Source organism: Dendrobates tinctorius, unplaced genomic scaffold, assembly GCF_039654945.1.
Source record: "Dendrobates tinctorius isolate UK_male_01 unplaced genomic scaffold, ASM3965494v1 ptg000021l, whole genome shotgun sequence".
NCBI lineage: Eukaryota > Metazoa > Chordata > Amphibia > Anura > Dendrobatidae > Dendrobates > Dendrobates tinctorius.
Window position 1 is genome coordinate 22334748 of NW_027361689.1, and position 288358 is coordinate 22623105.

Genomic DNA, 288358 nt, shown 5'->3' on the forward strand with positions numbered 1-288358 from the left:
ATTTTTTTGTTAAGCAGGGGTGAAATGATTGAATATATTTTTGATCCATTGAGTATTACTTGATTTTTGTGTTACTTTTTTTGTGTTATAAAGCACTCAAAAGAATTGATGAAAAAATTCCCTGGGTTAAATTTCTTACCCATACACTATTTTGTGTTCTACATATATATACACACTCACTGCAGCAAAACAAACCTACTTCTCATCTCTCATATCCTCCCTGTCTCACAACCCTAGTTATCCAACACCTTCAATTCTCTCCTCCGCCCCCCAGCACCTCCTCCCTCCCCACTCATCTCAGCTGAAGACTTTGCCTCATTTTTCAAGGAGAAGATTGATAACATCAGAGACAGTCTTGGTCAACAACCCCCAGTGCCCTTCCTCCTAACTGCCCTGCCATCCTCCTCCAAAACCATCTTCTCCACCATTACAGAAGATCAACTCTCCACTCCACTCTCAAGATTACGTCTCACTACCTGTGCACTTGACACGATCCCATCCCACTTCATCCCAAACCTCACCACAGTCTTCATCCCAACCTCAACCCACCTCTTCAACCTGTCACTAACAACTGGTGTTTTCCCCTCAAGCTTTAAACATGCCTCAATCACACCTATCCTCAAAAAGCCCTCTCTTGACCCATCCCCTGTATCTAGCTATCGCCTTATATCACTTCTCCCCTATGCCTCAAAACTACTGGAACAACACCTCCATCTTGAACTGTCCTCCCACCTCTCTTCTTGATCCCTCCTTGACCTATACAATCTGGCTTCGGCCACACCACTCCACTGAAACTGCCCTAACTAAGGTCACCAATGACCTATTAGCCGCCAAGGCCAAGCAACACTACTCTGTCCTCCTCCTCCTGGACCTGTCCTCTGCCTTTGACACAGTGGACCATTCCCTATTACTACAGACCCTCTCATCTCTTGGTATCACAGACTTGGCCCTATCTTGGATTGCGTCATACCAAACAGACCGGACATTCAGCGTCTCCCACTCGCACACCACCTCCTCACCGTGCCCCCTATCCGTCGGAGTCCCGCAAGGTTCAGTCCTAGGGCCCCTGCTCTTCTCCATTTACACCTTTGAACTCGGACAGCTCATAGAATCTCATGGCTTTCAGTATCACCTCTATGCTGATGACACACAGATCTACATCTCTGGACCAGATATCACCTCCCTACTAAAGAGAATCCCTCAATGTCTGTCTGCTATTTCATCCTTCTTCTCCGCTAGATTTCTAAAACTTAATATGGACAAAACAGAATTAATCATCTTTCCCCCATCTCAATTGACCTCCCCAATGTACCTATCAATTAAAGTAAACAGCTTCCCACTCTCTCCAGTCCCACAAGTTTGCTACCTCGGGGTTATCCTTAACACTGATCTCTTTCAGACCACATATCCAAGCCCTTTCCACTTCCTGCCGACTTCAACTCAAAAATATTTCACAGATCCGTACATTCCTCAACCAAGAATCTGCAAAACCCCTAGTCCATGCCCTCATCTCCCGCCTTGACTACTGCAACCTCCTGCTCTGTGGCCTCCCCTCTAACACTCTCGCACCCCTCCAATCTATTCTAAACTCTGCTGCCTGACTAATCCACCTGTCCCTCCGCTATTCCCTGGCCTCTCCTCTCTGTCAATCCCTGCACTGGCTCCTCATTACCCATAAACTCAAGTTCAAAACCCTAACCATGACATACAAAGCCATCCACAATCTGAGTCCTCCATACATCTGTGACCTCGTCTCCCAGTACTTACCTGTGCGAAACCTCCGATCCTCACAAGATCTCCTTCTGTATTCCCCTCTTATTCCCTCTTCCCACAATCGCATACAAGACTTCTCCCGCGCATCCCCCCTACTCTGGAACTCTCTACCACAATATATCAGACTCTCGCCTGCCATGAAAACCTTCAAAAAGAACCTGAAGACCTACCTCTTCCAACAAGCCTGCAACCTGCAGGAACCACCGATCCACTAAACCGCTGCACAACCAGCTCTACCCTAGCCTACTGTATCCTCACCCATTCCTTGTGGATTGTGAGCCCTCGCGGGCAGGGTCCTCTCTCCTGATGTACCAGTCGGGACTTGTATTGTTTAAGATTACTGTACTTATATGTATTATGTATACCCTTCCTCACATGTAAAGCGCCATGGAATAAGTGGCGCTATAATAATAAATAATAATGTATATATATATATATATATACATACACACACAACACTCCAAGAAAGCATAAAAAAATTTTTGCAGTTTTTAATTTCTCAGCCATACAGTTTCACATGTTCTCTGGTACATTTCTGTGATATGTAACACTCCAAAAAAGATACATTATTCCGTCGTCTGGATTAAATTTCTGTGATATTATCCAACTCTCCAAAAAAGCATTAAAAAATTTAGCAGGCTTACATTTCTCAACCATACAGTATTACAGGTTTCCGCGTTACATTTCTGTGGTATATAACACTCCAATAAAGCGTTGAAACATTTTTATGGATTGAATTTGATTGTCTTCCATAACTTTTGCTTTCTTCCTGTTAAATTACGATGGTATTAAACTCCCAAAAACTGCTTTGACTTCTGCAGGTGACCAATTTTTTTCTTTCACTAAAAATTAACTTGGTATCAAGAGACATAGCAATTACAAAATGCATAAGGCATTCATTCAGGGACAGGATAGTGGAAGTGCTGATGATGGTGCACGCACATGCCAATGACATGGGGCAGGTATGACTATGCCTGCTGCTTTAGCACAACAAACACACCCATCCACAACACAAAGGTTCCTTTCCCACTTTGCAAGGAGGCACAATACACCACTTCTGAAGCCAAAGCAGTGCGAACAGGTGGTCAGTTGGATAGTAGATAATGCTTCCAGCAGGCGTGGCAGCACCACAGTCTTCCACACAGTCTAGTCTCACCAGCCTAAGGTCTGGATCACATAATACTTACCCTGAACCTCCATTCTTGCACCATGTTGAGTCCCAGGAGACTAGTTATTCCACACTAGGACACTGCAAGGAGCTCCATACAACATGATTTCTTGATTGTGGCCTCTCAACATGCATGTTCCAAGAGGGACAGATGGGCATGCTATTTAGTAATGCACAAACCTTAGGGCAACAGGCACAAGATGATGATGGTGGGGAATGGCAAATTTTGGCTAAGGTGAAAGATTATGATGAGACATAGCTGCCTCTAAGTCTTGTTGTTGTAAGTCACCAAATCAGGAAGACCAGGATATGGTAGTGGATGACGAAGTTACTGACCCAACGTGGGAAGCTAGGATGAAGAGTGAGGCCAGCAGCACTGAGGAGGAAAGATCGGAAGCACTGAAACAGACAGGAAGAGGCAGTAGAGAGACAAGTGAGAGAAGGCAGGCAACTGTTCCACAGAGCATCAGCAGTCATGAATTTCTCTGTCAAAGAGTTAGGTGTTCTTCGGTGTGGGATTTTTTTAAAGGAAATTCTGAGACAAAAAAATGGTCATTTGCAACCTGTGCCATGTAAAGATCATTAGGGATAATAAAAATGTATATTCGCGCTTAGACCTCAAGTCCTAGAGGGATATGGTGTTCCTTATGTGAACCCTACTAGCAAAAAAAAGGTGCTAAAGCAATTAAATCCAGAAAGCAGGCTAAGGGCCCCGTCACACATAGCGACTCACCAGCGATCCCGACAATGATATCAACGTGTCAGGATCGCTGGTGAGTCGCTACATGATTGCTGGTGAGCTGTCAGACAGACAGCTTCACCAGCGATCAGCACCAGCGACGCCCAGCGCGTGGCGTCGCTGTGTACTTAGTTACCAGCGCGCTGATGCAGGGAGCTGGTAACTAAGGTACACATCGGGTTTCTAAGGGACGTGCTTCACTTAGAAACTCGATGTGTACCTTAGTTACCAGCTCTCTGCATCAGCGCGCTGGTAACTAAGGTACACATTGGGTTTCTAAGCACAGCGCCATGCTTAGAAACCCTGCGTTTACCTTCGTTACCAGCTGATCACTGGTCTCCCGCCTGTCACACGCAGCGATGCGTGCTGGCCAGCGGGAGACCAGCGACCAAAAAAATGTCCAGGGCTTTCCTACAGCGATCAGCGATACTGGTAGGGGGGCCGGTCGCTGATCGCTGTCACACACAGCGATCTCACTGGTGAGATCGCTGTTGCGTCACAAGAATTGTGACTCAGCAGCAATCTCGCTAGCGAGATCGTTATGTGTGACGGGGTCCTAAGAAACATTATGGGCTGTAATCTAGAGAAACCCACAAATAAATCACAATAACAAGCTCAATAGCTCTTGTTGCACAGGTTAATAGCATTCAGGCATTTGGACTAAAACAAATGTTAGTTCCAGTTGATGTCCATGTAACATGTAAAAATAGAGAGACCACCGGTAATGTGCACTTGTGCCTGCTGAAAAATACACTGCTTTACTTGACCGTAAAGTGGTGAACAACAGTTATATCCAAGGTAGTAAAGTCAAGGAAAATGCATGAGGGTATTAATACCGTATATACTCGAGTATAAGCCGACCCCCCTAATTTTGCCACAAAAAACGGGAAAACTTATTGACTCGAGAATAAGCCTACGGTGGGAAATGCTCCATAGATTATTCCCCCATATGGTGTCCACAGAAGAAGCTCCATAGATTATTCCCCCATATGCTGACCCCATAAGAAGCTCCTTAGATTATTCCCCCATATGCTGACCCCATAAGAAGCTCCTTAGATTATTCCCCTATGTGCTGCCGCTGCTTGTAAAAATCAAAAAAATGACATACTCACCTCTCTCTGTCGCTGGGTGTCAGATACTCACCTGTCCTGCGTCCATGGCTGCTCACCGCTATCTGCCACGTCATCGGTCAGTGACGTTCAGACTGCAGGGGGCGCGGCGCGCACTAATCACGTCACCGCGCCCTCTGCTGTCTGATGTCACTGACCGATGACAGACAGCAGCAAGCAGCCATGGACGCAGGACAGGTGAGTATCGCTATACTTACCCATCCTGACGCTGTCTCTTGAGCCCCCAGCTTCTCCATGCTCTCTCTTCCTGCGTTCAGCAGTCATGTGATACCGCTCATTAAAACTTATGAATATGCACATATTCATGAGTTTTAATGAGCGGTACCACGTGACCGCTGAAGGCAGGAAGAGAGAGCGCGGAGAAGCTGGGGGCTCAAGAGACAGCGTCAGGACAGGTAAGTATGACCTGACATCCCCGCCCCCCTCCGACCCCCCGGTGTATATGACTCAAATATAAGCCGAGAGGGGGACTTTCAGCCCAAAAAAATGGGCTGAAAATCTCGGCTTATATTCGAGTATATACGGTACCTGTCGTCCGGTGTGCAGATGTCTAGGCAAAAAATGTCACCACAATGATTTATGTAAAATCCTGGTTTGGGACTTCTAGTATGAATATTGCAGTCTATTTAGACTGATAAAAAGGGAGCACTGTCCTGGCTGGTGATAGCAGCTCCAGGCTCCCGCTCCAGCAGTACACAATGTGCCGGTCACACTGTTCAGGTATAATTTGTTTTGGGTCGATGCAGGACCTGTGTGATGTCAACGGCATGTGGCTGAAGCTGCTACGGAGCGTGCAGAGTACCAAGCTTCCATTTGTTTGATAAAATTGCCCCTTTGCCAGTGCGAATGCACATTTTCCAAACCCACTACCTCCATATAGCGCACAGAGCTTCCATGATGTTCCACAAAGTGTTTGGATAGAGGGTGACCCAAAAACTTGTTCTTGATATTTCTAATATGCTCATTAATCGTCATTAATTAATATGCTCATTAATTAATTTAGTGGGCATTTAGTACGCCCCACATAAATCTCATTGCACAGACATTTAATTGTGTATATAACCCCCCGGGTGGTGCAAGTGATAAAATGCTTTACCTCATATTCCCTGTTTCCAGATGTCAATGTCCTTTGTTTTTTATTGTGTTTGTAAACACATAGTGTATTTCCGGAAGGGAAAAAAAATGGTCATATTGTGTGTGAGGGGCCTTTTTGGAGGATTTTGCACAGTGGGGGCAACAATACTACCTAGTTTCACGATAAGCCGCCTGGTGGGCACTCACCGGCGGCTGCAGAGATTCTTGACAGGTAGTCCTGAGATAAACATGGCCAGCGGCAGCAGGGACCGAGGACCAGGCGCGGTGTCAGCGGTGCAGCAGGAGCTTGGAGTCAGATAGTGAGAGCAGACAGGACTTGCAGCACATGAACGTGGGTCAGAGGGGAGGAGGTGGGGCCTACCGCACAATTGTTGGAGCCAACGGAGTGGTGCTGCAGCGGCTCCAGGGATAAGGAAAGGGGGAGAGGGGATACCACTGGACGCCAGGGACGTTAAAGGGCAATAGAGAGGGACATAGTCAAAAACAAGCCAAGGTCATACACCGATCAGGGAAACATAGTACACAGGGGTCAAACCAACAGATAGTCAAGTAACGTAGCCGGAGACAAAGAACCAGGTGAGAAGCAAAGAAACAGTACAGAAGCAGCAAGCACAAATCACAACAGGGACAGAACTGGGTCAAAACCACACAAACAAGCTATAACACAGGCACAGGTACACCAGGGTCGACACACTCAGCCAAGGGTCAGAATTAGAGTTGAGAGAAACAGGTCGGTCAAATTAAAAAATCGCCGACTTTCGCCAAAGTCGGGTTTCGCCGATCGAAACCCGACCCTAGCGTGAGGTCGGCCATGAGGTCACTGATCAACGCGCCACAGTCGCGTTTCAAATGATGCTTTCAGCACCTTTTCTCACCCAATGATGGAGGACGCACACTGTGGGCAACGCGATGACATGTGCAGCAGCCAGCAACATCTTAGAGAAGGGCATTGAAGTGATTGGCTGGCTTTGTGTGGCGTCAGAGTGGGTTTAAAAGACTGTGAGCGCCAACCGCCATCTTACTTCTGCCGATCTTACAATAGGGAGAGGTGCTGCTGCTGATTCTGAACAGGGAGAGCGTTAGGCAGGGAAGAAGATAAAAAAAACTGCTTCTGCTGATAGCGCTTTTCACTGTAGAGTTAGTGTGCAGTGAAAAGGGAGGATTTTTGTTGTGTGCAGCAGCGCTGGTGGTCATTAGGCTGCCTTTTAAAGCTACCTGCTAGCTGCATTGCTGTGTGCACATTGCTGTTCAAACTGCTTTTTTCAAAGCACTCCAAATTTTATTATTTTGTCCTGGTGAGTTACTGAGCATTCATTTTTTCACACACCGTCTAGTGGTGTACGCTCCTCACACACTACCATGTACCGGCTGGTATCATGGACAAATAAAAGCTATCTGGGTGTGACTGGAAGAAAAAGCCAATGAGTTTGTCCATTTTTCCAGACCTACACCTTAGAGTTGTGTCTGTTTTTCAAACAGTTTCGTATATCTGCGGTTTGGTAATGGTCAAAACTAGACAGAGACAGCGTGTGTCAGTCCATATACAAATACACGGAGCTTGACAATTTTACATACACACATTGTACAGCATTGTACGCTCTCCACACACTATTGTGTACCGCCTTCTAGCACGGACAAATAGAAGCTACCTGTGTGTGACTCTGGAAAAAAAAGCCAAGGAGTTTTTCCGTTTTTCCAGACCTACACCTTAGAGCCGTGTCCATTTTTCAAACAGTTTTGTATATCTGCTGTTTGATCACGGTCAAAACTAGACAGAGACAGCGTGTGTCAGTCCGTATGCAAATACACGGAGCTTGACAATTTTACATACACACCGTACAGCGTTGTACGTTCCTCACACACTACCGTGTACCTTCTTCTAGCATGGACAAATAGAAGCTACCTGTGTGTGACTCTGGAAAAAAAAGCCGACGAGTTTTTCCAGACCTACACCTGAGAGTCGTGTCCATTTTTCAAACAGTTTCATATATCTGCTGTTTGATCACGGTCAAAACTAGACAGACAGCGTGTGTCAGTCCGTATACAAATACACAGAGCTTGACAATTTTACATACACACACCGTACAGCGCTGTACACTCCTCACACACTACCGTGTACCGCCTTCTAGCACGGACAAATAGAAGCTACTTGTGTGTGACTCTGGGAAAAAAAGCCAAGGAGTTTTTCCGTTTTTCCAGACCTACACCTTAGAGTCGTGTCCATTTTTCAAACAGTTTTGTATATCTGCTGTTTGATCACGGTCAAAACTAGACAGAGACAGCGTGTGTCAGTCCGTATACAAATACACAGAGCTTGACAATTTTACATACACACATCATATAGAGCTGTCCGATTCTCCAACAGTATTGTATATCTGCCGTTCACATTACAGTCACTTTTATACCTAGTCAGCGTGTGTTTGTGACACTCCGTAAATACATATATGGAGATTGTTAGTTGCACAAAAATTGTATACAGCTGTACACTTCTGATAAAGTTCCGTATATCTCCTTGTTGGATTACGGTCCAATACATACTGTGAGAGCGTCTGTGACTAACATAATATATACGTTGAATTAATTTGTTTAATACACCTTACACAGCTGGATGCTCATCATACAGTACCATCTCTCTGCTGGTATTTTTGGTACATTTTCCCAAACATGAGGAAGTATGGTGGAAGAGGCCGCGGACGTGGGCAGGGGGGCGCAGCTGGTACTGATGGTGGTGGTGCATCTGCTGGTTCTGGCAAAAGCACAATAGCAGCTAAGGCAGGAGGTGTTGAGCCTATGTCATCGTCTGGCCCAAGAAGGCCTGTAAGGTTGCCTTTTCTTTGAGTAGGAAAACCGCTTTTAAAGCTGGAGCATCAGGAACAGGTTTTGGCGTACATTGCCGAAACAGCCACCAGCTCTATTGCCTCCTCTTCTGAACGGTCGAGAACTGCAAGCACGGAGTCGTCAGTGCAGGGTTCTGGTCAGAAAAAAACCCTTTCCTTGTATCCTTCACCCCCACCAAAAGTTAAGGATGCGGCAGCCCACTCTTCAGATTACTCTATGGAGCTCTTTTCACATACCATGCCTGGGTAATCCAGTCAAATACTGAAGTCCCCAGTCCAAGATGAATCTTACATGGAGTGCACTGATGCACAGCCACTGCTAGATGATTCTGCTGGTACATTGACCCACAGCACTACATTGCCCTTGCAGTCTATTGAGCCAGAATCTGACCCTGATGAAACCCAGGTGCCCCTTCCCGCATGCTATACTACCTTACACGGTGACACAGAGGAAGGTAAATAGGAAGGTGCAGATGACTTTGAAGAGTAGGTGATGGATGACCCAGTTCTTGACCCGGTTTGGCATCCATTGGGGGAGGAGGGTGGCACCGGCAATAGTTCAGATAAGGAGAAGGATCCGCAGCAGGCATTGACATCACAGCAGCGGTTATCTAGCAGGCCCGTAGCTGTCCTAAAAAACTAAAGGAATTGCAGGACAGCTGGATCAGACTGTCAACTTAGCACAGCGTGCAAGGCCAGAAAATGTTTACCATGTAGGAAGAGTGCAGTGTGGCACATCTTTGTCCAAAATCCTACTGATGAGGCAAAGGTTACCTGTAAGAAGTGCGGAAGGACCTTTAGCCAAGGTAAACAACTCAGAAATTTGAATACCAGTTGCATGCCTAGACGTTTAATCAACATGCACTTGTAAGCGTGGACGGACTACAAAACCTCAGGTAGCACATGTGCACCTGCTCCGACTGAAGGTAGCCAACAACGCTCCATCGCTACCCCCACTGTAAGACCACGGCCACCATTAAGCACAACACCAGCACTAAATGTGGAGGTTTCGTCGCAAGGCCAAAGCACTCAGGGAATCACAATGGTTTTGCAACACAACACTGAATCTAGGCCATCACCACCAATACCATCACCAACCCCCTCTCACTCCATCCATTTCACCGCTACTTCCTCCATATGCAGCTCTCCAGTCCAGCTCACCCTACTAGACACTCTGAGTAGGACAAGAAAGTACTCATCCTCTCATCCGCGTACACTGTGTTTGAATGCCTACATTGCCAAACTAATCTCATCAGAGATGATGCCCTACCGTTTGGTTGAAAGCGAAGCTTTCTGCGACATCATGGCCTACGCTGTCCCATGCTATAACCTACCCAGTCGGCACTTCTTTTCTCAAAAAGTCATCCCTGCCCTCCACCGGCATGTGAAAGACCGCATTGTCCATGCACTAAAACAGTCAGTGAGTGGAAAGGTGCACCTCACAGCAGATGCATGGACCAGTAGGCATGGCCAGGGCCGTTACGTGTCCATCACTGTGCACTGGGTTAATGTGGTGGATGCAGGCTCCACTGGGGACAGCGGCGGTGGAACAGTGCTGCCTAGCCCACAGTATAGGAAACAGATGGCTGTAGACTTTTGACCCTCCTCCTTGTCTATCAGCGAAAGCTTGTCCACAGAGCGCCGTCACACGAGCACTACATCCGCAGCTGGCAGTGTTGCAAACGAGGTGTCCCACTATCGAACAGCTAGTGGTAAGCATCAGCAGGCTGTGTTAAAGATGATGTCTTTGGGTGACAACAGACACACCGCGGAGGTACTGGCCGACTACTTGCAGCGACAAACTGAGTCATGGCTGGGCAGTCTACATCTTGAGGCAGGCAAGGTAGTAAGTGACATCGGCCGTAATTTTGTGGCATCCGTAGCCCGTGCAAAACTCACACACATACCTTGCCTGGCTCACACTTTGAACCTGGTGGTGCAGTGCTTCCTTAATAATTATCTGGAGTTAACCTCCCTGCTCCACAAGGTGCGAAGACTGTGCTCGCACATCAGTCACTTGGCCGTGCACTCCAGTCGTATGCAGAAGCTGCAGCGATTGCTCCACCTCCCCAAGCACCGCCTAATCATAGACGTTGCAACAAGGTGGAACTCCACCCTGCACATGGTTGAGAGGCTGTGCGAACAGAGGCAGTCTGTAATGCATTTGTAGGAGGACACACGAGCAGGCAGTTTGAGGGAAGACATGGAATTGTCGGGTGTGCAGTGGTCAAAGCTGAAAGACCTCTGTAAAGTCCTTCAGTGTTTTGAGGAATGCACACGGCTGGTAAGCGCAGACGACGCCATCATAAGCATGAGCATCCCACTTATGCATCTGCTAATGCGAAGTTTGATGCACATTAAGGATCAGGCATCTGCAGCGGAGGAGGAGGAGGACAGAAGCCTTGATGACAGTCAGCCACTTTCTGGTCAGGGAACTGTCCTGGACAAGGTGGAAGAAGACGAGGAAGAGGAGGAGGATGAAGATGAGGGGGATGATTATTTTGGACAGGAGGATGTTTCACAGGGGGCAAGAAAAAATGTTGCCATTCCAAGGTCAGGTACATTGCTTGTGTGTGACTGTAGGGATGTGGATTTGCCAGAAACTGGTGCTTCACCCACCACGGTCAGTGCATCATTGACACCTGGAACATTGGCCGACATGTGCGATTATGCCTTGCGGATCCTAAAAAGGGACCCCCACATTGCCAAAATGATGAGGGATGACGACTACTGGCTAGCCAGCATACTCGATCCATGCTACAAAGGCAAATTACACAACATGCCACAGGAGAACCTAGAGATAATATTGGAAAACAAATAAGCAACTCTGGTGAACCATTTGTTTGAGGCTTTCCCAGCACACAGCAGCGGTGCTGGTTCTCCCACGAGCCGTAGTGGGCACAATGGAAGAGGTGTTCTTGGAACCCACAGCAGAAGTGGCGTTGGAGACAGGGGTTTAATGACCATGTTGTGGAATGATTTCTCAAGTACCGCTCACACGACTGGTAATACTGCATCGATTAAAAGTGACAGGAAGCAGCAGTTGTCAACTATGGTTACAAACTACTTTTCCTCCCATATCGATGTTCTCCCTCACAGGTCATTCCCCTTTGACTATTGGGCCTCTAAACTGGACGCCTGGCCTGAATTGGCACAATATGCCTTATAGGAGCTCGCTTGCCCTGCTGCTAGTGTGTTATCTAAAAGAGTCTTCAGTGCTCCTGGATCAATCCTGACAGAAAAAAGGACCTGTCTGTTGACCCAAAATGTTGATTATTTAACCTTCATTAAAATAAACCATGCATGAGTTTCAAAGGATTTTGTCCCACCTTCCCCTGATGACACATAGGTTATTAGAAAAGTGCCTCGTTTTTTTCCTCCTCTTCCTTGGACTTGACCAATTACGCCCTTTGCAGCAGCTGAATGTCCAGCCAACACATCAACATATGCCAACTTTTAAACCTCCCTAACTGGGCTGCCCACCCCTCCCCCAACGGCTGGTGTCAAGACCTGGCGCACCCGGGCAAGTGCCGTTGCTCTGAACAGGTGGATTGGCCCACTGATGGCCGACGGCAATGGCACAGGGCCCCTCAAAGTACAATACGGTGTCTCAGATGGTGGGAGGGCTCCCTTGCCGTCAGACACACCAGCGTACTATGAGGGGCCCTGTGCCAGTACCGTCGACCACGATTGTGCCCCCCTGCTTGGTCATGGCCACAGCACTTGCAAGTTGCAATACATACCTCTCCCTGCGCCACCGCTGTGTAGTCTGTGCAGTTAAATCCTTCACAGGGACGGCCACTAGAAATTTGGTGTATTGATCAATGGTGGCTAAGATGTAGCTATGGCCTGTCCTGCTGGCCTCTACCTTCAGATGATCAATGGCTACCATATGTAATGGACGTCAACTTACAAGCAGATGCAGTGGTGGTTTATGATCACCTTTCACAGTTGTGATAGTCACAGACATGTGACATTCCTGCCATCATTTTTCAATGTCTCTTCTCATGCCAATCCAATAGAATTGCCTATGGCCTGTGGCTTCTGTCTTTTGCACTCCAAAATGACCAGACACATCATGATAGGCAGTGAGGACCATTGGTACATCTCTCCCTGTGATCACAATTTGATGGAGACGAGTAACGGTGATGTGATCCACGCTACTGCAATAAAGCAATCCTTTCTTCACAAAGAACCTTTTTCGCTTTCTCCACAGACACAGTAATTGAGGGTCTGCATCGCCTCTGCAACATCTACCGGGAGGTGTTCCCGCGATGGGTAATTCCAAAATTTCTGCTAACACTTGACTTTGCATCTATACTTGTATCCATGTAGTTTCCAGTAGCGGAGATTCTGGACTGTCTTACTGAGATGGAAATATATAAATGAAGATTTAAAATTACCACAACACTGCATACTGGTGTACGCTATGAATACCTTTCCCTTTATCTACTTTTTGAATTCTGGTGTAATACATAGTGAGCCTGTGAGTGTCTGTGTCTGACTCCGGAAGTATAGACAGAAATGTAACCCTAGACTGGACACACCTGGTATGTGCTGATACAGTACCTTTTTTCAAAAATTTGTATTAAGGTATCATCTGTAGGATAACCAACTGTGGGGGGACTCTCTTCTTGCCGCAGACAAACACAAGACTGAGACAGAGTTTGTATTGAACAGAATCGTTTTTAGTGCCCATCCTGTCGACAACAGCAATTCACCACAGCCGTTTCACATTTCTCTGTACACAGGCCCCGGTACCTTCACTTCCTTTGTAACTATAATCGTGGCATCCTCTGTGGCTCTTCCACTGTGGCTGGCCTAGGCCCAACCACCACAGCACTGCACCAGTCTGAGCACACCGTCCGAATGATAGCCCCAGGCCATCTTCATCTGTGGCTACTGTCCTCTAGTCCACCCCCCATGACCGCCTCAACTGTCAGTCCTCTCTAGAGCCTTTTCACTGTCTCTATTTCCTCAGCAGAACTTCCTCTTTACTGTGCTCCCTTCGCTGACTGACTCTTCCAGAACCTTCCCTCAGTCTTCGGAAAACCAGGGGAAGAGTCTTGAGGAGATCATTTGCATATTCACAGTGCCTTCTGGGATAAGTGAAGAGTCTCCGCGAGCTCTACGATCACTGGGTTTTGGCCGTTGCAGCTGAAAAGAGGAAATCGGAAAACCAGGGGAAGAGTCTTGAGGAGATCATTTGCATATTCCCAGTGTCTTCTGGGATAAGTGAAGAGTCTCCGCGAGCTCTACGATCACTGGGTTTTGGCCGTTGCAGCTGAAAAGAGGAAATCGGAAAAACCGCACGCCTATCGGCGCGCGAATTTTGGCTCATCTTTCATCGTTTTTAAGAAATCTCAAGATGGAAGAGGCCAGGAGCCATTTGGTGAGCTGCATTTCTTGCTACATGTTCACAGACTTACCAGTGGAAAAGCCAAATTTCACATGCCACAAATGCAAGCTTGTGTCCCTGTTGGAGGAAAAGTTGCAAAATCTCAAAGAGAGGTTGGCTACATTGAAGATCATTAAGGAAGGTGAAGAGTTCTTGGACAGAGCAGAATTATCTCTTCATGTTACAGAAAGAGAAGAAATTCGAAGTGCACCTGAAGAAACAGAGGAATGGAGACATGTGACCCAGAGAAGCAGGAGGATCAGGAGGCAGTCAGCACCCATACTGCTCAGAAACCAGTACCAGGCTCTCACGCAGGAAAACGATGAAGAAATACATCAGGATAAGACTTTGCCAACAAACAGCAACCTTGTACGCCTTCAGAGTCCTCCTGGATGGAGAAAGAAAAATGTTGTGAAGAAGAAACGGAGAGTGGTGGTCATGGGGGATTCCCTGTTGAGAGGAACAGAGGCCGCTATCTGCAGACCGGATATAACTTCAAGAGAAATGTGCTGTCTTCCAGGTGCAAAAATTAAAGATGTGTCTGACAGGATATCAGGACTAGAGTTGAGCGATACCAGCCGATACTTGAAAATATCGGATCGGAATGGATCGGCCGATCTTTAAAAAAAGTATCGGTATCGCCGATTCCGATACCGGGAACCAATGCAAGTCAATGGGGCCAAAATATCGGAATTAAAAAAACCCTTTCTTTCCTTGTAGGTTAATTCTACATGAAGAAAAACAACTAAGAATAATGTAGAATGTATTGTGGGAGGTGGAGGAGACATTAAAGCCATAGAGGTTTAGCCCAATCAAATGGAATAGCAGGAATTAAACTTTTTTTTTAAAGATGTTAGGAGTTACAAAGATATTGACTATGTTAGCCTCATTTATATTTTGCCAGACATGTATGTATTATTTCTTCTTCTTCTTCTTCTTCTTCTTCTTCTTCTTCTTCTTCTTCTTCTTCTTCTTCTTCTTCTTCTTCTTCTTCTTCTTCTTCTTCTTCTTCCATTCTTCATATTCAACAATTATTATTCTACATATTCAGCTTCTTCATCTTCTTCCTATTCTTCTTCATCATATTCTTGTTTGTGTCAGGCATTCCTGTAGTTGTTATCTAGAAAAGTTAGAAGTTTACACCTTCCGTTCTGCCTGTCACAAAAGATTTACAACAGGATTTGTCCGCGTTCAGTTTGGCCTGCAGCAGCAGGCCTTTTCCAGGGGCACCACGAGGAGGAACGGACTCACCCCCATACACTGCTTAGTCTTCTTCTGCTTATAAATAAGATAATATCATTTGCTCAGAGTATTAGTCTTATGCTTAATGTTCTTCTGCTTTGTTTTTTTTATGCTTCTTTGTCTTCTCTCTCTTGTTGTTCTGCATCTTGGTGGTTGTCTTCCTGTTCTTTGTCCTCTTGAACCAGCTGACGGTACTGGCACCCGGAGGGGCAGCAGAAGGAACAAGAGCCAATGGCACTACCGAGGACCAGCTGACGGTGCTGGAACCCGGTTACTAAGCAGGAGGTACCTGTGCTACAAAGCACTACCAAGGACCAGCAGACGTTGCCGGAACTCGGATACCGAGATGGAGGCACCTAGGCCAAAGGCTCTGACGAGAACCAGCTGACAGTGCTGGAACCCGGAGGGGTAGCATAAGCTGCAAGAGCAAATGGAAATAGCGAGGACCAGCTGACAGTGCTGGCACCCGGAGGGGCAGCAGAAGGAATAAGAGCCAATGGCACAACCGAGGACCAGCTGACGGTGCTGGAACCCGGTTACTAAGCAGGAGGTACCTGTGCTACAAAGCACTACCAAGGACCAGCAGACATTGCCGGAACTCGGATACCGAGATGGAGGCACCTAGGCCAAAGGCTCTGACGAGAACCAGCTGACGGTGCTGGAACCCGGAGGGGTAGCATAAGCTGCAAGAGCAAATGGAAATAGCGAGGACCAGCTGACAGTGCTGGCACCCGGAGGGGCAGCAGAAGGAATAAGAGCCAATGGCACAACCGAGGACCAGCTGACGGTGCTGGAACCCGGTTACTAAGCAGGAGGTACCTGTGCTACAAAGCACTACCAAGGACCAGCAGACGTTGCCGGAACTCGGATACCGAGATGGAGGCACCTAGGCCAAAGGCTCTGACGAGAACCAGCTGACGGTGCTGGAACCCGGAGGGGTAGCATAAGCTGCAAGAGCAAATGGAAATAGCGAGGACCAGCTGACAGTGCTGGCACCCGGAGGGGCAGCAGAAGGAATAAGAGCCAATGGCACAACCGAGGACCAGCTGACGGTGCTGGAACCCGGTTACTAAGCAGGAGGTACCTGTGCTACAAAGCACTACCAAGGACCAGCAGACGTTGCCGGAACTCGGATACCGAGATGGAGGCACCTAGGCCAAAGGCTCTGATGAGAACCAGCTGACGGTGCTGGAACCCGGAGGGGTATCAGAAGTTACCCCTGAAAAGCAAAGTTGGCATGCCGCAAGCTGGCCGCAGTTACCGAATCACACAGTCCTACAGGGGGTGCTTGTCCTACTGGCACTATGGAACAAACCTTTCTTACCAGAACCCGCAGTCCACATAGGAAGCACCTAAACTGCTGGCACCCTAGCCTCGGCTAACCCAACCGCAACACGACATGGCAACTTGGGGTGGCAAACTGACATTGACACTTCCCGGAAACAGCAGGCAGGGCTGGAACCAAGCTGGGCAGGAGGGAGTACCCGTGCCAAAGTCAGTTATGAGCAGCAACTGGCGATGTTGGAGCCCAGGACAAGCACTTAGCAGGCTGAGGCCTGATGTGCTGTCAATTGGGAGGCAGCAGGACAGATTGCCATCAAAACAGCAGGGGAACAGCTGACGTTACTGAACCCCACAAACACAGGAGCTAGTGTTTTACTCTGTGAAGACGGCACTTCCGAGCAACAACTGGCTGTGTTGAAGCCCAGGGACAAGCACGGAGCAGGCTTAGGCTGCATTGAAGAAATTTTAAGATCGGTTGTAGACTACTAATTTGAACCAAGCTCCACTTAGGCCTGTGGCTTCACTGATTTTCGTATTTCCCCTGTCCTCCAACCCCGCCAGTTACAGCTCCGAAGTGGCGTCTGCACAATCCACACTTGTTCCTGTGTTACAGGTGTTCAGTCCGGTCAGTTAATCCCCTGATGTGTGTCCGGCAATGTCGCCTGCTCTGTCCACATTCCCATAATGGGAATGTGGACAGAGCAGGCGACATTGCCGGACACACATCAGGGGATTAACTGACCGGACTGAACACCTGTAACACAGGAACAAGTGTGGATTGTGCAGACGCCACTTCGGAGCTGTAACTGGCAGGGTTGGAGGACAGGGGAAATACGAGAGACAGTGGAGCCACAGGCCTAATTGGAGCACGGTTAAAAATCAGTAGTGGTACGACTGTGTAGGCAGCAGGAGACTTTGCCATCCACACAGCAGGGGATCAGCTGACATTACTGAACCCCACTGAGACACGGGAGCAAGTATCTCTTTCCGTGTGGACGGCACTTCCGAACTACAACTGGCTGTGTTGAAGCCCAGGAAATAGGAGGGTGTAGGCAGAGGCCTACTGTATTTTGAATGAGGTGACAGCAGGAGAGACTGCCATCCACACAGCAGGGGATCAGCTGACGTTACTGAACCCCACTGAGACACGGGAGCAAGTATCTCTTTCCGTGTGGACGGCACTTCCGAACTACAACTGGCTGTGTTGAAGCCCAGGAAATAGGAGGGTGTAGGCAGAGGCCTACTGTATTTTGAATGAGGTGACAGCAGGAGAGACTGCCATCCACACAGCAGGGGATCAGCTGACGTTACTGAACCCCACTGAGACACGGGAGCAAGTATCTCTTTCCGTGTGGACGGCACTTCCGAACTACAACTGGCTGTGTTGAAGCCCAGGAAATAGGAGGGTGTAGGCAGAGGCCTACTGTATTTGGAATGTGGTGACAGCAGGAGAGACTGCCATCCACACAGCAGGGGATCAGCTGACATTACTGAACCCCACTGAGACACGGGAGCAAGTATCTCTTTCCGTGTGGACGGCACTTCCGAACTACAACTGGCTGTGTTGAAGCCCAGGAAATAGGAGGGTGTAGGCAGAGGCCTACTGTATTTTGAATGAGGTGACAGCAGGAGAGACTGCCATCCACACAGCAGGGGATCAGCTGACGTTACTGAACCCCACTGAGACACGGGAGCAAGTATCTCTTTCCGTGTGGACGGCACTTCCGAACTACAACTGGCTGTGTTGAAGCCCAGGAAATAGGAGGGTGTAGGCAGAGGCCTACTGTATTTTGAATGAGGTGACAGCAGGAGAGACTGCCATCCACACAGCAGGGGATCAGCTGACGTTACTGAACCCCACTGAGACACGGGAGCAAGTATCTCTTTCCGTGTCGACGGCACTTCCGAACTACAACTGGCTGTGTTGAAGCCCAGGAAATAGGAGGGTGTAGGCAGAGGCCTACTGTATTTTGAATGAGGTGACAGCAGGAGAGACTGCCATCCACACAGCAGGGGATCAGCTGACGTTACTGAACCCCACTGAGACACGGGAGCAAGTATCTCTTTCCGTGTGGACGGCACTTCCGAACTACAACTGGCTGTGTTGAAGCCCAGGAAATAGGAGGGTGTAGGCAGAGGCCTACTGTATTTTGAATGAGGTGACAGCAGGAGAGACTGCCATCCACACAGCAGGGGATCAGCTGACATTACTGAACCCCACTGAGACACGGGAGCAAGTATCTCTTTCCGTGTGGACGGCACTTCCGAACTACAACTGGCTGTGTTGAAGCCCAGGAAATAGGAGGGTGTAGGCAGAGGCCTACTGTATTTTGAATGAGTTTACAGCAGGAGAGACTGCCATCCACACAGCAGGGGATCAGCTGACGTTACTGAACCCCACTGAGACACGGGAGCAAGTATCTCTTTCCGTGTGGACGGCACTTCCGAACTACAACTGGCTGTGTTGAAGCCCAGGAAATAGGAGGGTGTAGGCAGAGGCCTACTGTATTTTGAATGAGGTGACAGCAGGAGAGACTGCCATCCACACAGCAGGGGATCAGCTGACGTTACTGAACCCCACTGAGACACGGGAGCAAGTATCTCTTTCCGTGTGGACGGCACTTCCGAACTACAACTGGCTGTGTTGAAGCCCAGGAAATAGGAGGGTGCAGGCAGAGGCCTACTGTATTTTGAATGAGTTTACAGCAGGAGAGACTGCCATCCACACAGCAGGGGATCAGCTGACGTTACTGAACCCCACTGAGACACGGGAGCAAGTATCTCTTTCCGTGTGGACGGCACTTCCGAACTACAACTGGCTGTGTTGAAGCCCAGGAAATAGGAGGGTGTAGGCAGAGGCCTACTGTATTTTGAATGAGGTGACAGCAGGAGAGACTGCCATCCACACAGCAGGGGATCAGCTGACATTACTGAACCCCACTGAGACACGGGAGCAAGTATCTCTTTCCGTGTGGACGGCACTTCCGAACTACAACTGGCTGTGTTGAAGCCCAGGAAATAGGAGGGTGTAGGCAGAGGCCTACTGTATTTTGAATGAGGTGACAGCAGGAGAGACTGCCATCCACACAGCAGGGGATCAGCTGACATTACTGAACCCCACTGAGACACGGGAGCAAGTATCTCTTTCCGTGTGGACGGCACTTCCGAACTACAACTGGCTGTGTTGAAGCCCAGGAAATAGGAGGGTGTAGGCAGAGGCCTACTGTATTTTGAATGAGTTTACAGCAGGAGAGACTGCCATCCACACAGCAGGGGATCAGCTGACGTTACTGAACCCCACTGAGACACGGGAGCAAGTATCTCTTTCCGTGTGGACGGCACTTCCGAACTACAACTGGCTGTGTTGAAGCCCAGGAAATAGGAGGGTGTAGGCAGAGGCCTACTGTATTTTGAATGAGGTGACAGCAGGAGAGACTGCCATCCACACAGCAGGGGATCAGCTGACGTTACTGAACCCCACTGAGACACGGGAGCAAGTACGTGTGGACGGCACTTCCGAACTACAACTGGCTGTGTTGAAGCCCAGGAAATAGGAGGGTGTAGGCAGAGGCCTACTGTATTTTGAATGAGGTGACAGCAGGAGAGACTGCCATCCACACAGCAGGGGATCAGCTGACGTTACTGAACCCCACTGAGACACGGGAGCAAGTATCTCTTTCCGTGTGGACGGCACTTCCGAACTACAACTGGCTGTGTTGAAGCCCAGGAAATAGGAGGGTGTAGGCAGAGGCCTACTGTATTTTGAATGAGGTGACAGCAGGAGAGACTGCCATCCACACAGCAGGGGATCAGCTGACATTACTGAACCCCACTGAGACACGGGAGCAAGTATCTCTTTCCGTGTGGACGGCACTTCCGAACTACAACTGGCTGTGTTGAAGCCCAGGAAATAGGAGTGTGTAGGCAGAGGCCTACTGTATTTTGAATGAGTTTACAGCAGGAGAGACTGCCATCCACACAGCAGGGGATCAGCTGACATTACTGAACCCCACTGAGACACGGGAGCAAGTATCTCTTTCCGTGTGGACGGCACTTCCGAACTACAACTGGCTGTGTTGAAGCCCAGGAAATAGGAGGGTGTAGGCAGAGGCCTACTGTATTTTGAATGAGTTTACAGCAGGAGAGACTGCCATCCACACAGCAGGGGATCAGCTGACGTTACTGAACCCCACTGAGACACGGGAGCAAGTATCTCTTTCCGTGTGGACGGCACTTCCGAACTACAACTGGCTGTGTTGAAGCCCAGGAAATAGGAGGGTGTAGGCAGAGGCCTACTGTCTTTGTAATGCGGAGACAGCAGGAGAGACTGCCATCTCCACAGCAGGGGATCAGCTGGCAATGATGAACCCCACTAACACTTGAACGAATGTGTTTGGCTCTGTGGAGACGACACTTCTGAACACCAACTGACGCTGTTGGAGCCCAGGATTAGGCGAGGAGCAGGCTGTGGCCTCCTAGATTTTGGCAGGTGAAGGCAGCAGGAGACTTGCCATCTCCACAGCAGGGGAACAGCTGGCAGTGCTGAACCCCACTAACACTCTAACGAAGGTGTTTGGCTCTGTGGAGACGACACTTCTGAACACCAACTGAAGCTGTTGGAGCCCAGGATTACGCATGCCGCATGCAGAGGCCAATGGGCAGCGGTTTTTATGGAGGTTGTGGACTACTACTGATTCTAACCATGCTCCACTTAGGCCTCTGGCTCCACTGTCTCTACTATTTACCCTGGCCTCCAACCCCGCCAGCTACATCTCTGAAGTGGCGTCAGCACAATCTACACTTGTTCCTGTGTTACTGGTGCTCAGTCCCGTCAGTTGATCCCCTGATGTTTGTCCGGCAAGTTCGCCAGCTCTGTCCTCATTCCCACTACTGGTTATGGGAATGTGGACAGAGCAGGAGACCTTGCCGGACACACATCAGGGGATAAACTGATGGGACTGAGCCACAGGAACACAGGAACAAGTGTAGATTGTGCTGACGCCACTTCAGAGATGTAGATGGCGGGGTTGGAGGTCAGGGGAAATAGTAGAGACAGTGGAGCCAGAGACCTAAGTTGGGCACGGTTAAAAATCAGTAGTGGTTTGAATGTTGATGGAGCTGGTGACTTTGCCGTCCACACAGCAGGGGATCAGCTGGCATTACTGAACCCCACTAACACAGGAGCTAGTGTGTTTCTCTGTGCAGACGACACATCTGAGCGACAACTGGCTGTGTTGAAGCAAAGGGATTATAGTTCAGGTGGTAGAAAAATGAACACACCAGCAGACCTGGATACAGTTGCCAACCACTAATTTAGTCTGTAAGAGGAATGGCAAAGTCTTTGGAGATCCAGGCCTTGTTCATTTTCAGAAAAGTCAGCCGGTCAACATTATCGGAAGATAGTCGCGTGCGACGGTCTGTTAGTACACCACCTGCGGCACTAAAGACACGTTCCGATAATACACTGGCAGCAGGGCAAGCCAGCACCTCCAATGCATACTGGCTAAGCTCTGGCCATGTATCCAGCTTAGAGACCCAAAACTTGAAGGGGGAAGAGCCATCTGGGAGTACAGCGACAGGGCAAGACATGTAGTCTGACACCATCTGACGGAAGCGTTGCCTCCTGCTGACTCGAGGCGTCGCTGATGGTGTAGACAATTGTGGTGGACACACAAAACTTTGCCACATTTGGGCCATAGTGGTCTTGCCTTGTGCTGCGGCGCTGCCTCTGCTCCCTCTTTGTGCAGAGTTTCCTCCACTGCCTCGACGCACAGAGCTGCTTTGTAAAGCACTAGCAACAATGCTGTCGGGTGGAATGGAAAACATTATGGACTGCACCAGTGACTCTTCGTACTCCCGCATTTTACGCTCCCGGTTCAACGTTGGTATGAGCCTTTGTACGCTGTCCCGGTAGCGAGGATCTAGGAGGGTGTACACCCAATAATCAGCCGAGACGAGAATGTGGGCGATGCGGCGGTCGTTTCTCAGGCACTGCAGCATGAAATCAACCATGTGCTGCAGACTCCCAACTGCCAAAGAACCGCTGTCCCCTGTTTGAGGCGTGACCTCGGCCTGCTCTGCATCACCCCACCCTCGCTGTACATACTGAGTAGAGGTTTGTGTACCTCCCTCCTCTGGAGAGATGTCTTCCTCCTCCATCGACTCCTCCTCATCCTCCTCACAAAGTGTCCCCTGCCTAGGCCTTTGTGAGGAAACACGTAGCGCAGACTGTCCAGAAGCAGATGGCATTTGGGACTCCTCATCCTCCACCTCTTCTGAAACCTCATCCCTTAGTGCTTGCAGTGTTTGTTGAAGCAGGCAGATAAGGGGGACAGTCATGCTGACTAGTGCATCATCTGCACTCGCCATCCGCGTGGATTCATCGAAGGCACGCAAAACGAGGCAGATGTCCTTCATAGAGGCCCACTCAATGGTGCTGAAGTGTGAACGGCGCACAGTGCGACTTGTTTGCGCCTGATGCAGCTGGTACTCCATGACTGCTGCCTGCTGCTCACACAACCGCTCCAACATATGTAACGTTGAATTCCACCGGGTGGGTAGGTCACATATGATGCGATGTTCCGGAAGGCCAAATCGTCGCTGCAGAGCAGCGAGGCGCGATCTTGCCGTGCTGGAACGTCGCAAGTGAGCGCACTCTATGCGGACCTTGTGCAACAGTGCAGCAAGATCCGGATAGTCCCTCAGAAAGCTCTGCACGACCAAGTTAAGAACATGTGCCAGACATGGGATGTGTGTGAGGTTGCCTAGGCCAAGAGCTGCCACCAGATTTCGGCCATTGTCACACACTACCAAGCCCGGCTGGAGATTCGCTGGCCCAAACCACACATCGCTCTCCAGCTTGATAGCATTCCAGAGCTCCTGCGCTGTGTGGCTTCGATTCCCCAAAGAAATTAATTTGAGTACAGCCTGTTGACGTTTGGCCACGGCTGTGCTCATATCGGTCGTAACAGGCTCCTGCTCTGCTGTTTCTGAGGAACTTGAGTAGGAGGAGGAGTCTATGTGTACAGACTGGAGTCCTGCAATCCGTGGCGTTGGAAGAACACGTACAGCGCCACTCTCCAGATCCGTACCCGGCTCCACAACATTGACCCAGTGGGCAGTGAGGGAAAGGTATCGTCCCTGTCCATGGTTACTGGTCCACGCATCGGTGGTCAGGTGGACCTTGCTACTAACGGCGTTTAGTAGCGCATGTTTTATTTTGCCCTCAACATGTTTCTGCAGGGCAGTGACGGCTCGCCTGCTGAAATAAAAGCGGCTGGGCACGTTGTATTGGGGGACTGCCAATGCCATTAAGTCCCGGAAGGTGTCAGTGTCCACCAGCCTGAATGACAGCATTTCAACTGCCAGAAGTTTGGCAATGCCAGCATTCAGAGACTGTGCTCGGGGATGGTTTGCCGAGTAAGGGCGCCTTTTATCCCATGCCTGTGCTACCGATGGCTGTGATGGATGGGAACGTGCTGCTATGGGTGTAATCTGACAGGGTCTCCGGACAACAGTGGCAGAGGTTCTTCCTTGGCGATCCTGTGAGGAAGCCGAACCAGCAGTGTGTGAGCTGGAGGAAGAGGGCCCAACACGAACTGAAGAGGTGGTAGGTGGTGCTGTACGTTGGCCTACGTCTTCAGGGTGTCTCTGCAACTCCAACTCGTGCTTGGTGCGCACATGTTTCCACATATTTGTGGTATTGAGGTTGCTGACATTTCTCCCTCTTTTGACTCTCTGATGACACAGCTTGCATTTGACAAAGCAAATGTCATCTGCAACTGTGTCAAAAAAGGACCACGCACTGCAACTCTTGTGAGCGCCCGGTTTGCCTTTGGAAGGAGGAATGCTCCTAACGGGTGCCGAAGTGGAGGGTACAGGCAACCAAGTCTTCCCCCTCCCTCTGCCTCCTGTTTTGGCCGGTAGGGGAATCTCTTCCTCCGAGCTGCTCCCACCACCTTCCTGTTGCTCACGCCATGATGGGTCAAGGACCTCATCATCTTCCCTCCCCTCTTCAAACAGCTGCTTCTCCGGGGTTGTCTCGCCAGCACCGTACGCACCAGAAAGTGGCAACTGAGTCTCGTCATCATCTGATGCGTACTGAGGTGTGCTGACCATAGGCACTGGCCCACTCGCCTCTTCAGATTCAGAGGGACAAAGAAGTTGCGCATCACTGCATACTCCCTCTTCTTCACATTCAGGAATGCTGCTTGGCTGGCCCCCTCTTTCCAAGCCAACAGATTCCGAGAACAGAAGTAGAGACTGTGATGGCTCCTGTCCATGTCTCTCTGACTGCCTGGGCACTTTGGCAGGTGGTGAAGAGACAGATGGTTGCTCTTCGGTGCTCTGACCCTGAGAGGATGCGGAAGTAATTGAAGTCGATGCGTTAGCTGCCATCCATCCGACAACGGCTTCAATTTGTTCCTCCCGCAGCAGTGGGGTACGTTGAGGTCCTACAAAGCTGCGCATAAAGGACTGTTGCCTGCTAAAACTGGGGGATGCTGATCCACTGGTGCCCGCAGCAGGCCCAGAATCCCCACGTCCTCTACCTGTAGAATCCCCACGTCCTCTCCCTGCAGAATCCCCACGTCCTCTCCCTGCTGAAACTCCACGCCCACGCCCACGCGCCTTACTCCCTGCCTTCTTCATCTTGCAAGACTGCTTAAGATAGGCAAAAAAGTACAAAGGGGGGCCTTAGTGTGCTTATTCCTGAACAGCTGGTTACAGGTACAAGAAACACTAATTTTATGAAGTGTGTGTGTGGACTAGACTTTAATAGGAGCTGATGTGGCCTACACAAGTTCAAAATGTAGTGTTTGGTGAACTTTTTTGTGGTTTCTTTGTTGGAAACAAACTCAAAGTATGTGAACAAAGAATTGAAACTGATAGTATCACCAACTTTTTGGAGCTATTACAATGCAGGCAGGTAACCTACAATGCAAAAGATGAGGCTCCAAAAAAATTGGGTAATACTAATCTGGCTGCGCCGGCAGGGCACAAGCCAGAAAAAAAGGCTCCTCTATCTACTCCTATATAGTGTTTGCAACCAACCAATGTTGATGGATACGGATGGATGCACACTAATAGGAGAAGAAAAAATGAGCTGCACTCAAAGACAAATATGTGTGAGGCAGTGACGCACGTTGAGCGTCCTACAACCAGACGTAGCTGCAGGACACTCTACTCATCGTGAGCTGCACTCACACACAGTCAGAGGCCTCTCAGACAGCCGTCAACAGTGCAGCTAAGTGGGCACTGGCACTGACAGGCTGCAGAAAGGCTCCGCTGTGTACTCCTTTATAGTGTTTGCAACCACCGTAGATGGAGACGGATGGATGCACACTAATAGAAGAAAAAATGAGCTGCACTCAAATAAAAATATGTGTGAGGCACTGACGCACGCTGAGCGTCCTACAGCCAGACGTAGCTGCAGGACACACTACTCAGCGTGAGCTGCACTCACACACAGTCAGAGACCTCTCTGACAGCCGTGAACAGTGCAGCAAAGTGGACACTAGCACTGAAAGGCTGCAGAAAGGCTCCGCTGTCTACTACTAGTGTTTGCAACCAACGTATATGGATACGGATGGAAGCACACTAGATTGAAATTATGTAAAAAATGCAGCTCAAAAAATAAAAGATGTATGAAGCAGCAGTGATCACACTGGGTGGCCTACAGCCTGACGTGGCTGCAGGACCCACTCCACAGCGTGAGCTGCACTCACACAGCCCTTGCAGACAGCTGTGAACACTGCTGCTAGGGCAAAGAAGGCTACAGTGGTGGTTTATGTAGCCTGGGTAAAGCACTAGATGTTTGGTGGAATCGCTATTTCTAACTGTCCCTCACAGTCTTCTACAGCAGCCTGTCCCTAACTGAATTCACAGCAGAGTGACCAGAAATGGCGGCTGCGGTGGCTTTTATAGTGCATCATGACATCATTTCGGCAGCCAATCACAGCCATGCCAATAGTTAACATGCCTACATGCCTAACAGGATGTGCCCACACTTCGGAGGATTCCCATTGGCTTAATCAAAGCAAGCAGGCTCATAGCATGATGGGAACTTCCTATTCCGATTCCGGAATCCGATATGACAAAAGTATCGGAATTAAGTATCGGAATTCAGATACCGCTAATATCGGCCGATACCCGATACTTGCGGTATCGGAATGCTCAACACTAATCAGGACTCTTCAGACCTACAGATGACTACCCATTCCTGCTACTACATGTGGGGACAAATGACACCGCAAGAAACGACCTGGAAACCATCTGCAGAGACTTTGAAGACTTAGGCAAGAAAGTGAAAGAACTGGGAGCGCAGGTGGTCTTCTCTTCCATCCTCCCAGTGGATGGCCATGGAACAAGGAGGTGGAATAAGATTCTGCAGGTGAACAACTGGCTACGTCGATGGTGCCGTCAGCAACGATTTGGATTTCTGGATCACGGAGTGAACTACTTATACGATGGACTACTTGCTAGAGATGGGGTGCACCTTACGAAGACTGCAAAGCATGTATTTGGAAGTCGCCTTGCTACACTTGTAAGGAGAGCTTTAAACTAGAACAACATGGGAAGGGAAGCAAAAGACCAGAAAAAGCCATACACCTGACAAATGCTATTGAGAACTCTGCTAATAGAAGTGGAAAGGAAGAACAAAGACGAAAGAATCTAATTAATAAAAATATTGGAGAAAGAGAAACCAATCACAAACTAAAATGTTTCTATACTAATGCACAAAGCATGGGCAACAAACAAGGAGAATTGGAACTACTAACACAGGAAAAGAAATATGATGTCATTGGAATCACTGAAACTTGGTGGGACGATACACATGATTGGAATACAAGACTAGAAGGATACAACTTATTTGCAAGAAACAGACTTGATAAACGAGGAGGAGGTGTTGCATTGTATGTTAGAAACGCGTATATCTGCACAGAGATTGAAGCTTCAGAGACTGGGAGTTCTGTGGAAACTGTTTGGGTAAGAATACAAGGACAGAACAATGGAAAGGACACCATTGTAGGCATTTACTACAGGCCGCCTGTGCAAGCTGAAGATATGGATGAACTCTTTATGCATCAAATGGCCAAGTTCTCCAAAAAATATGACATAGTTGTCATGGGAGATTTCAACTATCCAGACATTTGTTGGGAATCTCTCTCAGGCAAAACTAACAGGTCAAGGAAATTCTTATCCTCTCTTGCTGACAACTTTATCTTCCAAAAGGTAGGGGAGAAAACAAGGGGAACTGCTACCTTGGATCTAATCCTTATAAACAGGGAGGAAATGGTTGAGGAGGTAAAAGTGGCTGGAACCCTAGGAGGTAGCGACCATGCTATTTTAGAATTTTGGATAACTAGAGGCGGAAGACCTGTGAAGACTCAGACATCAAGGTTAGATTTCAGAAAGGCAGATTTTAAGGGATTCAGAAAGATAATTGGAGGGATCCAATGGCTGGATATCCTTAAAGACAAAAATGTCCAGGAAGGATGGGAAATCTTGAAAAATGAAATTCTCAAAGCACAGTTGTTAACAATTCCGAAAAGAGGGAAGAATAGGAAGCATTTAAGGAAACCAGGATGGGTGAACACAGAACTTAAGCACATGCTAAAAAGGAAGAAAAAAATGTTTATAAAATGGAAAGAGGGAGGCATATCTAAAGAAGAATATAATGCTGTCTGCAGAATCTGCAGGGCACAAATCAGATTATCTAAAGCTGAAAATGAATTGAGGCTTGCAAGAGATGTCAAAAGCAATAATAAAGGATTTTGGGGATATGTCAAAAGTAAAAGAAAAGTCAAAGATGCTATAGGATTTTTACAGGATGAAAATGATGAAATGGTAAGACAGGATGTTGAGAAGGCTGAACTTTTAAATTCCTATTTTGCATCTGTTTTCTCTCAGAAAGGAAATGTAACACCAACTGTTATTCACTGTCCTATTAAGGGAATAGAAGAATCCAGGATATCTATAAACAGAAAGATAGTGAGGAAACACTTAGCTAACCTAAATGAATTCAAGTCTCCAGGTCCAGATGAATTACACCCCAGAGTACTGAAGGAGATAGCAGAAGAAATTTCTGAACCACTCTCCATAATCTTTGAAAATTCTTGGAGAACAGGAGAAGTGCCAGAAGACTGGAGAAGAGCAAATGTTGTTCCTATCTTCAAAAAGGGGAAGAAGGTGGACCCAGGCAACTATAGGCCGGTGAGTCTGACTTCTATACCAGGAAAGATCTTTGAACAAATTATTAAACAACATGTAAGTCAATACCTGGATAAGAATGAAGTGATCAAACAGAGTCAGCATGGGTTTGTAACTAATAAGTCATGTCAGACTAACTTAATTTCCTTCTATGACGGTATCACTGATTGGGTGGATCAAGGAAATGCTGTAGATATAGTATATCTTGACTTCAGCAAAGCATTTGACAAAGTCTCTCATACAATCCTTATTGAAAAAATGACTAAGTATGGAATGGACAAGGCAACTGTTAGGTGGATTCATAGCTGGCTTAGTGATCGGACCCAAAGAGTGGTCGTAAATGGCTGCACATCCAGTTGGAAGAATGTCTCAAGTGGGGTACCACAGGGCTCTGTCCTGGGCCCTGTATTGTTCAACATCTTTATCAACGATTTAGATGAAGGAATTGAGGGTAAACTGATTAAATTTGCTGATGACACAAAGCTAGGAGGGATAGCTAATACTAGAGAAGAGAGAGAGGATTCAAAAAGATTTAAATAAACTGGAGAAGTGGGCAGTAACTAACAGAATGGTTTTTAACAGGGAGAAATGCAAAGTACTACATCTGGGCAATAAAAATGAAAAAAGCATATATAGAATGGGAGGAATAGGGCTAAGTGACAGCACATGTGAAAAAGACTTGGGTATACTAATAGATCACAGACTGAATATGAGTCAACAGTGTGATGCAGCAGCAAAAAAGGCAAATGCAGTTCTAGGATGTATTAACAGAAGCATACAGTCTAGATCACATGAAGTCATTATTTCCCTCTACTCCTCTTTGGTCAGACCTCATATGGAATATTGTGTCCAGTTTTGGGCACCACATTTTAAAAAAGACATCAACAAACTGGAGCAAGTTCAGAAAAGAGCGACCAGAATGGTGACCGGTCTGCAAACCCTGTCTTATGAGGAAAGGTTGCAGGATTTGGGAATGTTTAGTTTGCAAAAGAGAAGACTGAGAGGAGACTTAATTGCTGTCTACAAATATCTAAAGGGCTGTCACATTGTAGAAGGATCAACTTTATTCTCATTTGCACAAGGAAAGACTAGAAGCAATGGGATGAAACTGAATGGGAGGAGACACAGATTAGATATTAGAAAAAACTTTTTGACAGTTAGAGTGATCAATGAGTGGAACAGGCTGCCACGAGAAGTGGTGAGTTCTCCTTCAATGGAAGTCTTCAAACAGAGGCTGGACAGACATCTGACTGGGATGATTTAGCGAATCCTGCTTTGAGCAGGGGGTTGGACCAGATGGCCCAGGAGGTCCCTTCCAACTCTACGATTCTATGATTCTATGATTCTATGTTTTTTTATACTTCCAGTTCTGGTAACTCCGCCCACCATCTCCTAACAGTTTCTCTGACCAATGGCAGTTATTCAGTCCCACTCCTACACTCTCAACTGCCCTCAAATGGGAAAGCTAATACACTGCACCCTTTCTCTTTATCTTAGCGGTTTCACACCTACACTGTGCTACACCTCTGCTTCTCACTACAGGCTGGTTTGTCTCTCAGTCCACCTTCCCTGCGTCATCCATAGTGAGTGAGCGTGTGTGGGTTACGCCTTCTATATATACGGTGAATAGGGGAAGCAAATTTTTACACTATACTCGATACAGCTTGTATCTTGTTATACAGTACCTTTGTTCGACATTTAGCATTACGGTCAAATCCATACTGAGTAAGCGTCTGAGAGTTACTACGGGATTATTTATATGGAGATTTCAATTGTACCCGAAAAAATATATACTTGCTATTTTGTTATCCAGGACCTTTTTTACAACATTTTTTCATTATGGTCAAAACCAAACTGAGTGAGCATCTGAGGGTGACTACGGAAATATATACCAATATTTTCAATTTGGCCAACACTGTATACAGCAGAACGTTTCTGATACAGTAACCTTTTTAGCTATTCAGATTCTGGTGTAATACATAATGAGCCAGTAAACGTCTGTCTGTTACTCCGGCAATATATTTGGAACTTTAAGATTACCCCAACACTGTATACAGCTGTACGCTTGTGTTACATAACCCATTTACAGCTTTTCATATTTTTGTGTAATCCATACTGGGCCTGAGAGCGTTTGTGTCTGCCTCCTGAAATGTATACGGAGAATCAGAAAGTTTACACTATACTATATATATCTTGTATCTGGTGATACTGTACCCTTTTTCAACTTGTTATTTTATTGGGTAATCCATACTGAGCCTGTGAGCATCTGTGTATGCCTCATGAAATATATACAGAGATTTACTGTTATCCATAGACTGTATAGAGCTGTACGCTTCTGATACAGTACCATATATCTGCTGGTATTTTGGGTCCATTTTCCAAAACATGAGGAAGTATGGTGGAAGAGGACGTGGATGTGAGCATGGAGGGCCACCTGGTACTGATGGTGGTGGTGGTGCATCTGCTGGTAGTGCCAAAAACACAATAGCAGCCAAGGCAGGAGGTGTTGAGCTAGCGTCATGGTGTAGTTCTGGAAGGCCTGTAAGGCTCCCTTTTCTGGGAGTAGGTAGACTGCTTTTAAAGCCGGAGTATCAGGAACTGTTTGTGGCTTACATTGCTGAAACAGCCTCCAGCTCTATTGCCTCCTCTTCTGAAGTTGTAAAAAATGCAAGCACTGAGTCTTAACTGCAGGCTTCTGATCAGGAGCAACCCCTTTCCTTTTGTACTTCACCCACACCAAAAGTGAAGGATGTGGAAGCACACCTGTCAGATTACTCCATAGAGCTCTTTTCACATACCATGCCTGGGTTAATTAAAAATAGGGCCCATCATGTACTGGAGCATGTAAATGGGGCAGATCAGACACTGGAGCAGCATCTAAGGGGTCCATTATACACTGGAGCATTACAAATGGGGCCCATTATATATGGAGCATTATTAGAGCCCATCATACACTGGAGCATCATCCATGAGGCCCATCATGTACTGGAGCAATGTAAATGGGGCAGATCAGACACTGGAGCAGCATCTAAGGGGCCCATTATACACTGGAGCATTACAAATGGGGCCCATTATATATGGAGCATTATGTGGAGCTCATCATATACTATATGGAACATTATATGTGACTAATTATTTGGTATGGAGAAATATATGGGGCTCATTATTCTGTATGGCGCACAATGTGGTGGCCATAACACTGTATGGAGTAATATACTGTCCTGTTTTTGAGCTATTGTACAATTTAAAATAGATCAGTCATGTCATGTAAGCAGTGACGTATGTGTCATTGTACTATACCTATATTTCTGTGGCGTATCGGAGCATCATGAGTTGTGGTATGTGTAAAAGGGGCGTACTGACACTCTTTGGCCCAGGGCACACGAAAACCTGGAGCCAGCCCAACCCCCCCACAACTTTAGCCAAATAACCCCCAGTTTTCAATGAGTAACTATTATTAGGAAGTAAATTAAGATTGACAAGCTTCAGTTATAAGAATTGATGTTTTTGGCATTGAAATGGGCACTGTAGGTGTGTTTAATGTCTTCCACTCCCTGCCGACTTTGCTTCCCCATTGACTTGCATTGGGTTTCGTGTTTCAGTCAGCCTCTGACTTTTCCCTATCTTCAGCCGATTTCGTACAAGTGTGAATAGTGTGATCCTCTTAAATGGTGCTATACCAGAATGTCATTGTGCAAAATATGTTGAAAAAATTCCCATCAGACAACGCTAGCAGCAGTGGTCAATCTTATTGCCCAATCAAGGAGGAGAGGCCAAGGAGACACACAGTTGAGGCAGGGGTCAATTTCATGACACCAGCCCAGAGTCCAGGGCCTGATGACCGGGTATTTTTGGACAAGGAAGGAAACGTTTTTAAAGATGATCAAGCAATACCTGTCCATCCAAACTAGTATACTCCCTACTTCCTCTGTGACTTTCAGCTATTGGGTCTCAAAGCAGGACACATGGTATGAATTGTCCCTCTATGGCTTGGAGGTATTGTGCTGCACTGTCACTAGTGACTTATCTGAGGGGGGTTTTAGTGCTGCCGCAGTTAGTGATAACAGACAGGTGCTTTCGCCTGTCAACAGAGAATGCAGACAGACTTATTCTCATAAAAATGAAAAAATCCTGGATTAGCCCACACTTTTTCACACCACTAGAGGACAGCAGCATATAAACTGTAATATTAAATATTTTGATGAATCCAGCCAGTTTTTGCCTTTCAGGGGTATATGGATGACCCTCTTCATAATTTCTGTCTGGCTTTGTATTTTCTGCAAATACATTATGACTGTATAAGTACATTAACTAGACTTACAAAACATTTTTGTTCAAAATTTTTCTATGGATTCAGTGGCTCATCCATACAGTTTAACATGTTTATAGTTGTGTTACAGTGGTATGTAATACCTCCAAAAAGCGAAGAAAAATATTTCAGAATTAGATTACTCATCCATAGTGTATTACCTGCTTTATGTCACATTTTGGTTATATACAACAGCAGAAAAAAGCATTGAAAAATTTTGCATGTTTGCCCACATTCTTTACCCATACACTATTCCGTGTTCTGGGATGCAATTTTTGTGATAAGAAAAAGACTCAAAAAAATTGTTTACAAATTTAGCTGGGTTACATTTCTCAGCCATACAGTATTATGTGTTCTTAGGTGCATTTCATTGCTACATAACTCTCAAAAAACTTGTTAAAAAAAGTATCAGTATTATAATGCTCTCCTTTAGACTATTTTGTGGTCTAGAGTACAATTAGTTGCTATATAAGCCTCCAAAAACTTGTTCCCAATTTATCAGTATCATATTGCTCACCCATAGGACACTACATCTTCTTGGGTAAATTTTGTTGGTATAAAACCCACAAAAAATTTGTTCTGTGTGCCCACATTGCAGATTTGGTGCAGTTTTGTTTTATGAGTAGAATGTAAGCCTGCAAGGGCAGGGTCCTCTCCCCTCTGTATCAGTCTGTTATTGTTTGATTACTGAAAGTGATATCTGTAATTTGTATGTAACACCTTCTCATGTACAGCACCATGGAATCAATGGTGCTGTATAAATAAATAATAATAATAATAATAATAATAATAATAATAATGAGTCTAGGAGTACCAATACATGACAATTTGAACAGAATGTGTACGAGACCCTCTTTTATGTCTAATTCAGTGTGTAGCTGAGTGCCTCTAAGTCCCTAATTTTTGGCAGTTCTTGCTTCCTTCATAAATGAAACTGAAATTTGCTTTTTATTATTACAAAAAAGCAATTTTGGTTTGCTTATTGCATGTGTGTGTATATATATATATATATATATATATATATACAGTCATATGTTAAAGTTTGGGCACCCCTATTAATGTTAACTTTTTTCTTTATAACAATTTTGGTTTTTGCAACAGCTATTTCAGTTTCATATATCTAATAACTGATGGACTCAATTATATTTCTGGATTCAAATGAGGTTTATTGTACTAACAGAAAATGTGAAATCTGCATTTTAACAAAATTTGACCGGTGCAAAAGTATGGGCACCTCAACATAAAAGTGACATTAATACTTCGTAGATCCTCCTTTTGCAAAAATAACAGCCTCTAGTCGCTTCCTGTAGCTATTAGTTCCTGGATCCTGGATGAAGGTATTTGTGACCATTCCTGTTTATAAAACAATTCCAGTTCAGTTAACTTTGATGGTCGCCGAGCATGGACAGCCTGCTTCAAATGATCCCATAGATGTTCAATGATATTCAGGTCTGGGGACTGGGATGGCCATTCCAGAACATTGTAATTGTTCCTCTGCATGAATGCCTGAGTAGATTTGGAGCGGTGTTTTGGATCATTGTCTTGCTGAAATATCCATCCCCTGCGTAACTTCAACTTCGTCACTGATTCTTGCACATTATTGTCAAGAATCTGCTGATACTGAGTTGAATCCATGCGACCCTCAACTTTAACAAGATTCCCAGTGCCGGCATTGGCCACACAGCCCCAAAACATGATGGAACCTCCACCAAATTTTACTGTGGGTAGCAAGTGTTTTTCTTGGAATGCTGTGTTTTTTAGCCTCCATGCATAACGCCTTTTTGTATGACCAAACAACTCAATCTTTGTTTCATCAGTCCACAGGATCTTCTTCTAAAATGTAACTGGCTTGTCCAAATGTGCTTTTGCATACCTCAGGCGACTCTGTTTGTGGCATGCTTGCAGAAACGGCTTCTTTCGCATCACTCTCCCATACAGCTTCTCCTTGTGCAAAGTGCGCTGTATTGTTGACCGATGCACAGTGACACCATCTGCAGCAAGATGATGCTGCAGGTCTTTGGAGGTGGTCTGTGGATTGTCCTTGACTGTTCTCACCATTCTTCTTCTCTGCCTTTCTGATATTTTTCTTGGCCTGCCATTTCTGGGCTTAACAAGAACTGTACCTGTGTTCTTCCATTTCCTTACTATGTTCCTCACAGTGGAAACTGACAGGTTAAATCTCTGAAATAACTTTTTGTATCCTTCCCCTGAGAAGCTATGTTGAATAATCTTTGTTTTCAGATCATTTGAGAGTTGTTTTGAGGAGCCCATGATGCCACTCTTCATAGGAGAATCAAATAGGAGAACTACTTGCAAGTGGCCACCTTAAATACCTTTTCTCATGATTTGATACACCTGGCTATGAAGTTCAAAGCTTAATGAGGTTACAAAACCAATTTAGTGCTTGAGGAAGTCAGTAAAAATTAGTTAGGAGTGTTCAAATCAAGAAAATGATAAGGGTGCCCATACTTTTGCACCTGTCAAATTTTGTTTAAATGCAGATTGCACATTTTCTGTTAGTACAATAAACCTCATTTGAATCCAGAAATATAACTGAGTCCATCAGTTATTAGATATATGAAACTGAAATAGCTGTTGCAAAAACCAAAATTGTTATAAAGAAAAAAGGTTAACATTAATAGGGGTGCCCAAACTTTAACATATGACTGTATATATATACACACATGCATAATTATACAAAAAAACTGCTACTGCAAGGTAATAGAATAGAAAAAGGAAATAAAACTACAAATAAAAAGGAAGAGTGCACAAGGAACAAAAGAACAGTATCATGATAGCACAAGCAAGAGTATGTTAAAAAACACGGGGAAAAAACATATAAGGAGATAAGGAGAACATCATTAGGAAAAAGAAGAAGAAAGTGAAAAAAGAACAAAATCTATAGAGAGATGGAGTGTGACAAAAACAGAAAATAACCATATGGTCAAATGAAACAGAGTAGAGTATACAAAGAATTTTCAGAGGAAAGACAAAAGAAGGAAACAAAAAGAATAAAAGATGGGGATGGGAAGGGAATAAGGGATAATTTAAAACCCAGAAAATTTAAAGTTAAGAGTAAAAAAAGAAAAAGAAAGCATACATAGTAGAGTAGGATTGAGGGGTTAGTCATATGTTAAAGTTTGGGCACCCCTATTAATGTTAACCTTTTTTCTTTATAACAATTTTGGTTTTTGCAACAGCTATTTCAGTTTCATATATCTAATAACTGATGGACTCAGTTATATTTCTGGATTCAAATGAGGTTTATTGTACTAGCAGAAAATGTGCAATCTGCATTTAAACAAAATTTGACCGGTGCAAAAGTATGGGCACCCTTATCATTTTCTTGATTTGAACACTCCTAACTACTTTTTACTGACTTCCTGAAGCACTAAATTGGTTTGGTAACCTCATTGAGCTTTGAACTTCATAGCCAGGTGTATCAAATCATGCGAAAAGGTATTTAAGGTGGCCACTTGCAAGTAGTTCTCCTATTTGATTCTCCTATGAAGAGTGGCATCATGGGCTCCTCAAAACAACTCTCAAATGATCTGAAAACAAAGATTATTCAACATAGCTTTTCAGGGGAAGGGTACAAAAAGTTGTCTCAGAGATTTAACCTGTCAGTTTCCACTGTGAGGAACATAGTAAGGAAATGGAAGAACACAGGTACAGTTCTTGTTAAGCCCAGAAGTGGCAGGCCAAGAAAAATATCAGAAAGGCAGAGAAGAAGAATGGTGAGAACAGTCAAGGACAATCCACAGACCACCTCCAAAGACCTGCAGCAGCATCTTGCTGCAGATGGTGTCACTGTGCATCGGTCAACAATACAGCACACTTTGCACAAGGAGAAGCTGTATGGGAGAGTGATGCGAAAGAAGCCGTTTCTGCAAGCACGCCACAACCAGAGTCGCCTGAGGTACGCAAAAGCACATTTGGACAAGCCAGTTACATTTTGGAAGAAGGTCTTGTGGACTGATGAAACAAAGATTGAGTTGTTTGGTCATACAAAAAGGTGTTATGCATGGAGGCTAAAAAACACAGCATTCCAAGAAAAACACTTGCTACCCACAGTAAAATTTGGTGGAGGTTCCATCATGCTTTGGGGCTGTGTGGCCAATGCCAGCACTGGGAATCTTGTTAAAGTTGAGGGTCGCATGGAATCAACTCAGTATCAGCAGATTCTTGACAATAATGTGCAAGAATCAGTGACGAAGTTGAAGTTACGCAGGGGATGGATATTTCAGCAAGACAATGATCCAAAACACTGCTCCAAATGTACTCAGGCATTCATGCAGAGGAACAATTACAATGTTCTGGAATGGCCATCCCAGTCCCCAGACCTGAATATCATTGAACATCTATGGTATGATTTGAAGCTGGCTGTCCATACTCGGCGACCATCAAACTTAACTGAACTGGAATTGTTTTGTAAACAGGAATGGTCACAAATACCTTCATCCAGGATCCAGGAACTAATAGCTACAGGAAGTGACTAGAGGCTGTTATTTTTGCAAAAGGAGGATCTACGAAATATTAATGTCACTTTTATGTTGAGGTGCCCATAATTCTGCACCGGTCAAATTTTGTTAAAATGCAGATTGCACATTTTCTGCTAGTACAATAAACCTCATTTGAATCCAGAAATATAACTGAGTCCATCAGTTATTAGATATATGAATCTGAAATAGCTGTTGCAAAACCAAAATTGTTATAAGGAAAAAAGGTTATCATTAATAGGGGTGCCCAAACTTTAACATATGACTGTATATATATATACACACATGCATAATTATACAAAAAAATGTGCTACTGCAAGGTATTAGAATAGAAAAAGGAAAGAAAACTACAAATAAAAAGGAAGAGAGCACAAGGAAGAAAAGAACAGTATCATGGTAGCACAAGCCAGAGTATGTTAAAAAAAACGGGGAAAAAACATATAAGGAGATAAGGAGAACATCATTACGAAAAAGAAGAAGAAAGTGAAAAAGGAACAAAATCTATGGAGAGATGGAGTGTGACAAAAACAGAAAATAACCATATGGTCAAATGAAACAGAGTAGAGTATACAAAGAATTTTCAGAGGAAAGACAAAAGAAGGAAACAAAAAGAATAAAAGATGGGGATGGGAAGGGAATAAGGGATAATTTAAAACCCAGAAAATTTAAAGTTAAGAGTAAAAAAAGAAAAAGAATGCATACATAGTAGAGTAGGATTGAGGGGTTATATGACTAGCACCAGAGAAACCCTAGCACATGCCCATACATTTAATATAACCAAAAGGAGTCTCTAGAATCGCACTTACCTTTCAGGAAAACAGGCATACAGAAGCTGCATGAAGAGTGGTCTCTAGCCCATGTGACCGCGCTGTGTGAATGTGACATTGTGCCCACCTAACGTGAATCTGAAAGTGTAGCAAATGGAGAACCCAGAGCTGGACAAACGTGAAGAGCAGAAAGTGGAAGTGATGTCACACTGACAAGAAATCAGAGGAATGTGTGGCAGAACTATTGTTCTCTAGGAAAGAGTAAGGGTAAGTTCACACAGGACTTTCTTTGCTGCTTTTTTTGTCTGCAGCAAAACCTGATCTTCTTGGCAGGAAAGACGCTGCGGAAAAAACGCAGGTATAGGTGCGTTTTTGGTGCTTTTTTTGTCTCTTTGTCCATGGTAATGTCCATGACTTTTCTGCAGCAAAAACGCTGCAAATAATGACACCTGCGCTTTTGGTGCATTTTTGCAGCATTTTTTCAACACCCATTCAAGTCAATGGGTGAAAAACGCTGAAAAAGCAGCAAAAATGCTGAAAGAAGTGACATCCTCTTTGTCCAAAAAACGCAGCAAAGCACAAAATCCTGATCACACAAAAAAGCAATGTGTGTGCATGAGATTTCTGAAATCTAATAAGCTTTGCTGGTAATGGAAAAAGCAGCTGAAAATCAGCATAAAAAACCCATGAAAAAACGCAGCAAAGAAGTCCTGTGTGAACTTACTCTAACAGAGCAAAGCAAAGAGACATAAGTGGGGTGACCACAAAATGCCACAAAACAATAATGAAAGAATAGTACAGGTAAAGATGAAAAAAGGGGGAATAATATATAGTGATAAATAAAATCAATAGGGTAGAGACCAAATGGTAACCAAGAAAATAATGTAATGTACATATTCAACAAAATGCAAACCACATGAAGTATAGCATATGAAGTATAGTAAAATATGAAATACATAACATTGCAGATAATATAGATAGCCAAGATGTCAAAAGTATGTATATGCATAGATATTATATTTACATAGATATATTACAGTCTAAGGCTGAGTTCACACGTGGCGTTTTTTTCGCGTTTCCGCGGCGGTTTTAACCGCGCGATTTTGCCGCGAAAACGCGAAAAATAAGCATCCCATGCATTCCTATGGGATTCCGCAATGCTGTGCTAATGCTGCGGTTTTTACCGCGGCGGAATCGCTTCACGGTAAAAACCGCAGCATGCTCATTAATTTGCGGAATCGCGGCGATCCCGCACCCATAGGAATGCATTGTTCCGCTTACTTCCCGCATGTGGCTGTGCACATCATGCGGAAAGTAAGCAGAACAATTGCGGATGGTACCCACGGTCCGGAGGAGAGGAGACTGTCCTCCGGGCTTTGGGTACCATATCCCTGTAAAAAATAGAATTTAAAATAAAAAATATTGTTATTCTCACCCTCCGACGTTCCGCGCAGCCTTCCTGCTTCTCTTCACGCTCTCGTTCCCAGTAATCCTTTGCGAAAATGCCCGCGATGGCGTCCGTTCTCGCGGGATCGCGAAGTCTCGCGGTCATTCGCGCGACGTCATCGCGAATGACCGCGAGACATCGCGATCCCGCGAGAACGGACGTCATCGCGGGCATTTTCGCAAAGGATTACTAGGAACGGTTGCGCGGGACGTCGGAGGGTAAGAATAACACCATTTTTTTTTTTTTTACATTCTATCTTTTACTACTGATGCTGCATAGGCCGCCTCAGTAGTAAAAAGTTGGTCACACTTGTCAAACACTATGTTTGACGAGTGTGACCAACCTGTCAATCAGTTCTCCAAGCGATGCTACAGATCGCTTGGAAAACGCTAGCATTCTGCAAGCTAATTACGTTTGCAAAATGCAAGTTTTTCCGCGGGAAAATCGCGGGAATTTCAAATGCGATTTTCCCACAGACTGGAATTCCGGAATTCTCGCGGTAATTTCTGCGAGAGTTCCGGTACGTGTGCACTTAGCCTAACTTGCACAAAATATTCTGCATACTTTATAAGTACAGAACTGCAGTTCCAAAGCCAGGAACGACAAATCAGAAATTACAAATCTCTCTAGTGGATCGTTTTAATGAATCAACCCCCTAGAGGGAAATGGAATTCATAGAACCCTATAGGGGAATAACTCCAATAGTTACTGTATAGTAGACAAAACAATAAGATAATGCAAGGAATAGAAAAGGAAAACCAGAGGCAAGTACACAATTAGATGATGTATCAGAAAAAAGCGTCATGTCCTCTACTTAGTCCTTTAAGGGCCATTCTGTAGTTTATGGATCGAAAAGGATTCACATAATTTTAGTTGAGTTATCCGATTGCCTCCAAGGCAAGAGAGTAAGGGTCGCGTTACACTAAACGACGCACCAGCGATCCCAACAACGACACGACCTGGTCATGATCGCTGGTGAGCTGTCAAACAGGAAGACTCACCAGCGATCAGGACCAGCAAGGAAGCTGGTATCCAGGGTAAATAGAGGGTAACTAAGCACGTGCGTCGCTTAGTTACCCGCTGTTTACCCTGGATACCAGCGTGCTCGCACTGGGAGCTGGTATCCAGGGTAAACAGTGGGTAAATAAGCGCACGTGAATTTATGCTATGATTGTTATAAATAAAGTGTAGTGGAAAGGATCTTTTGCAAAGTTTACGTCTGATAGTTGATTTGTGTTTGGATATGTGGTCTCATATATTCTGAGTAGTCTCAGCAAAGCATACGAGACCGCAACGACACTTAATAGCATACCCCATAAAGGAAGATTCACAATTCAAAAAACCTTTTTGTGAAAAATCAGACCCATGTGTGGATGTACTATATGGTCACCTTTTGGTACGTTAGCAAATTGGCTACAATTTAGGCATGGGAAAGTATCCAATTTACTGGCATTTATGAAAGATTGATGAGGACCCGACCTTAACGGGTCAATGTCCACCTGTACCATAGAATCCCTTAGATTTTTACTGCATTAATAGTAGATTAATTGAAAAGATTTAAACTCTACAGCCTGTGGATAAGAAAGAGGCAAAATAGACCAATGTCTGCGCAAAATAGCATGATCCTTAGGCATAAGCAGATGATAAGTATTCACAAAAGGTATACTAATAGAGGGAGGGGTTCACTGTTTATGAATGTCAGCCAGCCTATCTGATAAATAGTGTAATGTGGATAATGGATATCCATGATTTTGAAATCGTGCACTCATTTCATTGAGAATATCCTCTTGGTGGCGCTGTCGCTCACAATCCAATTTACTCCACACAACTGGAAACTTTGTTATGAAAGTTTAATTGCTTTAGGGTGGCTGCTATTAAAAATCAATTAACTCTTACGATCAATATGCTTTCTAGAGATCAGTAGTCAAAGAACCAATCCTGTTTTTAATCATTAAAACAGCTAAAAATTGATCTGAGTGATATCAATGTTCTGAGTAAATCATATATCGTGGTCACATGAATTAATGAAGTTAAAAAAATTGTTAAATATATGAAAATCACTGTTCCAGACCCAAAATATATTGTCTATGTAGCTGAGCCGTATAAGTGCATGTTGTAACTGATGATGGAAATTAACAAACTGAAACAGTTGGTATAGGGTGGAGCAACATTAAATCCCATGGCAGTTCCCTTATTTTGTAGGTAAAACTGATCTCCAAATTGAAAATAGTTCTCATGTAAATTAAAATGTAATAAATAATTACAGAATGAGAGCAGATCAGAAGAGAAAGATGTTGACCTCATAAGTTGTGTAACTACAAAAATATCTTTGTCGTGTCTGATGCAATCTATTACCTTCCATTGTAAGTAACAAAACAAAGCATCAGATGATAGATTAGTAAATGTAGTATAATAGATAAGAAATGTGAAGTGTCCAGTATGAATGACTTAGTTGTCTTCTTCAAAGGCGTCAACATTTTTTCTAAGTTTCTGGTCAGTGGTGAAAATAAAATGAGTCTGTAGATACTACTATAAGGCGTCCTGGTGGAGCTTTCAAATGTGTGTGAAATTTCATTAGAGGGTAGAAAACAGGTGTAATTGGATCTGATTTATGTAAAAAATTAAAGGTCTTTTTATCGATTACCTCTAACTGAAAATAATGATCCAAAATACAGTTAAATTTGTTAGTTACAGGTATAACATTATTATGTGCAACAGGTTCATAATTTTCACAGTTAGATAACTGACCAATGGTTTACTCTATAGACTGGGACAGAATAAGTTCATCATTGGAACGGGACATGTTGGTGGAGTTATTAAAAGCTCTTTTGTACCCCTGGAGTCCTAGAGTTGGCTTGACATGGATTTCCTAATAAAGCACATCAGTTTCATTAGGTCTTAGAGATATATATTAATGTACGTAGCTTGTATACCCAAATCTGGTTGACAGATCACATTATTTCTAGAGTATTTCTTTAAATTGTCTGGTGTCCCTCAGAGGACAGTCACTTTCTTTAGTCTATAAGAAAATGTATGTCTCTGCTCATTCTGATCACAGTTATTAGAAAAGGCATAAAGTGTTTTAATGCCTGAATCATTTTGTAAACTAGAATTAAATGAATAACTATTGTAACAGTTTATAGACGGGCCCTTTGGTGCTCTTTCTATAATTGCAGCATCTCTTTAAGTTTGATTTGGTAGAACAATATCACCTAGTAATGTGTTTTATTGATCATTCATTGCTCTGGAGATTATGGATATTCTAGTTTAACAGAAAATACATTCTTTTTAAAGCCCAAAGCAGATTCCATCCTGGAGCTCTGCATATTTTATCTAGAGGATAAAAAGCTGCAAAAGAAAACTCTTCATAAATAATATGATATATGTTTACTGACCATCTGCTAGTGAAGCCATGAATGATTGAATCATACTCACATATAATAGATTAATATAATAAAACACATGCAGTGTCAATCAGGCTTAACCTTTGAGATCAGATCAATCCATATGAAAGAACGAGTGGCTACCATGAAGAATATGGGTGTGCCAAACTATCTGATCAATCTCATGTGGAACCTTTGCATAGACGAAGAAGCAACTGTCCTAAGGGAACCTGTTATGATTTGGTCACCAAGGAGGATAGCCGGGGAATAAGCTAGGCAACCAGATAACCAGAAAGGTTGGTAACTTAGCGGATTGCAGACCCCTAAAACTAATAACACAACTAGAATTAGCCATGGGACGTACCTACAATGCCCTAGATGCCTCTGCACAGCCAAAGAAATAACTAAGCCTAAAGCAAGAAAGGGGAAAGCTAAATTGCCCCGGAGTAGAACCCCAAAGGAATAGATAGCCCCCCAACATATATTGCCAGTGAGACAAGATGAGGCACAAACACAGGCAGAAAATAGAGTAAGCAAAAGATGGGGCCAAAACTGTCTAGATAGAACAGGACAGGAAAAATACTGTCTAGAATCACGCAAAAACCCTAAGAAAAATCCAACACGTCTGATATGCAAAAAAACTGAGGCCTTACAGCCACTAGATCAGAATTCTGGTGTAAACTGGAAGCAAAACAAAAGATACTGATATATCAGGGGATTAGCAATACTGAACAGACTGACGTAAGCTGTGGGGCATATGGAACGGGGTTCAGCACAGGTCCCAGCAGGGAACAATGCTGAACCCACACAGCAAAGCAGAAAGCAGAGAAAGGCAAAACTGGATCAAATGCAAAAAGGTTCCAGCAAACAAATAACTTATCTGAACGATGCAGGACCAAGCAGGGGACAAGCAGACTTCAAAATGCACAGGAAGAAAACCAAATCACCAGCAACAACTGAGGGAAGCTTGCACACTTAAATCTTCCCAGTCTGTAACACCTGACCTCCAATCATCCTGTTCAGGTGATTGACTTCTGTCAACTCGACCAGCTCCATTACCCGCAGCAACCACCAGAGGGAGCCCAAACTCAGAAGTCAGGTCAAAAGTGTTCACAACAGGAATACACGACATGACATGATTCAATGTAGAAGTGAGGCATCAGACAAGGCTGCATCCTGTCACCATTTCTCGCCAGTTTATATGCAGAAGCTATTTTCAGGAATCTTGAACTTGCTGAAAAAGAAGGATTCAAAATTGCAGGACAAATCATCAACAATGTAAAATTTGCGACAAATACTACTTTGATAGCAAGAAGCGTAGATAGAATAAAGGACTTAATATTATGAAGTTTCAAGATGGAAAGCTCAACCATGGGACTGCTACTCAACACAAAGAAGACAAAGATATTGATTATTGACTATTGCCAGGTACAATCAGAACACATTTGAGATAGTCCGTGACAAACTTAAACTTGTAAATGACTTCAACCTACTTGGATCGATGATTCAACATGCAGCTACGACACCGGAAGTCAATAGAATAGCAATAGTCAAATCAACAATGAAGTCACTGGAAAAGTTCTTCCAATCAAGGAAATTTTCACTGATTACAATGACACAGCTTGTACATAGTTTTGTGAAACCTGGATGATAAAGAAACAAGGCAGAAAAAGAATTGACGCCTTCGAAATGCGGTGCTGGAAAAAGATATCAATTCCATGTATAGTAAGAAGAACAAACAAATCAATTTTGGAACAAATCAAACCAGACATGTCACTCAAAACAAGTATCATCAAGTTAAGACTTGCTTTGCAGCATTATACAACAAGAGCAATCATTGGAGAAGGACATCATGATCGGAAGAATTGAAGGAATAAGGTGAAGCAGGAGACTAGCAATCTGATGGCTTTATAATATTAAGATAATAGTGGAGAAGACCCTAATGGACCTTTCTTGGTTTGCACAAGATCGATCTTCCTACATAGTGTTCATCCATCAAGTCACCATGGCTCAAGATTGAGCTGAAGGCTGTTAAAATAAATAAATAATGTAATAAGTGATAGGCTGTGATGTCAGCTCAAGATGATGTTGATGTCTGCTAGACTTTTGGGGATGATTATTTTTTTGAAACCCGGAATCATACTTTTATATTAAAAAAAATAAGAGAAATCTACAAAGTCAACTCACCTGCCAGGAGTTCACTACACAGAGACTGCCGTGCATAAGAGATTAGTAGAGACAAGAGGAATTCCAGCAGCAGGCAGATCCCATAAAAACGTCAAAGCATTTATTCAAATAGTTATTAAAATCCACAAACACACCTCAATCACCACCACTTGTAAGGCTAAAAGGTCTGGTAGACACGTGTCGGATACATTTTCTTATTCATTGCACTACAAGTGGTGGTGGGTGAGGTGTGTTTGTGGATTTTAATGACTATTTGGATAAATGCTTGGTATTTTTTACAGGATCTTCCTGCTGCTGGAATTCCTCTTTACTCTACATACTTTTATATTATTTCAGTATTATGGTTAAACAAGGTGGAACTCTGATCCCAAGAATGAAGTCCCTTCAGCTTTTTTTTACTGCACAGGTATTGTCCTGGAACATTGGAATACAGTAAACAGATGTGGTGGTAGTGGGGGTAGCTCTGGGGCTTGCACTTTGGATCCTTTAGTTTAAGTTTCTGTAGCCATTGCAATAATTGGATATCCACCGCTCAACAAGGAAATGGCCTTAGGATAGGCTATTAATATTTGTTGCATAAAGTAGAGTCCTAAAGTTATATACATCCATTATTTTTTACTAGGCATGCAAAGGAAAGTAATAAAAAAGGCTTGCCAATTCATTTTATGTACATTTGCACAGGCTGGGAGGGAGATGTAGGACTGAATGCCATATGTCTATATGTATGGAGTGTAGGAACTGAGCGGCAATGCACTTTCAACTATGTTTTTCTCTTACATTCCACAATGTTTCAGAGTAAAACATAGATGGATGTAATCCAGGATCTAATTCCTTAAATTATGCTGCCTGTGATTCAGCCAGCATGAAATAAGTGACCTGTTTCCCCATAAAAGAGTTTTCTTTTGGCATATTATTATATCTAGGACTATATCCTGCATTGCAAATGCCTCTGTTTTACCCTGAAACACTGTTGCAAAAGAGAAAAATTTAGTTGAGAGTGCAGTATCGCTCAATTTCTAAATCCCTTACATATGTACAGTTGAAACCAGAAGTTTACATACACTATATAATAAGACACATATGCATGTTTTTCGCAATCTATAATAATAAATGCCCTAAGCAGCTTCCGGTTGTAACAACTTCCGTCCAGTTGTAACCGGTGACGTCACCGCACACCTCTTTCCATGTTAACCCTCAACACACCACTCCTCCTCAACACACACACTCCTCAACACACACTCCTCTCACCTTTCACCATCTCCACTCACATCCACTCACTCTTTCACTCCACATACGACCCTTTCTCTCACTCCGCCTCTCATACTCACGCCGTCATCGCCGCTGATCCACGATCCCCGACATCTTCTTCCGCCGGCGACATGTTCTTGCGGCGACGCCATCTTGAGTATCGTGAAATCCCGCGATACTCAAGATGGTGTCGCCGCAAGAGCGATGGTGTCGACGGCATCCACGCCGGCGACATGTTCTTCCGGCGACGCCATCTTGAGTATCGCGGGATTTCACGATACTCAAGATGGCTTCGCCGCAAGAACATGTCGCCGGCGTGGAAGGACGTCTGGATCCAGGATGGCGCTGGCGGAAGAAGATGTCGGGGATCATGGAGCAGCGGCGATGACGGCGTGAGTATGAGAGACGGAAAGAGAGAAGGGGTCGTATGTGGAGTGAAGGAGTGAGTGGACGTGAGTGGAGATGGTGAAAGGTGAGAGGAGTGTGTGTTGAGGAGTGTGTGTGGTGAGGGTTAACATGACAAGAGGTGTGATGCTATCGCATCCTACCGATGCGATAGCATCAGGCCATAATCTAGTATCTGAGATAAAATCGGAATAAACCTTTCCTGATTAGGTCAATAAGAATTACCATAATTATTAATAATTGCCAAATGCCAGAATAATGAGAAAGAGAATGTTTTAAGACAATTTTATTACTTACTGCAAAGTCAAAAATTTGCATACACTAAGACTATTATGCATTTAAACTATTCTGGACTGCCCATATGATTGTCATGTGTTTGGAATCTTCTGAGGGGTTTTTTTTGGCAACATCTGAGTTAATCATCTGTACAAACAATTATACGCAACTACAAACAAGATGGGAATGTCCAGCCATCATACCGCTCAGAAAGGAGACGGGTTCTGTGTCTGTGCCATGGATGAGCGTGCTTTGGTCTGACAAGTGCATATCAACTCAAAGACCTTGTGAAGATGATGGCAGAAGCTGGTAAGATTGTGTCAAAATCGACAGTGAAACGAGTACTATATCAACATGAGCTGAAAAGCCGTTCTGCCAGGAAGAAGTCATTACTCTAAAAGAAAAATAAAAATGCCAGATTAGTGTTTGCAAATGCACATAGGAGCACAGACCTTAAATTTCGGTCTGATGAAACTAAAATTGAACTGTTTTTGGGCATAATGACCATCATTACGTTTGGAGGAAAAATGGAGAAGCTTGGAAGCTTAAGAACACCATCCCAACTGTGAAACACAGGAGTGGCAGCATCATGTTGTGGGGTTGTTTTCCTGCAGGAGGGACTGGTGCACTTCACAAAATAGATGGCATCATGAGAAAATTCCAAATGGACAATGACCTAAAGCATACTGCCAAAATAGTAACAAAGTGGCTTAAGGACAACAAAGTCAATGTTTTGGAGTGGCAATCTCAAAGCTTTGATCTCATTCTTATGGAAAATTTATGGGCAAAGCTGAAAAACTGGTGTGAGCAAGGCGACCTACAAACCTGGATCAGAACATCAGTTTTGTCTGGAGGAATGGCCCAAAATTCTAACCAACTATGTAAGAAGTTTTTGGAAGGATATCCTATGTCTGACCAAAGTCATTCAGTTTAAGGGCAACGTTACCAAATACTAATTAAATGTATGTAAACAGATATTGAGAAAAACATGCATATGTGTCTTTTCATATAGTATATGGAACTTCTGGTTTCAGCTATAACCTATGGCGCCCAATCAATGCTCCACCTACACCTCCCTCCGAGCCTGAACATGAAAATGAACTAGAAAATTTAAAAAGCTTAATAAGAAATAATATAGGTATAAAGATTTAGGACTTTACTTTAGGCAACAAACATTTTTCTTTACGTGGTTTTTTCAAGATAAAAAAATATTGCCATAAAGAGAACTGGTAATGTAAAAAAAATTCTATTGACCTGCAGATATGAGGCTAATCTCCTGGATCCCTCCGCAGCATTTGACACTGTGGATCATCAACTCGTCTTCACTATGCTCCGCTCCTTTGACATCAAGGACACCATTATCTCCTGGTTCTCCTTCTACCTCTTTGATCATTTCTTCACTGTATCTTTTGCTGGCTCCTCCTCTTCACATCTTTCCCTTACTGTTGGGGTTCCTCAAGGATCAATCCCAGACCCCCTCCTCTTCTTGTTCACTGCTCATATTGGACAAACAATTAGTAGATTTTGTTTTCAGTACCATCTCTATGCTGATGACACCCAATTATACGCTTCTTCTCCTGACATCACCCCTGCATTATTACAAAACACCAGTGATTGTTTTACCACCGTCTCCAACATCATGCCCTCCCTCTATCTGAAACTGAACCTGTCAAAAACTGAAATCCTTGTGTTTCCTCCCTCCACTAACCTACCTATGCCTGACATTGCCATTTTCATTTGTGGTTCTACCATTACTCCCCAGCAACATGACCGCTGTCTTGGGGTCACACTTGATTCAGATATTTTATTCTCCCCTCACATTCAATCACTGGCTTGCTCTCATTATCTTGGTTCTCCTCCTATCTTTTTGACCACTCCTTTACTGTATCTTTTGCTGGCTCCTCCTCTCATCTTTTCCTTACTGTTGGGGTTCCTCAAGGATTAGTTCTAGGCCCCTCCTCTTCTCTTTGTATACTGCCCCTATCGGTCAAGCAATCAGTAGATTTGGGTTCCAGTACCATCTCTATGCTGATGGCACTCAATTATACGCTTCTCCTCCTGACATCACGCCTGCCTTTTTGGAAAACACCAGTGATTGTCTTACTGCTGTCCCTAACATCATGTCCTCCCTCTATCTGAAACTGAACCTGTCAAAAACTGAAATCCTTGTGTTTCCTCCCTCCACTAACCTACCTATGCCTGACATTGCCATTTTCATTTGTGGTTCTACCATTACTCCCCAGCAACATGACCGCTGTCTTGGGGTCACACTTGATTCAGATCTTTTATTCTCCCCTCACATTCAATCACTGGCTTGCTCTCATTATCTTGGTTCTCCTCCTATCTTTTTGACCACTCCTTTACTGTATCTTTTGCTGGCTCCTCCTCTCATCTTTTCCTTACTGTTGGGGTTCCTCAAGGATTAGTTCTAGGCCCCTCCTCTTCTCTTTGTATACTGCCCCTATCGGTCAAGCAATCAGTAGATTTGGGTTCCAGTACCATCTCTATGCTGATGGCACTCAATTATACGCTTCTCCTCCTGACATCACGCCTGCCTTTTTGGAAAACACCAGTGATTGTCTTACTGCTGTCCCTAACATCATGTCCTCCCTCTATCTGAAACTGAGCCTGTCAAAACCTGAACTCCTCGGGTTTCCTCCCTCTACTAACTCACCTATGCCCAACATTGCCATTTCCGTGCGTGGTTCCACCATTACTCCCCAGCAACATGCCCGCTGTCTTGGGGTCATACTTGATTCCGAGCTTTCATTCACCCCCCCACATCCAATCACTGGCTCGCTCTTGTTATCTGCACCTCACAAACATTTCTGGAATTCAACCTTTTTTTATTTTCAACTCTTCAGAAACTCATACTGTTGCTCTAATTTATTCTCATATGGACTATTGTAACTCTCTACTAATCGGTCTCCCTGTTACCAAGATCATATTCCTCACCAACCATTACACTCAACCTCGTGCCATTCATTGCACTGGTTACCCATCCACTTCACAGCTCAATATAAACTTATCACCCTCACCCACAAAGTGCTCCATGGTAAGTCACCACGCTATATCTCCTCCTTTGTCTCAGTCTACCACCCTAATCATGCCCTCCATTCTGCAAATGACCTGAGGTTAACATCCTCAATAATCAGATCCTCCTCTCGCATCTCCCAGACTTCTCACGTGCTTCGTCAATTCTTTGGAATGCAATACTCAGGGAAAATCGATTATTCCCCAATATCCACAGTTTTATATGCAAGCTCGCAACTGTACTGTAGATAGCCTGTCTGAACCAGTCAATAAGGCTGAACACAACCTTTCATGTTCAGCCCAAACCTGACTAAACTGCAAGTGGCTGTGAAACGCACATCCAGGTGATTCCCAGCAGTCCCTATACGCCATTTCTTCAGACTGGTCTACTACCTCAACACTTTTATCTAACTATTCCTGTGTTGCTCATTCAAAATTTTCTTCATAACCAGGACCCTTGTATCATGTTCTCACACGTTTTATGCACTTAATAGCTCTCTGAGTCTTTATTTTTACACATTCTGTTTGGTAACCGTTCATGCAGCATAATATGAACACCCAATTTATTACATTATGGCTGGTCAGAACAATGAAAGCAATTGTTACCATCCACCTTTTGTGTCTCCCCTATTTCCTCATAGATTGTAAGTGTGTGAGCAGGGTCCTCATTCCTGTTGGTATCTGTTGATTTATGTGATTATTGTTAATCTGTAATGTCTATTGTCTGTACAAGTCCCCTCTAAAATGTAAATTGCTACCGAATATGTTGGCGCTATAGAAATTAAATTATTATTTACTATTATTTAATCTACAGGATAATTGCATTCTGACAGCATTCGGCCACCACCGCAATGAAAGCCCCGCTGCAGGGTGGAAATAGATTTTTTTTTCCTGCCAGCATTCAGTCACAGGGGTCGCACCAACATGGTGTCAGTCACATCTCTATGGAGAATGAGTGGTGGCTCTAACTGCGCCCATGGCAATGACTGAAGGCCGGCGCCAATGGTGAGCTGTCTTTTAGTCAGTAGAGGCGTGATTGCAGCCACCACTCTCTATGCGCAGAGCAGTGACTGAAACGATACCGGGGCTCTCAGTGCTGGCACTGTATGGTGTCAGAATGCTAGTAATATGCAGAGTAACCAAAAAACAAGCTCTCCATACATGTGCTGTGACAGTCACAAAGCCGTGACACATGCAGCTGCGGTGCTGAACAGCTGATTATCGGGAGCGCTCCATCCGGGTTCCCGACGCAGCTATTCAATAAGCGCTATAGCTATTCGGATAAGGAGTTATCTGAAGCTATTTGCTCATCCCTAGTTATCACCACTTAGAGCAATTATTGCACACACCCATCATGTGCGTGTGATCTGCATGTCATTAAAGCAGAACAGTTTGCAAAGACTTCTGCACAGGAATAAAGGGGATATAACAGGTAATTTTATAGCCATTCCTACTTTGCAGCCAATTAAAAAAAAAAATGGATGTTTAGCTAAGTTTATGGTGTTTCTACATCTGTCTGTTATTTTTGTCACTATTGTCACAATATTAATACTATTCAGATTTTTTTAACCAATAAAGACCTTGAGGTCCCTCCCATTAACAGCTCCTCAGGGATAGTTTAAATCATGCAGAAGAGCCTACTTTTGGGTGGGGCTATTGAACATCACTCCTATTTAGTCAGGGAGATGCCCATATTTGCCAAGTTGGTTTTAAAAATTTCAGGAGTTACGAATATTTTAACTTTGGAATATACATTACACCCCATATTTTTTGTAAGGCACAATGTAAAGTAAAACAAATTGAAGAAAGGGGACCCCATAACAAAGATCAAATCTGAGAGGTTAATTTGTTACCGGGTAGAGAAAGGTTTTGTGTTTGTTCCCACCTTGACTCCCTTTCCATGACCACTGGACCAACTCATTTTGGAACTGGGAATTCTTTAAATCTTCTATTTCCATCCATAAGCAAAATGAACGGAACGCTCCACGTTTTAAGTGGAGCAAAAAAGTCTAACAATGAGAGTCATAATAGTGATCTCCTAATATATTATGTGAATTAACATGGGAAAAAGTTTGCATTTACAAAACATTCATGGTATCAAAACAGTTAAATCAATTAAAAAAGGGGGACGGGATGTGTTCTCGAGAGTGAAACATTGGTTGTATTATGGAATATTTTACTTAAATGACAAGTGATGATTGCTTTATCAATGCGACATTTTTGAGTTTGCAAATCTCTAATACATGAGGAGTTGGGTTTTGATTTGGAAAGCAATAACAGCTAAAAAGTGGCAAATGCAGAATTATGTGCACTGACCTTACAATGTGCCAGTGTTTGCCTGTTTGTAGACTGACAAGTACATTATCTAGTTGTCATTACCGCTACTATGACTCTGATATGTAAACATAATTCACAAATGAAAATGTCGTACTAAGTATTTCGATTCTCCAGCCGCCATGCTGTACCATCCTGAAATATGATCTTGTTTTATACTAAACTTTTTATTCACTCACTTCCACCATGTTCCATATAATTATGCAATTACTATTTTCCTCTGATTTTCTAAAATGGTTGATGCAAATGAGTCAGTACAGCGTTCAGATCATCAATGGTTAGAGGTTAAATCAAATTTTATTGGACAAACCTCCCAAGGATAACAGTATTTTTTTTTCAAAGCAAAAACAAACTCAAATTACACTGTTCCAAATGATTCAGCACAACAATTTCCAAACATTACATAAGTTCTAAAGAACTGAAAATGGTCATTTGTTGATTTTGCAGCATTAAGAGGTCACATTTACTGAAATTAAAAGCTTTTTTCAATCAAAGACATATTAAAAAGCCAAGGTACTTGTTAACATAGTAACCCTTCTTTAATATCACCTTCACAATTCTTGCATCCATTGAACTTGTGAGTTTTTGAATAGTTTCTGCTTGAATGTCTTTGCAAGATGTTAGAATACCCTCCCAGAGTGGCTGTTTTGATGTGAACTGCCTCTCACTCTCAGAGATCTTTTGCTTTAGAATACTCCAAAGCCTCTCAAAGGGTTGAGGTCAGGGAGGATGGTGGCCACATCATGAGTTTCTCTAATTTTAAGCCCATAGCAGCCAGGGGTATTGTTTGCAGCATGAGATGGTGCATTGTCATGCATGAAGATGATTTTGCTACAGATGGCATGGTTCTTTAAGTACCATGGAAGAAAGTGGTCAGTTAGAAACTCACAATCTTTTCCAAGATCATTTTCACACCTTCAGGGACCCTAAAGTGTACTACCAGCTCTCCCATCATGATTCTAGCCCAAAACATGACTTTGCCACTTCATTGCCAACGTAAAAGCCTTGTTGGAACATGGTGGCCATGCAACAACTATCCTCTATTCCATCAATCTGGACTATCCTGAGCTGCACTGCACTCATCAGTAAACAAGACTGTTTTACAATTAGTCTTCATGTATGTCTGGGCCCACTGCAACTATATCTGCTTCTTAGCATTGTATAGGTGTGGCTGATCATTTGGTTTATACGCAACTGCAAGCCACTGGAGGATCCTACAACTTGAGGTTTCCGGGCCTTCAGGGGCAGCAGCATATTCAAATACTCAAAAAATAAAAATGTTTAAAAACAACCTGACACATTTCTGCCACGTCAGTGCCCTTAGTCATAATAGCCGCCAGGTACTACTCCTCCTAAGCAGTCCCCGATACTGCAGCTGCTGTCACACAGACACGGACTTGGGCTCTGTTCAGACTACATCAGTTCTGGATCCTTGGGCAGACACAGGGCTTGATTGGGAAACAAGTAAAACAGTCTGGACAACACAAAGTACTGGGATAGGTACACACTCAGACACATGAGTCTTGGGAACTGCGTCAGGTACCACCTGAGCAGATTGAACAAAAGCAAAACTGGAGGGCACCGCTGAATAGGATCAAATGTAAGGGGTTCACCAAAAGCAAGTCAGAAGTTGAGACATGAAACAGAGAGAAAAGTGACTTGCCTATACAATGGGAACATCACAGGTATAGATAGTGTGAACACAATTTTATTGAACAAATCCAACACAGACATGGAATAGCACAAACTCCATAAAAACATTTAAAAACATATACATGTAGAAAAACAAATCATGTCATGTAATAATGACGTGATAACCCACCCACATCAAAAAATCCCACAAAAATTGACAAATGACCACATAGAATATCTAATGAAACATGATTTGCTATATGCATGAATGAGGCAGATCCAAAAAGAATCTAAAATGCACAGTCAAACATATCTATGAAAAATAAAGACTATTCACAGCACCATAAAAAATGTATACAAAACCATATGGAAAAATGAGGCTAGCATGTGTGCACCCTTGGTGTGATTAATGAGAACATGCAAACCGCATGTTACCAAGGACATGCAGCCAATATGGAATGGTTAAATGCAAAAGCCCATGTGGGACAAAGGAGCTGGTAACTGAGCACCCCTGATGTGCTAAGTGAATGCATACAAACCACAAATAGCCAGAAGATGCCAACAATGAAGATCAGATAGACCAGAACTCCATGAATATCCTAATGCATGTGAAAAGATTAAAGTGCTTGGTGCCTCTGCAGGATGAGATGGTGGGGGGAGCAAACCCCACGCGTATCGCCACAAACGAGTGGCTTTCTCAAGGGAGGGATAGAGCGCTGAGTCCATGTGTGTATCGGTCATATTTATATCATGAACACATGTGCAGTATAATTGAATAGACACTTACTGGAGTGAGGCGGCGAGAGAATCACATGGCCGCGGCCATCTTGTCAGCGTGGCAGAGTCTGACAATAAAGTTAAGCAAGCTAGTTAAACCGCGCATGCGTGGAAAGCACCAAGCAGAAGTGGAACGATTAGATGCTGTTATGGCCGTGGCCATCTTGTCAATATCAGACAAGGGGGCAATAAAGTTAGGCAAATGCACAGAGATGAAAACCTTTTGTGCATGCGTAGATGTGTACAGCCCTTAACATATGAAAGTAAATAGCGCGAGCGCCAGAGCATATATTTGGACGTTCGTGCAGAGTATGTGCCTGCGGCATTTGGAATATAGTTTACCTTAATATAAGACAAACAGCACAATAAATCCTTTCGATCGATCACCGCAAAATATAAATCTGAAAATAGGCCCTACGTACTGTGCAATGTATACTATATAGAATGATCAATAATTTGTTCTAAATAAAACAAAAATATATGCATGCGCAGATATCCAAAGCACTGACATATGAATGTAAAAGCACATGCAACAAAACAAATGCTTTCGCGTCTGCGCAGAGTTTGTACTTATAGTACTTAGGCTGAAATCCACCTTAATGCAACATAAAAGAGAAAAGAAAACCAGTTGATCAACACATAGCGTCTACCCAAATAGGCATAATGTGCTGCACAGAAAAGAATGAATAGGTAGTTAATACTGGTCTATTCAGAAAAAACAAAACTGTGAATATATAACCGATGTTTGCTAAATACATACAGTGGGGAAAAAAAGTATTTAGTCAGTCAGCAATAGTGCAAGTTCCACCACTTAAAAAGATGAGAGGCGTCTGTAATTTACATCATAGGTAGACCTCAACTATGGGAGACAAACTGAGAAAAAAAAATCCAGAAAATCACATTGTCTGTTTTTTTTTCATTTTATTTGCATATTATGGTGGAAAATAAGTATTTGGTCAGAAACAAGCAATCAAGATTTCTGGCTCTCACAGACCTGTAACTTCTTCTTTAAGAGTCTCCTCTTTCCTCCACTCATTACCTGTAGTAATGGCACCTGTTTAAACTTGTTATCAGTATAAAAAGACACCTGTGCACACCCTCAAACAGTCTGACTCCAAACTCCACTATGGTGAAGACCAAAGAGCTGTCACAGGACACCAGAAACAAAATTGTAGCCCTGCACCAGGCTGGGAAGACTGAATCTGCAATAGCCAACCAGCTTGGAGTGAAGAAATCAACTGTGGGAGCAATAATTAGAAAATGGAAGACATACAAGACCACTGATAATCTCCCTCGATCTGGTGCTCCACGCAAAATCCCACCCCGTAGGGTCAGAATGATCACAAGAACGGTGAGCAAAAATCCCAGAACCACGCGGGGGGACCTAGTGAATGAACAGCAGAGAGCTGGGACCAATGTAACAAGGCCTACCATAAGTAACACACTACGCCACCATGGACTCAGATCCTGCAGTGCCAGACGTGTCCCACTGCTTAAGCCTGTACATGTCCGGGCCCGTCTGAAGTTTGCTAGAGAGCATTTGGATGATCCAGAGGAGTTTTGGGAGAATGTCCTATGGTCTGATGAAACCAAACTGGAACTGTTTGGTAGAAACACAACTTGTCGTGTTTGGAGGAAAAAGAATACTGAGTTGCATCCATCAAACACCATACCTACTGTAAAGCATGGTGGTGGAAACATCATGCTTTGGGACTGTTTCTCTGCAAAGGGGCCAGGACGACTGATCCGGGTACATGAAAGAATGAATGGGGCCATGTATCGTGAGATTTTGAGTGCAAACCTCCTTCCATCAGCAAGGGCATTGAAGATGAAACGTGGCTGGGTCTTTCAACATGACAATGATCCAAAGCACACCGCCAGGGCAACGAAGGAGTGGCTTCGTAAGAAGCATTTCAAGGTCCTGGAGTGGCCTAGCCAGTCTCCAGATCTCAACCCTATAGAAAACCTTTGGAGGGAGTTGAAAGTCCGTGTTGCCAAGCGAAAAGCCAAAAACATCACTGCTCTAGAGGAGATCTGCATGGAGGAATGGGCCAACATACCAACAACAGTGTGTGGCAACCTTGTGAAGACTTACAGAAAACGTTTGACCTCTGTCATTGCCAACAAAGGATATATCACAAAGTATTGAGATGAAATTTTGTTTCTGACCAAATACTTATTTTCCACCATAATATGCAAATAAAATGAAAAAAAAACAGACAATGTGATTTTCTGGATTTTTTTTTCTCAGTTTGTCTCCCATAGTTGAGGTCTACCTATGATGTAAATTACAGACGCCTCTCATCTTTTTAAGTGGTGGAACTTGCACTATTGCTGACTGACTAAATACTTTTTTTCCCCACTGTATATATATCAAGTTACATATCATACGCAGATGTATAACCAAAGAGTGTGTTAACAAAAAATGTCACCAAAAAAATGTGCATGAGTGCATGATATCATATCCAAGACACATCTATTAAAGTGTGTAAATGTCAATACTGTTTTATTAATAGCATATAAGCACCCAATGCATCAGCACATCAGAAACACGTGTATGAAATCAGACACGTGTAAAAGCATATACATTGATCTGAGTATATCTACGCATGGTGAGGAAATCGCATCCAAAATGCGTGCTTGTATGTGCGAGTTATGAAAAATCAGCACATGCTGCCATGCCTAAGATATCTATATGCATGGCAAATGGGGAAACCCCAATTAGGAAAAAAGGTACCACCTGAGCAGCCTCAGAGCTCCAGTACCACCAGGGGTTCAGGTTCAGGACCTGGCCACAAAAGGATCAGAGGTTCAAGTTCAGGACCTGGCCTCACCAGGACCAGGGCTTCAGGTTCAGGGTTGGGACCTAGCAACTCACTGGTAGCACGCAAACTGACAAATGAAAGAATGTTGTTTTAGCACCTCGATATTTGGTAGGTTGCCTTATATAGAGGATGCCTCATAGCTAGAGTTGAGCGAAACTGGTCGGTCAAATTCAAAGGTCGCCGACTTTAGCTAAAGTCGGGTTTCGCCGATCGAAACCCGACCATAGCATGAGGTTGGCAATGAGGTCGCCGACCCGCGTGCCAAAGTCGCGTTTCAAATAATGCTTCCAGTGCCTTTTCTCAGCCAATGATGTAGGACGCACACTGAGGGCAACGCGATGACATGGGCAGCAGCCACCACCATCTTGGAGAAGGGCATTGAAGTGATTGGCTGGCTTTGTGTGGCGTCACAGTGGCTAGAAAAGGCCGTGACCACCGACCGCCATCTTACTTCTGCCGATATTAGAATAGGGAGAGGTGCTGCAGCTGATTCTAAATAGGGAGAGCATTATGCAGGGAAGAAGAAAAAATATAGCTTCTGCTGATAGCGCTTTTCACTGTACAGTTAGTGTGCAGTGAAAGGGGAGGATTTTTGTTGTGTGCAGCAGCGCTGGTGGTCATTAGGCTGCCTTTTAAGACTACCTGACAGCTGCATTGCTGTGTGCACACTGCTGTTCAAACTGCTTTTTTCAAAGCACTCCAACTTTTATTATTTTGTTCTGGTCAGTTACCGAGCGTTCATTTTTTTCACACAGTGTATAGCGGTGTACGCTCCTCACACACTACCATGTACTGGCTAGTATCACGGACATATACAAGCTAATTGTGTGTGACTCTGGAAAAACAAACCGAGGAGATTTTCCATTTTTCCAGACATACAACGTATAGAACTGCCCGCTTTTCAAATAGTTTTGTATATCTGCTGTTTGATCACGGTCAAAACTATACAGAGACAGTGTGTGTCTCTCCATATAAAAATAGACGGAGATTTGCAATTTTCCATACAGACACCGTATAGCTGTGCACGCTCCTCACGCACTACCGTGTACCGGCTGGTATCATGGACAAATACAAGCTATCTGTGTGTGACTCTGGAAAAACAAACCGAGGAGATTTTCCATTTTTCCAGACCTACACCGTACAGAACTGTCCGCTTTTCAAACAGTTTCGTATATCTGCTGTTTGATCATGGTCAAAACTATACAGAGACAGCGTGTGTCGCTCAGTATAAAAATAGACAGAGATTTACAATTTTCCATACAGACACCGTATAGAGCTGTCTGATTCTCAAACAGTATTGTATATCTGCCGTTCGCATTACGGTCACATCTATACAGAGTCAGCGTGTGTATGACCATCCGTAAATACATATATGGACATTTCCATTTCTCCATAAACCATATTGAGCTGTCCAATTCTCAAACAGTATTGTATATCTGCTGTTCGCATTACATTCACATCTATACAGAGTCAGCTTGTGTGTGTGACACTCCGTAAATACATATACAGAGATTGTTAGTTACACAAAAAACGTATACAGCTGTACACTTCTGATACAGTACCGTATATCTGCTTGTTGGAATACGGACAAATACATACTGGGAGAGCGTCTATGACTAACAAAATATAAACGTAGATTTAGTTTTTTTTAATACACCTTACACAGCTGGATGCTCCTCATACAGTACCATCTCTCTGCTGGTAGTTTTGGTGCATTTTCCCAAACATGAGGAAGTATGGTGGAAGAGGCCACGGACGTTGGCAGTGTGGCGCGGCTGGTACTGATGGTGGTGGTGCATCGGCTGGTTCTGGCATAAGCACAATAGCAGCTAAGGCAGGAGGTGTTGAGCCTATGTCATCGTCTGGCCCAAGAAGGCCTGTAAGGTTCCCTATTCTTGGAGTAGGAAAACTGCTTTTAAAGCCGGAGCATCAGGAACAGGTTTTGGCGTACATTGCTGAAACAGCCACCAGCTCTATTGCCTCCTCTTCTGAACGTTCGAAACCTGCAAGCACAGAGTTGTCAGTGCAGGGTTCTGGTCAGGAAAAATACCTTTCCTTTTGTCCTTCACCCCCACCAAAAGTTAAAGATGCGGCAGCCCACATTTCAGATTACTCTATGGTGCTCTTTTCCCATACCATGCCTGGGTTGTCCAGTCAAATCCTGAATTACCAAATCCAAGATGAATCTGACATGGAGTGCACTGACATCATGAAATAATCACTGACCTCAGGGAGACCAGTCAAAGAAAACACTGCGGCAGCCGGCAAAGGCGCTCAATCAGTGAAATCCTAGGTGCATTGCTCCCTGGGAAATACGAATATGCAAATAAAGTCTGTGGAGCCTCATTTAAGAGTCTCAAGCACGAGACTATCCAGATATTCAGGGAAGGACCCAGCCAAGGAGTGGCTCCTTTCGGAAACCACCATTACCACCATATTAAGTGGCCCTTTAAGTCAATATCCAGCTGTTTACGAGTTTACAGATATGACAAGGGAAATACCAAGGCCAGGTATCCATCCACAAACAGCTGTTTCGGGGTGTTGCCCCTCATCAGTTGTATTGCCAGCTGTTTGTAGCAATAAGGCTCGGATACTGCTTTAAAGAAGGCACCACTTGGACATGACACAATTTTATTATGCAATGATCAATCCAAATGACAAAACACCAAATCAATGGAATGTATGACAATGATATCGAAATAGAAAATAGTATGATATTGCATATAGTTATATATTCAAACTACAAAGGTTTTAGTACATATACTTACATCAGAAAGAAGAAGAGAAAAGAATCTTCACTAAGGGCATTTACATCTATCCGAAAATACTTCAGCTGGAGGAGCGGTCAGCGAAGACAGAATGCGTCCTAGGACCTACACTGCGAAGAGCGTCCTCTTACACAGGTCCACAAAGCTCTTGCCTCTTCTGACTGCCTTCCCAGCTTTTATATGCTTTAAACAAAGGTCTACACAATATAATATTGTGTAAACATGAAAATACACAAGTTAGTGGTTTGATGTTCCAATCACATGACAGTGGCCAGCTATCATGAATAAATAACATCAAACAAAACTTGTCTCTTCAGACTATTTACTCCTGCCCTGTTTTACTTATGATAAGAGTAAATCATACACCAGAACAAAGTTTCCAACAATATGCTATGATCAGAACCCTAGCACAATATATATTTATTATATATATATATATATATATATATATATATATATATATTTCAGACTACAGTTAAAGAGATCTTTAAGATTGAATACACTATAATGGGTTTCAGATTGCCAACTATACTGATTCTACATTAGGCTTTCTCAACCATATTTCTATGACCTTATGTACAATAATGTGCAGTTGTCTATATGCCAGGTTCTCTTTTGACCCCTATATGCACCAATATCAGGTGATGCCTTGACTCACACCATTCACTGCTCTTAAAAATCAAGTAAGTCAACAGCGTACACAAAGGTTAATCCTTTCCAGTAATCCAGATTAAACATACTGTTTCAACAGACATTGTCTTTTAGTATACTCAACACTAAAACTGCATTTCAATAGCCATTGCGGGTCTGACCTCATGAACCCTGGGTATGAGGCCTTCAAATGCTGACATTTCAGGTTAATTTCAATATGGACTCAAAATAGGCATTTCTTATATAATTCACACTATATCAAAGCATATAAACAATATATTAGGCTATAAGATATCCATATTTTTATTAGCACCACATCAGTGTGGAGTAGGATTCTGGCTAGGTGGGAGCAATGCCTAGTAGACCAACATCATGAAACAATCACTGACCTCAGGGAGACCAGTCAAAGAAAACAAAGTGCACTGATGCACAGCCACTGCTAGATGATTCTGCTGGTACATTGACCCAGAGCACTACATTGTCCTCGCAGTCTACTGAGCCAGACTCTGACCCTGATGAAACTCAGGTGCCCCTTCCCGCATACTATACCACTTTACACGGTGACACAGAGGAAGGTAAAGAGGAAGGTGCAGATGACTTTGAAGAGGAGGTGATGGATGACCCAGTTCATGACCCGTATTGGCATCCATTGGGGGACGAGGGTGGCGCTGGCAATAGTTCAGATAAGCAGAAGGATCTGCAGCAGGCATTGACATCGCAGCAGCAGTTATCTGGTAGGCCCGTAGCTGTCCAAAAACGTGGACCAAAAACAAAAGAATTGCAGAACAGCTTGGCCAGACTGTTGTGAGTTCATTTTCCCCTTCGTCACTGAGGTCTGGTGAACTCCCTATTCTGGTAAAGGAAGGTAATGAGCCTGATTATCAGGCACCTGAGCTTAATGATGATGACTGGCTGAGTGGAGTCACGGACTGGATATAAGGCTGCCGACGCCCTTCTGCCCTGCGGGTGATTTCTCTGTGGACTCCTAGGAGACCAGTCTGATTCCTGCTCCTCTAAAGCTAAGTTTTCTGCTTTGCCTGTTAGCATTTGTGTTTTGTTTTTGTTTGCCTTGCTTTTCTGGATTCTGCCATTCCCTGCTGGGGTGAGCGGAATCTCCTTTTGCCGGTTGCTCTGTCTTCAGAATATTCCTGAGTACTGACATAGCTTTTTTGAAGCCTAGCGTCTTCAGGGCCTTTTTCACTGTCAGTCTGTTAGCTCTTATTTTCATAGGGTTTTTCACGGATTGCAGACAGCAGTCTTCCTGTCCTTTCCTATCTAGTTAGCTTGGGCCCCATCTTTGCTCAGTCTATCTTTCTGTCTGTGTTAGTGTTCTTTCTTCTTGCTTCACCATCATTATTTGTTGGGGGCTGCCTTTTGCTTTGGGGTCTGCTCTGGGGCAGTTTAGATTTCCCTTTCTGTCTTTAGGCTATATAGTCCTCCGGCTGTGTTCGATGGGTCTAGGGCATCGTAGGACCCCCCACGGCTACTGCTAGTTGTGTTGATAGGTTCAGGGGTCTGCAATCCGATAGCTGCCAACTTCTCTGGTTTTCTGGACTTAGTTAGCATTTCTGTTTTTGCCACCTACGGTGACTCATTCATAACAGAATCACCCGCCATACCGCAGATCCTAGGGTACTCAATAGCAGGAAAGAGTTGTGTTAAAAAAAAAAAAAAAAAAAAGAGTGTGTATATTCTTTCCTCTATATCTCTGAGGCCGTAGGGGAATTTTTTTTTCTCTCAATGGAGATAAAGCAATTGTCTGATCATGTGGAGCAGCCTGCTGCGGAAGTGCGGGGAATTTCCGCCTACCTTGCTCGTTCGCATGCTGTTAAACCAAAGATCCCTACACCTGATGTATTTTTTGGGGATCGATCTAAATTTTTGAGTTTCAAAAATAATTGTAAATTATTTTTTGCCTTGAAGCCTAACTCGTCAGGAAGCTCCGCGCAGCAGGTTAAAATTGTCATCTCTTTGCTGCATGGTGATCCCCAGGATTGGGCGTTTTCTTTGAAACCAGATGATCCTATTCTGACTAATGTGAACGCATTCTTTCAAGCCATGGGGTTGTTGTATGACGAACCTAATGCTATTGATCAGGCTGAAAAGACCCTGTTGACATTGAACCAGGGTCGAGATTCTGCAGAGTTGTACTGTCAAAAGTTCCGAAAGTGGGCAGTCCTTACCACCTGGAATGATAATGCCTTGGCTGCTCTCTTTCAGAAGGGTTTGTCAGAAGCCGTAAAAGATACTGTGGTGGGATTTCCTGTTCCCTCTGGTCTGGACGATTCTATGTCATTAGCCATTCAGGTTGATCGGCGTTTACGTGAACGCAGGATTGCACGAGAGGTGTTGCCACCGGTTGAACAGACGTCTGAACCTATGCAATGTGATAGAGTTTTGTCTAGGGCGCAACATCAGGAGTTCAGAAGGCATAATAAGCTGTGTTTTTTCTGTGGAGATGCCTCGCATATTATTTCTGTTTGTCCTAAACGAGAGAAACGCTTTGCACACACGTTTTCTGTTGGTGGTGTTCAACCTAAGTTTCTTCTGGCAATTACTCTGATCTGCTCCCTGTCCACATTTTCCGCCAAGGCTTTTGTGGATTCAGGAGCAGCGCTAAACCTAATGGACTTGGATTTTGCTAAACGTTGTGGATTTCCGATGACACCTCTGCAGACGCCTATCCCTTTGAGGGGGATTGATGCTACTCCTTTGGTGAAAAATAAACCTCAGTTTTGGACCCAGGTGGTCATGCAGGTCGCCCCAGACCATCAAGAAAATTGCAGATTTTTGGTGTTGCATGGTCTGCATGATGCCGTTGTTCTGGGGTTTCCCTGGTTGCAAATTCATAATCCAGTTTTGGATTGGAAATCTGTGTCTGTGGCGAGTTGGGGTTGTCGGTGTGCCTTTTGTGAGGCTCCGGTTTTTTCCATCTCTCCTCAGTCACATGATGTTCCTGACTATTTGGCGGACTTTTATGATGTATTTAGTGAGAATGAGTCTGCATCTTTGCCTCCTCATAGGAGTTATGACTGTGCAATTGAACTGAGCCCGGGGTGTAAATTTCCCAATGGTCGGCTCTTCAATTTATCTGTACCCGAGCACGAGGCTATGCGATCCTATATTAAGGAGGCGTTGGAGAAGGGTCATATTAGACCATCCTCTTCACCCTTAGGTGCCGGGTTTTTTTTCGTGGCCAAAAAGGATGGTTCTTTAAGGCCTTGTATTGATTATCGTGCCCTCAACAAAATTACTATTAAATATCAGTATCCGTTACCCCTGATTTCGGATCTATTCTCTAGAGTTAGAGGTGCTTGCTGGTTTACCAAGCTTGACCTCGGGGGGGCGTATAATCTTATCCGCATTAAGCAGGGGGATGAATGGAAGATGGCGTTTAATACTCCGGAGGGACATTTTGAGTACCTGGTGATGCCTTTTGGGCTCACTAATGCCCCTTCTGTCTTCCAGTGCTTCATGAACGATATTTTCCGAGACTTTGTCAATAAATTTTTGATTATCTATCTGGATGATATTTTGATCTTCTCCAAGGATTGGGATTCTAATGTGGAACATATTCGGACTGTGTTCCGGATCTTGAGGGAGAATTCCCTGTATGTCAAAGGATCGAAATGCCTTTTTGGAGTACAGAGGATTTCATTTTTGGGATTTATTTTGTCTCCGTCAACTATTGAAATGGACCCGGCCAAGGTACAGGCCATTTATGATTGGGTTCAACCCACTTCTTTGAAGGCCCTCCAGAAGTTTTTGGGTTTTGCTAATTTTTAGCAAAATTTTCTAGTATTGCCAAGCCATTGACTGATCTGACTAAGAAGGGTGCTGATGTGTTGAATTGGTCTCTGGAGGCTGTTGCTTCCTTTCAGGAGCTGAAGCGAAGATTTACCTCCGCCCCGGTTTTGCGGCAACCTGATGTCTCACTCCCGTTCCAGGTAGAGGTGGATGCTTCTGAGATTGGTGCAGGAGCTGTTTTGTCCCAAAAGGATCCTGTAACATCTAAAATGAATCCCTGTGCTTTCTTTTCCTGAAAGTTCTCTCCATCTGAACGTAACTATGATGTGGGGAATCGGGAACTGTTGGCCATGAAATGGGCATTTGAGGAGTGGAGACATTGGTTGGAGGGAGCTAAACATCAAGTTGTGGTCCTCACAGACCACAAGAATTTGATTTACCTAGAGTCGGCTAAACGCTTGAACCCTAGACAGGCTAGGTGGGCCTTGTTTTTTACACGTTTTGATTTTGTGGTCTCTTTTCTTCCTGGAACTAAGAATGTCAAGGCAGACGCCCTCTCTAGGAGCTTCTTTGCTGATTCTCCTGTGGTGACCAAGCCTGCTACCATCTTAGGCGAAGGGGAAGCTCTTTCTGCCATCTCGCCCGATTTGAGACTTGCTCTGCAAGAGTTCCAGGAGGACAAACCTGATCGTTGTCCCAGTGGAAAGTTGTATGTTCCTGACCAGTGGAAGAAGAGAGTGATGTCTGAAGTTCATTGCTCTGCATTGGCTGGTCATCCAGGTATTTTTGGTACTAGAGATCTGGTGAGTCGCTCTTTTTGGTGGCCCACCTTGTCTCATGATGTCAGGAATTTTGTGCAGTCCTGTGGGACTTGCTCCCGGTCTAAATCTTGTTCTCGCTCTAGTGGGTTGTTGATGCCTTTGCCGGTCCCCAGGAGGCCATGGACCCATATTTCAATGGATTTCATCTCTGATATGCCGGTCTCTCAAAGAATGACTGTTATTTGGGTGATTTGTGATAGGTTTTCTAAGATGGTTCATTTGTACCACTCCCTAAGTTGCCATCTTCCTCTGAGTTGGTGCCCCTGTTTTTGCAACAGGTGGTTCGCTTGCACGGGATTCCTGAGAACATTGTATCTGACAGAGGAGTTCAGTTTGTGTCTAGATTTTGGAGGACTTTCTGTTCCAAGCTGGGAATTTAGTTGTCCTTCTCCTCTGCTTTTCACCCTCAGACCAATGGGCAGACAGAGAGAACAAACCAGACCTTGGAGTCGTATTTGAGATGTTTTATTTCCGCTGATCAGGATGATTGGGTTTCATTTTTGACCTTGGCCGAATTTGCTTTAAATAATAGAGCTAGTTCTGCCACTTTGATGTCACCTTTTTTTTGTAACTTTGGGTTTCATCCTCGATTTTCTTCAGGGCAGGTGGAGCCTTCTGCCTGCCCAGGTGTTGACACTGTGGTGGAGAGAATGCACCAGATCTGGGACCAAGTTGTGGATAAGTTATCTCTCTCCCAGGAAAAGGCCCAGCGGTTTTCCAATCGACATAGAACCATTGGTCCCCAGTTTAAGATTGGTGATATGGTGTGGTTATCATCAAAAAATATTGCTATGAAGGTGGCTTCTCCTAAGTTTAAGCCTAGATTTATTGGACCTTACAAGATTTTGGAGATTATTAATCCGGTCTCGTTTCGTTTGGCTCTTCCTGTCACATTTAAAATCCATAATGTGTTCCATAAGTCCTTGTTGAAGAGGTTTGTTAAACCAGTTGTTCCTGGGGTGGCACCTCCGGACCCTGTATTGGTTGAAGGTAACATGGAATATGAGGTAGAGAAAATACTGGATTCCCGTCTGGCTAGACGGAGACTCCAGTATTTGGTTAAGTGGAAGGGTTATGGTCAGGAGGATAATTCCTGGGTCTCTGCCTCTGATATTCATGCCAAAAGATTGGTGCGTGCCTTTCAGCAGGCTCACCCTGATCGCCCTGGTGGCGTGGTTGAGGGTTCAGTGACCCCTCCTCAAGGGGGAGGTACTGTTGTGAGTTCATTTTCCCCTTCGTCACTGAGGTCTGGTGAACTCCCTATTCTGGTAAAGGAAAGTAATAAGCCTGATTATCAGGCACCTGAGCTTAATGATGATGACTGGCTGAGTGGAGTCACGGACTGGATATAAGGCTGCCCACGCCCTTCTGCTTTGCGGGTGATTTCTCTGTGGACTCCTAGGAGACCAGTCTGATTCCTGCTCCTCTAAAGCTAAGTTTTCTGCTTTGCCTGTTAGCATTTGTGTTTTGTTTTTGTTTGCCTTGCTTTTCTGGATTCTGCCATTTCCTGCTGGGGTGAGCTGAATCTCCTTTTGCCGGTTGCTCTGTCTTCAGAATATTCCTGAGTACTGACATAGCTTTTTTGAAGCCTAGCGTCTTCAGGGCCTTTTTCACTGTCAGTCTGTTGGCTCTTATTTTCATAGGGTTTTTCACGGATTGCAGACAGCAGCCTTCCTGTCCTTTCCTATCTAGTTAGCTTGGGCCCCGTTTTTGCTCAGTCTATCTTTCTGTCTGTGTTAGTGTTCTTTCTACTTGCTTCACCGTCATTATTTGTTGGGGGCTGCCTTTTGCTTTGGGGTCTGCTCTGGGGCAGTTTAGATTTCCCTTTCTGTCTTTAGGCTATATAGTCCTCCGGCTGTGTTCGAGGGGTCTAGGGCATCGTAGGAACCCCCCACGGCTACTGCTAGTTGTGTTGATAGGTTCAGGGGTCTGCAATCCGATAGCTGCCAACTTCTCTGGTTTTCTGGACTTAGCTAGCATTTCTGTTTTTGCCTCCTACGGTGACTCATTCATAACACCAGATGGTAAAATTAGCACAGCGTGCAAGGCCAGAAAATGTATACCATAGTAGGAAGAGTGCAGTGTGGCACTTCTTTGTCCAAAATTCTACTGATGAGGAAAAGGTTACCTGTAAGAAGTGCAGAAGGACCTTTAGAAATTTGAATACCAGTTGCATGCTTAGACATTTAATCAACATGCACTTGCAAGCGTGGACGGATTACAAAACCTCAGGTAGCACATATGCACCTGCTCCGACTGAAGGTAGCCAGCAATGCTCTATCACTACCCCCACTGTAAGACCACCGCCACCGTTAAGCACACCACCAGCACTAAATGTTGAGGCAAAAGCACTCAGGGAATCACAATGGTTTTGCAACACAACACATCACCACCAATACCACCATCAACCCCCTCTCACTACATCTGTTCCTCCAATACTTCCCCCATATGCAGCTCTCCAGTCCAGCTCACCCTACCAGAGACTCTGTGTAGGAAAAGAAAGTACTCATCCTCTCATCCGCGTACACTGTGTTGGAACGACTACATTGCCAAACTAATCTCATTAGAGATGATGCCCAACCATTTGGTTGAAAGCGAAGCTTTCCGCGACCTCATGACCTACGCAGTCCCACGCTATGACCTACCCAGTCGGCACTTCTTTTCATGAAAAGCCTTCCCAGCCCTCCACCTAAATGTGAAAGACCGCATTGTCCATGCACTCAAGCAATCAATGAGTGGAAAGGTGCACTTCACAACAGATGCATGGTCCAATAGGCATGGCCAGGGCCGTTACGCGTCCATCACTGCGCACTGGGTTAATGTGGTGGATGCAGGCTCCACAGGGGACAGCGGCTATGGAACAGTGCTGCTTAGCCCACGATATAGGAAACAGTTGGCTGTAGGCTTTCGACCCTCCTCCGCCTCCATAAGTGAAAGCTCGTCCACAGAGTGTAGTCGCACGAGCACTTCATCCGCAGCTGCCAGTGTTGCATACGAGGTGTCCCACTATTGAACAGCTAGTGGTAAGCGTTAGCAGGCTGTGTTAAAGATGATGTCTTTGGGCGACAGACACACCGCGGAGGTACTGGCCAACTACTTGCAGCGACAAACTGAGTCATGGCTGGGCAGTCTACATCTTGAGCCAGGCAAGGTAGTCAGTGATAACGGCCGTAATTTTGTGGCAGCCATAGCCCTTGCAATACTCACACACATACCTTGCCTGGCTCACACTTTGAACCTGGTGGTGCAGTGCTTCCTTAATAATTGTCTGGAGTTAACATCCCTTCTCATAAGGTGCGAAGACTGTGCTCGCACGTCCGTCGCTCGGCCGTATACTCCAGTCGTATGCAGAAGCTGCAGCGATTGCTCCACCTCCCCAAGCACCGCCTAATCATAGACTTGGCAACAAGGTGGAGCTCCACCCTGCACATGGTTGAGAGGCTGTGCGAACAGAGGCAGTCTGTAATGCATTTGTGGGAGGATACATGGGCAGGCAGTTTGAGGGAAGACATGGAATTGTCGGGTGTGCAGTGGTCAAAGCTGAAAGACCTCTGTAAAGTCTTTCAGTGTTTTGAGGAATGCACACGGCTGGTAAGCACAGACAACACCATCATAAGCATGAGCATCCCACTTATGCGTCTGATCATGCAAAGTTTGATGCACATTAAGGATCTGGCGTCTGCAGAGGAGAAGGAACAGGAGGAGGAGGAGCAGGGAAGCCTTGCTGACAGTCAGCCATTGTCTGGTCAGGGAACTGTCCTGGACGAGGTGGAGGAAGAAGAGGAAGAGGAGGAGGAGGATGAGGGGGATGATTATTTTGGGCAGGAGGATGTTTCGCAGGGGGAAAGAGAATATCTTGGCGTTCCAAGGTCAGGTACAGGGTTTGTGCGTGACTGTAGGGATGTGGATTTGCCAGAAATTGCTCCTCCACGCAGCAGTGGCAGTGCATTATTGACACCTGGAACATTGGCCCACATGTGCAATTATGCCTTGCGGATCCTAAAAAGGGACCCCCGCATTGCCAAGGTGATGAAGGATGACGACTACTGGCAGGCCAGCATCCTCTATCCACGCTACTAAGGCAAATTACACGACATCATGCCACAGGAGAACCTAGAGATAATATTGGCTAACAAACAAGCAACTCTGGTAAAGCGTTTGAGGTTTTCCCAGCACACAGCATCAGTGCTGGTTCTCCCACGAGCCGTAGTGAGCACAATAGAAGAGGTGTTCATGGTGCACACAGCAGAAGTGGCATTGGAGACAGGGGTTTAATGACCATGTTTGTGGAATGATTTCTCAAGTACCGCTCACACGACTGCTAATACTGCATCGATTAAAAGTGACAGGAGACAGCAGTTGTCAACTATGATTACAAACTACTTCTCCTCCCATATCGATGTTCTCCCTCACAGGTCATTCCCCTTTGACTATTGGGTGTCTAAACTGGACACCTGGCCTGAATTGGCACAATATGCCTTAGAGGAGCTTGCTTGCCCTGCTACTAGTGTTTTATCTGAAAGAGTCTTCAGTGCTGCTGGATCAATCCTGACAGAAAAAAGGACCTGTCTGTTGACCCAAAACGTTGATGATCTAACCTTCATTAAAATGAACCATGCATGGGTGTCAAAGGATTTTGTCCCACCTTCCCCTGACACATAGGTTGCCAGAAAACTGCCTCGCTTTTGTCCTCCTCTTCCTTGGACTTGCCCAAATCCGCCATTTGCAGCTGCAGAATGTCCAGCCTACACATCAACATATGCCATTTTTTAAACCTCCCTAACTGGGCTGCCCACCCCTCCCAAGGGCTGGGGTCAACACCTGGCGTACCCGGGCAAGTGCAGTTGATTTGAACAGGTGGATGGGCACACTGATGGCCGACGGCACTGGCACAGGGCCCCTCAAAGTATAATACAGTGTCTCTGACGGTGGGGGCGCCCACTCGCCGTCAGGCACACCAGCGTACTATGAGGGGCCCTGTGCCAGTACCGTCACCCCCGAGTGTGCCCCCCTGCTTGGTCATGACCACAGCACTTGCAAGTTGCAATACTTACCTCTCCCTGCTCCACCGCTGTGTAGTCTGGGCAGTTAAATCCTTCTCAGGGATGGCCACTAGAAATTTGGTGTATTGATCAATGATGGTTAAGATGTAGCTATGACCTGTCCTGCTCGCCTCTACCTTCAGATGATCACTGGCTACCATTTGTAATGGACGTCAACTTACAAGCGGATGCAGTGATGCTCTATGATCACCTTTCACAGTTGTGATAGTCACAGACATGTGACATTCCTGCTACCATTTTTCAATGTCTCCTCTCATGCCAATCCAATAGAATCGCCTACGGCCTGTGGCTTCTTTCTTTTGCACTCCAAAATGACCAGACATATCATGATAGGCAGTGAGGACCATGTCTACATCTCTCCCTGTGATCACAATTTGATGGAGACGAGTAATGGTGAGGTGATCCACGCTACTGCATTAAAGCAATACTTTCTTCACAAAGAACCATTTTCACTGTCTCCACAGACACAGTAATTGAGGGTCTGCATCGACTCTGCAACATCTATCGGGAGGTTTTCCCTCTATGAGTAATTCCCAAATTTCTGCTAACATTCGACTTTCCGTCTGTACTTGTATCCATGCAGTTTCCAGTAGCGGAGAGTCTGGACTGGCTTACTGAGATTGAAATATATACCAAGATTTAAAAGTACCACAACACTGTATACTGGTGTACGCTTCGAATACCTTTCCCTTTTTTCTACTTTTTATATTCTGGTGTAATACATACTGAGCCTGTGAGTGTCTGTGTCTGACTCCGGAAGTATAGATGGAAATTTACAATTAACTCTAGACTGGATACACCTGGTATGTGCTGATACAGTACCTTTGTTCAAAAATTTTTATTACGGTATCATCCATAGTGAGTGAGCGTGTGTGGTTTACGCCTTCTATATATACGGTGAATCGGAGATACCAATTATTACCCTATACTCGATACAGCTTGTATCTTGTTATACAGTACCTTTGTTCGATATTTAGTATTACGGTCAAATCCATACTGAGTAAGCGTCTGAGAGTGACTATGGGACTATTTATACGGAGATTTCAATTGTACCCTATAATATATATACTTGCTATCTTGTTATCCAGTACCTTTTTTACAACCTTTTTTATTACCGTCAAACCCAGACTGAGTGAGCCTCTGAGGGTGACTCCGGAAATATATACCGATATTTCAAAATTGGCCAACACTGTATACAGCTGTACGCTTCTGATACAGTAACCTTTTTTGCTATTTAGATTCTGGTGTAATCCATAATGAGCTTGTGAACGTCTGTCTGTTACTCCGGAAATATATTTGGTGATTTAAGATTACCCCCAACACTGTACACAGCTGTACGCTTGTGTTACATTACCCATTTACAACTTTTCATATTCTTGTGTAATCCATACTGGGCCTGAGAGCGTTTGTGTCTGCCTCCTGAAATATATATGGAGATTCAGAATGTTTACACTATACTACATATACCTTGCATCTGGTGATGCTGTACCCTTTTTCAACTTTTTATTTTATTGTGTAATCCATACTGAGTCTGTGTGCGTCTGTGTATGACTCATGAAATATATACAGAGATTTACTGTTATCCCCAGACTGTATAGAGCTGTACGCTTCTGATACAGTACCACAAATCTGCTGGTATTTTGGGTCCATTTTCCAAAACATGAGGAAGTATGGTGGAAGAGGACGCGGAAGTGGGCGTGGGGGGCCACATGGTACTGATGGTGGTAGTGGTGCATCTGCTGGTAGTGCCAAAAACACAATAGCAGCTAAGGAAGGAGGTGTTGAGCTTGCGTCATGGTGTAGCTCCAGAAGGCCTGTAACTTGGCTCCGTTTTCTGGGAGTAGGTAGACTGCTTTTAATGCCGGAGCATCAGGAACTGTTTTTGGATTACATTGCTGAAACATCCTCCAGCTCTATCGCCTCCTCTTCTGAAGTTTAAAAAATGGGGGACATCAGACACTGGAGCAGCATTTATGGGGCCCATTACACACTGGAGCATTAGAAATGGAGCCCATTATATATGGAGCATTATTAGGGCCCATCATACACTGGAGCATCGTCCATGGGGACCAACATATACTGGAGCATTCCAAATGGGGGACATCAGACACTGGAGCAGCATTTACTCTGCCCATTCTACTCTGGATCATTAGAAATGGGGCCCATTGTATATGGAGCATTATTAAGACCCATAAGTCACTGGAGCATCATCAATGAGGCCCATCATATACTGGAGCATTCCAAATGGGGGACAGCAGACACTGGAGCAGAATTTACGTTGCCCATTATACACTGGAGCATTAGAAATGGAGCCCATTATACATGGAGCATTATTAGGGCCCATCATACACTGAAGCATCATCCATGGGGACCATCATATACTGGAGCATTCCAAATGGAGGACATCAGTCACTGGAGCAGCACTTACGGGGCCCATTATACACCGGATCATTAGAAATGGGGCCCATTATATATGGAGCATTATTAGGGCCCATAAGACAGTGGAGCATTATCCATGAGGCCCATCATATACTGGAGCATTCTAAATGGGGGACAGTAGACACTGGAGCAGCATTTACGGGGCCCATTATACACTGGAGCATTAGAAATGGGGTCCATTATATATGGAGCATTATTAGGGCCCATCATACACTGGAACATCATCCATGGGGACCATATACTGTAGCATTATGTGGAGCTCATCATATACTGTATGGAACATTATATGTGACCATGACCAATTATTCTGTATGGAGAAATATATGGGGCTCATTATTCTGTATGGCGCACAATGTGGTGGCCATAATACTGTATGGAGTAATATACTGTCCTTTTTTTGAGCTATTGTACAATTTACAATAGATCAGTCATGTCATGTAAGCAGTGAAGTATTTGTCATTGTACTATACCTATATTTCTGTGCCGTATCAGAGCATCATGAGTTGTGGTAAGTGTACTGACACTCTTTGGCCCAGGGCACACGAAAACCTGGAGCCAGCCCTACCCCCCACAACTTTAGCCAAATAACCCCCAGTTTTTAATGCGTAACTATTATTATGAAATTAATTAAGGTTGACAAGCTTCAGTAATAAGATTTGATGTTTTTGGCATTGAAATGGGCACTGTAGGTGTGTTTACTGTCCTCCACTCACTGCCGACTTTGCTTCCCCAGTGACTTGCATTGGGTTTCGTGTTTCAGTCGGCCTCCGACTTTTCCCTATAGTCGGCCGATTTCGTTCGACCTGACTTTTGCGAAAGTCGGGTTTCACGAAACCCGACTCGACCCTAAAAAAGGCAAAGTCGCTCATCTCTACTCATAGCCATTGACTGTGGACATCTTTGCAGGTATGCTCGCTGCCTCTTTAAGAACAAGGGATCGTGTGCAGACTAAGTGTGCTGCCTGAAACTGCTGCCTCCTGAGACAACAGGAAGCAAGGAGCACACCGAGTACAGCGTGTGGCCGGGGAGGTAAATATATTGGCGTCAATACATGGAGAGTGAAGGAGACCAACATTAGTGCTACATAATCATCATACTGGCTTGAATCATACAAGACTTAATTTGGGCATTAACATTTGTAAAAGCAAAATACAGACAGATGCTTATTTTTCAAAGCAGAATAATTTTGTACAAGTTTATAAACTAAGGGAATTTTATGACACAGGAAGAGCCCAATTCCAAGCAAGAGTCATGTGGCATAAAAGTATACAATGCAGTTTCTTGGACAAAAAATTGCCCATTTCTGGATGCTCTTATCATACTGAATGATGAGGACCTATATAGTACTCTCCTCTTCAGAGGATCATCATTATTAGCAAAAAAGATAGGTCAAGTGGTCCAAAGTTAATGAGAATAGGTGTAAATGAGTAAAAAAAACGTTTCTAATTAACTTTTTTTCCATCTCTATAGCACCGTCCCCCCCCCCCAAAAAAAAAATGGCAATCACATACGTTGGATGGCACTAGCTATGATAAACATAGAGCAGTGCTATAGCTAGGTGTTCAGTTTACCCAGAGAACTTATTAGTCACCTACTCACCTTATGCCATTTGGTGATGTAAAAAATTTGCTAGTTTTGGCACACTACATATTTGGGTAATTTGAGACTATTTCCCCATCTTACAACTTTTATAGAAGAATAAGTGTGGGCACGGTTAACATGGAGGGGACTGGAATCAACAAATATGTGAAAAACTTCAAGCCTGATTTGCACCTGGTTCTTCTAGATGACCTTACCTACCTTGATTTATCACTGTAAAGCACAGCAAATGTTATGACCATTTACCCCATAGAGAAGAACTCAAGAACAGGTTACTTGATCGTCATCTGTGATATACTGTAAGGCTTAGTCTTTATTGTGATCTTCAGATCATTTTTACCCCTCAACACCACAAAAGAAAAATGTTGGAATCGGTGGTGTTTTTGCAATTTGGATTTTTTTTCTTGATTTCCAGTATATTGTAAGGCAAAATGAATGGTGTTATTCATAACTGCAACTCGTTCCTCAATAAACAAGCCTTCATATGCCGGCTATGTTGGTGAAAAAATAAAAAAAGTTATGGCCCTTGGAAGAAGAGATTTGCAAAAATTCAAAAATAAAAAAATTGATTACTTCAGGATCAGGCTCAAAGAACAAGGTGGTAATGACTATATTATTATTTGATGTGGAAGTTTTAGGTGTATGGATTGCACCCAAAAGTTGAGCCTACACCACAGATGGATCACTGTTGAGTAACCCTTTAAATGACTTAATCAAGTCGTGAAATACAGTTTGAATATTTGTATGGGCATCCATTGATGACCAGCAGACATAATTGCAGTGTGCCAGTGACTTGCTATGGCACCCGGGCCTGCTGAAGTCCCAGTCACTGCCATCCTTGTACTCGTGTAAAACCCAGTTGTGACAAGAGTAACATTGGAGGCTGTGATTTGTAGAGCATACTGAAATACTAATGTGGAATCAGTAATCAAATGACCTCAGCATCTAAGTCCGTATGTGGAAAAAAAAGTCAGTAAATCGGTTAAAAAACTGTTTTTAAGAATAAAAAATAAAAAAGCACAACAATTATATTTTTCCTCAGTAGAAACAAAATAAAAATAGATAAAATGACCTGGCGGTGTCAGTCTTTTTATAGGTGCATAAAAGCACAGTCAGCCACAGTTTTTTCCACCTCTGAAAAGAAGGACACCGCTGAACAGAGCCCAGATGGTGTCAAGGGTTACTCTGCTGCCTCATTATAGTGAATGGATTCCTCAAGGGTTTCATCTGAATCGAGTCATTTGGATGTCTAGATGGAAACCTTTTTGTAAGCGCTCAGCATAGGGAACAGGATAAATGTGATCCAAAATGTTACGTAAAATGTTTCCAATAAAAGTTTCAACTGAATCCACGAAAAAAAGCAAGTCCCTACTAAATAGACTGATAAATTGACACTGGTCAGATTTGTAAACTTTGGCCTCATACGGAAAGTGAAAACACACTTAGAAACAGGGTTAAAAACTATATCCCGGTGCAAACAACAAGCCCATATACAGCCTCATCAGTCTTGTAATACATTGAGAGATACCCAATTTTTTATACAGCGTTTTGAATTTTTAAAGCCACCAAATATAATAATACTAGCTTGATATCAGCCTGATCATACTGACTTGCATAATCATCTTGTCCGGTCATGCTTACCGCACAGTGACGATGATGTCATAATGGTTGCCATGGCAATGATGAGGTCATAATAGGTTGCAATGGAGACGATGATGTCAGAATGGGTATATGGGCACGGAACTATGGGATAGAGGATGTGTGATGGCTTTTTGGGCCTGGGACTATGGGATGGAGGATATGTATGATGGAAATATGGGCACGGGACTATGGGATGGAGGATATGTATGATGGGTATATCAGCATGGGACTATGGGATGGAGGATGTGTGATGGGTATATGGGCACTCGACTATGGGATGGAGGATATCTATGATGGGTATATGGGCACGGGCCTATGGGATGGAGGATGTGTGATGGGTATATGGGCACGGGACTATGGCATGGAGGATATGTATGATGGGTATATGGGCATGGGACTATGGGATGGAGAATATGTATGATGGGCATGTGGCATGGGACTATGGGATGGAGGACATGAATGATGGGTATGTGGGAACTGGACTATGGGATAGAAGATAATCATTATAATTTGTTGCAACTATCCACAGTTAGTTACTATGCATGGGCAACACCGGGCTCTTCAGCTAGTTACATTATATACAGTGGGGGAAAAAAGTATTTAGTCAGTCAGCAATAGTGCAAGTTCCACCACTTAAAAAGATGAGAGGCGTCTCTAATTTACATCTTAGGTAGACCTCAACTATGGGAGACAAACTGAGAAAAAAAAATCCAGAAAATCACATTGTCTGTTTTTTTTCATTTTATATGCATATTATGGTGGAAAATAAGTATTTGGTCAGAAACAAGCAATCAAGATTTCTGGCTCTCACAGACCTGTAACTTCTTCTTTAAGAGTCTCCTCTTTCCTCCACTCATTACCTGTAGTAATAGCACCTGTTTAAACTTGTTATCAGTATAGAAAGACACCTGTGCACACCCTCAAACAGTCTGACTCCAAACTCCACTATGGTGAAGACCAAAGAGCTGTCAAAGGACACCAGAAACAAAATTGTAGCCCTGCACCAGGCTGGGAAGACTGAATCTGCAATAGCCAACCAGCTTGGAGTGAAGAAATCAACTGTGGGAGCAATAATTAGAAAATGGAAGACATACAAGACCACTGATAATCTCCCTCGATCTGGTGCTCCACGCAAAATCCCACCCCGTGGGGTCAGAATGATCACAAGAACGGTGAGCAAAAATCCCAGAACCACGCAGGGGGACCTAGTGAATGAACTGCAGAGAGCTGGGACCAATGTAACAAGGCCTACCATAAGTAACACACTACGCCACCATGGACTCAGATCCTGCAGTGCCAGACGTGTCCCACTGCTTAAGCCTGTACATGTCCGGGCCTGTCTGAAGTTTGCTAGAGAGCATTTGGATGATCCAGAGGAGTTTTGGGAGAATGTCCTATGGTCTGATGAAACCAAACTGGAACTGTTTGGTAGAAACACAACTTGTCGTGTTTGGAGGAAAAAGAATACTGAGTTGCATCCATCAAACACCATACCTACTGTAAAGCATGGTGGTGGAAACATCATGCTTTGGGGCTGTTTCTCTGCAAAGGGGCCAGGACGACTGATCCGGGTACATGAAAGAATGAATGGGGCCATGTATCGTGAGATTTTGAGTGCAAACCTCCTTCCATCAGCAAGGGCATTGAAGATGAAACGTGGCTGGGTCTTTCAACATGACAATGATCCAAAGCACACCGCCAGGGCATCGAAGGAGTGGCTTCGTAAGAAGCATTTCAAGGTCCTGGAGTGGCCTAGCCAGTCTCCAGATCTCAACCCTATAGAAAACCTTTGGAGGGAGTTGAAAGTCCGTGTTGCCAAGCGAAAAGCCAAAAACATCACTGCTCTAGAGGAGATCTGCATGGAGGAATGGGCCAACATACCAACAACAGTGTGTGGCAACCTTGTGAAGACTTACAGAAAACGTTTGACCTCTGTCATTGCCAACAAAGGATATATCACAAAGTATTGAGATGAAATTTTGTTTCTGACCAAATACTTGTTTTCCACCATAATATGCAAATAAAATGAAAAAAAAACAGACAATGTGATTTTCTGGATTTTTTTTCTCAGTTTGTCTCCCATAGTTGAGGTCTACCTATGATGTAAATTACAGACGCCTCTCATCTTTTTAAGTGGTGGAACTTGCACTATTGCTGACTGACTAAATACTTTTTTTCCCCACTGCAATAAAGTGAATGGTGTCATGCAAATCTACAACTTGTCCTTCAAGTGACAAGCTCTCCTCCTGCTACGACAATGGAAACATAAAAAAGATGGCTTTTGGAAGAAGGGGAGGGGAAAAAAGTTCAAACATTAAAGTTTCATTGAAAATTTCCCTGTACCTTTTTAATTCTCAAAAAATGCTATGATTGGAAAATACTCACCAGGTAACGTTCCTACTCCAGTCCTTCCTATAAACATGACAGACTTCTACAAACTACTAATGGGAGAATAAACAATTGTCTATTCAGAAACTGATATATCTGTGCAGCAAGCCTTTATGTTAATAGATAGCACGTCAGTGTACAAGGATTTAATAGTAAATGTGCCAAAAAGATAGATACAATAATTCTTATCAAGTCTTAAACATAAATAAACAGCATAGAAGAACATGAGATGGTGAGCAGCAATCATTCTTTATTACATTCTCGATAATTAAGAACATAAAGCAGCAATTTACACACTACAAGTAATTGAAATTGGGACTCCGTAAAATGTAATGTCTGTAAATAACTTGACAAAGGAAAGCGCAGTAGTGAGATTATATGTTTATGTCCTTCTACTCACCTAAACTATATGATTAAATTGGGTGCTATGCTTGGAGTGTATGTATAAAATAATAATATTCAGATTATACCAGAAAGTTTACAGAGGAGGTTCAGCCTTAAGGTCTCATTCAGAAGCCCATTTTTTATTTTGCATAAGAGAAAAACCTGATTATTTTTCATTAGTGTATTGGATCCAATTTTCGTCCATTTCCTGATCTTTGTGTCAATTTTTACCATTAGTGTAGCGCCCGTTTTTTTTTGTGAGAAAAATGTCACACTATCGTGTATTCTCTCGTTTGAGAAAATAGGGCCATTTATGCAAGTTACACTCTGATCAACCTCTGATCAGAGTGTGATCAATGTGATCTGATTCTCTTAGATGAGAAGTCGGCGGAAAACAATTTCTCTATCGTCTCCATTCTGTTAGTGTGTGGAAATCAGATTGCACTCAGATGTCATCCCAGTGCAGTCCAATGGTTTCCGTGGACTCATCGACTTGCATGGTGGAATGAGATCTGAATATCGGATCAAACTCGAGGATGCAGCCATTTTTTTGAGAGCCAATCAGAGGAAAAAAATTGACATGTACATGGCCCTATAGAATATCATCGGTCAGAGTGCGATCCAATGTTTTGTCCGATCACACTCCTATCGAAAAAACTGTCATCTACACCTGCCCTTACTCTTTACTTGCTCCTTATCTATAGACTAGATATTGATTAAATCGAATCTTAAGGTACCGTCACATTTAGCGATGCACCAGCGATCCCAACAATGAAACGACACAGTCAGGATCGCTGGTGCATCGCTAAATGGTCGCTAGTGAGCTGCCAAACAGATAGATCTCACCAGCGACATAGCAGCGGTCGGTGGTCGTCACTTACCAGTCAGACGCGGCGATGAAGACGTCCACCTGCCCGCGTCCATGCGTCGCTCGTCGGCACCAGCAGGAAGCCCAGCAGGAAGCGCCCGACAAGAAATGGCCCAGGACGTTCTTGCGCGATCAGAGATAACCAGCAGGGGAGCCGGTCGGGGGTAAGTATCACACATAGCGATATCGCTAGCGATCTAGCTTAGTGTGACGGGGCCTTTACACTCTGCTGGTAAGAAGCAATTAAGAGAAAGTGTTGAATTTGTTATCTCTCTGAGACTCGAACCTACTCTGTGTGCAGTTTTACAAATTTGGCAAGTGGTGAAAGTTTTGCTACACTGTGTATAGCCAAAGTCAAGATAACATCCAAAAGAAAAGGGGAAATATAAAAGAAATACCTAAGTTTCCTTTTGCTTGAATCCACTATTGGTTTTACCTCAAATTAATGAATAAAAAACAACAATAGAACTTAACTTGGGACTCTAACCCTTAAGGGGTTTGCAACAGTCCCTCGATTTCTACCTTAGAAGGTGACTACAAGAAGTCATGAACTTGTGACCTCTGGTCAAGTTCTCAGAGTTGGATTCTAAAGACCTGGAATGATTATACAACTTTCTAGAAAAGGTATATATGGTCAGTGAAAGATACTGTGGCTAGAGATGAGTAAATCTGAAGTTAAATGCTGAGACACAGAGTTTTCATTCAGTGTACCAATTGGCGCTCTCGTGATGTGATTGCGTGTCGCCTATAAGTTGCTATGAAACTCTGCCCATGGTCGGGCTTCAAAGGCAACTGTGATTTCTGCTATATACAGTGATGTTAAAGCACTGCCATAATTAGCACAAGCAATCAGAAGATAACAGGTTCAGGTCCCCTTAGGGGACTAACAAATACACTGAAATGTAGAAAAAAGGTTGAAAAAATATAAAAAAAATTAATAGAAGTTCAAATTACCCCTTTAACTACCATTAAAAAAAAAAATAAAAAAAATAAACACTTATGTGTTATCGCTAGTGAAGGGCAGGCACTAGGGTTCGCGTTCCTTGGGTCGAGCATATTGGAAAGCTCAGGTGCTCGACCCGAACAACGAGCCCTATGTATGTGTATGGGAAACTTGAGCATTTATCCGGCAGCCCCCCAGGCGGGATTTAGAGGGACTAGAAAAATGCATTCACTGGGAAATGTCATTTTATCATTTTTCAACCTTAGCTGGCCATGTGGTGCGTGACACATCATCAGACACATCCTGTTTCATTTATGAAGGAGGGACTCTGAAAGTAACAAAGCCTATTTTTATAGGGCCATCAGGCGGCCATTACTATTCATCCATCAGCTGGCTATACTTTGTTGTTCCCATTATTAAACAGTGGGTCTCCTACACTGTTATTGCCTATGCAGTGAGTGGCAGGGCTGCCAAAAATTAGGACGCACCCCAATACCCATTTGAAGAGATGTACAGGAGGGCCTTCTGAGAGCAATGTTCCCATTATTATGAAGTGGTTTTCCCATACTGTTTGTCTATGTAGTGAATGCAACACTTGCCCCAAGTTTGGATGCACGCCAATAACCCTATGAACAGATGTACAGGAGGGCCACCTGAAAGCAATGTTCCCATTATTAGGAAGTTGGGGCTCCCATACTGTTTGCCTATGCATTGAATGCAAGGCATGCCCTGCCAAATTTAGACCCAACCCAGTACCCCTTTGAAGAGCCATACAGGACAGCCAACTGAAAGCAATGTTCCCATTATTAGGAAGTTGGTGCTCCCATACTGTTTGCTTTTGCAGTGAATGCAACACCTGCCTCAAATTTGGACGCACCCTAATAGCCCTTTGAAAAGCTGTACAGGAGGACCACCTGAAAGCAATGTTCCTTTTATTAGGAAGTTGGTGTTCCCATACTGTTTGCTCATGCATTGAATGCAAGGCCTGCCCTGCACCAAATTTCGATGCACCCAATTACCCCTTTGAAGAGCCATACAGAAGGGCCACATGAAAGCAATGTTCCCATTATTAGGAAGATGGTACTCCCATTCTGTTTGCCTATGCAGTGAATGCAAGGTCTGCCCTGCACCAAATTATTAGAAAGTTGGTACTTCGGCAGTGGGGAATTGCAATGTTGAGGTTGAAAAACCTGCAGTGGAGAATTGCAGTGTTGAGCCTTAAAAACCTGCAATGGAGAATTGCAATGCTGAGGATGAAGAACCTGCAGTGGAGGATTGCAGTGTTGAGCCTGAAAAACCTGCAGTGGAGAATTGCAGTGTTGAGGATGAAGAACCGGCAGTGGAGGATTGCAGTGTTGAGCCTGAAGAACCTGCAGTGGAGAATTGCAGTATTGAGGCTGAAGAACCAGCAGTGGTGAATTGCAGTGTTGAGCCTGAAGAACCTGCAGTGGAGAATTGCAGTTTTGAGGCTGAAGAACCTACAGTGGAGAATTGCAGTGTTGAGGCTGAAGAACCGGCAGTGGAGAATTGCAGTGTTCAGCCTGAAGAACCTGCATTTTAGAGTTCCTTAGATCTGCTAGATGTCTTTCTCCTCAGGCTCATTGGAATTTATTTTTGAATCAATTTAATTTTGTTATCTCATTCCATCCAGGGTCTCATAACGGGAAGGCTGATGCTTTATCCCGAATCCATGCTACGGATTCCGTACCTGGACCTGGAGAACTACTTTGTTGAAGCTGAAGAATCTACAATGGGGAATGTTATGAATGAGTCACTGTAGGAGGCAAAAACAGAAATACCAGCTAAGTCCAGAAAACCAGAGAAGTTGGCAGCTATCGGATTGCAGACCCCTGAACCTATCAACAACAACTAGCAGTAGCCGTGGGAGGTTCCTACGGTGCCCTAGACCGCTCAATCACAGCCGGAGAACTAAATAGCCTAAAGACAGAAAGGGAAATCTAAACTGCCCCAGAGCAGACCCCAAAGCAATAGGCAGCCCCCAACATATAATGACGGTGAAGCAAGATGAAAAAACACTCACACAGATAGAAAGATAGGCTGAGGAAATGATGGGGCCCAAGCTAACTAAATAGGACAGGATAGAAAAGCTGCTGTCTGCAATCCACCAAAACCCTATCAAAACAAGAGCCAACAGACTGATAGGGAAAAAAGCCCTGAAGATGCTAGGCTTCAAAAAGACTATATCAGTACTCAGGTATTTTCTGAAGACGGAGCAAAAAGGAATTCAGCTCACCCCAGCAGGGAATGGCAGAAATCCAGAAAAACAAGGCAAAACATAACCAAAACACAAATGCAAAAAGCAGAGCAGAAAACTTAGCTTTTGAGGAGCAGGAATCAGACTGGTCTCCTAGAATCCCTCTGAGAAATCACCAGCAAGGCAGAAGGACGTCGGCTGCCTTATATCCAGTCAGCAATTCCAGTCACCCAGTCATCATCATCCTGCTCAGGTGCTTGGTAATCAGCCTCACTACCTTCCCTCACCAGAAGAGGGAGTTCATCAGACCTCAATGGTGAAGGGGAAAATGAACTCACAACAGTACCACCCCCTTGAGGAGGGGTCACCGAACCCTCATCCACGCCACCAGGGCGATCAGGGTGAGCCCGATGAAAGGCACGCACCAATCTTTTGGCATGAATATCAGAGGCAGAGACCCAGGAATTATCCTCCTGACCATAACCCTTCCACTTAACCAAATACTGGAGTCTCCGTCTAGCCAGACGGGAATTCAGTATCTTCTCTACCTCATATTCCATGTTACCTTCAACCAATACAGGGTCCGGAGGTGCCACCCCAGGAACAACTGGTTCAACAAACCTCTTCAGCAAGGACTTATGAAACACATTATGGATTTTAAATGTGACAGGAAGAGCCAAACGAAAAGAGACCGGATTAATAATCTCCAAAATCTTGTAAGGTCCAATAAATCTAGGCTTAAACTTAGGAGAAGCCACCTTCATAGCGATATTTTTGGATGATAACCAAACCATATCACCAACCTTAAACTGGGGACCAATGGTCCTATGTCAGTTGGAAAACCGCTGGGCCTTTTCCTGGGAGAGAGATAACTTATCCACCACTTGGTCCCAGATCTGGTGCATTCTCTCCACCACAGTGTCAACACCTGGGCAGGCAGAAGGCTCCACCTGCCCTGAAGAAAATCGAGGATGAAACCCAAAGTTACAAACAAAAGGTGACATCAAAGTGGCAGAACTAGCTCTATTATTTAAAGCAAATTCGGCCAAGGGCAAAAATGAAACCCAATAATCCTGATCAGCGGAAATAAAACATCTCAAATACGACTCCAAGGTCTGGTTTGTTCTCTCCGTCTGCCCATTGGTCTGAGGGTGAAAAGCAGAGGAGAAGGCCAACTAAATTCCTAGCTTGGAACAGAAAGTCTTCCAAAATCTAGACACAAGCTGAACTCCTCTGTCAGATACAATGTTCTCAGGAATCCCGTGCAAGCGAACCACCTGTTGCAAAAACAGGGGCACCAACTCAGAGGAAGATGGCAACTTAGGGAGTGGTACAAGATGAACCATCTTAGAGAGCCTATCACAAATCACCCAAATAACAGTCATTCTCTGACAGACAGGCATATCAGAGATGAAATCCATTGAAATATGGGTCCATGGCATCCTGGGGACTGGCAAAGGCATCAACAACCCACTAGAGCGAGAACAAGGTTTAGACCGGGAGCAAGTCCCACAGGACTGCACAAAATTCCTGACATCACGAGACAAGGAGGGCCACCAAAAAGACCGACTCACCAGATCTCTAGTACCAAAAATACCTGGATGACCAGCCAATGCAGAGCAATGAACTTCAGACATCACTCTCTTCTTCCACTGGTCAGGAACATAAAACTTTCCACTGGGACAACGCTCAGGTTGGCCCTCCTGCAACTCTTCCAGAGCACGTCTCAAATCGGGCGAGATGGCAGAAAGAACTACCCCTTCGTCTAAGATGGTAGCAGGCTTGGTCACCACAGGAGAATCAGCAAAGGAGCTCCTAGAGAGAGCGTCAGCCTTGACATTCTTAGTGCCAGGAAGAAAAGAGACCACAAAATCAAAACGTGTAAAAAACAAGGCCCACCTAGCCTGTCTAGGGTTCAAGCGTATGGCCGACTCCAGGTAAATCAAATTCTTGTGATCAGTGAGGACCACGACTTGATGTTTAGCTCCCTCCAACCAATGTCTCCACTCCTCAAATGCCCATTTCATGGCTAACAGTTCCCGATTCCCCACATCATAGTCACGTTCAGATGGAGAGAACTTTCGGGAAAAGAAAGCACAAGGATTCATTTTAGATGTTACAGGATCCTTTTGGGACAAAACAGCTCCTGCACCAATCTCAGAAGCGTCCACCTCTACTTGGAATGGGAGTGAGACATCAGGTTGTCGCAAAACCGGGACAGAAGTGAATCTTCGCTTTAGCTCCTGAAAGGAAGAAACAGCCTCCGGAGACCAATTCAACACATCAGCACCCTTCTTAGTCAGATCAGTCAATGGCTTGGCAATACTAGAAAATTTTGCTATAAATTTCCGATAAAAATTAGCAAAACCCAAAAACTTCTGGAGGGCCTTCAAAGAAGTGGGCTGAACCCAATCATAAATGGCCTGTACCTTGGCCAGGTCCATTTCAATAGTTGACGGAGACAAAATAAATCCCAAAAATGAAATCCTCTGTACCCCAAAAAGGCATTTCGATCCTTTGACATACAGGGAATTCTCCCTCAAGATCCGGGACACAGTCCGAACATGTTCCACATTAGAATCCCAATCCTTGGAGAAGATCAAAATATCATCCAGATAGATAATCAAAAATTTATCCACAAAGTCCCGGAAAATGTCGTTCATGAAGCACTGGAAGACAGAAGGGGCATTAGTGAGCCCAAAAGGCATCACCAGGTACTCAAAATGTCCCTCCGGAGTATTAAACGCCATCTTCCACTCATCCCCATGCTAAATGCGGATAAGATTATACGCCCCCTTGAGGTCAAGCTTGGTAAACCAGCAAGCACCTTTAACTCTGGAGAATAGATACGAAATCAGGGGTAATGGATACTGATATTTAATAGTAATTTTGTTGAGGGCACGATAATCAATACAAGGCCTTAATGATCCATCCTTTTTGGCCACGAAAAAAAACCCGGCACCTAAGGGTGAAGAGGATGGTCTGATATGACCCTTCTCCAACGCCTCCTTAATATAGGATCGCATAGCCTCGTGCTCGGGTACAGATAAATTGAAGAGCCGACCCTTGGGAAATTTACACCCCGGGCTCAGTTCAATTGCACAGTCATAACTCCTATGAGGACGCAAAGACGCAGACTCATTCTCAATAAATACATCATAAAAGTCCGCCAAATGGTCAGGAATAAAGTTGAGCGACTTTTGGTTTTTTATGGTCGAGTTTCGTTTCGTGAAACCCGACTTTTCCAAAAGTCGGGTCGAGCAAGATCGGCCGATTATAAGGAAAAGTCGGGGTCATCCCGAAACACGAAACCCAATGTAAGTCAATGGGGAATAAAAGTCGGCAGTGAGAGGAGGACAGGAAACACACCTACAGTGCTCATTTGAATGCCAAAAGCATCAATTCTTCTTACTTAAGCTGGTCAACCTTAATTAACTTCATAATACAAGTTACGCACTGAAAAATGGGGGTTATTTGGCTAAAGTTGTGGGGGGGTAGGGCTGGCTCCAGGTTTTCATGTGCCCTGGGCGAAAGAGCGCCCCTTTAACACATAATACCACAACTCATCATGCTCCGATACGGCAGAGAAATAGCGGTATAGTACAATGAAAAATACTTCACTTTTTACATCTCATGAGGAGGCCAATCTATTTCTCCATACAGAATCATTGGTCCCATATAATGTTTGAAACAGTATATGATGAGCTCCACATAATGCTTCAGTATATGTTGGTCACCATGGATGAAGCTCCACTGTCTTATGGGCCCAAATAATGCTCCAAACATAATGGGCCCCATTTCTAATGCTCTAGTGTATAATGGGCCCTGTAAATGCTGCTCCAGTGTCTGATGTCCACCTTTGGAATGTTCCAGTGTTTGGTGGGCCCCATCTATCATTCTCCAGAGTATAGTGCTCCCCAAAAATTGCTGTCCCAACATTGAAAACAATGAAATAAGTCTCCTCGCTAGGGAATCCCTGTACTAGTCTGGACTCCTCGTCGTCCCCATCTTCCATCTCACTGCACAGTATTTCAACCTTGCAAGTGCTGTGATCCTGAGCAAGCAGGGGGGGCCCACTCGTTGGTGACGGCACTGGCACAGGGCCCCTGATAGTACGGTGGTGTGTCTGATGGCGGGTGGGCCGAACCTGCACTTTCATCTGCAGCTTCCTCTTTGTCACCGTGTAAGATGGAACTGTATATGGGAAGGGTAACCTGAGTTTCATCAGGGTCAGATTCAGGCCGGGTAGCGTGCGAGGGGAATGTAATGGTCTGGGTCAATGTACCAGCAGATTCATCGAGCAGTGGCTGGGCATCAGTGCACTTGTGTCGCCCCCAGGAGTACGGTCGCCACAGTGGCATTACCTTCCTCCTAGGGAGTGTGATGTCATTCTTGGGAGCAACGAAGGATATCTCTAGCAGGTTAACTGATTGGGCGGCGTTATTCCCACGAGTCATGACCCTCCAAACAGCGTTCATGAAGGCAAAGTGTTTGTTTTACGTGGGCAGTATGGTTGCAAAGCTGAACCTTAAAGGAATGTCCAGAAGGGCAACACCAGGAGTGGAGCCTACGGCGTAATTTGACTCAACATGGGCAACCTCAACCATGCCAGCTACAGAACAGATGCACACATTGCAAGCTTAATTCCGTTAACGAACGAGACTCCGTCATGCCCCGCGGTCCGAGTCCGGCTTACTAGAGGGACACGTGAGGCTCTGGCACATGAGATTGGCCAATAACTGGTGTGTCATGCCCTTACATGTCTGTGGCTGCATGTGCGCTACACTGAAAAGGCCAGCGTTTGTCGCTTACAGGTGCAGATAACCCGCTGAACAACGTTAGTGATGGGGATCACTGATTACAATTATTACTCGTGAACGATGATTTCCCAGTAAGTGCAGGTCAACCGCAGTTCCGGAATTAGGCCTAACTGTCATTCCTGCAAAAAATGAAAAACTTACGTGTGCAAACCACAGGTGCTGTAGCTTGCTTAACAGCTCGCCAGCCGTTCTCACGCCCAGTATGGGTTACACGTGATTGCACAAAGGTGAGAAAGGGTACCGTATCCCCGGATAACATGTATGGATAGCGTACACATTCAAAAGATATGTCTATACATCAGGAGGCAGGCTCAGACGGAGTTAGGCCCAGTATGGCTTGCACGTGATTGCACAAAGGTGAGAAAGGGTACCGTATCCCCGGATAACATGTATGGATAGCGTACACATTCAAAAGATATGTCTATACATCAGGAGGCAGGCTCAGACGGTGTAAGGCCCAGTAAGGCTTGCAAGTGATTGCACAAAGGTGAGAAAGGGTACCGTATCCCCGGATAACATGTATGGATAGCGTACACATTCAAAAGATATGTCTATACATCAGGAGGCAGGCTCAGACGGTGTAAGACCCAGTATGGCTTGCAAGTGATTGCACAAAGGTGAGAAAGGGTACCGTATCCCCAGATAACATGTATGGATAGCGTACACATTCAAAAGATATGTCTATACATCCGGAGGCAGGCTCAGACGGTGTTAGGCCCAGTATGGCTTGCACGTGATTGCACAAAGGTGAGAAAGAGTACCGTATCCCCGGATAACATGTATGGATAGCGTACACATTCAAAAGATATGTCTATACATCAGGAGGCAGGCTCAGACGTTGTAAGGCCCAGCATGGCTTGCACGTGATTGCACAAAGGTGAGAAAGGGTACCGTATCCCCGGATAACATGTATGGATAGCGTACACATTCAAAACATATGTCTATACATCAGGAGGCAGGCTCAGACGGTGTAAGGCCCAGTATGGCTTGCAAGTGATTGCACAAAGGTGAGAAAGGGTACCGTATCCCCGGATAACATGTATGGCTAGCGTACACATTCAAAAGATATGTCTATACATCAGGAGGCAGGCTCAGACGGTGTAAGGCCCAGTAAGGCTTGCAAGTGATTGCACAAAGGTGAGAAAGGGTACCGTATCCCCGGATAACATGTATGGATAGCGTACACATTCAAAAGATATGTCTATACATCAGGAGGCAGGCTCAGACGGAGTTAGGCCCAGTATGGCTTGCACGTGATTGCACAAAGGTGAGAAAGGGTACCGTATCCCCGGATAACATGTATGGATAGCGTACACATTCAAAAGATATGTCTATACATCAGGAGGCAGGCTCAGACGGTGTAAGGCCCAGTAAGGCTTGCAAGTGATTGCACAAAGGTGAGAAAGGGTACCGTATCCCCGGATAACATGTATGGATAGCGTACACATTCAAAAGATATGTCTATACATCAGGAGGCAGGCTCAGACGGTGTAAGACCCAGTATGGCTTGCAAGTGATTGCACAAAGGTGAGAAAGGGTACCGTATCCCCAGATAACATGTATGGATAGCGTACACATTCAAAAGATATGTCTATACATCCGGAGGCAGGCTCAGACGGTGTTAGGCCCAGTATGGCTTGCACGTGATTGCACAAAGGTGAGAAAGAGTACCGTATCCCCGGATAACATGTATGGATAGCGTACACATTCAAAAGATATGTCTATACATCAGGAGGCAGGCTCAGACGTTGTAAGGCCCAGCATGGCTTGCACGTGATTGCACAAAGGTGAGAAAGGGTACCGTATCCCCGGATAACATGTATGGATAGCGTACACATTCAAAACATATGTCTATACATCAGGAGGCAGGCTCAGACGGTGTAAGGCCCAGTATGGCTTGCAAGTGATTGCACAAAGGTGAGAAAGGGTACCGTATCCCCGGATAACATGTATGGCTAGCGTACACATTCAAAAGATATGTCTATATATCAGGAGGCAGGCTCAGACGGTGTAAGGCCCAGTATGGCTTGCACGTGATTGCACAAAGGTGAGAAAGGGTACCGTATCCCCAGATAACATGTATGGATAGCGTACACATTCAAAAGATATGTCTATACATCCGGAGGCAGGCTCAGACGGTGTTAGGCCCAGTATGGCTTGCACGTGATTGCACAAAGGTTAGAAAGGGTACCGTATCCCCGGATAACATGTATGGATAGTGTACACATTCAAAAGATATGTCTATACATCAGGAGGCAGGCTCAGACGGTGTCAGGCACAGTATGGATTTGACGGCCCAGACTACACAGCGGAGGAGCAGGGAGAGGTAAAGATTGCAAATGCTGGGGCCCTGCCCAAGCAAGGGGGGCCCACTCGTGGGCGTCGGTACTGGCACTGGGCCTCTCATAGTATGGCGGTGTGTCTGACGGCGGGTGTGCACCACCACCGTCAGAGACACTTGATTGCACTATGAGGGACCCTGTGCCAGTGCCCGCGCCCAAGAGTCGGCCTACCCACCTGTCCAGGGCAACGGCACTCGCACGGTGTCGTGCGCTAGGTGGTGACCCCGGCCATGGGGGGGGAGGCAGCACAGTTAGGGAGTTTTAGAAAGTGGCATATGTTGATGTTGGACATTCAGCTGATGCAGAAGGCGAAATAGGTCAAGTCCCAGGAAGAGGTGGACCAAAGCAACCCATTTTTCTGTCACCCTATGAGTCATCAGGGGAAGGTGGGACAAAATCCTTGGAAACCCATGCATGGTTCATTTTAATGAAGGTTAGATCATCCACATTTTGGGTTGACAGACGGGTCCTTTTTTCTGTCAGGATTGATCCAGCTGCACTGAAGACTCTTTCCGATAGCACACTTGCAGCTGGGCAAGCGAGCTCCTGTAAGGCATGTAGGGCCAATTCAGGCCAGGTGTCCAGTTTAGCAGCCCAATAGTCAAAGGGGAATGACCTGTGTGGGAGAACATCGATATGGGAGGAAAAGTAGTTTGTAACCATAGTTGACAACTGCTGTCTCCTGTCACTTTCCATCGATGCTGTATTACCAGTTGTGTGAGCGGTACTTGAAAAATCAGTCCACAACATTGTCATGAAACCCCTGTCTCCAACGCCACTTCTGCTGTGTGCACCATGAACACCTCTGCCAAGCTGCCCCCGGCCCCTACGGCTCGTGTGAGAACCATCACCGCTGCTGTGTGCTGGGAATGCCTCAAGCAACCGATTTACCAGAGTTGCTTGTTTATTAGCTAATATTAGGTCAAGGTTCTCCTGTGGCATGATGTTTTGTAATTTGCCTTTATAGCGTGGATCCAGGATGCTGGCCAACCAGTAGTCGTCATCGTTCATCATTTTGGCAATGCGGGGGTCCCTTTTTAGGATCCGCAAGGCATAATCTGACATGTGGGCCAATGTTCCCGGTGTCAATGATGCACTGCGAGTGCTGGTTGGAGGAGCACTTTCTGGCAAATCCACATCCCTCCAGTCACGCACAAACCCTGTACCAGACCTTGCCACGCCAACATTTTCACTTGCCCCACGAGATGCATCCTCCTCCCCTAAGTAATCATCCCCATCATCATCCTCCTCCTCCTCTTCTTCCTCCAACTCGTCCAGGAGAGGTCCCTGAGCAGACAATGGCTGAATGTCATCAAGGATTCCCTCCACCTCTTCCTCCTCGTCAACATTGGCTGCAGACGCCTGCTCCTTAAGGTGCGTCAAAGTTTGCATGAGCAGACGCATAAGTGGGATGCTCATGCTTAGGATGGCGTCGTCTGCGCTTACCAGCCGTGTGCATTCCTCAAAACACTGAAGGACTTTACAGAGGTCTTTCAGCTTCGACCACTGCACACCTGTCAACTCCATGTCTGCTCTCAAAGTGCCTGGCCGTGTATCCTCCCACAAATGCATTATGGCCTGCCTCTGCTCGCACAGCCGCTCCACCATGTGCAGGGTGGAGTTCCACCTTGTTGCAATGTCGATAATGAGGCGGTGGTTGGGAAGGTGGAGCAATCGCTGCAGCTTCTGCATACGAACGGAGTGTACAGGCGACCGGCGGATGTGTGCGTACAGTCTTCGCACCTTATGGAGCAGGGCTGTTAACTCCGGATAATTTTTGAGGAAGCACTGCACCACCAGGTTCAAGGTGTGAGCCAAGCAAGGTATGTGGCTGAGTTTTGAAAGGGCTATGGCTGCCACAAAATTACGGCCGTTATCACTAACTACCTTTCCTGCCTCAAGATGTACACTGCCCAGCCATGACTCAGTTTGTCGCTGAAAGTACTCGGCCAGCACCTCGGCGGTGTGTCTGTCGCCCAAACACATCATCTGCAACACAGCCTGCTGACGCTTTCCACTAGCTGCTCGATAGGGGGACACCTCATGTGCAACAGTGGCAGCTGCAGATGGAGTGCTCGTACGACTGCGCTCTCTTGACGAGCTTTCGCTTCTGGAGGAGGAGGAGGAGGAGGAGGGTGGAACGCCTACAGCCAACTGTTTCCTATACCGTGGGCTAGGCAGCACTGTCCCACCACCGCTGTCCCCTGTGGACCCTGCATCCACCACATTAACCCAGTGCGCAGTGATGGACACGTAACGGCTCTGTCCATGCCGACTGGACCATGCATCAGTTGTGAGGTGCACCTTTCCGCTCATTGACTGCTTGAGTGCATGGACAATGCGGTCTTTCACATGATGGTGGAGGGCTGGGATGGCTTTGCGAGAGAAGAAGTGGCGACTGGGTAGGTCATAGCGTGGTACTGCATAGGTCATGAGTTCGCGGAAAGCTGCACTTTCCACCAACCGATAGGGCATCATCTCAAACGAAATTAGTTTGGCAATGTGGGCGTTCAAACCCAGTGTACGCGGATGAGAGACTGAGTACTTTCTTGACCTACTCATAGTGTCTGGGAGGGTGAGCTGGACTTGAGAGCTGCATATGGTGGAAGTAGCGGTGGACAGGGCGGACTGAGAGAGGGTTGATGATGGTGATGGAGTTGGTATTCTTTCTGATGGCCTAGATTCAGTATTTCATTGATATAACAGTTGGATTCCCTGACTGCTGTGGCCTTGCAACGACACCTCAACATTTGCTGCTGTGCTAACCGGTGGGCTTACAGTGGGGGAAACAATGTAGCGTTGCTGACTACCTTCTTTGTGATCAGTTGCACATGTGCCACTTGAGGTTTGGTGTTGTGTCCACGCTTGCAAGTGCATGCTGGTTAAATGTCTAAGCATGCAACTGGTATTCAAATTTTTCAGATTTTTCCCTCTGCTAAAGGTCTTTGCGCACTTCTTACAGATAACCTTGGCCTGATCATGAGGATTTTGTTCAAAAAAGTGCCACACTGCACTCTTCCTACTTTGGCAGACATTTTGCGGCCTAGCACGCTGTGATGTTTTGACCCTCTGGACAAGCTGTCCAGCAACTCTTTTGATTTTTGGAACCTGTCTTTGGAGTGCTCCGGGCCTGCCAGATAACAGCTGTTGCGATGTTGATGTCTGCTGTGGATGCTCCTCATCTGAGCTATTGGAAGCAGCACCCTCTTCCCCCAATGGATGCCAATCTGGGTCAACAACTGGGTCATCCATCACCTCCTCTTCAATGTCATGTGCACCTTCCTCTGTGTCACCGTGTATGGTGGTATAGTGTGCGGGAAGTGGCACCTGAGTCTCATCACGGTCAGAATCTGGCTCTGTACACTGCGAGGACAATGTAGTGCTCTGAGTGAATGTACCAGCAGAATCATCTATCAGCGGCTGTGCATCAGTGCACTCCATGTCAGATTCATCTTGGCCTGGGTAATTCACCATTTCACTTGATAATCCAGGCATGGTATGTGAAAACAGCTCCATGGAGTAATCAGTAGTATGGCCTGCGTCATCCTTCAATCTTGGTTGTGGTGAAGAACACAAGGAAAGGTGTGGTTCATGAACATGAGCCTCCAATGACGACTCAGTGCTTTTACTTTTTACAACTTGAGAAGAGGAGGCGATAGAGCTGGAGGCTGAGTCAGCAATGTAAGACAAAACTTTTTCCTGATGCTCTGGCGTTAAAAGCGGTTTGCCAACTCCTAGAAAACTAAGCCTTCGAAGCCTTATGGAGCCAGACGATGACTCAGGCTCAACACCTCCTGCATTCGGTCCTATTTTGCTTTTGCCACTACCATCAGATCCACCACCAACACCATCATTACCAGCTGCCAACCCCCGCCCAATTCCACGGCCTCTTCCACCAGCCTTCCTCATTTTTGGTAGAAATGTAGACAAAATCCTACAAACTATATAGTAATGTAAAACAAGGTACAAGGTGTCTATAGGACAGGGGAGATTTAGATTTTCTGCAGACACTTGTGGACACTGGACACTTGGATTGTGTGAGGCCCACTGAATATCACAGCGCTATGTCACAGGCTCGATGGCACAGGTGTGAAAAAAGTGACTACAGGATAAGGGAGATTTTGAATTTCTGGGAGATTTTGAATTTCTGCAGACACTTGTGGACACTGGACACTTGGATTGTGTGAGGCCCACTGAATATCATAGCGCTATGTCACAGGCTCGATGGCACAGGTGTGAAAAAAGTGACTACAGGATAAGGGAGATTTTGAATTTCTGGGAGATTTTGAATTTCTGCAGACACTTGTGGACACTGGACACTTGGATTGTGTGAGGCCCACTGAATATCACAGCGCTATGTCACAGGCTCGATGGCACAGGTGTGAAAAAAGTGACTACAGGATAAGGGAGATTTTGAATTTCTGGGAGATTTTGAATTTCTGCAGACACTTGTGGACACTGGACACTTGGATTGTGTGAGGCCCACTGAATATCACAGCGCTATGTCACAGGCTCGATGCAGCAGGTGTAAAGAAAGTGACTACAGGATAAGGGAGATTTTGAATTTCTGCAGACACTTGTGGACACTGGACACTTGGATTGTGTGAGGCCCACTGAATATCACAGTGCTATGTCACAGGCTCGATGGCACAGGTGTGAAAAAAGTGACTACAGGATAAGGGAGATTTTGAATTTCTGCAGACACTTGTGGACACTGGACACTTGGATTGTGTGAGGCCCACTGAATATCACAGCGCTATGTCACAGGCTCGATGGCACAGGTGTGAAAAAAGTGACTGCAGGATAAGGGAGATTTTGAATTTCTGCAGACACTTGTGGACACTGGACACTTGGATTGTGTGAGGCCCACTGAATATCACAGTGCTATGTCACAGGCTCGATGGCACAGGTGTGAAAAAAGTGACTACAGGATAAGGAGATTTTGAATTTCTGAGAGATTTTGAATTTCTGCAGACACTTGTGGACACTGGACACTTGGATTGTGTGAGGCCCACTGAATATCACAGCGCTATGTCCCAGGCTCGATGGTACAGGTGTGAAAAAAGTGACTACAGGATAAGGGAGATTTTGAATTTCTGCAGACACTTGTGGACACTGGACACTTGGATTGTGTGAGGCCCACTGAATATCATAGCGCTATGTCACAGGCTCGATGGCACAGGTGTGAAAAAAGTGACTACAGGATAAGGGAGATTTTGAATTTCTGCAGACACTTATGGACACTGGACACGTTTGGATTGTGTGAGGCCCAATGAATATCAGAGCGCTATGTCACAGGCTTGATGCAGCAGGTGTGAAAAAAGTGACTACAGGATAAGGGAGATTTTGAATTTCTGCAGACACTGGACACTTTTGGATTGTGTGAGGCCCAATGAATATCAGAGCGCTATGTCACAGGCTCGATGCAGCAGGTGTGTAAAAAGTGACTACAGGATAAGGGAGATTTTGAATTTCTGCAGACACTTGTGGACACTGGACACTTTTGGATTGTGTGAGGCCCACTGAATATCACAGCGCTATGTCACAGGCTCGATGGCACAGGTGTGAAAAAAGTGAATTGTAGAATTGGGCAAAATAGGAATCTCCCTAGAGTGTAGGTCTGTAAGAACGGAACAAGTCCTCCACTTATCCTTCCACAGTGAAACACAGATAGCTTCACTGTGGCTGTGATAACAGCCGTTACACGGTACTGTGTGAGGAGCGTACACCGCTGTATGGTGTGAATAAATGCACGCTCAGTACCTTAGCAGGACAAAAAAAAATTGGGATTGCTTTTAAAAAAGCAGTTTGCAGAGCAGTGGGGAAACAGCAATGCAGCTGTCAGGAAGCCTTAGAAGGCAGCCTAACAACCAACACCGCTGATCCACCACAATATAGACTCCCCTTGCACTGCACACACAGTGACTGGTGTGTTGCACAGGCAAAATCGCTAGCAGCAGAAGCAGTTTTTTTGTCTTCTTCCATGCCTAACGCTCTCCCTACAGAATCAGCAACCTCTCCCTATGCTAAGATCGGCAGAAGTAAGATGGCGGTCGGCGTGCACGCCCTTTTATAACCCCTGTGACGCCCACCAAAGCAAGCCAATCACTTGCATGCCCTTCTGAAAGATGGTGGCGACCCCTGCCTATGTCATCACGTTGCCCACAGTGTCCGTGGATCCTGATTGGCTGAAAAAGAGCGCTAAACAAACTTTTGAAACGCGACTTTGGTGCGTAAGTTGCCGACCTCGTGGCCGACCTCATCCTAGGGTCGGGTTTCGTTTCATAAAACCCGACTTTGCCAAAGGTCGGCGACTTTTGAAATTGTTCGACCCGTTTCGCTCAACTCTAGTCAGGAACATCATGCAACTGTTGAGAGGTGGAAAAAACCGGAGCCTCACTAAGGGCACACCGACAACCCCAACTCACCACAGACACAGATTTCCAATCCAAAACTGGATTATGAATTTGCAACCAGGGAAACCCCAAAACAATGGTATCATGCAAATTATGCAACACCAAAAATCTGCAGTTTTCTTGATGGTCTGGGGCGACCCGCATTACCACCTGGGTCCAAAACTGAGGTTTATTTTTCGCCAAAGGAGTAGCATCAATCCCCCTCAAAGGGATAGGCGTCCGCAGAGGTGTCATCGGAAATCCACAACGATTAGCAATATCCAAGTCCATTAGGCTCAGGGCTGCTCCCGAATCCACAAAAGCCTTTGCAGAAAATGTGGACAGGGAGCAGATCAGAGTAATTGCCAGAAGAAACTTAGGTTGAACACCACTTACAGAAAACGTGTGTGCAAAACGTTTCTCTCGTTTAGGACAGACAGAAATAATATGCGAGGCATCTCCACAAAAAAACACAGCTTATTACGCCTTCTGAACTCCTGACGTTGCTCCCTGGACAAAACTCTATCACATTGCATAGGTTCAGACACTTGTTCAACAGGTGGCAACACCTCTCGTGCAGTCCTGCGTTCACGTAAACGCCGATCAACCTGAATGGCTAATGACATAGAATCGTCAAGACCAGAGGGAACAGGAAATCCCACCATAGTATCTTTTACGGCTTCTGACAAACCCTTCCGAAAGAGAGCTGCCAAGGCATTATCATTCCAGGTAGTAAGGACCGCCCACTTTCGGAATTTTTGACAGTACAATTCTGCAGAATCTCGACCCTGGCTCAATGCCAACAGGGTCTTTTCAGCCTGATCAATAGCATTAGGTTCATCATACAACATCCCCAAGGCTTGAAAAAATGGGTTCACATTAGTCGGAATAGGATCATCTGGTTTCAAAGAAAACACCCAATCCTGGGGATCGCCACACAGCAAAGAGAAGACAATTTTAACCTGCTGCGCAGAGCTCCCTGACGAGTTAGGCTTTAAGGCAAAAAATAATTTACAATTATTTTTGAAATTCAAAAATTTAGACCGATTCCCAAAAAACACACCAGGAGTAGGGATCTTTGGTTCAGCAGCATGTGAATGAGCAAGGTAGGCAGAAATTCCCCGCACTTCCACAGTGAGCTGCTCCACATGATCAGACAATTGCTTTATCTCCATTGAGAGAAAAAAAAATTCCCCCTACGGCCTCAGAGATATAGAGGAAAAAATATACACACTTTTTTTTTTAACAATTCTTTCCTGCTATTGAGTACCCTAGGATCTGCGGTATGGCTGGTGATTCTGTTATGAATGAGTCACCGTAGGAGGCAAAAACAGAAATACTAGCTAAGTCTAGAAAACCAGAGAAGTTGGCAGCTATCGGATTGCAGACCCCTGAACCTATCAACAACAACTAGCAGTAGCCGTGGGGGGTTCCTACGGTGCCCTAGACCCCTAGATCACAGCCGGAGAACTAAATAGCCTAATGACAGAAAGGGAAATCTAAACTGCCCCAGAGCAGACCCCAAAGCAATAGGCAGCCCCCAACATATAATGACGGTGAAGCAAGATGAAAAAACACTCACACAGATAGAAAGATAGGCTGAGCAAATGATGGGGCCCAAGCTAACTAAATAGGACAGGATAGAAAAGCTGCTGTCTGCAATCCGCCAAAACCCTATCAAAACAAGAGCCAACAGACTGATAGGGAAAAAAGCCCTGAAGACGCTAGGCTTCAAAAAGACTATATCAGTACTCAGGTATTTTCTGAAGACGGAGCAAAAAGGAATTCAGCTCACCCCAGCAGGGAATGGCAGAAATCCAGAAAAACAAGGCAAAACAAAACCAAAACACAAATGCAAAAAGCAGAGCAGAAAACTTAGCTTTTGAGGAGCAGGAATCAGACTGGTCTCCTAGAATCCCTCTGAGAAATCACCAGCAAGGCAGAAGGACGTCGGCTGCCTTATATCCAGTCAGCAATTCCAGTCACCCAGTCATCATCATCCTGCTCAGGTGCTTGGTAGTCAGCCTCACTACCTTCCCTCACCAGAAGAGGGAGTTCATCAGATCTCAATGGTGAAGGGGAAAATGAACTCACAACAGGGGAATTGCAATGTTGAGGCTGAATAATCTGCTGTGGAGAATTGCAGTGTTGAGCCTGAAGAACCTGTAGTGGAGAATTGCAGTGTTATGCCTGAAGAACCTGCATTGGAGCAACTGAATTGTTTAGGGCACTGGTATTGCTGTTGGACATGTGCTTGTGTAATGCAGGCACGGTACACAGGGAGAAATAGTAGCAGCTGAGGACCAAGTACTGAAGGATGGCCACCGCCATCAGGTTGCGGAATGCTTCCGTCTCCACAAGCCTAAAAGGTAACATTTTGAGCGCAAGCAGTCTCAAAATGTGTGAATTTAGTATTGTGGCCAGTGGGGCATTGGCTGCGTATTTGCGCTTGTGTTCCAAGGACTGGGGTATGGATGACTGAATGCTGCATTGGGACAAGGACGTGGACGTACTTGCTGATGTGCTGGTTGAGTGTGTTCAACGACAGGTGCAGGGCAGGAGGCATATTCGCATACACCATGTACAGGGGATTGGCTTACATGCACAACAGCATAAGAAGCAGTGGTGTCACCCACAGACACTGTTCATGGACGCTGGGGTTCGGCACACAAAGTCGGGTGCTTTGCTGCCATGTGCCTGATTATGCTGGTGGTGGTCAGACTGGTAGTTTTGCTATCTCTGCTGATGCTGGCCTGGCAGGTGGTTCAAATAGCCTTTTTGGGGTTATGGGCAGAGTCTTTTAAAAAACAACCTGACTTAGGAAGTCCTAACAGTTGGACTGGCCACTTCCGTCGTGTTGGTGTTACGGGGAATGGTTGCCCGCTTTTTGCCTGTGGCCACCACACTGCTTCTTCTTGCCTGTAGGGGTTCTATGCCTCCCTCCCCCTGTGTGCTGCTGTCCTTGCTCTGCATGTCCTCCTGCCAGCTTGTAACAGTTACACTATTGTTACGATCGTGTACGCAGCGTTGCTTACCCAGCCAACGCTCCCGTGTCTTCGAACCATAACGACAACGGGGTTTGCTTCCCAGGTGATTGTGAAAAGTGAACCCACTGGACCACAGGGGGGACCCAGGCCTACCCGGACTAGGGAAGGGTAGCAACCAGGGTCTGTGGCAGCTGAGGTTTTGGACAAGATGGCCATATGCAGGACTAAAAGACACCGCACAACTTCAGGCATGATGAAACAAATTTTACTGAAATAAAGCAAAAGACATGTAAACACCAAGTTCTGGAATATGCACATCACTAAGGAAGCACATCTCAGATTGATAGGCAAAACAAGAGGTCATCACAGGTTGACGCAATCCAGGGTCATCTGACATGGGCATACTAGGATGGCCTCTCTCTCAGGCCTCAGGCGTACCACCGGCACAGAAGGAAAGCTTTAGACACTGACCTCATGCAGCCTTCAGACAATGGCAGGTGCTATCACGGGTAAGACCCCAGGTAACCAGCAGGACATCAGAACATAAGCAAGACACGGATAGAACAGGTCCAGAAATGTTGGCACTACAACACCGGGCATCAGCTGGTCAGGACCAGGACTCGCTGGTGGGACCATCACCGGGGAAACAGAGATGGAGACTCCTGAAACCACAGAGGAGGAATCCATCCAGGAATACGAGTGGGACCGGCTCAAGAACACAACTTGGACCACCAGAACCACGGACTGGACATCTGAACACAGGCTGGACATTGGAACACGGACAGACATCCGGTCTCAGGCAGGACATCTGGACACAAGTGGGACATCGGAACACGGACTGGACATTGGAACATGGACTGGACATCGGAACATGGACTGGACATCGGAACACGGACTGGACATCAGGGCACAAGCCAGACATCAGGACATCAGGTAGACATCAGGACATCAGGACTCAAGCTGGACATCAGGACATCAGGGCACAAGCTGTACAGCAGGACATCAGGGCACCAGGCTGACATCAGGACATCAGGATTCGGATCTCAGACAGAATATCAGAACACTGGCATCAGACTCCAGTCATCTGGCAGCGACAGGCTCCGGACATCAGGCTGCGGACATCAGGTTCTGGACATGAGGCCGCAGTCATCAGGCTCCGGACATCTGGCTGCGATCGTCAGGCTCCGGGTATCGGGTAGCAAGGGATAGGATCTGGACATCTGGCAGAGGACGTCAGTCACCGGACATCTGGAAGTGATCGTCAAACACCAGACATCAGGCCACAATCATCAGGCTCCGGAGAAGAGGCCATGGTCATTGGGCTCCGGATATCTGGCAGTGACCTAAAAAGGAACTCAAGCGGTCTGGTGCAAGCCCCGCCGGGTAGGACTGGAACTGGCCAGGGTTTGTACCAAATAACAAGCTGAGCACAGAGTAGCAGAAACTCAGGGGACACACCAGACTCCTACTTCCAAGATGAACCCAGGTTAGATCACAGAAAGTCAGCAAAAAGTCACAGTCACTGGGCACAGGGTTCAAGACACAGAAGGACTTCAGGAACGTAACACAGCAGGAATCAGGACTAGACTTCATAACATTGCAGGAATCAGGACTAGGACTTTAAAACACAGCAGGAATCAGGACAAGGACTTTGGTACCAACACATAAATGGGATAAGTCCAGGAACTCAGACATCAGCTGTCCCAAAGCTGATAACAGACTGAACAGAAATGGATCTGGGTACTTTACCCCCAGAGCAGGCGGAAGACAGGCATTAGCTCACCTAGAACTGCAGACAGGCAGGACAGGTGCTGAGCACCAAGTGGACAAAGCAAGACTCAGAAACTTAATGCGAAGCTCTGGCAATGCCCCACAGGGCAGGGAAACTTTATATACAGTTAGGTCCATATATATTTGGACAGAGACAACATTTTTCTAATTTTGGTTCTAGACATTACCACAATGAATTTTAAACAAAACAATTCAGATGCAGTTGAAGTTCAGACTTTCTGCTTTCATTTGAGGGTATCCACATTAAAATTGGATGAAGGGTTTAGGAGTTTCAGCACCTTAACATGTGCCACCCTGTTTTTAAAGGGACCAAAAGTAATTGGACAAATTAAATAATTGTAAATAAAATGTTCATTTCTAGTACTTGGACCTAGCTGTAGGAGCTGCCTCACAGCAATAGGCTGGAGCAGCAATTCTAGCACACACCCATTCCTCATTAAAGCAGGGGAGGTGTGGTCGCATGCACCTTAAGCACAGCCAAACACAAATTAGCATTGCAAAGGACACCTGGCAGGGGCTGCAAGCCTGAACACACGTGGTAAGTCATGCACAAGTGCAGAGGACCATGCAACCCACGGATAGCTTTCCACAGCGGCAGCCAGGGACCGCAAAAGCGGATGGTCATGCAGCGCAGTGGAGCCACATATGCATGTACGGCTATGCAGCGGAGCTGGGAACTGAGCAGCATCCACAGAGGTAACTGACAACAGCATTCCAGCTCATTAGAGGGAAAGGAGCGAAGGGTTAAAGCAGAGATATGCAGAGTTATGCTGGATAAACGGAGTACAAAAACAGTGTCGTTACAACTATATCATCCATCACCTTGTCCTCCACTTTCGCACCCTGGTCCTCCTCCTGACTTTCTGTCAATTGTGTCTCATCATCGTCCACCTCTTGTGACACTTTCCCACTGTCACCTTCGTGTGACCATGGCTGCTCAAATATTTGGGCATCGCTACATGTAGACCAGACGAGAGGGCAGAATCTATAAATGGAAAAGTGAACAGCTGCTCTTCTGAGTGTCCAAGTGTGGGATCAGTTGTCTCCGGGCACTCGGCATGGTGGAAGGAAGGAGGATCAAGGTGAGGAATATGCAGTCCAGACTCATGGCTACTCAGACTTGACCGTGTGGAAGACAGGGTGGTGGTGGTGTTGGTGGCGGCAAAGTGACTGGAAGCATTATCTGCTACCCAGCCAACAACCTTTTGATGCTGCTCTGGGTTCAATAGTGGTGTGCTGCTGGGGTCCCTTAGTAATTGGGACAGGAAGGTCGGGCGAGAAGATGTGGGTGTTTGTTGTGGAAAAATTTTTGCTTGCCCACGGCCTCAGCCTTTGCATGCATCATTACCATCACGTCCACTTTCCCGTCCCTTGCCACGCGCCTTGCCCATTTTAAGTGGAGGACTATATTTTCCACATTCACTATAAATGGCTGAATTTGGAGCGAAATGATATGTGATCCGTGTGGCGTACAAACCCCAGTGTAAAATTCCTGGCCTGTATTTTTTTTTCCGGCAAACTGGTGTCAATAACGTGGCTAAGACACTGCAACAAAATTGAAATTGAGGCCTGAAATGGCACAATTTTGACTGCACTGATATGCGATCTGTGTGGCGGACAAACCACAGTGTAAAATATCTTGCCTGTAGGTAACTATTTTTTCACAGCAAAATGGTGGCAGACAAACCCCAGTTTAAAATAGCTGTTTTTTACCAATGTAATATGGAAAGGATCTGGCCATATTCTGCAATGCCAAAAAGCAAATGGACTAGAAAAACGGTGTTCTCTGGATTGTTTTTAAAGCTAATAATCAGGATTAAGATACAGAAAAAAAATTATTCCTGGCCCCTGAAACCTGGGGTTATGTCTATAAATGCTGTGATAGGCAGCAGCAACAGACAGAACTGGAATGGACCCTATTGCTATATGCACTGCAGTCTCCACATACACTGCCAACCTGCCTAGCACTGATATCTATGCAGCTATTACACCTCAGAAGGACTGTTAGTTGAGATGGATATGTGTATTATATGTGGTATACCAACACTAACTATAAAGCAAACAAATCTCTCCCTAGCTCAGCAGCAACTCTCCCTACAGCTCCCTATGGAGCTGACTGTGGAGCAGGGCGGCACCAGGTCTGATATATACCTGATGACGCTGTGTGGCCAGCCAATCACTGTAATGCCACAAGCAACATGGCTGCAGCATTACAGTGTGTGGCAGACAATCCCTGCATGTTTATTGGCTCTGTAAAGAGCTTCAAACATGCAGGACGGGGACCAGAGCTCTGACCGAGCAACCCCGGAAATACTTAGCGAGCTCCGCAAACCATCACTGATTGTGAAAACTTCACACTAGACCTGAAGCAGCTTGGGTTGTATGCCTCTCCACTCTTCCTCCAGACTCTGGGACCTTGATTTTCAAGGTCCAGTGTAAAGTTTCCACAATCAGTGATGGTTTGGAGAGCCATGTCATCTGCTGGTGTAGGTCCACTGTGTTTTATCAAGACCAAAGTCAGTGCAGCCGTCTACCAGGAAATTTTAGAGCACTTCATGCTTCCCACAGCTTTTTGGAGACAGAAATTTCACTCTCCAGCAGGACTTGGCACCTGACCGCACTGCCAAAAGTACCAATCCCTGGTGTAAAAACAACAGTATCACTGTGCTTGATTGGCCAGCAAACTCACCTGACCTTAATCCCATAGAGAATCTATGGGGTATTGTCAAGAGGAAGATGAGAGACACCAGTCCCAACAATGCAGACGAGATGAAGGCTGCTATCAAAGCAACCTGGGCCTCCATAACACCTCAGCAGTGCCACAGGCTGATCGCCTCCATGCCATGCTGCATTGATGCAGTAATTGATGCAAAAGGAGCCCTGACCAAGTGTTGAGTGCATTTACTGAACATACATTTAAGTAGGCCAACATTTCAGATTTTAAAATCATTTTTCAAGCTGGAATTATAAAATATTCTAAATTACTGAGATAATAACTTTTGGGTTTTCATTGGCTGTAAGCCATAATCATCAACATTAACAGAAATAAACACTTGAAATAGATCACTCTGTGTGTAGTGACTCTATATAATATATGAGTTTCACTTTTTGTAGTGAAGAACTGAGCTAAATTAACTTTTTGCTGATATTCTAATTTTGTGAGAAGCACCTGTATTTGGTATTGCTTTAATTGTACTGATGGGCAGAATTATATTGCGAGGTCATTTTTACTGCAAACAGTTCCCATAAAACAATGTCAGAATTGCATTTTTTTCACAATTTCTTCCAACCCTGAATTTTTTTCCTGTTTTCCAGCATGTGGTGAAATAAATGATGTCATTCAAATGTGCAACTCGTCCTGCAAAAAAAATGACCCCATATATCTATGTGAACAGAAAAATAAAAGAGATATGTCTCTTGGAAGAAGAAGAGGAAAAAATGAATGCGCAAAAATGGAAATTGGCCCATAATATTTCCCATTATAGTTTCTGACCTCAACCTCACCCAACAGACATTGCAAGCCTTACCTCTCCGCTAACATCAGTGTCTGACCTCACAAATGCTCTTCTGGATTGATGGCAAAAATTCCCACAGACACCTCCAAAATCTAGTAGAAATCCTTTCCAAAAGAGAATCTTTGTCAGGACTAAAATCTAGGATAGCTCGAAACTAGTAGACTTAACGTTTATATGTTGTTTTAATTTTCCTTTTTACTATTTTATCAAGCCTTAATAAATGTGATGTTTTATATATATAAATATTATATATATATATTTCAGATTAAAAGACGCTCTGGATTATAAGACACACCCCAAATTTTGAGGACAAAAATAAGAAAAAATATTTTTTAATAAAATGGTGGTGCTTCTTATAATCCTTGTATCTTATTGCTTATCAGGGGTGGTGAAGCGGGGTCCCAGGGTCGCTGCTGGAGGAGGCAGGAATGGGGTGATGCTGCTGGCAACAGGCAGGGATGAGGGGGGGATCCGATGTGCAGCACACTGCTGTGGGGTCTTGTGCTGCTGCAGGGGTCTTGTGCTGCAGCAGGGGTCTTGTGCTGCTGTGTGTCCGGTGTTGTTGCCAGGTGTCTCCGGGTGCCTGGCGGTTGCTGGCCGTTGCTGTGGATGTCAGTGGTGCCCAGCAGTGCAAAGCGGTGCTGCATGGGTGTCCGGCACTGCCCGGGGCTCTGCTGACATTTTGCAACAGGCCAGAGCCCTAGCACTTCCACGGTTCCCTGTGCGGTGGTCTCCGTGAATATGGCCTCCGCCCAGGGCAGAACATGCGCAGATGGTGATCTCAGGACCAAGATCTCGACCAAGAGACACCCGGACACCCCTTCATCCCAGCCTGCGGCCTACACCCATGGTATCGGTAAGGGATGTACGCTTTGTAAGATGCACCCCCATTTTCCATTTGGGGGAAAAAAGTGTAGCAGAGTATATCTTTTGAGTATCCTCACCGTTATATCAGAGAACTTCACTGAGCAAGTTATCTTGAGTAAACAGTATTTACTTCACATGGGTAAATATGAAATTAGAGAATTCAGTAGCACACAGTCCATGCTGCTTCCAAACTACACTCAAAAGCAAAAGTAAAAATAACAACAACAGTAGAGAACTTCCCTCCCCACAATACAGCAAACATATAACTTTACACTATCGCCATCTGCTGTCAGGCTAGTGTAAAGTCCTCCTTTACTTAAACAATAAGTCCATTTCTGTTGCATATGCCAACACCCTCTCTCAACAGTAAGGACTTATTCAATCAAACCCAACTTTTTTATTAGTCTCTGGTGTTTATCAGCATTCAACGCCTTTGTGAAGATGTCTGCTGTCATTTCTTCAGTAGGACAATATTCTAACTTCAAGACTCCTTGTTCCTGATGATCCCTCAAGAAATTATACTTCACATAAATATGCTTAGTTCTTTGATTGACTCTTTCCATCTGAGCAAGAACAAGACATCCTTGATTGTCCTCTTTCAATTTTGTCGGTTCCAACTGTGGTTGTCCTAAGTCTGTCAACAAATGTCTTAAACACAGAACTTCTTGACTTGCATGTGCTGCGGCAACATATTCTGCTTCTGTTGAAGACAGTGTCACCAGTTACTGTTTCTTACTTGTCCAACTTATTGGTCCACCTGAGAGGAAAAAAATATGTCCACTGGTAGATCTTCTGTCAGTTGGATCTCCAGCCCAATCTGCATCAACGTATCCTGTTAAAATGCAATTATCACTTGTGGGTAGTTTGAGCTTAACGTTGCTGGCTCCTTTCAAATAATGCATTACTCTCTTTACATCATTCAAGTCAGCTTTATTTGGTTTTGACACCTTTCTACTCAGGATTCCTCCTGCAGCTGCAATGTCTAGCCTTGTAACAGTTGCTAGATACAGTAGTTTTCCTATTGCTGTTCTGTACTCTTCATTATTTGGTAACATATTTTTCTCACAATTAATCTCTTTAAGATAATTAGTTTCCATTGGAGACTGTACTGTTTTTGCATCCTTCAATCCAAATTTTTCTGTTATGTCTTGAATCATGTGATTTTGATTCAGTAGGAAACTTCCGTCTTCCCTTTCCATCTGTATTCCTAGGTACTGTTTCACATTTCCCAAGTCTTTGATTTTGAAATGTTGCTTCAGGATTTTTAGAATGTTTTCTTTATCCCTTTCTTGCTCAGAACAAATCAAAATGTTGTCTACATATATGAGTATATAAATCCATCTATTCATCAGCCTTTTTGTGTACAAGCATGGATCAGCTTTGTTTCTTTTAAATTTTTCATTTGTTAGCACTTCCGTGATTTTGTCATTCCACGCTTTAGCTGCTTGCTTTAAACCATATATGCTTTTCTGTAGTTTGCAAACTTTTTTGGGTTTATTTCATCTTTTAATCCTGGAGGCTGTTCCATGTAAATGTCTTCTGTTAAATCTCCTTTCAAAAATGCTGTCTTTACATCCAGATGTATCAGTTCCATCTGTTTCATTGCTGCAACTGTAAGTAAAGTTCTTATTGTAGTATGTTTGACAACTGGAGCAAATGTCTCATCATAGTCTTCTCCATATTTTTGAGCATACCCTTTAGCTTCGAGTCTTGCTCGGTATCTTTCAGGTGTGCCATCTGTTTGGTATTTTACTTTAAAAATCAATTTACATCCTATGGCTTTTCTTCCTTCTGGTAAATCTGTCAGTGTTCATGTATTTGAGTCATGCATGGATACCATTTCTGTTTCTGTTGCTTCTATCCATTTATTAGCTTCTTCTTCAGGGAATTTAGATATGTCTTCCCAAAATGTAGGTTCATAAATTTTACATGTGCTTGTCTTGTATGAGAGACGTTTTGGTGGTTTATCTTTGTTTTCTCTCATTGAATGTCTTGGTTCTGTGACTGTTTGTAGTTGTGTTTCTTCATTTTTAGTATTCTGTTCTTCATCAATTTCAACTACTTGTCACTGCTGTTTTTCTCATTTTTTGTGTCAATTGAAATCATAGTGTCTTCATTTAGCTCCTCAATGAATGTCGCACTGTTACTCACCGAGACTGTGTTTTGGGATCTTGGATCCTGTATCCCTTGTAATTTTAACTATATCCAACATATATTCCCTCCATGGATCTGTTTTGAAGTTTGGAACGTTTTTCTGTTGGAATGAATATAAAAACTTTACATCCAAAAACTTTTAAATGATTGACACTTGGTTTCATACCTTGCCACAGTTCATATGGAGTTTTCTTCAGTTTTCTGGAAAAATGTCTGTTCTGTAGATATGTAACAGTCATTGCTGCCTCACCCCAATATTTCTCTGGTAGCTTGGAATCTGTCAGCATACATCTCATGATTTCTGTCAGAGTTCTGTTTTTCCTTTCTGCTCCTCCATTTTGTTCAGGTGTATATGGAACAGTCTTTTGATGTTCTATACCATTTTGTCTTAAGTAGTTTTCTATTTTGTGACCTGTAAGTTCACCTCCATTTTCACTTCTGATGACAATTGGTTTCCGTTGAAATTTGTTACTTGACCTTGTTACATAGTCTACAAGTTTATCAAAAACTTCACTTTTGTTCTTAATTAAGTATGTGACTGTGTATCTTGAGTAGTCATCTATAAAAATCACCATGTATCTATTTCCTCCTGATGTAGTCACTTTCATGGTTCCACATATGTCAGTATGCACCAAATCAAGTGGTCTTTTGCTTTTCATCTCACTTTCTTTTGGAATAGATATTCTTGTGGCTTTAGATTTTATACAACAATCACATCTTACAGTAATTGAGCAATTTCATATCTTTAGATCTTTTGTCTATTTTTTTTTGTTGTTCCCTTATACTGTCAGGGTGTCTGTGTCCTAGATGTCTATGCCACACGGGAATACAGTTCTTGTGATCATGTGTACATACCTTCATCTGTTCCTTTGGTGTGTCAAGATGATATAATTGTTCATCTACCTTGACATTGGTTATCACCTTGCTTCCTGCTAGAATTGCACACTCATTGTCTTTGAATTTTACAGTGAGTCCATTGGCTGTTAAACACTTCACAGATAACAATCCGCCTTCCAATTTTGGAACATACAACACATACTGTACAAGTATCTTTGAATCTTGTCCGAACTTGTTTGAACAGTTTAGCATACCTTGTCCTATACCTTCTGTTGTTATTTTGCTTTCATCTGCAAGATAAATGGCTTCTTTCTTATCTAAATAAAGATCAGTGAAGAAATTCTTGTCACTTGTCATATGACTCATTACTCCTGAATCAATAAAAGAAACCAAGTGATGATTTCTTGTCTGTTACTTTAAATGTGCCATTTCAATTATTCTCACATGAATTGGAAATTGTGTTTTTCACTTTCTGTGTATGCCCTATATTTTGTAATTTTTGTTCTGCTTTCCATATGGTACAGTCTTTGTATAAATGACCTTTTTTCTTACGTCTGAAACATTCTCTTGTCTCTTTATTATAGGGTTTTTTTTCAAATTCTGTAGCTTTAAGAGCGTTTCCACTGTCCTTTTCAGTAGAAGAATCATTTGTTTGTTCTTTCCTTCTCTGATATTCATCTATTAGTCTTGCTTTCACAAAACCTAATGCGATGTCTTTTTCAGGTCTTGTCTCTAGGGCATTTATCAAGGCTGTACATGAATCTGGTAAACTGCACATTAATATTGCTGCTGCATGACTTTCTTTAATGTCTTCACCAATAGACCTTAGCTGTGATATTACTTCCATCATTGAGAATATGTGCTTCTGCATGTTGTCATTTGCACTCAGTCTCATACTGTAAAGCTTTCTTAATAGAAATAATTTGTGATTTAAGCTAGATCTTTCATATAGCTTTTTCAATGTCTCCCACATTTCTTTCGCTGTTTCTTCATTCCTTATGTGTATTAATTGAGCATCATCCACTAATAAGCTAATGGTGGCTCTTGCTTTTCTATTTTTCTTATCCCATGTCTGATTATCTTCATGAGGTCTATCTGTAATGATTACTTCCCATAAATCGTCCTTAGATAACAACATCACTATTTTGAATTTCCATAACTGATAATTTTCACTGTTCAGCTTAGCAACTGTGAGTTTCAGCTCAGTGCTGCACATCATTTTTATATAGCCTTACTTGTTTTAGAGAGTTGTAGTGAAGATATTCTTCTTTCTTCTTTCGAGTTCCTGTATATCCTGTGTGTGGCGATTCTCTGTAATGATCTCCAGTGTGCGGCCATCCAGTTCATGGGATCATAAATTCCTTTGTCCCTCTGTATCTGGATTTTTTCATCCTCACTGGGTTTTTTCACTGGGATTTATCTCCTTCTGTTTACAGAGCTTATCTGCTTCTCCGGTGTCTGGATTTATTGCTTGGGGCTATTGCCTGGGACTATCTTCTGTGTGTCTGTGATTCTGTGTTCTGGGTTCTCTCCTGGGCCCATAACCTATAGCAGAGTGTATCTTCTGAGAATCCTCACCATTATATCAGAGAACTTCACTGAGCAAGTTATCTTGAGTAAACAGTATTTACTTCACATGGGTAAACATGAGATAAGAGAATTCAGTAGCACACAGTCCCTGCTGCTTCCATAATACACTCAAAGGCGAAAATAAGAATAACAACAACAGTAGAGAACTGCCCTCCCCACAATACAGCAAACACAACTTCACACTATCACCATCTGCTGTCAGGCTAGTGTAAAGTCCTCCCTTCACTTATAATAAGTCCTGATCTGTTGCATATGTCAACAAAAAGTGTGTCTTACAAAGCAAAAAATACGGTGTATATATATATATATATATATATATATATATACACAGTGTATATATACATACATATATATATATATATATATATATATATACATTCTTTGCTGGATTTTTTTTATTCTTCACATGATACCTGCAAAAAGACTAACTCCATATTAATGTCTATTAAATTTTGAAGGGAAGGTCATAAGAGCTCCTGTAGGTGAAATGTGTAGGTTTCTTAAAACTTTTTGTCCATATTGTGAATTTAATAGAGAGAAAAATCTTTTTTAACCTTAATTCATATCTAAAACTTTTGAAATGTACAGTAATTTTTTACAATTTCTGTCTTCCTGGAAAATGAGTTTGTCACCTGAAAAGTAATTGCTGCCTCAATAGAAGCAATTTTCAGTTTGTCAGAAAAATTATTTCAAGCTTTGTGAATAAAGGCAAATTAGACATAAGTGTAAGGTCACAAAGGGTCTCATACATATTTTATTCACTCTAAAGGTCTCTCGCTTTCACACTCCCTTTAAGTTATCATTTACTTCACAGATTGTGTCCTACTCTCGACAGTACTTCAGCTGTCGGGCTGACATCTGCAACATGTGTCCTTAACAGCACATTAGTCGCTGATTCTCTGCCGGGCCAGGTACAAAATAATTATGCATGCAAAGTTTTTATTTAATGGTTCTTCAGAGACACCTGACAGTTTAGGGTGAGCACACAAACAACACTTTGGTGATTAGCAATGTAGAAAATGCGCCATCCTGCACAGCTTACCATAATAGGCTCAAGTTCCTGCAGTAGCATTTACGTACATTTTATTTTTGTTTTCCGCATTAGCATAAGCTCGGAGATGGAAATGAAGGGAAAAAGGAATCTACCTAGGAAACACAAATTCTAGGATAATAGATATAAAATATTAATATGCCTGGGACCTCTTATGTGGAAGTTACTTTTCTGGGAAGTTCTGAAAAGAACAGAATGTCCTAGAATTTATCGCTTATTGCCTTCGAGTGATTGGGTTGTGCACAGATACGAAGGGTATTTTGTGTAGTTTATATAATAGGAGCTGTTAAACTTTTTAAGGGATAGAGATTGTCAGAGAAAGGGCTTGCTTACGTGACAGTATTTTCGATCTGAGTGCTGTCCGTGGAAAAACTGGACCACACTTGGCCAATATTATTCATTGGGGCCATGCAGATGAGTGATTGAGTGATTTATTTCTGCATTTGAAGAAATCACAGCATGCATTAGTTTCTTCCATAAATTGGATGAAACTCACCCATTGAAGTTTATGGGTGCAGAAAAAATCTGATGTCATACGGAGTATAACATCTGATTTTTATGGATGCATTGCTGTCCTGTAACTATAAATGGTTTTGTAAATTACTAATAGTTGCTGCTCTAAAAAAATAGCTTTATACGGAATGCACAGAGATGACAAGCAAGAAAAAAATCGCCCCATTTTGAAACTGATTATAATCTGAATGAAACTATGAATGATTATTTATTGACTCTGCCCTGTCCTTCAAACTGCACATCCAAGCTTTCGCCATCTCCTGTCGCCTCCAGCTCAAAAATATTTCCAGAATCCATCCTCTCCTCTACCCTCACACTAACAAAATTCTTGTGCATGCTCTAATCATCTCCTGCCTCGACAACTGCAACATCTTCCTCTGTGGCCTACCTTCTAACTCTCTCGCACCCCTCCAGTCCGGTCTTAACTCTGCTGCCCGACTAATTAATCTCTCTCCTTGCTATACTCCTACTACGCCTCTATGCAAATCCCTTTACTGGATCCCAATATCCCAATGTATCCAATTTAAACTACTAACACTGACCCACAAAGCCATGCTTAACCTTTCTCCTCCGTATATTTCTGAACTAATCTCTCAATATCTTCCCTCAAGTAATCTCCAGTACTCCCAAGACCTCCTTCTCTCCTCCACACTTATTTGCTCCTTACCCAATTGCCTCCAAGATTTCTAACAAATATCCCACATCCTCTGGAATTCTGTGCCCCAACATGTCCGGTTATCCACTACATTTGGACCCTTCAGATGGAACCTGAAAACCCATCTCTTCAAAAAAGCTTATGACATGAGAAAACCACGCGACCACCTCAACACCATCAGAGCTACTGCAACCCCCCAACCTACTGTCTTCTTCCCCATAATCCTGTAGACTGTAAGCCCACAAGGGCAGGGTCATCGTCCCTCTGTACCAGTCTGTCATAGTTTGTTTGTTTACTGTAAGTGATATTTGTATTTTGATGTAACCCCTGTTTCATGTCCAGCACCACGGAATCAATGGTGCTATATAAATAAACAATAATAATAATAATACGTAGAGATAAGCCAACCTGAATGTAAAATTTCAGGGTTTGTACCGGTCAGTTAGTGTCCCGTGCTAAACTCCAAACACAGACTTCTCCCAAAGTCCATTTTAATGTTTGGAGACAGAGAGATTTTTCCTTCTCCAAAGTTTGGGTCATATTGTTTTCAAAGGGATTCTGGTCCTGGTTCAAGTTCAGGTACAGTTCTGGTACCCGAACCAAACTTTGGATTAACCCCTTAACGTCCTGTGATGGACACAGTCCGTCATGGCCGGGTGTCAGTTCCCGTACCAGGACGGACTGTATCCATTATGCATTTAAACTACCATTGCGTATAAACACACAGTGACAGTTCAGTGCCAACAACTGTCTGTGACAGCTGAGAGGCATGGCAAAGGTTGCATTGACCTGTGCTGTTGGTTCCGGCACCCAGATCCCTATGATCAGTCAGTCAATCTGACTGACCGATAACGGCATGATACCGCAGGAGATGCTGAAATATTAGTGCAGGAGCTCAGCGCTGCCAGTGGCTGCACTAGCAGCCAGGAGCATTGCCCGCGCCACCCCTGGCTGTTAACCCCCTAATTACTGCGATCACAGGGCTCAGGAGGGAGGCAGTGGGACGGGAGTTCCCTCTGCCTTCAGATCAGCGTCCCCGTGACGTCATCGCGAGGCTCGATCATTGCCAAGGTGACCCTGGGTCGTCATGATGACCCCCGGGTCATCAAACTACAGAAAGCCTCTGAGGCCATGCTCACAGCATGGTGTCAGAAAGTTTCACTATAGGTATAATGCATTGCAAGGCTAGTGCATTGCAATGCATTATACCTGCAATCAAAGTTAAAAAAGTGAAAGTCCCATAAAGGGACTAGGTAAAAAAGAAAAATAAAAAAAAATAAAAATTTAAAAAAAAATTACAAAATAATAATAATAATAATAATAATAATAATAATAATAATAATAATAAAAATCCACTAATAAATATACAATTTTATGTAAAAAAAAAATTAACAAAAAAAGTACACATTTGCTATCGCCGCATCTATAAAAATACGATCCATAAATGTGTCACACTAGTTAACCCCTTCGGTGAACGCCGTAGAAAAACACACAGAAAAGTAGCAAATTATGCTTTATTATCATACCATTTGGAAAAAGTGGAAAAAAAGGCAATCAAAAAAGGAATGTAAATAAAAATAGTATCACTGAAAGCGCCATCTTGACCAGCAAAAAACAAAATGCCTACAGCTTCATTAGCGGAAAAATAAAAAAAAGTTATAGCTCTCAGAATCAAGCATTGCTAAAATAATTAATTTTTCTATAAAAAGTTTTTATTGTGTAAAAGCAACAAAACATAAAAAAAGATATAAATGTGGCATTGCTGTAATTGTACTGACCCAAAGAATAAAACTGACATCATTTTAACCACATGCAGAATGGAGAAAAAAACAATTTCTGTTTTTTGATCATTCTGCCTCCACAAAAATCGGAATAGAAAGCGATAAAAAAAATCATGTGCCCGAATATGGTACTAATGAAAACGTCAGCTTGTCCTGCAAAAAACAAGCCCTCACATGATTCTGTTGACTGAAATATGGAAAAATTATAGCTCTCAAAATATGGCAATGCAAAAACTTCTTTGCAAAAAAAAAAGCGTCTTTTAGTGTGTGACAGAAGCTAAACATAAAAAAGGATATAAATCTGGTATTGCTGTAATCACACCGACCCAAAGAATAAAGTCACCTAATCACTTATACTGCATGAGGAATGGCGTAAAAAATAAAACCAATTCTTCACCTGCTGTGGATTTGTTCATTCTGCCTCCCAAAGATCGCAGTAAGGTTCGGCGCACATTTATCCTGTGCTCTATGCTGAGCGCTTGCATCAGGGTTTCCATATAAACCTCTGAAATACGTGATTCAGACAGAACCACCAGTGGAAGATTCCCTATAATAAGGCAGAAGGAGGCACTGTGAATACCAAAGAACCTGTGATCAGCGGTGTCTGCCTTTTTCGGCGTGCATAAAAACACAGTCCACCATAGCTTGGTGTACCTCTGAAAGGATGACACTGAACAGAGGCCAGATGGAGTCCAGAGTAACTCTGCTGCCTCGTTATAGTGAATGGATCCCTCAGGGGTTTCATCTGTGACATAGTTTGGAGATTTTGGTGGAAACTCCAAAGTATGTGCTCAGCGTAGAGCGCCAGCTAAATGTGATCACAAACATTATGGAAAATGTTCCCAAAAAAAGCTTCTACTCAATCCACTGCCCAATGGTATAAAATTCTGTGACACATCCTTGGTATCAATATGATCATTACACTCCTAAAATAATTCATTAAGAGGTGTAGTTTGTAACATGGGGTCATTTATGGGGCGTTCTACTGTTCTGGCACTTCAGGGGCTCTCCCAGTGTGTCATTGCACCCTTAGACCATAATAGTAAAATCTGCACTATAATATGGTGCACCTTCCCTTTTTGCACTGTGCCTCAAAAGTAGTTTTCACCCACACAAGGCACACTCAGGAGAAATTGCACAACAAATTCTGGGGTCCTTTCTCTCCTGTTACCCTTGTGAAAATGAAAAACATGGGGCTAAAAGAAAAATGTTGCTGGGAAAATGTTTTTTTTTTAATTTTCTTAGCTCTATTATAAACTTCTGTAAAGCACCTGGTGGTTCAAGGTGCTTACCACACATCTAGATAAGTTTCTTGAGGGGTCTAGTGTCCAAAATGGGGTCACTTGTGGGGGTTCCTACTGTTTAGGCACATCAGGGCCTTCCAAATGTGACATGGCATCCACTCTTGATTCCAGCCAATTTTGTGTTCAAATAGTCAATCCTTTCTCCTTCTCTTCCAGGTCCTGCTGTGCGCCCAAACAATGGTCTTCCTTCACACATGGGGTACCGGCAAACTCAGGAGAAATTGCACAACAATTTTTGGGGTCCATTTTCTCCTACTACATTTGTTAAAAGGGTTAAAGGTGCTCACCATACATCTAAATACATTCATTGAGGGGTCGAGTTTCCTAAATGATGTAACTTGTTGGGGGTTTCCACTCTTTAGGCACATCAAGGGCTCTCCAAATGCGTCATGGCGTCAAATCTCAATTCCAATATGTAAGGAAAAACTTTCAGGCACTGTTTTCATGCATAAACTGGTAATTTATTAAAAAGTTCCAATGTAGTCAATTTCATGTGTTTAGACATATATGCTTGGCTTATTTCACGGTCACGTGTGTCTGGACGCAGCGAGTACCGCAAGGCGAACCCATATGACACACGTGACCCTGGATACACCGCCTCCAGTGGGGCGAATTTAAATAATAAGACGTGCAGCTGGATACACCGCCTCCAACTGGCGAATTTAGATATTACACGTATATATACAAAAGTCTGGAAATCCTGCCTCCAGTAAGGCGAATTTAAATAATAAAGGGAAACCTGGGAAACAATAACAATGCAGAGCCCTGCGATAGGGAAACGGGGAAGTGGAGACCTACTGCACTCCCCTGAGTCAGTGTCTCTACACTCTTATCGTCCCCTATGCCGGTTACGCACCGTGCGATGCACAGGAACCTCAAAACCCTGACTCGCCCTGCACCTAAACCCTCACTAGGGAATTGGTCGGTGCAGAAACTAATCCCACCACTGCACTAAACACACATAAGGAAAAATGACAATACCACTTAGCTTTGCTCTGTTGCTTATGCTCCCCACAACAGAGCCCACCACCTGCGTGCATCTGCTCCTTCAACCGGATTCATCACCATAACTGGATCCATCACCATAGTGCAGCCTTGGAGCAGAGTCCACCACCAATTGCAGCTGCCCAGTAAACAGAGTCCCAAAGATGAGTCCAGCTTCTGCCAAAAAGTCCAGCATGCTTGAGTCAAACTTTTCTGCCAATAAGTCCAGCATGCTTGAGTCCAGCTTTCAACAACCAAGTCCAGCATTCTGAGTGCAACTCTCACCATAGTCGCCACTCCACCAAGCCATGCAAGCACTTCCTGCTGACACCATAAACTGCGACTCCACCACGCCATGCCAGCCCTTCTTGCAGACCCCATCGTTGGACTCCACCAATCCCTGCCAGCACTCCTTGCAGACTCCACAGCTGCCACTCGTCCCTTCTGGCTGGGCTGCCCAGGACTCTTGTTCAGCTCCATCTTTCACCCAGGCTTCCTTGTGAATGACTAACAGAAGACCTATCACCAACAGTGATTGATACACCTGACACTCTTTTATAGAGCATTCACACCTGCTTTATTATTACGTGCACTTAACCAAAGAAACTAAAGTGCACTACCACTCACCACCACCGGGGCAACTTAGAACAAATGACACCACAGTGCAATAATTCTTATGGCCACCGGAGGCAATCACACCACTTTGGCAGACAGCCAAAGGAAAAAAAAGTTCACTTGTGTTTTTAAAACTGTCAGATCAAACCTGGATCATGACAGCTTACATGACAGCAAAATCAATCAATGTTTCGGCAAAAAAAGCCTTGTTCACGATTTATCTTAGTGCTTAGAACAGAAAGGGTGAAGACTGAGTCACCAGGGAATGTGTGTGTCTCTCTTGCCAGCGTTCCAGGAAATCTCAATTCCAGCCAATTTTGCATTGAAAAAGTCAAACGATGCTCCTTCCCTTCCTAGCTCTGCCATGCGCCCAAACAATGGTTTAACCCCACACATATGTTGTATGAACACACTCAGGACAAATTACACAACATCTTTTGGGTTCAATTTCTCCTTTTACCCTTTGAAAAAAAATTGGGGGCAAAAAGATCATTTTTGTGGAAAAATATGATTTTTTATTTTCACGGCTCTACATTATTAACTTCTGTGAAGCACTTGGGGGTTCAAAGTGCTCACCACTCATCTAGATAAGTGTCACACTCTCGCCTTGACTGATGGGTGTGAGCCAGGGGATTTTGGCCCCATTGTGCCACAAACCAGACTACCCTGGAAGGGGCATGACTAAGACAGCTGCCTTGGTTCTCACTGGAGCCTCTGATGGTGAGGTCAGGCTTGTGCGGTAGGCAGCTGCCATGTGCCACTCCAGGGTGGTGTCTGGCTGTGGCTGCTGATCCCACTAGGGAAAAGAAACACTAGGACAGGTGCGGGCGACACGCATGACTGGCAGAAGAGCACGACTGATAATCGGAAGAGTAGGCAGGCAGGCACGGCTGAGACTCAGGGCAGGCTGGCATGGCTGAGACACAGGGCAGGCTGGCACGGCTGAGACACAGGACAATCAGGTATGACTGAGACACAGGGCAAGCAGGTATGGCTGAGACAGGCAGGTGTGGTGTATGAGAGAACAGGTAGAGACCTGTTCACTCAGCAGGTTCTGGTACTGGAACAGACAGGAGGGAGTTGAGTGTGTTTGGACCGGTTCACACAGGAGGTGCAGGTATGGATACAGGCAGGAAGGAGTGGAGAATGAAGGAACAGGTTTGGACCTGTTCACACAGAGGGAGAACCGCAAGACTGCGGGGAAGAGCTGGAGAGCAGCAAGAGGTTCTGCAGCAGCAGAACCCGAACCGCAAGAGTACGGAGCACAAAAGAGTACAGAGCAGGAAGAGATGCCAGAGAGCGGAGCTTGGGCAGAGCCACAAGAGGGCGAAGTACAGCAGAGTGCCATAAGAGTGTGGAGTAAAGGCAGTATAGAGTATACTCCACAAGAGGGCGGAGTATAGGCAGAGTGCCGCGAGAGTACAGAGTACAGGCAGAGAACCTCGAGAGTGTGGAGTAAAGGCAGAGCGCTGCAAGGGTGCGGAGTACAGGCACAGCGCCGCAAGAGTGCGGAACACAAGCAGACAGGGAGGACACAAGGAAAAACACAGCAGGCAAAGAAGCAAAAGACAAGGAGGCTGACAGACAGAGGTAGGACAGAGTTCAGACAGGGTAACTGTTATGAATGAGTCACCGTAGGAGGCAAAAACAGAAATACTAGCTAAGTCCAGAAAACAAGAGAAGTTGGCAGCTATCGGATTGCAGACCCCTGAACCTAACAACAACAACTAGCAGTAGCCGTGGGGGGTTCCTACGGTGCCCTAGACCCCTCGATCACAGCCGGAGAGCTACATAGCCTAAAGACAGAAAGGGAAATCTAAACTGCCCCAGAGCAGACCCCCAAAGCAATAGGCAGCCCCAACATATAATGACGGTGAAGCAAGATGAAAAAACACTCACACAGATAGAAAGATAGGCTGAGCAAATGATGGGGCCCAAGCTAACTAAATAGGACAGAATAGAAAAACTGCTGTCTGCAATCCGCCAAAACCCTCTCAAAAACAAGAGCCAATAGACTGATAGGGAAAAAAAGCCCTGAAGACGCTAGGCTTCAAAAAGACTATATCAGTACTCAGGTATTATCTAAAGACAGAGCAAAAAGGAATTCAGCTCACCCAGCATGGAAAGGCAGAAATCCAGAAAAACAAGACAAAACAAAACCAAAGCACAAATGCAAAAAGTAGAGCAGAAAACTTAGCTTTTGAGGAACAGGAATCAGACTGGTCTCCAAGAATCCCTCAGAGTAATCACCCGCAAGGCAGAAGGGCGTCGGCTGCCTTATATCCAGTTAGCAATCCCAGTCACCCAGTCATCATAATTCTGCTCAGGTGCTTTGTAATCAGCCTCACTACCTTCCTTCACCGGAAGAGGGAGTTCATCAGACCTCAAAGGTGAAGGGGAAAATGAACACACAACAGGTAACAATATGAGACAAGGTACAGGGCCAAGGACACAGGGACGAGAGTATACACAGATACAAAGCAAGGATAGGAGCACAGCACAGGGACCAGGAAATACTGCCTCCTGGAGGGCGGCAAGTCAGGTACAAGATAAAGCTAGGACAGAGACACAGAGACCAGTCAACACAGCCTCCTGGAGGGCAGACAGAGAAGTACTAGGCAAGGTACGGAGACACAGAGAGTAGCAATAAAGCCTCCAGAGAAGGCGAGACTTAGGACAGGGCCTGGCTTACTCAGCAGCAAGAAACTAACAGAGTTAACACATTGCACAGGAAGAGTCCATTGGGAGCAGCTGCCCTAAATGCTAGAGGCCTCTTGGTAATTGGTCAGGGGCACATTAGACAGGTGCACCCCTGATTCTATAAAAACCAGATAGTTCTGGCGCCGCCCCCCTATGCACACAGCCAGAAAGCATGCAGAGAACAGGCAGGAAGAAAGAGGCACACAGCATGGACAGAACACACAATAAGGCCTGGAGCAGTGAGTAAGTTGGTGTATGGGGATGGGAGGCCATGCAGTGATGCTGGCAGGGTTGTTACATATGAGCTGCCCCCAACCCCCAGCTGCCTAATTGTGCATGGCTGGAAACAAAAATATAGGGAAGCCCTTTTTTTAATGATGTCATGAATTTCTTGAAATAATTAAAAAAAGACATGGGCTTCACCCTATTTTTGTTTCCAGCCAGTTACAACTAGGCAGCTGGGGGCCGGAATCCACAATGTAGTGTGGCCCAAGCTTTCTGAGCCCCCCACGTTGCGAATTGCAGTCCACAGCCACCCCAGAAAATAGCACGTTCATAGAAGTGCCATCTTTTGGCGCTGTTTCGAACTCTTCCAGCGGCCCTGCTGCCAGGTGGCTCTCTGGGTAATAATGGGGTTAGGGCCAGCTTTGTATTATAAACTGGCCCTAAGCCCGAAATTCAAGGGGTCACGCCAATATTAGACATGATCACCATGAATTTCTACTAATCAGAGAAAAAAACACAACAGACAAAAAAATTTTTAGTAGAAATAAAACATAAAAAACATTTAGAGACTCCATTTATGTTATAAAAAAAACCTCCGTTCGACGTAGTCCACATGGATAGCAATGTCAGCTCTGCTACATCGCTCTGTATAGACAAGTGTCTATGCAGAGCGAGAAGCAGGCTGATATTGACAATGACAGTCAGAGTTCACCCAAGTTCATGGCTCAAGCCATGAACGCGGGTGAACCCTGACGTCACCGCACGAACACTGCCGGAAAAAGCTGAAGACTGCCAATTGAAGTTAATACCTCTGGAAGTTAATGAGCGGCCCCAGAAGCAGTTGAGGCCAGGAGACAGCGGGACGGGTAAGTATAATTATAGTGTTTATTATTAATTTTATGTTTTTACAGGCCCTGGACCCGAACTGTAACACGGGTATCCCATGGAAACCCGTGTTCGGTATGGGTCCAGAACTTCGGGTTCACCCATCCCTAGCTGCAACACAACCCCAAAGCTTGATTGAGCCACCTCATCTTTAATGTTTGGTGAGAAGTTCTTTAGGCAAATTTTGTGCCCTTTTTTCTTTACACATACCTTTGATTATTGTGGTCAAAGAGTTCTAGTTTAACTTCATCGATCCACAGGACTTGTTTCCAAAATCAAGCTGTTTTAGATGCTGTTCTGCATACTTCTGACAAAACTAATAGCAAAGCCACAAAAAGAGAACTAAAATCCTACAAAAAAAATTTCAGATTTTTTTTATTTTTTGGAGGATTTTAGCTCTCATTTTGTGGCTTCACTATTACTTTAGTGATATTACTTGCAAGTGTGGGGACCCTTGATGTGGGTTGCGAGCTTCTATGTTTTGGCCGAAATATCGACCAATACCTGACTATTTTTATGTATTTTGTGCAATATATTTTTCAGGGTGTAGTCAAGCCCAGCACGTTTGGTCTTGTATACAGGGGTGTTCACACTGGGATGCATTGAGAGAGTGCTGGCAGCCCCCCTAATCGAATAGTAGGGGCGTGACAAATAGGCTGAGAACTAGACACTATGCATTACCTTTATGTGAACAGCACCCTATACAGGCCTTTATTGTGAAAATGTATACAATATAAGTAGTGTTGAGCGATACCACCCGATACTGAGAAATATCGTATCGGAATGGATCGGACGATCTAAAAAAGTATCGGGTATCGCCGATTCCGATCCCGGAAGTCCCTTTCAAGTCAATGGGACAGAAATATCGGAATTGAAAAAACCCCTCTCTTGCCTTGTACAGCCTGTTTGGGAGGGGGGAAGAGTGTGGGCGGTGCGTGGGCAGACACTGTGCGTGTCTGTGTGTGCGGGCAGGGTCTGTACGGGCCTCTCGGTGGTCTGTACGGGCCTCTCGGGGGCCTGTGCCGGTTGCCAGGGGCCTGTGTGGCTGTCGGTTGTCTGTATGGGCCTCTCGGGGGCCTGTGCCGGCCTGCCAGGGGCCTGTGCCGGCTGTCAGTGGTCTGTATGGGCTTCTCGGGGGGCCTGTGCCAGCCTGCCGGGGGCCTGTGCCGGCTGTCGGTGGTCTGTATGGGCCTCTTGGGGGCCTGTGCCGGCCTGCCGGGGGCCTGTGCCGGCTGGCGGTGGTCTGTATGTGCCTATCGGGGGCCTGTGCCGGCCTACCGGGGGCCTGTGCTGGCTGTCAGTGGTCTGTACGGGCCTGCCGGGGGTCTTGTGTGTGTTCAGGCATCATCCGATGGGACTACAAGTCCCATCGGGCGATGCCTGCTACAGTGACAGTGATTGACACATTAGCCAATGATGGGACAGTAGTAGTCCCATCATCCGGCTAATGTGTTGAATGTAAAAAAAAAAAAAAAAAACATACTACATACATACTACATTCATACAACATACATATATACTTCATACATACTACATATATACAACATTCATACAACATACATACATGCTACATATATGCAACATACATACATACTACATACATGCTACATATATACTACATTCATACAACATACATATATACTACATACTACATATATACTACATACAACATACATACATAGTACATACATGCGTCATATATACTACATTCATACAACATACATACATACTACATACTGCATACATGCTACATGTATGCTACATTCATACAACATACATACATACTACATACTACATACATGCTACATATATACTACATTCATACAACATACATATATACTACATATATACTACATACAACATACATACATACTACATTCATACAACATACATACAACATACAACATACATACATAGTACATACATACTACATATATACTACATTCATACAACATACATATATACTACATACATGCTACATATATGCTACAGACATACAACATACATAGAGCATACAATACATTCATACAATACATACATAGACATACTACAGTACATATAACATAGAGTACATACTCACCAATACTTGTCACTTTGATCCCCGAAGCCAGTGTCATCTAAGGAAAAATATGAAAATAACAAACCACCAAGTACTCCCTGATCCGCAGAAAACCACAAGTGAGTGTCCCACGCCGATCTCACGTGGAGAACAGCAGCATCAGCTGATGCGACCGCTCTCAATGGGGCTCAGGAATCCAGTGTCGGGAGGTAGGTATCCTTCCGCACTGTATTCCTCCGCCACTGTAAAAAAATAGTCCCTGGTCTCACTTTATGGCAAATGCTGCGTGGGAACTTTTTCACACAGCAATGCCAAAAGTGAGACTAGGGACTATTTTTTTACAGTGGCGGAGGAATACAGTGCGGAAGGATACCTACCTCCCGACACTGGATTCCTTGAGCCCCTAGAGAGCGCTCGCATCAGCTGATGCTGATGCTCTCCACGGGAGATCGGCGTGGGACACGCGTGGATTTCTGCGTGTCAGGGAGTATATGGTTTGTTTGTTATTTTCATATTTTTCCTTAGATGACACTGGCTTCGGGGAACAATGTGACAAGTATTGGTGAGTATGTACTCTATGTTATATGTACTGTATGTTTATGTATGTATTGTATGAATGTATTGTATGTAGTATGTATGTATGTTGTATGTCTGTAGCATGTTGTATGTATGTAGTATGTATGCAGCATGCATGTAGTATCTATGTATGTTGCATGAATGTAGTATATATGTAGCATGTATGTAGTATGTATGCATGAATGTAGCATGTATGTAGTATGTATGAACTATGTATGTATGTTGTATGTATGTTGTATGAATGTAGTATATATGAAGCATGTATGTAGTATGTAGTATGTATGTATGTTGTATGAATGTAGTATATATGTAGCATGTATGTAGTATGTAGTATATATGTATGTTGTATGAATGTAGTATATATGAAGCATGTATGTAGTATGTATGTTGTATGTTGTATGTAGTATATATGTAGTATGTAGTATATATGTATGTTGTATGAATGTAGTATATATGTAGCATGTATGTAGTATGTTGTATATATGTATGTTGTATATATGTAGCATGTATGTATGTTGTATGAATGTTGCATATATGTAGTATGTATGTAGTATGTATATATGTAGTATGTATGTAGTATGTATGTAGTATATATGTATGCTGTATGAATGTTGTATATATGTAGTATGTATGTAGCATGTATGTAGTATGTATATATGTAGTATGTATGTTGTATGAATGTAGTATGTATGTAGTATGTATATATGTAGTATGTATGTAGTATGTATGTAGTATGCTTTTTTTTTTTTTTACATTCAACACATTAGCCGGATGATGGGACTACTACTGTCCCATCATTGGCTAATGTGTCAATCACTGTCAGTGTAGCATGCAGTGATGCCTGCACGCACACAAGACCCCCGGCAGGCCTGCACAGACCACCGGCAGCCGGCACAAGCTCCTCGGCAGGCCCGCACAGACCACCGGCAGCCGGCACAGGCACCCGGCAGGCCAGTACAGACCACCGGCAGCTGACACAGGCCCCCGAGAGGCCCGTACAGACCCCCAGCAGCCGGCACAGGCACCCGGCAGGCCCGCACAGACCACCAGCAACCAGCACAGGCACCCGGCAGGCTCGTACAGACCCCCCGCAGTCGGCACAGACCGCGCATCATGATGCGCACAGACCGCGCGTCATGATGACGTCATTTCAGCAGCCAATCACAGCCATGCCAATAGTTAACATGCCTAACAGGATGTGCCCACACTTCTGAGGATCCCCATTTGATGAATCAACTCGAGCAGGCTAATAGCTTTATGGGAACCTCCGATTCCGGTATCCGATACGAAAAAAGTATCGGAAGTCAGTATCGGAATTCCAATACAGCTAATATCAGCCGATACCCGATACTTGCGGTATCGGAAAGCTCAACACTAATACTAAGCAGTCACCCACTCCATGAATGGGTAGGTGGTGAGTGGCTGTCTATTTAGTATTTTGCATCTGTGTTGCCAACATCTTGCTATTCAGGCTGGCTGCATCCTGTAGTGCAATTGTTCAAAGACCTGGGCAGGTAAGCGGTGCTACCTTTTTTCTGCTGTTCTTTTTAATTTATGGAGGATTTTAGTTCTCTTTTTGTGGCTTTGCTATTAGTTTAGTAGTCATATGCCCATGTCTGTGTCACAGGGGTGTCCGATGCTACAGACAGTCGCTCTGCATATTACACCAAAGGAGAAAAAAAGGAACAAAAATCCAAAAAGTACAAAATTTATTTAAAAAATAAACACAGAATCACAACATAATAAAATATGTATATACACAAAGCACATATAAGGAGGTAAATACCTCAACTGAATATACAGAAAAGCTATGTAGTAGACAAGATGAATTGTATAAGGGCACAACCAAAGGTCTAAACAGCATGTAATCATATAGCATAAATCCCTATATTGCACCACAAGGAAGAATAAAAATAACATATTTCTTTAGTCAGCAAGATACTGTTGTTCACATAATACTAAAGACTTCCCAGTGTGCCATAAGGAAAAGAACCATCGCTCCCATTAGACATAAATAAGCAAATATTTGGGCAAAGATTAAATACTCCATATACCTGTAGTCATGCTGCTGCCTGGTTGTGGACCCGTGACGCACCCCGATGCGCGTTTCACCGCCTCTGCAGTTTCATCAGGAGGTATGTAAGCGTTGGGTCTAACCCTTTAAATAGCCCCTTCATGTGTCTCTAATCACCCACAGCTGTGTGCGGCGCATTAGCGCCATGTTGTGACGTGGCGAGGAGGGCGGCGCTCAGGACGCCCGTCACCAGGTCACATGGTCCGGTCACATGACTGGGCATGTAGCCAGGCAACGTCTATCCACAAGAGCGCCGGCCACCTCACCACCACACAGAGCATGCGCGGTGTGCCCTCAAGCCTGTGATAACAGAGAGACTCCTAATAGCACTACAAACAAATCAAACACTGAATCACTGCATGTCAAATATGAGCAACGCTGATAATGAAGAGACTGATCTCCACAATTTTAAATTAGTATGACATAATTATTCAGCATATACAGTGTGTTTGTCCATCTACCTAGTAAAAAAGACCATACAAATCCGCTATTTAAATGTATATCAGGGGAACAATAGCTCAAGAAAGAAAAATACATGTAAAAATAAACAATTGCAAAAATGCATTCAAATAGATCATTATTTAACAAATGCATCATAGGGGAATCGTAATATTATGTAAGTATGGATACACACATATCATAGTATTATACACAATGCATCAAATATATGATCCATTTTATATCCTTTACCCATATAATACATATAACTAAATATAACTAAATACCAATAGGCATATGACAGATCATGACCATAATTTTTCAAAAATGTATCCCACATATTAAATTATCAAATCCCTATAGTTATCAACAATATATAGCAAAGGTAGATAAATATTCCATTAAAGTGCCATAAAAATTCATAATTGACTTCAATATATAGATATTTATGTTGCAATAATTTTTCAAAAATGTACCCCACATATTAAATTACCAAATCCCTATAATTCTCGACAATATGTAGCAAAGGTAGATAAATATTCCATTAAAGTGCCATAAAAATTCATAATTGACTTCAATATATAAATATTTATTTTGTCATCATAAATCATCTCATATGTCACATTGGCAATTCATAACTCGATCTTCCCACTAGGAAACTTCCAAGATGATCAGCATTTTCGTTCCCGTCAAGTGGCATCCCCCATCGATAGAATATATATATTGATCACTAAATGGACAAATAGATGCAGGTAAGTGCACATGAAGGAGCATAAGAGTCAGAACCCAAATGTGCCAAATACATAAAACATAAAATTAAAAACATTAATTATCTATAATAATAAATGCCCTAACCAGCTTCCGGTTGTAACAACTTCCGTCCAGTTGTAACCGGTGACGTCACCACACACACGCACATATTAACCCTCAACACATCACACCGCCTCAACACACACTCCTCTCACCTTTCACCTCCACTCATGTCCACTCACTCTTTCACTCCACATACGTTCCTTTCTCTCACTCCGTTTCTCATACTCACACCGTCATCGTCGCTGCCCCGACATCTTCCTCCGCCGCCGCGATCCTGTATCCAGACGTTCTCCAGGCCGCCGACATGTTCTTGCGGCGACGCCATCTTGGATTTCGTGAAATCCCGCGAGATTCAAGATGGCGTCGCCACAAGAACATGTCGCTGGCGTGGACGACTCGGGATCCAAAAAGATGGCGTCGGCGAAATCTCGCGAGATTACGCCGACGCCATTTTGGATCCCGATGTCGTCCACTCCGGTGACATGTTCTTGTGGCGACGCCATTTTGGATCGGCAAAATCCCGCGATAGTCAAGATGGCGTCGCCGCAAGAACATGTCGCCGGCGAGGACGACGTCGGGATCCAAAATGGCGTGGGCGAAAACTCGCGAGATTTCGCCGACGCCATTTTGGATCCCGACGTCGTCCACGCCGGCGACATGTTCTTCTGGCGACGCTATCTTGACTATCGCGGGATTTCACGATACTCAAGATGGCGTCGCCGCAAGAACATGTCGCCGGCGTGGACAACGTCTGGATCCAGGATGGCGCCGGCGGAAAAAGATGTCGGGGATCGTGGAGCAGCGGCGATGACGGCGTGAGTATGAGAGACGGAGTGAGAGAAGGGGTCGTATGTGGAGTGAAAGAGTGAGTGGAGATGGTGAAAGGTGAGAGGAGTGTGTGTTGAGGAGTGTGTGTGTTGAGGGTTAACATGGCAAGAGGTGTGATGCTATCGCATCCTCCCGATGCGATAGCATCGGGCCATAATCTAGTATACAATAAAATTCGCGCTCACTTAAAGAAAGGACTTGAAGCTCAATGTTTCGCTCTGCATATAGCTGCAAAATGTCTCTGCGTTTTGGATTGCAGATGCCTTCTTAATCCTTGACTGTTGAACCCAGTGGCAACCTCTCTCCCGCTTTGATTGACACACCTGGACCTGTATGTTTATAGACTCCCAGTCTATTTCAGGAAGTCGCCGGTGATATTCACATTTTCCCTTGTGAAAGTTTAGAGCAATAGCAGTCAGCTAACTTCCTCTCTGGTGCTGTTGGAGGACCTTCGGTGTTAGCTCTCTGAGTCTGTTCAAGATAAGTTGCTTCTCCCTTGTTTGTCTCCCTTCTCTTTAGTGTACAGTGGGGCCTAGCCCTAGGAATATACAAGGCTTTGGTTCCTTCTCGGCGATTGGTGTGGAACCAATACAGGGACGGTAGGGGAGGCAGGGTGTTATTAGATCTGCCTAGGGTCTCCACCCCCCTTCCCTAGCATTTGGGATTCCTTCCCCTTGTGTTGCACTTAATCTTCCCACACTTTGCGTTATACTCTGACAGAAAAAAATCCACACAGGCAGACAATAAAGAAGTGGTCAGGGATCATGCTTTTTATTATTTTATCTGACGGTGTACCATGATATTTTAAATATCCTATGGTGGAAAACCCCATTAAATAATTATGAGAACATTGGCAAGGCAACTAGCTGTGCATGTTACGCCCCTTCAACTTTTTAGCTTTATTGGATGCTGACAGCAACCTTGATAATTCTAAATATGATATATCTTCACATACATTTTCTCTTTATACAACAGAATTGCAAGATGTCAATGTCAAATGACAAACTCTCCTGTATTTAAACTGAGGACATCAATAAATGAATTCTTGCTTACCAGATGCTAAGAATGTGAAATCAATGGGTGAGTGGGAATTATTAGTTGTGATTGATTGGAATGAAAACCGGAATACGTGTCAAGATGCAGATTTATAAAGAATCTATGTAAGGTGATCTCAAAAAACATATAGACACCTCTGCCAAGTGCACACATTCTACAAACAATTAAAATGCCTAAAATTATTTAAACAAAAAAAATTGAGAAGCTGACATTCTCCTTAATGATCATATTGAATAATCATTTATTTTTAGACTCTGCGTTTCACTGTGTTTTATGCCATAGTGTATAGAGCACCTTAGGTACCCGAGTGAAAGAATTAACAGATTCAGTGTATAAAAATTACCATAATAGCTCAATTTTTCTAATTAGGCTCCCTCATCCAAAGTTTCAACTTTAAAAGTCGTGCAAAACACATAATGCATATATAATACATAATTCTGTATGCAGTAAAGTACTATTAATATATCAATGGGATTGTACAGACTAGAGTTCTTTCCTACAAAAACAGCACCTCTCCTGACCACAGGTTGTGTATGACATTGCAATTCAGCCTTATTATCTTCACTGGAATTCAAAAGAGAATGAAACTACAATATGGATTCATACAGTAAGATGGCTCTTCCAACAGATACTGGACCTACATGGCTCACCCTAATTTACCAGAACAGTCTTAGGATATCGTTACACATGGCGATGCACCAGCGATCCCGACAACGATACGACCTGGTAAGAATCACTGGTGGGTCACTACATGGTCGCTAGTAAGCTGTCAAGCAGGCAGATCTCCTCAACGACGCAGCAATGAACCAGCGATCTGTATAATGACCTCGGCGGTCATTGGGCCTTGTCACACAGCAGCTATTCTGACAACTCAGACCTCCATAGCGTAAGATCTGCGTCTCCAACGAGGTCGCTCATCGTTGTTATGGCGTCAAACACAGCGATGCATGCTGGCCAGCGGGACACCAACGATTAAAAAATGGCCTGGGACATTCGAGCATGATCAGCAAGATTATAGCGGGGGGGCTGGTCGCCGCTATGTGTCTCACATAGCAAGATCGCTGGCGAGGTCGCTGTTGCATCACAAAATCGGTGACATTTCAGCGATCTCGCTTAGTGTGAAGTACCCCTTAGTTTTCTGGAAATTTGCAGTATCCTGTGCTGAAATGAGATTGGGGTTACACAATACCCATGCGCGTACACAAGTGATTCTGATGTGATCCTGGATGGGACAAAGACGTGACTTATAAGTTTTGATAACAACTGACCCCCTGGTGAAGCTATACACAAGACACGTGTGGGGGCATTGGGCAGGGTGGTCCATCAGTTGGTGCATTGATGTTGCTGTATCTTGGTGGATACTAGTGCTACTGCACTTTTCTAAAAGCTCTATCTGTGAGGGGGTCTTCTCAGGATTCATTATTGTGTATTTATATTTGTATCTCTTGATATTTGTTCACTATCCTATTTCGCTCAGAATTTTTTTGAGGTGTCATTCTATAAATTGAGTTTTTTATAACGGTTATCATATTATTTATTCGCATAATCATGTTTTAGGTCCCCTGATAATATATATGCTTCAATGATACATTTGTACAGACACTGTAACCCCCCTCCTTTTTTGATTAATTTATTGTATTTGCTATTTATTATAGATTTATCATGGTGTGATACCACATTGCCTTTTCCTTTTTTAGTGTTTTTCGTGGTGTTTTTCATTATTTTTTTCTTGCAATATACATGTACATAATCAGTTGTAATTGATAACGTTTATATTTATTTATGTATTTTTCATCTTTTCATTTATTATTGGAAAATTATTTTGGACACTTGTTTATAAGTCTAATTTAGTGTTTGGGGACTCCAATAAAGTGCTTTAATTTTTTGGCATTTTTTTTCAGTCCAGTTTTGGTTGCTCATTGTCAACACCAAAGTTGCAAACTATAAACTTAAAATGTACTTTCTTGTGTTTTTATGTAGATTCTTCCGAATTGTAAAGTACCATATGGCAGACTACAGGCCCATCGAGACTCCATGTACCACCACTAGAGTTGAGCGATACCGTCCGATACTTCAAAGTATCGGATCGGAATGGATCGGCCGATCTTAAAAAAAAGTATCGGTATCGCCGATTCCGATACCGGAAGTCCCATTCAAGTCTATGGGACTTCCGGTATCGGAATAAGAAAAATCCTGTTTTTCCCTTGTACAGCCTCTCTGGGGTCTGTACGGGCCTTTCGGGGGGCTGTGCCGGCCTGCCAGGGGGTCTGTGCAGGCTCCGGTGGTCTGTGCCGGCCTGCCGGGGGGCTGTGCAGGCTCCGGTGGGCTGTGCCGGCCTGCCGGGGGGCTGTGCCGGCCTGCCGGGGGGCTGTGCAGGCTCCGGGGGGCTGTGCCGGCCTGCCGGGGGGCTGTGCAGGCTTCGGGGGTCTGTGCAGGCATCGTCCGATGGGACTACAAGTCCCATCGGGCGATGCCTGCTACCATGACAGTGATTGACACATTAGCCAATGATGGGACAGTAGTAGTCCCATCATCCGGCTAATGTGTTGAATGTAAAAAAAAAAAAAAAATTACATGCTACATACATGCTACATACAACATTCATACTACATACTACATACATGCTACATTCATACTACATATATACTACATGCAACATACATACTACATATATACTACATGCATGCAACATGCATACTACATATATACTACATGCAACATACATACTACATATATACTACATGCAACATACATACTACATATATACTACATGCATGCAACATGCATACTACATATATACTACATGCTACATACATACTACATATATACTACATACATACTGCATGCTACATACATACTACATGCTACATACATACCACATACATACTACATACATACTACATGCTACATATATACTACATATATACTACATGCTACATACATACTACATATATGCTACATACATACTACATACATACTACATGCTACATACATACTACATATATACTACATACATACTACATACATACTACATGCATGCTACATGCATACCACATACATACTACATACATACTACATGCTACATACATACTACATATATACTACATGCATGCTACATACATACTGCATGCTACATGCATGCTACATACATACTACATACATACTACATGCTACATACATACCACATATATACTACATACATACTACATACAATACATTCATACAATACATACATAGACATACAGTACATATAACAGAGTAACATACTTACCAATACTTGTCACATTGTTCCCCGAAGCCATTGTCTTTTACGGAATAAATATTAACATAACAAACCACAAAAATACTCACCCACGATCCGAAGCAGTCCACGAGTGTGTCCCATGACGATCTTGGGTAGAGAACTGCAGCATCAGCTGTTGCTGCCGTTCTCTACGGGCTGCAGGAATCCAATGACGGAAGGTAGGAATTTCCCACACAGCAATGGCATAAAGTGAGACTAGGGACTTTTTTTTTTTAAGTGGCGGAGGAATACAGTGCGGAAGGATACCTACCTTCCGTCATTGGATTCCTGCAGCCCGTAGAGAACGGCAGCAACAGCTGATGCTGCAGTTCTCTACCCAAGATCGTCGTGGGACACACTCGTGGACTGCTTCGGATCGTGGGTGAGTATTTTTGTGGTTTGTTATGTTAATATTTATTCCGTAAAAGACAATGGCTTCGGGGAACAATGTGACAAGTATTGGTAAGTATGTTACTCTATGTTATATGTACTGTATGTCTATGTATGTATTGTATGAATGTATTGTATGTAGTATGTATGTAGTATATATGTGGTATGTATGTAGCATGTAGTATGTATGTAGTATGTATGTAGCATGCATGTAGCATGCAGTATGTATGTAGCATGCATGTAGTATATATGTAGTATGTATGTAGCATGTAGTATGTATGTAGTATGTATGTGGTATGTATGTAGCATGTAGTGTGTATGTAGCATGCATGTAGTATGTATGTAGTATGTATGTAGTATATATGTAGTATGTATGTAGCATGTAGTATGTATGTAGCATGCATGTAGTATATATGTAGTATGTATGTAGCATGCATGTAGCATGCAGTATGTATGTAGCATGCATGTAGTATATATGTAGTATGTATGTAGCATGTAGTATGTATGTAGTATGTATGTAGTATGTATGTAGTATATATATAGTATGTATGTAGCATGTAGTATGTATGTAGCATGCATGTAGTATATATGTAGTATGTATGTAGCATGTAGTATGTATGTAGCATGCATGTAGTATATACACTCACTGGCCACTTTATTAGGTACACCTGTCCAACTGTGTGTTAAGACTTAATTTCTAATCAGCCAATCACATGGCGGCAACTCAGTGCATTTAGGCATGTAGACATGGTCAAGACAATCTCCTGCAGTTCAAACCGAGCATCAGTATGGGGAAGAAAGGTGATTTGAGTGCCTTTGAACGTGGCATGATTGTTGGTGCCAGAAGGGCTGGTCTGAGAATTTCAGAAACTGCTGATCTACTGGGATTTTCACGCACAACCATCTCTAGGGTTTACAGAGAACGGTCCGAAAAAGAAAAAAAATCCAGTGAGCGGCAGTTCTGTGGCCGGAAATGCCATGTTGATGCCAGAGGTCAGAGGAGAATGGGCAGACTGGTTCGAGCTGATAGAAAGGCAACAGTGACTCAAATTGCCACCCGTTACAACCAAGGTAGGCAGAAGAGCATCTCTGAACGCACAGTGCGTCGAACTTTGAGGCAGATGGGCTACAGCAGCAGAAGACCACACTGGGTACCACTCCTCTCAGCTAAGAACAGGAAACTGAGGCTACAATTTGCACAAGCTCATCGAAATTGGACAGTAGAAGATTGGAAAAACGTTGCCTGGTCTGATGAGTCTCGATTTCTGCTGCGACATTCGGATGGTAGGGTCAGAATTTGGCGTAAACAACATGAAAGCATGGATCCATCCTGCCTTGTATCAACGGTTCAGGCTGGTGGTGGTGGTGTCATGGTGTGGGGAATTTTTTCTGGGCACTCTTTGGGCCCCTTGGTACCAATTGAGCATCGTTGCAACGCCACAGCCTACCTGAGTATTGTTGCTGACCATGTCCATCCCTTTATGACCACAATGTACCCAACATCTGATGGCTACTTTCAGCAGGATAATGCGCCATGTCATAAATCTCGAATCATCTCAGATTGGTTTCTTGAACATGACAATGAGTTTACTGTACTCAAATGGCCTCCTCAGTCACCAGATCTCAATCCAATAGAGCATCTTTGGGATGTGGTGGAACGGGAGATTCGCATCAGGGATGTGCAGCCGACAAATCTGCGCCAACTGTGTGATGCCATCATGTCAATATGGTCCAAAATCTCTGAGGAATGCTTCCAGCACCTTGTTGAATCTCTGCCACGAAGAATTGAGGCAGTTCTGAAGGCAAAAGGGGGTCCAACCCCTTACTAGCATGGTGTACCTAATAAAGTGGCCAGTGAGTGTATGTAGTATGTATGTAGCATGTAGTATGTATGTAGCATGCATGTAGTATATATGTAGTATGTATGTAGCATGTAGTATGTATGTAGCATGCATGTAGTATGTATGTAGTATGTATGTAGTATGTATGTGGTATGTATGTAGCATGTAGTATGTATGTAGCATCCATGTAGTATGTATGTACTATGTATGTAGTATACATGTAGTATGTATGTAGCATGTAGTATGTATGTAGCATGCATGTAGTATATATGTAGTATGTATGTAGTATGTATGTAGTATGTATGTAGTATGTATGTAGTATGTATGTAGTATGTATGTGGTATGTATGTAGTATGTATGTAGCATGTAGTATGTATGTAGCATGCATGTAGTATGTATATAGTATTTTTTTTTTTTTTTAACATTTAACACATTAGCCGGATGATGGGACTACTACTGTCCCATCATTGGCTAATGTGTCAATCACTGTCATGGTAGCAGGCATCGCCAGATGGGACTTGTAGTCCCATCGGACGATGCTTGCACAGACCCCCGGACATCAGCACAGCCCCCCGGCAGGCCGGCACAGCCCCCCGGCAGGCCGGTACAGACCCCCACAGGGTGCACAGACCACCGGCAGGCCGGCACAGCCCCCCGGCAGGCCGGTACAGACCCCCACAGGGTGCACAGACCACCGGCAGGCCGGCATAGCCCCCCGGCAGGCCGGTACAGACCCCGGGCAGTCCACACAGCCCCCCGGCAGGCCGGCAGAGACACCCGGAAGGCCCAAAATGACGGCGCATCATGATGCGCACACACCGCGCATCATGATGACGTCAGGCTGTCAATCAACTTTGAACTTCCGATTCCGATGCCAACTTCCGATATTGAAAAAATATCGGAAGTCGGTATCGGAATTCCGATACAGCAAGTATCGGCCGATACCCGATACTTGCGGTATCGGAATGCTCAACACTAACCACCACCCAATCTTTTTGCACACAATTTTGCCATATATTTTATCCCATAGGCTAGTTTCACACTAGCGTTACCGGGCGCAGCGCAGGGCCGCCGCTAAGCTCGGCACCCGGCTGCGCCTCCTCCGGTCAGCTCCTCCTGTGATCGCATGATGCTACATGCGATCAGCGTACCCTATATTTAGCGCTGGGTACGCTGGCCGTGCGCTGGTACACTTTTGTTGGTGCATCTGCCCTTTTGGCGCTGCGCCGAGCGCACAAAAATGCAACACTGCGTTTGGCACACGTCGGCGCAGCGCCAAAAGGGCGAATGCGCCAGCAAAAGTGTACCAGCGCATGGCCAGTGTACACAACGCTAAATATATAGTACGCTGATCACATGCAGCGTCATGCGATCATAGAAGGAGCTCACCGGAGGAGGCGTGGCTGGGGGCGGAGCTTAACGGCGGCCATGCGCTGCACCCGGTAACGCTAGTGTGAAACTATCCTTACAGTTAGTTATAATGTACCTTTGAATGCATGGAAATTGTATTTCTGGTGGTCGGTCCTCTAAGATAAAAATGAGATGTTGTGTAATCAGCTTATCCCAGGAGATTACGCAAATCTTCCAACTAATTGTGACCATCTATTTCCAAAAATCTTGCTGTTCATGTAATTGAATATTTCCTGTGCATACATAGAAGGCAATTGAAAATCAAACTTCAAAGCGCATAAAGTAGACACACGTTTTATCACTACATAAGAACATTCAAGCACAAGAATAAGGACTTTGACAAAGCAGGGCAAGTAATCTTCACTAGCAATCAAAGGATTTATAAATGTCACTGCACTTTCTCATATTCTTTCGGCTGGCAGCATAACAGTAAACCGCTGCTTTGCTGCTGAGATTTTCTAGCTCTGACCTCTAAAAGTTACGGAGGGTAGATAAAAGGAAGCAAAAAATTGTCACTCTACCCTGAACATGTTTATTCAGCCTTATCAGATGTGTCCTTTATTGAGAATGTGCGCTAGATTAACGTGCTCTGTTTCATTATGGTTATTAATAGTTTTGCTGCTTATTATAAAACTGTTCACAGCTCTTGATGCATCAACAAAGGCGCTGATAAGACTACAAAACCAACGAGGCATATTTATATATTCGAGGGTGCATTTGGCCATTTTACTGCTGGAGGAGCTTTGTGTGGTAGCCATTTCCTACCTTACATAATCTAAAAGTGGATCCTTATAACTCTGCATCTACATTGGTTCATGATTATGACTACAAGACCTAAAGCAGCATAAAGCAAAATTACATTTCTGAAAACTGGACCATTATACAGTTATCTGCTCAAGACAACTGCTTTGTAAAAATGGATCTACTCACAGAGAACCTATTTTCAATGTTTAGCTTTGAAGGGAATCTTCCATCAGGATTTCATCCACCTAAACAATTTATATGTCCATGCAGCTCTGACATCGACTAGTAAATTTAAACTTTTATGTGGTCAGGCCGTTACTCCGTTAGTGAGAATTCAGTGTATAAATCAATCTACAAATGAGGTTGAAGTGTTTTGGACTCTTGGAAGCTTTTCCCAAGCCTGTGTCACTGTCGCTCTATTTCCCGCCCAGTGCTGCCTTCTCCTGCTTGACTGACACCTCCTTTGTTTGAAGCCACAGTGCAAAGGAGTTGACAGTCAAGAAGAACGTAACATTGGGAGGGAAATAAAGTTGAGAAGAGCTTCCAATGTGAAAATAAATTTATCCTTGTTTGCATATTGAATTATTGATTTGATCGGGAGATTTCTCTGTGCTAAAGCAATGAATTGGCTAGCTAAAGGTATGGATAGACTTTTTTTTTGCGAGAGCTGCATGAACATAAAACAGTATGATGGATGAAATTCTGAAAACAATTTCACTTTAAAGGGTTTCTGTCATGATGATTGACACTCTAAGCCACCAATATTTTATAATAGGTCCACTTTGAAAGATGCTGCAATCTACACCTTTATGTGTGAAATCCACCAGTCGATAACTGAAAAATGCACATTTAAATCCCTATTAAAATAAGGCTAAAGGGCATTGCATATGATCAGAGTATTTACTTAGCCTCTGGGTCCCTAAATATGCTCACGACCTAGCACCACCTTCTTCTGTTTGATTTATAGCTCACCGGCTTGACTCTACATCAATTTGGTATTGCCGGCTGTAGAAAAATCTTGCTTCTCCCTAGGAGCTCAGCCTTCACAGAAGGACCAAGATGACAGTTACAGGAACCTTTAGGAGGCTTCTGGATCTCAAGCTAACCAATCAAGTGGCAGTAGGGCAGTAGGAACTGTTATGTGACAGCACGGGCAAAGACATCATTTAAATGGTTCTGTCAGAGATTGCCAGTGACATAATTTCCTAGAATCCTTTCTTCACATATGTATAGTCTGTGGAATGGATTTCAAGGTTCTTACTTCATCTCTGCACCCGAAAAGGAGATAAGGTGCTCATTATTAGCATCCTGCTGTTATTTCTACTTTGTACTGTCTCCTGATGAACCTCTTGACCATCAGGAGAAATACGTTAAGATGAGATGCATATAAAGCCCCCCGTCACATACAGCGATCTCGCTCGCTCCTCTTTGGTCAGACCTCATCTGGAATATTGTGTCCAGTTTTGGGCACCACATTTTAAAAAAGACATCAACAAACTGGAGCAAGTTCAGAAAAGAGCGACCAGAATGGTGACTGGTCTGCAAACCCTGTCTTATGAGGAAAGGTTGCAGGATTTGGGAATGTTTAGTTTGCAAAAGACAAGACTGAGAGGAGACTTAATAGCTGTCTACAAATATCTAAAGGGCTGTCACATTGTAGAAGGATCATCTTTATTCTCATTTGCACAAGGAAAGACTAGAAGCAATGGGATGAAACTGAATGGGAGGAGACACAGATTAGATATTAGAAAAAACTTTTTGACAGTTAGAGTGATCAATGAGTGGAACAGGCTGCCACGAGAAGTGGTGAGCTCTCCTTCAATGGAAGTCTTCAAACAGAGGCTGGACAGACATCTGACTGGGATGATTTAGCGAATCCTGCTTTGAGCAGGGGGTTGGACCAGATGGCCCAGGAGGTCCCTTCCAACTCTACGATTCTATGATCGCTGTCGAGTCACAAGTTTTGTGACGCAACAGCAATCTCACCAGTGAGATCGCTGTGTGTGACACTTATCAGCAAACGGCCCCCCTGCTGGGTATCACTGATCATGCTTGAATGGCCTGGACCTTTTTTTGATCGTTGGTCTTCTGCTGGCCAGCACGCATCGCTGCGTGTGGCAGGTGGGAGATCAGCGATCAGCGAGCGGGATCTGGTAACCAAGGTAAAAATCGGGTTTCTAAGCGCCGCGCGCCGCTTAGAAACCCAATGTTTACCTTGGTTACCAGCTCCCTGCACCAGCACACTGGTATCGTAACGTACACTGCAGGTAACACATGTGTAGCAACACACCAGCGATCCTGACAAGTTCATATCATTGTCGGGATCGCTGGTGAGTCGCTATGTGTTACGGGGTCCTAAGTTTTCTAGATAAGTCATCTTGGTGCAGCAGGGGTCTCCCTCTTCTGCCCCAAATGCAGTAATGATAGCTAACCACCACCCTAGTCAAAGACAGAACTGATGAGCAGGAGTTGAACCTCTACCTTCTTTACAAGACTTCCATAATTTCAGCATCATGCAGAACATGCTGCACCCTATGGTAGTAAAATTAGAGAACAACCATAATTTTCGTTTCATTAAGACATTAATTTCTAAGGTTATTGTTCATTTAAGGAGCAGTGCTCTTTGTAGAGATCTCCAAGGTATAAATATGGCTACCATCATGATGCCCGTAAAAATGAACAATAGATAATTGTCATTCCTTTGCTGATTTCTTTGATGCTCGGGATGATATTCACCAGTGTCTAGATGAGACTTTTCTGCTGACACAACCTTTATGGAAAATTGTAATGTCTTCTCTATGCTTGTAAAATGTGCATTCATTGAAGTCATAAGCCAAAACTGTAAACCACATATAAATTTCTGCATAAAATTGTGGCTTGAGAAATAAATGATATCGTTGTGGAGCGTTATTGCTCTGTGGAACACATTAGACTAGAAGCCTCTATTTTTCTTTTAATCTTCCTTTAGATGATGTTTTCCATATAAATGTAAGGATCCCAGTGTGGCAATTTGGGTGTTTTTATTGATGATCTAGCGAAATATACGAAATTCCTTTGCTACATTGCTTCTGCTTTCATTTTGTTCATTTGCTCATTTCGGCAATATGATTCATTAGACCTTGGATACATTCAAGTGTTCTTCTGCAGTTAAGAGGCATTTTGAAGACAAAATCACTTAACAAGTCAATATACCCTAACATTTCATATATTTTCCCTTTTACGCATTTATGATAGGATATTCTATCTGCAGCTTTCTTTGTTCAAAATGTGCTTTCCAGCTAAAACACATAATTTGATTTGTCAAAACCAGGCAAAATACAGATTTTCTTTAGAATTTTTGGACTTTTTGAAAAATATTTTTGAGTGAATTCTTTTCCGATAATATTCATGTGTGCCGTTTAAGTTCTTTGACTTCTTAATACTACATGGCATTTACTCCAGTTGGAAACAACAGCTGAAACTAAGATTTTTCATTATTGGAGTCCTTTAGATTTCTTAAACAAACCTTCAAGAAAAATGGATACACTGGAAATTTACTGAGCTAAATGCACCCGAATTCTGTCCCAATTTCTAATTTTTTCTTGGTAAATATCATACCTCACATTAATTAGATTGTAGAAACTTTTTGCGTCTCTTGTCCAATATGGTTTGTAGTTTACTCAAATAAGAGTATGGTCTAACATGCTTCATATGCATCACTAGGATGTAAAATATCAACCTTTTTGCCAGTCATTTTAGGTTCAAAATGGTGGAAATATTGCCATTTTCACACCAAAATATGTGACTTTTTGCTTGTAATAGCTTAACCCCTTTACCCCCAAGTTTGTTTTCACCTTCATGGCCAGGTAAAATTTTACAATTCTGACTAGTGCCACTTTATGTGGTAATAACTCAGGAATGCTTCAATGGATCCAGGTGATTTTGAGACTCTTGTTTTGGGATATATTGCATTTCATGACAGTGGCAAAATTTGTTCGATATGATCCCATTTTTTAAAATAGACCCCTCAAGGAATTTATATATGTGCATGATGAGCACCTTGAACCAACAGATGCTTTATAGAATTTTATAATGTTGATCTGTGAAATTGAAAAAAATATATTTTTCCCACAAAAATGTTGTTTTAGCCCAAAATTTCTAATTTTTACAAGGATAGCAAGAGAAAATGGACCCCAAATATGTGGTGCATTTTGTCCGACTCCTCAGTATACTGATACCCCTTATGTGGTTGAAAACTACTTTTCAGGCACAGTGCAAAGCTCAGAAAGGAAGAAGCGGCATATTGGAGTTCAGATTGGCAGAGACCTGAGGTGCCAGAAAAGCAGAACCCCCCCCCATAAGTGACCTCATTTTACAAACTACATGCTCCATTTAATTCATCTAGGAGTGCAGTGATCATATTGACACCACATGCACATCACAGAATTTTATACCATTGGGCAGTGAAGAAAGAATAATTACATTTTTACTACTAAAATGTTGTTTTACAAATACCAAAATAGAGCAATGAACTTAAACACCAAAAACACATTGCCAAAAACTTTTTTAAACAGTCAAATATACAATCAGATTGTAATATACATACTAAAAATAGAAAAACACAACAAATGAAACAATTTATGGGTAGATCTGGAGCATACTTTGTACTAAGTAATCTATATAGGGTAAGTAAAGTGGGAATATCCACTGAGTTCCTCACAAAACAAAAAATGGACATGCCGATATATAGGTAAGTATAACAACAGCCAAACAAAGAAAAGTTAGATGTATTGAATCCAATTACAAATATTGTGAGATATATGCATGTCCTATATACAGTAAATGTTGTAGAAAAGACACTTATTTGATATAATAAGAGGAGTTATAAATACAAACCTTGTATGATAAATAAGGACAAGATGTTAGGAGTTATTAAAACACCTACATTACCTGAGATAATGAGATACAGAGGGGTCTTTATAACACATTGGTTATGGCATACAAAATGAAATATAAATCCCCTCTCTCCTGACCCTGTAGTGTGGCCTATAAATTTAGAAACATTCTAAGGGGTACACGCAGTGTGAGGTGCATACACGCATCCCCTTAGCAAAGCATCCCAGTAGCTAAGCATCTAGAAGGAGCAGTTAATCCATAGCAAGGAATTAACATCCATCTTCTCGCTTCACAAATTTATAGAATTCTGCTTGCTGTCTATCATCTACTGCCTTGTTATCCTGCAACATCTTTAAAGATATAGAACTCTGTTTGCTGAATCCTTGCTATAATTCATCTGTTGTATTGTACTCAATACTTACTGCTGTATATCCATGGCTGGGGTCATTGTAGATATTATCTTGGGAAAGGTGTTATAGCATAGAAATGGAGCCAGGATTAATGTCTTTGATCATCTATCCAACCCCTGGTGTGTTGAGCAGCTGCTAATTTATCCCAAACCAGCTCCCACAATCCCTCTCTCCTGACCCTGTAGTGTGGCCTATAAATTTAGAAGCATTCTAAGGGGTGCACGCAGTGTGAGGTGCATGCACGCATCCCCTAAGCAAAGCATCCCTGTAGCTAAGCATCTAGAAGAAGCAGTTTATTCATGGTAATTAGTCTGGGCACAAGACAGGTAACCCAAACTTTGCTTTCCCTTTTATCCATGTGCTTTATTTCTATCCTCCTGTGTTCCCTTGCCATCCATTCACTGCCCCATCACCCCTCCATCATTTCTAATACACATATACACATCAGCCCCTCTGTGCTTCCCTCTCCCGTGTTCAGCTCCCATGCACTTCTCACCTTCCTGAAAAACCTCAGCCCATCTTGCCAAACACATTGCACAAAAACTTTTTGCAATTCCAATTACTACTTGCTCTTTATCTTCCTACTCCTACTGATTTCAGGGGACATCTGCCCCAACCCTGGTCCACCATTCCCCAACCTCAACCCCTACCCAACCTCACATCAAAACCTTACTGATCTTATTAATATTAGTTGCACTCCTTCATCTCCTTCTTTTAAGTGTGCCCTCAGGAATCCAGTCGGTAGGTAACAAACTTACTTTCCTCTACAATTACTATCTGAACAATTCTCTTAATCTGTTGGCCCTCACCTAAACCTGGATTCAGGATTCTGACACTGTTTCCCCTGCTGCCATTTCCCATGGTGGATTACAATTCTCCTACTCCCCGAGACCCACAAACAGACTTGGTGGTGGAGTCTGCATACTCCTGTCCCCACAATGCACTTTCCTGGTCATCCCCCCAGTTCCATCACTCTCATTCCCTTCTAGATGAGTTCCACAACATCAGGCTCTTCCATCCCCTCTCCCTCAGAGTAGTGGGTCATATACTATGTCACGGTCACGCGTGTCTGGACGCAGATGTTACCGCAAGGCGAACCCATAACACACGTGACCCTGGATACAGCGCCTCCAGTGGCGAATTTAAATAATAAAACGTGCAGATGGATACACCGCCTCCACCTGGCGAATTTAGGTATTACACGTTAATATAAATTCTGGAAACCCCGCCTCCAGTACGGCGAATTTAAATAATAAGGGGGACATGGGAAACATTAACAATGGTGGGCCCTGCGATAGGGAAAAGGGAATTGGAGACCTCCTGAGCTCCCCTGAGCCAGTGTCCCTGCACTCCTAACGTTCCCTATGCCGGTTCCGCACCGGGCGCCGCACGCGTACCTCAACGCCCTTGCTCGCCCTGACCCTAAACCCTCATTAGGGAATTGGTCGGTGCGGAAACTAATCCCACCACTGTGCTAACAACACACATGAGGGAAAGAGACAATACAGGGGGACACCACTTAGCTTTATGCTCTGTGCTTATGCTCCTGCAACAGAGCCCTCCACCTGCGTGCGTCTTCTCCTCCACCCGGATCCATCACCATAACAGGATCCTTCACCATAGTGCAGCCTTGGAGCAGAGTCCACCACCAGTTGCTGCTGCTTAGTAACAGAGTCCCAAAGATGAGTTCAGCTTCTGACACGAAGTCAAGCATGCTTGAGTCCAGCTCAGCAGCCAAGTCCCACATGGTGAGTGCCACTCTCCATAGTCGCCACTCCACCAGTCCATGCAGACACTTCCCGCTGACACCATCACTGCGACCCCACCACGCCATGCCAGCCCTTTGTCCAGACACCATAGCTGACACACTTCCCCCCTGGCTAAGCTGCATAGGACTCCTCCTCAGCTCCATCCTTCCACCAGGCTCTCACCAACTCAGAATCCATAAAAGAATATCACCACCCGTGATTACACACCCTGAGACTCCTTTATAGAGCCCCACACCTGAATCATAATTACAGAGAACTTTAAACTGAAAACCTAAGGTGCGATACCACTAACCACCACCGGGGACAGTCAAGTCACCTTGGCAGCTTGCCAAAAGGAAAAAAAGTTCACTCAGTGCTTTTAAAACTGTCAGATCACTTCAGATCATGACATACTGGTTCCCAAGCTCACCCACCCACTTCCTTGACCATTTCTCTGCCTGACTGCCACACTTCATGTACTCAGAACTCCCAACCCTTATTCTGGGAGACTTCAACATCCCCATTAACATCCCCACTTCCGCATCTGCATCCCAGCTTCTATAACTATCCTCTTATCTTGGCCTCTCACAGCTCTCAACCTTTGAAACACACAAAGACAGTAACACCCTTGTGCTGTTCTTTGTCCGACTCTGATCAATCTCCTACCTAAATAACTCACCACTTCCCCGCTCTGACCACAACATTCTCTCCTTCATGCTCAGAAATCCTTGCCCACCCCAGCACACTCCTACTTACCACACATTCAGAAATCTACAAGCCATTAACCCTCATACACTTTCAGACTCCCTACACTCATTACTGACTCCAATCTCCTCATTTTCCTTTCCTGCTCTGGCTGTACATCAATGCAATGACCCTCTCAGAAGCACCATTGACCAAGTAGCTCCCTTCACCCTCAGAACCTCCAAGCACAGAGTAAAACAGCACTGGCTCACATTGCAAAATTGATTTCTCCAGTGATGCTCAAGGAGTACTGAACGCTTATGGAGGAAAACTAGCACACAAGAAGAATTCATCCACTTCAAATTTATGTTAAGAACTATAACTCTGCCCTTCACCTCGCCTAAGAAACATACTACACCACCCTGATCTCATCTCTATCCAACAACCCCAAGAAACTTTTTGACACCTCTCGCTCCCTCCTCAGGCCGAAAGCTCAAGCCCCTATCACAGACATATGTGCTGATGACCAGACCTCCCACTTTATCTACTATATAATCATCCAATTCTGTCTGTCTGTCTGTAATGGAAATCCTGCATCGCTGATTGGTCGCGCCCAGCCGGCCGTGACCAATTAGTAACATGCGCAGTCTGGCTGCGAAATGTCACGGCATTTGAATGACATACGCCACCGCTACTATCGGGAGATCAGCAGTGCTAGCTGCTGATTTCCCGACGGTTGCCGCGGGTCGTCTCCTGCCGCACGGAGGTCAGCGGAGGCGCAGCCGGGAGATGACTGGCGCAGCTCTCAATGTGCAGATGGTACCCAGGGTCAGGAGGAGAGGAGACTCTCCTCCAGGCCCTGGGTACCATAAACCTGTAAAAAATAGAATTAAAATAAAAAATTGTGATATACTCACCTTCCGACAGCCCCGGGACTCTTTCCCTCCTTTCACCACGCGCCCGGCATCTTCCGATGAATGTCATCGGCTCAATGCTGACTTTTATTTCCCATTGACTTGCATTGGGGTCGGGTTTCGGATGAAACTCCGACTTTTTTTGCCCTAGTCGGACCAGTTTCATCTGAAACAAATTTTGTTTCATGAAACTCGATCCGACCAAAGTCGCTCAACTCTAGTAGATACCACCGTTGATAGTGGGTAAGCAGGATTAACCCTTTGGGATATGGGTGCTTGGAGTTTGCTGTGCTTGCTTTTTCTTGGCTGTTCACCAGCCTCTTTTATTATGCATGCTACTTTCAATGTTTGTATTGATTTTATACGTGATCCTGCTGACCATTCGTCATATGTCGTCAACCCTCCCTCTTGCTGAATCAGCATGTCTCCTCAATATTTCCCTCTGTGTGCTATAATGATTGCTCTACAATAAGTTTAATTGTAATATTTGTTTAGTAAACTATTTCTATTTTTATCTGTTTTTGCTGGATTTTTTCTGTTCTGTTCTTTGGGTGTTAAAGTGAAATATAAAGTCTAACTTAATATACTGTATAATAATATGCCCCTCACAAGAAAGTAAATCAAGGTTATAGTAGCTGTATAACCCTTCTGTTTATATCATATTAGATACATATATTAGCTAGACCCATACATCTATTGGCAAAACATCACATATATTTGTACACAACTAGTATTACCTTTGAAGATAAATTGTCCAGGTGTGGTGGGTGCCTGGACAATTTATCTTTTAAGGTAATATTAGTTGTGTAACAGACAGTGTCTGCAGTGACTCCATTTGTCTCATTACAGGGAATCTTCCGTTAAGGATTCTGTCTGAATCTCATATTTCAGAGATTTACATTGAAACCCTTTGTAAGCGCTCAGTGCAGCGCGCAGGATAAATGTGCACTGAGCCTTGTTGCGAGCATCTCTGGAGAGACCTGGAAATGGCTGTCCACCAGCATTCACCATCCAACCTGACGGAACAGGAGATGACCTGCAAGGAAGAATGGCAGAGGATCCCCAAATCCAGGTATAAAAAACTTGTTGCATCATTCCCAAGAAGACTCATGGCAGTACTAGCTCAAAAGGGTGCTTTTTCTCTATACTGCGCAAAGGGTCTGAATACTTATGACCATGTGATATTTCAGTTTTTCTTTTTTAATAAATTTGCAAAAATTTCTACATTTCTGATTTTTCAGTCAAGATGGGGTGCAGAGTGTACATTAATGAGAAAAAAATGAACTTTTTTAAATTTTCCAAATGGCTGCAATGAAACAAAGAGTGAAAAATTTAAAGGGGTCTGAATACTTCCCGAACCCACTGTATAAGCTTGATAATGCTCTGAGCATGGTGTACCAAGCTTGTTAGCTCTGGTGACCCGGATGTCGTCATGATGACTTTGGGTCACCATTGCAACGATCGGCCCCTCAAGATGACATCGCGAGGGTGCTGTCTGGAGAGCAGACAGGGAAACTCGCATTTGATCGCAGCTTTTTGTAGGTTTAACTGCAGGGAGCGGGAGCAATGCTCCTGGCAGCAAGTGCTGGGTGTGAGCTGTCATATCAAAACAAGTAGGAGAGCAATCAATGAAACTCAAAATGACAATATTTAAATGGTTTATTTATTAATTCTACTAGAATTTTAAAAATAAATTTAAAAAAAATGGCAGCATTCCAAATTCTAAATCCAAGTGCTATAGAATTGAATTGTAGTGCTTGCAAGTAAAAAAAAGTATTTTTTTTACCAGTTTTCCATTTTTACTTTCAAATTTATACATTGTATATAGAGTGTATGGTGTATCAGCGATATGCTGCCCTCCCAACTCTCAAATTTTTGCATGGAGACTATCAGCAATATGCTGTAGGCCTATTCTCAAAAGCCACATTTGATATACAGTAGCAACCCATAAAACTTTATAATATATTTGTTTCGTACATGAAAATGTAGATGTAGAGGGCAGAGTAATGTGAACAATATATCATTTTTACAACTCACTTCTGGTAATACGGGCTATCTCTCTCAACATCTCCTTCATCATATACATTATAGATGTGTAAGCATTTATCATGAGATTTACCAGAGATGGAAAGCAGTATTAAAACACACACAATTGTTCTATGAGGCTGTGCAGGGACTTTTTATTCGATATGATAATGTCCCAAGGCCATGCATAATGACTTTAATGATGTATCTACGAGTAAATATGGCTAAATTGGATAAGAGCACTAAATGGCTGGCTTGAGATGATTAGAGATGCACTTGCCTCAAAGTAATTCTAATTATATACCTTTCCCGAGAATAACATCTTGTATTTAAGTAGGTATGGTTCATAGAGCTATTCACATTTTCAAAGAAGGGGTCATGGTCAAGCTGACAAATGGCAGCCCAGTCATGCTAGATCAATTAACCTAAAGAAATAATTGAAATATTAGTTTACAGAAGGCATATGAAAATTAAATATTATGGAAAATTATATGAAGGATAAAATAAAAAAACAAATAGCTACAAATCAAAGCAATAAAGATAATGCAGTAGCTTACCTACCGGGGGCCAGATGGTGCAGTTTACCCAGGGCCCCACACTTGAAGGGCCCCACCTGGAGCTACCACCACTCTCATATGTATCAGTGTGCTTTGGTCCACATGCGCTTTGTCGGTGGACTTTTCAAGATCCTGGGTTAGGAAAGTATATGCTGTTTTTTATTAAAATGAAAACTTGTGCGACTGTGGGTGCATCGTAAAGTATTGGGGACCCTGATACAAAGTGGAGGATACTGTAGGGGGGCCTAATACATTGTATGGGCTACTGTGGGAGGCCCTTATACAGTATGGGACCTCTATAAAGTGTGACGGCCATTATACAGCATGGGAGCTAATGTGGTGGTCATTATATAGTTTGGAACTCACCTTGGGGCCTTCATTTGTGTGTTGAATACTGTGGGAGCAATTATACTCAATTATACTCTGTTGGAGCTAATGTGGGGGCCATTGTACAGTTTGGAAGCTACGATAGAATCCCAGAAACAGCGTGGAGTTAACTGTGTGGGCCGTTATACAGTGTGGAGGCTACTGTTGGGTCTACTGTGGGAGCCACTGTACAGTGTGTGGACTACTTCAGGGACCATTTAACAGTGTGGGGGCTGTTATACATTGTACAATGTGCTTTGGGGAAGCAGTGGACCCATTATACTCTCAGCAGAGTTCACACTATTTGTATGTAAACATCAACTGTATTAGAGAATTGTGCCTATGCATCACCAGGACACCAATGTGGGAACTTAGAAGATGTCTTTCATCAAATCCTCTGGTGCCTTGGACTTTTAGATAATATTTATGTGTACAGTAGGCTAAAAGTTTTGAGACTGACACAATTTTTGTTTTTCACATGTTTGCTGTTTATGTTTTTATAGTGGCAATTTATATTAACTCTAGGTTTTTATAAAGAGTCATCAAATGAATAGCAAAAAATTACAAAGACATTCTTTGCTGTGACAATTTCAGTCCTATTGCAAAAAGTCCTGCTCACATCATTTCAGTGATCTTATTCTTAAGGCCCAGGCACACATAGCGATCTGAGTCACAAGTTTTGTGACACAACAGCAATCTCACCAGCGAGATCGCTGATCGGTGCAAGAAACCTCTGGACATTTTTTTCGTCGCTGATGTCCCGCTGGCCAGCACGCATCACTGTGTGTGACAGGCGGGAGACCAGCGATCAGGTGTAAAATAAAAAAAAAATAAAAAGTATTGTTATTATTCTCACCTTCCGGTGTCCCGCGCAGCATTCCCGCCTCTCTCCACGCTCCGGTCCCAGTAAGCCTTTGCAAGAATGACTGAGAGACTTCACGATCCCGTGAGAATGGACGTCATCGCGGTAATTCTCGCAAAGGATTACTGGGACCGGAGCGTGGAGAGAGGCGGGAATGCTGCGCGGGACGCCGGAAGGTGAGAATAACAATATTTTTTATTTTAATTCTATTTTTTACATGGATCCATGGCATCAGCGCTAACGAACACAGCGATGCTGCGTGCTATTTGACAGCTCACCAGCGATCACATAGCGATTCACCAGCGATCCTGACACGTTGATATCGTTGTCGGGATCGCTGGTAAGTCGCTATGTGTGACTCCAGCCTTAGCTAGCAAGAAAGTGTTTACAAGGACAAAGCAGCTGATCTACCTTTGTCATGCTGATTGAATTATAAGAGCAGACTGGTGTCTATAAAAGGGAGCTGGTGCTTGCAATCATTGTTTTCTCCTGCTAACTATGGTTACCTCCAATAAACACATGCAGTCATCATTGCTTTGCATCAAAAGGGCTTTGCAGACAAGGACATTGCTGTCTGTATAAATTAGCCTAAACTGGATCTTCAAGAACTTCAACGAAAAAGGTTTAATTGCTCTGAAGAAGGCTTCAGGGTGCCCAAGAGAGTACAGCACATACCAAGACCATCTCATAAAGATAATTCAGCTATAGGATCATTTGGAAATCAGGGCAGAGCATTCTCAGGATTGACAGCAGACGTCAGTCTTTTAGAGCTGTCCTGGTGTAAATAATAGTAGCAAAGAAGTCACTTCTGGCCAAGAAAAAAATTAAGAACTGACAGTCATTATACAGGAAGTACAGAGATTGGTCTACAAAAAAATGATAAAGTCCCACCCAGATTGTTTGAGACAATGATTGTCTGGAGAAGAAAAGGTGAGCACTAACATGAATCCCGTGTCAAGAGTAAAGCATTCTGAGATCATTCATGTGTGGGAGCTTTTTATGCAAGTGTTGTGAATAAAGAATGGTATCGAAACACTCTCCAAGAGCAAAGTCTCCCAAAAATCCTGGAGCAATTTGGTGACGGGCGGCTAATGATGGACCAAAGCTAGAGGGAAGGATCCACAGGAGGGCAAGTCAGTGGGCTACAGTGTTTGAACATGTGAGAAGAGAAGTGAGTACAATATATTTTTTATTTTTAAATGTCTTTTACCAGCAGACAATGAACATTTGATTAGCATCAACTAACTTAGGTAAAAGCTAAATTTCCCTGTCAAATTCATGTTAATTTACTGGATTTAAATGTTGGCAGATTCATTCATCTTTCGTTTCATGACAATAAGTTGTTGACAGGACTTTTTGAAATAAGTATTTACTAGTGATGGGCGAGCATACTCGGCATTGCTCAATACTCAATCTTGCATTAGGATGCTTGATCGAGTACCGAGCAGTGCCGAGTATCATATGGTGCTCAAGTGCTTGGGTCCCTGAGCCACACAGCACTGAGACCCTAAGGCTAATTTCACATTAGAGTTTTTTTGTGCAGCACATCGTGCGCAATAGAAATAGAAACACATGCAAAAACGCATCATGTGTTTTTGCATGCGTTTGCATTTATGTGCATTCGTTCTCCAGTGTGTAGACATGTTTTTATTCTTAAAACGCATGCGCACACAAACACAGGCATACACATGTCTATGCGCACGCCTGCATTCCCATAGAATGTAACGCATTTTTGACGCATTCCGTGCGCAAGCGAATGCATGTGTTTTTTAAATACCATTGGAAGGACCCAAAAATGCAACAGGTTGCATCTGGCGTGTCTAGACACACACCGGAAAAAAACGCATGCGCACGATAACGCAGCCGAACGCATGCAAATGCATGGCCATGCACACGCCATGTTAAATATAGGTCCTGTCATGATTCAAGGTGGATCTGACAAGTAAATGGACAAAGTGAACTTTTTTTCCTTTGGCTTGGTGCCAAAGTGGGTTGATTGCCCCCGGTGGTCATTAGAATTATTACACGTGGTGTCGTTCATTCTAAGTTGCCCTGGTGGTGGTGAGTGGTAGTGCACTTTAGTTTCTTTGGTTTATTGTGCACGTAATTACAAATCAGGTGTGAGGCACTATAAAAGAGTGTCAGGTGTGTTCAATCACTGTTGGTGATATTGTGAGTTAGTCATTCTCAAGGAAGCCAGGGTGAAAGAAGGAACTGAATGAGAGTCCTGGGCAGCCCAGCCAGAAGGGTTGAGTCAGCTATGGAGTCTGCATGGAGGGCTGGCATGGCGTGGTGGAGTCGCAGTTAATGGTGTCAGCAGGAGGTGCTTGCATGGCTTGGTGGAGTGACTCACTCAGCATGCTGGACTTGGTTGCTGAAAACTGGACTCAAGCATGCTGGACTTTTTGGCTGAAGCTGGACTCATCTTTGGGAATCTGGTTACTGGGCAGTTGCAACTGGTGGTGGACTCTGCTCCAAGGCTGCACTATGGTGATGGATCTGGTTATGGTGATGGATCCGGGTGGAGGAGAAGATGCACGCAGGTGGTGGGCTCTGTTGCTGGGAGCGTATGCAACAGAGCAAAGCTAAGTGGTGTTCCCCCTGTATTGTCATCTTTCCTCATGTGTGTTTAGTGCAGTGGTGGGATTAGTTTCCGCACCGACCAATTCCCTAGTGAGGGTTTAGGTGCAGGGCGAGTCAGGGTTTTAAGGTACCGTGCGTCGCCCGGTGCGGAACCGGCATAGGGAACGTTAGGAGTGCAGGGACACTGGCTCAGGGGAGTGCAGGAGGTCTCCACATCCCTATTCCCTATCGCAGGGCCCACCATTGTTATTGTTACCCAGGTTTCCCCTTTATTATTTAAATTCGCCTTACTGGAGGCAGAGTTTCCAGATTATTGTATAAATACGTGTAATACCTAAATTCGCCAGTTGGAGGCGGTGTATCCAGCTGCACGTCTTATTATTTAATTCGCCCCACTGGAGGCAGTGTATCCAGGGTCACGTGTGTTATATGGGTTCGCCTTGCGGTACTCGCTGCATCCAGACACACGTGAACGTGACAGATGCGCATGACGCATGCGCACGGATGCGCACGATGTGCTGCACAAAAAATGCTAATGTGAAAAAAGCCTAATCCGTGGCCGCAGGACCGGAAGTGTGTCACATCATGTGACGATCCCATGTGGTATCGTCACAAGGGTAGTAACGTGGCAGTGTGAGGCATGCCACTGTTCGGCTTCTCTCTCTCCAGAGAAAGAGCTGTTCTTTGAAAACACTCTTCATACTGCTCAAAAGATGAGGATCTTGAATAGAGAATCCCGTCTCTATGAGCTAAAAGCATCTTAATAGTATATACTGTATGATATTAGGTGTTCTAAAATAGACAAGATGAGATCCCTTTAAATGTGTCTGGCTATTTATGATCAACTTAAGGGCCAGTCACACTAAGAGATATCGCTAGCAATATCGCTATAACTTGTGACGTTATAGCGATATTGCTAGCGATATCGCTGTGTGTGATACTTACCTACGACTGGCTCCCCCGCTGGTTATCGCTGATCGCGCGAGAACGTTCAGGACTGTTTCTCGTCGTCAGCTTCCTGCGGCGCTTCCTGCTGTGACGACGAGCGATGCGTGGAGCCGGGCGGGAGGACGTCAGGATCGCCTCGTCTGACAGGTAAGTAGCGACCCCCGTCCCCAGCGATGTCGCTGGTGAGATCTGCCTGTGTGGCAGCTCACTAGCTACCACTTAGCGATGTACCAGCGATCCTGACAGCGTCATATCGCTGGTCGGGATCGCTGGTACATCGCTAAGTGTGACAGTACATTTAGGAACCACAAGAATAGATAACCGAGACCCTTTACACAATTCTCTGATAAGTGACAGAGAAAGAGTCTTTACAAGATGCCATTATTTTACTAATTCTAAAATTTGTTTTCTTAGAAAAATTGTATCATTAACCTTGATTTATTTCTTTGATTACAGTCTGTTAATTACATTTACGTTATCATTCTGCTTATTTATCAGTACTCTGCTCTCCCAAAAACAATCTTGCAATTGATGTCCTTGTTTGAACAATATTAGTATGGATGCTTAGCTTTTAATTCCAACCATTGGAACAAGTCAGCCAAAACATGGGATCGTTCTCATTTGTAAATAAAGCACCAGTTCTGTTTTCTAAAGATATGTTTCTGAATCAATCCAGTGGGGATGATGCTATGAAATTGCATGCACTTTATTAATGAATAAGGATAAAATGGAAAACATGATAATTAAAAGATAAGTACTGGGAGCCTAAAAAGATAACATCATCTAATTATACTTAAAGCAAAAATAATTAAATGATACAATGAAGTCTTTTCAAGATGTTGTTCCAATTACCCAAAGACTGTTGAAAAGTAAATCAACAAGACATTACCTTCTGTGGGAGGACTCTCAAACCAAATGTCAGAAACTTTGTTATATTTGAGCATGATGAATGAAAGATAAAAAGATTCTAAGTACTTGGATAATATCATTTTAAATGATATAAGTGACAAAACATAAAAATGCAGGAAAATCAAGCATAAAATATATCGGCGTTACAAGCTGTGAAATGTTTATTTGGCTTTATGTATCATTTTTGTCGAATTTTTTAATAGACTGTTTTATGTTAAAATTGTTCAGCTAAATTCAAAACCTTTCTAATTATCATTACAAGCTGACTTTATAAAGATAAAGATATAGCAAAGGCCACTAATATTCAAATACAATATGATGCTTTTATTTTCTATAGGATTTAAAGGTAAATCAACAAGCGTAGATATTATGAAGTTCCTTATTACGGAGTGTCAAGATGGAAAGCTCAAACATTGGACTGCTACTTAACACAAGGAAGACAAAGATTTTGTCTACCGCCAGGTATGACCGGGACACATTTGAGATAGACAGCAATGAATTGGAAGTTGTAAAGGACTTCAACCTACTCAGATCAACAATCACTCAAGATGCAGCCAAGACAAGTCAATAGAAAAATCCTTAAGAAAGCATCTCTTGCAAAATTTGTGTCTGGGTGGCCGAGGTGGTTTCTAATTTACAATATGGTTAAGCATTAGCAGTGGTTTTTTTACATTTGTGTATGTAAGGCATCAAGTTCCCACCACTGCACAGGTAGAATCTCAAGCCATATCTTCTGCAGTCTCCCATTCTTCTTCAACTGCAGAGGTTCCTGCTCAGCAGAAACGTCGGTCCCAGCGTCTTGCTCAGGCTAATGCTAGGCACCTGGTTGCTGCTGTCGCCCCAGGTTCAGCTATAACATCCAGCATTAGTCAGCGGCAGCAGATGCTCCTGGGACTAAGTCCTGCCTTTCTCCTTCTGAGCATGCCCATGAGACGACCGCTCATTGGTGGTCACATGCTCAGGTCCTCAAGCAGCTCGGATTGGGCCATCAGAAAGGTCCTGGAAGGCTGCGGTTATAAAAGGATCGCATGGCTGTGTGCTAGTATAGACTATGAGGAGTGAGTGTTGTATGCATGTATGATTGTCTCTGGTGAGTGACTCATTATGAAACCTCTACTGTTAAGAATGGGTCACCTAGGAGGAGAGCGCAATAGGCTATGCCACCAGAACACCAGAGAAGTTGGTCACTCAGCGGATTGCAGACTCCTGATCTTAACAACACAACTAGCAGTAGCCGTGGATCGTTCCTACGCTGCTCTAGATGCTTCGTCACAGCCGGAGGATGAACTAAACCTAAAGACAGAAAGGTGAAATCTAAACTGCCCCGGAGTAGATCCCCAAAGGAATAGACAGCCCCTAAACATATATTGCCGGTGAGACAAGATGAAGCACAGACACAGACAGAAAATAGACTGAGCAAATGATGGGGCCCACACTGACTAGATAGGACAGGACAGAAAAGGCACTGTCTGCAATCACGCAAAAACCTTAAAAATTCCAACACGACTGATGTACAAAAATACTGAGGTTTACACAACCTCGCCTCCACTATATCAGCACTCAGATGTGAACTGGCGGCTAGCAACAGGCTAATACAGCAGGGGACTGAGCAAACAAACACAAGATACAAAAATGCAGGACAGAAGCCAGCAGCCCCAGGGGGAGCAAGCTGACCCCTGACGGCAAGGTAAAATCAGATGCCATGGATTTAGCAAGTGACACTTAGCTGAAAAATGCAGGAGCAGGCAGGAGACAGAAATCCTCACTAAGCACAGAAAGGAGTATCACCGGCAGCCACTGAGAGAAGCCTGCTTGCTTATGTACACCCAGTCACTACCAACACTCCTCAAATCATCCTCTGCAGCTGTTGGATTAGCATCATGTTGACCAGCTCCACTACCAGCAGTATCCACCAGAGGAAGCTCTGCCTCAAAAGTCGGATTAAGAGAGTTCACAAAACTATACCCTTGGTATGCATGAGTTGTTCACCCCTGCCAGTTAGTGCCTAGGCTGATAGTGCAGGTAGGAGGCAGAGTTAGGGTGTAGCATCAGCATCAAGTAGTGGGCTACGCTGCTGTGGGAGGGTGATGATCATGTGGTGCAGAGTGCTCCGTGGTTCCTGAGCATTCTGAAAAAGGTCTTTTTGGGACCTCGAGTCACCCATGATACGGAGCTCCAACTGCTGCACTAATATAGTAAACCTGAGGCAAAAATTTTTTTTATATATTGATGCAATTTTATTCATTGAATGTCAGTCACACAGAAAGCCAACGTTTCGGCCAAATCGGCCTTTGTCAAGGATATTTATCTAAATAAAGCATAACAATGCACAAGATTAACAATCTTTTTCCAGAAATGAATTATGTTCAGAAATACCAAAATATTGACTGACATAATATATAACAAATGAAAACAGTGTATACATATATATGTTTTTACAAAAAGAAAGGACATGTTCACAATAATAAAATTGAAAATGAAATAAACAAATTGAGGTCATGAGTCCGTCATCAGAAAAAAAATCCCAGTACGTAATTGTATATGTACTATGAAAAAAAGAAACAAGTAATATATAAACCATATAATCATAATAAGCGGCCATGCGGTACCATAAGAAATTATGCAAAGGGTAAGTATAAAGGACAACAGAATATAAAGAATGAATAGAATATACCTGTGTGAAATAGTGGAGTCTCAAAATTCTAAGGAAAAGGGAAAAGAAAGAACGGAACTGAATAAGTGTCATACTTAGAAAGGAAAAGGTGATCATCATATGTACACCAACAACAAACCTGATAGCTTTATAATGGGGACCTGCGCCGCCGCCTGTGAAGCTTGTGTGTACTGAAACGTCAGGCTAGAATCAATTTATATGTTGTGTAATGAGCTAAAACGATTCACCTGAAGGAAGAGGATGTGTGTGCGCCCAGGAGTGTTTCTGCGCATGCGTCGTCTTCAGATCAGGACGGAAGTGGGGCACAGACAATATACACATCCAGAAATGAAGTAATAATCACTATAGCGCAGGCACTACAGGAAGTGGGGCATAAGTATAAGTAAAACAAGACGGAAGTGGGGCATACACAGGACTCATCCATGGTCAGCCATTTTGCCGTCCACTTCCGAACTTTAACATCTGAACTGAAGTGGTTAGATAAAGCCCTCATCCCTGTAATTTGGAGGGGGCTGGCTGACCATGTGAAGGACGCTTTGGCCGTTAGGCAGATTCTCGCCACACTGGAGGAGCTAATAGCGGTCTCCACTCGCATGGATTTTCATTTTAACGAGCGAAGGTTGGAGCAAGCCCAGTGTAGGCAGAGGTTTAGGCTGGCTCCCACCTTTGCCAGACTTCTGGAATCTCCAGATCAGGCATCTGAACCACATGAGGCCATGGAGGTTTCTCGAGCGGAATCTAAGTCCCAGGTCGCTTGAATACCCATGGTCTGTCCTGTCTGCCTGCAGTCAGGACATTATGCAAGGAAATGTCCCCAGTGGTTGGGAAAATGACCGCGTCTAGTGACCTTAGGAGGGGGTTCACAAGACATGGCAGTGTTTTCCTCCAAATTGTCCTTCATGGGGACAATTAACCATAGGCCCATCCACTCACATGGTAGAGCTTTGCGTGGGCTCCAGGGCGGAGGGCAACTTTATGTCTTCTGTAGTGTTGAGTGATACCATCCGATATCATGAAATATCAGATTAGATCGGACTGATACCCAAAAAGTATAGGATATCGCCAATTCCGATACCGGAAACCAATGCAAGTCAATGGGACAGAAATATCAGAATTAAAATAAACCCTTTCTTTCCTTGTAGGTTCATTCTACATGAAGGAAAACAACTAAGAATAATGTAGAATGTATTGGGCTGGGGAGGTGTAGGAGACATTAAAGGCATAGAGGTTTAGCCCAATCAAATGGAATAGCAGGAATAAATTTTTTTTTGAAGACGTTCGGAGTTACAAAGATATTGACTATGTTAACCTTTTTTATATTTTGTCAGATATGTATGTTTCACTACTTCCATGCTCTTCACCTTCTGTTTTACTTCTCCCACACTATCTCCTTCATGATCCTCAGCAACAGCATCTTTTTCATCAACTTCTTCTTCACCTTATTCATCTTCTTCTTCTTCACCTTCTTCCTATTATTCTTTTTTTTACATTGTTCATATTCTTCTTATTCAAATATTATTCTTCTTCATATTCTTCTTCTTCATCTTCTCCCTATTCTTCTTCATCATATTCTTATTTGTGACAGGCATTCCTGTAGTTGTTATCTATAAAAGTTTGAAGATTACACCTTCCGTTCTGCCTGTCACAAAAGATTTACAACAGGATTTGTCCGCGTTCAGTTTGGCCTGCAGCAGCAGGCATTTTCCAGGGGCACCACGAGGAGGAACGAACTCACCCCCATACACTGCTTAGTCTTCTTTTGCTTATAATTTAGATAATATCTTTTGCTCTGATTTTTAGTCTTATGCTTAATATTCTTCTGCTTTTTGTTCTTCTGCTTTTTGTTCTTCTGCTTCTTGGTCTTCTGTCTCTTGTTGTTCTGTATCTTGGTGGTTGTCTTCATGTTCTTTATCCTCTTGGTCAACTTCTTCAGGGTCATCGTTTTGGTTTTCTTCGGGGTGGTCTTCCGGGTCGTCGTCTTCAAGGTCATCGTTTTCGTGGTCGTCGTCTTCTTCGGCGTGGTCTTCATGGTCATCGTCTTCAGGGTCGTCGTCAGGGAGATCCAGAGTGATAACCAAAAACCATTTCCAAAAGCTTGAACTTGGAAATGTAGCAGAAGGTACAAGAAGGCTGAGGAACAGCCGAGAACCAGCTGAAGGTACTGGAACCCGGAGGGGTAGCAGAAGGAACAAGAGCCAATGGCACTACCGAGGACCAGCTGACGGTGCTGGAACCCGGAGGGGCAGCAGAAGGAACAAGAGCCAATGGCACTACCGAGGACCAGCTGACAGTGCTGGAACCTGGTTACTAAGCAGGAGGTACCTGTGCTAGAAAGCACTACCAAGGACCAGCAGATGTTGCTGGAACTCGGATACTGAGAAGGAGGCACCTAAGCCAAAGGCACTGCCGAAAACCAGCTGACGGTGCTGGAACCCGGATGGGTAGCAGAAGCTGCAAGAGCCAATGGAACTAGCGAGGAACAGCAGACGGTGCTGGAACTCGGAGGGGCAGCAGAAGGAACAAGAGCCAATGGCACTACCGAGGACCAGCTGACAGTGCTGGAACCCGGTTGCTAAGCAGGAGGTACCTGTGCTAGAAAGCACTACCAAGGACCAGCAGACGTTGCTGTAACTCGGATACCGAGAAGGAGGCACCTAAGCCAAAGGCACTGCCGAGAACCAGCTGACGGTACTGGAACCCGGATGGGTAGCAGAAGGTACCCATGAAAAACAAAGTTGCAAGGCCGCAAGCCAGCCGCAGTTACCGAAACCCACAGTCCTACAGGGGGTGCTTGTCCTATTGGCACTACTGAACCAGCCTTTGTTGCCAGATCCCGCAGCCCACATAGGAAGCTCATAAACTGCAGGCACCATAGACTCTGCTAACCCGACCGCAACACGACAGGACAACGTATTGGTGGCAAAGTGACGTTGATACTACCAGGAAACTGCAGGCGTGCTGTAACCAGGCTGGGCAGGAGGGAGTATCCGTGCCAAAGACACTGCCGAGAACCAGCCGACGGTGCTGGAACCCGGAGGGGCAGCAGAAGGAACAAGAGCCAATGGCACTACCAATGACCAGCTGACGGTGCTGGAACCTGGTTACTAAGCAGGAGGTACCTGTGCTAGAAAGCACTACCAAGGACCAGCAGACGTTGCTGGAACTCGGATACCGAGAAGGAGGCACCTAAGCTAAAGGCACTGCCGAGAACCAGCTGACAGTACTGGAACCCGGATGGGTAGCAGAAGGTACCCATGAAAAACAAAGTTGCAAGGCCGCGAGCTGGCCGCAGTTACCGAAACCCACAGCCCTACAGGGGGTGCTTGTCCTATTGGCACTACGGAACCAGCCTTTGTTGCCAGATCCCGCAGCCCACATAAGAAGCCCATAAACTGCAGGCACCATAGACTCGGCTAACCCGACCGCAACACGACAGGACAACGTACTGGTGGCAAAGTGACGTTGATACTACCCTGAAAGAGCAGGCGTGCTGGAACCAGGCTGGGCAGGAGGGAGTACCCGTACCAAAGACACTGCCGAGAACCAGCTGACCGTGCTGGAACCCGGAGGGGCAGCAGAAGGAACAAGAGCCAATGGCACTACCGAGGACCAGCTGACGGTGCTGGAACCTGGTTACTAAGCAGGAGGTATCTGTGCTAGAAAGCACTACCAAGGACCAGCAGACGTTGCTGGAACTCGGATACTGAGAAGGAGGCACCTAAGCCAAAGGCATTGCCGAGAACCAGCTGACGGTGTTGGAACCCTGAAGTGACGTTGATACTGCCCTGAAAGAGCAGGCGTGCTGGAACCAGGCTGGGCAGGAGGGAGTACCCGTACCAAAGACACTGCCGAGAACCAGCTGACCGTGCTGGAACCCGGAGGGGCAGCAGAAGGAACAAGAGCCAATGGCACTACCGAGGACCAGCTGACGGTGCTGGAACCTGGTTACTAAGCAGGAGGTATCTGTGCTAGAAAGCACTACCAAGGACCAGCAGACGTTGCTGGAACTCGGATACTGAGAAGGAGGTACCTCAGCCAAAGGCACTGCCGAGAACCAGCTGACGGTGCTGGAACCCGGATAGGTAGCAGAAGGTACACATGAAAAACAAAGTTGCAAGGTCGCGAGCCGGCCGCAGTTACCGAAACCCACAGTCCTACAGGTGGTGCTTGTCGTATTGGCACTACAGAACCAGCCTTTGTTGCCAGATCCCGCAGCCCACATTGGAAGCCCATAAACTGCAGGCACCATAGACTCGGCAAAACCGACCACAACACGACAGGACAACGCAATGGTGGCAAAGTGACATTGACACTATCCGGAAACAGCGGGCGTGCTGGAACCAGGCTGGGCAGGAGGGAGTACCTGTGCCAAAGACAATGCCGGGAAACAGCTGGCGGTGCTGAAACCCAGGGAAAATCCTACAAACAGAGTGGAGACACAGGCTTAATTGGAGCAAGTTTAAAATCTGTAGTTGTGTGAGTGTGGACAGAGCAGGTGAAATTGCTGGACACACAGCTGGGAATCAGATGACATTTCTGAACCCCACTAACACTGGAGCATGTGTTTTTCTCTGTGCAGACGGCACTTCTGAGCAGCAACTGGCGATGTTGGAGCCCAGGGTCAATCAGGGTTTAGGCAGAGGTCTAATTGGAGCAAGTTTTATATCTGATGTAGTTTGAATGTGGAGGCAGCAGGAGACTTTGCCGGACACACAGCAGGGGAGCAGCTGGCGTTACTGAACCCCACTAACACTGGAGCATGTGTTTTTCTCTGTGCAGACGGCACTTCTGAGCAGCAACTGGCGATGTTGGAGGCCAGGGTCAATCAGGGTTTAGGCTGAGGCCTACTTGGAGCAAGTGTAAAATCTGATATAATTTGAATGTGGAGGGAGCAGGATATATTGCCGGACACACAGCAGGGGAGCAGCTGGCGTTACTGAACCCATTAACACAGGAGCTAGTGTTTTTCTCTGTGCAGACGGCACATCTGAGCAGCAACTGGCGATGTTGGAGCCCAGGATCAATCAGGGTTTAGGCTGAGGCCTAATTGGAGCAAGTTTTATATCTAATGTAGTTTGAATGTGGAGGCAGCAGGAGACTTTGCCGGACACAAAGCAGGGGAGCAGCTGGCGTTACTGAACCCCACTAACACTGGAGCATGTGTTTTTCTCTGTGCAGACAGCACTTCTGAGCAGCAACTGGCGATGTTGGAGCCCAGGGTCAATGAGGGTTTAGGCAAAGGCCTACTTGGAGCAAGTGTAAAATCTGATGTAGTTTGAATGTGGAGGGAGCAGGAGATATTGCCGGATACACAGCAGGGGAGCAGCTGGCGTTACTGAACCCCACTAACACAGGAGCTAGTGTTTTTCTCTGTGCAGACGGTACTTCTGAGCAACAACTGGCAGTGTTGGAGCCCAAGAGTCAATCATGGAGTAGGCTGAGGCCTACTTGGAGCAAGTGTAAAATCTGATGTAGTTTGAATGTGGAGGGAGCAGGAGACTTTGCCGGACACACAGCAGGGGAGCAGCTGGCGTTACTGAACCCCACTAACACAGGAGCTAGTGTTTTTCTCTGTGCAGATGGCACTTCTTAGCAACAACTGGCGGTGTTGGAGCCCAGGGATTACAGTTCAGGTGGTAGAAACATGAACACAACAGTAGACCTGGATACTCTTGCTAACCAATTATTTATTCTGGAAGAGGACTGGCAAATTCCGGCGAGAACCAGGCCTTGTTCATTTTCAGAAAAGTAAGCCGGTCAACGTTATCGGAGGATAGTCGCATGCGACGGTCTGTTAGTACACCACCTGCGGCACTAAAGATGCGTTCCGATAATACACTAGCAGCATGGCAAGCAAGCACCTCCAATGCATACTGGCTAAGCTCTGGCCATGTATCCAGCTTAGAGACCCAAAACTTGAAGGGGGAAGAGCCGTCTGGGAGTACACTGACAGGGCAAGACATGTAGTCTGTCACCATCTGATGGAAACGTTGCCTCCTGTTGACTGGAGCCATCTGTGAAGGTGTAGACATTTGTGGCGGGCACACAAAACTTTGCCACATTTGGGCCATACTGGTCTTGCCTTGTGCTGAGGTGCTGCCTCTGCTCCCTCTTTGTGCAGAGCTTCCTCCACTGCCTCGACGCTCAGAGCTGCTTTGTAAAGCACTAGCAGCACTGCTCTCGAGTGGAATGGAGAACATGATGGAATGTACCAGTGTGTCTTGGTACTCCCGCATTTTATGCTCCCAGTTCAACGGTGTTATGAGGCTTTGTAAGTTGTCCCGGTAGCGAGGATCTAGGAGGGTGTACACCCAATAATCAGCCGTGTTGAGAATGTGGGCGATGCGGTGGTCGTTTCTCAGGCACTGCAGCATGAAATCAACCATGTGCTGCAGACTCCCAACTGCCCAAGAAACGCTGTCCCCTGCTTGATGTGTCATCTCTGCCTGCTCTGCATCACCCCACCCTTGCTGTACATACTGACTACCAGAGCATTGTGTACCTCCCTCCTCTGGAGAGATGTCTTCCTCCTCCACTGACTCCTCCTCATCCTCCTCACAAAGTGTCCCCTGCCTAGGCCTTTGCGAGGAACCACGTTGCGCACACTGTCCAGAATCAGATGGTATTTGTGACTCCTCATCCTCCACCTCTTCCAAAACCTCCTCCCTTAGTGCTTGCAGTGTTTTTTGAAGCAGGCAGATAAGGGGGACAGTCATGCTGACTAGTGCATCATTTGCACTCACCATCCGTATGGAATCATCGAAGGCACGCAAAACATGGCAGTTGTCCTTCATAGAGGCCCACTCAGTGGTGCTGAAGTGTAACCGGCGCGCAGTGCGACTTGTTTGCGCCTGATGCAGCTGGTACTCCATTACTGCTGCCTGCTGCTCACACAACCACTACAACATATGTAACGTTGAATTCCACCTGGTGGGTAGGTCACTTATGATGCAATGTTCCGGAAGGCGGAATCGGCGTTGCAGTGCGCGATCTTGCCATGCTGGAATGCCGCAAGTGAGCGCACTCTGTGCAGACCTTGTGCAGCAGTGCAACAAGATCCGGATAGTCCCTCAGAAAGCTCTGCACGACCAAGTTGAGCACATGTGCCAGACATGGGATGTGAGTGAGGTTGCCTAGGCCCAGAGCTGCCACCAGATTTCGGCCATTGTCACACACTACCTAGCATGGCTGGAGATTCGCTGGCACAAACCACATGTCGCTCTCCTGCTTGATGGCATTCCTGAGCTCCTGCGCTGTGTGGTTTTGATTCCCCAAAGAAATTAATTTCAGTACGGCCTGTTGACGATTGGCCACAGCTTTGCTCATATCGGTCGTAACAGGCTCCTGCTGCGCTGATTCAGAGGAACTGGAGTATGAGGAGGAGTCAATGTTTACAGACTGGATTCCTGCAATCCTTGGAGTTGGCAGAACACGTACAGCGCCACTCTCAAGATCTGTACACGGCTCTACAACATTGACCCAATGGGCAGTGAGGGAAAGGTATCGTCCCTGTCCAAGGATACTGGTCCACGCATCGGTGGCCAGGTGGACCTTGCTACTGACGGTGTTTAGTAGCGCATGTTTAATTTTTCCCTCCACATGCTTTTGCAGGGCAGGGACAGCTTGCCTGCTGAAATAAAAGCGGCTGGGCATGGTGTATTGTGGGACTGCCAATGCCATGAAGTTCCGGAAGGTGCCAGTCTCCACCAGCCTGAATGAGAGCATTTCAAGGGCCAGTAGTTTTGCAATGCCAGTATTCAGAGCCTGTGCTCGGGGATGGTTTGCGAGTATGGCCGCCTTTTCTCCCATGCCTGTGCTACCGATGGTTGTAGAGTGGCCTGGGAGTGTGAGGATGACAGGGTACGTGGTGCTGTGGGTGTTATGTCACTGGGTCTCTGGACAACAGTGCCAGAGGTTCTTCCATGGTGATCCTGTGAGGAAGCCGAACCAGCTGTGTGTGAGCTGGAGGAAGAGGCTACAACATGAGCTGAAGAGGTGGTAGGTGGTGCTGTAGGTTGGCCTACGTCTTCAGTGTGTCTTTGTAACTCCACCACGTGCTTGGTCCGCACATGTTTCCACATATTTGTGGTATTGAGGTTGCTGACACTTTTCCCTCTTTTGACTTTCTGATTACACAGCTTGCATTTAACAAAGCAAATGTCATCTGCAACTGTGTCAAAAAAGGACCTTGCACTGCAAGTCCTGGGAGCGCCCGTTTTGGGTTTTGGAAGAGGAATGCTCCTAACAGGTGCCGAAGTGGAGGCTACAGGCAACCAAGTCTGCCCCCTCCCTCTCCCTCCTTTTTTGGCCATTCGGAGAATGTCTTCCCCAGAGCTGCTCCCACCACCTTCCTGTTCCTCACACCATGATGGGTCAAGGACTTCATCATCTACACTCCCCTCTTCAAACACCTGCTTCTCCTGGGTAGTCTCGCCAGCACAGTACGCACCAGAAAGTGGCACCTGAGTCTCATCATCTGATGCGTACTGCGGTGTGCTGACCGTAGGCACTGGCCCACCCTCCTCTTCAGATTCAGAGGGACAAAGCACTGCATACTCCCTCTTCTTCACATTCTAGAATGCTGCTTTGCTGGCCCCCTGTTTCCAAGCCAAGAGATTCAGAGAACAGAAGTAGAGATGGCTCCTGTCCAGGGCTCTCTGACTGCCTGGGCAATTTGGCAGTTGGTGAAGAGACAGATGGTTGCTCTTCAGTGCTCTGGCCCTGAGAGGATGTGGGAGTAATTGAAGTCGATGCGTTAGCTGCCATCCATCCGACAACGGCTTCAATTTGTTCGTCCCGCAGCAGTGGGGTACGGCGAGGTCCTACAAAGCTGCGCATAAAGGACTGTTGCCTGGTAAAACTGGGGGATGCTGAGTCACTGGTGCCCGCAGCAGGCACAGAATCCCCTTGTCCTCTCCCTGCTGAAACTTCACGCCCACGTGCCTTACTCCCTGCCTTCTTCATCTTGGTAGACTGATAAAGATAGGCAGAAAAGTACAAAGAGGGGCTTAGTGTGCTTATTCCTGAACAGCTTCTAATAGGTATAAGAAACACTAATTTTATAAAGTGTGTGGACTACACTTTAATATGAGCTAATGTGGCCTACACAACTGTCAAGTGCAGTGTTTGGTGAATTTTATTTACGTTTTTTTTCTTCAAAAAAACAAAAAGGATGTGACCAAAGATGTGAAAGCGTAAGTATCACAAACTTTTTGGAGCTATTACAATGCAAGAAGGTAACCTACAATGCAATGGATGAGGCTCCAAAAAATAGGCTAATACTAATCTGGCTGCGGCTGCAGGGCACAAGCCATCAAAAAGGCTCCTCTATCTACTCCTATATAGTGTTTGCAACCAAGCAATGTAGATGGATACGGATGGAAGCACACTAAAAGGAGAAAAAAATCAGGAAAAATGAGCTGCAATAAATCATAAAAAGGACTATGTATGAGGCAGTGACGCACGCTGAGCGGACTACAACCAGAGGTGGCTGAAGAACACACTACAACGTGAGCTGCACTCACACACAGAGACCTCACAGACAGTCATGAACAGTGCAGAGAACTGGGCACTAGCACTGAAAGGCTGCAGAAAGGCTCTGCTGTCTACTCCTATAGTGTTTCCAACCAATGTAGATGGATACGGATGGATGCACACTAATAGGAGAATTAATGAAAAATGAGCAGCAATAAAACAAAAATAAATATGTATGAGGCAGTGATGCACGCTGAGCGGCCTACAACCAGAGGTGGCTGCAGGACACACTACAGCGTGAGCTGCACTCACACAGACCTTGCAGACAGCTGTGAACAGCGCTGCAAGGCAAAAGAAAGTTACAGTGATTGATAATGTAGCCTGGGTAAAGCACAATATTATATAGCAAATCGCTATCTCTAACTGTCCCTCAGAGTCTTGAACAGCAGCCTGTCCCTAATTGAATTCACAGCAGAGTGAACCCTAAATGGCGGCGGCGGTGGCTTTTATAGTGCATCATGATATCATTTCAGCAGCCAATCACAGCCATGCCATTAGTTAACATGCCTACATGCCTAACAGGATGTGCCCACACTTATGATGATTCCTCATTGGCTGAATCAAATCAAACTGGCTTATAGCATTATGGGAACTTCCAATTCCGGTATTCGATATGCTAAAATTATCGGAACTCAGTATCGGAATTCCGACACCGCGATACCTGATATTTGCGATATCGGAATGCTCAACACAAGTCTTATGCCTTCGCCCAACGGCGCGCAATACACCTGGTGATGCTCGCCAAACCAGTGACCGTACAAGTGATAAATGGGTCGACACTGCCCTCACAGATAACACATCAAGTCATCCCATTTACCCTCTCTATGTTGCCGTCCCATCAATAGATGATCTCTCTGCTTGTCATTCCCGAGGGAATTGATGAGTTCCTGTTAGGGATACCCTGGCTATGTTACCACTCTCCTCATATAGAGTGGTTCACAGGAAGAATTTTGGGATGGAGTGAATCTTGTGAGGGCAGATGTCGGAGGGAGTGCATTCAGGTTGCTACTACAGAGGTACCCGCAGATCTTTCCTCTCTCCCCAAGCACTATTGGCCCTATGTGGACACGTTCTCCAAGAAAGCTGCGGAGACTTTTCCACCTCACCTCCCCTATGACTGTCGTACTGACCTCTTGCCTGGTACAAAGCCACCCCAGTACATTCAGGAAAATCTGACAAGAGGATTCATTAGGAAGTCAGTGTCACCTGCGGGGGCTGGGTTCTTCTTCGTGCAGAAGAATGGAGACCTACGTCCATGCATAGATTACAGGGGTCTTAACGCCATAACAGTTAAGAATAAGTACCCCATGCTGCTGATATCTGAGCTCTTCAATAGGTTGCGGGGAGCAAGGGTTTTTATTAAACTTGATCTGCGGGGTGCTTATAACCTGATTCGCATGCGTGAGGGGGGCGAATGGAGACAGCATTTAACTCCAGGGATGAGTACTATGAATACCTGGTGATGCCCTTCAGGCTCTGTAATACCCCTGCCGTCTTCCAAGACTTTGTAAACGATATCTTTCGGGATATGCTCACCACCTTGGTTGTAGTCTAACTGTCATGATCCATGCTGGATCATGACTGATATAATGCAAAGTAACCTTTTTTTTTCCTTGAGCTGTGTGCTTGGAGTTGGGTTTGCCCCCGGTGGCCATTAGGATCATTACACGGTGGTGTCTTTTCTTCTGTTTGCCCCGGTGACCAGTATGGTCATCGCACTGGTGTTTTTAGGGATAGTTTTGGCCCCGGTGGTGGTTAGTGTAATTGCACGGAAATCACTAACAGGTGTGTTTACTCAATAAAGGTGTGTCAGTTGTGCTCACTGATGTTGGTGATATTGTTGGTCTTTTCCAACCATGCTGGGTGAAGGAAGGAGCTGAGGAGAGTCCAGGACAACTCAGTCAAAGTCCTGGAGTGGCAGCTATGGTGCCTGCGAGGAGTTCGTGTAAAGCATGGTGGAGTGGCAGCTATGATGTCAGTGAAGAATTCTTGCAAAGCTTGGTGGAGTGGCAGCTATGGTGTAGAGCTGCACTCAGTTGCTGGACTCTTTTGCTGGAAGCTGCACTCAGGTGCTGGACTCCGTTGCTGGGCAGCTGCACTCAGGTGCTGGACTCCGTTGCTGGACAGCTGCACTCAGGTGCTGGACTCAGTTGCTGGACAGCTGCACCCAGGTGTTGGACTCGGTGGGAGAATGATGCACTCAGGTGTTGGACTCTTTTGCCTGGAGCAAGTGCATTAGAGCAAAGCTAACTGTTTCCCTGTTTGTCACTTTTCCTCATGTTGGTGTTAGTACAGCGGTTGGGCCAGTGCCTGAACCACCCAGCTCCCTAGTAAGGAATAGGTGTAGGGTGTGCTAGGGTGACAGGTATCCTGATCGGCGACAGGTGAGGAGCCTGTATAGGTAACGTTAGGAGTGTTGGGGACACTGACTCAGGCGAGTGCAGGAGGTCTCCACATCCCCCGTTCCTTATCGCAGAACCCACCGTTGTAAATGTTTCCCTATCCCCTGTGTCTTGTTGTATTAGTTATCGGCCTGCGGGCCGCATCACACTGGACAATTACACGTGCCGTGTCCTGTTGTATTAGTTACCGGCCTGCTGGCTGTGTCACAAAGGATGGGGCACGTGACACTATCTGGATGATATTCTCATCTACTCTCCAGATATAGACTCCCACCGGAGAGATGTTTGCAAAGTCTTCGACCTCCTATAGGCAAAATCCCCATATGCCAAGTTGGAGAAGTGTGTGTTTGAGCAGGAGTCCTTTACTTTCCTGGGCTATATCATCTCCGCCCAGGGATTGACCATGGATCCTGCCAAGCTACAGGCTCAAAGCAGTGCAGCGCTTTATAAGGTTCATTAACAGTTATCGTTAATTCATTTACCACTTCACAACCGTGTATTAAGGAGGTGGATGTTTCTTCCATCAGTGCAGGAGCAGTCCTCTTCCAGAAGGATGCTCAAGGTCGGAAGCATCCTTGCTTCTTCTCCAAGACCTTCTCACCGGCAGAGAAGAATTATTCCATCGGAGACAGGGAGTTGTGTTGTGAGTTCATTCTCGGGTTCACCAGTTGTGAGTTCCCCTTCTGGACTCCTGGTGGTGAAGGGAGGTGGTGTGGCTGGTTTGATCGGTGGAGATCTGCCACCTGAGAATGAGGATGACGATTGGATCTCAGGATTCTGACATTGGATTTAAGACAGCCGACGCCCTATTCAGTTGCTGGTGATTCCTTCTGGCTTGTCAGCTCTTGGTTTTCAGCTCTGTTCCAGTCATTTGAAGCTAAGTTTTTCTGCTACTGCTCACACTTGATTTTGTTGGTCTATTCAGTTTTTTTGTGTGGTCTGCCAGCCCCGGCTGGGGGCTGAGCTGAATTTCCACTCTTATTTATCAGTATTTTGCCAATTGGCTTTTTGTTCCTTACTAGTTCAGACTCTTTTTGCTCTGTCTCAGAATATTTCAGTGCTGATATAGTGGGAGAAGTCTAGTGACTTCAGGGTTAATTTTGCTATCAGAAGTGTTGGACATTATTTTTGTAGGGTTTTTTGCAGGTTGCAGACAGTGTCTTCCCTTTCCTTTCCTGTCTAGTTAGTTTGGGCCCCATCATTTGCTCAGCCTATTTTCCTGCCTGTGTTTGTGCCTTCATCTTGTTTCACTGTCAATACATGTGTGGGGGCTATCTATTCCTTTGGGGTCTGTTCTGGGGCAGTTAGTTTTCCCTTTTCTTGCTTTAGGCTTATGTAGTCCTCCGGCCATGACGAGGCGTCTAGGTTCATCGTAGGCACGCTCCACGGCTACTGCTACTTGTGTGGTAAGATCAGGGATCTGCAATCTGCATAGTTACCAACCACTCTGGTTTTCTGTGGCTTAGCTTGTTTTGCTTTTTACTCCTCGGTGACCCATTCATAACAGAATCACCAGCCATACCGCAGATTCTAGGATACTCAAAAGCAGGAAAAAATTGTAAAAAAAAAAAAAAAAAAAAAAGTGTAAGAATTTTTTTTTTTTATATATGTATATTTTTTCCTCTTTTTCTTTGGGGCCGTAGGAGGTTTTTTTTTAATGAAGATTAAGCAATTGTCTGATCATGTGGAGCAGCTCACTGCTGAAGTGTGGGGAATTTCCACCTATCTCGCTCATTCACATGCTGCTGAGCCAAGGATCCCTACTCCTGATGTGTTTTTTGGGGATCGGTCTAAATTTTTGAATTTTAAGAATAATTGTAAATTATTTCTTGCCTTGAAGCCTAATTCATCGGGGAGCTCTGCGCAGCAGGTTAAAATTGTCATCTCTTTGCTGCGCAGCGATCCCCAGGATTGGGCATTTTCTTTGACACCTGAAGATCCTATTCTGACTAATGTGGATGCATTTTTTCAAGCCTTGGGGTTGTTGTATGATGAACCTAATGCTATTGATCAAGCTGAGAAAGCCCTAATGGCATTGAACCAGGGTCAGGATTCTGAAGAGTTATACTGTCAAAAATTCCGAAAGTGGGCGGTCCTTACTACCTGGAATGATGGTGCCTTGGCAGCTCTCTTTCGGAAGGGTTTGTCAGAAACTGTAAAAGATACTATGGTGGGATTTCCTGTTCCCTCTGGACTTGACGATTCTATGTCATTAGCCATTCAAATTGATCGGCTTTTACGTGAACGCAAAACTACACGAGAGGAGTTGCCACCTTTTGGACAAATGTCTGAACCTATGCAATGTGATAGAGTTTTGTCTAGGGCGCAACTTCAGGAGTTTAGAAGGCGCAATAAGCTGTGTTTCTTCTGTGGAGAAGTCTCTCATATTATTTCTGTCTGCCCAAAACGAGAGAAACGTTTTGCACACACATTTGCTGTGGGCAGTATACAACCTAAGTTTCTTTTGGCAATTACTCTGATCTGCTCCTTATCCACATTTTCCACGAAGTCTTTTGTGGATTCAGGAGCAGCATTTAATCCGATGGATTTGGACTTTGCTAAACGTTGTGGTTTTTCCATGACGCCTCTGCGGACGCCTATTCCTTTGAGGGGAACTGATGCTACTCGTTTGGCGGAGAATAAACCTCAGTTTTGGACTCAGGTGACGATGCGGGTTGCCCCAGACCACCAAGAAAATTGTAAATTTTTGGTGCTGCATAATTTGCATGATACTATTGTTCTGGGTTTTCCTTGGTTGCAAACTCATAATCCAGTTTTGGATTGGAAATCTGGGTCTGTGGTGAGTTGGGATTGTCAGTGTGTTCTTAGGGACGCTCCTGTTTTCTCCACCTCTCCTCAGTCTCATGATATTCCTGATTATCCTGCTGATTTTTCTGATGTATTTAGTGAGAGCAAGTCTGCGTCTTTGCCTCCTCATAGGAGTTATGACTGTGCAATTGCGATGATGCCTGGGTGTAAATTTCACAAGAGTCGGCTTTTCAACTTATCAGTACCCTAACATGATGCTATGCGATCCTATATTAAGGAGTCATTGGAGAAGGGTCATATTAGACCATCCTCGTCACCTTTAGGTGCTGGGGTTTTTTTTGTGGCCAAGAAAGATGGTTCATTAAGACCGTGTATTGATTATCGTTCCCTTAACAAGATGACAGTTAAATATCAGTACCCGTTACCTCTGATGTCTGATTTATTCTCCAGAGTTAAGAGTGCCTGTTGGCTTACTAAGCTTGACCTCAGGGGGGCGTATAATCTTATTCGCATCAAGCATGGGGATGAATGGAAGACGGCATTTAATACTCCGGAGGGACATTTTGAGTACCTGGTGATGCCTTTTGGGCTCACTAATGCCCCTTCCGTCTTCCAGTCCTTTATGAATGATATTTTCCGTGACTTTGTGGATAAGTTTTTGATCATCTATCTGGATGATATTTTGATCTTTTCTAGTGATTGGGATTCTCATGTGGAACACGTCCGGACTGTGTTCTGGATTTTGAGGGAGAATTCCCTGCTTGTTAAGGGATCGAAATGCCTCTTTGGTGTACAGAGGATTTCATTTTTGGGATTTATCTTAACTCCATCGACTATTGAAATAGACCCGGCCAAGGTACAGGCCATTTATGATTGGGTTCAGCCTACTTCTTTGAAGGCCCTCCAGAAGTTTTGGGGTTTTGCTAATTTCTATCGTAAATTTATAGGTAATTTTTCTGGTATTGTCAAACCACTGACTGATTTGACCAAGAAGGGCGCTGATTTGCTGAATTGGTCTCCTGAGGCTATTTCAGCACTTCAGGAGCTTAAGCAGAGATTTACTTCAGCTCCAGTTTTACGGCAACCTGATGTCTCACTTCCATTTCAGGTGGAGGTAGATGCTTCTGAGATTGGTGCAGGAGCTGTTTTGTCCCAAAAAGACCCTGTGACTTCTAAGATGAATCCCTGTGCCTTCTTTTCTCGAAAGTTCTCCCCATCTGAACGCAACTATGACATGGGGAATCGGGAATTGTTGGCCATGAAGTGGGCATTTGAGGAGTGGAGACATTGGTTGGAGGGAGCTAGACATCAAGTTGTGGTCCTCACCGATCACAAGAATTTGATTTATCTGGAGTCGGCTAAATGCTTGAATCCTAGACAGGCTAGATGGGCCTTGTTTTTCACGCGTTTTAATTTTGTGGTCTCTTTTCTTCCGGGCACTAAGAATGTTAAGGCAGATGCCCTTTCTAGGAGTTTCTTTGCCGATTCTCTTAGTGTGACCGAGCCTACTACCATCCTAGGTGAGAGGGTAGTTCTTTCTGCCATTTCGCCCGATTTAAGACGCGCCCTGGAGGAATTTCAGGAGGATAAACCTGAGCGTTGCCCTATGGAATTGGGAATTGTTGGCCATGAAGTGGGCATTTGAGGAGTGGAGACATTGGTTGGAGGGAGCTAGACATCAAGTTGTGATCCTCACCGATCACAAGAATTTGCTTTATCTGGAGTCGGCCAAACGCTTGAATCCTAGACAGGCTAGATGGGCCTTCTTTTTCACGCGTTTTAATTTTGTGGTCTCTTTTCTTCTGGGCACTAAGAATGTTAAGGCAGACGCCCTTTCTAGGAGTTTCTTTGCCGATTCTCTTAGTGTGACCGAGCCTACTACCATCCTAGGTGAGGGTGTAGTTCTTTCTGCCATTTCGCCCGATTTGAGACGGGCCCTGGAGGAATTTCAGGAGGATAAACCTGAGCGGTGCCCTATGGGAAAATTGTATGTTCCTGACCAGTGGAGAAAGAGAGTGATATCTGAAATTCATTGCTCCGCATTGGCTGGTCATCCAGGTATTTTTGGTACCAGAGGTTTGGTGAGTCGGTCCTTTTGGTGGCCTGCCTCATATCGTGACGTCAGGAATTTTGTACAGTCCTGTGGGACTTGTTCTCGGTCTAAACCCTGTTCTCGTTCTAGTGGGTTGCTGATGCTCTTGCTGGTGCCCAAGAGGCCATGGACCCATATCTCAATGGATTTTATTTCTGATCTTCCTGTCTCTCAGAGAATGACTGTTATCTGGGTGATTTGTGATAGATTTTCGAAGATGGTCCATCTTGTACCACTCCCAAAGTTGCCATCTTCTGCTGAGTTGGTGCCCTTGTTTTTACAACAGGTGATTCGGTTACATGGGATTCCTGAGAACATTGTGTCCGAGAGAGGAGTCCAGTTTGTTTCCAGTTTCTGGAAAGCCTTTTGTTCTAATCTGGGAATTCAGTTATCCTTCTCCTCTGCGTTTCATCCCCAGACCAATGGACAGACTGAGAGAACAAACCAGACCTTGGAGTCTTATTTGAGATGTTTTATATCTGCTGATCAGGATGATTGAGTCTCATTTTTGCCCTTGGTTGAATTCGATTTTCCAACCGGCATAGGACCATTGGTCCCCGGTTTAAAGTGCGTGATATGGTTTGGTTGTCATCTAAGAATATTCCTATGAAGGTTGCATCTCCCAAATTTAAGCCAGGATTTATTGGTCCTTATAAGATTTTGGAAATTCTTAATCCTGTCTCTTTTCGATTGGCTCTTCCAGTTACGTCCAAGATCCATAACGTGTTTCACAAATCTCAGTTGAAGAGGTTTGTTGAGCCAGTGGTTCCTATGGCAGCACCTCCTGACCCTGTGTTGGTCGAAGGCAATGTGGAATATGAGGTAGAGAAAATATTGGATTCTCGTTTGGTTAGACGGAGACTCCAGTATTTGGTCAAATGGAAGGGTTATGGTCAGGAGGATAATTCTTGGGTCTCTGCCTCCGATATTCATGCAAATAGATTGGTTCGTGCTTTTCACCGGGCCCATCCTGATCTGCCTGGTGGCGTGGATGAGGGTTCGGTGACCCCTCCTCAAGGGGGGGGTACTGTTGTGAGTTCATTCTCGGGTTCACCATTTGTGAGTTCCCCTTCTGGACTCCCTCTGGTGGTGACGGGATTTGGTGTGGCTGGTTTGATCGGTGGAGATCTGCCACCTGAGAATGAGGATGATGATTGGATCTCAGGATTCTCAGATTGGATTTAAGACAGCCGACGTCCTATTCAGTTGCTGGTGATTCCTTCTGGCTTGTCAGCTCTTGGTTTTCAGCTCTGTTCCAGTCATCTAAAGCTAAGTTTTTCTGCTAATGGTCACACTTGATTTTGTTGGTCTATTCAGTTTTTTGTGTGGTCTGCCAGCCCCGGCTGGGGGCTGAGCTGAATTTCCACTCTTATTTATCAGTATTTTGCCAATTGGCTTTTTGTCCCTTACTAGTTCGGTCTCTTTTTGCTCTGTCTCAGAATATTTCAGAGTGCTGATATAGTGGGAGAAGTCTAGTGACTTCAGGGTTAATTTTGCTATCAGAAGTGTTGGACATTATTTTTGTAGGGTTTTTTGCAGGTTGCAAATAGTGTCTTCTCTTTCCTTTCCTGTCTAGTTAGTTTGGGCCCCATCATTTGCTCAGCCTATTTTCCTGCCTGTGTTTGTGCCTTCATCTTGTTTCACCGTCAATACATGTGCGGGGGCTATCTATTCCTTTGGGGTCTGCTCTGGGGCAGTTAGTTTTCCCTTTTCTTGCTTTAGGCTTATGTAGTCCTCTGGCTGTGACGAGGCATCTAGGTTCATCGTAGGCACGCTCCACTGCTACTGCTAGTTGTGTGGCAAGATCAGTGATCTGCAATCTGCATAGTTACCAACCACTCTGGTTTTCTGTGGCTTAGCTTGTTTTGCTTTTTTCTCCTCGGTGACCCATTCATAACAGAGTTGCTAGCCATGAAGCTGGCCTTTTCGGAGTGGAGAAACCTCCTGGAGGGGGCTCATTTTCCCTTCCAAGTTTACACCGACCACAAGAATTTGGTGTACTTACAAACCGCCCAGAAGCTAAATTCTCACCAGGCTAGATGGTCCCTGTTCATTTTCTCTCCGGGGAGAAGAAAATTTGTGCCAACACTCTCTCTCGCTCCGTAGTGTCATCATCATCATCAGAGGAGCCTCGGCTAATTGTCCCTTCTGAGAGGCTGAGAACTGTGGCCCCGGTCTCGCTAGAGTCTGTGCCCCTGGCAAGCCTTTTGTACCACCTAATTTGCGACTGGAGGGTTTCTCTTGGGCTCACTTGTCCAGGGTGGGTGGAAATTTTGTGACCAAGAGAACATCTGAGCTCCTGGCGAGGACGTACTGGTTGCCGCATATGGCCCATGACGTTGCAGACTATATTCGGGCGTGTCTCTGGCACCAAGAATCGATCTCCTTGGCAATGGCCTGCTGGTCTACTTTACCCCTGCCGGTGACTGAGAGGTCCTGGGAAATGGTCGGATGCACTTTGTGGTGGGTTTTCCCAAGTCTCGTAGTTATACCGTTATCTGGGTAGTCACCAATCATTTTTCCAAAATGGTGCACTTGGTGCTTCTTCCGCGGGTAACTTCTGCACGGGCCTTGGTGGCGTTGTTCATTAAGCACGTTTTTCGTGTTGTCAGTGACCAGGGTCCCCAGTTCGCATCTCCGTTCTGGAGAGAGCTTTTTCGCCTACTCAGCATTGAGCTGAATCTCTCTTCAGCTTACCGTCTCGAGACGAACGGGTTGGTAGAGAGGGCCAACCAGACCCTGGTCACATACCTGCGACATTTTGTTTCGGCCAGGCAGGATGACTGGGCATCTTTGCTACCGTGGGAGGAATTTGCGCTGAACAATGCCGTAGCCGACTCTACTGGACAGACCCCATTTCTCCTTAACTATGGCCAGCATCCGTGTGTTCCTGTGCCCATGACTGTGTCATCCACCGACTCCAGGGTGGCAGACTGGGCGGTGGAGGCCCGTGGGATTTGGGACCACACACAGGATGCCATTTGGCCCTACAAACAGAGAATGAGGGTCTCCACTGATGCACACTGGCACCCCCACTGACCTTTGCTCCTGGCAACTTAGTGTGGCTCTCCACTTGTAAAATCAGGCTGTGTGTTGATTCCACTCAATTTGTGCCTCGCTACATATGTTCCTTCAAGGTCCTTGAACAGGTCAACCCTGTAGTTTATCGTCTGGCCCTTCCTCCATGCCTAGGTAAAACCGACACCTTTCATGTGTCCCTCCTTAAAACCCGCTCACATGTCCAGGTTTTCAGAGTCATCTGCCGGGACATTAGGTTCATCCAGGGACGATTATGAGGTGAACGCTATTGTGGGGTGCAAGGTGGTACATGGCAAAAAGTACTATCTAGTGGATTGAAAGGGTCAAGGCCTACAGGACAGGACCTGGGAACCTATTGAGCACCTCAGCGTAGCGAGGCCCTAGAAGGGTGGGCCAGTGTTAGATGTCAAGCTCCCGGGTCTGCACAGCAGAAATCTCAAGCAATGTCCTCTGCGGTCTCCCATTCTTTTTCAGCCGCAGAGGTTCCTGCTCAGCAGAGACATTGGTCCCAGCATCTTGCTCAGGCTAATGCTATGCGTCTTGTTGCTGTTTTGCTGCCCCAGGTGCTGCTATAGTATCAGCATTAGTCAGCAGCGATCAGACGCTCCTGGGACTAAGTCCTGCCTTTCTCCCTCTGAGCATGCCTGTGAGACGACCGCTCATTAGTGGTCACATGCTCAGGTCCTCAAGCAGCTTGGATTGGGACATCAGAAAGGTCATGGAAGGCTGCGGTTATAAAAGTATCTCACGGCTATGTGCTAGTATAGACTATGAGGAGTGAGTGTTGTATGCACGTATGATTGTCTCTGGTGAGTGACTCATTATGAAACCCCTACCCTTGGTATACATGTGTTGTTCAGCCCTGCCAGTTAGTGCCTAGGCTGATAGTGCAGGTAGGAGGCAGAGTCAGGGCCTAGCATCAGCGATAAGTAGTGGCTTTGCCTGTACTCCACTGTTCACTTTGTCCACCCTCTACAGTAGCCAGCATCTATTAGTGGCGACGCCATGCGCTTAGTGGGTCTAGAGAGGCTCTTACCCCGCGTCCTTGGGGCAGAGTCTTGTGACCGAACACTAGCGCTGATTCAGTCGTGCCCTGTAACAGTTAACATTGTACGGTATCTGTGCTCAGCAGTTCTGCGACTCTGTGAAGCAACAGAGCTCGTCGAAACTACACACTGGGTGGCATTTAACCCACGTGTGTTCAGTGTGATACTGCCATTTTGTGTCCTCCATTACCGAGCAGCAGTTAACATCTCTGCACAGTGGACCCCGGGCTGCGAACGCACCTTATTACCATCTTTATATTATTTGGTGCGTTCTGCCAGCCCTAACAATGTATATGTGTGCCCCTGTTTTACAGGCAATGGCGCTGGATAGTTTACTTCTACTTTGCCCTTTACCAGATCCACCTTCCTCTTTACTCTATTCCTCTTCTTTTATACTTTATTTTTTTAATTTATGCAAAGTTTTAAATATGTGCAATAAAATTTTTTTGATATATTATAAATATGTGTGAGTGGTTTGTGAATATTGTTATTCATATGTAGGCAGTAATATTGGAGGAATTCTCTCCACCGATTGTTTCTATATATTGATGGGGAAACTGATATAAGTATGTCTCAAGCCAAAACTAATATCTATTTATGATTTATGAATATTTGTGAGGTCAAAGCAAAGAAGACAAAAATATTGACTACTACCAGGTATGACAGGGACACATTTGAGATGGACGGTGATGAACTGGAAGTTGTAACAAAATTGTAAAGGACCTGCTCAGATCAATGATCACTCATGATTAAGCAATGACATGAGAAGTCAACAGTAGAATAGCTGTGGGCAAATCAACAATAAAGTCACTGGAAAAGGTCTTCCAATCAAGGACCATTTCACTGGAGACAAAGTCACGGCTTGGTCTTTTTTTCTGTGGTAATGCATGAATGCGAAACCTCAACAATAAAGAAGCAAGTTATAAAACATGTATGGCAAGAATACCAAATCAATTTTGGATCAAATCAAAGCAGACATGTAACTCAGAGAAATGACCTCCAAGCTACGAGTTGCCTACTTTGGACACATATGAAGAGAATAATCAATAGCGAAGGACATCATGGTCGGAAAAATAGAAGGAACAAAGCAAAGAGGAAGACCAGCAACCCAAATGGTTTGATACCACCAAGATAACAGCAGAGAAGACCCTTGGTGGACCTATCTAGACTTTCGCAAGATCATTCTTACTATAGATCATTCATCCATTAAGTTGCCATGGCTCGTGATAAAGCCAAAAAGTGTTAAAAAAAAATCAATCGAGTTGTATGAAAGGACATGCTTCTGCAGAAAATTACATATTAAAGTTCTATTGGTTAAATACTCTTTCTTTCCAGTTTCTGAAAAAAGGGGAGATTTATTTACGTATACCCCCATACAACCATATAAAATGTACAGTAGCTTGTTCACTGTTTTATCTTGTCATGGTTGTGTATGCACAGATGCTGAACTATTAAAAGCTTAGACAAAATCACCAATCACTTTTGTACTTAAGCCCTTTGAGTGATGATGAACATGCAAAGTCAAAAAGGTTTTACTTTCAGCGTTGAGATCTACTCAGGTACCCAAGTAGTCATAAGTGTATGTTATTGTAATGCATGTGGACTGTGCCACCGTCTGGGTTTAGCCTTGGAGGCATGTGGCTAAGCCCGTGAGGAAGTAGAGGAAGTTATATTTCTTACAGTGATTTATTTGAGAACAGTACAAGGCATTTTGACATTGGACTTTGTCTATCTCAAATATGAGCTTTGCAATAGTACTGATGACTAATTGATTACTTATAAACAATAAACGATTTGTATGAAAAAAATACAGAAAGCAATTCATAGGGCAAAACATAGGTATCTCTTGGTGGAATATAGGTGCCCTAATACCGCTTATATTATGGGTTCTCAACTGGAGCAGTTGTGTTCATATTTATATTTAATACCGTCCTTCGAGATTTAATACTACTGACTAGAGTTGAGCGAAACGGGTCGAAAAATTTCAAAAGTCGCCGACGTTTGGCAAAGTCGGGTTTCATGAAACGAAACTCGACCCTAGGATGAGGTCGGCCACGAGGTCGGCGACTTACGCGCCAAAGTCGCGTTTCAAAAGTTTGTTTTGCGCTCTTTTTCAGCCAATCAGGATCCACGGACACTGTGGGCAACGTGATGACATAGGCACGGGTCACCACCATCTTTCAGAAGGGCATGCAAGTGATTGGCTTGCTTTGGTGGGCGTCACAGGGGGTATAAAATGGCGTGCACGCCGACCGCCATCTTACTTCTGCCGATCTTAGCATAGGGAGAGGTTGCTGCTGATTCTGTAGGGAGAGCGTTAGGCAGGGAAGAAGAAAAAAAAACTGCTTCTGCTGCTAGCGATTTTGCCTGTACAACACACCAGTCACTGTGTGTGCAGTGCAAGGGGAGGCTATATAGTGTTGTATCAGTGGTGTTGGTTGTTGGGCTGCCTTCTAAGGCTTCCTGACATTCCTGCATTGCTGTTTACCCACTGCTCCGCAAACTGCTTTTTTAAAAGCAATCCCAATTTTTTTTTTTTGTCCTGCTGAGAAGAAAAAAAAACTGCTTCTGCTGCTAGCGATTTGCCTGCACAACACACCAGTCACTGTGTGTGCATTGCAAGGGGAGGCTATATTGTGGTGTATCAGTGGTGTTGGTTGTTGGGCTGCCTTTTAAGGCTTCCTGACAGGCTGGCATTGCTGTTTACCCACTGCTCTGCAAACAGCTTTTTTAAAAGCAATCCAATCTCCCTTATCCTCTAGTCACTTTTGTCACAGCTGTGCCATCGAGCCTGTCACATAGCGCTCAGATATCAGTGGGCCTCACACAATCCAAAAGTGTCCAGTGTCCACAAGTGTCTGCAGAAATTCAAAATCTCCCTTATCCTCTCGTCACTTTTGTCACAGCTGTGCCATCGAGCCTGTCACATAGCGCTCAGATATCAGTGGGCCTCACACAATCCAAAAGTGTCCAGTGTCCACAAGTGTCTGCAGAAATTCAAAATCTCCCTTATCCTCTCGTCACTTTTGTCACAGCTGTGCCATCGAGCCTGTGACATAGTGCTCAGATATCAGTGGGCCTCACACAATCCAAAAGTGTCCAGTGTCCACAAGTGTCTGCAGAAATTCAAAATCTCCCTTATCCTCTCGTCACTTTTGTCACAGCTGTGCCATCGAGCCTGTCACATAGCGCTCAGATATCAGTGGGCCTCACACAATCCAAAAGTGTTCAGTGTCCACAAGTGTGTGCAGAAATTCAAAATCTCCCTTATCCTCTCGTCATTTTTGTCACAGCTGTGCCATCGAGCCTATGACATAGCGCTCAGATATCAGTGGGCCTCACACAATCCAAAAGTGTCCAGTGTCCACAAGTGTGTGCAGAAATTCAAAATCTCCCTTATCCTCTCGTCACTTTTGTCACAGCTGTGCCATCGAGCCTGTGACATAGCGCTCAGATATCAGTGGGCCTCACACAATCCAAAAGTGTCCAGTGTCCACAAGTGTCTGCAGAAATTCAAAATCTCCCTTATCCTCTCGTCACTTTTGTCACAGCTGTGCCATCGAGCCTGTGACATAGCGCTCAGATATCAGTGGGCCTCACACAATCCAAAAGTGTCCAGTGTCCACAAGTGTGTGCAGAAATTCAAAATCTCCCTTATCCTCTCGTCACTTTTGTCACAGCTGTGCCATCGAGCCTGTCACATAGCGCTCAGATATCAGTGGGCCTCACACAAGACAAAAGTGTCCAGTGTCCACAAGTGTGTGCAGAAATTCAAAATCTCCCTTATCCTCTAGCCACTTTTGTCACAGCTGTGCCATCGAGCCTGTGACATAGCGCTCAGATATCAGTGGGCCTCACACAATCCAAAAGTGTCCAGTGTCCACAAGTGTCTGCAGAAATTCAAAATCTCCCTTATCCTCTCGTCACTTTTGTCACAGCTGTGCCATCGAGCCTGTCACATAGCGCTCAGATATCAGTGGGCCTCACACAATCCAAAAGTGTCCAGTGTCCACAAGAGTGTGCAGAAATTCAAAATCTCCCTTATCCTCTCGTCACTTTTGTCACAGCTGTGCCATCGAGCCTGTGACATAGCGCTCAGATATCAGTGGGCCTCACACAATCCAAAAGTGTCCAGTGTCCACAAGTGTCTGCAGAAATTCAAAATCTCCCTTATCCTCTCGTCACTTTTGTCACAGCTGTGCCATCGAGCCTGTCACATAGCGCTCAGATATCAGTGGGCCTCACACAATCCAAAAGTGTCCAGTGTCCACAAGTGTCTGCAGAAATTCAAAATCTCCCTTATCCTCTCGTCACTTTTGTCACAGCTGTGCCATCGGGCCTGTGACATAGCGCTCAGATATCAGTGGGCCTCACACAATCCAAAAGTGTCCAGTGTCCACAAGTGTCTGCAGAAATTCAAAATCTCCCTTATCCTCTCGTCACTTTTGTCACAGCTGTGCCATCGAGCCTGTCACATAGCGCTCAGATATCAGTGGGCCTCACACAATCCAAAAGTGTCCAGTGTCCACAAGTGTATGCAGAAATTCAAAATCTCCCTTATCCTCTCGTCACTTTTGTCACAGCTGTGCCATCGAGCCTGTGACATAGCGCTCAGATATCAGTGGGCCTCACACAATCCAAAAGTGTCCAGTGTCCACAAGTGTCTGCAGAAATTCAAAATCTCCCTTATCCTCTCGTCACTTTTGTCACAGCTGTGCCATCGAGCCTGTCACATAGCGCTCAGATATCAGTGGGCCTCACACAATCCAAAAGTGTCCAGTGTCCACAAGTGTGTGCAGAAATTCAAAATCTCCCTTAACCTCTTGTCACTTTTGTCACAGCTGTGCCATCGAGCCTGTGACATAGCGCTCAGATATCTGTGGGCCTCACACAATCCAAAAGTGTCCAGTGTCCACAAGTGTCTGCAGAAATTCAAAATCTCCCTTATCCTCTCGTCACTTTTGTCACAGCTGTGCCATCGAGCCTGTCACATAGCGCTCAGATATCAGTGGGCCTCACACAATCCAAAAGTGTCCAGTGTCCACAAGTGTCTGCAGAAATTCAAAATCTCCCTTATCCTCTCGTCACTTTTGTCACAGCTGTGCCATCGAACCTGTGACATAGCGCTCAGATATCAGTGGGCCTCACACAATCCAAAAGTGTCCAGTGTCCACAAGTGTGTGCAAAAATTCAAAATCTCCCTTATCCTCTCGTCACTTTTGTCACAGCTGTGCCATCGAGCCTGTGACATAGCGCTCAGATATCAGTGGGCCTCACACAATCCAAAAGTGTCCAGTGTCCACAAGTGTGTGCAGAAATTCAAAATCTCCCTTATCCTCTCGTCACTTTTGTCACAGCTGTGCCATCGAGCCTGTGACATAGCGCTCAGATATCAGTGGGCCTCACACAATCCAAAAGTGTCCAGTGTCCACAAGTGTCTGCAGAAATTCAAAATCTCCCTTATCCTCTCGTCACTTTTGTCACAGCTGTGCCATCGAGCCTGTCACATAGCGCTCAGATATCAGTGGGCCTCACACAATCCAAAAGTGTCCAGTGTCCACAAGTGTCTGCAGAAATTCAAAATCTCCCTTATCCTCTCGTCACTTTTGTCACAGCTGTGCCATCGAGCCTGTGACATACCACTCAGATATCAGTGGGCCTCACACAATCCAAAAGTGTCCAGTGTCCACAAGTGTCTGCAGAAATTCAAAATCTCCCTTATCCTCTCGTCACTTTTGTCACAGCTGTGCCATCGAGCCTGTCACATAGCGCTCAGATATCAGTGGGCCTCACACAATCCAAAAGTGTCCAGTGTCCACAAGTTTCTGCAGAAATTCAAAATCTCCCCTGTCCTATAGACACCTTGTACCTTGTTTTACATTACTATATAGTTTGTTGGATTTTGTCTACATTTCTACCAAAAATGAGGAAGGCTGGTGGAAGAGGCCGTGGAATTGGGCGGGGGTTGGCAGCTGGTAATGATGGTGTTGGTGGTGGATCTGATGGTAGTGGCAAGAGCAAAATAGGACCGAATGCAGGAGGTGTTGAGCCTGCGTCATCGTCTGGCTACATAAGGCCTCGAACGCTTAGTTTTCTAGGAGTTGGCAAACCGCTTTTAAAGCCAGAGCATCAGGAAAAAGTTTTGTCTTACATTGCTGACTCAGCCTCCAGCTCTATCGCCTCCTCTTCTTCAGTTGTAAAAAGTAAAAGCACTGAGTCGTCATTGGAGGCTCATGTTCATGAACCACACCTTTCCTTGTGTCCTTCACCCCAACCAAGATTGAAGGATGACGCAGGCCATACTACTGATTACTCCATGGAGCTGTTTTCACATACCATGCCTGGATTATCAAGTCAAATGGTGAATTACCCAGGCCAAGATGAATCTGACATGGAGTGCACTGATGCACAGCCGCTGATGGATGATTCTGCTGGTACATTCACTCAGAGCACTACATTGTCCTCGCAGTGTACAGAGCCAGATTCTGACCCTGATGAGACTCAGGTGCCCCTTCCCGCACACTATACCACCATACACGGTGACACAGAGGAAGGTGCACATGACATAGAAGAGGAGGTGATGGATGACCCAGTTGTTGACCCAGATTGGCATCCATTGGGGGAAGAGGGTGTTGCTTCCAATAGCTCAGATGAGGAGCATCCACAGCAGACATCGACATCGCAACAGCTGTTATCTGGCAGGCCCGGAGCACTCCAAAGACAGGTTCCAAACATCAAAAGAGTTGCTGGACAGCTTGTCCAGAGGGTCAAAAGATCACAGCGTGCTAGGCCGCAAAATGTCTGCCAAAGTAGGAAGAGTGCAGTGTGGCTCTTTTTTGACCAAAATCCTCATGATCAGGCCAAGGTTATCTGTAAGAAGTGCGCAAAGACCTTTAGCCGAGGGAAAAATCTGAAAAATTTGAATACCAGTTGCATGCTTAGACATTTAACCAGCATGCACTTGCAAGCGTGGACACAACACCAAACCTCAAGTGCCACATGTGCAACTGATCACAACGAAGGTAGTCAGCAACGCTACATTGTTTCCCCCACTGTAAGCCCACCGGTTAGCACAGCAGCAAATGTTGAGGTGTCGTTGCAAGGCCACAGCAGTCAGGGAATCCCACTGTTATATCAACGAAAGACTGATTCTAGGCCATCAGAAAGAACACCAACTCCATCACCATCATCAACCCTCTCTCAGTCTGCCCTGTCCACCGCTACTTCCACCATATGCAGCTCTCAAGTCCAGCTCACCCTCCCAGACACTATGAGTAGGTCAAGAAAGTACTCAGTCTCTCATCCGCGTACACTGGGTTTGAACGCCCACATTGCCAAACTAATCTCGTTTGAGATGATGCCCTTTCAGTTGGTGGAAAGCACAGCTTTCCGCGAACTCATGGCCTATGCAGTACCACGCTATGACCTACCCAGTCGCCACTTCTTCTCTCGCAAAGCCATCCCAGCCCTCCACCATCATGTGAAAGACCGCATTGTCCATGCACTCAAGCAGTCAGTGAGCGGAAAGGTGCACCTCACAACTGATGCATGGTCCAGTCGGCATGGCCAGGGCCATTACGTGTCCATCACTGCGCACTGGGTTAATGTGGTGGATGCAGGGTCCACAGGGGACAGCGGTGGTGGGACAGTGCTGCCTAGCCCACGGTATAGGAAACAGTTGGCTGTAGGCGTTCGACCCGCCTCCTCCTCCTCCTCCTCCAGAAGCGAAAGCTCGTCCACAGAGCGCAGTCGTACGAGCACTCCATCTGCAGCTGCCACTGTTGCACACGATGTTTCCCCCTATCGAGCAGCTAGTGGAAAGCGTCAGCAGGCTGTGTTGCAGATGATGTGTTTGGGCAACAGACACACCGCCGAGGTGCTGGCCGAGTACTTGAAGCGACAAACTGAGTCATGGCTGGGCAGTGTACATCTTGAGGCAGGCAAGGTAGTTAGTGATAACGGCCGTAATTTTGTGGCAGCCATAGCCCTTTCAAAACTCAGCCACATACCTTGCTTGGCTCACACCTTGAACCTGGTGGTGCAGTGCTTCCTCAAAAATTATCCGGAGTTAACAGCCCTGCTCCAGAAGGTGCGAAGACTGTGCGCGCACATCTGCCGGTCGCCTGTACACTCCGTTCGTATGCAGAAGCTGCAGCGATTGCTCCACCTTCCCAACCACCGCCTCATTATCGACATTGCAACAAGGTGGAACTCCACCCTGCACATGGTGGAGCGGCTGTGCGAGCAGAGGCAGGCCATAATGCATTTGTGGGAGGATACACGGCCAGGCACTTTGAGAGCAGACATGGAGTTGACAGGTGTGCAGTGGTCGAAGCTGAAAGACCTTTGTAAAGTCCTTCAGTGTTTTGAGGAATGCACACGGCTGGTAAGCGCAGACGACGCCATCCTAAGCATGAGCATCCCACTTATGCGTCTGCTCATGCAAACTTTGACGTACCTTAAGGAGCAGGCGTCTGCAGCCAATGTTGATGAGGAGGAAGAGGAGGAGGGAATCCTTGATGACATTCAGCCATTGTCTGCTCAGGGACCTCTCCTGGACGAGGTGGAGGAAGAAGAGGAGGAGGAGGAGGATGATGGGGATGATTACTTAGGGGAGGAGGATGCATCTCGTGGGGCAAGTGAAAATGTTGGCGTGGCAAGGTCTGGTACAGGGTTTGTGCATGACTGGAGGGATGTGGATTTGCCAGAAAGTGCTCCTCCAACCAGCACTCGCAGTGCATCATTGACACCGGGAACATTGGCCCACATGTCAGATTATGCCTTGCAGATCCTAAAAAGGGACCCCCGCATTGCCAAAATGATGAACGATGACGACTACTGGTTGGCCAGCATCCTGGATCCACGCTATAAAGGCAAATTACAAAACATCATGCCACAGGAGAACCTTGACCTAATATTGGCTAATAAACAAGCAACTCTGGTAAATCGGTTGCTTGAGGCATTCCCAGCACACAGCAGCGGTGATGGTTCTCACACGAGCCGTACGGGCCGGGGGCAGCTTGGCAGAGGTGTTCGTGGTGCACACAGCAGAAGTGGCGTTGGAGACAGGGGTTTCATGACAATGTTGTGGACTGATTTTTCAAATACCGCTCACACAACTGGTAATACTGCATCGATGGAAAGTGACAGGAGACAGCAGTTGTCAACTATGGTTACAAACTACTTTTCCTCCCATATCGATGTTCTCCCACACAGGTCATTCCCCTTTGACTATTGGGCCGCTAAACTGGACACCTGGCCTGAATTGGCCCAATATGCCTTACAGGAGCTCGCTTGCCCAGCTGCAAGTGTGCTATCGGAAAGAGTCTTCAGTGCAGCTGGATCAATCCTGACAGAAAAAAGGACCCGTCTGTCAACCCAAAATGTGGATGATCTAACATTCATTAAAATGAACCATGCATGGGTTTCCAAGGATTTTGTCCCACCTTCCCCTGATGACACATAGGGTGACAGAAAAATGGCTTGCTTTGGTCCACCTCTTCCTGGGACTTCACCTATTTCGCCTCTTGCATCAGCTGAAAGTCCAACATCAACATATGCCACTTTCTAAAACTCCCTAACTGTGCTGCCTCCCCCCCCATGGCCGGGGTCACCACCTAGCGCACGACACCGTGCGAGTGCCGTTGCCCTGGACAGGTGGGTAGGCCGACTCTTGGGTGCGGGCACTGGCACAGGGTCCCTCATAGTGCAATCAAGTGTCTCTGACGGTGGTGGTGCACACCCGCCGTCAGACACACCGCCGTACTATGAGGGGCCCAGTGCCAGTACCGACGCCCACGAGTGGGCCCCCCTTGCTTGGACAGGGCCCCAGCATTTGCAATCTTTACCTCTCCCTGCTCCTCCGCTGTATAATCTGGGCCGTCAAATCCATACTGTGCCTGACACCGTCTGAGCCTGCCTCCTGATGTACAGACATATATTTTGAATGTGTACGCTATCCATACATGTTATCCGGGGATAGGGTACCCTTTCTAACCTTTGTGCAATCACTTGCAATCCATACTGGGCCTAACACCGTCTGAGCCTGCCTCCTGATGTACAGACATATATTTTGAATGTGTACGCTATCCATACATGTTATCCGGGGATACGGTACCCTTTCTAACCTTTGTGCAATCACGTGCAATCCATACTGGGCCTAACACCGTCTGAGCCTGCCTCCTGATGTATAGACATATATTTTGAATGTGTCCGCTATCCATACATGTTATCCGGGGATACGGTACCCTTTCTAACCTTTGTGCAATCACGTGCAATCCATACTGGGCCTAACACCGTCTGAGCCTGCCTCCTGATGTACAGACATATATTTTGAATGTGTACGCTATCCATACATGTTATCCGGGGATACGGTACCCTTTCTAACCTTTGTGCAATCACGTGCAATCCATACTGGGCCTAACACCGTCTGAGCCTGCCTCCTGATGTATAGACATATATTTTGAATGTGTACGCTATCCATACATGTTATCCGGGGATACGGTACCCTTTCTAACCTTTGTGCAATCACGTGCAATCCATACTGGGCCTAACACCGTCTGAGCCTGCCTCCTGATGTATAGACATATATTTTGAATGTGTACGCTATCCATACATGTTATCCGGGGATACGGTACCCTTTCTAACCTTTGTGCAATCACGTGCAATCCATACTGTGCCTGACACCGTCTGAGCCTGCCTCCTGATGTACAGACATATATTTTGAATGTGTACGCTATCCATACATGTTATCCGGGGATACGGTACCCTTTCTAACCTTTGTGCAATCACGTGCAATCCATACGGGGCCTAACACCGTCTGAGCCTGCCTCCTGATGTACAGACATATATTTTGAATGTGTACGCTATCCATACATGTTATCCGGGGATACGGTACCCTTTCTAACCTTTGTGCAATCACGTGCAATCCATACTGGGCCTAACACCGTCTGAGCCTGCCTCCTGATGTACAGACATATATTTTGAATGTGTACGCTATCCATACATGTTATCCGGGGATATGGTACCCTTTCTAACCTTTGTGCAATCACGTGCAATCCATACTGTGCCTGACACCGTCTGAGCCTGCCTCCTGATGTACAGACATATATTTTGAATGTGTACACTATCCATACATGTTATCCGGGGATACGGTACCCTTTCTAACCTTTGTGCAATCACGTGCAATCCATACTGGGCCTAACACCGTCTGAGCTTGCCTCCTGATGTATAGACATATATTTTGAATGTCTACGCTATCCATACATGTTATCCGGGGATACGGTACCCTTTCTAACCTTTGTGCAATCACGTGCAATCCATACTGTGCCTGACACCGTCTGAGCCTGCCTCCTGATGTACAGACATATATTTTGAATGTGTACGCTATCCATACATGTTATCCGGGGATACGGTACCCTTTCTAACCTTTGTGCAATCACGTGCAATCCATACTGGGCCTAACACCGTCTGAGCCTGCCTCCTGATGTATAGACATATATTTTGAATGTGTACGCTATCCATACATGTTATCCAGGGATACGGTACCCTTTCTAACCTTTGTGCAATCACGTGCAATCCATACTGGGCCTAACACCCTCTGAGCCTGCCTCCTGATGTATAGACATATATTTTGAATGTGTACACTATCCATACATGTTATCCGGGGATACGGTACCCTTTCTAACCTTTGTGCAATCACGTGCAATCCATACTGGGCCTAACACCGTCTGAGCCTGCCTCCTGATGTATAGACATATATTTTGAATGTGTACGCTATCCATACATGTTATCCGAGGATACGGTACTCTTTCTAACCTTTGTGCATTCACGTGCAATCCATACTGGACGTGAGAACGGCTGGCGAGCTGTTAAGCAAGCTACAGCACCTGTGGTTTGCACACGTAAGTTTTTCATTTTTTCAGGAATGACGGTTAGGCCTAATTCCGGAACTGCGGTTCAGCTGCACTTACTGGGAAATCATTGTTCGCGTGTAATAATTGTCATCAGTGATCCCCATCACTAACGTTGTTCAGCGGGTTATCTGCACCTGTAAGCGACAAATGCTGGCCTTTTCAGTGTAGCGCACATGCAGCCACGGACATGTAATGGCATGACACACCAGTTATTGGCCAATCTCATGTGCCAGAGCCTCACGTGTCCCTCTAGTAAGCCGGACTCGGACCGCGGGGCATGACGGAGTCTCGTTCGTTAACGGAATTAAGCTTGCAATGTGTGCATCTGTTCTGTAGCTGGCATGGTTGAGGTTTCCCAGGTGGAGTCGAATTTAACCGTACGCTCCACTCCTGGTGGTGCCCTTCTGGACATTCCTTTAAGGTTCAGCTTTGCAACCATACTGCCCACGTAAAACAAACACTTTGCCTTCATGAACGCTGTTTGGAGGGTCATGACTCGTGGGAATAACGCCGCCCAATCAGTTAACCTGCTAGAGAGATCATTCGTTGCTCCCAAGCATGACATCACACTCCCTAGGAAGAAGGTAATGCCACTGTGGCGACCGTACTCCTGGGGGCGACACAAGTGCACTGATGCCCAGCCACTGCTCGATGAATCTGCTGGTACATTGACCCAGACCACTACATTCCCATCGCACGCTACACGGCCTGAATCTAACCCTGATGAAACTCAGGTTACCCTTCCCATATACAGTTCCATCTTACACGGTGACAAAGAGGAAGCTGCAGATGAAAGTGCAGGTTCGGCCCACCCGCCATCAGACACACCACCGTACTATCAGGGGCCCTGTGCCAGTGCCGTCGCCAACGAGTGGGCCTCCCCCTGCTTGCTCAGGATCACAGCACTTACAAAGTTGAAATACTGTGCAGTGAGATGGAAGATGGGGACGACGAGGAGTCCAGACAAGTACAGGGATTCCATAGCGAGGAGACTTATTTGATTGTTTTCAATGTTGGGACAGCAATTTTTGGGGAGCACTATACTCTGGAGAATGATAGATGGGGCCCACCATACACTGGAACATTCCAAAGGTGGACATCAGACACTGGAGCAGCATTTACAGGGCCCATTATACACTAGAGCATTAGAAATGGGGCCCATTATGTTTGGAGCATTATTTGGGCCCATAAGACAGTGGAGCTTCATCCATGGGGACCAACATATACTGTAGCATTATGTGGAGCTCATCATATACTGTTTCAAATATTATATGGGACCAATGATTCTGTATGGAGAAATAGATGGGCCTCGTCATGAGATGTAAAAAGTGAAGTATTTTTCATTGTACTATACTGCTATTTCTCTGCCGTATCGGAGCATGATGAGTTGTGGTATTATGTGTTAAAGGGGCGCTCTTTCACCCAGGGCACATGAAAACCTGGAGCCAGCCCTACCCCCCCACAACTTTAGCCAAATAACCCCCATTTTTCAGTGCGTAACTTGTATTATGAAGTTAATTAAGGTTGACAAGCTTAAGTAAGAAGAATTGATGCTTTTGGCATTCAAATGGACACTGTAGGTGTGTTTCCTGTCCTCCTCTCACTGCCGACTTTTATTCCCCATTGACTTACATTGGGTTTCGTGTTTCGGGACGACCCCGACTTTTCCCTATAATCGGACGATCTTGCTCGACCCGACTTTTGGAAAAGTCGGGTTTCACGAAACGAAACGCGACCCTAAAAAACCAAAAGTCGCTCAACTCTACTACTGACTATAATCTTGATTAAATATAAGAATGTACTTATGGATATACCTAATGTATTAACATATGGATTAGATAAAATGATTAACTTAGGGTATCTCTATTAATGGGTGAGATAACATGTTTGGTTGACAATATGCCTATAAAGGGGATATGTGTTGCGAAATGATTTAAACACTGGATATGAATGGATCATTTGGTGATTCAAATATATCCAATGTTGGAAAATATTTCATAATAATGATAAACTACCTTATTTATTTATGGTTACTGGCATTTGGGGAATGTGTAATAAGGTAGAACGCAGTGGGAAAACTTGAGAACTATAATTAGATTTCGTACGATATTCGCCTTTAGCTAATAGCATTCTGTTGCCATGACTGCAGTCACGCTTCCGACAGCATATGTACAAGTGAACACTCCCGGCGGAGTCTGATTGGTTGAATGTGAGAAATGTTCTGATTGGCTGAGTGAGTTTCTTTGGAAGCAGACATTTGCTTATAAAAGCTCGATATCTGTGCCGCCAGGGTGAAGCTCATATCGTGGCTGCCAAAGTCATTATCGCAGACTCGGATGCCAATAATATCAATATCAGTACAGTCTGCTGATGTGCCCACCTATTACAGGGTGGGCGAAACGTGTAGAGACCCTTTATGCAGGAGATATGAGAATATACACAGTGATAGTGCCCAATGAATGGCAGCTGTAGTTTTATATACAAATCAGCAAACCATGTGAATTGATCACTTATGAATTCCCATAGGACAATAAGAAGCATTGGAGAATAGTTTACATTATATTGCTTTTTGATTATGAGGATCTATCAACCAGCAATTCTTTTATACAACTTAGAGGATCAGTTGGCTATGCGGATATAATATCTCCTACGGGCCCTATCCTTATTAGAATCGCAACACTATATAATATTGTGTGTTGATAGATAGACCTGGACCAAGGACAGTGGAAATGTAAAAATTATATTTTAATAAAAGTTGGATTTTATCATAATCATGAGCTCAGGTTAGTTATATAATTTTAAGTATTGCGGATCTATATATATTGTGGGTCGCACTCTATGTTTTCATTTCAAGGGTCTGAATACTTTATGACCATGTGATATTTCAGTTTTTCGTTTTTAATACTTTTGCAAAAAATTCTACATTTCTGTTTTTTTTTTCAGTCAAGATGGGGTGCAGAGTGTGCATTAATGAGAAAAAATGCACTTTTTTGAATTTACCAAATGGCTGCAATGAAACAAAGAGTGAAACATTTAAAGGGGTCTAAATACTTTCCGTATCCACTGTATATAAAGCAAAATTTAAAAAGGATTTAAAAAAATATAAAAAAAAATTGTTTGTTTTATAAAATAATAGGAAATTTCAGTGTAATTTATGAAGGAAGTAAAAAACTACCAAAAATAAGGGCCTCAGATACACCCTGTATTAGACAAAAAGAAGGGCCTCATACACATTCTGTTCAAATGATCATTTATTGATACTGTTGGACTCATGGTGAAAAAAATTCATGTAAAAACACAGAGAATTGACGTGAAGCAGATTATTTTCTGCACCAAATCTGCAACTCAAAAATACTTAATGTGTGCATGACAGGTCCGGTTTCTCATTCACTTTGCTGGCATCAAGTTTTGCTTCAGGTTTTGTCACAAATCCAAGCAGAAAAATATCAATAACATTTTGAACACATTTTCTGATGCTTATATTGCAACGAAATGTACTCCAGACCATTGAATAGTCAATGAATAAGCAATAAAATACCAATACATTTTTAACAAGTTTTTTATTTCGTAGAAAAGAAATGTACCCAAGAATACGTAATACTCTGTGGATGAGCAATATATTCCCGATAGAGTTTGAAAATGTTTTTTAAACTTTTACAGCAACAAAATGTTCAAGGTGGGCCATTTATATGGATACACCTGGGTGGGCCATGTATATGGATACACCTAAATAAAATGGGAATGGTTGGTGATATCAACTTCCTGTTTGTGGCACATTAGTATATGGGAGGGGAAAACTTTTCAAGATGAGTGGTGACCATGGTGGCCATTTTGAAGCCGCCCATTTTGGATGCAACTTTATAAATTGCCCACCCAGGTGTATCCATATAAATGGCCCACCCTGTATTTCAGACCACTGAATACTCTTATTGATGAGCAATGTAACAATAGTGAATTTAAACAAGTTTTTTTGGTGTTATGTACCAAAGAAATGGACTCCAGACAATGGAATCGTCTACTGGTGAGCAATATGACACCAATTCAATTTTGATCAGGCTTTTTTGGGGCTTATAAACATTTGAAACCAGGAGTTTACATACACTACATAAAAAGACACATTTGCATGTTTTTCTCAATCTCTGACATGTAGTCAGTAGAGTTGAGCGAAACGGGTTGGTCAAATTCAAAAGTCGCCGACTTTCGCTAAAGTCGGGTTTCGCTGATCGAAACCCGACCATAGCATGAGGTCGGCCATGCGGTCGCAGACTCGAGCGCCAAAGTCACGTTTCTCATAGTGCTTACAGCGCCTTTTCTCAGTCAATGATCACAGACGCACACTGTGGGCCACGCGATGACATAGGCAGCGGCCACCACCATCTTAGAGAAGGGCATTACAGTGATTGGCTGGCTTTGTGTGGTGCCACAGTGGCTATAAAAGCCCTTAACGCCACCACCATCTTACTTCTGCTGATCTTAGCATAGGGAGAGGTTACTGCTGCTCTTTCTCAATAGGAAGAGTGTTTAGGCAGGAGAAGAAAAAAACTGCTTCTGCTGATAGCGATTTTCACTGTACAACACAACAGTTAGTGTACAGTGACAGGGGAGGATATTTTTGTGTGCAGCAGCTCTGGTGGTAATTAGGCTGCCTTATAAGACTACTTTATAACTGCATTGCTGTTTGCACACTGCTGTGCAGACTGCTTTATTCAAAGCAAAAATACTTTTATAACTTTTGTCTGCACAGTTACCGAGCGTTCATTTTTTCACACTTTTGTGTGCAGCAGCGCTGGTGGTCATTAGGCTGTCTTATAAGGGTACCTGATAGCTGCACTGCTGTGTGCACTCTGCTGTGCAGACTGCTTTTTTCAAAGCAAAAATAGTTTTATTCCTTTTTCTGCACAGTTAGCGAGCTTTCATTTATTTGGTCGTCCATGACAGCACCACCTGAGAGAGGGGATCTGCCCTTCATGAACAGGAAAATTACAGATACAAAAAGGGCGGCACCTCTCCCACGCAGCAGTTGGTTTCCTGTTCCTAGAGGACAGGACTTCCTACAGATCATCCGTCATGGATCATCGAGGATATTCCCAGGCTGGCTGACCGACCCAGGTAGCAGGGGGGTCTCCTACCTCGGTCAGTGCGGGGTCCCTGGAAGCGACACGATGGGGCCTGGCAGGTCTCCATGGCAGTGTGCGGAGCAGGTGGAGCAAGGGGTCCGGAGGACAGCCATCTCCAGAGTGCCAGCACCAGAGGTATGTATGCCGGGCCCCTCCTGGTGCGTTCCCCCGGGGTCCGATCCTCTCCTCATCCGGATCCGACGTTAGCGCCCAGTCAGCAGGCGCGGGGCGGCGCACGACGGGGGGGCCGGAGGCATTACCGAGCCAGGGGCGCCGTACCGGCTCCTTTCCGTGCTTTCCTGCGGTCTCAGGTGAGCGGCGGAAGTGACGCGGCGGAGGGGGCGGGGCCGGGAATGCCAAAACCGAAAGTCTGGTGCCGGCCAGCTTTCCAGCATGCGCTGCAGAAGCGCGGTTAACCTGGGTCATGTGCTGCAGCCGGGGGAGGCTGGAGCACGGGGCGAGGAAGTCGCGGGAGGGTCCCGTGGTGGGAGGTGCCCTCGGCCAGAACCCTGCTGGCCCGGATATCAGGAGGCATTATAAGGCAGGCTGGGACGCTGCTGGGGTGCTTCTGAAGGCCCATTGCAGCAATGGATACAACGGAAGCCCCCATAGACCAGCAGGATGAGGTGCAGGAGCGCCCGCAGAAACAGGCCACAGTGAAGCCTCATACAAGTGGCCAGCAAAAGAAGCAAGGACGAATGAGCGGACAGAGCCGCAGAAGTTCCTCCAGACTGAAGGATCCCCCTGCCACTCTCCATGATCCGGTACCTGCTTCAACTGCATGGGTAAGAGATCTCCGTGAAAGTACCCTGATGCAGCGTTCCCTTATGTTTTTTTTTTTGCAGGGGAAGAAAAGTTCGGGAAAACAGAAGCACAGGGAATGTGCCCTCTGTAGTTGCCCCTTGCCAGATGCCCACCCTAAAAAGTTTTGTCAGCCATGCATGCGACTGATGGTAGGGTTTAAAAGGGAACGATAGTCCATGGGTGGATTGACAGGCCCTTACACTCTCCCCATTTATACAGGTAGCGGAAGAGACACCTGACTTCACCACAAGCCTGAGGGAGATAATCAGGACAGAGATGAAAGCCCTATCACAAGGGGAATCTTCTAGGAGAAGAGAGGCTAGTTTTTCAGGCTTAGAGTCCTCGGTCGCCCCTAGGAAAGACAATGACTCCTCAGAGTCCCTGGCCTCCTCTTCGTCTTCTTCGGATGAAGACTCTTGCCGGTTCTGCTTTCCCTTAGACCAAATGGATAGGCTAGTCAAGGCAATAAGGTCCACCATGGGGGTAGCAGACACAAAGCCGGAACTCTCAGCACAGGACATGATGTTCGGGGGTCTAGATCCCAGGAAGCGCAGGGCTTTTCCATTAAATGATAAAGTCCAGATCCTGATAGATGGAGAATGGAAGAGGCCTGAAAAAAGGGGAACCTTGCCACCAGCCTTCAAGCGGAGGTACCCTTTTGATGACCCAGTGGTAAGCAGATGGGATAAGGCCCCTAAGCTTGACGCAGCAGTAGCCAAAGCTTCCAAAAAATCCTCCATACACTTTGACGACATGGCCTCCTTAAAAGATCCATTGGATAAAAAAGCAGATTCTTTTCTAAAGGGAACATGGGAGATGTCAGCGGGCGCTCTAAGACCAGCGGTGGCTGCCAGATGTACAGCCAGATCCATGATGGTCTGGCTAGATCAACTGGATTCTCAGCTGAAAGACGGAGCCTCGAGATCATCCATCCAGAAAACCCTGCCGATCATCCAAAATGCTGCTGCTTTTTTAGCTGATGCTTCGGCGGACTCTGCAAGGATGGCGGCCAGGACCGCAGGATTATCTAATGCATCCCGAAGGGTGCTCTGGTTGAAGTGTTAGTCGGGAGATATCCAGGCCAGTTCCTGACTCTGTTCCATTCAGTGTGAGGGGGAATATCTATTTGTTCCCGTCCTGGACGAACTGTTAGAAAAAGCTGGGGATGATTAAAAGAAATTCCCCAGTCTGCCGAACCCTTTTTATAGACGTCCCTTTATCAGGAAGGGATATTTCCATAGAAGGTCGTCCAGAGATCAAGGCAGATGGGATGAAAAAAGAAGGAAAGGTACAGGATTTATGTTTGGAGGAGGGGGGCGCCAGGAAGGTCCAGCACGTGACCCTGAAAAGCCGCCCCAATGACTAGTTGCTCCGGTAGGAGGGAGACTAGCTGCCTTCTACCCGGCCTGGTCGCTGATCTCTAGTAGCAACTGGATACTGGGGTTGATAGCTGCGGGACTATGACTAGAATTCTCCTGGGTTCCCCAAGATCGATTTAAGATCACCCCACTCAGGTCTTCCCCATCAGAACAAGCTGCCCTGGAGGCCGAGGTTCATGATCTATGCCGCAAGAAGGTCCTGACAGAGGTTCCAGAGGGAGAAGGGGGGAAAAGGTTTCTACTCCCCTCTGTTCCTAGTCCGTAAGCCAAACAGTTCCTTCAGGACTATAATAAATCTTAAGGCCCTCAACGAGTTCCTGGTCATACGTCCATTCAAAATGGAAACAATCAATTCCACAATAAAATTGCTGTTTAAAATTTGCTTTATGTTGGTGTTAGATTTAAAAGACGCCTACTACCATATACCCATTCATGCAGCTCATCAGCGTTTCCTCAGAGTGACGGTTCAGTTAGATGGGTCTGTTCAACATTTTCAATATGCGGCCCTCCCCTTTGGGGTGGCAGTCGCTCCCCGGGTGTTTACTAAAGTTATAGCAGAGGTTATGGTCCATCTACGAGAATCAGACATTCTAGTAGTCCCCTACCTGGATGACTTCCTTATTGTAGGCAAAACAGTGGAACATTGTTTGGAACAGCTACAAAGGGCAATGTCTGCCCTAGAGCGGTTAGGATGGTTGCTTAACATCAAAAAATCTCAGTTACAGCCGATGAGAGTCCAGCAATTCTTAGGCCTAATCCTAGATTCTGAGAAACAGGAATGCCGTCTGCCTCCGGAGAGCTTGTTCGCCTACACTATCAGGTCCTGAACGCTTCCAATAACCCCACCATGTCCCTCAGGAAAGCCATGTCCCTTCTGGGTTCTCTCTCGTCCTGTATCCCCGTGGTCCAGTGTGCCCAGTTTCAAGCAAGGAAACTACAGGGCAAGATTTAATTACATCAAAGAGTTCTTGGGGGTTACTTGGAGGGCCAGCTAACTTTGTCCCGAAACACAAGGGAGTCCCTAGAGTGGTGGCTAGAGAAGGATAATTTATCCAGAGGGGTGCCCTGGGAGTATAACATAACCCACATAATCACCACAGATGCAAGCCCCTCCAGTTGGGGGGCCCATATGGGTGAGATTCTGGTCCAGGGCCTATGGGAGCATCATCAGATAGAAATGTCGTCTAACATGAAACAATTGACAGCAGTGGAGCAGGCAGCTAAAAAGCTCCTTGTTTATCTACAGGGCCATCACGTGCAAGTGTTCTCCGACAATCAGGTCACCGTGGCTTATATCAATCACCAAGGCGGGACTTGTTCTAAACCCCTGATGAATGTAGCAGATCGTTTGTTCCAACTAGCAGAGCAGCATTTTCTATCTTTAACAGCTCTACATATAAAAGGGAAAGAAAACATTGTGGCAGATTTCTTAAGCCGCAATTTGCTAAAGCAAGGAGAATGGTCCTTAAAAACCTCCATCTTCAACATGATTGTACAAAGGTGGGGACAACCAGAGGTAGATCTCTTCGCCATCAAGGAAAACAGGAAAATAAGACAATTCTGCTCCCTAAATCCCAGAGAGAATCCTCTGGCGGTAGATGCCTTTTTTATAAAATGGGACTTCAGGCTAGCCTACGCCTTCCCTCCCCTATCTCTACTACCCCTGGTGCTGAGGAAAATCAGAAAAGACAGGACAAGGGTTATAGTTATCGCTCCATTTTGGCCCAGGAGGGCATGGTTCTCATGCCTCAGGACCATATCTGTGTCCGATCCTTGGGTTCTTCCGGACAGCCCGGATCTCCTATCCCAGGGCCCAGTCTTCCATCCTCAGGTGGCTGGCCTACATCTGACGGCGTGGAGTTTGAACGGTCACTGCTAAAAGATAAATGTTTCTCCCCAGACCTGATTAGCACCCTACTTAAAAGTAGGAAAATGATTACGACCAAAATTTTCCGTTAGAATTTGGAAAAAATTCCTTAAGAATTCAGGAGTAGTCGCTGGGGATTCAGCGCCTATAATTCAAATCTTAGAATTTCTACAGAAAGGTCTGGACATGGGACTTTCCACCAGTACCCTTAAAGTACAAGTATCAGCCTTGGGGGCCCTCTTTAGCTGCAACATCGCGGGTAATTACTGGGTCAGTAGATTCATTAAAGCAGCAGGTAGATCCAGACCAGTAGTGAAGGATAGATTCATGCCATGGGACTTGAACCTAGTCCTCGCGGCTATGACAGAAGCTCCATTTGAACCTATCTCATCAGCTTCCATAAAAAACCTGTCCCTCAAAGTAGCCTTCATGGTAGCTCTGACATCAACTCGTAGAGTAAGCAGCATCCAGGCATTATCTAGGCGTCCTCCATATATACAGTTCAGAGACGATAGGGTAATACTTAGGCCTGATCCAGCGTACTTACCTAAGGTAGTTTCTAGCTTTCATAGGACACAGGAAATAGTCCTTCCATCCTTCCTCTCCAATACAGCTAACGAGAAGGAAAAGAAACTACACACCCTGGATGTTAGGAGATGTCTCATAGAATATCTGGCAGTTACCGATCCCTGGAAAAAAGAGAATGCCCTGTTTGTCTCCCATCAAGGCCCTAGGAAAGGTCATAGAGCGTCAAAAAATACGCTAGCCAGGTGGATTAGAGAGGCTATTTCACTAGTATACACCTCAAAAGGCAGGTCAGCATCTGGGAAGCTGAGGGCGCATTCCAACAGAGCCATTGGCAACTTCGTGGGCCGAAAGATCGGAAGTCTCCATTGACCAGATATGTAAGGCGGCTATGTGTTCATCTCAAAGCACCTTTTATAGTCATTATAGGCTAGACCTGGGTGCTTCCGCAGACCTCTCCTTTGATGTAAGGGTGCTGCAGGCTGTAGTCCCTCCCAAAAGTAGTTATTACTCTCTGTAATTCTCTCAGGTGGTGCTGTCATGGACGACCGAATAAAGTCTTAGTAACTCACCGGTTAACGGTATTTTTCGGAGTCCATGACAGCACCTGTATATTCCCTTCCCTTAGTTAATTTGGGTGTGCACGTCTTCCTCTTATATATGTCCACTGGTGATAAATAATTAAGTAGTAATAGTATTGTACATAAATCATGCCATTAACCTTGGAGGTCCTCCTGTGCTCTGTAATCCAACTGATGTGTGGGAGAGGTGCCGCCCTTTTTGTGTCTGTAGTTTTCCTGTTCCTGAAGGGCGGATCCCCTCTCTCAGGTGGTGCTGTCATGGACTCCGAAAAATACCATTAACCGGTGAGTAACTTAGACTTTTTACACACAGGTGTACGCTCCTCACACACTACCGTGTACCGACTGGTATCACGGACAAATACATGCTATCTGTGTGTGACTCCGTAAAAAGATAGATGGAGATTTTTATTTTTCCATACATACACTGTATAGAGCTGTCTGCTTGTCAAACAGTATCGTATATCTGCTGTTTGATTATGGTCATATCTATACAGAGACAGCGTGTGTGTGTGACTCCGTTAAAAAATAGACAGAGAATAAAAATTGTCCATACATACACCGTATAGAGTTGTCCACTTGTCAAACAGTATCATATATCTGCTGTTTGATCACGGTCAAATCTATACAGAGACAGCGTGTGTGTGTGTGACTCCATAAAAAAATAGACAGAGATTTAAAATTTTCCATACATACACCGTATAGAGCTGTACACTCCTCACACACTACTGTGTACCGGCTGGTATTACGGACAAATACATGCTATCTGTGTGTAACTCTGTAAAAAGATAGACGGAAATTTTCATTTTTCCATACATACACCGTATAGAGCTGTCCGCTTGTCAAACAGTATCATATATCTGCTGTTTGATTATGGTCAAATCTATACAGAGACAGCGTGTGTGTGTGTGACTCCATAAAAAAATAGACGGAGATTTAAAATTTTCCATACATATACCGTATAGAGCTGTATGCTCCTCACACACTACTGTGTACCGGCTGGTATTACGGACAAATACATGCTATCTGTGTGTAACTCCGTAAAAAGATAGATGGAAATTTTCATTTTTCCATACATACACCGTATAGAGCTGTCCGCTTGTCAAACAGTATCATATATCTGCTGTTTGATTATGGTCAAATCTATACAGAGACAGCGTGTGTGTGTGTGACTCCGTTAAAAAATAGACGGAGAATAAAAATTTTCCATACATACACCATATAGAGTTGCCCGCTTGTCAAACAGTATCCTATATCTGCTGTTTGGTTATGGTCAAATCTAGAGTTGAGCGAAACGGGTCGAAAAAATTCAAAAGTCGCCGACTTTTGGCAAAGTCAGGTTTCATGAAACGAAACCCGACCCTAGTATGAGGTCGGCCACGAGGTCGGCGACTTACGCGCCAAAGTCGCGTTTCAAAATTTGTTTTGCGCTCTTTTTCAGCCAATCAGGATCCACGGACACTGTGGGCAACGTGATGACATAGGCACGGGTCACCGCCATCTTTCAGAAGGGCATGCAAGTTATTGGCTTGCTTTGGTGGGCGTCACAGGGGGTATAAAAGGGCGTGCACGCCGACCGCCATCTTACTTCTGCCGATCTTAGTATAGGGAGAGGTTGCTGCTGATTCTGTAGGGAGAGCGTTAGGCAGGGAAGAAGACAAAAAAACTGCTTCTGCTGCTAGCGATTTGGCCTGCACAACACACAAGTCACTGTGTGTGCAGTGCAAGGGGAGGCTATATTGTGGTGTATCAGTGGTGTTGGTTGTTGGGCTGCCTTTTAAGGCTTCCTGACACGCTGGCATTGCTGTTTACCCACTGCTCCGCAAACTGCTTTTTTAAAAGCAATCCAATCTCCCTTATCCTCTCGTCACTTTGGTCACAGGCAGCTGTGCCATCGAGCGTGTCACATAGCGCTCAGATATCAGTGGGCCTCACACCATCCACAAGTGTCCAGTGTCCAAAAGTGTACGCAGAGATTCAAAATCTCCATTATCCTCTCGTCACTTTGGTCACAGGCAGCTGTGCCATCGAGCGTGTCACATAGCGCTCAGATATCAGTGGGCCTCACACCATTCACAAGTGTCCAGTGTCCAAAAGTGTACGCAGAGATTCAAAATCTCCATTATCCTCTCGTCACTTTGGTCACAGGCAGCTGTGCCATCGAGCGTGTCACATAGCGCTCAGATATCAGTGGGCCTCACACCATCCACAAGTGTCCAGTGTCCAAAAGTGTACGCAGAGATTCAAAATCTCCATTATCCTCTCGTCACTTTGGTCACAGGCAGCTGTGCCATCGAGCGTGTCACATAGCGCTCAGATATCAGTGGGCCTCACACCATCCACAAGTGTCCAGTGTCCAAAAGTGTACGCAGAGATTCAAAATCTCCATTATCCTCTCGTCACTTTGGTCACAGGCAGCTGTGCCATCGAGCGTGTCACATAGCGCTCAGATATCAGTGGGCCTCACACCATCCACAAGTGTCCAGTGTCCAAAAGTGTACGCAGAGATTCAAAATCTCCATTATCCTCTCGTCACTTTGGTCACAGGCAGCTGTGCCATCGAGCGTGTCACATAGCGCTCAGATATCAGTGGGCCTCACACCATCCACAAGTGTCCAGTGTCCAAAAGTGTACGCAGAGATTCAAAATCTCCATTATCCTCTCGTCACTTTGGTCACAGGCAGCTGTGCCATCGAGCGTGTCACATAGCGCTCAGATATCAGTGGGCCTCACACCATCCACAAGTGTCCAGTGTCCAAAAGTGTACGCAGAGATTCAAAATCTCCATTATCCTCTTGTCACTTTGGTCACAGGCAGCTGTGCCATCGAGCGTGTCACATAGCGCTCAGATATCAGTGGGCCTCACACCATCCACAAGTGTCCAGTGTCCAAATGTGTACGCAGAGATTCAAAATCTCCATTATCCTCTCGTCACTTTGGTCACAGGCAGCTGTGCCATCGAGTGTGTCACATAGCGCTCAGATATCAGTGGGCCTCACACCATCCACAAGTGTCCAGTGTCCAAAAGTGTACGCAGAGATTCAAAATCTCCATTATCCTCTCGTCACTTTGGTCACAGGCAGCTGTGCCATCGAGCGTGTCACATAGCGCTCAGATATCTGTGGGCCTCACACAATCCACAAGTGTCCACTGTCCACAAGTGTGTGCAGAAATTCTAAAACTCCCCTGTCCTATAGACACCTTGTACCTTGTTTTACATTACTATATAGTTTGTTGGATTTTGTCTACATTTCTACCAAAAATGAGGAAGGCTGGTGGAAGAGGCCGTGGAATTGGGCGGGGGTTGGCAGCTGGTAATGATGGTGTTGGTGGTGGATCTGATGGTAGTGGCAAGAGCAAAATAGGACCAAATGCAGGAGGTGCTGACCCTGCGTCATCGTCTGGCTACATAAGGCCTCGAACGCTTAGTTTTCTAGGAGTTGGCAAACCGCTTTTAAAGGCAGAGCATCAGGAAAAAGTTTTGTCTTACATTGCTGACTCAGCCTCCAGCTCTATCGCCTCCTCTTCTTCAGTTGTAAAAAGTAAAAGCACTGAGTCGTCATTGGAGGCTCATGTTCATGAACCACACCTTTCCTTGTGTCCTTCACCCCAACCAAGATTGAAGGATGACGCAGGCCATACTACTGATTACTCCATGGAGCTGTTTTCACATACCATGCCTGGATTATCAAGTGAAATGGTGAATTACCCAGGCCAAGATGAATCTGACATGGAGTGCACTGATGCACAGCCGCTGATGGATGATTCTGCTGGTACATTCACTCAGAGCACTACATTGTCCTCGGAGTGTACAGAGCCAGATTCTGACCCTGATGAGACTCAGGTGCCCCTTCCCGCACACTATACCACCATACACGGTGACACAGAGGAAGGTGCACATGACATAGAAGAGGAGGTGATGGATGACCCAGTTGTTGACCCAGATTGGCATCCATTGGGGGAAGAGGGTGCTGCTTCCAATAGCTCAGATGAGGAGCATCCACAGCAGACATCGACATCGCAACAGCTGTTATCTGGCAGGCCCGGAGCACTCCAAAGACAGGTTCCAAACATCAAAAGAGTTGCTGGACAGCTTGTCCAGAGGGTCAAAAGATCACAGCGTGCTAGGCCGCAAAATGTCTGCCAAAGTAGGAAGAGTGCAGTGTGGCACTTTTTTGAACAAAATCCTCATGATCAGGCCAAGGTTATCTGTAAGAAGTGCGCAAAGACCTTTAGCCGAGGGAAAAATCTGAAAAATTTGAATACCAGTTGCATGCTTAGACACTTAACCAGCATGCACTTGCAAGCGTGGACACAACACCAAACCTCAAGTGCCACATGTGCAACTGATCACAACGAAGGTAGTCAGCAACGCTACATTGTTTCCCCCACTGTAAGCCCACCGGTTAGCACAGCAGCAAATGTTGAGGTGTCGTTGCAAGGCCACAGCAGTCAGGGAATCCCACTGTTATATCAACGAAAGACTGATTCTAGGCCATCAGAAAGAACACCAACTCCATCACCATCATCAACCCTCTCTCAGTCCGCCCTGTCCACCGCTACTTCCACCATATGCAGCTCTCAAGTCCAACTCACCCTCCCAGACACTATGAGTAGGTCAAGAAAGTACTCAGTCTCTCATCCGCGTACACTGGGTTTGAACGCCCACATTGCCAAACTAATCTCGTTTGAGATGATGCCCTTTCGGTTGGTGGAAAGCACAGCTTTCCGCGAACTCATGGCCTATGCAGTACCACGCTATGACCTACCCAGTCGCCACTTCTTCTCTCGCAAAGCCATCCCAGCCCTCCACCATCATGTGAAAGACCGCATTGTCCATGCACTCAAGCAGTCAGTGAGCGGAAAGGTGCACCTCACAACTGATGCATGGTCCAGTCGGCATGGCCAGGGCCATTACGTGTCCATCACTGCGCACTGGGTTAATGTGGTGGATGCAGGGTCCACAGGGGACATCGGTGGTGGGACAGTGCTGCCTATCCCACGGTATAGGAAACAGTTGGCTGTAGGAGTTCGACCCTCCTCCTCCTCCTCCTCCTCCAGAAGCGAAAGCTCGTCCACAGAGCACAGTCGTACGAGCACTCCATCTGCAGCTGCCACTGTTGCACACAATGTGTCCCCCTATCGAGCAGCTAGTGGAAAGCGTCAGCAGGCTGTGTTGCAGATGATGTGTTTGGGCGACAGACACACCGCCGAGGTGCTGGCCGAGTACTTGAAGCGACAAACTGAGTCATGGCTGGGCAGTGTACATCTTGAGGCAGGCAAGGTAGTTAGTGATAACGGCCGTAATTTTGTGGCAGCCATAGCCCTTTCAAAACTCAGCCACATACCTTGCTTGGCTCACACCTTGAACCTGGTGGTGCAGTGCTTCCTCAAAAATTATCCAGAGTTAACAGCCCTGCTCCAGAAGGTGCGAAGACTGTGCGCGCACATCCGCCGGTCGCCTGTACACTCCGTTCGTATGCAGAAGCTGCAGCGATTGCTCCACCTTCCCAACCACCGCCTCATTATCGACATTGCAACAAGGTGGAACTCAACCCTGCACATGGTGGAGCGGCTGTGCGAGCAGAGGCAGGCCATAATGCATTTGTGGGAGGATACACGGCCAGGCACTTTGAGAGCAGACATGGAGTTGACAGGCGTGCAGTGGTCGAAGCTGAAAGACCTTTGTAAAGTCCTTCAGTGTTTTGAGGAATGCACACGGCTGGTAAGCGCAGACGACGCCATCCTAAGCATGAGCATCCCACTTATGCGTCTGCTCATGCAAACTTTGACGCACCTTAAGGAGCAGGCGTCTGCAGCCACTGTTGATGAGGAGGAAGAGGAGGAGGGAATCCTTGATGACATTCAGCCATTGTCTGCTCAGGGACCTCTCCTGGACGAGGTGGAGGAAGAAGAGGAGGAGGAGGAGGAGGATGATGGGGATGATTACTTAGGGGAGGAGGATGCATCTCGTGGGGCAAGTGAAAATGTTGGCGTGGCAAGGTCTGGTACAGGGTTTGTGCGTGACTGGAGGGATGTGGATTTGCCAGAAAGTGCTCCTCCACCCAGCACTCGCAGTGCATCATTGACACCGGGAACATTGGCCCACATGTCAGATTATGCCTTGCGGATCCTAAAAAGGGACCCCCGCATTGCCAAAATGATGAACGATGACGACTACTGGTTGGCCAGCATCCTGGATCCACGCTATAAAGGCAAATTACAAAACATCATGCCACAGGAGAACCTTGACCTAATATTGGCTAATAAACAAGCAACTCTGGTAAATCGGTTGCTTGAGGCATTCCCAGCACACAGCAGCGGTGATGGTTCTCACAAGAGCCGTATGGGCCGGGGGCAGCTTGGCAGAGGTGTTCGTGGTGCACACAGCAGAAGTGGCGTTGGAGACAGGGGTTTCATGACAATGTTGTGGACTGATTTTTCAAATACCGCTCACACAACTGGTAATACTGCATCGATGGAAAGTGACAGGAGACAGCAGTTGTCAACTATGGTTACAAACTACTTTTCCTCCCATATCGATGTTCTCCCACACAGGTCATTCCCCTTTGACTATTGGGCCGCTAAACTGGACACCTGGCCTGAATTGGCCCAATATGCCTTACAGGAGCTCGCTTGCCCAGCTGCAAGTGTGCTATCGGAAAGAGTCTTCAGTGCAGCTGGATCAATCCTGACAGAAAAAAGGACCCGTCTGTCAACCCAAAATGTGGATGATCTAACCTTCATTAAAATGAACCACGCATGGGTTTCCAAGGATTTTGTCCCACCTTCCCCTGATGACACATAGGGTGACAGAAAAATGGCTTGCTTTGGTCCACCTCTTCCTGGTACTTCACCTATTTCGCCTTTTGCATCAGCTGAATGTCCAACATCAACATATGCCACTTTCTAAAACTCCATAACTGTGCTGCCTCCCCCCCATGGACGGGGTCATCACCTACCGCACGACACCGTGCGAGTGCCGTTGCCCTGGACAGGTGGGTAGGCCGACTCTTGGGCGCGGGCACTGGCACAGGGTCCCTCATAGTGCAATCAAGTGTCTCTGACGGTGGTGGTGCACACCCGCCGTCAGACACACCGCTGTACTATGAGGGGCCCAGTGCCAGTACCGACGCCCACGAGTGGGCCCCCCTTGCTTGGCCAGGGCCCCAGCATTTGCAATCTTTACCTCTCCCTGCTCCTCCGCTGTGTAATCTGGGCCGTCAAATCCATACTGTGCCTGACACCGTCTGAGCCTGCCTCCTGAGACATATATTTTGAATGTGTACGCTATCCATACATGTTATCCAGGGATACGGTACCCTTTCTAACCTTTGTGCAATGACGTGCAATCCATACTGGGCCTAACACCGTCTGAGCCTGCCTCATGCTGTATAGACATATATTTTGAATGTGTACGCTATCCATACATGTTATCCGGGGATACGGTACCCCTTCTAACCTTTGTGCAATGACGTGCAATCCATACTGGGCCTAACACCGTCTGAGCCTGCCTCATGCTGTATAGACATATATTTTGAATGTGTACGCTATCCATACATGTTATCCGGGGATACGGTACCCTTTCTAACCTTTGTGCAATGACGTGCAATCCATACTGGGCCTAACACCGTCTGAGCCTGCCTCATGCTGTATAGACATATATTTTGAATGTGTACGCTATCCATACATGTTATCCGGGGATACGGTACCCCTTCTAACCTTTCTGCAATGACGTGCAATCCATACTGGGCCTAACACCGTCTGAGCCTGCCTCATGCTGTATAGACATATATTTTGAATGTGTACGCTATCCATACATGTTATCCGGGGATACGGTACCCTTTCTAACCTTTGTGCAATGACGTGCAATCCATACTGGGCCTAACACCGTCTGAGCCTGCCTCATGCTGTATAGACATATATTTTGAATGTGTACGCTATCCATACATGTTATCTGGGGATACGGTACCCCTTCTAACCTTTGTGCAATGACGTGCAATCCATACTGGGCCTAACACCGTCTGAGCCTGCCTCATGCTGTATAGACATATATTTTGAATGTGTACGCTATCCATACATTTTATCCGGGGATACGGTACCCTTTCTAACCTTTGTGCAATGACGTGCAATCCATACTGGGCCTAACACCGTCTGAGCCTGCCTCATGCTGTATAGACATATATTTTGAATGTGTACGCTATCCATACATGTTATCTGGGGATACGGTACCCCTTCTAACCTTTGTGCAATGACGTGCAATCCATACTGGGCCTAACACCGTCTGAGCCTGCCTCATGCTGTATAGACATATATTTTGAATGTGTACGCTATCCATACATGTTATCCGGGGATACGGTACCCTTTCTAACCTTTGTGCAATGACGTGCAATCCATACTGGGCCTAACACCGTCTGAGCCTGCCTCATGCTGTATAGACATATATTTTGAATGTGTACGCTATCCATACATGTTATCCGGGGATACGGTACCCTTTCTAACCTTTGTGCAATGACGTGCAATCCATACTGGGCCTAACACCGTCTGAGCCTGCCTCATGCTGTATAGACATATATTTTGAATGTGTACGCTATCCATACATGTTATCCGGGGATACGGTACCCCTTCTAACCTTTGTGCAATGACGTGCAATCCATACTGGGCCTAACACCGTCTGAGCCTGCCTCCTGATGTATAGACATATATTTTGAATGTGTACGCTATCCATACATGTTATCCGGGGATACGGTACCCTTTCTAACCTTTGTGCAATGACGTGCAATCCATACTGGGCCTAACACCGTCTGAGCCTGCCTCATGCTGTATAGACATATATTTTGAATGTGTACGCTATCCATACATGTTATGCGGGGATACGGTACCCTTTCTAACCTTTGTGCAATGACGTGCAATCCATACTGGGCCTAACACCGTCTGAGCCTGCCTCATGCTGTATAGACATATATTTTGAATGTGTACGCTATCCATACATGTTATCCAGGGATACGGTACCCTTTCTAACCTTTGTGCAATCACGTGCAATCCATACTGGGCGTGAGAACGGCTGGCGAGCTGTTAAGCAAGCTACAGCACCTGTCCAGACAAGTACAGGGATTCCCTAGCGAGGAGACTTATTTGATTATTTTCAATGTTGGGACAGCAATTTTTGGGGAGCACTATACTCTGGAGAATGATAGATGGGGCCCACCATACACTGGAACATTCCAAAGGTGGACATCAGACACTGGAGCAGCATTTACAGGGCCCATTATACACTAGAGCATTAGAAATGGGGCCCATTATGTTTGGAGCATTATTTGGGCCCATAAGACAGTGGAGCTTCATCCATGGGGACCAACATATACTGTAGCATTATGTGGAGCTCATCATATACTGTTTCAAACATTATATGGGACCAATGATTTTGTATGGAGAAATAGATGGGCCTCGTCATGAGATGTAAAGAGTGAGGTATTTTTCATTGTACTATACCGCTATTTCTCTGCCGTATCGGAGCATGATGAGTTGTGGTATGTGTTAAAGGGGCGCTCTTTCGCCCAGGGCACATGAAAACCTGGAGCCAGCCCTCCCCCCCACAGTCTGATGCCAAATAACCCCCATTTTTCAGTGCGTAACTTGTATTATGAAGTTAATTAAGGTTGACAAGCTTAAGTAAGAAGAATTGATGCTTTTGGCATTCAAATGGGCACTGTAGGTGTGTTTCCTGTCCTCCTCTCACTGCCGACTTTTATTCCCCATTGACTTACATTGGGTTTCGTGTTTCGGGAAGACCCCGACTTTTCCCTATAATTGGACGATCTTGCTCGACCCGACTTTTGGAAAAGTCGGGTTTCACGAAACGAAACGCGACCCTAAAAAACCAAAAGTCGCTCAACTCTAGTCAAATCTATATAGAGACAGCGTCTGTGTGTGACTACAGAAAAAAATAGACGTAGATTTTCATTTTTCCAAACATACACCGTATAGAGCTGTACGCTCCTCACACACTACCGTGTACCGGCTGGTATCACGGACAAATACATGCTATCTGTGTTTGACTCTGTTAAAAAATAGATGGAGATTTAAAATTTTCCATACATACACTGTATAGAGCTGTCCACTTGTCAAACAGTATCCTATATCTGCTGTTTAATCACGGTCCAATCTATACAGAGACAGCGCGTGTGTGTGTGAGTCCGTAAACACATAGACGGACATTTCCATTGTTCCATACACTGTATAGAGCTGTCCGCTTCTCTAACAGTATCGTATATCTGCTGTTCGCATTACGGTTACATCTATACAGACACAGCGCGTGTGTGTGAGACTCCAGAAATACATATTCAGACATTTCCATTTTTCAATACACCATATAGAGCTATCCGCTTCTCACTCAGTACCGTATATCTGCTGGTTGTATTACGGTGAAATACATACTGGCAGAGCGTCTGTGTGTGACTCCTGAAACAAATATATGGAGATTGACAGTTTAACCAAAAAGTATACACCTGTACACTTCTGATACAGTACCGTATATCTGCTGGTTAGATTACGGTCAAATACATACTGGGAGAGCGTCTGTGACTAACTAAATATATACAGAGATTTAAATTTTTCCATTCACCTTACACAGCTGTACGCTCCTCATACAGTACCATATCTCTGCTGGTATTTTTGGTACATTTTCCCAAACATGAGGAAGTATGGTGGAAGAGGCCACGCACGTGGGCGGGGGGCACAGCTGGTACTGATGGTGGTGGTGGTGCATCTGCTGGTTATGGCAAAAGCACAATAGCAGCTAAGGCAGGAGGTGTTGAGCCTGTATCATCGTCTTGCACAAGAAGGCCTTTAAGGTTCCCTTTTCAGGGAGTAGGTAAACCGCTTTTAAAGCAGGAGCATCAGGAACAGGTTTTGGCTTACATTGCCGAAACAGCCTCCAGCTCTATGGCCTCCTCTTCTGAAGTTACAAAAACTGAAAGCACAGAGTCGTCAGTGCAGGCTTCTAGTCAGGAACAACACCTTTCCTTGTGTCCTTCACCAACACCCAAAGTGAAGAATGCTGCAGCACACACTTGAGATTACTCCATGGAGCTCTTTTCACATACCATGCCAGGGTTATCAAGTCAAATCCTGAATTCCCCAGTTCAAGATGAATCTGACATGGAGTGCACTGATGCATAGCGACTGCTTGATGATTCTGCTGGTACATTGACCCGGAACAATACATTTGCCTCACAGTCTAGTTAGTGAGCCTGAATCAGACCCTGATGAAACTCAGGTGCCCCTTCCTGCATATTATACCACCTTACACGGTGACACAGAGGAAGGTGCAGATGAAATTGAAGAGAAGGTGATGGATGACCCAGTTGTTGACCCGAATTGGCATTCATTGGGGGAAGAGGCTGCCTCTGGCAATAGCTCAGAAGAGGAGAAGGATTCGCAGCAGTCATCGACATCGCAGCAGTGGTTATCTGGCAGGCCCGTAGCTGTACCAAAACTTGTTAAAAAAACAAAAAGAGTTGCAGGACAGCTTGGCCAGATGGTCAAATTTGCACACCGTGCAAGCTCTGAAAATTTATACCATAGTAGGAAGAGTGCGGTGTGGCATTTTTTTGACCAAAATCCTATTGATGAGGCAAAGGTTATCTGTAAGAAGTGCGGAAGGACCTTCAGCCGAGGTAAAAATATCTGAAATTTAAACACCAGTTGCATGCTTAGACATTTAACCACCATGCACTTGCAAGCGTGCATGGACTACAAAACCTCAGGTAACACATGTGCACCTGCTCCAACTGAAGGTAGCACCTGCTCCAACTGAAGGTAGCCAGCAACGCTGCATTACTTCCCCCTCTGAAAGGCCACCGATAAGCACACCACCAGCAAGAAATGTTGAGGTGTCGTTGCAAGGCCAAAGCAGTCTAAAGACTGAATCTAGGCCATCACCAACACCACCATCACCAACCCCCTCTCAGTCCTTAATGTCCACCGCTAGTTCCCCCATATGTAGCTCTCAAGTCCAGCTCACCCTACCAGACACTCTGAGTAGGACAAGAAAGTACTCATCCTCTCATCCGCGTTCACATGCTTTGAACACCTACATTGCCAAACTGATCTCATTAGAGATGATGCCCTTCCGTTTGGTTGAAAGCGCAGCATTCCGAGAGCTCATGGTCTACGCTGTCCCATGCTATGACCTACCCAGTCGGCACTTCTTTTCTCAAAAATCCATCACTGCCCTCCACCTGCATGTGAAAGACCGCATTGTCCATGCACTCAAACAATCAGTGAGTGGAAAGGTGCACCTCGCAACAGATGCATGGGCCTGTAGGCACGGCCAGGGCCGTTACGTGTCCTTCACTGTGCACTGAGTTAGTGTGGTGGATGCTGGCTCCACAGGGGACAGCGGCGGTGGAACAGTGCTGCCTAGCCCATGGTATAGGAAACAGTTGGCTGTAGGCGTTCGACCCTCCTCCTCCAGAAGCGAAATCTCAGCCACAGAGCGCTGTCGCACGAGCACTCCATCTGCAGCTGCCAGTGCTGCACATGAGGTGTCTCACTATCGAACAGCTAGTGGTAAGCGGCAGCAGGCTATTTTAAAGATGATGTCTTTGGACGACAAAAGACACACTGCGGAGGTACTGGCCGAATACTTGCATCGACAAACTGAGTCATGGCTGGGCAGTCTACATCTTGAGCCAGGCAAGGTAGTCAGTGATAACGGCCAGAATTGTGTGGCAGCCATAACACCTTGCAAAATTCACACACATACCTTGCCTAGCTCACACCTTGAACCTGGTGGTGCAGTGCTTCCTAAATAATTATCCGGAGTTAACAGCCCTGCTCAATAAGGTGCAAAGACTGTGCTCGCACATCCATCACTCGCCCGCACACTCCAGTCATATGCAGAAGCTGCAGCGATCGCTCCACCTCCCCAAGCACCGCCTAATCATAGACATTGCAACAAGGTGGAACTCCACCCTGCACATGGTTGAGAGGCTGTGCGAACAGAGGCAGGCTGTAATGCATTTGTGGGAGGATACACGGGCGGGCAGTTTTAAGGGAAGACATGGAATTGTCGGGTGTGCAGTGGTCCAAGCTGAAAGACCTCTGTAAAGTCCTTCAGTGTTTTGAGGAATGCACACGGCTGGTAAGCGCAGACGACGCCATCATAAGCATGAGCATATCACTTATGCGTCTGCTCATGCAAACTTTGATGCACATTAAGGATCAGGCGTCTGCAGCAGAGGTGGAGGAAGAGGAGGAGGGAAGCCTTGATGACAGTCAGCCATTGTCAGCGAGGGCAACTGACCTGGACGAGGTGGAGGAAGAAGAGGAAGAGGAGGATGAGGGGGATGATGCTTCTCAGGGGGCAAGAGATAATGTTGGTGTGTCAAGGTCAGGTCCAGGGTTTGTGCGTGACTGGAGGGATGTGGATTTTCAAGAAAGTGCTCCTCCTCCCACCACTGGCAGTGCATCATTGACACCTGAAACATTGGCCCACATGTGTGATTATGCCTTGCGGATCCTAAAAAGGGACCCCGCATTGCCGAAATGATGAAGGATGATGACTACTGGTTGGCCAGCATTCTCGATCCACGCTATAAAGGCAAATTACAGAACATCATGCCACAGGAGAACCTAGAGCTAATATTGGTTAACAAACAAGCAACTCTGGTAAACCGTTTGTTTGAGGCATTCGCAGCACACAGCAGCGGTGCTGGTTCTCCCATGAGCCGTAGAGGGCTAAATGGAAGAAGTGTTCATGGTGCACACAGCCGAAGTGGCGTTGGAGACATGGGTTTCCTGACCATGTAGTGGACTGATTTCTCAAGTACTGCTCACATGACTGGTAATAATGCATCGATTGCAAGTGACAGGAGACAGCAATTGTCAAGTATGGTTACAAACTACTTCTCCTCCCATATCGATGTTCTCCCTCACAGGTCATTCGCCTTTGACTATTGGGCCTGTAAACTGGACACCTGGCCTGAATTGGCACAATATGCCTTACAGGAGCTCGCTTGCCCTGCTGCTAGTGTGTTATCTGAAAGAGTCTTCAGTGCTGCTGGATCAATCCTGACAGAAAAAAGGACCCGTCTGTCAACCCAAAATGTTGCTGATCTAACCTTCATTAAAATGAACCATGCAGGGGTTTCTGTCAAGATACCAGTGCTGGGTGACCGGCACTGCTGGGGTTAATGTTGTGACCTCAGTGCAGACTCTCACCTGCACACCTGGGACCTATTATGGTGGCCCCTCATTGGTTCTGGGGAGGCTTCTTATAGCCTCAGGAAGCTCCCATCCCCCGTCAGTTATACTTTCGCCCTTGGCGTTGTGTGGTGACCCCTGAGTGTGTTAGTGCTGTGTTCTGGTTGCATGATTCTCTGTGTATGACTCGGTCTGTTCTCTGGATTTTGCTTTGGATTCTGCTTGGTACCTTCTACATCTGTTTGATTTTGATCTCTGCTTGGCCCTGACTATCCGTTCTGTCTCATCCCTGGTACTTTACTGATATCTTGTGTATGACCTTTGGCTTTGTCTGACCTCCCGTCTGTTTATCCCTCCTGTACCTCGCTTGCCTGTACTGTGCATGACCCCCGCTTTGCCCGACTTTGAGTTTTCTACCTTCTTTGAAAGCAGGATGCTAAGCCCTGCCCCCTTGCAGTCACATGACTGTTCACATGACCGTAGATCCTGTGCCGGCTTGCTAAACTTCTACATTCAGGTCCTGTGCATCTTTATTTTCCAGCTGCTCTTGTCCCCAGGGGTCTCTATGGTGCGGGTGAGTCCCTGCTTAGCGGAGACTGTACGCCGGCGCTGTCAGGACCCTGACATTATAACTGACCATTAAGTTTTTTGGGGGGTTTTTACGCAGAGAGTTATGGATCCCATACAGTCTCTGGCTGACCAGATGAAAAGTCTGAGTCAGATGTTTCAGGGTTTATCTCTGGAGCAGCAAGCTCTGGCTCGCTCTCCGCAGCAGGTTTCTGAGACAGTGCGGGGAGCTCTAGCTGCTGGGTCTCTGGGGGCTGGGGCGAGTAATGTTGTTTTGGTGTCCCCAGAACCACCTGTTAAACTGCCTGACTTTTTTTCTGGAAACAAAATGGAGTTCAGGGTCTTCATGGAGGGGTGCAAACTTTTTTTTAGTTGGAGACCACGTTCCTCTGGGGACGAAAGTCAGAAGGTTGGGGTCATTAAGTCTCTGTTAAGAGGGTCCCCACCAGCTTGGGCTTTCTCCCTTCCTCCCTCTGCCCCTGAGAGAGTGTCTGTGAATGCATTCTTTGAGGCCCTTGGGCACATTTATGATGAACCTGACCGAGTGCGATTGGCAGAGGACATGGTGATGAGCGTCTGTCAGGGGAAACACTCAGCTGAGTGGTTTTGTACTGAATTCCACCGCTGGGCCGCAGAGGTCTCTTGGAACAACGCCGCACTCCGAGGACACTTTTGCAGAGGCTTGTCCGAGCGGCTGCAGGATGCCTTGGCGTTACATCCCCCACCTAACTCTCTCGAGGACACCATGACCCAGGCTGTCTGGATAGACCACAGGCTGAGGGCCAGAGGGGTGATGCAGGTGAAAGCTCCATTGTTCCCCAGTGGAAAAGAGACTGCCCCTGAGCTCATGGATGTAGGCGCCCTCTCCATGAAGGATACGGAGAGGAAACGCCGGAAGGACAAGCAGTTATGTTTTTACTGCGGTAAAACGGGACATTGGAAAAGGGAGTGTCCTGATTGCCCGTCTTCAACCCTGTCGGCGGGAAACGACTAGGTCTGGGTATTCAATGGGGAGACTACTCAGACCCTCAGGTAGCCTTTTCCTCATTTTCTAAAGTGTTACTGCAAGTGGAACTGTTTGTGGATGGTAGTTCTTTTTCCTCTACAGCCTTCGTGGACTGCGGATCATCGATTAACCTCATTGACTCCCAATTGGTCACACACTGTAAGATAGGGACAGTTAGGCTCAAGGTTACGATCAAGGTGATGGCCATTTACTCCTCTCCCCTCACTAAGGAGGGAATTCACTTTATGTCTGACTTGTTTTTGCTCAGAGTGGGTGCTACTCATGTGGAAAACCTAAGTTGTTTTGTTCTGGACAATCTACCTGCAGGGTTGGTGTTGGGCATGTCCTGGTTACAACGTCATAACCCAGTTATTAACTGGAAAACGGGGGAGATTGTCCAATGGGGGTTTAATGATTTTAAGTTATGTGATAAATCTGCACTGCTGTTTGATCCTGTTAAATCTGTATCTGTATCATCTGTCGAGCTGGAAGGTATTCCGAAATGCCTGAAGGACTTCGAAGATGTATTCTCCGAAAGCGAGGCCGAGATGTTACCGCCACATAGACCCTTTGACTGCGCTATTGAGCTGGTCCCGGGGACTAAATTACCTAAAGCCCGTCTGTTTAATTTGTCCGGTCCTGAGCGCTTGGCTATGAAGGAGTACATTGCTGAAAGTCTGCGCAAAGGACACATACGTCCTTCAGTCTCACCTGTGGCGGCAGGTTTCTTTTTTGTAAAGAAAAAAGATGGCGGGTTACGTCCCTGTCTCGATTTTCGGGAGCGTAATCAGATTACGGTACGGAATACGTACCCCCTTCCGTTGATTCCCGATTTGTGTAACCAACTATCAGGGGCAAAGTGGTTTTCTAAACTGGATCTTCGGGGGGCATATAATTTGATAAGGGTCCGAGAGGGGGATGAATGGAAAACCACGTTCCTCACGACCGAGGGACTGTTTGAAAATTTAGTCATGCCGTTTGGTCTCACCAACGCCCCGCCATATTTCAGAATTTCATCAACGTGGTATTCTCGGATCTCATTGGTTGTTTTGTTGTTATCTACTTAGATGATATTTTGGTATACTCCTCCGGCAAGCATTCTCATTTAGAACATGTATGAACTGTTCTCCAAAGACTGAGAGAAAATTATCTGTATGCCAAATTGGAGAAATGTGTATTCTGTGTGCAAGAATTGTCTTTTTTGGGATTAATTGTATCCTGTGAGGGTTTTCACATGGACCCCAAGAAGGTGCAGGCCATTGCGGATTGGGTGCAACCCCGAGATCTTAAGGGTCTTCAGCGCTTCTTGGGGTTCGCCAATTATTACTGCAAATTTATCCGGGGGTTTTCGCAAGTGGTCAAACCTCTCATGGATCTAACATGCAAAGGTGCGGATGTGAGAAATTGCTCCTCACTCGCAAAAGAGACCTTTGCGACGCTAAAAAAATGTTTTATGTCTGCTCCTGCCTTGGTGCAGCCAGATCCTTCCAAACCATTTGTGGTGGAGGTGAATGCCTCCGAGGTGGGGGCAGTGTTATCCCAAGGGACTGCCACTCTAACCAACCTCAGGCCATGTGCTTTCTTTTCCAGGAAGTTCTCTGCTGCTGAAAGAAATTACGATGTAGACAATAGAGAGCTTCTTGCCGTCAAGTTGGCGTTTGAGGAATGGAGGCACTTTTTCGAGGGGGCCAGTCACCCGGTTACTGTGATCACTGATCACAAAAATTTGTCATACATTGAGTCTGCCAAAAGATTAACGCCCAGACAGGCCCGTTGGTTACTTTTTTTTTCTCATTTCCAGTTTACTATTACATTCCGTCCAGGGTCAAAGAATGTCAAGGCTGATGCCTTATCTCGTAGTTTTCACCCTGTGTCTGCCCCTGAGCCACCGTCCTCCATCCTGCACCCTGGTGTTGTGTTAGCAGGGATTTCGTCTGAATTGGAACGGGAAATTGAGGGGGCCCAGTCACTGGCTCCTGCGGCCAAGCCAGGGGGCAAGTTGTTTGTCCCAGAGCAACTTCGCCTTAAACTCTTGCAAGAGTTCCACGAATCCAAGTTGTGTGCTCACCCTGGTATATCAGTCACGTGACTGGCGGTGGCTAGGATCTTCTGGTGGCCTACTCTTGGCTCTGATATAAAGAAGTTCATTTCTGGTTGTGGGGTCTGCGCTCATTCTAAAAGCTCCCATAGCCGGCCGGTGGGGGAGCTGATGCCCTTGGAAGTTCCCGAAAGACCGTGGACTCATCTGTCCATGGATTTTATTACCAATCTTCCCTCTTCCAGGGGTAATACGGTGGTATGGGTAGTGGTGGACAGATTTTCAAAGCAGGCTCATTTTGTACCCCTGTCCGCATTACCTTCGGCTGAGACCATATCCAGATTGTTTGTGCAGCATGTGCATTATTTGGGCCCATAAGACACTGGAGCATCATCCATGGGGCCCATCACATACTGGAGCATTCCAAATGGGGGACATCAGACACTGGAGCAGCATTTATGGGGCCCATTATACACTGGAGCATTAGAAATGGGGCCCATTATATATGGAGCATTATTTGGGCCCATAAGACACTGGAGCATCATCCATGAGGCCCATCATATACTGGAGCATTCCAAATGGGGGACATCAGACACTGGAGCAGCATTTACGGGGCCCATTATACACTGGAGCATTAGAAATGGGGCCCATTATATATGGAGCATTATTTGGGCCCATAAGACAGTGGAGCATCATCCATGGGGACCAACATATACTGTAGCATTATGTGGAGCTCATCATATACTGTATGGAACATTATGGGGGACCAATTATTCTGTATGGAGAAATATATGGGGCTCATTATTCTGTATGGCGCACTATGTGGTGGCCACAATACTGTATGGAGTAATATACTGTCCGTTTTTTGAGCTATTGTAGAATTTAAAATAGTTATCAGTCATGTCATGTAAGAAGTGAAGTATTTTTCATTGTACTATACCACTATTTCTCTGCCGTATCGGACCATCATGAATTGTGTTATGTGTTAAAGGGGCCCACTGACATTGACACTCTTTGGCCCTGGGCCCACGAAAATCTGGAGCCAGCCCTATCCCCCCACTACTTTAGCCAAATAACCCCCAGTTTTGAATGCGTAACTATTATTATAAAGTAAATTAAGGTTGACCAGCTTAAGTAATGAGAATTGATGTTTTTGGCATTAAAATGGGCACTGTAGGTGTGTTTATTGTCCTCCACTCCCTGCCGACTTTGCTTCCCCATTGACTTGCATTGGGTATCGTGTTTCAGTCGGACTTTTCCCTATAGTCGGCCGATTCTTGAAACCCGACTCGACCCTAAAAGAGGTAAAGTCGCTCATCTCTAGTAATCAGAATAAACCTTTCCCGTTTTAGGCCAATTGCGATCACATCAGAGGAGAGAGAAATTAAATGGGAAATCAAACTTTTATATTTTTGCAGTCACCGTTATTTCGTTAATAACAGTGATCACAACCCTAGGGTCGGTTAAAACCGACCCGAATCATGCTCTAGTAGCTGAGACCACAGAGAAATTCCGACTCTGGGGGGCACTACACACTTATTTCTCAGCGCCATTAAAAAGCAGCTTTGAGCCATAAGTTCCCTTAACTGCCACCGTTAAAAGGTGTATCGGCGGTCATTAAGGGGTTACGCAAATTTGTTAAATTTTGGCGGTGTGCTTTGGGTCATTGTCTATTTGGAACTCTTTATATAAACTTGGCACACACACGTGGAATCCAATGCAAATAGTGTTTTAATAAGGTACCGTACATACAATGCCGTTTCTGTCTTCATCAATGCACTAAAAATAAAAGTGGATATAAGTATCAAAGAAATCAAGTACATATACAGGTTGTACAACACATGGTTAAGTCAGGACACAGAGTATGATTAACATGCTTCATATACAGAAACCATTATGGCTATTTGCTTAATGTATGAAATTAATCAAATATTTGCAAAGGTTGTACAACACATAATAAAGTCTGGGTGTCAAATATGGTTTCCATGATATATATGCAAAAAACATGTGCAGCATTATGGCTAGTAGCATACTATATTAGACACAGAGTCACAACAATCCAAAGTGCAAGAAACGGTTACTGAGAGAGGCACATACCCCTAAGAAAACACTGTGGTTCCTATTGTCAGGGCAATAAAAGGAGAATTCTATGGAAAAGAAAGAGGTGGTGACGTCATGATAGGTGGACAGCATTATATGGGTGGTGAGGAAAAATGTATGCAATGCCAACATACCGTAGTTAATATAAGGCAACGACTTGGGGCCGGTTTGCTGTAATTACAATATAGTCACCATTATCAGCATAAACATAAAGTGGACGCCTATCATAAAAGTAGAAATTAGAGATGTCTGGTATATCTTACCCTTTGAAGGTGCACAGTGCAGGAAACAGCATAGACATGGCATCCGCCGCAAGTCACGTGTGCTGAATGAGGTAGAACTGACGGCACATTTATGTGTAAGGAGGAGGGTGGCTGGGTGGAAGTGCATCACCGGTACTCGTCCGGCGTGCGCTCCAGCGTCGCCCGGGTGCGTTCCACTAGCCGGAAAATGCTGGTAGGGAAGAGAGAATGCACTCTGCCTCCTAAGGAGGGGAATGTTTACCACTGCTGTGCATGTCAGGGCATAACAACTAAGTGGTGTTACCCAGTGAGTGGTGATAATGGAGAGTGAGTGGATATCACTGTTATACCGCTGTCGAATCAGACGTGTAGAAGTCAGGCGGTGCCACGAGGGTGCATAGTGACTTTCAGACATTGGTGACTTCATAAAATTCAGTGTTGTTGATTCTGTAATAAAAATGCATCCAATTAGTTTCATGAATTGAATCGATGTTGCATCACAGACCACTCATGGAAACTTACACGCCTGAAATAAAGAATTAAGTTAAGACATGAGAAATGACTGGACATCATATTCTCTATTTAACCCCTTCGGTGCCAATGTATTAAGTACGTGGATCCAATATGCCTCTCTCCTTTTTAGGAGATTAATACGATTACCCCCCCTACGTGGAAGTTGGATTTGGTCGATGACTTGATATTTTAATTGAGCAATCGAATGGCCTGTAGTGATGAAATGGAAAGGGATCGGCAGAAGTAAATTTTTACATCTGATGGTGGACTTGTGTTTCGAGATTCATTCCCGTACAGGTTGTGTAGTCTCTCCCACGTATAGTAAACCACACGGGCATTTAATTAAATACACGACAAAAGATGTGTTACATGTGTAGTATTCTTTTATGTTATATTGCTTGCCTGTATGGGGATGGTGAAAAGAGCTACCCTTCCGGACATTATTACATTGTGTACACTGTAGGCAGGGGAAGGTACTGCATTTGGGGTTCATGAGAAAACGTTGTCGATTAGACGGGTGAGAAGGACCCACATCTGCTCTGATCAGAAGGTCCCATAGATTCCGTGGTCTCCTGAAACAGGGGAGGAATGGTTTGCTGAATTCCCTAACATTAGGATGAGCTGTCCTGAGGATGTGCCAGTGTCGGCGTATGCTGGTATGAAGTTGATAGGCAAAGGGATGGAAATCATGGCCAAAAGGGATGCGATTGCCCAATTTTGGTCATGGGGGAGTAGACATATCTATGTTGTTCAATACGTTGGGGGGTACCACCCTTCTGAGAATTTAGATCGCATCTCTGTCATGCGTTTCTCTTTAGTCACAGTGTTACACACTATTCTTTGTACCCTTTTCATTTGTGATTTTGGTATGGAGTTTTTCATTCTCACATAATGAAGTAGACTGTTGCGATCCGTTGGCTTGGTATACTAGTCGATAGAGAGGTGACCAGAGTCATCTTTGATGACTAGCGTATCCAGAAAATTAATCTGTCTCAAGTCATGTGTCATCGGGAAGGAAAGTCCAGGCCATGATGATTGTAAAAAGGAAAAGAATGAATCTAACATATCTGGTGGGCCCCCCCAGATACAGAAAATATCGTCGATGTACCTCTTCCACACCAGAGCATGTGTGCGGAAGAGGTCATCCGTATAGATTACACTTTTCTCAAAGTGGGCTACATAGCAATTAGCATACTGAGGTGCTGTGTTCGAGCCCATAGCAGTGCCCTTTACCTGCAAATAAAAATTGTCCTCAAAAAGGAAAAAATTCCTTGTTAAGACAATTGAGAGGAGGTCACAACAGAGATTGACTTGGTCTGCTCTTATTGTCTATTTGGAAGACCCATTTCAGCCCAACCTTTATCTTCCTGGCTGATGTTTTGAGATGTTGCTTCAGTATTGCCACATAATTTTCTTTTCTCATGATGCCATCTATTTTGTGATGAACACCAGTCCCTCCAGTAGCAAAAGAACCCCACAACGTGATATTGCCACCCAGTTGTTTCACAGTTGGGATGGTGTTCTTAGGCTTCCAAGCTTCTCCCTTTTTCTTCCAAATGTAACGATGGTCATTATGCCCAAAAAGTTCAATTTTAGTTTCATCAGATCACAGGACATGTCTCTAAAACGTAAGGTCTTTGCACCTGTGTGCATTTACATACATTAATCTGGCTTTTTTATTAGTGATGAGTGAGTAGCAGTGTTGCTCGGATGTCCCCGAGCATGCTCGGGTGATCTCTGAGTATTTTGGCGTGCTCTGAAATTTAGATTTCCTTGTCTGGGCTGCATGATTTGTGACTTGCAGACAGGCTGAATACATGTGGGAATTCCCTAACAAACAGGAATTCCACAAATGTATTCACGCTGTCTAGCAGTCGCAAATCATGCAGCAGAGGCGATGAAAACTAAATCTCCGAGCATGCCAAAATACTCAGAGACCACCCGAGCATGCTCAGGAAAACCCGAGCAACGAGTGTACTCGCTCATCACGATTTTTTATGTTTCGTCTGGAGCAATGACCTTTCAGCCCATGTTGATACAGTATTCTTTTCGCTGTGGATATTTACACAATCTTACAAGGTTCCGCTATCATCTTCACAAGGTCTTTTGCTTTTGTCCTTGGGTTGATATGCACATGTCGGACCAAAGCATGTTCACCTCTGAGACAGAAACCATCTCTTTCCTGAGCGGTATGATGGCTGGACATTCCCATCTTGTTTGTACTGGCATATAATTGTTTGCACAAATGAACCAGGCACCTTCAGGTATCTTCAAATTGTGCCGAATGATGAGCCAAACTTGTGCAAGTCCACAATTCTCTTCCCAATACTTTGGGTGATTTCCTTAGATTTTCCCATGATGCTACACAAAGAAGCAGTGTGTTTCAGGTGTGCATTAAAATACATCCACTGATGTGTCTCTAATTATATCAGGTGTTGCCAAAAACCCAGAAGCCTCCAAACACATGACATCATCATATGGGCATTCCATAATTGTTTAAAAGCATAGTAATCTTAAAGATCATAGAAATGTTCACAGACCAAGTAACACTGTACGGCTGAAAAATGTAAGCCTACAAATTTTAAAAGCTTTTTCTCAGTTTTAGGCTAAGTGCACACGTACCGGAACTCTCGCGGAAATTACCGCGAGAATTCCGGAATTCCAGTCCGCGGGAAAATCGCATTTTAAATTCCCGCGATTTTCCCGCGGAAAAACTAGCATTTTGCAAGCGTAATTAGCTTGCAAAATGCTAGCGTTCTCCAAGCGATCTGTAGCATCGCTTGGAGAACTGATTGACAGGTTGGTCACACTCGTCAAACACAGTGTTTGACGAGTGTGACCAACTTTTTACTACTGAGGCCACCTATGCAGCGTCAGTAGTAAAAGATAAAATGTAAAAAAAAATAAAAAACGGTGTTATTCTCACCCTCCGACGTCCCGCGCATCCGTTCCCAGTAATCCTTTGCGAAAATGCCCGCGATGACGTCAGTTCTCGCGGGATCGCGACGTCTCGCGGTAATTCACGATGACGTCGCGCGAATGACCGCGAGACTTCGCGATCCCGCGAGATCGGACGCCATCGCGGGCATTTTCGCAAAGGACTACTGGGAACGAGAGCGTGAAGAGAAGCGGGAAGGCTGCGCGGGACGTCGGAGGGTGAGAATAACAATATTTTTTATTTTTAAATTCTTTTTTTACAGGGATATGGTACCCACAGCCCGGAGGACAGTCTCCTCTCCTCCGGACCGTGGGTACCATCCGCAATTGTTCTGCTTCCTTTCCGCATGTTGTGCACAGCCACATGCGGGAAGTAAGCGGAACAATGCATTCCTATGGGTGCGGGATCGCCGCGGTTCCGCAAATTAATGAGCATGCTGCGGTTTTTACCGCGAAGCGATTCCGCCGCGGTAAAAACCGCAGCATTAGCACAGCATTGCGGAATCCCATAGGAATGCATGGGATGCTTATTTTTCGCATTTTCGCGGCAAAATCGCGTGGTTAAAACAGCCGCGGAAATGCGAAAAAAACGCCACGTGTGAACCCAGCCTTAGAGAGCGTGGAAATTTTTTCAGACTATGTAACACTGTATGGCTGAGAAATGGAAGCCTAAAAATGTTTTAAAAGCTTTTTCCTCAGTTTTAGAGATCACAGAAATGTACTCCACACTGTAAAATATTATATGGCTGAGAAAGGTAGCCCAGGAAAATGTTTGGGTATGTTATATAACACAAAAAAGGACCTCAAAGCACGTAACACTTGATGGATCAAAATATGTTAAATTTTTTCAGCCCCCACAAAAAAAGCTGCAGCTATATATTTGCCAACGGACTGCACTGTCCTAATCCCTGTCTACTGATTGTATTCAGTCACTCTCCCTGCTCATGTGGAGCTTTTTCCCTACCTCGGTTAATTGCAGATTGCATGTGATAAAAACAGCAAAGCAAACAATCAGCCCTTAGAAGGGCAATTAGTATGATGATTCAGCTCCAGCACCAGTATCAAGACTACAGGCCTCTGATTCATTATACTGTGCACACAGGCCTAGACAAGCACTCTCTCCCTCTGAAGTGTCACAGAGCTGTGCAGTGGTATCAATGTGCTGAGTCGAGTGGCGTCTTTCCTTTTATAATCCCTGATGATGTCAGATGGCCAGCCACAACAAAGATGGCTACAGCATTACAATGACTTATGGGCAATTCCTGCATGCTTATTTGCTGTATAACAGGCGCCAAACATGTGGGATTTCGAGTTTGAGCCCAGTAACGAGCACATTTGAGCACCATTATACTCGAGTGGTAACCGAGTATCACCGAGCACGTTCGCTCATCCCTAGTCATCAATGATAAAGTAGTGGATAACCTATTTCATCAAATTTTGTTTGAGATGAAAAAAAAATAATACTCATCTTGCTGCTTACCTGTCTTGCCACTGCAACTTGCTTTCTGAAGGTCTAAGGGGTCATCTTCAGTACTTTTTATAAATAATCATGACTGTCAAAGCTTTTAAACTTGGGTTCTGTGCATTGGAACGTCATGACATCTGAATCTTGCTCAACACCAAAAGCCCAGGAACCAAGTGACAATCACAGAAGAGGACCTTAGAATGTGGACGAGCACCATAACATCACTACAGCAGACTCATGGAGCACTAAATAGTCGGCTTCGGCAGTGGGACAGGCAAGTGATAAAGTTAATAGCAAACTGAAAAAAATCTGTCTTCATGAAAATCAAAATCATTTGTAAAATTTGTGGCACAATATCTCAGATCATTTATTTAATTTACTTAGACATTGACATTCTTCTGTCTTGTTTGCAAAATTTCAAGGATTAAATGCACCCTTATTGATTGTTAGAAATTAACTGGAATCTCAAAAATATATTGAAAAATTGTCACTTATTGGAATATACTGCTTGAATAACACTTTATTTGATGTTTGCTAAGACTCCCGCAACATCCAAGAGGTTCCTGAAATAATGGAGTTTCTCCAAGACTCCCAGAAGATTCCAAAAATCTCCAAAGGTCTTCTGAAACAAATTGAAATTTCCTGAAAATCAGCTAATCTACAAAAGTTCTTTATGACAGGAGTCAGAGAATAGGGCAAGAAGAGACGTTGCATGAACATCAAGGGGTGTTGCTTCAAAAAGGACATGATTACAGCTGTAATTACCTAGTGATGCACTTTACATGCCTCAAATGTATATCAAAAGTGCAAGCTTGCACGGAAAGTTGGCAAGTACGGGTTATCATCAGTTTCTGAGCAACTTTTTAACAGTAACGTACAACTTTATTAAATTTTCTGTTACTTTTTACTTTTTTAACTATGGCGGCAAATGAATACAGAATTAAGGCCCTTTTACATTTAGCGATGCACCAGCGATCCAACCAGCGATCCGACCCGGTCAGGATCGCTGGTGCATCGCTAAATGATCGCTAGTGAGCTTTCATACAGAAAGATCTCACAGCGATGCAGCAGCGACGCAGCGCACGATACTTACCATTCACACACAGCGATCCTGCGTCCTACCGCCCGCCTCCAGCGTCGCTCGTCGTCACAGCAGGAAGTCTCAGCAGGAAGCGCCCGACGAGAAATGGAGCCGGACATTCTTGCGCGATCAGCGATGGACAGCGGGGGAGCCGGTCGCTGGTAAGTATCACACATAGCGATATCGCTAGCAATATCGCTATAACGTCACAAAACCAGTGACGTTTTAGAGATATTGCTAGCGATATCGCTTAGTGTAAAACCCCCTATACACATAACTTAACTTATGGATATCTATGGTTTGATTTATTTGCCTGTGTGGATTGGATGGTTTGTTCCCGACATCTGGTGAGAATTTCATGATAACAGCTCCTTTAGAAATATATTTCAATACTTAGAAAATTAGTGATGTGCTATTCTTCTGCAATATTTATTTATTTTTTCCAATCTTTCCGAAAGTTAGCACTTACATAAACAAAGCCTCTTATGACTATGTCAAAGAAAAATAAAAGTTGGTTGGCCTGGAGCTTATAAATGACACATTTGTACATTATGGTTCCGTCTAACACAAATGAACCAAGTCACCAGCATAAAAGGTACATGACTTATTTGACCTTCGCTTCATCAAAATGTTAATGCCCCAGTGGTAAAACCTCAGACATTTGACAATTATGAATTGACTTTCTGTCCTGTTGAATGGTTGTTATTTATTCTGCTTCTGTGTTGATTGTGGTGTGCACATAATTAATTAGAAAATTGACATATTGATTATATTTTCCGTGTCTGTCTGCCTTACAGATATATTTAGCTGATGTTGCTAAAAATGTACAAAAAGTTATTCTTATTGTGGATCTATTCATCTGTTTGCTGTATTGACTAGTACAGAAGAATAGAGTGTTGCATGTATTCATTAGCTTGTTAACTTGGCTTCTAACTTTTGGCCCTAAGAACAAGAAGGAACCAACTTGTTAATCTTCTTAGAGAAAAGTTTGTTTTTTTGAAAGACCATTGATTGCCCTAGTTTCAAGAGTATTTGACACCTTCTAGAAGTTCTCTATTCTCTATTATTAAATGACACAATCAAGGATGTACCTACCACAGAAATACACCACACCACCAATATGCTCCTTACATTCCCGGAATGTATGGAGCATATTCTTAACAGGCAACGTCCTCCATTTCTATAGAAGGAGAGAGGTTAATCCAAGATTTCCTCTCAATAGTCAAAGCCTTTGATGCCAACTCAAACACATGCAGATCCCAAGAGAGTGCACATTACAGCATTATAATAGCAATATTTATTTTTTATGATTAACGGTTCCAGCATGTACAGTGTACCCATGTGTATGGACAACCTACACCAAGTGCATGGACAAAACACTAGGAAGAAAGTACAGCAAATAGAGTCTTAACTGACATGTGGTTAAAGGCCTTGTCACACTAAGCAAGATCGCTAGCGATATCGCTTAAGCGACACCGATTTGATGATGCAACAGCGACATCGTCAGCGATATCGCTGTGTGTGCCATGTAGCGACGATGTGGCCCCCCGCTGCGATGTCACTGATCGTGCTCGAACGTCCTGGGCCATTTTTTGATTGTTGGTGACCCGCTGGTGAGCCTGAATCGCTGAGTTTGACACCCTTTATGAACGACGAGCGACCTCGTTGGCGACTCATATCTCAGCGGCGCAGGCAGGACTAGGTTTTCTTTTGTAACGCCCCTCAGCTCCGATTGGTGGCTCCTACAACACCTCAGCATAAAAGAAAACGTAAAACTGCGCTCCCATCCATTGTTCCTGAGCGCTTTGTGGATTACTCCAATGTTCTGGTGCTAGTCCTTTTTGTGTTGTACGAGGATACTATATCTTGTGAGGGTTTTCTGCGATCCTGTCAGAGTCGCTACTGCGCTTCTTCTTGGAATTTATACCTTCTGGATTTTTGGATTTCCCTTGCAAGGTACATATTGCTTGTGATGTTTTGTTATGACCTTATTTTTTTTTCCTGTATCTTAACACATCTTTTTTTTTTTTTTGGCTGCTTGCCTTCAATATACATACAGGCGTGTTGCCAAGAATTTTTTTTTTTTTTGCCGCGCCCACCCCTGCAATTTTTAGGTCTGTTGTGCTAATGTTTAGAGGTAATCTATTTGTTATATTTGATGCTCCATTAACATAGGATTACCCAGCAATCTTTTGACAGCCACGCCCACCCCTCGCCATTTAAGGCTCTTTGCTGCGTTACCTTTTGTAAGCTTGCTGTTGTTTCAATGTTAACAAATGCAATGTTAACAAAAAACAAGTACTCTTATAAAAATTTCTTTAACTTTTTTTATGAACTTTATTTATTAACTTCTCTCTTCTTTCCCGGGCAGGTTGCACATAATGAACATGAACACCGCGGAGCGTGTGGTTGTGGCAGCTGCATTACTGATGGAGGGAGATCGACAAGAAGTGGCACGGATGGAAGAGAGGTGTTCCAAACGAAAGCGTCGCATGTGGACCAGAGAATGGCTGGAGCAGAGGTCCAAATTCACCCACATGCATCTAGTGAGAGAGTTGCAGGAGAAGAATCCTCAGGATTTCCATAATTATCTACGAATGTCGGAGGAATCATTCAAGTTGTTACTGGAATGTATGAGGCCACTCATTGAATGGCAGGATACCAAGATGCGTGCAGCTGTTTCGGCAGACGAACGTTTCGCAGTCACGCTGCGATTCCTGGCAACCGGACGTTCAATGCAAGACTTGCAATTTTCTGCTGCTGTTTCTTGATCACTCCTCAGCGTATTAATTCCAGAGACATGCAACACCATCGTCCACAGTCTACGGAGCTACATGCCTTTTCCAAAATTGGAGGCGGAATGACAAAAAATTGCATCTGATTTTGAACGTATTTGGCAGTTCCCAAACTGTGGTGGGGCTTTGGATGGCAAACATGTGCGGATCACGCAACCACCTAACAGCTGATCCTATTACTATAACTACAAGGGCTACTTCAGCGTGATCCTCATGGCCCTTGTTAATGCCAATTATGAGTTTATAAACGTTGATGTTGGCATGAACGGGAGGGTTTCGGACGGAGGCGTTTTGGAGCACTCTATTTTTGTGGAACGCTTGAATAACTGTGAACTGCACTTGCCAACCAACATGGACACACAATTTCATATGATTTTCCAGCAGTGTTCCATATTGCGCCCTGCGAGCCTTCTGCTTTCCAGCTCCTGCGATCCAGGCTGAGCCACTATTGCGTTTGCCCCAGATTTATTCCTTCAGGATTTTTAACACTAGAACTACTGATGGAGTCATTTTGACTCCTTTCGTTTTTTATTTCTCTTCTGTGACTACATTTTTCAGAATTCCGGCTTGAAACTCGGTGACTTTTCCTCAAATATGATGTGAAAAAAGATTTTGTGAGAATAAATAATTTTGGTGAAAAATTTGTGCGTTTTTTTCAAAATTTACCAAGAACTACTGAAGGGAGTCATTTTGACTCCCTACTATATTTTGAGGTCCTTTTGTCACTAAATGTTGCTATAAAGTTATGTGCATAATTTTTTCACTCTGTCTTATTTACCCTGATGTTCATATAGATGTAGTTCAATTTACATGTCAACTTTTCACATTTTCCTTGTGTTTTACCTGCTTGTATTACTGTGTAATACTGAACAAAATAGCTTGTTTACTCTAGGCTCTTATCTTATCAGATTTGATGAGAAATCTACTCGATCAGAGAGACTGCAAACGGACAAGTTTGCTCTATTTTCTACTGTGTGGGACAGGTTTATTGAAAATTGTATTGCGTGTTACAAACCTGGCCCATACATAACGGTGGATGAGCAACTTTTCCCAAGCAAAACTAGGTGTCCATTCACGCAGTACATGCCTTCCAAACCAGATAAATATGGCCACAAATATTGGCTAGCTGTTGATAAGGAGAGCAAATATCTGGCAAATGGCTTCCCTTATCTAGGCAAAAGATGACACACGCCGTGCTGAGGACCGTTTAGCTGACCATGTGGTAATGAAGTTATTGGACCCGTTTTTGAAAAAAGGTCGCAATGTTACAACCGATAATTATTTTACTTCAGTAAAATTAGCTAAACAGCTAAAAAGCAAAGGAACAACCATCGTGGGAACAATGAACAAGATAAGGCGAGAAGTGCCTAAAGAAATAAAATCCATGAAAGAGGAATTGTACAACACTAAAGTGTTTAGAAATGAAGACAATTTTACACTTACAGTATATCAAGGAAAGCCCAACAAAAATGTTGTCATTTTGAGTTCCGTCCATCCAGATGTTGTTGTTGCGTCTGATTCCGCTAAAAAAACTCCAGAAACGGTAAAGTTTTACAATGAAACAAAATATGGAGTAGATGTAGTGGATCAGATGGCATGAAAATATACCACACGAACATGCACAAGGAGATGGCCTGTTCATGCATTTGAAAATGCCTTAGACTTTGCGGGTATAAATGCATGGATAATACTCAAGGAGATTACCCACCAAAAAATGTCACGCAAGGCATTTTTGCAAACGCTTGTGAGAGAGTTGAGTGGTCCTTATGTCACAGATAGGGAAAAGGGTTCCACGTCCCAAGTTTCTACATGCTCAGAAGTGATGGTTCAAACAAAATTTTGCCAGATCAAAGAAAAGTGCAAGAAAAATAGATCTGTCGGCAATTGTAAGACTTGTGGTAAGTCTTTGTGTGGGCAATGTACTGCCATAAATCAAAGGCAATGCCTAAAATGCGAAACACCAAATGTTTAGAAGGTGAATTCTGCGCCATATTTTCATTTTTATGCTCCTCCACCTACATTTTCTCTGCTTTTTGTTCTTCAGTTGTTGTTTATATGTGTGCACTTGAATAAAAAAAAATGTTTGAAAAACGTCTATTATAATTATTGTTATTTTCTGTAGAAAAATAAGAAAAGCAGAAAAAAAACAATCAAAAGCATTACTGTTGGATCTCACAATAATAATACATTACAAAAAATATAATTATTAATAAATAACCACAAATGAAACTCTAAAAATAAACAAAAACAAGCAAGGAGTCAAAATGACTCCTTTCAGTAGTTCTAGGCGGGGTCACAAGTCCAGTAGTCCTAGTGTTAAACTGTCTTGTAAGGTAGGCACTGTTTGTGTCTTTCTATGATGTTTGTTGCATTTAACTTTGTATTTCTTTGTTCAACATTTATATATGTTTTTATATACAGCAGCCATGGTACTTTTCCAGCCGCGCCCTCCGATATCACATTTATTGGACAGTTATCATTTATATGTAATTTTCTTTTCAAATAATTTTATTGGTTTTCAGTAATTAAACAGGGTAAGGGAAGGAAGGTAGGAAGGGAGGAAAGGGCATGGAAAGTAAAAAACCTTGTACAGGTATGGAAAAAATGTAAAACTAGAGAACCCATTAAACAGCATATAGCAAATAACAACATAAAAGGAAAAGAAAATCGCCAATCCTTATTATGGGGTAACATTCTTGGAAGGAGATACAACATCCCGGTACTACAACGGCCATGTTTAGGCCTGAAAATATAATACCTCTTAATAGGTCTATTTGATATGGAATTTGTTGTTTCAAGTCTTCCATTTTTTTGTATATTTGTGGGTGTGATTGTTGTTAATCGCAAATCTGAGTTCTAAATCACTATGTTGGCCTATTTTATCAAGTATGTCCGAAAACTTAGGAACCTCGACTTTCTTCCACCATTGTGCTAACATGGTCTTAGTCACTAAGAGGATGTGGATGATAATATGTCTTACTGAATCATCAAATTGTTCCATGTCTAATGAAAGAAGTGCTCTTTCAGGCCTAATTGTGAAGTCCTTAGCAATGAGGTTAATGTGCTGTGTGACCTGGAACCAGAGGTTTTTGATCTTTGAACAACCCCAAAATATATGGTAGAGGTTCCCTTGATGTCCACAGCCTCTCAAGCACAAGGAAGATAATTCTGTGTTAAAATGTGATAAGCTTGTCGGGGTATAGTAGCACCTATTTAACAGTTTAAAATAACCCTCGTGAAGACCCATTGATATGTTGGAATTGTAAGTGAATTTGATGGCATCGTTCCAATTCTCGAGACGGATATCAGCACCTAAATCGGACTCCCATCTCTTCATGTATATGTTTTTGTGGCTCGTTAGGTCCTTGACCACAGATCTATACAAATTACGCAGACTCCATAGGTTTTTATTTTTAAGGTTGCACAACAGTGAAGTTAGCATTTCAGAATTTAAAGTCTTCCCTTTTATGATTTTCAAAATTCTGTCTTTCAACATGGTGTTAAAGACCAGCTCAGATGATGGTAGATTATATTTAGCCTTGATCTCACTGAATTTCAAGAACTCCACTCCACTAAAAACATCCCCCACCTTTTTGATTCCAGATTTCCCCCTTACCTCCCTTACCCATCGGGAGATCATCATCAGTGCAAATGAAGATAGGGGTAGTTTTAAGATTTGCTCTGCTTTTTTGATATTTTTAGTCGGCTTAATGAGTTCCCTTCAGGCTGAAACTATCGACCGAAATATAGGATGCGATGAGTTCGTACTGTGCTTTTGCAGAAGGAAGTAAAAGAAAAGCTTTTGCGTGGAACCTCTATCACTAGCATCTCTCTCCAAGCCATACCAAGCCGGATGTGTCATGTTTTCCATAAACCAGTGCCAGCTCTGTTTAATAAATGAGGCATGATAATAAGCCTATATGTTGGGCAGTCCTGCGCCCCCATGTTTTTTATTTTTATAAAGTAAGTCTGCAGATATTCTTGCTTTCTTACCTTTCCGAATAAATAGTCGGATGAGCTCTTGAATTTTATCAATGGATTGGCGTGGAAAGCTAACTGGCAAAGTCCTAAATATGTATAACATTTTGGGAAGGATAAAGGCTTTGACTGCCAGTATCTTCCCAAAAATGGAAGTCTCTAACTGAGCCAAAAAGGATAGCTTGCCTGTAATAGTCTTTATAATGCTGTCTAAATTGGCCCTAACTGTGGCTTGGATTGATCCTGCAATTCTAATCCCTAGATAGACAATCTCTTTCTCCTCCCAAATGAACAGGGTTTGAGTCTTTATTTTGTTAATTTCGGATTGTTTCATGTTTAGAGTTATAAATTTGGATTTGTGTGGGTTTATCTTAAAATAGGATGCTCTAGAGAATTTTTCTAGTTAATCTGAAAGGGATTAAATGGAATTTGTGGGCTCAAGAAGTGTGAGGAAGAGATCATCTGCGAATAACCCGATTTTAAAATTTCGTGATGGCAGTTCAAAGTCTTTAAAATCATTGTTTATTCTAATTTTTTCAGCTAGGGGCTCTATGGCAAGCACAAATAGAAGGGGAGACAGGGGGCACCCCTGTCTTGTGCCATAAGTAATATCGAGTGAGTCAGAAAGGAAGTTGTTTGCATAGATCCTGGCACTAGGACCCGATTATAGGGCGAAGACTGTTGATAGAAACTTCTCGTCAAAGCCAAATCTAGCGAGAGTTGTTTCTAAATATAGCCAGTTTATTCTATCGAAAGCCTTCTCGGCGTCCAGTGCCAGAAAAGCAGTTTCGGTTCTCGAATTGTTAGCTAAATTTATCAGGTTCAACACCCTTCTAATCCCATCTGAGGCCTGGCGGCCCTCTGTGAACCCTATTTGATCATCCACCAACAGACGTGGAAGGATGTTTTTTAGTCGGTTTGCGATGATCTTTGTGTAGATTTTAATATCGCTGTTTATGAGAGAGATTGGCCTATAGTTCTGTATCCTCTTGGGGTCTTCCCCCTCCTTTGGAATCATGACAATTGTTGTCTCTGACATCTCCTTTGGGAAGGAACCCCAAGAGGATGCCAGACCAAAGATGGAAGCCAACTATGGAGCCAGAATTTTTGAAAAGGATTTATAGTATTCCCCAGAGAAGCCATCCGGCCCTGGTGATTTATGGGACTGCAGTTTCTTGATAACGTCAACTATTTCACTCTCTGTAAAAGGGCTATTGACATAATTCAAGTCCAGCTCATCCACTCTGGGTAAATCGATACTCTGTAGGAAAAAATCCACAAAATTCGAGTTAACCACCGGTGTTTGGGGGTCATCTTTCAGGTTATAAAGATTTTTAAAGAAATCTGCAAACAAGTTGACAGTGTCTGTAGGGTGAATTTTGGGATCACCCGAGGGAGATATAATCTTAATTATCCTTTTTTTGATTCTTTCTCTTTTTAATTTCCTCATCATAAACTTGGTAGGCTTGTTGAGAGATGTATACGATTTATACCTAGATGCTTTGATGACTGCATCGTATTCCTGGTAGATTTCAGATCTCAGACTCTGTCTGAGTCTCAAAATCTCAGCCTTGATGGTTTGGGAAGGAACTTTCAAGTTGGTTTGTTTTTTCCTAGATCATTAATTTGGGCCTGTAGGTTTGTAATTTTTTCCCTATTTCTCTTCTTATGTTTAGAGAGGATCTGCATAAGGCATCCCCTCAGGACCGCCTTATGGGCATTCCAGACCGTGAACTGATCTACTTCACCAGATACATTTTCCTTGAAGTAGCTTAAGAGAATGTTTTCTATCTCTTGCTTGTACTCTGGTATATATAACAAGGCTGGGTTAAGTCTCCAGCGGAATGGCTTGTCAGAGGGAGGACCCACGAGGAACTCAGCGAGAACCGGGGTATGATCCGAGATGGTCTTTTGCATGAACCGTATATCTTTAATTTTGGTTAAAGTAAATATATTAGTAGGTAGTAGATCGATTCTAGATGCTGTCTTATGTACATCTGAAAAGTGAGAATACTCACGAGACGATGTGTTCAAGCAACGAAAAGCATCATAAAGCTCATTTTGAATTAACCAGTTTTTCAAAGCTGGAACTTTGTGGCGACCTAATGAGGATGAATCCATGCTACTATCTGGGACAATATTAAAATCGCCTAGCAAGATCAGATCACCTGTTTTGACTTTGTCTATTTTTTTGATTAGCTTGTTCAAGAAACGAATGTGTCCCTTGTTAGGTGCGTATACATTCACTATTGTGCATGGCCTTTCATGGAGTAAGCATATGAGTATATGAAACCTGCTCAACGAGTCTGGTATCTCTTTGATGAGCTGAAAAGGAGCGGTGCCACCTACCAGTGTAATGACCCCAGCCTTTTTCTTTGTGGACAGTGACTTGCACATGTGTGGAAAGTTCTTGTGCTGGAAGATCGGGTGTTGATCGGAGGCCAGTTTAACCTCCTGGAGGTATACCAATTCGGCACGGGTTCGGTTGATCTCCTTCCATACCGCATACCTCTTATTCAGACTATTGAGCCCCCTAACATTGTATGATAAGATTTTCATCGTTAGAGTGCAATATCAAAACAGAAAAATGGAAACAAGCAAAACAGTGAAATACAGAAAAAAAAATTTGGAACTTGAGCGTTCTCCTGGAGGACTCCAAACCGGTTGATGTCTCACCTTAGTGTGGGGGAAAAAGTGAGAAAAAATTAAGTGGCAAGTTCCCACAGTGACATCAATAGACCATAAATACGGGTCATAAGATATTCATATTCATGAAAAGGAAATTAATAGTATTCACCATGTAAATTCGAACATAAGATAAAAATCAGTCCTAATACCTATCTCTAAATGCTGGGTCATCCATTAGAAATTTAAGGAATTTCTGACCCTCGTGTGGAGTGTAGATGGGGTAGTTTTTGTCATTATACCAGACTAATAGCTTGGTAGGGAAACACCATCTATATGACACTCTGTGCTCTCTAAGTTTAGAGGTCAAATCTCTGAAGGACCTTCTTGCGTCAATTGTCTCTTTGGAGAAGTCTTGGAAAATCTTTAAATCTTTATATGGCTCTGGAGGTGAACCTCTCTCTCTCAGAGATTTTAGAACCTTCTCCTTTGTTTCAAAGAAATTGACTCTCAGGATAGTGTCCCTAGGCTTTTCCTGTGGGACCACTTTTGGATGTGGGAGGCGGTGTATACGATCAATATTTACTTCTAATTCTGTCAATTTTGGCGATAATTTTTTGAATAAATTTTTAGTGTAATCTGAAAGATCTGCCTGGGAGACCGACTCAGGAATACCTCTTATTTTTAAGTTATTTCTCCTGCTTCGGTCCTCCAGATGCGTTAATTTGTTTTTAAGGGAAATAACCTCAGTTTTGAGGAGAGAATTTTCCTTTGAGAGGTAGACTATGTCCCTCTCCACCTGTACCATCTTTACCTCATATTTCTCAACCTTTTGGCTAAGATTCCTGCAAGTTTCCTGTAGGGCCTTAGCCTGAGTCTCAAACCCTATTTTTAGGGCATCACTGAAGGACTGGAAGAGATCCGCCATGAATCCGTCGGTGGCTTGTTTATTGGACCCCTTGTATTCCCCCAGGTTGATGGATGGAGGAGGAACCTCAAACGAAGGAAATGGACCTTCAGTGTCCCTTCTAGGCCTCTGCCTTTCAGGGCTTGTGTTTGGGGTATAGTCAGCTGAGACACTGTCGGAGTTCTCAGAAGAAAGACTCTATGTGTTTTCCTGATCGTCTGGGCCCTTCCTTTTGTTTGATTTGGAAGTGTCCATTTCCTCAGTGAGGAGCTGATTTGGAGGAAGAGTTTTAATGTGTCCCCCCAAATTTTCTTTTTTTGAAGTGTTTCAAGATGTGTTTTAGGCAGTGTTTTGGTCAATGGGTTATTGATACCTGATCCCCCATTTGCAACTTTGACAGGTGCAGGGTTATGGGATTGTTTTATATAAGGCGTTTTGGGCTCACCTCTTTTCAAAGGTGACCTAGATTTTGTGGGGCTTAACACATTAGAGATATCCTCATAGGATTTTGAATATGCCCCCAAATTGTGCCTCGTCACCCTGTGTGAGCTATTATTAATTCTGCCCCTGCCTGACTGCATCTTAATTTGCCACGCAGCCTTCCCTGGCATCAGATCTATGACCCTTTTAGCTTGATCAATCAGACAAGTTAAGTAAAATGGTCTAAAAACAAGTTTCATAAAAGGAGTCAACAAAGAAACCCTCAGTAAGAGCGCCAAAAGTCACACAATTCCTCAATAATAATGCAAGCAGTCCACTGTAGCTCTGATCCTTGCTTGAAGAGTGAATAATTCTCTATTATGGTGCACTGCACAGATGAGTATAGGGCACCGGGGCCACCAGCCAGAAGCTGTGGTCACTATTGTGTTATAAGTCTGCGCTGCTGGTGAGTGCAGAACAGTCAGTATTCCTTTATTGTGTGGGGATAGTGAGGGCCCTCCCCGCAATCTATATCCTTCTCCTCAGTACTCTTGGGGATGACTACCTGCTGCACAGCACAGTTCTGAGGTATAACTGAGCCTGTAGTACCGGTGGCCACTTGCTGTGTGCTGCGGAGCCTGTGATATCATGTTTCTGCAACGCTGACAGGCTGGACACAGCCGAAACTACTTCCCATTGAGTTCTATTGCGGCTGTGATCAGTGTGCAGCGTCCGGTTCTAGTGACCGGATTTCAGTTGTGCCTCACCTCAGCAGTTTTTAGTGGCTCCCCCGGTGCTAGTCGCCTCTGATCCGGTCCTTTATGAGTCTATATAGCGCTGTTCTTGGCCGATTCTGGGGTCTGGTCCTAGAAGTCCGGTGGTATCCCTCCACCCTTCATCTCCTTGGCAAAGAAAGAGTCCCCGCCGGTATCTTTGCTTTCCTCTTCAGCGTGCCACGCTAGAATATGTCAAGGGAAGCTCCTCTGTCCCCGCTAACCTCACCCTGATGTTACAGCAGTCAGAATTCAACGGCACTCAGGTGTAATCAGCAGAGATGAACATGCAGGAGTCTGTATCCCTCCGCAACAGCCACACTGTTATCCTCCACACACCACAGACAGAAAGCCGTGCAGACAGCTGGATTTACATTGTGCCTTACTGGGGGGGTCCAGCTAAAGTCCTCCTTACCAATAATGATCCTCCAGATCAATACTGGCTTCAGTAAAGCCTGCAGTGGCACTCCGGTCTCTTCACAGGAGGGCAGATGATGTGGGGTGATGTCCCTCAGCTTCTGCTGCACCGCAGCCATCCAGACTTGTAAAAGCTTATTTCTTCAGTCCTCTTTGGACCAGAGTCCTGCTTTTTGTCTCAAAATGGGCACCCAAACTTCATAAATAAAATAGGGTCCAGCAAGGTTATTTTGGTTAACCCTATGCACGCTTATTTTGTAGCTTTAGAATGTGACTGTGGGAGCTTAGAGCTCTTGCTGCCTACATGCTCAGAGCCCAGGCCACGCCCCCATTTATATGTAATTTTAACGACGTTGTACAATTACTTTATGTTGCACAATTATTTTATTTTGTACAAATGTTGCACAAATATTTATTATTATATTATTATGTTATTTTATATTTTCAATAGGCATTTTATGCTTTTGTCATGTCATGATTAGCAATTTCCTTATTTACTGCCTCACCCACCCCTGCTATTACTGTATTGTCCATTTAGTTTATGGTACCACAAACTAATGGAGGGCCGCTTTGGCATGTGTAGCCATTTTTTTTTCCTAAAGCGTCCACCTCCGCCATTTAGCGTGAACATTTGTAGGTCATATATGTATTGAATTCAATGTTAATTACATTATACTTCTTTTTAATGCTGTTAAATTGCCATGTTTGCCCTTTTCGATTTTTCTGCCGTGCCCACCCCCGCCATAACTGTATTGTCCATGAATGTAATGCCCCCACAATCTAAGGTCCACCTTGACATGGGTAACCATTTTATTATTCGTACCACGCCCACCACCATCATTTTGGGATCATAGTGGCGTAAAGATTTGCATTGTACAGTGGGGCAAAAAAGTATTTAGTCAGTCAGCAATAGTGCAAGTTCCACCACTTAAAAAGATGAGAGGCGTCTATAATTTACATCATAGGTAGACCTCAACTATGGGAGACAAACTGAGAAAAAAAAATCCAGAAAATCACATTGTCTGTTTTTTTTTCATTTTATTTGCATATTGTGGTGGAAAATAAGTATTTGGTCAGAAACAAGCAATCAAGATTTCTGGCTCTCACAGACCTGTAACTTCTTCTTTAAGAGTCTCCTCTTTCCTCCACTCATTACCTGTAGTAATGGCACCTGTTTAAACTTGTTATCAGTATAAAAAGACACCTGTGCACACCCTCAAACAGTCTGACTCCAAACTCCACTATGGTGAAGACCAAAGAGCTGTCAAAGGACACCAGAAACAAAATTGTAGCCCTGCACCAGGCTGGGAAGACTGAATCTGCAATAGCCAACCAGCTTGGAGTGAAGAAATCAACTGTGGGAGCAATAATTAGAAAATGGAAGACATACAAGACCACTGATAATCTCCCTCGATCTGGTGCTCCACGCAAAATCCCACCCCGTGGGGTCAGAATGATCACAAGAACGGTGAGCAAAAATCCCAGAACCACGCGGGGGACCTAGTGAATGAACTGCAGAGAGCTGGGACCAATGTAACAAGGCCTACCATAAGTAACACACTACGCCACCATGGACTCAGATCCTGCAGTGCCAGACGTGTCCCACTGCTTAAGCCTGTACATGTCCGGGCCCGTCTGAAGTTTGCTAGAGAGCATTTGGATGATCCAGAGGAGTTTTGGGAGAATATCCTATGGTCTGATGAAACCAAACTGGAACTGTTTGGTAGAAACACAACTTGTCGTGTTTGGAGGAAAAAGAATACTGAGTTGCATCCATCAAACACCATACCTACTGTAAAGCATGGTGGTGGAAACATCATGCTTTGGGGCTGTTTCTCTGCAAAGGGGCCAGGACGACTGATCCGGGTACATGAAAGAATGAATGGGGCCATGTATCGTGAGATTTTGAGTGCAAACCTCCTTCCATCAGCAAGGGCATTGAAGATGAAACGTGGCTGGGTCTTTCAACATGACAATGATCCAAAGCACACCGCCAGGGCAACGAAGGAGTGGCTTCGTAAGAAGCATTTCAAGGTCCTGGAGTGGCCTAGCCAGTCTCCAGATCTCAACACTATAGAAAACCTTTGGAGGGAGTTGAAAGTCCGTGTTGCCAAGCGAAAAGCCAAAAACATCACTGCTCTAGAGGAGATCTGCATGGAGGAATGGGCCAACATACCAACAACAGTGTGTGGCAACCTTGTGAAGACTTACAGAAAACGTTTGACCTCTGTCATTGCCAACAAAGGATATATCACAAAGTATTGAGATGAAATTTTGTTTCTGACCAAATACTTATTTTCCACCATAATATGCAAATAAAATGAAAAAAAAACAGACAATGTGATTTTCTGGATTTTTTTTTCTCAGTTTGTCTCCCATAGTTGAGGTCTACCTATGATGTAAATTACAGACGCCTCTCATCTTTTTAAGTGGTGGAACTTGCACTATTGCTGACTGACTAAATACTTTTTTGCCCCACTGTATGTAATCGTTGTTCGATTACACATTTTTGTAATGCTGTTACATTGCCATGTTTGTTTTTTTCAATCTTCCTGACACGCCCATCCCCGCCATTACTATTCTCCATTGAGGTTATGCAAAAACAACTAACTTTTATTGTGGCCGCTTTGGAATGGGCAGCCATTTTTTTTCCTGCCATGCCCACCACCGCCATTTTATGATTCCAGCTGTGTTAACATTTGTAGGCCATCTATGAATTTTATTTAATCATACCTTTAAATAAAACAAATGTTACATGTATTGGGCCGTTCTCACTGATTCCTTTTTTTTTTATTTCAGATGGCCGATAAGCAAGATTTCCTGTGTGACTTCATTGAGATGTACCGCTCGATGCCTTGCTTGTGGAAAATAAAGTCGGCGGATTACAGCAACAGGATGAAAAAGTAGGAGGTGTATCAAAAACTGGTTAAGCTTTCCAAAAAACATTATCCCAATGAGCCAGTGGATGAGTCAGCGGTGAAAAAAAGGATTCCGGGCCTCCACACTGTATACAGGAAAGAACTGAACAAAGTGGAGAATTCGAGCAAGTCTGGAGCCGGGTCTGAAGACGTCTATGTCCCCAAATTGTGGTACTTTGATCTTCTTGCTTTCACAAGTGACCAAGAAGTACCAAGAAAAATGGCTTCTATGTTGTCACCAGACCCTGTGATCCAGCAGGACTCCCCTGTCGGAGATGTAAGTACCCTGTTTTCTTGTAATAAACATTGCAATGTACATGCCCAACTGGACTAGAAAATTTAAATTAAAAAGGATAAATCTACTACACAGCAAAAGTTATCCCTTCATGTACTGATAATTAATCAAGTTTAACGGTTTAGGCCTATCCATTCTTCATACCGTGGAAGGACAGTTAATAACCATATTAGTCCCATCCTCACATTATTTTGCAGTTAACATGAACGCTTGTGACTGATGATCGTGAGATTCTATGCAAACTTTTGCTGTATTTGGGTGTTATAGTGAGATGAAAAATTTCTTTTGTTTTGTGATGTAACATGCATTTTCTGTTCACGCAGGACACAGAAGAGGCTGTCTCCACACCACCGTCAATCACGCATGAAGAAGACAGCATGGCAACGGTACAAGAGGAGGAAACTGTAGAGCCACCATCCTCATCTGTGCCGAGGCGACTTACATTTTCTGGTAGAAAAAGGAAGGCCCCCACCTCGGCTACTCCAGAATTTTTACAACTAGCAACAAAAGTCCTAACGACACCGCAGAACCAACCCCAGATTACCGGCTTTGCTTATTATACAAATGAGAAGCTACCAACATTAGAACCAATACAGCGTGTTCATGCAGAAAGGGTAATGCTAGAGGCGTTGAGTCAAGCGGCAACAGGACAACTTACTGACAAGTCTGGTGTCATAGACAGACGTCATAATCCGCTGTACTCTTGGCCGCACAATCCAGAGCCTCTTGAAGCAACTATGAGGAGGGGGATAGACCCTCAGCAGAACCCAAGCCTTGTTCCACCACCCTTTTTTTATACACCGCCAAGGCAACGTGTTAATGACGAAACATATTACAAACAGTTGTAGTTGTGGGGAATATTTTGTAAAGTTTTCTATTGTGTATACATTTTTTAAATTGATTATGTTATTTTAATAAAAATGTTATTTATCTACTGAATTGTGGTCAGCTTTTCTTGTGTTTTTTGTTATTTCAAAAATATTTTTTACAATAAAAAAATGTTATATTTATCTGTAATCTACTTTAATCTACTCAGCACACACGGGGTTATGGGAAGGGTTAAGGGCCATGGCCGCCATGTTGGCTGTACAGAAGTTCAAGATGCACAGATATAATGGGTGTCATTGTAGTCATAACAGTCATTGGAGTACCAGCAGTCATGGGAGTACCAGCATTGACGGGTGTACCAGCAGTGATGGGGTAAACAAAAAGAATAAAATTGTATAAAAAAGGACCAACTAACCCATCATTTAGAAATAACACAACACAGCTGCGTACATAAACTTTAAATATATATATATATTTTAACTAAATATATTATATATTTTCTTTAAAATATTTTTCACAATTGTTAACCAAAAAAAAAAAAAAAATTCAACAGAAGAAAAAAAAAGCTAATTTGGACTGCCACCCTGTTGTAGGCCCGCCAAGAACCTCTGCAGCATCACTCCGTGGACATCCATTGCTGCCAGAGTAACTGCCATCGCTGCCCTCATCCGCCGGTGAGATGCCAGCAGGGCCTGTGCAGTGGGGATTTCTGTAGATGAAATTGTAAAAGTAAACCAGTCAATTATGTGGAAACCACAAAATAAAGTTACATGGTTGTTGTTTTAATACTTATGGTGTTGTGGCGGATCAGTTCCCTCTGGTGAGGGGCTAATAGCCCACCCAGATCCAGTGGCACCACCGGCTAGGGGACACACAAAAAAAAAATTACATGACAGCCCTCCATCCTTTACAAACCCATAGGTTCCGGTTCCCCTTTTGGAAAGCTTGCACCGGTATCACGGAGTGATACTGGTGAGAATATCTCCTGTGGGGGTGTGCAGGCAGCTGGCGAAGGAGTTGCTGGTGGAGCAGAGGGATTCCCTGGAGATGGTGGGGCTGATGGTGGTGCTGCCCGAGACGGTGGGGTTGATGATGATGGGGTCCTAGAGATAAGAAAAACATTCTATTGATATCTGTCTGTTAAATGCTTTTTTTCATTTAAAAAAAAAACCACGTGCCGAATATTGTGAGGCGAGTAGTCAAAGCCTTACCAGTATTCTAAATCACAAAACACAGCTAATAACCAATCCAATCGAGTATACTTGCTCATCCCTAATAATAATTTTATGGGGTACTCTTTTATACGTGTGCTTTTAACGACTGCAATAACAATTTTTTTTTTATTTATTTTTCGTTTACTACTTCCCTAACATTTATAAGTTAATTTATCTTTTAATTTTAAAAAGGTTTTTAATAATTTTTTTCAAAATTTTTTGTAAATAATTTGCAGTGCATGTTTATTTAAAAAAAAAAAAAAAAAAAAAGCCTTGACATTTTATTTTAATTTCACTTTCGGTATAATACATTACAATGCGCAGCATTTTTATGTTTTATACCAATGCTGAAATCGAATTATATCATGAGGCGTGTTTACATGCTGACACTGTTCAAAGGCACAACGTGCAGTCTGTTATGGGGGGTTTAAAGGAGACGTCTATAGACATCATACATACACAACATGAGTAAACCAAAAAAAAAAAAAAAACATATTTCATCATACAAAATGAATTTTCAAAACAAAAGAAAAACCAAAACAGAATTTGTTTTATGAAAAAAACGATGTTAAGTTCTTACATGCCAAAGCAAACAATTAAAAAGGAACCTTGTCAGATCCGTTTAAAAACACTCACCCTGTCCCCTTTGGTTTTCTGTGTGGATGCTGGCCATGCGTTGGCTCGAGTGGTATCGCAGATCGGCGAGCTTTTTGCGAATCTGCGTGGTGGTCCGCGCGATGTCAAAGTTCCGCATTAGGCCTCTCCTGATTTTGCGGAGTACCCGCTTCTTGTGGAGCATGGGACAGGTGTCTTGCGCATTCGTAGTCCCGTGCATCCAATTCCTGTATTAGGAACCGCACCTCTGGTTCCCCCCACGGTACCGAACGCCTGGACGCCATCTTTACTCACTCATGTGTCCTCCAGGCCGCATTAACGCCGCCCACCAGAGCGTCATGACGTCACGATGCAAGTTTGGGAATGCAGATGAGTCTGATACTAATACCGCGGTCTCTTTGGGGACGCAAGAGTTTGCTAATATCATCATACGTATTTCTCCTCTCTCCCCATCACACCCATCATTTGGCTTCTCCCCATCACTCTTCTCTCCCCATCACTCCCATCATTAGCCCTCTCCCCATTGCTTCTCTTTACCCATCACACCCATCATTTGCTTTCTCCCCATCACACCCATCATTTGCCACCTCCCCATTACTTCTCTTTCCCCCATCACTCCCTTATTGTCCTTCTCCCTTATTGCACAGATTTGTGAAATAACAAGAAAGCATTTGTAAATTTAAAATGTTTTTATTACCATAAAGTATAACAAATACCAAAAAAAATATAGTGTAAATGCCGACTATATCTGATGCTGCCAAGTCACTGCATCGGGCCCGTTAAAGTATTGGCAGTACTTGTCTCGGCAGACCTTCGCACCATCCTTGCTCCTGCCTTGATTGACTGGTTGAAGTCCTGCAATTGCGGGATCATTTTCACGCCATTCTCCGAGCACCACGTCACCATTGCTGTCCGAGTCCATGAAGCCAGGGGGACTGTAAGATATAGCATTGTGCTGCCGAAGAAAATTGTGAAGCACGCAACAGGCCAACACCACAGAGTCTATACAGCCATGGCCAAAAGTATTGACACCCCTGCAATTCTGTCAAATAATATTCAGTTTCTTCCTGAAAATGATTGCAAACACAAATTCTTTGGTATTATTATCTTCATTTAATTTGTCTTAGATGAAAAAACGCAAAAGAGAATGAAGCAAAAAGCAAAATATTGATCATTTCACACAAAACTCCAAAAATGGGCCGGACAAAAGTATTGGCACCCTCAGCCTAATACTTGGTTGCACAACCTTTAGCCAAAATAACTGCGACCAACTGCTTCCGGTAACCATCAATGAGTTTCTTACAATGCTCTGCTGGAATTTTAGACCATTCTTCTTTGGCAAACTACTCCAGGTCCCTGATATTTGAAGGGTGCCTTCTCCAAACTGCCATTTTTAGATCTCTCCACAGGTGTTCTATGGGATTCAGGTCTGGACTCATTGCTGGCCACCTTAGAAGTCTCCAGTGCTTTCTCTCAAACCATTTTCTAGTGCTTTTTGAAGTGTGTTTTGGGTTATTGTCCTGCTGGAAGACCCATGACCTCTGAGGTAGACCCAGCTTTCTCACACTGGGCCCTAAATTATGCTGCAAAATTTGTTGGTAGTCTTCTGACTTCATAATGCCATGCACACGGTCAAGCAGTCCAGTGCCAGAGGCAGCAAAGCAACCCCAAAACATCAGGGAACCTCCGCCATGTTTGACTGCAGGGACCATGTACTTTTCTTTGAATGCCTCTTTTTTCTCCTGTAAACTCTATGTTGATGCTTTTGCCCTAAAAGCTCTACTTTTGTCTCATCTGACCAAAGAACATTCTTCCAAAATGTTTTAGGCTTTTTCAGGTAAGTTTTGGCAAACTCCAGCCTGGCTTTTTTTATGTCTCGGGGTAAGAAGTGGGGTCTTCCTGGGTCTCCTACCATACAGTCCCTTTTCATTCAGATGCCGACGGATAGTACGGGTTGACACCATTGTACCCTCGGACTGCAGGGCAGCTTGAACTTGTTTGGATGTTAGTGGAGGTTCTTTATCCAACATCCGCACAATCTTGCCTTGAAATCTCTTGTCAATTTTTCTTTTCCGGCCACATCTAGGGAGGTTAGCCACAGTGCCATGGTCTTTAAACTTCTTGATGACACTGCGCATGGTAGACACAGGAACATTCAGGTCTTTGGAGATGGACTTGTAGCCTTGAGATTGCTCATGCTTCCTCACAATTTGGTTTCTCAAGTCCTCAGACAGTTCTTTGGTCTTCTTTCTTTTCTCCATGCTCAATGTGGTACACACAAGGACACAAGACAGAGGTTGAGTCAACTTTAATCCATGTCAACTGGCTGCAAGTGTGATTTAGTTATTGCCAACACCTGTTAGGTGCCACAGGTAAGTTATAGGTGCTGTTAATTACACAAATTAGAGAAGCATCACATGATTTTTCGAACAGTGCCAATACTTTTGTCCACCCTCTTTGTTATGTTTGTTGTGGAATTATATCCAATTTGGCTTTAGGACAGTTCTTTTTGTGTTTTTTTCATTTAAGACAAATTAAATGAAGATAATAATACCAAAGAATTTGTGTTTGCAATCATTTTCAGGAAGAAACTGAGTATTATCTGACAGAATTGCAGGGGTGTCAATACTTTTGGCCATGACTGTAGATTCCAGCTTCATGTTTATTGGTGTGGAAAACCCTGAAGCGGTTGGCCATGATGCTGAAGGCATTCTCAACAACCCATCGTGCCCTTGACAGTCTGTAATTAATAATACGCCTTTCCTCTGTCAATATTTTTTGAGGGTAAGGTTTATAAAGATTTGCATGAAGGGGGAAGGCTTCATCACCCACAAAAGCAAAGTTAAGATTGGCGGTTGTGTCCATGTTGTTTGGCAAGTGCAGTTCACAGTTATTCAAGTGTTCCCCAAAAATAGCGTGCTCCAAATCGCCTCCGTCCGAAACCCTCCTGTTCATGCCGACATCAACGTTAATAAGTTCACTATTGGCATTAACAAGAGTCATGAGGATCACGCTGAACTAGCCCTTGTAGTTATAGTAATAGGATCCGCTGTTAAGTGGTTGCGTGATCCGCACATGTTTGCCATCCAAAGCCCCACCACAGTTTGGGAACTGCCAAAAACGTTCAAAATCAGATGAAATTTTTTGCCATTCCGCCTCAGATTTTGGAAAAGGCATGTAGCTCCGTAGACTGTGGACGATGGTGTTGCATGTCTCTGGAATTAATACGCTGAGGAGTGATCGAGAAACAGAAGCAGAAAATTGCAAGTCTTTCATTGAACGTCCGGTTGCCAGGAATCGCAGCATGACTGCCAAACGTTCGTCTGCCGAAACAGCTGCACGCATGTTTGTATCCTGCCATTCAATGAGTGGCCTCACACATTCCAGTAACAACTTGAATGATTCCTCCAACATCCGTAGATAATTACGGAAATCCCGAGGATTCTTCTCCTGCAACTCTATCACTAGATGCATGTGGGTGAATTTGGACCTCTGCTCCAGCCATTCTCTGGTCCACATGCGACGCTTTTGTTTGGAACACCTCTTCCATCCGTGCCTCTTCTTGTCGATCTCCCTCCATCAGTAATGCAGCTGCCACAACCACACGCTCCGCGGTGTTCATGTTCATTATGTGCAACCTGCGCGGTAAAGGTGAGAGAAGTTAATAAATAAAGTTCATTAAAAAAGTTAAAGAAATTTTTATAAGAGTACTTGTTTTTGTTAACATTGCATTTGTTAACATTGAAATAACAGCAAGCTTACAAAAGGTAACGCAGCAAAGAGCCTAAAATGGCGGGGAGTGGGCGTGGCTGTCAAAAGATTGCTGGGTAATCCTATGTTAATGGAGGATCAATTATAACAAATAGATTACCTCTAAACATTAACACAACAGATCTAAAAATTGCAGGGGTGGTCGCGGCAAAAAAATATTCTTGGCAACACGCCTGTATGTATATTGAAGGCAAGCAGCCAAAAAAAAAAAAAGATGTGTTAAGATACAGGAAAAAAAAATAAGGTCATAACAAAACATCACAAACAATATGTACCTTGCAAGGGAAATCCAAAAATCCAGAAGGTCTAAATTCCAAGAAGAAGCGCAGTAGCGACTCTGACAGGATCCCAGAAAACCCACACAAGATATAGTATCCTCATACAGCGCACAAAGGACTAGCACCAGAACGTTGGAGAAATCAACAAAGTGCTCAGGAACAATGGATGGGATCGCAGTTTTCCATTTTCTTTTATGCTGAGGTGTTGTAGAAGTCACCAATCAGAGCTGAGGGGCGTTGCAAAAGAAAACCTAGTCCTGCCTGCGCCGCTGAGATTTGAGTCACCAACGAGGTCGCTCGTCGTTCATAATGGGTGTCAATCTCAGCGATTCAGGCTCACCAGCGGGATGCCAATGATTAAAAAACAGCCCAGGACGTTCGAGCACGATCAGCGACATCGCAGTGGGGGCCACATCGCCGCTACATGTCACACACAGCGACATCGCAGACGATGTCTCTGTTGCGTCATCAAATCTGTGTCGCTTAAGCGATATCGCTAGCGATCTCGCTTAGTGTGACAGGGCCTTTAGAGTTGTTAATTAGATTATATTAACCTGATTAATGATTTAAAAATGTTTTTACATCAATGTACAGCCTCGCGGATCCAAAGGTTGTCAGACCGATAAGAATGGAGATAAGAAAAATTTGTGGATACCTCTCCTGCTGCTGTGTAAGGAAAATGTCAATTCTCCAATGCCATCGGCTATCTCGGCAATGTGAATATTGATAATGACTAGTGTTGAGCATTCCGATACTGCAAATATCGGGTATCGGCCGATATTCGCTGTAACGGAATTCCGATACCGAGTACCGATATTTTTACAATGAGCCACTGTTGTGGCTGTGATTGGCTGATGAAATGATGTCATCATGATGCGCGATCTGTGCGCGCCTGCGCGGTCTGTGCGGGCCTGCCGGGAGTCTGTACGGGCCTGCCGGCGGTCTGTGCCGGCGGTCTGTGCCGGCAGCCGGGGGTTTGTACTGGCCTGCCGGGGGTCTGTGCCGGCTGCCGGGGGTCTGTACGGGCCTGCCGGGGGTCTGTGCCGGCTGCCAGGGGTCTGTGCCAGCTGCCGGGGGTCTGTACGGGCCTAGCGGGGGTCTGTGCCAGCTGCCGGGGGTCTGTATGGGCCTACCGGGGGTCTGTGCCAGCTGCCAGGGGTCTGTACGGGCCTGCCGGGGGTCTGTGCCGGCTGCTGGGGTCTTTGTCGGCTGCCGGGGGTCTGTACGGGCCTGCTGGGGGTCTGTGCGGCCTGCCGGGGGTCTGTGTCGGCTGCCGTGGGTCTGTGCGTGCCTGCCGGGGGTCTGTGCGGGCCTGCCGGGGGTTGTGTGTGTTTGTGCAGGCATCTTCTGTCACTGTCATTGTAGCAGGCAAAGCCCAATGGACTTGTAGCCCCATTGGACGATGCTTGCACACACACACAACCCCCGGCAGTCCGCACAGACCCCAGCAGGCCCGCACAGACCCTCGGCAGGCCCACACAGACCCCTGGCAGGCCCGCACAGACCCTGCCCGCACACACAGACACGCACAGTGTCCGCCCAAGCACCGCCCACACTCTTCCCCCCTCCCGAACAGGATGTGCAAGTAAAGAAAGGGGTTTTTTTAATTCCGATATTTCTGTCCCATTGACTTGAATGGGACTTCCGGTATCGGAATCGGCGATACCCGATACTTTTTGGGTATCGGTCGATCTGATATTTCTCAATATCGGATGGTATCGCTCAACACTAATAATGACTAATCAATTCTGGAAGAGAAAGACGCAGATCTCTCTGGTAAGATGTCCTACAAAGCTTCTTATTTTCATGAATACTATTGATTTATGAAATAAAGATTAAAACTACAGTTTAAGCATTTATATGACTCCCTTCTTTCTACTACAGAAAGAAATATATCTTTGTACCGTGTTAGCTAGTAGATAGAAGAATATTTCGAATTGAGAGTCGTCAGTGGTTGATACCTTTTAATGGCTAACTGAAAAGATGGTAACTAGTGTAGAGCGATACCTTCTGATATCGTGATATATTGGAGCGGACCGATACCCAAAAAGTATCGGATATCGCCGATTCCGATAGAGGAAACCAATGCAAGTCAATGGGACAAAAATATCGGAATTAAACTAAACCCTTTCTTTCCTTGTAGGTTAATTCTACATGAAGAAAAACAACTTAGAATAATGTATAATGTATTGGGGGAGGTGGAGGAGACATTGAAGGCATAGAGGTTTAGCCCAATCAAATGGAATAGCAGGAATTATTTTTTTTTAAGACGTTCGGAGTTACAAAGATATTGACTATGTAAACCTTTGTTATATTTTGTCAGATATGTATGTTTCACTACTTCCATGCTCTTCACTAGTTTTGAGCGATACCTTCAGATATCGGGAAATATCGGATCGGATTGGATGGGACTGATACCCCAAAAATATCGGGTATCGCCGATTACGATACCGGAAACCCATGCAAGTCAATGGGGCACAAATATCAGAATGAAAATAAACCTTTTCTTTACTTACACATCCAGTTCGGGAGGGCGGAAGAGTGTGGGCGGTGCGTGGGCGGAGACTGTGCGTGTGTGTGTGCGGTCGGGGTCTGTATGGGCCTCTCGGGGGTCTGTGCGAGCCAGCCAGGGGTCTGTGCTGGCCTGCCGGGGGCTGTGCTGGCCTGCAGGGGGTCTGTGCGAGCTTCTGTGGGTCTGTGCGGGCTGCCGGGGGTCTGTTCGGGCCTGCCGGGGGTCTGTGTGGGCTGCCAGGGGTTTGTGCGGGCCTGCTGGGGGTCTGTACGGGCCTGCCGGGGGTTGTGTGTTTGTGCAAGCATCGTCCGATGGGACTGCAAGTCCCATCGGGCTATGCCTGCTACAATGACAGTGATTGACACATTAGCCAATGATGGGAAATTAGTAGTCCCAACATCCGGCTAATGTGTTGAATGTAAAAAAAAAAACCATACATAGTACATACATACTACATATATACAGCATTCATACAACATACATACATACTACATACATACTTCATATATACTACATTCATACAACATACATACATACTACATACATGCTACATATATACTACATTCATACAACATGCATACATACTACATATATACTACATTCATACAACATACATACTACATAATACATACATACTACATATATATTACATTCATACAACATACATACATAAATACTACATACTGCATACGTACTACATAAATACTACATTCATACAACATACAATCATACTACATGCATACTACATATATACTATATTCATACAACATACATACTACATACTACATACATACTTCATATATACTACATTCATGCAACATACATACTACATACATGCTACATATATACTACATTCATGCAACATACATACATACATACTACATACATACTACATATATACTACATTCATACAACATACATACTACATAATACATACATACTACATATATACTACATTCATACAACATACATACATACATACTACATACATACTTCATATATACTACATTCATACAACATACATACATACTACATACAGTGGGGAAAAAAGTATTTAGTCAGTCAGCAATAGTGCAAGTTCCACCACTTAAAAAGATGAGAGGCGTCTGTAATTTACATCATAGGTAGACCTCAACTATGGGAGACAAACTGAGAAAAAAAAATCCAGAAAATCACATTGTCTGTTTTTTTTTCATTTTATTTGCATATTATGGTGGAAAATAAGTATTTGGTCAGAAACAAAATTTCATCTCAATACTTTGTGATATATCCTTTGTTGGCAATGACAGAGGTCAAACCTTTTCTGTAAGTCTTCACAAGGTTGCCACACACTGTTGTTGGTATGTTGGCCCATTCCTCCATGCAGATCTCCTCTAGAGCAGTGATGTTTTTGGCTTTTCGCTTGGCAACACGGACTTTCAACTCCCTCCAAAGGTTTTCTATAGGGTTGAGATCTGGAGACTGGCTAGGCCACTCCAGGACCTTGAAATGCTTCTTACGAAGCCACTCCTTCGTTGCCCTGGCGGTGTGCTTTGGATCATTGTCATGTTGAAAGACCCAGCCACGTTTCATCTTCAATGCCCTTGCTGATGGAAGGAGGTTTGCACTCAAAATCTCACGATACATGGCCCCATTCATTCTTTCATGTACCCGGATCAGTCGTCCTGGCCCCTTTGCAGAGAAACAGCCCCAAAGCATGATGTTTCCACCACCATGCTTTACAGTAGGTATGGTGTTTGATGGATGCAACTCAGTATTCTTTTTCCTCCAAACACGACAAGTTGTGTTTCTACCAAACAGTTCCTGTTTGGTTTCATCAGACCATAAGACATTCTCCCAAAACTCCTCTGGATCATCCAAATGCTCTCTAGCAAACTTCAGATGGGCCCGGACATGTACAGGCTTAAGCAGTGGGACACGTCTGGCACTGCAGGATCTGAGTCCATGGTGGCGTAGTGTGTTACTTATGGTAGGCCTTGTTACATTGGTCCCAGCTCTCTGCAGTTCATTCACTAGGTCCCCCCGCGTGGTTCTGGGATTTTTGCTCACCGTTCTTGTGATCATTCTGACCCCACGGGGTGGGATTTTGCGAGGAGCACCAGATCGAGGGAGATTATCAGTGGTCTTGTATGTCTTCCATTTACTAATTATTGCTCCCACAGTTGATTTCTTCACTCCAAGCTGGTTGGCTATTGCAGATTCAGTCTTCCCAGCCTGGTGCAGGGCTACAATTTTGTTTCTGGTGTCCTTTGACAGCTCTTTGGTCTTCACCATAGTGGAGTTTGGAGTCAGACTGTTTGAGGGTGTGCACGGGTGTCTTTTTATACTGATAACAAGTTTAAACAGGTGCCATTACTACAGGTAATGAGTGGAGGAAAGAGGAGACTCTTAAAGAAGAAGTTACAGGTCTGTGAGAGCCAGAAATCTTGATTGCTTGTTTCTGACCAAATACTTATTTCCACCATAATATGCAAATAAAATGAAACAAAAACAGACAATGTGATTTTCTGGATTTTTTTTTTCTCAGTTTGTCTCCCATAGTTGAGGTCTACCTATGATGTAAATTACAGACGCCTCTCATCTTTTTAAGTGGTGGAACTTGCACTATTGCTGACTGACTAAATACTTTATTTCCCCACTGTATATACTACATTAATACAACATACATACATACTACATATATAATACATTCATACAACATACATACATAATACATAATACATTCATACAACATACATACATACTACATACATAGTTCATATATACTACATTCATACAACATACATACTACATATATTCTGCATTCATACAACTTTCGTACATGCATACTACATACTACATACATTCTACATATATACTACATTCATGCAACATACATACATACATGCTACATACATACTACATACATACAACGTACATAAAACATACATAAAACATGCTACAGACATACTACATACATACTACATACTACATACAATACATTCAAACATTCATAGAATACAAACATATAGACATACAGTACATATAACATAATCACCATCACTTGTCACTTTGATCCCCGAAGCCAGTGTCATCTGTAAAAAATATTAAAATAACAAACAACCAATATACTCCCTGATCCACAGAAATCAGCGAGTGTCCCACGACGATCTCTAGTGGAGAACAGCAGCATCAGCTGATGCGACCGCTCTCTAGGGGCCCCAGGAATACAATGACGGGAGGTAGGTATCCTTCCGCACTGCATTCCTCCGCCACTCTAAAAAAATAGTCACTAGTCTCACTTTTGGCATTGCTGTGTGAGAAAGTTCCCACGCAGCTTGTGCCATAAAGTGAGACCAGTGAGCTATAGTAACCTCTCAGTGATGCACTGCAGGAGATCGTCGTGGGACACTCGTGGATTTCTGCAGATCAGGGAGTATATTGGCTGTTTGTTATTTTAATATTTTTTACAATGAGATGACACTGGCTTCGGGGATCAAAGTGAGAAGTGATGGTGAGTATGTACTCTATGTTATATGTACTGTATGTCTATATGTATGTATTGTATGAATGTATGAATGTATTGTATGTAGTATGTATGTAGTAAGTATGTAGTATGTATGTTTGTAGCATGTTGTATGTATATTGTATGTATGTAGTACGTATGTAGTATGTATGTATGTATGTTGTATGAATGTAGTATATATGTAGTATGTATGTAGTATGTAGTATGTATGTATGTATGTTGTATGAATGTAGTATATATGTAGTATGTATGTAGTATGCAGTATGTATGCATGTATGTTGTATGAATGTAGTATATATGTAGTATGTAATATGCAGTATGTATGTATGTATGTATGTTGCATGAATGTAATATATATTTAGTATGTATGTATGTTGTATGAATGTAGTATATGTAGCATGTATGTAGTATGTATGTATGTATGTTGTATGAATGTAGTATATATGTAGTATGTATGTAGTATGTATGTATGTATGTTGTATGAATGTAGTATATATGTTGTATGTATTATGTAGTATGTATGTATGCTGTATGAATTTAGTATATATGAAGTATGTATGTAGTATGTAGGTATGTTGTATGATTGTTGTATATATGTAGTATATATGTATTATGTAGTATGTATGCTGTATGTATGTAATATGTATGTATGTTGTATGAATGTAGTATATATGAAGTATGTATGTAGTATGTATGTTGTATGAATGTTGTATATATGTATATGTATGTAGTATGTAATATGCAGTATGTATGTATGTATGTATGTTGCATGAATGTAATATATATTTAGTATGTATGTATTATGTAATATGTATGTATGTTGTATGAATGTAGTATATATGTAGCATGTATGTAGTATGTATGTATGTTGTATGAATGTACAGTAGTATATATGTAGTATGTATGTAGTATGTATGTATGTATGTTGTATGAATGTAGTATATATGTAGTATGTATTATGTAGTATGTATGTGTGCTGAATGAATGTATTATATATGTATGTTGTATGAATGTAGTATATATGAAGTATGTATGTAGTATGTAGGTATGTTGTATGATTGTTGTACACTCACTGGCCACTTTATTAGGTACACCTGTCCAACTGTGTGTTAAGACTTAATTTCTAATCTGCCAATCACATGGCGGCAACTCAGTGCATTTAGGCATGTAGACATGGTCAAGACAATCTCCTGCAGTTCAAACCGAGCATCAGTATGGGGAAGAAAGGTGATTTGAGTGCCTTTGAACGTGGCATGATTGTTGGTGCCAGAAGGGCTGGTCTGAGTATTTCAGAAACTGCTGATCTACTGGGATTTTCACGCACAACCATCTCTAGGGTTTACAGAGAATGGTCCGAAAAAGAAAAAAAATCCAGTGAGCGGCAGTTCTGTGGCCGGAAATGCCTTGTTGATGCCAGAGGTCAGAGGAGAATGGGCAGACTGGTTCGAGCTGATAGAAAGGCAACAGTGACTCAAATTGCCACCCGTTACAACCAAGGTAGGCAGAAGAGCATCTCTGAACGCACAGTGCGTCGAACTTTGAGGCAGATGGGCTACAGCAGCAGAAGACCACACCGGGTACCACTCCTCTCAGCTAAGAACAGGAAACTGAGGCTACAATTTGCACAAGCTCATCGAAATTGGACAGTAGAAGATTGGAAAAACGTTGCCTGGTCTGATGAGTCTCGATTTCTGCTGCGACATTCGGATGGTAGGGTCAGAATTTGGCGTAAACAACATGAAAGCATGGATCCATCCTGCCTTGTATCAACGGTTCAGGCTGGTGGTGGTGGTGTCATGGTGTGGGGAATTTTTTCTTGGCACTCTTTGGGCCCCTTGGTACCAATTGAGCATCGTTGCAACGCCACAGCCTACCTGAGTATTGTTGCTGACCATGTCCATCCCTTTATGACCACAATGTACCCAACATCTGATGGCTACTTTCAGCAGGATAATGCGCCATGTCATAAAGCTCGAATCATCTCAGATTGGTTTCTTGAACATGACAATGAGTTCACTGTACTCAAATGGCCTCCTCAGTCACCAGATCTCAATCCAATAGAGCATCTTTGGGATGTGGTGGAACGGGAGATTCGCATCAGGGATGTGCAGCCGACAAATCTGCGCCAACTGTGTGATGCCATCATGTCAATATGGTCCAAAATCTCTGAGGAATGCTTCCAGCACCTTGTTGAATCTCTGCCACGAAGAATTGAGGCAGTTCTGAAGGCAAAAGGGGGTCCAACCCGTTACTAGCATGGTGTACCTAATAAAGTGGCCAGTGAGTGTATATATGTAGTATATATGTATTATGTAGTATGTATGTATGCTGTATGCATGTAATATGTATGTATGTTGTATGAATGTAGTATATATGAAGTATGTATGTAGTATGTATGTTGTATGAATGTAGTATATATGTAGTATGTATGTAGTATGTAATATGCAGTATGTATGTATGTATGTTGCATGAATGTAATATATATTTAGTATGTATGTATTATGTAGTATGTATGTATGTTGTATGAATGTAGTATATATGTAGCATGTATGTAGTATGTATGTATGTATGTTGTATGAATGTAGTATATATGTAGTATGTATGTAGTATGTATGTATGTATGTTGTATGAATGTAGTATATATGTAGTATGTATTATGTAGTATGTATGTACTGTATGCTGTATGTATGTAATATGTATGTATGTTGTATGAATGTAGTATATATGAAGTATGTATGTAGTATGTATGTTGTATGAATGTTGTATATATGTATATGTATGTAGTATGTATGTAGTATGTATGTTTTTTCTTTTACATTCAACACATTAGCCGGATGATGGGACTACTACTGTCCCATCATTGGCTAATGTGTCAATCACTGTCAATGTAGCATTCATAGCCCGATGGGACTTGTAGTCCCATCGGACGATGCCTGCACACACACACAACCCCCGGGAGGCCCGCACAGACCCCCGGCAGCTCACACAGACCCCCGGCAGGCCCGCACAGACCCCCGGCAGGCCCGTACAGACCCCCGGCAGCTCACACAGACCCCTGGCAGGCCTGCACAGACCCCTGGCAGCCCGGACAGACTCCCGGCAGGCCCATTCAGACCCCCGGCAGGCCCGCACAGACCCCCGGCAGGCCTGCACAGACCGCGCATCATGATGACATCATTTCAGCAGCCAATCACAGCCATGCCATTAGTTAAGAAGGCTAACACAACTGGCTCATTGCATTATGGGAACTTCCCTTTCCGGTATTCGATATTGTAAAAATATCAGAACTCGGTATCGGAACTCCGATACAGCGAATATCGGCCGATACCCGATATTTGCAGTATCGGAATGCTCAACACTACTCTTCACCTTCTTTTTTACTCTCCCACACTTTCTCCTTCATGATCCTCAGCAGCAGCAGTTACTTTTTCATCAACTTCTTCACCTTATTCATCTTCTTCACCTTCTTCCTATTATTGTTTTTTTTTCATTCTTCATATTCTTCTTATTCAACTATTATTCTTCTTCATATTCTACTTCTTCATCTTCTTCCTATTCTTCTTCGTCATCATATTCTTATTTGTGACAGGCATTCCTGTAGTTGTTATCTATAAAAGTTTGAAGATTACACCTTCCGTTCTGCCTGTCACAAAAGATATACAACAGGATTTGTCCACATTCAGTTTGGCCTGCAGCAGCAGGCATTTTCCAGGGGCACCACGAGGAGGAACGGACTCACCCCCATACACTGCTTAGTCTTCTTCTGCTTATAATTTAGATATCTTTTGCTCTGATTTTTAGTCTTATGCTTAATGTTCTTCTGCTTTTTGCTCTTCTGCTTTTTGTTCTTCTGCTTCTTGGTCTTCTGTCCCTTGATGTTCTGTATCTTGGTGGTTGTCTTCATGTTCTTTGTCCTCTTGGTCATCTTCTTCAGGGTCATCTTTTTGGTCTTCATTGGGGTGGTCTTCAGGGTCGTCGTCAGGGAGATCCAGAGTGATTACCAAAAACCATTTCAAAAAGCTTGAACTTGGAAATGTAGCAGAAGGTACAAGAAGGCTGAGGAACTGCCGAGAACCAGCTGACGGTACTGGAACCCGGATGGGTAGCAGAAGGAAAAGAGCCAATGGAATTACCGAGGACCAGCTGATGGTACTGGAACCTGGTTACTAAGCAGGAGGTACCTGTGCCAGAAAGCACAACCAAGGACCAGCAGACGTTGCTGGAACTCAGATATCGCGATGGAGGCACCTAAGCCAAAGGCACTGCCGAGAACCAGCTGACGGTGCTGGAACCCGGAGGGGCAGCAGAAGGAACAATTGCCAATGGCACTACCGAGGACCAGCTGACGGTATTGAAACCCGGTTACTTATCAGGAGGTACCTGTGCTAGAAAGCACTACCAAGGACTAGCAGACGTTGCTGGAACTCGGATACCGAGATGGAGGCACCTAAGCCAAAGGCACTGCCGAGAACCAGCTGACTGTGCTAGCACCCAGAGGGGCAGCAGAAGGTAACAAGAGCCAATGGCACTACTGAGGACCAGCTGAAGGTACTGGAACCCGGTTACTAAGCAGGAGGTACCTGTTCTAGAAAGTACTACCAAGGACCAGCAGACATTGCTGGAACTTGGATACCGAGATGGAGGCACCTAAGCCAAAGGCACTGTCGAGAACCAGCTGACGGTACTGGAACCGGATGGGTAGCAGAAGGTAGCCATGAAAAACAAAGTTGCAAGGCCGCAAGCTGGCTGCAGTTACCGAAACCCACAGTCCTACAGGGGGTCCTTGTACTATTGGCACTACAGAACCAGCCTTTATTACAAGATCCCGCAGCCCACATAGGAAGCACCTAAACTGCAGGCACCATAGAGTCGGCTAGCCTGACCGCAACACGACAGGACTGTCATGGTTATGTCTGTCAGGTCGCAGATGATGACGCAAGGCGAACCCATAACACACGTGACCCTGGATACACCGCCTCCAGTTGGGCGCATTTAAATAATAAAACGTGCAGGTGGATATGCCGCCTCCACCTGGCGAATTTAGGTATTACACGTTATACATACAATAATCAAATAATAAAGGGGGAACCTGGGAAACTATAACAATGGTGGGCCCTGCGATAGGGAATGGGGAAATGGAGACCTCATAAGCTCCCCTGAGCCAGTGTCCCTGCACTCCTTACATTCCCTAAACAGGCTCCGCACCTGTCGCCGCACGCGTACCTTAACGCAATTGCTCACCCTGACCCTAAACCCTCACTAGGGAATGGGTCGGTGCGGAGACTAATCCCACCACTGCACTAATAACCCACATGAGGAAAGAGACAATACAGGGGAAACACCACTTAGCTTTGCTCTGTTGCGTGCGCTCCCAGCAACAGAGCCCTCCACCTGAGTGCATCTTCTCCTCCACCCGGATCCATCACCATAACAGGATCCTTCACCTTAGTGCAGCCTTGGAGCAGAGTCCACCACCAGTTGCAGCTGCTTAGAATCAGAGTCCCAAGGATGAGTTCAGCTGCTGACACGAAGTCGAGCATGCTTGAGTCTAGCTCAGCGGCCAAGTCCCACATGGTGAGTGCCACTCTCCATAGTCGCCACTCCACCAGCCCATGCAGACACTTCCCGCTGACACCATCACTGCGACTCCACCACGCCATGCCAGCCCTTCGTCCAGACACCATAGCTGCAACACGTCCCCCCTGGCTAAGCTGCGCAGGACTCCTCACCAGCTCCATCCTTCCTCCAGGCTCTCCAACTCAGAATGAAACACAAACTCACAATATCACAGGCAGTGATTGCACACCCCTAGCACACCTTTATAGGGTGTCACACCTGATCCCTAATTAAGTGCACAAAAACCTAAAGTGCAATACACCTACCCACCACTGGGGACAGTCAAGACACCTTGGAACTTTCCCAAAGTAAAAAAAAGTTCACCCAGTGCAATTTAAAACTGTCAGATCATGACAGTACCCCCTCCTTAATGAGGGGCCTCTGGACCCTCAAGACCACCCCTCATTAGGGAAACACCTACAGCGGGGACGCCCAGACCCTGAGTTCACCCCACCATTACCTGACACTTCAGGTTTATGACAAATGCACCGCTGGAATTGGCAATAAAGTTCATTTTGGAGGCACCACTCATCTCCACAGCGCCGACCTGGGGAACGAGTTTATGTATGTATGTTTGTTTGTTATGAGCTGATCAGGCTCCACAACACACTTCCACAAGATGTTTTTTGGTGGCACACATACATGCTCGTTCACACACAGGTCTGGACCTGAACGTTTATTGCATACATTCGATTGTCATAATTGGTGAACTCACTCTGAACTAGACAGCAGAGGCGTCCCCCTGCATCACCACACTCAAACCCCCGCAAATCACCAAGGGGTCACCACCCTCCAACCCTCTTCACCATGAGGTCTGCACCTCCCAGAGTTGGTTAATGGCGAGGGTTGAGATTTGTCCCTACTCCTCCGCAGCACACCTGCTGCTCACACCAGGAGGAGAGGGACCGGATATGGAGGAAATATACACTCACTGGTCGCCTCCACACGACCAGGAGGGGCGGCTTCTTCGATGGTATAGAAGATATGGCGTAAACCCCCCGGACTATCACACCAGTCAGCTCACCACAGGGGCGTACCCCTTCACCTCGGGGAATACCAGGCAGCTCCGTGGGGCACCATTCCTCCCACCTGCCTGGGTGCGCCCGCATGCATGAACCAGTCCCGCTCCCCAGCAGCGACTCTAGGGGGCTTTAGCCAGACCGCAGCCGCCATTTTTTTTTTTTTTTTTTTGGTTAGCTGAGCAGAGGCCCCAGACCCTGATAACTGCTGCTGCAGCGGCTCTAACACACCATGCCGCTCCCCACTCACCTCAGTGAGGCCCGGCAACAATTACTAACAGGTCTCCACATGGCCAAAGCTCACCAGAAAAAAAAACTGTAGGGCCTGTGATAATGTCATGGTCACGTGTGTCAGGTCGCAGATGATGCCGCAAGGCGAACCCATAACACACGTGACCCTTGATACACCGCCTCCAGTTGGGTGCATTTAAATAATAAAACGTGCTGGTGGATACGCCGCCTCCACCTGGCGAATTTAGGTATTACACGTTATACATACAATAATCAAATAATAAAGGGGGAACCTGGGAAACTATAACAATGGTGGGCCCTGCGATAGGGAATGGGGAAATGGAGACCGCCTAAGCTCCCCTGAGCCAGTGTCCCTGCACTCCTTACATTCCCTAAACAGGCTCCGCACCTGTCGCCGCACGCGTACCTTAACGCCCTTGCTCACCCTGACCCTAAACCCTCACTAGGGAATGGGTCGGTGCGGAGACTAATCCCACCACTGCACTAATAACACACATGAGGAAAGAGACAATACAGGGGAAACACCACTTAGCTTTGCTCTGTTGCGTGCGCTCCCAGCAACAGAGCCCTCCACCTGAGTGCATCTTCTCCTCCACCCGGATCCATCACCATAACAGGATCCTTCACCTTAGTGCAGCCTTGGAGCAGAGTCCACCACCAGTTGCAGCTGCTTAGAACCAGAGTCCCAAGGATGAGTTCAGCTGCTGACACGAAGTCGAGCATGCTTGAGTCCAGCTCAGCGGCCAAGTCCCACATGGTGAGTGCGACTCTCCATAGTCGCCACTCCACCAGCCCATGCAGACACTTCCCGCTGACACCATCACTGCGACTCCACCACGCCATGCCAGCCCTTCGTCCAGACACCATAGCTGCAACACGTCCCCCCTGGCTAAGCTGCGCAGGACTCCTCACCAGCTCCATCCTTCCTCCAGGCTCTCCAACTCAGAATGAAACACAAACTCACAATATCACAGGCAGTGATTGCACACCCCTAGCACACCTTTATAGGGTGTCACACCTGATCCCTAATTAAGTGCACAAAAACCTAAAGTGCAATACACCTACCCACCACCGGGGACAGTCAAGACACCTTGGAACTTTCCCAAAGTAAAAAAATTTCACACAGTGCAATTTAAAACTGTCAGATCATGACAAGGACAATGTATTGGTGCCAAAGTGAGGTTGACACTTCCCGGAAACAGCTGGTGTGCTGGAACCCCTGTTCCTGTTGAGAGGAACTGAGGCCGCTATCTGCAGACCGGATATAACTTCAAGAGAAATGTGTTGTCTTCCAGGTGCAAAAATTAAAGATGTGTCTGACAGGATATCAGGACTCTTCAGACCTACAGATGACTACCCATTCCTGCTACTACATGTGGGGACAAATGACACTGCAAGAAACGACCTGGAAACCATCTGTAGAGACTTTGAAGACTTAGGTAAGAAAGTGAAAGAACTGGGAGCGCAGGTGGTCTTCTCTTCCATCCTCCCAGTGGATGGCCATGGAACAAGGAGGTGGAATAAGATTCTGCAGGTGAACAACTGGCTACGTCGATGGTGCCGTCAGCAACGATTTGAATTTCTGGATCACGGAGTGAACTACTTATACGATGGACTACTTGCTAGAGATGGGGTGCACCTTACGAAGACTGGTAAGCATGTATTTGGAAGTCGCCTTGCTACACTTGTAAGGAGAGCTTTAAACTAGAACAACATGGGAAGGGAAGCAAAAGACCAGAAAAAGCCATACACCTGACAAATGCTATTGAGAACTCTGCTATTAGAAGTGGAAAGGAAGAACAAAGACGAAAGAATCTAATTTATAAAAATATTGGAGAAAGAGAAACCAATCACAAACTAAAATGTTTCTATACTAATGCACAAAGCATGGGCAACAAACAAGGAGAATTGGAACTACTAACACAGGAAAAGAAATATGATGTCATTGGAATCACTGAAACTTGGTGGGACAATACACATGATTGGAATACAAGACTAGAAGGATACAACTTATTTGCAAGAAACAGACTTGATAAACGAGGAGGAGGTGTCGCATTGTATGTTAGAAACGCGTATATCTGCACAGAGATTGAAGCTTCAGAGACTGGGAGTTCTGTGGAAACTGTTTGGGTAAGAATACAAGGACAGAACAATGGAAAGGACACCATTGTAGGCATTTACTACAGGCCGCCTGTGCAAGCTGAAGCTATGGATGAACTCTTTATGCATCAAATGGCCAAGTTCTCCAAAAAATATGACATAGTTGTCATGGGAGATTTCAACTATCCAGACATTTGTTGGGAATCTCTCTCAGGCAAAACTAACAGGTCAAGGAAATTCTTATCCTCTCTTGCTGACAACTTTATCTTCCAAAAGGTAAGGGAGAAAACAAGGGGAACTGCTACCTTGGATCTAATCCTTATAAACAGGGAGGAAATGGTTGAGGAGGTAAAAGTGGCTGGGACCCTAGGAGGTAGCGACCATGCTATTTTAGAATTTTGGATAACTAGAGGCGGAAGACCTGTGAAGACTCAGACGTCAAGGTTAGATTTCAGAAAGGCAGATTTTAAGGGATTCAGAAAGAGAATTGGAGGGATCCAATGGCTGGATATCCTTAAAGACAAAAATGTCCAGGAAGGATGGGAAATCTTGAAAAATGAAATTCTCAAAGCACAGTTGTTAACAATTCCGAAAAGAGGGAAGAATAGGAAGCAGTTAAGGAAACCAGGATGGATGAACACAGAACTTAAGCACATGCTAAAAAGGAAGAAAAAAATGTTTATAAAATGGAAAGAGGGAGGCATATCTAAAGAAGAATATAATGCTGTCTGCAGAACCTGCAGGGCACAAATCAGATTAGCTAAAGCTGAAAATGAATTGAGGCTTGCAAGAGATGTCAAAAGCAATAATAAAGGATTTTGGGGATATGTCAAAAGTAAAAGAAAAGTCAAAGATGCTATAGGATTTTTACAGGATGAAAATGATGAAATGGTAAGACAGGATGTTGAGAAGGCCGAACTTTTAAATTCCTATTTTGCATCTGTTTTCTCTCAGAAAGGAAATGTAACATCAACTGTTATTCACTGTCCTATTAAGGGAATAGAAGAATCCAGGATATCTATAAACAGAAAGATAGTGAGGAAACACTTAGCTAGCCTAAATGAATTCAAGTCTCCAGGTCCAGATGAATTACACCCCAGAGTACTGAAGGAGATAGCAGAAGAAATTTTTGAACCCCTCTCTATAATCTTTGAAAATTCTTGGAGAACAGGAGAAGTGCCAGAAGACTGGAGAAGAGCAAATGTTGTTCCTATCTTCAAAAAGGGGAAGAAGGTGGACCCAGGTAACTATAGGCCGTGAGTCTGACTTCTATACCAGGAAAGATCTTTGAACAAATTATTAAACAACATGTATGTCAATACCTGGATAAGAATGAAGTGATTAAACAGAGTCAGCATGGGTTTGTAACTAATAAGTCATGTCAGACTAACTTAATTTCCTTCTATGACGGTATCACTGATTGGGTGGATCAAGGAAATGCTGTAGATATAGTATATCTTGACTTCAGCAAAGCATTTGACAAAGTCTCTCATACAATCCTTATTGAAAAAATGATTAAGTATGGAATGGACAAGGCAACTGTTAGGTGGATTCATAACTGGCTTAGTGATCGGACCCAAAGAGTGGTCGTAAATGGCTGCACATCCAGTTGGAAGAATGTCTCAAGTGGGGTACCACAGGGCTCTGTCCTGGGCCCTGTATTGTTCAACATCTTTATCAACGATTTAGATGAAGGCATTGAGGGTAAACTGATTAAATTTGCTGATGACACAAAGCTAGGAGGGATAGCTAATACTAGAGAAGAGAGAGAGAGGATTCAAAAAGATTTAAATAAACTGGAGAAGTGGGCAGCAACAAACAGAATGGTTTTTAACAGGGAGAAATGCAAAGTACTACATCTGGGCAATAAAAATGGAAAAAGCATATATAGAATGGGAGGAATAGGGCTAAGTGACAGCACATGTGAAAAAGACTTGGGTATACTAATAGATCACAGACTGAATATGAGTCAACAGTGTGATGCAGCAGCAAAAAAGGCAAATGCAATTCTAGGATGTATTAACAGAAGCATACAGTCTAGATCACTTGAAGTCATTATTTCCCTCTACTCCTCTTTGGTCAGACCTCATCTGGAATATTGTGTCCAGTTTTGGGCACCACATTTTAAAAAAGACATCAACAAACTGGAGCAAGTTCAGAAAAGAGCGACCAGAATGGTGACCGGTCTGCAAACCCTGTCTTATGAGGAAAGGTTGCAGGATTTGGGAATGTTTAGTTTGCAAAAGAGAAGACTGAGAGGAGACTTAATAGCTGTCTACAAATATCTAAAGGGCTGTCACATTGTAGAAGGATCAACTTTATTCTCATTTGCACAAGGAAAGACTAGAAGCAATGGGATGAAACTGAATGGGAGGAGACACAGATTAGATATTAGAAAAAACTTTTTGACAGTTAGAGTGATCAATGAGTGGAACAGGCTGCCACGAGAAGTGGTGAGTTCTCCTTCAATGAAAGTCTTCAAACAGAGGCTGGACAGACATCTGACTGGGATGATTTAGCGAATCCTGCTTTGAGCAGGGGGTTGGACCAGATGGCCCAGGAGGTCCCTTCCAACTCTACGATTCTATGATTCTATGATTCTATGATTCTATGAACCCCGAGGGGCAGCGGAACGAAAAAGAGCCAATGGAACTACCAAGGACCAGCTGACGGTGCAGGAACCCGGAGGGGCAGCAGAAGGAAAAGAGCCAATGGCACTACCGAGGACCAGCTGACGGTACTGGAACCCATTTACTAAGCAGGAGGTACCTGTGCTAGAAAGCACTACCAAAGACCAGCAGACGTTTCTGGAACTCGAATACCGAGATGGAGGCACCTAAGCCAAAGGCACTGCCGAGAATCAGCTGACGGTGCTAGAACCCGGAGGGGCAGCAGAAGGAACAAGAGCCAATGGCACTACCGAGGACCAGCTGACGGTACTGGAACCCGGTTACTAAGCAGGAGGTACCTGTGCTAGAAAGCACTACCAAGGACCAGCAGACATTGCTGGAACTCGGATACCGAGAAGGAGGCACCTAAGCCAAAGGCACTGCCGAGAACCAGCCGACGGTACTGGAACCCGGATGGGTAGCAGAAGGTACCCCTGAAAAACAATGTTGCAAGGCCGAGAGCCGGCCGCAGTTACCGAAACCCACAGTCCTACAGGGGCTGCTTGTCCAATTGGCCCTACAGGACCAGCCTTTATTGCCAGATCCCGCAGCACACATAGGAAGCACCTAAACTGCAGGCACCATAGAGTCGGCTAACCCGACCGCAACACGACAGGACAAAGTTTTGGAGGCAAAGTGACGTTGACACTACCCACAAAGAGCTGGCGTGCTGGAACTAGGCTGGGCAGGAGGGAGTACCCGTGCCAAAGACACTGCCGGGAACCAGCTGGCGGTGCTAGAATCCAGGGTAAATACTACAAACAGAGTGGAGACAGAGGCCTAGTTGGAACAAGTTTAAAATCTGTAGTTGTGTGAGTGTGGACAGAGCAGGAGTAATTGCCGGACACACAGCTGGGGATCAGCTGACATTACTGAACCCCAATAACACTGGAGCATATGTTGACTGTGCAGACGGCACTTCTGAGCAGCAACTGGCAGTGTGGAGCACAGGGTTAATACTACAAACATAGTGGAGCCAGAGGCCTAATTGGATCAAGATTAATATCTGTTGTAGACTACTACTGATTTTAGACTTGCTCCAATTATGCCTCTGGCTCCACTCTGTTTCTAGTATTTACCCTGGGCTCCAACACCGCACATAAACAAAAAAATTACAATCCTTAAGTCCAAAATTAGTATGAAAAATTCATAAAAAGTCCTTTATTAAATGGAGACATACAGGTAAGGTTAAAACACCAAAAGTGAAAACAGCAAGGAAAGCTGACGACGCTGACACGTCACAGTGACACCTCCTTTATATAATGAAGATTGTCATAGGTAATCACTCCCCTGTTTAACTCATTATCATAGAACATAATGGTAGCCTGAGTTTTAAACAAAATCAAATATCAAAAAATTTATAAGAGTTCGTGTCCGCCAGTACATGAATACCAGTCAGTACCAGAGGACACCGACATGGCAACTCATAGAGGAAACTGTCCTACCTAATTAGACGAGCAGCAACAGGGGGCAGGAGGCGTCAGCGTGCAGTGTCCAAGCGTCTCCCCGACTCACGATTCGGAGCACCTGCTCCTTCCTCAGGGGGCGTGATTAGGGACCATAATAAACTACATTATATAGCGCTTAAACCGGAAGTTCCATAAGCGCAATGAGTGCCCATTGCCTTTAGACTGCGCCCCCCCATCCAGGCGAGCACCGGAAACATGCGGGCCCCACATGATCCGACGTCACAAGGAAGGGAGGGCACCGTCCGAGCGATGCACAGCACGCATGCCCAGAACCTTAGCGCCATGATGGAACAGGGCTAATGTGTGGGCAAATATCTAAAGTACAATACCATAGAATATAAGTCATAAATAGAAAGCGCATAAAGCTACCGCAAGCCAATATGAAACCACATTGGCATTATACAAAAATACACAAGAAGATATTAATACAGGAAAAAGGTTACATACGTAACCAACAGAATAAATACAAGAAAGTAATGAAATAAAATCTGCAAAATGGTAATATACCAATAAAGGTATGCATTTATACATACAGCAATATATATGTGCGTGTCTAACTCACATCATCATATATAACTATGGTGACAATATACATATAATGTTACATCCAATTATAATATTTGAGTACACCATAAAACGAATACCCACCACAGTCATTATGAACGATTAAATACATGTTGTAAATAATAATACTGATGTATACAAGATATATGTTGTAATTTGTAGACTCTATAGGAGATAGGGATATATAACTCAAAGATACAACATAGCTGTAGATTGCACCTAAAATTATGTAAACAAATATGAGCCCCTATCCCTCTCCAAAAAGTCCATATAGATTCGCAATAACTGCCATCTTGCAGGATGTCCAATCAGAAAATGACATAGCTGTATATTGCATATAGAATGGTATAGACGAATATAGGCCTCCATCGCTCTCCAGAACAATCCGTATAAATTCACAGTAGCCGCCATCATGTAGAATACCAAATCTCCAAGGGAAGTGGCGACACCAATAAAAAACGCTCCAACAACCACCTAAAATATCAACATAAAAAAAATTAAAAACAAAAACTGTTAACACAGAAAAACCTGACTCAACAACCGCCATCTTAATCATAAAAAGGGGGCAAAGCTATTATATTCATTAAGCCCATACGGATGGAGTGTAGTTAGCGTCCAGATCCAGCGTGATTCCAGCTGGGACAACCTCTGCGACATTTTTCCACCACGTGGAGTGGCATCAATGCAATCGATGCCCCTCACACGAAAAAGGGAGGCATCACAAGCGTGATGCAGCCAGAAATGGCATGGTATAGTCTTAAGAGAGGATGTCTCCTTATGATCGACAGCTGCTAGAATACCTAAAATGTGTTCTCTCAGGGTGGTTTCACATTAGCGCTTTTTAAGCGCACGCACGGCCGGGGGTAGCTCCGCCCCCGAGCCGGCTCTCTGCCCGGCGTGCCCGCCCCTTGCTTGTAGCGCCGCCTCCTAGCGCACAGTGGCGCCTGCGATCGGCGCACCCTATCTTTAGCATAGGGTGCGCAGATCGTGCGCAGGCCGTGCGCTAGTTGCGCTTTGACCTGCGCTGCGCACTTTTGAAGGTGCGCCGTGCGCGCCAAAATCAAACTTTTCGGATTTTGGCGCGCACGGCGCACCGTCAAAAGTGCGCAGCGCAGGTCAAAGCGCAACTAGCGCACGGCCTGCGCACGATCTGCGCACCCTATGCTAAAGATAGGGTGCGCCGATCGCAGGCGCCGCTGTGCGCTAGGAGGCGGCGCTACAAGCAAGGGGCGGGCACGCCGGGCAGAGAGCCGGCTCGGGGGCGGAGCTACCCCCGGCTGTGCGTGCGCTTAAAAAGCGCTAATGTGAAACCACCCTTACGTGAACCTTAAAGGGACGCCTGGTCAGACCCACATAAATAAGTCCACAAGGACATGTAGCAAAATAAATAACATAACGAGTATTGCATGAAATATTTTTCCTTATGTCATACGTCCTTGATCGATCGGCATTATAAAAGGTATTACACCTTTCTATGTTAGGACAGGCTATACATCGACCACAAGGATTACAGCCTACCCCACGAATAGATCCACCATCCATAAATGTTGGTTTTGGATTACCAGAGTAGTGACTTCTAACTAAATAGTCACGTAAATTCTTCGCGCGTCTAGTAGAAATGGCTGTTCTTTCAGGGATATATTTAGACAATATTGGATCAGCCCTAAGAATGGGCCAAGATTTAGTGAGAATATCCCTAACTCTAGCCGATTGAGCGTGGTAATCAGTAACAAACCTGACTTTATCGTCAGTTGGTCGTACCTCTGATTTATATAATAAATCGTGCCGCGAAGAATGTTTAGCACGATTATAAGCCCGTTTCACCATACGACGGCTATACCCACGTTCAAAGAACCTCCTTTTCAAATCCTCTGCTTGAGATTCAAAATCTATATTGGTTGAGCATATTCTACGTAGTCGCAAAAATTGTCCTGTGGGAATGGATTGAATCACGTGTCTCGGGTGTGCAGAAGAGGCGTGCAAAAGAGTGTTTGTTGAGGTAGACTTCCAAAATATATCTGTCTGTAATACATCCTTATCATCCCGTCTAAGTGTAACATCCAAAAACTCGACCACATTAGTGTCAAAGTGATAGGTAATGCGAATGTTCAAATTGTTAGTATTTAAGATTTGCATGAACTCCTCAAGTAAAATACTCGATCCCTGCCAGATCATGAAAATATCGTCGATGTACCACGCCCAGAGAAGGACGCGGTCCATCGACGAACCATGATCAGGCAGGGAGAGGTCCCTCTCCCACAGCCCCAGGGACAGGTTAGCATAAGCAGGCATAATTGGAGCAAGTTTAAAGTCAGTAGTAGTCTACAACAGATATTAATCTTGATCCAATTAGGCCTCTGGCTCCACTATGTTTGTAGTATTAACCCTGTGCTCCACACCGCCAGTTGCTGCTCAGAAGTGCCGTCTGCACAGTGAACACTTGCTCCTGTGTTATTGGGGTTCAGTAACATCAGCTGATCCCCTGATGTTTGTCCGGCAATTTCTCCTGCTCTGTCCACATAGTGGGAATGTGGACAGAGCAGGAAAAATTGCCGGACACACAGCCGCGGATCAGCTGACATTACTGAACCCCACTAACACAGGAGCTAGTGTTTTTCTCTGTGCAGACGGCACTTCTGAGTAACAACTGGCAGTGTTTGAGCACAGGGTCAATCATGGAGTAGGCTGAGGCCTAATTGGAGGAAGTTTAAAATCAGTCATAGTGTGAATGTGGAGGGAGCAGGAGATATTGCTGGACACACAGCAGGGGAGCAGCTGGCATTACTGAACCCCACTAACAAAGGAGCTAGTGTTTTTTTCTGTGCAGACGGCACTTCTGAGCAGCAACTGGCAGTGTTGGAGGCCAGGGACAATCAGGGTGTAGGCTGAGGCCTAATTGGGGCAAGTTTAATATCTGATGTAGTGTGAATGTGGAGGGAGCAGGAGACATTGCCGGACACACAGCAGGGGAGCAGCTGGAGTTACTGAACCCCACTAACACAGGAGCCAGTGTTTTTCTCTGTGCAGACGGCACTTCTGAGCAACAACTGGTGGTGTTAGAGCACAGGGTCAATCATGGAGTAGACTGAGGCCTAATTGGAGCAAGTTTAAAATCAGTTGTAGTGTGAATGTGGAGGGAGCAGGCGATATTGCCAGACACACAGCAGGGGAGCAGCTGGTGTTACTGAACCCCACTAACACAGGAGCTAGTGTTTTCCTCTGTGCAGACGGCATTTCTGAGCAACAACTGGTGGTGTTTGAGCACAGGGTCAATCATGGAGTAGGCTGAGGCCTAATTGGAGCAAGTTTAAAATCAGTTGTAGTGTGAATGTGGAGCGAGCAGGAGATATTGCCGGACACACAGCAGGGGAGCAGCTGGCGTTACTGAACCCCACTAACACAGGAGCTAGTGTTTTTCTCTGTGCAGACAGCACTTCTGAGCAGCAACTGGCAGTGTTGGAGCCCAGGGATTACAGTTCAGGTGGTAGAAACATGAACACAGCAGGAGACCTGGATACTGTTGCCAACCAATTATTTAATCTGGAAGAGAACTGGCAAATTACGGCAAGATCCACGCCTTGCTCATTTTCAAAAAATTAAGCCAGTCAACGTTATCGGAGGATAGTTGCATGCAACGGTCTGTTAGTACACAACCTGCGGCAATAAAGACGCGTTCCGAAAATACACTAGCAGCAGGGCAAGCCAGCACCTCCAATGCATACTGGCTAAGCTCTGGCCATGTATCCAGCTTAGAGACCCAAAACTTGAAGGGGGAAGAGCCGTCTGGGAGTACACTGAGAGGGCAAGACATGTAGTCTGTCACCATTTGACGGAAACGCTGCCTCCTGCTGACTAGAGCCGTCTGTGATGGTGTAGACATTTGTGGCGGGCACAGAAAACTTTGCCACATTTGGGCCATACTGGTCTTGGCTTGTGCTGAGGCACTGCCTCTGCTCCCTCTTTGTGCAGAGCTTCCTCCACTGCCTCGATGCACAGAGCTGCTTTGTAAAGCACTAGCAGCACTGGTCTCGTGTGGAATGGAGAACATGATGGAATGCACCAGTGTGTCTTGGTACTCCCGCATTTTACGCTCCCGGTTCAACGGTGTTATGAGGCTTTGTAAGTTGTCCCGGTAGTGAGGATCTAGGAGGGTGTACACCCAATAATCAACCGTGTTGAGAATGTGGGCAATGCAGTGCTCATTTCTCAGGCACTGCAGCATGAAATCAACCATGTGCTGCAGACTCCCAACTGGCCAAGGAACGCTGTCCCCTGCTTGAGGCGTCATCTCTGCCTGCTCTGCATCACCCCACCCTCGCTCTACATACTGACTACTAGAGCAATGTGTACCTCCCTCCTCTGGAGAGATGTCTTCCTCCTCCATTGACACCTCCTCATCCTCCTCACAAAGTGTCCCCTGCCTAGGCCTTTGTGAGGAGCCACGTTGCGCAGACTGTCAAGAAGCAGATGGCAGTTGTGACTCCTCATCCTCCACCTCTTCCAAAACCTCCTCCCTTAGTGCTTGCAGTGTTTTTTGAAGCAGGCAGATAAGGGGGACAGTCACGCTGACTAGTGCATCATCTGCACTCGTCATCCACGTGGAATCATCGAAGGCACGCAAAACGTGGCAGATGTCCTTCAAAGAGGCCCACTCAGTGGTGGTGAAGAGTGAACGGCGAGCAGTGCGACTTGTTTGCGCCTGATGCAGCTGGTACTCCATTACTGCTGCCTGCTGCTCACACAATCGCTCCAACATATGTAACGTTGAATTCCACCTGGTGGGTAGGTCACATATGATGCGATGTTCCGGAAGGCGGAATCGGCGCTGCAGAGCTGCAATGCGCGATCTTGCAATGCTGGAACGCCGCAAGTGAGCGCACTCTATGCGGACCTTGTGCAGCAGTGCATCAAGATCCGGATAGTCCCTCAAAAAACTCTGCACGACCAAGTTGAGCACATGTGCCAGACATGGGATGTGAGTGAGGTTGCCTAGGCCCAGAGCTGCCACCAGATTTCGGCCATTGTCACACACTACCAAGCATGGCTGGAGATTCGCTGGCACAAACCACACATCGCTCTCCTGCTTGATGGCATTCCAGAGCTCCTGCGGTGCTGTGTGGCTTCGATTCCCCAAAGAAATTAATTTCAGTACGGCCTGTTGACGTTTGGCCACGGCTGTGCTCATATCGGTCGTAACAGGTAAGCTTTCACAGGTCCATGTGGAGGTAGACCGTGATGGCTCCTGCAGCGCTGATTCTGAGGAACTGGAGTATCAGGAGGAGTCAATGTGTACAGACTGGATTCCTGCAATCCTTGGAGTTGGCAGAACACGTACAGCGCCACTCTCAAGATCTGTACCAGGCTCCACAACATTTACCCAATGGGCAGTGAGGGAAAGGTATCATCCCTGTCCATGGTTACTGGTCGGTCCACGCATCGATGGTCAGGTGGACCTTGCTACTGACGGCGTTTAGTAGCGCATGTTTAATTTTTCCCTCCACATGCTTTTGCAGGGCAGGGACGGCTTGCCTGTTGAAATAAAAGCGGCTGGGCACATTGTATTGTGGGACTGCCAATGCCATGAAGTTATGGAAGGTGTCAGTCTCCACCAGCCTGAATGAGAGCATTTCAAGGGCCAATAGTTTAGCAATGCCAGCTTTCAGAGCCTGTGCTCGGGGATGGTTTGCCGAGTATAGCCGCCTTTTCTCCCATGCCTGTGCTACTGATGGCTGTAGAGTGGCCTGGGAGTGTGAGGATGACAGGGAACGTGGTGCTGTGGGTGGAATTACACTGGGTCTCTGTACAACAGTGCCAGAGGTTCTTCCATGGCTATCCTGCAAAGAAGCTGAACCAGCTGTGTGTGAGCTGGTGGAAGAGGCTACAACACGAGCTGTAGAGGTGGTAGGTGGTGCTGTAGGTTGGCCTACGTCTTCAGTGTGTCTTTGTAACTCCACCACGTGCTTGGTCTGCACATGTTTCCACATATTTGTGGTATTGAGGTTGCTGACACTTTTCCCTCTTTTGACTTTCTGATTACACAGCTTGCATTTGACAAAGCAAATGTCATCTGCACCACCTTCCTGTTCCTCACACCATGATGGGTCAAGAACCTCATCATCTACACTACCCTCTTCAAACACCTGCTTCTCCTGGGTAGTCTCGCCAGCAAAGTTCACACCAGAAAGTAGCACCTGAGTCTCATCATCAGATGCGTACTGAGGTGTGCTGACCATAGGCACTGGCCCACCGCCTCTTCAGATTCAGAGAGACAAAGCTGTTGCGCATCACTGCATACTCCCTCTTCTTCACATTCTAGAATGCTGCTTGGCTTGCCCCCTCTTTCCAAGCCAAGAGATTCAGAGAACAGAAGTAGAGAATGAGATGGCTCCTGTCCAGGGCTCTCTGACTGCCTGGGCAATTTGGCAGGTGGTGAAGATGGTTCCTCTTCAGTGCTCTGGACCTGAGAGGATGTGGAAGTAATTGAAGTCGATGCGTTAGCTGCCATCTATCCGAAAACGGCTTCAATTTGTTCCTCCCGCAGCAGTGGGGTACGGCGAGCTCCTACAAATCTGCGCATAAAGGACTGTTCCCTGTTAAAACTGGGGGATGCTGAGTCACTGGTGCCCACAGCAGGCACAGAATCCCCACTTCCTCTCCCTGCTGAAACTCCACGCCCACGACCACGTGCCTTACTCCCTGCCTTCTTCATCTTGGTAGACTGATAAACATAGGCAGAAAAGTACTAAAGGCTTAGTGTGCTTATTCCTGAACAGCTGCTAACAGGTATGAGAAACACTAATTTTATAAAGTGTGTGGACTACACTTTAATATGAGCTAATGTGGCCTACACAACTTTAAAGTGGAGTGTTTGGTGAACTTTATTTACGTGTTTTTTTTTCAAAAAAACAAAAAGGATGTGACCAAAGATGTAAAAGCGATAGTATCACAAACTTTTTGGAGCTCTTACAATGCAGGAAGGTAACATACAATGCAATAGATGAGGCTCCAAAAAATAGGCTAATACTAATCTGGCTAGGGCTGCAGGGCACAAGCCAGCAGAAAGGCTCCTCTATCTACTCCTATATAGTGTTTGCAACCAATCTAGCTGGATATGGATGGAAGCACACTAATAGGAGAAATTCAGGAAAAATAAGCAGCACTACAGCAAAAAAGGACTATGTATGAGGCAGTGACGCACGCTGAGCGGAGTACAACCAGAGGTGGCTGCAGAACACACTACAGTGTGAGCTGCACTCACACACAGAGACCTCACAGACAGCCGTGAACAGTGCAGAGAACTGTGCACTAGCACTGAAAGGCTGCAGAAAGGCTCCGTTATCTACTCCTATATAGTGTTTGCAACCAATGTAGATGGATACGGATGGATGCACACTAATAGGAGAAATCAGTAAAAATGAGCAGCAATAAAAAAAAAAATATGTATGAGGCAGTGACGCATGCTGAGCGGCCTACAACCAGAGGTGGCTGCAGAACGCACTACAGCGTGAGCTGCACTCACACACACAGACCTTGCAGACAGTTGTGAACAGCGCTGCAAGGCAAAAGAAAGCTTCACACAGGGGTTGCTAAAGTAGCCTGGGTAAAGCACTATATAGCAAATCGCTATCTCTAACTGTCCCTCAGAGTCAGAAGAGCAGCGTCCTGTCCCTAACTGAATTCACAGCAGAGTGAACCCAAAATGACGGCTGCAGCTTTTATAGTGCATCATGAAATCATTTCGGCAGCCAATCACAGCCATGCCAATAGTTAACATGCATACATGCCTAACAGGATGTGCCCACACTTCTTAGGATTCCTCATTGGCTGAATCAAATCAAACTGGCTCATAGCATTATGGGAACTTCCGATTCCGGTATTCGACATGCTTGTAACTCTGTATCGGAATTCCGATACCACGAATATACGCCGATACCTGATATTTGCAGTATCGGAATGCTCAACACTAATGGTAACACATTGCAAGCTTTCGAGACTACTCAAGTCTCTTCATCAGTCTTGACCAGTGTTTCCCACGGGTCATGTTTTCAGGATTTCCTTATTATTGCACAGATGGTGGAAGCATCATCAAGGCATCAGGAATTCTCTCACCAGTGCAACTCGATGGAAATCCTGAGGACATGACCCGTGGGGTCCATGAGGACTGGAGTTTGGGAAACACTGGTCAAGCCTGATGAAGAGACCTGAGTAGTCTCGAAAGCTTGCAATGTGTTACCATCTTTTCAGTAAGCCATTAAAAGGTATCAACCACTGAGGACTCTCAATTCTAAATATTCTTCTTTCTACTATGTATTCCACAACCAAAATAACATGGCTCAGTGCCTATTGCGTGTCACTATAATAATTCTTAATTCACAACTAAAAGTCAGTGGAGTAGATGGAAGAAAGGGGCCTCAAGGCAAGGATCAAACTGAGCCAGCAATCATGGTTTCCACCGGATGCACATTGAGGTGAAATGTATTGTGGCACAGAGACCCGAAGGTTTCCTGTGCTGCAATACACACCGCTGGCCAATAAAACTCCGGCAGCTGACATCGGCTTGTCAGTAATGAGTGGAGCATGGCAGTCACGCACACCGATGTGAGCTGCCGGCTCTGTATAGATACAGAAGAAGATGCTGATAGGCATGGGAGCCAAGAATGGTAAGAATAATTTTTTGTTTCTTTTTTAAATGTGCTGGAGAAGAATGAATGGGCTCAATATGGGGGACATTTTACCAGAATGGGGACATTATACCAGAATATGGACAATTTATCACAAAATGGACAATATACCAGAATGGGGACATTATACCATGAAGGAGGACATTTTACCAGGATGGGGACATACCAGAATACGTACAATATACCAGAGTGTGGACAATATGCTAGGAAGGAAGACATTTTACAAGGATGGCGGACATAATTACCAGAATATGAACAATATACCAGAGTGGGGACATTATACCAGGTTGGAGGACTTTTTACCAGGATAGGGGACACTATACCAGAATAGGGACATTTTACCAGAATTTGAAATTATACCAGAATGGGGGCAATACACTAGAATGGGGACATTATACCAGTATGGGGGGCATTATAATAAAATGGGGACATTATACCAAGCTGGGGGACATTATATAAAAATGGGGATATTATACCAGGATGGGGAGCATTATACCAGTAAAGGGACCAGAGGGAAAATGTTAAAGGATGGCGAAAATGTTTACTGGAAGCAGCCCAGGAAGGAGCAGATTAATACAATAATAATCCAGGATGGGGGACATTATTACATGGGGGAAAACACATATGTACAGTGGATACGGAAAGTATTCAGACCCCTTTAAATTTTTCACTATTTGTTTCATTGCAGCCATTTGGTAAATTCAAAAAAAGTCTTTGAATTGGACAGATCTGTGCCTTGCCACAATTCTGTCTCTGAGTTCCATGGCCAGTTCCTTTGACCTCATGATTCTCATTTGGTCTGACATGCACTGTGAGCTGTGAGGTATTATATAGACAGGTGTGCGCCTTTACAAATCAAGTCCTCTCAGTTTAATTAAACACAGCTGGACTCCAATGAAGGAGTAGAACCATCTCAAGGAGGATCACAAAGAAATGGACAGCATGTGACTTAAATATGAGTGTCTGAGCAAAGGGTCTGAATACTTAGACCATGTGATATTTCAGTTTTTCTTTTTTAATAAATTTGCAAACATTTCTACATTTCTGTTTTTTTCAGTCAAGATGGGGTGAAGAGTATACATTAATGAAAAAAAAAATGAACTTTTTTGAATTTATCAAATGGCTGCAATGAAACATGAGCTGAAAATTTAAAGGGGTCTGAATACTTTCTGTACCCACTGTATTTATAGGATCTAGAATGCTACAAGGGCCCAACATGCAAATTGGCCACATCTGGATTTTACACCAGAGCCCATCAGGGTTTAGTTATATAACTGATTACATGGTTTGCATCAATGGGACATACTTTTAGGCGCCAAAATTTTCCTGCTGCACGGGATGGATCCCAAGCCTTGTCTGGTCCTGCAGTCTCCTATTCAGGTCCAGCCACTGTGACTGCTGCTCAGCACAGGCGTCGGTCCCGGTGTCTTGCTCAGGTTCATGCCATGCATTTGCTTGCTGCTGACTCTCCAGCTGGGCCTTTGGTAACCTATGGCGTGCAGGTGTAGCCTTACGCTATGGAGGCAAACGCCAGAGATCACTTTACTGAGCATGTCCGTGATGTGGCGTCTTTCTATTGGGGGTCAGATGTCAGCTGCTCTGGTGATGTAGCAGCTCCGGATTGGTCCACGTGCTAGGTCCTGTCCGTATAACAAGCAAGCAAAAGTATACAACAGCATCATGTGTACTACAAATATAAGATGCCAAATATATTGGATAAACAAGGGATCAATAGCTTGAACGCATAGCATAGGGGATGTGGAAACCACAAATTACGACCAAAGATCCATTAGAAAAACCATAAGTACTTTATTGGGGAAAATACATAGAATGGGAAAATGGGGGAGCAGTTGCAAAAAGAAAACAAGTGCTACAGTGCAAGAGGACACGCGACCTGACCCGGACCAAAACTACATGTATAGATGTATACATAAATAATGGTGAGTATCATCTTTCCTGAGGCCTGTGTAACCTGACGGACCCTTTATTGTATAAGGGAGCTCAATCCGCCTTATCTATCAGTAAATATTACTACTCATTAGCAGTCATTGTTACTGTGGACAACCATATGTACCATACTTAATATATATAGATATACAGGCAGTACCGCATTCAGTGGAATCAAGGTATAGTATCCACCATTGCATCTAGTATAAACTCCACCCACCCGCATAGGTGAACGGTACCGGAGCAAAATAATTACCTCCAGGAAAGAATCAGTAGATGGCCAGGCGGTCAGCGCGTCACCCCGACGCGCATTTCGGAGAGGATCTCCTTCGTCAGGACGCCCCCTGACAAAGGAGATCCTCTCCGAAACGTGCATCAGGGTATGCAGGTGGGTGGAGTTTATACTAGATGCAATGGTGGATACTATACCTTGATTCCACTGAATGCGGTACTGCCTGTATATCTATACATTAAGTATGGTACATATGGTTGTCCACAGTAACAATGTCTGCTAATGAGTAGTAATATATACTGATAAGGTGGATTGAGCCCCCTTTTACAATAAAGGGTCCGTCAGGTTACACAGGCCTCAGGAAAGATGATACTCACCTTTATTTATGTATACATCTATACATGTAGTTTTGGTCCGGGTCAGGTCGCGTGTCCTCTTGCACTGTAGCACTTGATTTCTTTCTGTAACTGCTCCCCCATTTTCCCGTTCTATGTATTTTCCCCAATAAAGTACTTATGGTTTTTCTAATGGATCTTTGGTCGCAATTTATGGTTTCCACATCCCTTATGCTAGGTCCTGTCCATGTGGATATGAGCCTGATGTATAAAAAGCTCTCAGATGTGCACACTGGTGCGCTAGTATCAATTATGGTTGGTGTGTGAGTGGATACGCGACCACTCTGTATGCATGCATGTGTGTTAAGAATGAGTCACCGAGGAGGAAAAACAAAAACAAGCTAAGCCACAGAAAACCAGAGAGGTTGGTAACTAAGGGGATTGCAGACACCTGATCCTATCCACACAACTAGCAGTAGCCGTGGAGTGTACCTACGATGATCCTAGACGCCTCGTCACAGCCAGAGAACTAAATAAGCCTAAAGCAAGAAAAGGGGAAATCTAAACTGCCCCAGAGCAGACCCCAAAGCAATAGACATCCCCCAAACATGGATTGTCGGTGAGATAAGATGAAAACACAAGCACAGATAGAAAAATAGGCTGAGCAAATGATGGGGCCCACACTAACTAGAAAGGACAGGAAAGGAAATATGCTGTCTGCAATCACGCACAAAACCCTGCCAAAAAATGTCCAACATTTTCTGATATCAAAAACCCTGAAGTCGCTAGACTTCAATTCCCTATATCAGCACTCTGGTGTATTCTGAAGACAGAGCAAAAAGAGACCAATCTGATCAGGGACAAAAAGCAAACTGGCATAAACAGAGATATAAGAATGGAAATTCAGCACAGCCCCAGCAGGGGCTGGCTGACCACAAAAACTGAGTAAACCAGACCAAATCTCATGTGAAAAAATAGCAGAGTACACTTAGCTTGAGAAGGCAGGAACAGAACTGGAAACCAGAACCTCAGGGCAGGAAAAAATCACCAGCACAAAATTAGGGAGTCGGCTGTCTTAAATCCAGTCAGAGACTCCTGATGTCCACTCACAGTCCTCCTCCTCAGGTGGCAGGTCTCTGCCGTTTAGATCAGCTTCATTACCTAATGTCACCACTAGAGGGAGCCCGGATGGAGAACTCACGACTCCTCTGTCAACACAGCCAGCTCCACCACCCTCACCACAAACCACAGGTAAACCAGAAAATGAGTTCACAACAGTACCCCCCTTGAGGAGGGGTCATCGAACCCTCATCCACGCCACCAGGCCGATCAGGATGCGCCCGGTGAAAAGCACGAACCAATCTATCGGCATGAATGTCAGAGGCAGATACCCAAGAATTGTCCTCCTTGCCATAACCCTTCCACTTGACCAAATACTGCAGTCTCTGTCTAGCCAGATGAGAATCCAGTATTTTCTCTACCTCATATTCCACATTAGTCAGAATAGGATTTTCAGGTGTCAAAGAAAACGCCCAATCCTGGGGATCACTGCGCAGCAAGGAGATGACAATTATAACCTGCTGCACAGAGCTCCCCGATGAGTTAGGCTTCAAGGCAAGAAATAATTTACAATTATTCTTAAAATTCAAAAATTTAGACCGATCCCCAGAAAACACATCAGGAGTAGGGATTTTTGGTTCAACAGCATGTGATTGAGCGAGATAGGTGGAAATTCACCGCACTTCAGCAGCGAGCTGCTCCACACGATCAGACAATTGCTTAATTTCCATTAAGGAAAAAATCCTCCTACAGCCCCAGAGCAAAAGAGGAAAAAATACATATAAAAAAAAATTCTAACACTTTTCTTTTTTCCTGCTTTTGAATACCCTAGAAACTGCGGTTTGGCTGGTGATTCTGTTATGAATGAGTCACCGAGGAGGAAAAACAAAAACAAGCTAAGCCCCAGAAAACCAGAGAGGTTGGTAACTAAGCGGATTGCAGACTCCTGATCCTATCCACACAACTAGCAGTAGCCGTGGAGTGTACCTACGATGATCCTAGATGCCTCATCACAGCCAGAGAACTAAATAAGCCTAAAGTAAGAAAAGGGAAATCTAAACTGCCCCAGAGCAGACCCCAAAGCAATAGACATCCCCCAAACATGTATTGTCAGTGAGACAAGATGAAAACACAAACACAGATAGAAAAATAGGCTGAGCAAACGATGGGGCCAACACTAACTAGAAAGGACAGGAAAGGAAATATGCTGTCTGCAATCACGCACAAAACCCTGCCAAAAAATGTCCAACACTTTCTGATAACAAAAACGCTGAAGTCTCTAGACTTCAATTCCCTATATCAGCACTCTGGTATATTCTGAAGACAGAGCAAAAAGAGGCCAATCTGATCAGGGACAAAAATCAAACTGGCATAAACAGAAATATAAGAATGGAAATTCAGCACAGCCCCAGCAGGGGCTGGCTGACCACAAAAACTGAGTAAACCAGACCAAATCTCATGTGGAAAAAATAGCAGAGCACACATAGCTTAAGAAGGCAGGAACAGAATTGGAAACCAGAACCTCAGGGCAGGAAAAAATCACCAGCACAAAATTAGGGAGTCGGCTGTCTTAAATCCAGTCAGAGACTCCTGATGTCCACTCACAGTCCTCCTCCTCCTCAGGTGGCAGGTCTCTGGCATTTAGATCAGCTTCATTACCTACTGTCACCACTAGAGGGAGCCCGGATGGAGAACTCATGACTCCTCTGTCAACACAGCCAGCTCCACCACCCTCACCAGAAGCCATAGGTAAACCAGAAAATGAGTTCACAACACGAGTGTCTGTTTAGTTATCTCCTGAGTTTTAGCCAGTTAGGGCTTTTTGTACACGCTTGGCTTAGCATCTGTTTCCTACATGTGTGCGGTTAGCAGAGTGGACATACAGGGCAATATCCAACCAAAAAGCTGTGCTCCCCTCTGAAGTCTACAGGGTTTGTAGTTAGCGTCAGCTTTTGTATTTTTCTTGTGACTCAGCATCTGTTTCGGCCACGTGTGCGAATTGAACGGGTCAGTTACCGAGCGGGCGCAACCCTTTAGCTCAGTCTCTCTGTGAAGCTAAGAGAGTTGAGTATTGTGCATTCTGTTCATACTGCGTATAGTTAACACAGTCCTATTTAGGAGTTTGCTTGTTGTCTTTAGTTCGTCATTGTTCACATTAGCAGCAGCTTTACATCTCATGGTTGTGTTTGCACTTTATTATTTATTTTATTTAGTGCGATTCACCAACGCTAACACATACACTCAAACTTTTAATTGTTATATGTTATATTTCCATGCAACTCTCTATAGGCCGCATAAGGTTGTTCCGTAGGGATGAGCGAATGCACTTGGTGATACTCGGTTGTCACTGAAGCACCTGGGTGCCTGGATGAACTCGGCACTCAGCGAGCATTAGCCGGTGCTCGAATTTGAAACTTGAGTCCCCAACCCACATGTTTGGCGTCTGTTACAAAGCAAATAAGCATACAGGAAATGCCTGTGAGTCACTGTAACGCAGTGGCCATCTTGGTAGTGGCATTACTGTGATTGGCTGGCCGCATTACTTCATTAAAGATTATAAAAGGACCAACGCCACCATGCAAGGCTCACTGATGCCATTGCACAACTCAGAAAAAGTTCTTATAGGAGGAAATGAGTGCTTGTACAGGCATTTGTGAGCACAGTTTAATGAATCAAAGTCCTCTAAGGTTGATACTGGTGTTGATGCTGAACCATCAAGCTAACAGACTTTCGAAGGGCTAATCTTGTACTTTGCTGTTTATATTAGATACATTCCTCATTTAGCCTAGGGAGGGACAGTTGCAGGAGTAGAGAGAGTTGCTGAATACATTAAATAGGCATGGATTATGGCTTTGCAGTCCATTGCAAAATATATAGCTGGGGCAGTTGACCACATTCCTTTTTATGGGGTGAAAAAACTGACTATTGTCATAGAGTATTGCATGCTTTGTGGTACATTTTGGTGTTATATAACAATTCCAAAGAGTGATGAACTTGTTCTCTGGATTAAATTATTCATCCATAGAGTATTAGCTGCTCTCTGTTACATTTCAGTTGTATATAACACGTCAACAAAGCATTGAAAAATGCTTCTGGATTCAACTACTCACCCATAAAGTATAACATGCTTTCTGTTACATTTTGGTGGTATATCACGCTCCAAAAAGGCTTTCAATAATTTTTCATGATTCAATTAGTCATCTATAGAGTAGGTTTCTATTATATTTCAATGATATACATCACTAATAACAATTTTTTTATCGTGATCAGAGGCAGAAGGCAGGCAACTGTTCTGCACAACATCGACACTCGTGAATTTTTCCGTCAAAGAGTTAGGCGTTCCTCAGTCAGGGACTTTTATAAAGCGAGTATTGGGACAAACAAAATGGACATTTTGCAACCTGCGACATGCCAAGATCATCAGGGGCCTGACCACGAAGAGCCTAACCACCACCAACATGATCATGCACATGTGATCTAAGCACCCGACTCGACGGGCTGAACTCTAGGGTCCACAATTGGTGCCAGTGCATTACACTTCCTCTTCCCCTGTACTAGGTGCTTCTCAATCCCCTGTCCATGACATTGACACAGATGCCTATCGCCTTGTACCAGCATGTGTCCATAAATGCCACTCATGCCCTTACCAATGTACTTACTGGGATTGTTCACTTAAAGATCAACACATAGACTAGTGCTTGTGGCCAGGGATGCTACATTTCCCTGATAGCAAACTAGGTGAAATTGTGGAGACTGGGGCCGAGTCCCACCCTCTCGCGGTACATGTGCTACCGACGACAAGGATGTCTTGACCTACTTCTACCAGCATTTCCCCACATCCTACATCATTTCCTGAACACTCTCCTGCTCCTCCTTCTATAGCATGAGGTTCTCATCAGAGTGAAGCTGGTAGCTCTGCAGCACTGCCTCAGCAAAGCGGCAACAGGCTCTGCTGAAGCTACAGTAATTTGTCTTTTAAATAACCTGAACACTGCAACAGAGTTACAGTACTTAAAGGAATAAAAGATCAGACAGATCTGTGGCTTTTGCCCCTTAACCTTCAAATTGTCATGGTTGTGTGTGATAATGGGCGTAACTTGGTGAAGGCTGTGAAGATTGGCAAACTCAACAATGTACCACGCTTGGCACTCATGCTCAAGTTAGTAGTTTAGCAGTTCCTGTAAACATACCCAAATTTGCCACAGCTTCTGGTCAAGGTACGCCACTTCATCACCCATTTCTGCAATTCGACTACAGTTGCTGCCACTCTGGCAGTGCTGCAACAGTGCATGCATGTTTCAGCTCACCAACTGGTCTTCAACATCACCATGCCCTTGAACTCCACACTGCACATCCTGGCGAGGCTTTGTGAGCAGGAGAGGCCAGTTGCCGAATACTAACTCCAACATGCCCATCAGTGTTTTGGTCATCCTCCACACATAATAACTGATGAGTGTGCATGGATGTCTGACATTTTTGCATTTCTCCAAGACTTTGAAGACTTCACAAAGATGGTGAGTGTCAATGACACAATAGGCAGTTGTTGCTCACAATTAACCATGAAGCTATGCTTTGGGACCATGTGGTGATAGAAGAAAACATGAGAAAGGGATATACTACTTAGCCCAGCCTCATATCATCTGCTTAGCATAAATTGGGTAACAATGAGGAGGTGAAGGCAGAGGAGGAGGAGGAAGAGGAGAAACAGGAATTGATTGCTAGCGCAACAGAGGCTAGTACCCACCTTCATCCCGTCTCTCCTACGTGGATGAGCTGAAGAGGAGGAAAAAGAAAGGGAAGAGGGAGATATGGGGAGTCATAATCATGGTGGAGACAGGGAAGCATTGGTTGTAGGGAGCATGGCACATACGGCCAACTTTATGTACCGCTGCCTTTCCCATGACCCTTGAGTTATATTTATGTTGGCCAAAAAAGAGTACTGGTTGTTCACTGTCCTAGACCCACGCCACAAGAAAAACTTTGTAACTCTCTTTCCTGAGGTGGAGAGGTCTTCTAAAATGGTGCTATAATGGAAGGCGATTGTGCAAAATATGCTGAAAGAATTTTCATCAGACCACGATAGTGACGTGTATCAAGTTTCCTTGCCCAAAGAAGGGAGAGAGGTGAGCGAGAAACACAGCATAGGCAGTGCTACACTATGAAAGGCTCGGGCCTTTCCATCATCCGGAGCATGATGACTAGGTATTTTTGACAAGAAGGGAAACATTTTTAAATATGGTCAAACAATTCCTGGCCGACCAAGCCAGAGTATTCCCTAATTCCTCTGTGACCTTCAACTATTTGGTCTCAAAGATGTAAACTTGTCATGAACTGTCCCTCTATGCCTTGGAGGTTTTGTGCTGAACTACCATTAGCTTCTTGTCTGAGCAGGTCATAACAGGCAGGTGCATTGACCTGTCGACAAAGAATTCTGACAGTCACACTCTGGTACAAATGAACAAAGCCTGGATTATCCTCCACTTTTGCACATTAAAAGATGAACACAACACATAACGCATTTTTAATGTTCAATTTTGAAGGCTTTCAAGTTGTTGCCTTTCGCCTTTCAGGGGTGTATCAATGACCCTCCTTATTATTTACTAGATGGAGGCCCAATGCTCTTGCATCAGGAAGGCGGTAATGTCGCGATGGAAACAGGCTTTGCAGCATTCAGAATCTCCATGTGCTCACCCAACTACCCATTCTCTCTTTCCCCACGTGCTGACTTCTCCCATATGTGCTCTCTTCTCTTCTTTGACCTTTCTACCCCATGTGCTATCCCCCTTGTCATGTTTCTCCAGTAACTTGGATAGCCGTCCTTTTCTTTGATGGTATATTCTTGGTATTTTTTTGATGTTGGCGCGGATATTTGCCTTTTAAAAGGGTTTTCCCACGAACGAAAGTTCATTTTAAAAATTGTCTGTGTCTGACCGTGTACAGAACATACCATAGCTTCTGGGTAGGGGAGGAAGCAAAAGACAATACTGACATTACAGCAGGAGATCACAGAGGATACATTTTGTGAGGTAAAATATTTTTTAAAAACAGTCAGTAAAATATACCTCACAAAATGTATCCTCTGTGATCCCCTGCTGTAATGTCAGTATTCCTCACCTGCCCAGAAGATGTGGTATGCTCTGTACATGGTCAGACACAGTCAATTTTTTAAATGAACTTTCGTTGATGGGAAAACTCCTTTAATGTGACCAGCTTCCTCTGCCTGTTGACATGTCACGCATCTACCGCCGGGATCAGACAATGATTCACTGCACTTGTGCGTAATTCGCGCAGGCACAGTAAATCAGACCACAGCCTTCTTTGTGCACACAGATAGCGGTGGTCACATTAAAACTGTGCATGTGCTCCTCCTGTGCAAAGATTGTGGCAGTCAGCGAATCATTCAGCTGATCATGACGGCAGCGTGTTCGTGACGGTGTTCCGCTGGTGTTCCGTGAGTGTGTGAGTGCAAGTGTGAGTTTGTGAGAGTGTGAGTGTGTGTGTGTATGCGTGAGTGTGTGTGTGTGTGGTGTGTACGGCGTATAGTGTGTGTGTGTGTGATGCGACAGTGTTCCACTGGTGGTACCATGCAATAGGTTGGTACCACCAGCAGTTTCCATATTGAGACACCCATCACTTAGGTGTCCCAATATGGCGGTTGGTGAACTTCCTCTGCTTGGAATTCTGGGGAACATTACAAGGCAATTATATAAATAGATTCCTGCCTTAGCACTTTGTGCAGAGCTTTTATGAGTGTAGGAGTACCATAACTACATTTTGTTCACAATATTTGAATAAGGGACTATACTGTAGTTAGTGCCATCAAGGGTGTATGAATGACCCGGCTTGTAATTTTTGGCAGGCTTTGCACAAACATTTTTTCCTGTCAATTTCAATTTCTCATCGATTTTGAATGTTTTATTGTCAGTCCTTAAAATTGAGTAACATTGTGACACCATTGTTCTCAGAAGCGATCTGGGAGTCAGAGATGCTTCCAGGGGTCTTCCCCATGCTATTTTCCTTCCATTCAGCACTTTTTCTATCCATATCAACATTTTTACTGCCCCAAAGACCGCCTTGTAGGGTCTACTGAAAAAATGCTCAGATTTCACATTCACTCTGTAAGGTAGCGCTGTCATTCGGGTAGGGGATACTCGCTTGGCAGCCAATAAATCACATCCGGCACAGGTTTTCCATAAAACAATCACAGTCCATGCAGTTTATTTAGGCATCATAAACCATGACCAGCAAAATAAAGTTCATATTAACAGCATAGCGTCCATGACAGAGCTTCACTCTGCTGATCCTGTGGTCACACAGGTTGTGCCATGTCCAGCACACAGGCTCTCTTAGCCTCACAGTTATATCCCCTCTCTGGGTTTACCTCATGGCTGCTTCACCACGCTGCAGATGTCCATTCCCTCCAGGGAATTATCAGGCACGTGCAGCCATTAAACACAGCGTGCACTTGCTGTCAGGAAGACAGCCCCATCTCTCTCAGACGGGACCTTCCAAAACAGACCAACCGGGTCCCTGCATTCACTCCATGTGACCTACCCTGGCCACCTTATATGGTCTGTAGCCACGCCCACCGGTCACATGGCTTTGACCTCACCACAGGACCTTCAACCACTCATACAAACTTTATAATAGCGTTCTTAAACACACCCTGGGTGGGTTTGTAGGTAACTGATTCCGCCTGTCTCACCAGATACCTGGACACTTCCCAAAACACATTGAAACAGCACCTCAGCAGTATCACTGCTGATCAACACACACATAAGTCTCCATCCCAAGGCCACCCACCTTGAGATACATAACAGTCATTCAGTATTCTGCCACTCATCCTCTCTCCTGGGACATCCACACAGCGCCCCCTGGCAGACACAGTGGTCACTACACCACAACTCCCATTATGTTCGTTACTTGAAACGAGTATCTGAGCCTTTTAGTGCTTGCTCATCCCTAGTGTTCCGCATAAGCCATTTTTGCACAATGTTGATCATCTTTCTGTTAACAGACACGCTAACAGTGCAGTATGTTGGTTATATGGCAGATCCTATTCAGTGATGATTGACTGCTCCTAATTTTCTTCATTCATTAAAAGTTATTATGTAAATACACATTTTAGAACACACTCAAACATGCACTCTTGCTCATCTAATGAGATTAATTGAAAATTGCTGATCCTTGCCTAAGGATATTTTGCAATATGCCGACTTGTAAAACAATATATTTGTTACATTGCTTTTTGCTTGTTCTGGAATCACAAAAAAAGCATTTCAACAATCCGTGTTTGAATATTTTAGTCTTATCTGCCGACACATTTGAATTGGCTTGGTGCCCAGTAATTTTCCTGAAGTATTGCTCTATCATGGCAAATAAAAGCAATGAAATGAACAAATCGTGTATTGTGAGTGATACAATCTGAGAATTAGATGCCATTACCATCACAAGGAAAATGCTGTAGAATATAGATGAAATACAGGATTATCTAAGAATATATCGTAGGAACTGCTTAGTAAATTCTGCAAGAAAATAATTTACAAAAACCTAGAACATAGAGTCAAGCATGCTTAAAAAATACATCTACACAAACATTGCAAAAAATACTATACAAACCTTGCCACCATGGATAAAAAAAAGAGGGGTTAATATTAATTAATGTGTATAATCCTAAGCATAAAAGCTCTTTTATAACCCTCTAGAAAAGTGTGAAGGATAATTGGTGGGTAAA